We start from the raw sequence: 246,094 nt of genomic DNA, 5'->3' as shown, positions 1-246,094 counted from the left end.
AGAAGGCCTTCTAGCTGACAGAAACCATGCCACGCCCGCAGCCGCACGGATGTGGCACGCTCCCTGCTCCAGGGAGCTGACAGCCCAGGAGACACAGAGGTGAAGAGGTGGCAAGCAGGCCTGAGGCCGCTGGCAGGAGCTGAAGTGAGAAAATGCAGGTGAGGAGCAAGGAGCCTTTGCAGAGGTCCCAGCCGCCCAGAGGCAGCCGAGGGCTCCTGGAAGCTGTAAGTGTGTACGTGGCTGGAGAGAAAACATGCACGGAGGCACCCTTTCTGAGTGCCACAGGGTCTCGGAAGAGGCACGCCCTCGTCCTCAGAACTGACTGGGAAAAGCCTCTCGGGGGAGGAAGGATGGTTTCTGCCGCTGGCCAAGTCCCCCTGGTGAGCAGCACAGAAACAGGGTCATTTCCCCAGCTTCTCTCTCAAAATGAAATAGATGAAGAGTAAAACAACCCCAAGTGCAATGATGGTGTTTAACCTGAATTTTCATATATAAATCACCTGGCTTTTCAGTTCAGCTGGGCAAGTGTTTGTGACATGACCCCGTTATATAGAAGTATGCCAGAGGCATCAAGAATACTAAAGTCCCTACTACACACACTCACTCACACACACACACACTCACACGCACTCGCACGCACGCGCACACACACACACACACTCACATACTCACACTCACACACACACTCACACACACACACACTCACATACTCACACTCACACACACACTCACACACACATATACACTCACACACACATTCACACACTCACACACACTCACACACACATATACACTCACACACACACTCACACACACACATTCACACACTCACACACTCACACACACACACTCACACACACATACACACTCACATACACTTACACACACACACACACACACAGTGAATGAGAGTCAGTTCTGCCTAGTGTCCTCCAGGTATCCTGGGCTCTTCATGAGCAGCCCCAGCCCCCGGTGGCCCTCTGTGGCCCTGCACACAGGCCTGCACTCCTTGCACAGTGCCCATCACCCCATCAAAGCCACCCCCTTAGCAAGCTGATCTGGACAAGCATTTTATGAAATTATTCCTGTTAAGGTATAAATAATTATTATATTACCTGTCCTATGGATGCTTACATGTTGAATAGGACATTTAAAGAGAAACGTTTCATACATGTTCCTCTAATGGTAGATTTTAGGCATAGCAGTCAGTGAGTTCCACCTTTTGGGTCAGGAACCCTTTCTACAGCCCTCCAGTCCCATCACACGGACCATTTCCCCCTTCCCCTGTTTTATAAGCTGACTCTGCCCCTACCAGGGGGTTGGGGTGGGGTGGGGGGGGGCCGGGATGGATCCTGCATTTGTAGAAACGAAGATGAACATTGATACAATGATGTAGAAAGTCCGACTCCTCAATCTGTCAGTTCACCTGGATCAGAACCAAACTGCCCGTGGAGGGTGAGGGGCCCTTCATCCATCTCTGTCAGCATTTACTTAGGAAAGGGATGTGCATTATCCCCAGCATCTGAACCACGGTAGGGGAGAAAGTGGGGAAAGTCGGCCTCAAGACTTTCCTAAGACCTCTGTAGAGGCCCAAGGCTTATAGCCCAGTTTTTTCAAGAAACCCCGAAAGCAGTTAATAATCAGTGTCTGTAAAACCTTCCTAAAAAGAACGGCCTCAGAACTGACTTTTTACACTGCTGACAAAGGGCTCTCTGATTTGGTCCCATCCAAGCAAGATAAGAAAGAGCCTCTCTGTGAAAATAGAAGCACATGTCACGATGAAAATGGAAGTGAGGCCAAGGGCAGAAGCCAGCCTTTGCCACCAAGTATCCAAGAGGCCAAAAAAGGAACAGGGAAGGGCGCCCCTCCCACCACCAGTGCCACAAGCTCAGAGGGATGGGTTTCTAAAGCATGTTCCTCTAACCTGGTGTTTCTAACACCTGCCTGATCAGAACCATCTAGATACTCTGTTTAAGAAATACAGACTCCCGGGACCCACTCCAGGCCTAGAAGGTGAAAACTGCAGGGGTGGGGTCTGGGAGTGCGTATGTCCAGCCAGCACCCCAGCAGAGTGTCAGGCGAGTTTTAGAAAAAAATGCTCTAAATGAAACAATAGGTAACTTTAAAAAACTTGGTAATCACGTAACTTCAAAGTGCTAGGGTGTATGAGAAAAATGCAGGCTTAATTGGAGGAAGTTAGAGCCTTTTTCATTTAGTTAAATATGGAATATAATCAACATGCAATGAGGAAATCAATGCAACTAAAACTTAGCAAAACAAAACCTCTCCCTTTAACTACATCCTGCCTGGAAGACCCTCCACCACCTCCCTCCCTGCAGAGCTGCTACTCCTGACAGCAGGCACAGGGCACAGCCGGAATGGAAGGGACGGGCAGAGAGCCTGCAGGCTCCTTCCAGTAGAGAGCAGCCCTAAGTAGCAGGCAACCAATTCCATGTCAGACCCCACAGGTGCCTTCCTGATCTCAGCCTTTTCAGCTTTCAGCGTCCAGGGGATGATTCCGTAGTCTTGTCCGCCGCAGGGCTTCATGTGAGGCCCTGCTACTCATGTGTTCCACAGAACCAGCAGCATCAACTTCAGGGGGAGCTGGTTAGAAACTCAGAGCCCCAGGCCCCACCCAGGCCTGCTGAATCCGTCTGCACTTTGAAAAGATTCCAGCTAAATCTTTCGCACATCCACATGTGAGGAGCCTGCTTTAAAGTGTGGAGAGTGCCACGCTATACCCCACCTGTGGGACACCCAGGCCAGCAGCCCCACCTGTGGGACACCCAGGCCAGCAGCCCCACCTGTGGACACCCAGGCCAGCAGCCCCACCTGTGGGCACCCAGGCCAGCAGCCCCACCTGTGGGACACCCAGGCCAGCAGCCCCACCTGTGGGCACCCAGGCCAGCAGCCCCACCTGTGGGCACCCAGGCCAGCAGCCACCTGTGGGACACCCAGGCCAGCAGCCCCACCTGTGGGCACCCAGGCCAGCAGCCACCTGTGGACACCCAGGCCAGCAGCCCCACCTGTGGACACCCAGGCCAGCAGCCCCACCTGTGGACACCCAGGCCAGCAGCCCCACCTGTGGGCACCCAGGCCAGCAGCCCCACCTGTGGGCACCCAGGCCAGCAGCCCCACCTGTGGACACCCAGGCCAGCAGCCCCACCTGTGGGACACCCAGGCCAGCAGCCCCACCTGTGGACACCCAGGCCAGAAGCCCCACCTGTGGACACCCAGGCCAGCAGCCCCACCTGTGGGCACCCAGGCCAGCAGCCCCACCTGTGGGACACCCAGGCCAGCAGCCCCACCTGTGGGACACCCAGGCCAGCAGCCCCACCTGTGGACACCCAGGCCAGCAGCCACCTGTGGACACCCAGGCCAGCAGCCCCACCTGTGGACACCCAGGCCAGCAGCCCCACCTGTGGGACACCCAGGCCAGCAGCCCCACCTGTGGGACACCCAGGCCAGCAGCCCCACCTGTGGACACCCAGGCCAGCAGCCCCACCTGTGGGACACCCAGGCCAGCAGCCCCACCTGTGGGACACCCAGGCCAGCAGCCCCACCTGTGGGACACCCAGGCCAGCAGCCCCACCTGTGGGCACCCAGGCCATCAGCCCCACCTGTGGGACACCCAGGCCAGCAGCCCCACCTGTGGACACCCAGGCCAGCAGCCCCACCTGTGGACACCCAGGCCAGCAGCCACCTGCTTATGCTCCAGGCTCTAAGAAGCCTTCTTCCCTCACACGCTGTACTCACGTCTTGTCAGTCTGAGTTTGTCGTGAGGCCAAATCACCATCAGCAGAGCCCAAGGACCAGCTGACAATCCAAAGCCCAACCCATAGGCAGTGAAAAGGAGGCAGTAAGTACTGATCGTCTCTTACATTCTCATCTGGCTCTTACATCTGCCTCCCTTAGAAGGCAGGAGCAGGGACCCATGACCATAAATCAGTAGAGACAATCCAAAGTCAAACAATACTGTGGAATGCCGGCTCTCTTGGTTCCAGCACATTGTTAATGAGGTCGAGGTCACGGGTGCGATTAGCTTCCTCGGTATCTTGGCACAGACCCCAACCCTCTGCCCTCCAGCTGCCTACAAAGGCTGATGCACCCTTGGTTACTAAGAGGACTCCGAGAATGACGAGGGGAGCCTGAACAGAGAAGCACCAGGCAGTGACTCAAAGAGCTTGAATGACTGATGAGCAGATAGTATGGAGGAGCAGCACGGGGACCTGACAGATGACGGGTCAGAATTCAACGTTGGCCAGACAGGCTGAAACAACAGAACAGAATGAGAAAGCTGAAATTGCACCGGAAGAAATGGGAAGTCGCGTGGCCAAGATTTTAAAAGTTAAATACAAATATATAATAAGCTTGAGGAAATCTAACCTGGTGGCAATTCTTGCTTAAAAATGTTTGAAATTTTTTTAAAGACATATAAATTATGTTGACTATGTAGTTGCTAAGAAAGCTAACATACCCTTAGTGTCCCTGAGTCTCGTTTCCAGACCACGAGAGCAGTGGTCCCCGTAGCATAACTGATCAGACCAACCTAGCGAGTTTGCCCGCCACCTCTCCACACCGGTACATACACTACCTTGTCACTCCTTTTCATCACTACCACCACTTGGGCTCAAATCATTCAGTGTGGCCACTAATGGCTACAGCTCTTTGGGGCTTGGATTATAGTTTAAGCATTCCATACATCAGCTTAGCTCCCTCTGATGCTGGCCCCCTCCCCCCTTTTTTTTACTAACCAAGAAAAGAACTATATACCTAAGCACAAAGTGAAAAATACATGTAAACAGACAAGACAACTTAAGCATACACATTTACCAAAAGGATTCAGATAAAAAATGACCTGCAGTCACCTGTCTAAGCCGGCACACCATGCTACTACATATTACAGCATGAGTCCATGCAGAATCAGTAATTAGGCTGGTAAATTATAAGCTTCCACTACAGAAGAACCCTGAAAAGACTGCTCTAAGAATGAGCAAATGACAGAGTAAGTATCTGTTGAGACATACTTCTCTATGTAAAACCATCTTCTAGGAATAGACAGCCATTTGAAAAAAAATGGATGTGATTTTAGATTGTTTTTAAAGTTGAGAGCCATGTTTTTCTAAAGCGTATATTTCATATACAAATGGTCAGTCATTTACTTTAAAAAAGAAGACTGCTCACTGGTAAGTTTGTAATTCCAAGACTATCCAGGTTATTACTTTTAATTTCAGAAATTTTGATCCCTTCGAAAGATACATAAATGTCTAATCACTATGCGGTATACCTGAAACTAATATGATATTGTATGTCAACTGTAGTTAAAAAGTAAATTTAAAAAATGAATAAAATGCAAAAGAAAAAAAAGAGAGAGAGAGAGAAGAGAAGAGAAGAGAAGAGAAATTTTGATCCCTGGGCAAAAGAAAAAATTTTTAAGAGGTTAATTTGTCCCGAATAAGTGTGTGCCATGTACCACTTATCTGAAGATGAAATGAGGCTACTATCTATGCAGTTACAGCCATCCTTAAATTACTGGCTAAATGCCTCAAAACTGGAAAACAACATACGAAATTCGGCCCGACTGCTGCCTGCCCCGGGAGAAAGGAAGCTTGAACTCCAGGTGCCCCTGACGACACGGCTGGATGTGGAAAGAAAGAACATGCTGAACAATAGACTCAGCAGAGGAAGGAGAGCCCCTCTAATCTCCCGGGCGTGCAGAGGAGTTGCTGCTAAAAGGATATTTAAGATCGCACTGCTAGTTCGAGTTCTGCTGAACACTGAAACAATTTTTAAAAAGAAAAAAACTAACATGTCAGTATAATGCATATTTAATTCAGTACTTCCTATCAATCAGATTTAGCCCAGTACTTATCAAACAGATGTTCACCCATTTAGATACAGAAATGAAACACATCCCAGATCACACCGACGATGTTTATGAAAACGTACAAAGCACCCCCCCCCCATAAGGAGTGGGTTCTTCCCTTTTGTTGGGAGGAAGCTGCCCCACTCTGGCTGTGGGCACAGCACCCAGTCCTGGTTCCAGTCCCCCAGCCTTCCAGGATTAGTAACTGCAGTTAGACAAACAGGAATTTCCATTTCTTTTTCAAGACAGAGAACTGTTGCATAATGCACGTACCACAGATGTTAGATGATGTATAGTGTTGTCACACACACACACACACCATACACACAAAACCACCAAGAACAGTTTTGTTCTGATTTTAAAAGTAGCATGCTACTTATTGAAATTCTGAAAAAAGGAAAATAAGAAAACAGCCACCTGTGACCCCCGAGTCCAAGATAACCAATTAAAATTTCAGTCTACATTCTTCCAGTCTGTCTGTGGCTACCAGTGTGCCTTTTAATGGCACCCTAGTTAGAAAGGCATGGGTGAGGTGAGGCATTATTGCTTGTTACACAGACTGACAATGATTGATACTCCCTACTGGCCTTCCCCTAAACCCACAGCAGTAAGAGGAATAATGGTCTGGTTGTGCACAAATCAAATACTACCGCCTGCAATTCAACAAGCATTCATTGGGGTCTACTTTGCACTCTTTTATTTATCCCACAAATGAATGAAATTCAAATTAACAGCAATAGCCCCTGAGGGCCATATGGTAACTTCAAATAAAAAGGCGGATAAGCCTTGCCCCTTGTGGACATGAAAACAAAAGTCGGGCCGCCTAGTACAAGTTCTCAAGGTTCCTGGTGAGAGCCCTTTTCTGTGGCTTGCAGACGGCTGCCTTCTTGCTGTCTTCACATAGAGACCAGGAGACACCCGACCATCCTCTCTAAGGTGGAAAATTAATGTTAGGGAGAAAGGAGTGTTGAGCAGTTGTAGATAAAGACTTGAGAACCACAAATATGTGTGCAGCTGCCCACCAGCAATCCAGGGGTCCCCAAGAGTCTGTGCACTTTTAGGATCAGAAAGATTCAATCCACAACCAAATGCTCTTAGTTCTTTAAAGGGCCACATACTAACTGTTATAACATCCTAGCTTCATACATCAGCCTGCGTGGCAAATACTGTATTACCTTTTCAACCAACACCTTATTGAACTATTCTGTGCATAAAGGAGACACAAGAAAAGAACTGCTTTTGATTCTAATGTCACCTCACTCCATGTTAAACATTGTTATGACCCTGCTGAAACCCCCAATGCTCTTCATTCAGATACTACTCTGAGTACAGAGTTTAGTACTTATTATTTTAGAAACCACGTGAAGAGTTTTAAAAGTTAGTTTGTTTGCACTGACCTAAATAGAACCTCAAATGTTCAGCCTCACTAAACACATCAGAAGCCTTATTTAATTTTGACTGGAAAAATTTTAAATGCCAATAATGCCACTTTAATTGTGGTAGTAAGTCAAAATCAGAACAAACCCACATGAAGAAAACGTCAAAATACACTGAGGTTCTCCTTCCTTACCTGTCAAATCAAGGTCAAAGTTAGGTGTTTCTCTTGGCCTAGCTGGTGGTAATACAGTTAAAGAAAACATGCAGATAACATACCTGTTTGGCTATGCTCAGTGTTTTATAAATGCACACAAAACTAGTTTACATTCTCTGCAAGTGAAGGCCATCTTACAAGGGAGAGGGGGGTCATAGGTGACTGTTTTCTTAAATACAACATATACCTGTGGGTTAATCAGCTCAGGCTGCCATAACAAATACCACAGACTGGGGTCCTTACACAACAGACATTTATTTTTCACTGTTCTGGAAGCTGGCACCAAGATCAAGGTGTCAGATGCAGTTCCAGGTGAGGGGCCTCTTCCTGGCTGGTAGTGGGCCAGCCACCTTCTCACCGTGGCCAAGGGAGTGCTCTGGTCTCTCTTCCTCTTCTTGTGAGGACACTAATCCCATCGTGGGGGCTTGACCTTCGTGACCTCATCTAAACGTAATTACCTCCCAAAGGCCCACCTCCAAATACCAAACACCTTGGGGATTAGGGCTTCATCCAGCACATGACTTTTTGGAAGAACACAAACATCTCTATATATAAAAACCTTAGTGACCATTACGACCGGTTGACCGGACTACCGGTCGACCAGTTGCTATGACACGCACTGACCACCAGGGGGCAGATGCTCAATGCAGGAGCTGCCCCCTGGTGGCCAGTGCACTCCCACAGCCAACCTCCTGTGGCTGGCCAACCTCCCACGGTCCCTTCCCCTGGGCTGGCCCCAATCGGCCCCTGATTGGGACTGGGCAAGATGGCCCTGCTGGATCAGCCCTGATTGCCAGCCAGGCCGAGGGACCCCACCCATGCATGAATTCATGCACCGGGCCTCTGGTTCTATTCATAAAATATGTGTGTGTCCTGGGGTGCCGGTTGGAGAGTACCAATTTTATCAGTTTACATCCCAGCTGTTTAAATATGTTCAAAGCCATGCTATACACATTCCTTGTAACTATCTCAGTTCAAAAGAGCATAAACAGATCTCACAAAGTCTACAAAATAACACCAGTAAGAGCCTGGTCCTTTAAGGTCAAGGTCAGGGGCCTGATTATCCCCAGTCAGGCCTGTTGAAAAGATGAAAGAAAAGAAACTCAGTTGCAAGGACACAGATGACTCTCGCCCTGAGCACTATTTAGTAAATCTTGACAGAACCAGGCAACCACTTGCCACTACTGTCAAAATAATTCCATCTTTCATCTCTAGCTCTAGACCTCCCTTCCTGCCTGTGTAGCCAACTCTCTGCCAGGCATCTCTCTCTCTGGAAGGCTCATTCAGTTTTGGGTTCCACTCAACTCACTACTCCTTGTCATCTCTCCAAACTGTGGTTCCTCACAGCCGCTTACCTCAGTGAATGGCACCATGTGACCCATACCAGTCACCCTGGACTCCCTCTTCCTACGTGCTCAGCCCTGGAGATGACCAAGGAAGTATGGGGAGTCTCTCCAGATCTGCCCCATCCTCACTCCCACACCAAGTGCCCTAGGGATTCCTGCACCAGCCTCCAACCTCACCTTCTGTCCCCTGCCCTGGCCACCTTGTCGCCTAGCCCACCTCGTGGCGACTGAGTTCTTCTTAAAGCACAGTATGATCACATCATTCACCTGCTGCAAATTCTCCATCTTCCACACAGCTTTTGAGATAAAGTTCCTACCCCCAGCTCAGCACCTAAGACCCTACAACCTAAGGTACCTCCCTGTACAACCATGCCTCCAGTCCCAGCCACTACCAGTGAGTGTCCTCTCTACCTCAGCCTTCTAGACTCCAAATATATGCATTATTATTGCATCAGGTGTTACCGTGATTTTAAAAGTAGTGAAAAACAAACAAAACCTTGAAGGTCCATGAAGAACCAAGTTGGCACTCTTTCCTTTACTCTTTCAGTCGTGCCTTCTACCACAAGAGAGCATCAAATATTTCAAATGCCAGACCAGACTCTTCCCTGGACACAGGTTTTATAAGTTGATGATAAGATCTGACCTTTGATTCCTTCTTTGCCTTGCTAAGTCTGAGAAGTCTCACCTCTGAGGAAAACTGCTGCTTGCTTTCATGGCACGTTGGCTGGTGGTTCTAGTCAGCCACTACTCACATACTGGACACATACTTTTTGAAAAATATATATTTTTTATTGATTACAGAGAGGAAAGGAGAAGGAGAGATAGAAACATCCATGATGAGAGAGAACCATCGATGGGCTGCCTCCTGCATGCCCCCAACTGGGGATCGAGCCCGCAACTCAGGCATGTGCCCTTGACCGGAATTGAACCGGGGACCCTTCAGTCCGCAGGCTGATGCTCTATCCACAGAGCCAAACCAGCTAGGGCTGGACACATACTTTTATAAAGCACAAGAAGAAATAGGCCTCCCTGTGCCCCTTATCCCCATGGAGGACCCGGAGGACTGGCTGCCCCCTGCCATCTCGCCTCCTCCCCACAGACTGCTCCCCTCCAATCAGGCGAGCTTGTGGGAGAGAAGTACACCCAGCAGGCTGCTTTCCAGGGGCAGGCTCTCCTGAACCCAAAAGGGAGCTTCCAGGGTTTGTGGAGGTCCTTTGCTTCCCCAGCTGAAATGTGTGCCCTGTGAGAGAGGCCTGCTCTTGGTTCTTGCTGCGCTACCAGAAGCCAGAACAGCCGAGCCCATGGGAGAGGCCGCAGGGGTATTTGCTGAAGGACAGGATAAAAGAATGGGTGATTGAGCAAACAGGCATTCCTCCCAAAGTAGAAAGGCAATATACAGCATAGTTCCCCAGCTCAAAAAATACTGCTTTGCTAAGAATGTCTTTTGTTTACTCTGCTCTTAGGTACAACCTTGGTAAAAAACGGAACAATGTGTCATTAACCTCAAGAGATACTTTAAAGTTGCTCTTCGGAATAAATTCTGGAGATTAGATATTTACTTACTATTTGTATCTTTCTAAGAGAAGTAAGCATTGAGTACAAACATTGCTTTTAAGATTCCCAAGAGAAGCACTCACAATGTCCACCAGTAAAGTGTTTTTGGTTTTTTGGTGTTTTTTTTTTGTTTGTTTTTTTGCCTCAAATACAATTAAGATCTTTACTTTGGTGGACCCTGGAACCTGAGAATTTGCCATTGCAAGAGGGCAGCGAAGCCTGGAATTGCAAACCACACCTGTGCTCTGGTCCTCAGATCCACAGAGCCTGCACTACACATTCCCTGGAACCGGAGTTCCAGAAAAAGCTGACCAGAATGGGCCAAAGGATACAGCCTGCAAGTTCCAGAAAACCCCTGGTGGGGACTGCAGGGCCATGGGTACAGCCTCAACTCAGGGTCTGTTGTAAGCAGCAGTTGCTCGCTCTAAAATCAAGTGTCTTTACATTCCACCTCTTAGAAAGGCACTGCTTTTTCCAGGCTGTTTGAAATACTTGACAACCATCATTAACATTTCTGAGTACTTAGCCCAAGACACCACCCAAGTCCTATACAAAAGTAATCACAGTTAACCTTCAAGGTGATTCTTTCACTTGAACTCTTATCACTACCATTTTACAAACACAAAAATCAAGGCTACAATTAAATAACTTGCTTTCATGGCACTCTGGGGACTCAACAGCCTCAATTTGGGTCTCCTATATTTGGTCTCCAACTTTGTCACTTCTTTGCAATAAAAAAAAGTTGAGAAGCTGTATATATACACTGCTCATTAAAAGAAATATGTACTTTTCTATATATTGTTTTTCTGTCTCTGCTATGGACTTCTCCTTCCTGTCTCGCCCAAACACTATATTCTGTAAAATCTCTTTATTTCATCAGTCCACACATCTCTGTAGGCACAGGTGCCATCAATTCTGGGCCCATCACATGGATGAACAGTCTACATTTTACCAGAAGGCATCACATTGCTCTCCTCCACAAATATCCTTGTTCCTTCCTATTGACAAATTACTGATTTATGTATCATGACTCAAATTATATTCAAGAATGTTTGTTTGCAGTGTAATTATTCTTCCTAAGTGGACCGCTCTGAGGAAAGATGATTCCCGCTCCCCGCCCCCCATCATCTCTAGTAATATGCACTGTCTTCTTTTTTAGTATAAAATGTTTGCTGCACCCTTTGCAAACCACAGCCAGCCACACACCTGCTCTCTGTGTGACCCCTTGGAAAAAAATATTATTGTAACATGGGGCTTTATCTGGTATTACTTCAAACCTCTCAAATATTATTTCATCAGAACCAGATTTCTGACATAGATGAATAACAAGGCTATCACAGTATGACAACAAAAAGAAATGAGAATCTTGGGGTTTTTTTTCTTTTCCCGATCTTTAAAACATTTCATCTCCTCACCAGCATGCGTTCCCTATCTCTTAAATTTGAAAAGGAAACGTTTTTACAGAGGACCGGTAGAAAAGATCAGGAAAGGGCGATGCCAAAGAAATGACCATTCGGCCGTGGCTTGGAGCGCGCAGGCAGTGGGGGAAGTAAAAGTAACCTGCAGACGCCAAAGGTCCCTCCCTCCACTCGGGGTGACTCAGGTTTAACTCCCCGGACTGGGCTCTAACCGCTCCCCCGCCCCGGGCCCCTCTCCCTCCCCCTCCCCCTCCCGCCCACACTTCTCCCTCCGGTTCCAACGCACAGTTGTCTATAGAGGCCGCTTTGCGATTTCAAACAGTTCAGCTTGTACATGTGGGTCACTGATAGCAACCTACAGGCACGCACACAATCAAAGTAGAGAAAACGGGAAATACAGGAAATGCCCGGGATGGGAGCGAGGATGGGGGTGGGGGTGGGGGATCCGACTTGTCTTCACTCCCATTGAAACAGCTCATGGACGCTCCTGAAACCCATGACCCTCCTGAAATAAAAGGTGAACGGGACTGTAGCAAATCCTTCTGCTTCTTCGAGTTCAAAGAACACTAGACCGCTGAATGGCAGAGGAAAGGAAAGAAGGGAGGAAACTTTGTATCTAAAAACACCCAGAAACGCACACACAGTCTCCCCCGGTCCTTCGCCCCAACCCCTGGGCTCAACCCACCCATTCCAGATGTGGTCTTCCCCACTCACCGCCCACCTCCTCCAGCCCGCACCCCAAATCACTGGCTGCCCACAAAAATGCAGCCCAGACCTGAAGAGCAGCTGATGTCTGTGGCCGGCGCGACCCACACGCCACAGACCAGGCCCCCGGGCGCGGTACCAGGCGCGCCGAGCTGCGCCCCAGACCCGCGGAGCGGCGCCCCCGACCCGCGCGCCGCCTGGCCCGCGGTCGTCGCCGGTCGCGCCGGCTTCCCGGGAACCGCAGTTCCAGGCACAACTTTTTTCCACTTCTGCTGCCGGCGGCCGGCGCGGCAAGAGCAGACGCAGCCGTTCCCTCCCTCTCCAGTGTCCAACACCCGTCCCTGCAGCTCCCCGCCCGGTCCCCTTCCCTCCCCGCGGGCTCCGCGGGCTCCGCGGGCGCCGGAGCAGAGTTCCCGCTCCAGCCGCCGCGCACCCGCCAGGGCTCCGCCGGCACCCGCGCGGGGACCCCGCAGCCCGGCTGCCCGGGGTGCAGCTCTCCCTCCCAGGGCGCGCGGGGTCCGGCGCCCACTCACCGCCCGGCTCGGCGTCCCCGAGCGCGCAGGCTTCCCAGCGGGGCTTTCCGTTACGCCTCCTCGAAGCCGCTCACTCCGGCCCCGCCGGCGCTCGGGAAGGAGGAGGCGGGAGGAGAGAGAGGAGGCGGCGAGAGGAGGGGGCGAGGGAGGGTGGGGAGAGGGTCTGCGGGTGGGGGAGGAGGAGCGGGCGAGCGAGCGCCGACCTGGGCCGCCGCCGGCTAGCGCGGAGGGAGGAGAAAGAGGGGCGGGGGCAGAGAAAGAAAGAGGCCGCCGCGCCTCCCCGCCCAGGACCCGGCCCCGCGCCGCTGCCCAGTCACCATCGCCGCCTCGGTCCCGCTCTCGGCCGGGCGTCCGGGGGAGGGGTCGGCTCGGGACTCCCCCGGCGCGGGCGGGCGACGGCGGGCGGGCGGAGCAGGCCCGGCCTCCGGAGGGGAGTGTCCTGCGGGCCCGGGAGGGTGTGGGCGAAAGGGGATCCCCGGGGGAGGGGCGGGGGCCTGGGAGCCGGTCACTGCGCCCTCCGTCCGGCGGCGCCTCCGGAGTGCAGCTCAGGTCCCCCGAGCGCGCGGGGAACCTCTAGGGACCGTGTCCAGAACCGGCCCGGGGCGAGAGCGCAGCGCCCGGCCGGCGTCGGGGTGAGAGGCGGACTCCGGCGGAGAGCGGGCCCGGGAGGGCGCGGGCAGTTCCCCAGGCGAGGCCCAAGCGGGGATGTCCGTGGGCTGATCCCGGGAACCCGAAGCGGGAGGGGGCTTGCCTGGACCCCGCGCTAGCTTTCCTCTCCAAAGAGGAGGCTTGGGAGTAAGTTTCCTTGACCTGCGAGTCTCCAGGTTAGGAACTCAGGGAGAGCAGTCTGGAAGGATATTTGTGAATAGACCGCTTGGGGTAACACACTTCTATTCAAAGCCACCCACCTCCCCTGCCTCAAATGAAGGTTTCGGGGTGAATTTCCTAGGCGTTCTTGCCGACAGTCTGAGAAGAATCCTTGCCCAGAGAGGGAACTCACTAACGCCCACACCGCCCCGGGGCAAAGAGCACAGAGTTCAAGGGCCCGAGTTAAGGTGATAATATTCCTTGTGATTTAAAGGTAGGGACGTGGCACTTAGCCAAGCAAACCCTTCTTATCTTTTTCCCCTGCCTCCTGTCCCTAACTCCGCCCATCGTCAGGGACACCTGCACCCAGTGGCCTGGACGCAGTCAGTCAACGCGTGGCCTCTCCCCTGCACTGCCAATAGGTGATCCCATTGATTCTTCACTTTCAAGGTCTTTCCAGTAGCCTGTCCTTTGCAAGACCACTCACTGCCACTTTCCTGGTTCTCGGTGCTCTTAGAGGCGGCATGTTTTCAGTGGCCTCCTCCTTGGTCCCCTCTTTGCACTGGATCTATCTGTACAAGCCTACAGGTTAAAGGTTCGCTCAGGCAGGCCACGTCCTGTTCTAGAAGCACTCTGACACAGAAAATTCTGAATTACTGAAAAGCTTTTCTATTCAAAGCCACCCACCTACCCGCTCCTGGGAGCTGGGTGCTCTCACCAGCCGGGTATCCTGCCCACCCCGCGAAGGTTCCATATTGTATCCACATGGGAGTTTCTGATGCGCTTGCCAGAACTGGAATGCTCTCTTCCATCTCTCTTAGAGCCAAGTCCCCCTTATCTTTATTGCAAATGAAGTTTGTAATACAACATTTCTTCTATAAAAGGATGTGTGCATTCCTCCCATTTTTGAAATCATACACTAGAAATAACAAGACTTATGGGGGGAACAGGGTTCGGAACAAAGTACTCAAAAGCTATGTAACCTTGCAACCAGAACACCTAGAAAACAGCAACCATTCCTGGTGCGGTGAACACAATACAATATACAGATGATGCACTGTAGAATTACACACCTGAAACCTATATACTGTTATCAACCAATGTCACCCAACACATTCAATAAAAAAATAAAAGTCAAAATTTTAAAAAGAGAGACACTGGGGACGCACTCATGCACAGGAGAAACCAGGCGAAGACACAGTGAGAGGTGGCTCTCTGCACGTTGAGGAGAGAGGCCTCATTAAAACCAGCCTCCCAACACCTTGCTCTTGGACGTCCAGTCTCCAGAACTGACTGAGAGAAAATGCCTGTCTGTTGCTTAAGCCCCCTGCTCTGCGAATTTTGTTATGGCAGCCCTAGCAGACGAATGCAAGTAGGTGCTTATCGCAGGCCTAACGCACGACGGTTACAGTGACAGTCTCCTCAACAGGACCTAAGTCTTATATTTCTTTGTAGCTCCCCAAATACCCAGTGAAGTTCCCTTGGTAGAACAGGACCTCAGTACGCGCGCGGGCACACACACACACACACACACACACACACACACACACACACTCTACCCCAGTAACCATTCCAAAAAACCATTCCAGCAAGAATTTATGAGCCATGTTAAATTCCTAAGAAATATTACAGTAAACATAAATATAGGACCTGACCTTTATAAAAAGATGAGGTAATGGATGAGGAGATTGAATGTTGTTTGAGGGTGCAGAGTTAGGAAGATAAGCACAAAATATACAAATAAGAGGTACATTCCCCCTTCCCAATAAGCTTTTCCAAGTTAGAACTCATGGCTAACTCAATCTAAGAGAAAGAATATAGAGTGAATGGGCATCAGGCATAGCATTGGGTGCTCTCCACAACTCACATTCTGCTGTGTCTTTTGCTTGCAGCTGCTCTTAAGGGTGCAAAATATGAGGTGCTGAAAACAATTGCATGTGACCAACACAACCGCCCCATTTTCCTAATATCCTTTCCCTACATATCAATAATGAATGAGCTAATCTGTGTTACATATGCTCTCATTACAGAAATATGCCGGGTATAGAGCAGACTGTACTTACGTCTATGCTTAGGAAGCAGACTGTACTTCATTCCACACATCTAGTGAGCACTCACTGTGTGCAAGGGACAGTTCAGGCACCGGGATGCATCGGTGGACAAAGAGAAACACAAAAATGTCTGCCCTCATGGATATGGATACATGAACAGGGCATCACAGATGGTTTGTATTATTTGGTGGTATTACACGTTTCATATGGATGCAACTTGAATTGATGCCGCATCTACATTTTATTCTCTTTTAAAAAATATATTTTTTTATTGATTTCAGAGAGGAAGGGAGAGGGAGAGAGAGATAGAAACATCAATGATGAGAGAGAATCACTGATTGGCTGCCTCCTGCATGCCCCACACGGAGGACCAAACCCACAACCCAGGCATGTGCCCCTGGCCAGAATCGAACCCGGGACCCCTCAGTCTGCAGGCTGATGCTCTACCCACTGAGCCAAACTGGCTAGGGCTACATTTTATTCTCTTTGAGGGCTAGGGTTGAGCCTTATGTTTTTGTATCTTCACAATGTCTGACATAGCAAATGCCTACTGGGATGTGTAAATTAGGGAATTTACACCCATGTATCCCTTGTGCTATTAAATTCACAGGAGAACCACTTGGGATCTAAAACTAAAGTTCTCTCAGGCTCGTTCACCAGGGACCAGCCAAGATGGGCCAAGTTCATACCAAGACACTGAAGAAGGCAGTATGAGCAATACTGCACGTACCTGGGCAATGATTCCACACCAACAAGCACGTGTGCGAGGAGGTCGCCGTTATCCCCAGCAGAAGATCTGCAACAAGATAGCCGGCGCTGTGTGTCACCCATCAGATGAGGCAGGTTCAGAGAGGCCCTGAGAGGGGTGTTTCCATGAAGCTTCAGGAAGATACGAGAGGAGAGATAATTATGTCCCTGAGGTCTCAGTCCAAGATCAGATCATGGAGTTTATTCTGAAACTAAGGAAATGCTGAAGCTCTTGGAGTTTGGCAGTCTGTCCAGCCTACAGGTCACTCAATCTACCATTGGAATGACATTCCAAACACCATGTGGAGCCATGTGAATCTTTCTGCTGTGCTCTAATACCAATAAACCCTCTGATGAATGAGGATAGCTAAATGTCAGCAACCAAAAAAAAAAAAAGTTTTCTCAGAACCATGTTTATTGCTATTTGAGCTAAAATCAAAGCAAGTATCCCCAGGTAGGATCATTTGGACCTGAAGAATAGATAAAGCACACTTAATAGGAATCAAGAAACTAGGGGTTGGAAGGGGAGGAAGAATAGAGGAGAGACAGGATAAAAGGTATAGTCCAAGAAGAAAGTACCTGCTACGTTCTCTGGAAAGGCAGACTGGGGGAAAGAAGGGTAATAACAGGAACTTTGGGGGATTGTGAATGCTGTTTTTATCATGTGCTTCAGCTACATTTTCAAGAAACTCTTACTATAAGGCATAAATGAGAAAGAAATTAAAGGGGACCTGCCAAGTTTAGTCAAATGACAAGGTCTTGGAAGATAATTATGAGCCATTGGATGGGCCATAAGGTAAAATTACCCTGAGCCTGGCGAAAATGTGATTCTGAATGTACTTGCCTGTGCAGATCACTCAGCCTCCTGAACACTCTACCCCACCTGGTGTAACTTACAGCAACAGGGCTAGACAGTTTTCATGTGTGAACACTTTGTTTCCTATTCTGAGTATGAATCTGTTTGGGATTTAAATAAACTATGCATTTATAGCAGACACACTTGATATGTTTTCATGATTGTCAGCATACTAAAGATTGATTAAATTTGCCTATTCACCTTCAAAACACCCTACCTCTCAAATCCACCACCACTCATTTTGAGAGACTGACATTTCCTTATACTGTGATCACAGAATTTCAGTGCCAGACACAAACTTGGAAATCAATGTCCTTTAAAAATCACATATAAAATTAAATTATTTAAACTGCAAATATCTTCAGGGAAACTAGCAAAATTACAGTTTACCAACTTGGGGTCCTATGAAAAATCAGTCTCATAAAATTATCATTCTGCTTTTTTTTAGTCCATGGATTGAATTGTATAAAGAAGCCATCTAAAATTATAAGACTCCATTTTCCTTGACAAATATGGGTGGAGAAATGGCAATTTTGAGCACAAAAACTGGAAGGGCCTCTCCTGATTAAAAAGGGCTCTGCCTATTAAAATCAGTGTTCTGGTCTACGTGAGACAGAAGCCATCTTTTGGGCCACAGAAATGGCCTGGCTAAGGTCTCCAAAAGACAGTAATGTCATATTTCAATTTCTGCTGCCAACTGGCAGTTTCTAAGTCAAGAGTGAAAATGAAGCCTGTATGTACAAAAAAAATTCCTTCGTTTTTATTGAAACCCTATTACCAAGGTGTTAGGCTATCTGATAAATGAGGATAGCTAAATGTCTCTAATAGGAACACATATTACAGGTACCAATCGACACCTAATGGGGCAGCAGGGGGACCAAGCCATATATAAGGGGCCATGAGGTCCTGATAAAATCTCAATGATCTATAGAAAAAAAACGTCCACTTTCCACTCACATCTATTAAGGAAACATCGACAACAGAGCCAAGGAGAAACAGGGCCCTCAAAATACACCGTGACTAAGTCATGGAAGAAACAAACACTCAGAACTTTGAGCATTTGCTCTCTCCTGGTAAAATCTGAGGACTGTTGGCCACTTTTATCTTCAGGCCATAGTCTCTACTTCTTGGTCCTCCTTTCTTCTATAAACGAAGCGATAACTTTAACTTGCCACTAACTTCTAAAGCAGTAGTCTGCTTTCCTGCCTCTAGTTCCAAAACTAGACTCCATGTGACTCTGGTTAAACTCAACCCAAGAAGGTGCTCCGTTCATTTCCTCCTATTATGTCACCACCACCATGAACAAATCCATCTGGCCCTCGTCCAAATGAACTTACCCCTGAAATGAGGTGGAAATTTCCATATAGTGAGAATGTCTTCCTGCAATATCCTTTTATAGGTTGCATGCAATTTATGCAACATTCTTAGCTGCTCGATAACATGTAACTGGCAAACTCAATTCGCTGAATCTTTACTCACTCCAAACCTTCACCCGCAGACATGTTTCTGGATTACAAAACTTTCTCTCGGAAGAGGTCCAAAATATAAAGAAGCTGGGGGGATTAGCTTCTTAACGGTATTCCTGACGGGCATAAAAGCACCCAGAGAAACAGTGTGTTAGCCCTTTAAAGCAACAGTACTGTGTATCTGGCCCCCGACTTGTGTTTCCAGCTTTGTCTTTTACTATGATGAAGTACGTGTTGCTCTCAAAACTATTACCCTCATTAGTGCCTACAATATTATTTGGAAAATGCGAAGATGAGAATTTGAGAAAACTACTGCCACTTATTTATTTATTTATTTATGCACTGTGAAGAGGGTGCTTGTCCCTAATCTGTCCCAAACTCAAACACGTAGTCTTCAATCTGAAAACCTTGCCTGTAAGGAACTTTTTTCTCTAACTTTCTCTGTCAGTCCTCTTCCTTAAAACAAGAAGCACAAGCATGCATATCTGTAAAACCACCAATTCTTGGGCACCTTATTTTCACATAGCGCTAGAATTAGAAAATATATTATTTTCTATTGATAATAAAAATATCGGGTATTATTAATTATTCTGCCTACTTCCAAATGGCCTTGGGGTGACTCGTTATTTAAAATAATAGGAAGTAAGGGATCCTCTTAGCAGGGTCCCGGTTTACCATAGCTGAGCATTAAGTTTAGCTCTGGGCTTTCCAGAGCCAAGGTAAGAATGACATACAATGAATTGCCGGGGTCCGACCCCAGCAGGTCCAGGGGTCCCCAAAGGCGTGGACGGAGTCGGCGAAGAAGGAATGACATGGAGACAGCGTTCAGTTGATCAGCAACCTAGCCAGGATCTCTAGCCCGGATCTCCAGAGAGGTTCTGCTTCGGATCTCCAGCGAGGCTCTGCAGCCATGTTCCCTCGCTAGGTTCCCCAGCCAGGCTCTGTCCAGGCTCTCCAGTCAGGTTCAGTGTCCAGGTTCCAGTCAGGTTCTCCTGCCAATCTCTGTAGTCAGGTTCAGTCCAGGATCCCTTGCCATGTTCTCCCGCTAGGCTCTGTCTCTAGGCTCCGAGGCCAGTCCCTCTCCAGGATCCTCCGGCATGCTCTCTCCAGCGAAGTTCTTCTGTCTCTAGGCTCCGTGTAGGTTCTGTCTTCTTGATTCTGTTCTAAGTTCTGAGTGTTTCTGTCTTGTTACAACTGTATTTATACCAGTTGATTCAATCCTATCAATCTCTATTACAAAGGTTAGGGCGTTTCTTATCTCCATTCCAGGGAGAAAAGATTATGTAGTTTAAGCATGATTGTTTGTAGTTAAAGGGATTAATTACCCGCCTGGCACTTAGTTGAGGGGTTTTATTCCCTCCCTAACTTCAGGGGAAAATCCCTACCTGGGGAAAACAACCTTTCTCAGAGACCTTGGTTAAAACACATAGTGCCAAGAAGGTGAGCAAACATATTAAGAACCGTATGCCATATATGCCAGGTCCCTTGAAACAGCAAGGATGGACCGGCTCCCGGCAATGAATAATATAGTTCCCACGATCTGGTGAAAGAATCATAGTTGTTTCTCAAGTTAGGCAAACTTTTTCCTGGCACTAACTTCTGAGAGGAATTGAATCATGGAAATTCTTACATAAGAAACACTGGACAATCTACACTTCTAGGTGCCGCATCTTTACTGAGAGAAAGCAATAAACCCTTGCCCTGTGGAGCAGAGAAGGTAAAAAGTTGACAAGAGATAACAGAAGTGTCTGTGTTTCTATCATGGCTGAAACTGCATTATCAGAACTTAACATCCGCCTAGACCCTGGGACCCCAAGGATGCTCTCTGTGACCTCAATTAAGAAAAGAAAAATAAAGGAATCTTAAACAAATTATGCAAACAAAAACCAACAACAAAACAACATTTTTTCACTGACTTCACAAATCTTTCTCAATTCTAAATCTATTATTTCACGTAGAACCCACTTGACAACTATGACCTGAGTTCATGTCAGAACAACCTTGGGAAGGTGTTCAAAGAAAACAAGAATTAAGAGCAAGGCCAATCTACACAATTTAGATTAGTTCTAGCTTTTCTTCCAACAAAATGGCATTGTGCTATGCTAATTATACGAAATAATGTTCAATCACTTTTGAGGTCATATAAATGAGAATAGCATAAGCCATGTAATTAAAATGAACTATAAAACTAGTTTTTATTGTTGAAGAGTAAGTTCTTTAAATATTCAGTAAAATTTTGCTGGTAGACAACTATCTTAAAAATAGTTTATATAAGCCCTGGCTGGTGTTTTCAGTGGTTAGTGTTGGCCCGTTCACTGAAGGGTCACAGGCTGGACTCCCAGTCAAGGACACATACCTAGGTTGCAGGCTCAATCCCTTCCCCTGGGCAGGGCATGTGTGGGAGGCAACCAATCCATGTGTCTTTCTCACATCAATGTTTCCCTCCCTCCCTCCTTTCCTCTCTCCTTCCCTCCCTCCCTCCCATCCTTGCTAAAAATCAATGGAAAAAATATCCTCAGGTGAGGACTTATATAAGTGCCTCTTTAATTTCCTAGAGTGTCATGAAAACAAAAGTTTGATATTAATGAATTCAAAACCCTCCACTACCTTCAGATATAGTTTGTATTCACTAGATATATGATAAGAAAAGATCATAGTTATGGGAAAACCGTGGGCTCTCAATTCCTAGTGACTGTGTATAAATTCCATTTGTTCCATGATTAGTTACTAAATAATTTTAGGCAAGTCATTTAACCTCTCCGAAATTTAGTTTCCGTGACGATAATACTATCTATCACATGGGGATATTATGACTCTTATATGATTGTTATTACAATGCAAGTGAAGGTCTCTACTATAATGCCAACATATAATAGTGCTCAATAAATATTTATTCCCTCCCCTTCACATTTATATTCCTGCAAAAGAATTTTCTCCCAGTTCAAAAAGACCACTCTTTCCAATTTGCCAATTACATAGCTTTCCTATGCTTTTTGTTTTAAAAAATATATATATGAGAATCAAAACACTGAGGCACTGGCATAAGGATAGACATATAGATCAATGGAATAAAATTGAAAGTCCAGAAATAAACTCTCACATTTATGGTCAACTGATATTGAACAAGAGTGCCAAGACATTTCAATGCAGAGATGTCTTTTCAATAAATGGGACAAGTGGACATGCACATGCACATGCACATGCAAAAAAAATGAATAAAACCCCTACCTCACACCATACAAAAATATTAGCTCAAAATGGATCATTGACCTAAATGTAAAAGCTAAATTATACAACTCCTAGAAGAACATACCGAAGTAAATCTTCATGATCTTGGGTTAGGCAATAATTTCTTAGGTATGACATCAAAATCACAAGTAACAAAAAAACCACACCCATAAATTGTACTTCATAAAAACTAAAAACCTTTGTGTGACAAGAAAATACCATTCATGTGGGGAAAGGGAAAACCATACAATGGATGTAAGTATTTGCAAAACATGTATCTGACAAGGGAAGTCAATAATGAAAAGACAACCCAATTTAAAAAATGGGCAAAGAATCTTGAGATAATTTTTCCAAATAATTATATGAATGTTCAGTAAGTACCTGAAAAGATGCTCAACATCATATTTAACAGGGGAATGCAAATGAAAACCACACAAAGTTAAAAGCCAGATACCTGTCAACTGATGAAGGAACAAGCAAAAAGCTATCTATACATTTATTTTATTATTCATATACATTAATTTCATTTTCAGCCATAAAAATAAAGTCCGAATTCATGCTGCAATCCAGATGAACTTTGAAAACGTTATGTTAAGTGAAAGAAGCCAGTAGCAAAGGCTATATATTGTATGATTCCATTTATAAAAATGTCTCAAATATGCAAATCTATAGAGACAGAAAATAGATTACCAGTTGCCTAGGGCTAAAGAGGAGGTTGGGGGTAGAGGGAAGTGAGAAGTGTTTGAAAATGGGTATGACTTCTTTTGGGGAGGGGGCAAAAATGTCCTAAAATTAGATTGTGGTGATGGTTGCTCAACTCTTAATATACTAAAAACAACTGAACTATATACTTGAAATGAGTAGATTTTATGACGTGCGAAAAATATCTTAATTCTAAAAAGAAATTAAGACAAAAAATGCTAGGAGAAATGGTTGTGCTGTCAACAATCAGGAATAATTGCAGTAAACATTAGCTCTGTGTAAGAGGGATACAACAATGACTAAGCATGGACTCCATCCTCAAAGAATCTAAAATCCAGTGAATGAATGTAGTCCAATGAAGAGCAATGCATATTTTAATTGCCAGTGGGACCAGAATTAAATAAATAGCTGTAATATATAGTATTCATCTGATACACTGTACTAAGCTTAGGGACATGAAGTGTGTCTGTCCCAGTCCTCTACAGACACCCAGGCTTTGGGAATGAAAAAGAAGGATCTAGGTAAAAGCACTGTGCTAAAGATAAGAGCAGGTGCCACTGGAGCCCATCAGCACTGAAAACAAGCAGTGGAAGGAGAAGATGTTAGAGAAGGTTCTCCGGGAGTTAGTTATGACATTGTTTCAAGGATATGTAGAAAGTCACAAGGTACAAGGTAGGGTACAGTCCACCCAGACAAAGGAGACTGCACACACAAAGGCGCCCATAGCAACCGAGAGCTCATGATGGAACACAGAGAGAGGAAAATTGAGAGGTGAGAAGAAATGACTTGGGGAGGAGGGTGGGCATTAGTGGTACCCCGCAAAGTCCTATGAAGTTCCATCTAAGATCCCCAAGGAGCCATTGAAGGTTTTAAATCTCAGAAATGGCCAGATCTTGTTTTAGAAAGATTGCTCTGCTTGCTACATAAGGAGATGGATTCAGTGAGAGCAAGAGCAGGAATGGAGAGATCTGTCTTCCAGGAGCATGGGGATGAGGACCTAGGTCACTGGCGGTGGTGGGCTTGCAGTACCGAATGGCTGGTCAGTGAAGAAAAGAAGGTTAAGGGTGACCCCCAGTTTTCTAGGCTGGGTAATGCTTGGCAGGATTGTGCCAGCACAGAGGCAGTGAACATGGGACAAGCGGCCAGATTCCTGTGGGGCATGGTGAGTGTGACTATCCCTCAAAGACTAGAAAAGGCCATAGGCCACAGATATGCAAAACTGGAGCACCAACCCCCTCTCCCCAAATGTTAAAGACCAGTGTCAAAACCTTCCTTTTGGCACCAGATTGTGGAGGTGGGCCCAGGTGTACCTTCTTTGGTACCCAAGCCAAGGACAGGCCTGCAGGCACTAGAAGATGCCAACTTCTGTCTCAATCACTTGAATTACACCAACAGTAGATAGTGCTGATAAATATTGCTGTACTAAATGCTTTCCAGCCAAATGGAAAATGTCAGCTTGAACAGGCTGTGGGAAAGACTCTCCCAGCAGATTTCATGACCCAGGTTCTGATGGAGGCTGGGAGACTCTGTAGAAGTTCATCCACGTTGGGTTGAATAAAATATCATTGTCACTTATTCTGGGGACACGTGAAATGCACCCGTGCTCTAAATCAGCATCCTTTGTGGGTATCACCTCATTAGCTAATTCAACAACTTAACAAGGAAATGTTCCATCTCCTGAGTTACTCTTTTGCAGTTCTACAAAACGCTACCTTGGAAATCTTTATAACTTTGTAAACCAGATAAGGCCTTCAAATTCTAATGGGATTATTGATTTTCAAGTCAAAATAAAGTTTCAGTGCAACTCTTAATGCATTTATTGACTGGGATCAAAATTAAAATGGAGAAAATAATCAATAACACATCCTAAAAATAAAGCTAACATCAGAAACTATCTCTCTGACTTCCAAAGTGGGATTTTATCTGTCAGTGCAGAGTTCCCCGAGAAACCTGAACTCTCTTTGACCTGATAGAAAGCAGCCACTTCAGCATAGGATGAAAGACAATATGATGATATGCGTGTTCAAAAATAAACAATTCTTTAAAGTGCATTTTAACCTCAGAGACCTCAAAAGAAAAAAGCAACTACCACGTCTACTGATAACGCAAAAGGAATTCAAGAGAAACATTTCAAGCTTACAAAACAAATTGTTAAATCTTTCTTATTCTTTGTCTGAAACTGGCTGTGGTCCAGAAGCATAGCTTCTCTTTCTCTCAGCCCAGAACACTTCCCAAAGCTTCCAAGCTCGTGACATCGTAAGCAAAGGAACGTTGCCAGTGCCTGAAGGTAGCAACGCCAACAACCTGCTAACATTGTAGTGTGAGAGGTTGTTTATGCATTTACTATGTTTTTCGAGGAGCTAGCTTATGAAATCACAATGAGAAAATGTATTCATTTCTCTCACTTCTCAACATTGCAAAATAAAGCCGTTTAATAATGCTTGTTATATGCATAAATTGAATTTTATGACTTCACAGTTTTATTATACTTTTAAAACCCCGAATCTCATGAGTCTTCATGGAAATTATTAGCAATAGTTTATAGCATTTTGCAAAGTATAAACTGCAGCTGTGATAGTTCAATTATTATCACAGGCCATTTCAGGTAGTGATTCAGTAAGAGAACCAAACGTTGGTTTCTTATCTCACAGTTTATTGTCCAAGCCTTAGGCAGGACCATGATTTAATTGTTGGCCATTTTTTTTTTCCTAATAAAGTAATCTAAGCAAACATTCTGCATTGCAGTTGGATAATAAGGAAATGCTTTTAAAAGGTTCATTTCCAGGTTTCATTTTATTTATATCTTGAGAGAACTTACGTTAGCATATATTCCCCATTGAGATAAATTCACGATGAAATAATTTGCAGAGTGGGAGGTTCTCTGATACTCTTCAGTCAAAATCTCATGATCAATTTATAGAAAACTCTCAAGTGGAAGGGTAAGTTAGACCCTTACCTCACACCATACAGAATAATTAATTCAAAATGGGTTAAAGCTGTAATGGTAAGAGCTAAAACTATAAAATTCTTAGAAGAAAACAGGGGAATAAGTCTTCATAAGCTTGGATTTGGAAATAGATTCTTAGATATGGTACCCTAAAGAAACAAAAGAAAAATAGATAAATTATACTTCATCAAAATGTAAAACTTTTGTGATCAAAAGACACTATCAAGAAAGTAAAAAAGATAGCCCAGCAAGCACCAGAACACAGATTTCTCAGGGCAAGGCTGAGGTCAAGGCTGAGATTAAGGCTGAGGTACCTGCGTCATTGAGCCACTGGCACAGTAGGTGCTCAGAAATCCTTGTTGAACTATTCTGAATGAGGAAAAATGTACTCCAGTGGAATTTTTTTTCTTGACTTAAAAAATTAAATAATCCTTAAAAAAAAAAAACCCTGCAAGTTCACTTAGTTTATCATTTTATGCATCTTCCCATATCACTGAGATCATACTGTAGACAGCCTTTTAGCTTTCTTTTTTTTTCCACTCAACACCTTGAGCTGAGCATTTCCCCATGTCAGTAAAAATTCTGTCTGCTCCAATTTTACGTCCTGCACTCTAAGCAAGGCCTGTTTCTATACTTGCTAGTGACCAACCCAGAGTGCCCACTCCACTAGGAATCGTCAGGGTTTCAGACATTTCTGTTAAGACCCCAAATACTCCAATAATCATTTTTCTAAAACACTTCAATTTCCTGTCACACGGTGTATCCTCCATTGCCATTTAATGACGCCATTTAACAAGACTGAGAGGCCAATGTAGGCCAAGAAGAATAAGGAAGATCCAGGATTCCCATGGGGAAGCACTTGGACCACTTGTCTATATTCAAACCCAGCCATGCCACGGAATACTATGACGTAAGACAAGTTATTTAATCGATCTGTACTGCAGTTTATCATAAGTAAAAAGAGGAAACGATAACAGTAATGTTACTTGTAGGACTGTTGCGAGTGGGCACATGCGGAATGCTTATAACAATGCTTGGGGCTGGGGGACTTGGGGAGATGTTGAAGGTACAAACTTGCAATCAGTAAGTCCTGCAGATCTAATGCACAGTGTAGTGATTATAGACAACAAGACTGCATTATAAACGTCTAAGAGACCAGATTTTAATTGTTCCCACAATAAAAAAGAAAAGATAATTATGTGAGGTGATAGAAGTGTTAGCTAACACCATGGTGGTAATCCTATTGCAATGTATACATGTATCAAATCAACAAGTACGCCTTAAAGATACACAATGCTATATGTCAATTATACCTCAATAAAAATAAAGAAAGAAAAGACACAATGCTTGTCAGGTAATAAATGCTTAATACATGTTAGCTGGTATCATTATTATTAATTACAAGCGGACGGCCCTGGGTTGGAAGCCTCTATTTTCAACTTGCCTCCAATGTCAGCGAGCACCTTGCTTAACCTTTCAATGCTTTGGTTTTCTCCCCTCTAAAATTGGTATTATATGCGCTGGCCAGTGTGGCTCAGTAGGTTGAGCGTCGTCCCATGCACCAAAAGGTCACCGGCTCGATTCCTGGTCAGGGCACATTCCAGGTTGTGGGCTCAATCTCCATTTGGTGCGTGTGTGTGTGTGTGTTGCGGGGCCGGCGGGGGTGGGGGGTGGGGGGGGTGGGGGGGGGAGGACAACCAATCAATATTTCTCTCACATCGATGTTCTCTCTCCCCCTCTTCCTTCCTTTCTCTCTAAAATCAATAAAAACATTTAAAAATAAAATCAGTATTATAAAACCTATCTCACATAGTTGTTACACATTTAAAGGAGCTCAATGCAGAACAGCTAAGGCTTGCTCACCATGGGCAGACAGGAAATGGTTGTTATGCCTCCAGCTCATGGTATAAGCCCACCCCCAACACCACAGAGCAGGTGCCCAGCAAACCAAGCGGAGAGCTTTGGGGACAGAGGACTTTAAGGGCAGGAAGGGAGGCACAGATGCTGGCGTTTGGGTGGTTTCCTTCTGAGAGTCCACAGATCTCGGAGTATAGAGGCCTGAGAGTCCCCACTACCTGAGACTCACCCATCTAGAAGAGAGGGACCCCCTAAGACAGCAGACTGTTTGAGTTTTCTTAATTTGTTTCTAATCAAATGTTCCGGCTGGAGGACTTCTCCAGCTGTGGAAGGGTGGGACTGTTTCAGCGACTGTGTTATCAGGAAGATCTAGTTCCTCTGTTTAAAAAATATCTATCACTTGTGGAATCACAGAAATGGAAGGGTTTATGATGAAACAGGCACCCCAGGCCTGTTCCCAAACAGAAGGCTCCTTTGTCGAGTTTTCTTTGGGTCCTTTTCAAAGGCTCCTGCCTGGCTGGTCTGGCCCAGGCAAGTCCTCCCTCCAGTGGGAGAACAGGCAGTTCTCAATAGACAGGGTCCCGGGCAGGCAGTCGGGCCCTCCCTGCCCTGTTTATGTGTGCTCAGCCATTTTAAAGGACCTACTACTTTGGGAATTAGGTAAGGGAATAAAAGGAACAATTAATATGTAAGTCTGATACTCAAGTAAGTCATGCATGATTAAAACATGGCTCAGGAAGTTTATCTGTCTCTCTGAGGCTCACTCCCCTCCAAACTCTGGATTCCTCCTCCAACTCCATCTTGGAGCAGCCCCTTTTCTGCATTTCACCTTACTTCCAGCCCCCACCCAAGTCTAGGATCTCTCCTCTAGAACCTTTGCACCCGTGGGGACTCCATTTATTTGCCTGGGTCAGATGGGAGCCTCTCTCCAGTTGAAAGCGGTCTGCCCAAACCCTGAAATGCAGCTCATAGCCCCCCTGCATCATCACGGTCTCTCACTGCACCTCTCCCCACTGCTGAGGGCCCCATTCTCCTCTCACCTGGACCCGACCTGCTCCTTGGCAATCCTGCCCTGCCCTCATGAAGCTTGCCTTTGTTCATAGGCCCACACCTGGCCCTGGATCCCAGTATTGGTTTTCTTCCCTCATCGCTCCATATCTATTTTTGGTCACACTTGTCCCTCCAGCCTGGGGCCAATAATTGGTAAATATTTACAAAGGTCACTGTGGGCAAGGCACTGTGCTAGTGGCCTGAGAGCAGAAGGTGGTAAGACTTGGCTTCGCAGTCTCAGAGCTCCCGAGCTAACATCTAAGGTGTGAGTGTCAGGTGCCATTGAGTGCACTCCTAATGGCAAGCAGCAAAGACTTCTTCCCTGGCATGGTCAGGGAAGGCTTCTCAGAAGAGGTGGGACTTGAACTGAGCATGAAAGGATTAGGCAGGCCAGTGGCTCTCAATGCATTTTAAAGAAAGATATGAATTGGGCTCTCCGCTCTGAGATTTGATACCTAGGTCTGCGGTGGGGTATAGTCGCCAAATTCTTCTTTTTTCAAAGTGTCATGGGTGACTGAGGCAGGGGGTCAGGGGTGAGCCAGGCCAAAGGCCTTCATCACTGCTGAGAATAAGAAGAAACTGCCTTTAATCTAACAATGATGTCAAGAATGACCTGCAGGAGGATGTAATAAAATGAAAGCTCTGAATAAGGCAATCCTCCTCTTTGAGGTTGGTGTCAAACTGGGTTGCACCTTAGCCCTAGTATTACCTCTCTCTCTGATGCCTGTGCTAGGCTGTGAGCGCCATGAGAGCGGGTACATTGTGGTCGCCACTTCTATGGTTGTCACCACCTCTCCCCCAGGATCAAGCACTGTGCCTGGCTCACAGTGGGCACTCACTGAGCATTTGATTAGAGAAAGGATGGATGGATTTGATTACCTACTGCCTGAGAGTATTGCATAGCTTATTTTTTATTTATGAAAGTAACGAAGTAGCCAAAAAGAAAACCACCAGCACCACCGATCTCCCCACATAATCTACAGCTTGGCAAGTAAAGAAGAACCTTGGATCACAGCGAAGAGCTCTGAGGAGGCATTCGCTGGAAAGTGTGTGGACTTGGAAAAGGACCAGAGTGTTCAGGCAGATCCTGAGTTCAGCCTGTACAAGATTAGAGCAATAAATTGAGTGTATTTATCATTTAAATGAACAACAAATGGGAATCTGAGATAAGCTGACATTGAAATTCACTTAAACTTTGTACTTACAGCATGAACACTTTGCAAATGGCCTGAGGGTTATAGGTCTTTCAAACGCTTCACATTGCTCTAAGATGTGGTGGGCCTGGAGTACCACACTGGTGTGTGGACTGTGCCAAAAGGCAAAGCATGGTGGAGACGCTGGGAAGGAGATGATTACCTTCTTTCTCTCTGGCTGCAGGCTTCAGAGAACCAACTATTTTTCAAAATGGAAAAAAATCTAAAAGGAAATTTTCTGAAAAGCAAAAGTGAAGCAATATATAACATTTGAAAAAATAAAAATGATGAAGGACAAGCAATAGAAAAGAAAGCACAAATACAAATAAGGATTCTAGGATCTTATGGGACTAAGAGGAGGACTCTGAAGATCTCTGCAAAAATAGTAAAAACATAACCATGGAGCAGAGTCTTTGGGAAGTCTTGGTATTTAAAGATATATCATTTTCAAGTCTTGAAGGCACAGCATGGTGTTTTATGTTTTACAGTGTGACACAGTCCAGATTTCCCATGACTCCCACCTCTCAAAGACGAATACACACTCCAAATAGGCACAACCCAATTTTAAATACGACTTAGAAAGCTGGACCTGGATTACATGGCCATAGCCAACTCTGTCACCCCCACCCCCATCAAAGTCCTTCTTCCCACCAACTCCAGATAGTAGCCCAACTAAATGCCCGGATGAGAAGCATAGATAATAAATTTCCTCTGTTCCTTCCTCACTCCTTCCTTCATCGCCTAGATTTTATTCTTGCACATGAGCCCTTTCTGTTTTTAACCTCCATTTCCACCATTCAGAGGACATTGGCTTTTACCTCAGGCAATTTATTTTTCATACAAACTCGACAAATATAATAAGACACCAGCATCATCAGTCTCTAAAGAACTTGGACCAGCCTAGAAAGTCCCTCCAGAATTTCTACAAAAATCTCTTTTGGTTCTACCATAAGTAAACAACATTAATTTTTCTGTCTTGTTTAAATACAGGTGTGTTACTTTCTTTTTAAAAATATATATTTTATTGATATTAGAGAGGAAGGGAGAGGGAGAGAGAAATAGAAACATCAATGATGAGAGAGAGAGATCATTGATCGGCTGCCTCCTGCATGCCCCCTACTGGGGATCAAGCCCACAACCTGGGCATGTGCCCTTGACTAGAATGGAACCCAGGATCCTTCAGTCCACAGGCCGATGCTCTATCCACTGAGCCAAACTGGCTAGGGCCAGGTGTATTACTTTCTAATCCTCTTGATTCCCATTACATTTAGGTACCTTTTAAATGAAATATTCTTTCTGAGAATTGACCTTGACATATAGACAGGGCCTGGTGAAATGTTGTATCAGGGCTAAGGCACTTTATCCGACTGTCTTTTGTCAGTGGGCACCAGGCCTTCAGTCTAGCCCAACATGGACTTCCTGTTAATATTTCCAAGGTAGACTCCTCAGTGTCTCTGTTCAAAACTCTTAACAATCCAAATGGCATTGGCTTTGCTTCTCTAAGGTGAGAAGGCTTGACCTATGCCTTTCCATCCCTGTTCAAACATCTGAGAACAGAAAGAGCTGGGAGGGGAGGCAAATTCTCTGAGGGGAGATGAGTGGGGAGGAAGCAAGTGGGATTTTTTTTTATAATTCACTACAGTTCCCCACTCTATCATGGTCCACCTAGGTAACAAGTAAATTCTTATTTCCTTTCACCTTAGGCTCTTAACCTTAATAGTTAATGCAGTTATCTACCAAACTAGTTCTCAAACAGATTCTTAGTGTCTGATTTTCCAACCTTGGGTTATCCTATACATGTATAATAAAAGGCTAATATGCAAATCGACAGAATGACCGATCACTATGATGCACACTGACCACCAGGGGGCAGACGCTCAATGCCGGATCTGCCCCCTGTGGTCAGTGTGCTCCCACAGGGGACGCTTCGCTCAGCCAGAAGCTCTGAACCTCTGTGGCAGCGCTAAGGATGTCCGACTAGCAGCTTAGGCCCGCTCCCCGGACATCCTCCAATGGCTCCAGACTGCAAAAGGGCACAGGTTGGGCTGACAGAGCCCCTCCCCCCCCCCCCCCCCCCCCCGTGCACAAATCTCATGCACCGGACCTCTAGTTTATTCTATAAAAAAATGAACTCTGGGCACACCTCTGGGGTTAAGTTCTTTCAGGTTTACACAGGGCAAAGAATCTTGGGATAAAGACAGAGCAAGTCCTGTGTGTAGTGATGTAACCACTTAGAACTGCCCCAGGAAAGTATTCCACACGCTGAGGTTTGTGATGTCCCCCCTTTGGGACTCCTCTCCCATCTCCTGACAAGTTATTATAGGGACTTCCATTTGCACAGTTCTTTACAGTCGACCAACATTTTGACACGGATGATCTCATCTCATGCTCACAGACACTCTGAGAAGGGCATCATCACCATTGTCGTCCCATTTTACAGTTCAAGATGCTGGGGCTCATTCAACTGATCTTATAGAGAAAATACTATGTGCCCACCCAGTGGAGCTACAACTGTGAACAATACACAGTTTGTACCCTCGGTTAGTCCAATAGAGAACGCTAACCACAAACAGGAAGTAGCAACACAGCCCTAAACTGTGAGGGCCCATAGAAGGCCCAATGTCCAAGAATGGAAAAGCTTTCTGCAAGAAGTGTTACCTGGTTTTTATAGGACCAGGTTAGAAAGGTAACAAGAGCTACAGGAAGAACGTTCTAGGCCCCCAGGTCATTCTTATTTGACCTCATAAAGAGACCTATCAATTCAAATGAATTTCTAATGGTGGGATTTCAGACCTATAACAAAGCCAAAAGAGGTCCTTGGGCAGGCAACGTGTGGGGTCGTTGGGCTCAGGCATATGCTGTAGTCCCCGGAATGGATGTGCCTCCTTCTGGGGAGCCCAGACCAGCCTCCAGGGCACTTCTGAGCAGGCCTGTCTGAAAACAGGGGCCTTCTCTCTAGAGCAGTGATGGCGAACCTTTTGAACTTGGCATGTCAGCATTTTGAAAAACCCTAACTTAACTCTGGTGCCGTGTCACATATAGAAATTTTTTGATATTTGCAACCATAGTAAAACAAAGATGTATATTTTTGATATTTATTTTATATATTTAAATGCCATTTAACAAAGAAAAATCAACCAAAAAAATGAGTTCGCGTGTCAGAGGTGTCATAGGTTCTCCATCACTGCTCTAGAGGCAGAGCCCAGAGTAACTCCCTGAGTCTTCTCCTCCATAGGAAAGTATACACATAGGTCACATGTCCCGGTAGAGGGCAGCCCTTCCAGGAGTGACAACCGGGAAGGTAATGTGAGAGCTTTCAACTACAGTCATGTGGTCTCCTAAACTCAAGCACCCAGAAGTGCCACCATCCATTGTTTGTGGTTGCAGGTTTAATCCAGAACAACTTTTCCTACATCTTCAATTTCTCTGGAGAAGAAGTAGAGTCTTAATCCTCCCCCAAACAGGGCGCAAAGGTGGCTAATCCCCCAAAGAAGCAAATCCATCTCCAGGATTTTGCCCCAAGAGACTAGCTCAATATCTCCAGGGTTGTCAGGCATTATCACCACAGCACATCTTTGATTTTTCCCTCAGTTGGACACAACAGAAAATTTTAATTATTTTGAGGAAAAACAAAACATCACTTTCAGCACTGCTGGCCCTCCTTTTTAAAACATTTGGGATAGCAAAATGGGTGAGATAAGTGTAAAATAACTTTAAAAGACGCCATTCCTAGAAATAGTACAGAACTGCTTCCTTGTGTGGCCTGTGTGGTGGCCAGGGGTCTGCAGGCTGTTCTGGATCCAGGCCCAGGAAGTGACTCAGCCGTGGCAAGGGAGCCACGTTGTTAAGGAACACCCTGGCGCTGGACTGGGCAATGGCACATATTCGATGATGATATAAATTCTGGTCTTGTGCACATGTTGTTTTACAAACTCCAGGCATGAGCTCATTTGGCCTGAATGTTTTCTCTGAGGGTTTCTTACAAACAGTTATCTGAATTGAGTTAGACCAGGGGAAAGGTATTTGGGGGATTATCTGATTGTACATGTGGACAATTAAACATTTCTCAGGCAGGTCAAAAACCAAAGGTATTCTAGACGGTCCATCAAGGAGAAGCCACAGACCTCTAATCATATCACCTTTTTTCTACTACTTTATGGAGAAGAACTAAAATGCTTTCTCCAAATCATGGGCAGGCAGATACAGCAGCTACTGCTCTTCCTTCAGGCAGCATTTATTTGATTAGATGGGTGGATGTTTTTGTTTGTTTTGGGTTTTGTTTGGTTGTTTTAGACTAAAAAAAAAAAAAAAAGAAGAAGAGCCTCCAATACTACTGATCTTTATTTTTTTTAGGTTTAAATTTAGTCTGTTTATGTTTTAGGCTTAAGTCTTATTTATTTATTGTTGCTCATTGTTTTGTTTGTTTGTTTTGATGGCTTATATGTATTTTATTGGCTTTCTTAGATTGCCCCTAGTTTTAAGTAGGATTTTCTATCACAAGTGAGGTGTCACAAGTAACATTAGCTTGCAATGTGCAGCACTGCATCTTCCCAGAAGAGAATGGCTGGACTGACCACATCACCATTGCAGGGCTTCTGACCACTTGCCTCAGAATCACATTGGACACCCAGTTAAATCGGAGTTTCCTGGGCTCCGCCCCAGAGAGCCTCATTCATTAGGTCTGGTTCCTGCCCAGGAGCCTGCAGGTGTTTCTGCGGGCACAGAACTACTGGTTGCCAAATAAAGTGGTCATTTTCTCACTCTCCTACCTCCTTTGCTTAATTCTGCTCAGAATTTTTTTTTTTGTAGCATAACTTTTTTTTGTAATACAGCTTTCTAAGATGATAGCACTCATCAGAAAGGTAGGATGTATTTTGGCCTATTAACAGTGTGATCTACTTACTGAAGGGCAAGAAAAACCTGAAGTCTACTTAGTTATCAGTTTCTTGAGTGAAGAGAGAGAGGAGCAAGTGTTCGAAAGGCAGACCTGCAGGGCAGCGGCGGGCAGACAATGTCCAACAAGAGGGAGGCCTGAGAGGAGGATGGGAAGGGCAGGTTTTAGCTTTCCTTTCATCTGCAAAATGTTCCCCATCAACTTCGCAATGAAGAGTATTGCTTATGGGGAGAGACTCAGAAATCGAGTATTCTCCACTTAGGAGGAAGATAAGAGCAAATTTTATGGAGTTCAGAAAGTATGGATAGAGAAAGAATGTGCACCCCAACATTCTGAACACTAAAAATGGGGAATACCCACTGAAGTTTGAAAAATGTTTTAGATGTATATAAAAGTAATAGTAAATAACACAACTAGTAGTAAGCTTAAAGTACTTATTATCCTAAGAGACAGGCCATAAATAATTTTAAATAAATAAATTATAGATATTAAGACATTAGGGATTACAGATTTATATCAGGTTATTAAGAAAATTACTGATATTTGAAATGCATCCCCAATTTTGAGGTTAATTTCCTTGAAGAACAATTGAGGTTTTCCAGCTATTTTCCTTGGGATCATAGACCAAAACAGGATGTTTTATGTCCTTAGTTCTCTGGGGGTAGACATCTGTTAATTTGGCAGCAGCCATATAACTGGACCTGAATTTCAATTTTCTCCTGCGTACCAGCTGTGAAATGTTGGGTAAGTTATTTTACCTCTCTGGGCCTCAGTTTTCTCATCTGTAAAATTATATAAACAAGGTGTCTCAAAAATGTATATAATTATTTGAATAATTATAATTATATACTACCCCCAAAAATGTATACACAATTTGAAGGCAGTGTTTATTAAAATACATTTCATTTTCTTTTTTTAAAAATATGTTTTTATTGATTTTTAGAGAGAGAGAAGAAGAGAGAGGGAGAGAGAAACATCAATGGGAGAGAGTAACATCCATCAGCTGCCCCCTGCATGTCCCCTGCTGGGACTGAGCTTGCAAACTGGGCATGTGCCCTGACTGGGAATTGAACCTATGACCTCTTGGTGCATGGGATGATGCTAAACCAACTGAGCCACACCAGCCAGGGCAAAATACATTTCATTTTCAAAATGTAATAGAATCTATAGGTATCCCCTATTAAAATGTGTATGTATTTTTGGGACACCCTATATATGTAGTACTTATCACAGAATTATCATGAGAATGAAATATGACCATGTTTGTGAGAGTGACTATCATAAGGTGGGTGTTTCTGAATCATGACATTTCGTGAGTTGTGAGTAAACCATGTGTTCTGTATGTCTGTCCACATGTAATAATTTCAGTCTACACAGTAATATCAGAATTTTCACACTAAAAATCCATGGAAAAAATAATGAGTGAAAACATTTATCCACTAGCAAATTAAAAATACAACTTAATTCACTTATTTCTGAGTTTTTAAAAAATTATGATAAGTGCTCTGACTTTGTTTAGTAGAAAAGCAACTTATTAAATAGGAAATGCTAAGTGCCTACATATGAGAGCCCACATCAGCTACATAAGGCTGAGGGGCAGGTGTGTCAAAGACTGCCTTCTCTCCCTCTGCTTCCTGTTGGGTAGTGGAGGTGAAATTAGACTTCCTCCACCAGGGAGGACCAAACCCTGGAGACAGAGGTCTGAGGAAGAATGTGACTTAGGAGCGCAGGCTCGCTGCTGGCGCTGCTCATAAATTATGGAAGGTACAATTCATTCTCTCCCATGCTGAGCACTCATAACCTTCTGTTCCCAAGTGCAGTTGTGGACTTTGTGTTCTGTTCTCCCCACATGGTTCCAATGGAGACTTAAATAATTTCCATTTCTATTAAAACGCTCCTGGTGCTGTCAAAAATGCCATTGTGAGACAGCTCTTCTCATGCCATTAAGAGGCTCCCCCAAAAGGATCTCAAGTGTTCAAACTCATGTGTCATCCAAGTAAGCAACTGAAAGCAGATGTTTAGATGCTTTTACAGACAAACCACTCTCCTATAGCTACCAAAGTACTGCGGTGCATCCAGCCGGTTAACCTGCGGTAGGGCATGATGGCGCCATGTGGTCCTTCTAACATTGGAGGTACCATGAGTGCTGGTTTGAGACATAAGCAGTAGCTCCGTCTCTTTGGTACCAGTTTCTTACATCTTTTATGTTAATAGCACTTTCTTGCAATTTCTCCCAACTTTCAGTTTATTGTTTACTATGTAAAGTTAGAAAAAGGAAAAAAAATTAAAGGATACTGTTATCTAATAATTTCTAACTAAATCTTCTCTTATGAAAGTTTTCTTCTAAAACTTTTATTGGTGGCAACTATTTCTGTAACACTGTCCAGTGTATAATGTTCAGTTTTTTCTTCAATCTGCATATCAAACCTGTGAGAGAGGCAGGACAAGGATTCTAATGCCTGTTTCACTGAGTAGAAAACTGAGGTCAGAAAGTTTATAGAGACTCGCTGGTTGTTCATTCCAAATAACTACAAATATCTTCATTCAATGACAAAGCATCCTTTTCAACTTCCTGTGGCTTTCTTGAATTGTAAATTATTTCCCCAAAGAAACCCCAGAGACGTAAAATTTATTATACATATTTTCATATGGTTAACATACTATTCCAGAGAAGGTCATTAGAATGATAAGAATAATTTATATTTATCACTTATGATGCACCAGGTTCTGCATTAAATGCTTCATGTGTTTTGTCTCATTTAATCCTCACAACATCCCCAAGCAGGAGAAAGCGTTATCTCCACATGTCAAATGAGTGAAATAGGCTTGGAGAGACCTACTGACGTTCCCAGAGTTACAGAGGCAACACTGACCCTAGTTGAGCCTAGTATGCACCCATCTCAACCGGACGCCAGGTTCGGCACTCTCAAGCAGTGCTTTATACAAAGCTAATTTTCTGTCCCTGCTGAGGGCACAAAATACATGTGTTTGTGTTTCGTTCTACAATGAATTGTCTTTGTCAAAAAACGTACATTGTACTGCATTGCTGGTGTGAGAGCAAAATGGTACAGTCACTTTGAGCAACAGTTGGTCAATTTCGTGGAAAGGTAAACATACACTTGGTCTATGAAGCAGTCTTCCCACTCCAGGTATTTACTCAGGAGAAGTGAAAACACGTGTCTGCACCAAGACCTACCTGATGGGAATGCTCATAGCAGCCTTAGTCATACTAGTCCCAACCTGGGAACAACCGGGGTCTATGACTGGTGAATGGATAAACTGTGGTACATCCATAGGATGGAATACTCGTCAGCAATCGAAATAAAAACCTACTGAGAAATGCAACAGCGTTAGATAAATCTCAAGAGCATTATGCTCAAAGAAGCCAGACACAAAAAGCTACATCCAGTGTGATTCCATTCAAATGGGATTCTAGAAAAATGTAAAACTAGAAGGACAAAGCAAATCAGTTGTTGCCAGGGTGAGGGGATGGGAGGGCTGGGAACGGCAGAGGGAAGTGACTGGAAAGGTTTCGGGGACAGTTGTGATAATGGAAGTACTCTGCCTTTATCGTGGCAGTGTTTACATACATCAGAACTCATCCATCATTCTACTTAAAAGGTGAGTGTTACTGTATGTCAGTTATACCTCCGTTAGTCTGACTAAAAAACAAATCAAGTGTTAAAAATAGGCCTCGCTCCTGTCCTGCTGCTTTCCAAAAGCATTGGAGTGTGAGCAGTTGTCAGGACAGGGTAACATCATGGTTGTCATAGAGCTTTTGCTCACTCAGAGAGTAGTAACTACCTCTCAACTCCCCTCATCCCTTCAGAAAACACTGTAACTCTCTTTATTTCTTCTCAAATATCCCACCCACTCAGGGAACAGCCAGGGTTGCTGTTGAACTCCCTCTAGCCTTTTTGTTCTACTCAGGCCTAATGCGGATGCGCCCACCCACATCACGGAGGACAATCTGCCTTCCTCCAAGTCCACTCACCCAACGCCACCCTCCCAGGAACAGCCAGAATGATATTGGACCACATATCTGGGCACCATGGCCCAGCCAAGTGGATACATAAAATTAACCATCACTATCTTTATTCGGCTCTGTTTGTCCTACAGTTGTAAAGAAAAGAAATAGAATTTCCGGCAGAGAACTCTCAAAACTGTCTTCCTGACTTGGGTGATGATAAGAATCTCTTGGAGACACTTATTAAAATGGCAGGTCCCTGACCAGCGTGGCTCAGTGGTTGAGTGTCGACCTATGAACCAGGAGGTCACGGTTTGATTCCCAGTCAGGGTACCTGCCCTGGTTGCAGGGTCGATCCCCAGTGTGAGGTGTGCAGGAGGCAGTCGATCAATGATTCTCTTTCATCACTGATGTTTCTATCTCTTCCTCCCTGTCCCTTCCTCTCTGAATCAATTAAAAAGTATGTTAAAACACACACACACAAAATACTCAGTAGGCTCCCTCCCCTGCAGATTCTGAGTTAGGGGGCCTGGGTGAGGTCCAGGGCCCTGTAGTTTAAATGAGCTCCCTACGGGATGATGATTAGGCAAATTTGGGCAACAGCACAGGAAAATAACCTACTTGCAGCCAAGGAACCAGACTAGCTGGTGGGATTTACATGGGCATTTGCTCAATGTGAATCCTATCATTTGAAGCTGCTTTAATGGCACACAACGAAGTCTGTTTAAGAACCCTTTTATTAAGCCATTAGTCCCGCCCAGGCCTCCGCTGGCCTCCTGAAGGCACTCCTGAGTGGGCTGTAGCTTGAGAGCCTGATCTGCCAGATGTCCCCAGCTTCTCCAGGGCCCACCATGGCCGTTCACGAAGACGGATTTGGGGACAATTAGAGCTGTTTTCTGGGTACCAGCTTCTAACCACACACTGAAGAGATCCAGTGTCTGCCCCCCTCTGAGGACTGGACCAGTGGCCCTGCAGTGCCACAAGCAGGAAAAGAACTTAGAAACTCAAGGCAGAAGTACACCTCATACCTCTAAAACATGCACTGATCTTTTTTTGAAAGAAAGCTTTAGGCTGGAGTGGAAAGGGCATCAGATAAATATCTTGAAATAGCTGAAGAGTGCTCAAGTGGAAGAGAGGTTTGGCTCTCAAGAAACAGAAATAGCCCCAGTGGGTGGAGGCTATAGAGAGGGGCTCTGTGGGCTTGACAAAAGAAGGAACGAATAGAAAAAACAAGGAGTTACAGCTAGATAGACGGCTGTTCACCTGAGGCCCTGCCACTCACAGCTGTGGGATCTTGGGCAAGCAGGTAATCTGAGTTTTCTGAATTGCAAAATGGGAATAATAACACTTCCAGGGCTGTGATGAGGATCCAACGAGATGTTTGTGAAGCTCTTAGCAGAGACCTGAGCCCATTTTTGGTGCCAAATAAGCTGTAGATGAAGGGCAAAGAGATTGCCTAAGGAGGAGCAAACAGCAGGGGTGCTCAAGTACAGCCCCAACCCTCCTTTGAGGGTAGAGGGGACAATGGCGGGGCGGGGGGGGGGGGGGCGGGATATGGGGGGGAGGCTTAAGAATGGCATGAGTGGTTGGATCGGACAACTTTTGAAGTCCTTTTCCCTCTGAGCTATTTTATGGCTCTTAGGAGAGGTAGAGGGTAGAGAACACAGTTTTGTGTTTGTAAAACAATTGCTCCTTTGCTTTTAGTGAAAACATTTACTCTCTCTGGGCAGCCAACCCTTTGCCTTTGAGTATAAAAATCTGAGAGCTTATGATGTGGATTTCTACAGGGAAGTTGTGACATTACACATGCTTACTCCTATCCCACCCTTAATACTAAAGCTGGGAATGTGAATCACAAGACAAACTGACAGCAGAATACACTCCCCACAGCAAGGAAATAACTGAACCGGAGTCCTGACGGGCATGCACGCGGTGTAAAGAACGCTGTGTTACATCCGGGACAATGAAGGAGGCAGCATTTTCAGGGAGTCATAGGATGCTGGGACACCTATTAAAAATAGGAACTGGAACTTCAATTCCCACTAGATGTGTCATAAGGGTGCCCAAATACTTGCAAGAGTTGGAATAAAGGTAAAGGGAAATGACTGTGATCTGCCTGTAACTTTGCTGGAAATGCATGTCAGGGATTTCAGTGAAACGTGGTACATTACATATGCATTTATATGCCTTCTGTCTAGAAGGGTGCTGTAAAGACACCATATATATCTTCCAAAGAATAGAAGACAATAGCCACTTGGAGGCATAAAACTATTGGAAGAAGTGGATGTGGGAGCAGTGACTGGTACAGCAGAGCTGAGAAAGCTGAACTCTAAGTACTGCAGGTGAGTGAGAAGCAAGCCAGTTCACAGGACAGGACCCTGGAAAGTCTCAGCAATCGAAGTACCAGGTGTTATGGAGGATGTAGGTTAATTATGGAAATGAAAACTGAGGGCTAGTGAAAGTTGTATAAAGAGAATTAAAAATCCCATGTCTTTCCCCTCCCCCACCTAGCAAGCATACCTCGTATGCTTCTCTTTCCCCAGTTTGGAAATTATCTGTTTATTCTCTGGAAAGTTGGAACACCAGGAGCTTCCCACTCTAGGATATCAGAACACAGTAGATCTCAGGGGCGGATGGAAGGAAGATGCCCTATTGACAATAAGGAAGCTGAGTAAAAATCTATATACTAAATAGAGAGCACCCATGTCCCTTTCCCTCCTAGATTTCAAGACAAAACAGCAGCATTGTAGCACACAGAGAGAAGATTGGAGTTTTCTTCTTTGTAAGAAACTGAAAGATTCCAAAGAAAAGTTCTACAGATTCTGACCTTCTAAAAGGCCAGCTCACCTCTTGATCTCCCTAGTGCAGAGCCTACCATTTAAAAAGCCCCGCCTGTACCCATTTCAATGATCTTTATATCTCACTCTTAAATCTGACAAGACAACTAAGAATTGCCAGATACTTGAGGAAAATCTCCAACTTGTAAGAAAACAAAACATACAAGCAAAAAAAATTTAAGATAATACAGAGAGCAGAATTGAAAAAAGCAAACAAAACCACATACACACACACACACACACACACACACACACACACACACAACAACAACAACAACTCTAACAAGCTCAAAGAAATGGGAGAAGATACTTGGTCTATGAAACAAGAACTGGATACTATGAAGGAACAATTAGTGAATAGAAAAAAATACCTTGGATAGTTAAGCCATAATGGATAAAATTAAAAATTCAATGGAAAGACCAGAAGACAAAATATCTTCCAAAGAGTTGATGAAAAAAGATTAAAAAACAGGCAATAGGAGAGAAAAAATTAAAAAAAAAAAATAGAGTCAATCCAGAGTGTTCTATAGCTGACTAATAGAGGTTCAAGAAAGAGAGAACTGAAAAAATATTGACTGAAGAAAATGATCAAATAGGTAATATAAGATATTTCTTCATTTATAATGGCATTATTTTCCTGACTGAACATGCCCATTGTGTGTCCAACCTAATGAATAAAAAATGTCCACTAAGTCATATTATTTTAAATTACCATGGGAATTATATTGGGAATAAAGATCCTAAAAGCTTTCAGAGAGAGAAAAAGTGTAGGGAAAAAAGTGAGACTTTCAGGAGCAATAGGCAGAATGGCATCTGCGTTATCAACAGCAACACCAGGATCTAGAAGACAATAGAGCAGTGGCATCAAAATCATGGATCAAAGGGATGTTGAATTCTATACCCAAGCAAACTGTCAAGTATGAGATAGAATAATGACATTTTAAGACATCTGAGGTCTCAAACACTTTTCAGCCTAAGTGCTCTAAGGAACTACCGAGAACATGCTCCACCAAAATGAGGGCGTAAAACAAGAATGAGAAAGAGCATTGACAAAACAAGATCCGTGCAGACCTGGAAAAAACTGCTCAGATCCCCTCTAGGAAATGACTCATTACTCAACTGAAGGCAGCGAGGTCACAGCTGACCGCCCCTAGCTGGGAACTCCTTTGGGATATGCCTCAGCTTTTGAGCCAAGGATACATTTTTCTTGGGTGGCCCTTCGTCAACAACTGAGCAAGGTGATGACAAAAGACCTAGCGTTTCTACCATGATGGGGCCTCTCAAAAGAACACCATGTGCTGGTACTCCCCGTGGGGCTGAGAGTCCTTGTCAGGTTTGCAGCCCAGTCTGACAGCTCTCTTGTCTGACCCTGCTCCGCCCTTCCCTGGCATAGGTATCACTCCTCAATAAATCTTTGCACTCTTAACTCTTAGTGTCTTCTCAAAGAATGCCACTGCACGGGGCCTAACACAGGAGAGAAGCAGAAGCTCAGGAGGATGGTCGTTCAGCAAGGCCGAGCCCGAGGAGTAACCAGCCCAGATTAGGACAGAAAGCCTTCTAGGGTATAAGGTAACCTCCAGGTTAAAACAAGCAACAAAAATTGATTAGACAATCTGATAGACTTAAAGACGTGGGAAATTGTCTTAAGTGGAATTTTACAGTTCTGTGGGAGAGTCTAGAACAATTTCAGTGACAAGGATAACGCCACTTAACAGGAAAGATACGTCCTGAGAAATGCATTGTTCGGTGATTTCATCCTAGTGTGAGCATCATAGAGGGCGCATACACAAACCTAGATGGCATAGCCTGCCACACACCTAGGCTCTAGATACAGCCTGCTGCTCCTGGGCATGTTACTGTACAAAACAACATGAGATTAAAGCAAGTGCAAGAGAAAATGATGCAAACAAGAGATGTAGTAAACATGGAATATATGAGGCGATTTACAACAAACTTCTCTTTTCATAAGGTGAAAAAGTAGACACTAAAACACAATAAAAGGTACAGTATAGTAAATGTTTATAATTTTTTAAAAAAATATATTTTATTGATTTTTTACAGAGAGGAAGGGAGAGGGATAGAGAGTTAGAAACATCGATGAGAGAGAAACATCGATCAGCTGCCTCCTGCACACTCCCCACTGGGGATGTGCCCGCAGCCAAGGTACATGCCCGTGACTGGAATCGAACCTGGGACCCTTGAGTCCGCAGGCCGATGCTCTCTATCCACTGAGCCAAACCGGTCAGGGCTAGTAAATGTTTAAACTAGTAACATTTATTTATTATCATTATAAAGCAGCATGTACTGTACATAATTGTACATACTATACTTTTATATGATTGGCCAGTCTGTTTACACCAACATCACCACAAACATGTGAGGACTGCATTGTGCCACAATGTTACAATGGCTATGATGCCACTAGGCGATGGGAATTTTTCAGCTCTGTTAAAATCTTATGGGACCACCGACATATATGCAGTTCATTATTGACCAAAACATCATTATACGGCAAATGACTGTATATACAAGACTAAGAAAAAGAAAATTCAAATAACTACAGATAAGTTGTAAAAGGCAGACATATAATCACTCTATACTACTTTGCTTGGCTGAGAACATCTATATATATATAAAAAGCCAGTGTCTGTGAGGACTGTGACGACCAAACAACCGGACACCATGAGGGCAGGTGGGCAGAGCGGCGAACATGGCTGGGAGGCGGGTGGGTGGGTAGGGCTGCAAGCAGCGGAGGGCTACCATGTGCGATTTCGTGCACTGGGCCTCTAGTAAAATATAAAAACTAAATATCAATTTAAGTTTTAAAAGTTATGCTACTCTATTGGAGGAAGTAGGGATGGTAGTGAAAGTTAAATCCCCATTCTACCATTGGTTAGAAAGTCAACAGGTAATGTTGATGTGTCTAAAGTCGATATTTCTGTAATAGCAGTATACATATGGCAAATAGCAAAGAGTTGCAATGTGTGTCTCTGGGGAATGGGATGAAGTGGGAGGTGGAGGAGCACCGTTTTCCATCACAAGGCTTGTAATGCAATTTGACTTTAACTTTGGCACATAGATTAAAAAAATGCACTTACAAAGAGAAAGAAAATTCATAGGCAAGAAGTAGAAGCCTCATCAACAGGCAGAAAATAGGAAGGGAAAAACAGTGGGAAGAGAATCAGCCTGAAATTTCCCTCATCCTAGGGCAGTCTCCAGTGCAGTGTGAGGGCTGCAAGGTTAGTAAATGAGAGCCCATGATTAGTAAATCCTACTCCTGGTTAATCAAAGTAGGAATTTTCTGGCCGGTTCAGGGGATGTTATTGATCCTGGCTGGAATTTACTTATCAGAAGAGAAGAACAAATAATTATTATTGACCAGCTGGCTAGGGAAAATGCAAATATGATAATAAAACAGAAGGAAGATACATCAAACTCGGTGACTTCTATCGTCAGAAAATGTGTTTAACCTGTGGCCCAGTGGTCCGTGTCTGTGATAAAGGTCAGCCAGGCAGACCTGGACAGAGATTTAACAGCAGGTTGCAGAGGAGGAAAGTTCCAGCAGATCAGGATAAGGCAGAAACCCTGTGTTGGCTCCTCGTACTGATGAACAGATTGTCATAGGGAGACCAGAGGGATGCTTGCTCCAGATCAGGCCTGGTGGCGGGAGCCAGACACAGGGCACATAAAAGCCGCCAGACAGGGAGAGACCGGTGAGAGGCATCTGAAACGCGGGCTCTCCGAAGAAACAGACTACACAGTTGTGGGTGTTTTGATTTGGAAATTACCCTATTTTGAAGGGTGATTTGGGGAAAACCAAAGGAGATATTAGCACAAAAGTTAGGTTTTGTGTTGAATTTGGGGGGGGGGGGGGGCGGGGAGTAAGCTTTTCACTTATTTTTTTTCCCTTTGAAACTTTAACTTTCTTTTACCTTTGTTTAGTTTTGTGAATTTACTTATTGGTTCACAGAAAATTGCAAAGATAGAATAGAGAGGCCCCATGTACATTTTACCCAGTTTTCCTCAATGGTTACATCTTAAGTAACTATAGTATAATATCAGAACCTTGAAAATTACATGGACACATTTGTATATGTAATTCTGTTTTATTCCATTTTTTCACATGCACAGATTCATGAAACCACTGCCAAGATCAAGACACCAAATATCCCATCGCCACAAAGTTCTCCTTCTTGCTACTTGTTTATAGTCTCACCACCCCTCTCCCCCACCCTCCCTCGCCTCTTGCAATCACTAATATGTTCTCCATCTCTATAATTTTGTTATTTTGAGAATATAATATAAAAGGACTCACACAATATGGGAACTTTTATGATTGGCTTTTTACACTCAGTATAAAGCCTTTGAATTTTATTTGAGTCTTCACAGGTATCAATAATTAATACAATAGCATGTGTAACCAGTAACCAATTGAAGGAAGGACATTTTGGTAGTTTCCAATTTTTAGCTATTGCAAATAAAACTGCTATGAACATTGTGCCTAGGTTTTGTGTGAGCAGAAATTAGCATTTCTTTGGGATAAATTCCCAGGAGAGCACTTGCTGAGTTGTACCATAAGAGTATGTTAGTTTTGTAAAACATCACCATACTTTTGTCCAGAATGGCTGTCCCATTTTACATTCCTACCAGCAATATATGAAAGGTTTAATATCTTCACATTCTCACCAGCAGTTGGTATTATTTTAGTTCTTTTTTTTGAAAGATCAGGAACTTCCTGCTCCTTCCCTTTTATCTCTTCAAATAAAAAAATTTCAATATTCTATATAGTGTGTGGGTATACACACACATATATGTAAATCTATTTAAAGTTGTCATAATAATTAAACAAACATGCAAACTGTAATTGAAAAATAAAATTTAAAAATCTTAAAAAATAATAAGACAAACATCTTAAACTACACAATTTAAAAACTAGAATATTACCCAAGCCAATTTCACCCTCTGCCTAAGAGAGTAACTCCTCTGAGAGAGTAACTGCACTCCTGGTAGTGTAAACCAGTTCTCCGGGGAGGGGGGGTGGGGGCGGGAGCTCTGATTTATAATGCTCGTCAATTTCTGTGGTGTAAATTTCCCCACAGGACTGATTTCAAGCTACCAACCGGAAGTAACTGGAGCATGGAGCTGGAACGAGATGTACAGAATCAACTCTTGCAAGACTGTGCAAGCCGGTTCCAGGACCACTGATCCTGAATTTAGTATTTTTCCCCAGCCTAGAGGTAGGCTGAAAAATAGACCCCCTAAAACACCCTAATCCCTGGAGCCTGTGAATGTTACTTTACATGGTAGGGTCTGCAGATCGGGTTAAGGTAAGGATCTTGAGATGTGGAGACTATCTTGGATCAACCCAGTGGGCCCTAAATGCAATCACAAGTGTCCTTCATGAAATGGAGGCCGGGAGAGACTTGGCTCTAGCAGAGGGGAAAGTAAAGTGACCGGGAGGCAGACGTTGGGGCGATGTGGCCAAGGAATGTTGGCGGCCACAGGAGCTTGGAAGAAGCCAAGGATGAATTCTTCCCTCGGGCCTCCGGAGGAAGCACGGCCCTGCGGACACACCTTCATTTTAGCCTCATGAAACTGATTTCTGGCTTTTGGCCTCCAAAACTGTGAAAGAACGATAATCTGCTATTTTAAGACACAAAGTGTGTGGTTATTTGTTACAGCAGCCGCAGGAAATGCACACACATACACGGTGTTTCACACATATGTACTATGAAAATATCTATTTAGCTAGCTCATTTAGCTAGATTTTATCCTAATAAAATTGCTGTGTTATTGTATACAGTATGTAGATAATTACTTTTTTTGATGTGCTCAGGGTGGGTGGAATTCCTCACCAGGCTCTGGAGAGAAAGGATGCTGAATAACTCATAAATAGACTGTAGCATATATGTAGACTGGGAATCATTTTTTTTTTTCCGCTCAACATCGTTTCTAATACAGCCATTTTCTTGCATAGCTGTAATTCATTTATTTTCACTTCTGGGTAACATTCCATTATGTACTTATCCATTCTCAGTAGGAATTTGGTAGGTATCCTTTATCAGATTAAAATCGACTGTTGTTTTTTCCCCACTGAAATGAGTTTACACCCAGGATGACTCACTTCCTAGGTTCTTTTACTTCAAATATTGGGTGAGATAAAAATTGTGGAAGATAACAAACTGAAATAAATGTTATAAGATTACGGGATTCCAGATACTCCACCAGGAGTAAATGTGAGTCACCTCAGCAACAGGGAGGAAGAGCTGGGTAAGGTAAGTTGGGGTGTGGTGTGAGCAGGGTCTCTCCTCAGCCACCTGTACACGTGGTCAACCAGAGAAGGCTTGCTCTGCCCGACCCCCACCCCTGCATCCCCATCCCTGCATCCCGACCCCCACCCACTGCTGTGATTAGTTGAGGAAGAGGCAGAGGTGCCTAGCAGGCTGGCCTGAGACACAGTGACTCACCAATGTGAGAATGACCCATTAGATGAACATCAAGAATAAAATGACCTCAAAAAGATTGTGGCTTCTAGTTGTCACAGAACCTCGGCTTCCCCTGAATATTCAGGAGGATAAAAGGCATGAATGAATCTGAATGAACCCAGGGTGACTCCTCCTAGAATGAAACTGGTGAATGTTCCTGAGATATTTCTTCGTTCTCAGAAGGTTTGCCCTGAACAGTCTTGCTTGACTGGCAGGTGAATTAGCTTATAAACCTGTGGGTTGTAATCTCAGCTGTCATTATTCAGTCACCTATTTCTTTCTTTTTAAAAAAATATTTTTATTGATTTCAGAGAGGAAGGGAGAGGGAGAGAGAGAAACATCAATGATGAGAGAGAATCCTTGATTGGCTGCCTCCTGTACCCCCAGCACTGGGGATCAAGCCCACAACCCGGGCATGTGCCCTGACTGGAATCCAACTGTGACCTCTTGGTTCATGGGTCAATGCTCAGTCACTGAGGCACACCCGCTGGGCCCCTGTAAGCACTTACAGAGAGGAACAGTTCCTTCCTTCTGCAGAGGTAGAGCACTGACAGGGATGACCTTAGTAATGGAGACACTGGGCAGGTCAGCCTGGCAGCATCCAGATGAGTCAGAGCAAACACCTGAGACAGCTCCCTGAGCAAAGTCTTCCTTCTGGTCATCCTCATGGCGCCATCTTTGGGGCAGGGGAGCTGGCTGAGCTCATCGCACATCATCCTTCCTATATACTCATAGGTTTTCAACTGATTAGCATCTAGTTGTCCAGCCTGAAGATGATTTAAATTTTTTCCTTCGCTCTTTTCCATTGCTTACCCTTTGGCCACTAATTACTCATGAGTTGTACTCCAGAGATTGGGTAAGAATCTGGGGGATGATTTGTGAGAAGTAAAGATAAAAACATAAGGTAGCCTTCACTAAACCCATGATCCTTTAGGGATATTCTAGAATAGTCTGTATGCTACAACCTTCTATTTGTGAGTTATTCAGCAGTCTTTCTCTCCAGAGCTTGGTGAGGAACTCCACCTACGTTCAGATCTCCTGGTTCTCCATCCAAACTTTTCTTTCCATTAAGCCAGCGGTTCTCAATCTGGGGGTTGAACGACCCTTTCACAGGGGTCGCCTAAGACCATCAGAAAACACATATATAATTACATGTTGTTTCACTATGCTTTAATTATGTTCAATTTGTAACAATGAAAATACATCCTGCGTATCAGATATTTACATTACGATTCATAACAGTAGCAAAATTCCAGTGATGAAGTAGCAACGAAAATAATTTTATGATTGGGGGTCACCACAACATGAGGAACTGTATTAAAGGGTCACGGCATTAGGAAGGTTGAGAAGCACTGCATTAAGTCATATCCTTTCTTCTTCTTCTTTTTTTTCTAGAGTTGAAATTGAAGACACATTTGCTATCAGTGGTTCAGTAGGACATTCAACAGTTCACTCCTGCCTGTCGTTGTCATGACTATGCAGATAACTCTAAAGGTCTTTGCCAACAGCTAGCTGTCAGCAGTCTTTATTTCCATAATCACAGACTGAGACAATAAACTCACTTGCAAAACAATGTCTAATGCCTTCAATAGCAACACTAAGACTGGCTAAGTCACCAACAGTTCCCAACATTTCTAGATCTATTCAAAATCAATGACTCTCTTTGCAAAGCACAAAGGCAAACACCAAACCATCCAAAATCAATAGAAAAGAGTGATGGACAGGGAAATAGGACTGGGTAGCACAAAGGATAAAGAAATAACAAAGCCAAAGGTTATGGAGCGATTGCTTTCTAATTTGTCTTAATAAAAAGGAAAAGAATTGAATGAAAAATTGGCAAGTCAGAGTGAAATGTCAGAAACGTTTTATATTCTAAGCCTTTGCCACACACTGTCTTGCACAATGTTAGAGGAAGTGAGGTTGAAATGGAGAATATTTTCACAAGTTTGCGCCAGCCAGAAAGCCAGGGGAAAATACTCTTAAATTTAGGAAAATTACAGGCCTGCTATTTGACATTAGTTGGAGAAAAACATCAAACCTCAGAACTTATTCTGAGAACTTGAACAAGGGAAGTACTTCAAGCCCTGAATTTGGTCCCGGGGAGGGTGTATGCCTCTAGGAAGCACTATTGGAGGAGGTCTTTAGGGAAGCCCTTGCCAAAGTGGGGTGGGTAAAGGGGGCTCACATTTCAATAAACCACCTTCTAAATGTGCACAGAGAATAAGCATAGAGAACCTGAGTCAGGGCTGGGCCTGGGAAGAATATGTGAGCGAGGTTGGGGAGTTGGATCTCCCCTTTAGGGTGGGCTCAGCATCATGACAGCAAATAGATCCTGGTGTTTCTAGGAGCAAGATCCAGGGACGGCCTGCTAGGACTTGTCACGAGTCACAAGGGGTCTGAGAGCTTTGTCCTAATTGCAAACTTACAAGTTAGCTTGCGTAGTTTCATGGGTGCTGGCAGAAGACATGAGACTCCTGTTGCTCATGACAATCTTGTTGCTCACAGCACAGCAAGCAGCACGAGCTCCATATCTGCATTGCTCCCTCTCTCCCTCTCCCCCCGACTGCGCCCAGTTCCACAGGGGCAGTGCTGAGGGACACAAGCGAATGTTACACACACCGTGGCTTTGTTCACAACTGATAAACCACCAAGACCCCTTCAGCTCTGCCAGGACTCCGACATCGGCGCAGGCCGCTCCCTTGGCAGTGCTGCCTCTGTCCCAGCTCTACATGGGGCAGAGCCTCACAGCTAAGCAGACACTTGCTTTTAAATTCCCAGGCAGTTCCTCTTGGGTGCCACTCGGAGCCCCTGGCAAAGTTCAGGAGCTGCCGGACCATTGAGAGTTCAGGGCCCTGCCCTGTATAGAAACAGGAAATCTTAAGATTTTAGGAGGCAACCTTTTTAAGCAGTAAAGACTCTTAACAAGCTCTGCCATGAAAGACCCTGAACCGAAAAGTAAACTTTTACAGAGGGGAGACTACATTCATGGTGCTGACCAGTCACTAATAGCAGCCTCCTGCTTTAATGATTTGCACAGACGACCTGGACAGGAAAAATAAAAGGCCTTCCAAATTGGTGCCGCGCATCAGAATTCGGGGAAGTGAGGCCCACGCGCAGGAAACGCCGCATAACTACTGAAGGGAATGAAAGAGAAGAGAATCTCACTAGGACTTTCAGAGGAGCTAAAGGGAACTAAAATTTGGAAGGAAAAGTGCACGAAAAAACCCCCACGCAAAACAAATGAAAAATAAGTTCACGTCATAAGGGAGAATGATCTTCACGCAGAGCAGGAAGGCCAAATGGTCTTGTTAGTAGGTGGTTTCCCAGTGCCAACACCCAGCAAACAGCTGCAGGGGAAAAGGTAAACAGGATGCTGGAGGGAACTGGGGATGATACAATATTATAGGAAGCGCTGCTATTCCTATATAAGGTTTAGATTAAAATCTCATTTAGGTTCATTGCTTTACTAGCTTGAAAGAAGCTGACACATTATCAGCCTTTTTTCCCATGTAGAGAATTTATGAAATCTCCCTTTAAAGAAGTCACATCTGTCACATTTGAAAGTGTACACACATGCACACACCGATGAAGAAACAAGCATAGCTGTGATTTTAAAATATGGAGTTGCATTCTCTCGGATGCCAGATTTTCTGTTTGATAACAAATTAGAAACTTCAAGGAGAATAATATTCATTCTTTACATCACAGTAACAGCCACAATAACAACAGTGGTTATTCTGATTTTCTCATACATTGTACTCTCCCCTCTGCCCCCCCCCCCAAAAAAAGAGAGAGTTTTTATGTGGCATTTACTGTATACTAAGCACTATTCTCTATGGCAGTGGTTCTCAACCTTCCTAATGCCATGACCTTTAATACAGTGTTGGGGTCCAGCCCCAGCAGGTCCAAGTGTTCCCAAAGGTGTGGACGGAGTCGGTGAAGAAGGAATGACACGGAGACAGCGTTCAGTTGATCAGCAGCCTACCCAGGTTCAGTCTTTATTGTCCTGTTACATCTGTATTTATACCAGTTGATTTTAATCCTATCCATTCTATTCCAAAGGTTAGGGCGTTTGTTAATCTAGTTCTGTTGAGTTGAATCCTGTCTAGGTTAATCTCTGTTTTCCATTATAAGGGCTATTCTAAGGTTACTGCTCTACTGATAAGCTACAAGGAAGTGACTGAAGGAGATTATCCTACCCAGAAAAGGTTATGTCCTCCTACTTGCCTCGCTGCTTGCCTTCCCTGGGACTGTCCTGTGTCGGTGAGTCTCCAGGGGTATAGGCTTTGGTGCTTTCCCTGGTGGGCAGACCCCTGGGGATGTGGGCCCAACAAGTCCCAAATTTATTGCCAACAGTCTTAGTCCAAGTTCTTCATAAGTAGTACATGGTAATTTCTGTAACACTAGGGGCTTTCACTGATTTATTCTCTTCCTTAGTCCTGTTAATCCCTAACTCCAGGGAAAAAATCCTCACCTGGGGAAACAACCTTTCTCAGGGAGGTGGTCCTGTTTAAAACACATAGCACTAAGAGGGGTGGGGGGAGGGGAGCAAACATATGCCATATATGCCAGGTCCCTTGAAACATAAGCTGTGCAGATGTTTCTTCCCTGCAGAGACTGTGTCAAGCAGCAAGGGTGGACCAGCTTCCGGCAATACAGTTCCTCATGTTGTGGTGACCCCCAATCATAAAATTATTTTCGTTGCTACTTCATCACTGGAATTTTGCTACTGTTATGAATCGTAATGTAAATATCTTATATGCAGGATGTATTTTCATTGTTACAAATTGAACATAATTAAAGCATAGTGATTAATCACAAAAACAATATGTAATTATATATGTGTTTTCTGATGGTCTTAGGCGACCCCTGTGAAAGGGTCATTCAACCCCCAAAGGGGTCGCGACCCACAGGTTGAGAACCGCTGCTCTATGGTTTATGTATATTAACTCTTAATCCTACACCAATTGTATGAGGTAACGACTGTCATTGTTTCTTTACAAATGTAGAAAACCAAAGCACAGAGATTAAGGGGCTTGTTCAAGGTCACACAACTACTGAGTAGTGAAGCTGGGATTTGAACCTAGGTTGTCTGGTTCCAGAGCCTGAGCTTTGGAACAGTGAACTCTGCCTCTAGCAAGGACGCCCTGCAACACACAGAGGAACTCGTGCTAACAGTAGAGATTTGACTTTAACTGCATGTTTGGGTGAACTATCAGATTACAAGCTAGGCTGCAACATAGGGTTCATTTAAAGTTAATATTAGAGGACCCCAAATACTTTATCAAAAAACCTACAGAGTCAACTTTTCCATGTTTTGTTTTCTCTAAAGTTATCTTTCTCCTGAGATAAGAGCAATACCCAGTGTAGGTATACTTCCTTCTAGGAACCAGGTAGTCACCTCAATGTGTCACACTTAAGTCAGATATTTCTGTAGCAACTGTGAAGGAGCTATCCACACTAATAAAAGACAAACATGCAAATTGTCCGTACCTTCGCTACACCTTAAGCCACGCCCACCAGCCAATCAGAGCAACTATATGCAAATTAACCCAACCAAGATAGCTCTGCGCTCCACTGAAAACAACAGTTTCAATTGTAGAAAGTAAATGAACCCCAGATACCTGCTTTCAGCCAGCTGTGGCCACGGAGCTGGAGCGAGCAGGAGTGGGTTGCCCCTGGCGATGGAGGAAGCCAAGCTTTCCACAGGCCTCTGCTAAAGGCAACAAAGTTTCAATTATAGAAGGTAAATAAATCCCAGAATAAATTAAAAAAGAAAAAAAGAAAAAAAGGAGAGGCTGGGAGCTTACGTCGCCAGAGGGCTTGGCCAGCCTGAAAATGGCCCTCAGCCCCTCACCCAGACTGGCCAGGCACCCCAGTGGGGACCCCCACCCTAAAGGGGGTGTGGCCAGCCTGAAAACAGCCATCAGCCCCTCACCCAGGCTGGCCAAACCTCCATGGGGTGAGGGTCCCCACTGGGGTGGACATCCTCTGAGGGGTTCCACACTGCAAGAGGGCATAGGCCAGGCTGAGGGACCCCCTGAGTGCACAAATTTTTGTGCACTGGGCCTCTAGTCATTATATAAGACTAAGAGTTGGGGAAGAAAAGAAAACTGGACCATAAAAATCACAAGTCTTGGGCAATAATTTTAATGCTTTCAATCCTCCCCTCTCCTCTGGTTTTGAAATATTTATTTCAGTTACATTAAAGGCCACTTTCCAGATCAAAGAGTGCCAATGAGCTGCCAATGAGTCAAGTTCACTTCCAACCCATCAGTACCTCTGGTCTCCACGGAGACTCCAACCCATCCCGGGGCCCATCTGGAAACACGCATCTCAAGTGAGCCAGTCTTAAAACCAGTTTAGCGTGAACATTTTCACCCTGTAACCTTTGACTTAGTATTGAAATAGAAAGCAGCATGTTTGTGTGATGTTCATCATGTTAGAAAGAAACAAAATCTGATAACCACCCAACCAACGGGGTAAGGAAAATGGGATTCATAGTTTTGAAAACATTTAGATGCTTACCGGGAATCTTACCCCACACACTAAATAATCACTGGTCACCAAATATAATGCCGAGTTACTATTTTCCTGAGTACTATAACTATAAGCTACATTGTCTAGATAGTAATTTTGATGTGTATGAATGTCTTTGATCAGTTTTATAAATCTCTTAAACATCTGAAAAACAATTTTATTGAATGTGATTGTGTGTTGAGAAGCAGTGCTTAACTGCTGTAGAAATTCTGCCCTAATGCCCATCTCTAGCCTTCTCTGAGAGATCCTTTGCAGTCCTTTAGGGAAAATGAGCTGCTATTGGTGGTTACTTTTATTTTTCCAAACTACACAGATGCTAATGAAAACTGGCTGGTTGTTTGTTTAAAGAAAGTCATGAAGGCATTTGGAAGTGTCTTTGTGGGCCTGGTTCCAGGTACTTTTCTTTCACGCTGTTGGTGAGAGAGAGAGCTAATACCAACAGATAGCACAGATAACACAGGAGCCATTCTATAATGCATCATTACTAACCTTCACAGCATTTTCTATAATGCATGTTTGCTAATATTAACAGAATGTTGTTTTTTTAGAAACTAAAGGGCCTTTGTCCTACAGTGAAAAAGAGCATTCATTCCATTGCTGTAGAAAAATCAGTCTCTAAATGATTTTTAAAATAAAATTCTAATCTATTAATAGGTTTTATACATTCACTGTATAAAATATTAAGAAATATTAAAATCACTACAGTGAATATTATACATTCACTGCAGAAAATAATAAGAAATATAAAGAAAATATTAAAATATTATAATCCCACCTCCTAGAAAGAAAGAAGAGAATCGACATTTTGCCTCACTCCATTCCTGTAGTAGGTACACATACAAGAAAATCTGTTTTGGGGCCCAGAGCTCTGATCAGGTTTGCCCCTTTCTGAATGAACCAGGCTTGGTGACTGGGTGGAGCTGGTCACCCCAGTCTTATTCCTCTCTCTGGATGAATTAATTCCTGAGAGGATCTTCACAGTCTCATTCAAACAGACTTCTGGTGGGGACACACACCAGCAATTTCTGGAGAAGCCCAGGCATTTCTGCACTTCAGTTTGGACTTGGTCTAGGCCAGCCTCCCACATCCTTGTCCCCACACTGAATTACAGAAAATGGCAGCTGCCTTCTAACTTTGGCAGGGTGATGGTGTAGGAGAAGGGACACCGTGGTTCTGGTAATTCTAGGGAATAAAGCTGGGATGGATGGGAAGAGCAGTCTTATTTGAGAAGTGAATTTTCTGCCATTGGCTATATTCACTTGTCAGGATGGTTGTGGGATAGAGGGTAGAGGTCAGAGACAGTTGATGACAGTGTCCTTGTCATAAGGTTCTAAGACTCTCTCTCTCCAGGGCTGACTTTTTATCTATATGGTATGATTTATGAGTGTCCTGAACCTTTTATTTCCATATCAACATCTTGATCACAGCTATAGACACACAGCTCAGAACAGCATCTGGCACATGGTAGGTGCTCAGTAAATGTTTGTTGGAATGAATGAATGAATGAATAAACAATGAATGAGTCAATGAACCTGGCAGCTGTGGTTGTTCCTTCGCTCACTACTTCTGGGGATATCAACAAGCAAACGTGCTGGAATTTGAAAAGCTTCGGTGGGAAGTGATGGAGAATGTTGGCTTCCTAGCTCACAGGATTATCCATTTTCTGTTGTTTCTTGGGAGGACGCTTGGTCTTGGCTTTCACACAGTGTTATATAGAATGGCTGGGAGACAGCCAATTTGGGCTTTTTCATCTACCAAACAAAACAAACCCAAACATTTGACTTGATGGCTGGAATCCCCAAGTGGATGATCTCACTCAGTCCTTTCAACAATGGAATGAGACCCCTGGTCTCCAGCAGCTTTCTCTTGGTGGGGGGTGCAGGAGGAGTGGTGGGCTGGAATGGAGGGACAACAAGTATTAAAGGATGAAAAAGAAAATTATTTTAAACTAGCAAACACCCTTTTCAGGGATCAAATGCCACATGTAACCCTAACTTACAATATAGAGTTCTATAATCAAGTGTTGCTGTATTTTTGTAGTATAAGGAAACAATACTTTAAAAAACACACACCTTCTTTACTCAGTGACATTTTAGGAGTTCATAATATTAATATTTTCTGGCCTACTTGAATGAATACAAATAGCAGTTCCATAAGCAGAGACCAAGGCACGTACAGTAGATCTGAAGTGATACCTTTAGAAGATTGCACACCTGAGTTAATTCTATGCCTGAGAACTGAAGGTGAAACCACAGGCGAGGAGTGAATGTCTGGTTTTTGCTTTGTCCTGTGCAAGTGTGCTGTGCCTGGGACGCTCCCCAGAGAGGAGGTCAGCTGAGGTTTCAGATTGAAAGAGTGGTAAGAAATGGTGGTGTTTCTCAGAGAGGGGGCCTCGGAGGGGAACCAGGGGACTGGAAGCACCTTTCCCCACCCTGCACAAGAATGCCAAACATCAACCACATTCCCCCCTTCACCCACGCCTGTGTAGTTTATGGCAATGGAACAACACCAGTGGGAACACTCCCAGGGTTTCTGGGGACACACTGTGTCTTGAGGCATCTCATCTGCAGAGCCTATTTAGGTGGGCATTGTTGGACACTTACTTAGGACCAATAAGACTTCTCTGCGTGCACCTGGAAAGAGAAACTATGCTGGGCTCCTTTCCAGAGCTGGCCGTTTCCACCGCGTGCACTTTGGCTTCAGACCAACTCAACCACAGGTGAGTTCCACCAGACTTACTGACATCCCTCCAACTGCAGATCTCTGGAGATAGCACTTTCGAGACTAAAATGTCATTCACTAGTGTTTATTGACTAGAAAAATAATGTAGTTATACTCATCAGCAAAATATCCAGGAGCCAGAGGGGATATAACATGACAGTAATTTTGAATATGGTTAGGGTTAAAGCCCAAGGCGATCCAGGAGGAAAATGAACCGCATGACTTTAGCCGGGCGGGGGACCAGCAGGGCCGCATCTGCTATCAGCCAGGAAGGAGCCCGGGCTTCCATTCGCGGCCCCCAGCGCTAACCCGCCTTCAGTCTTGCATACCCGCCCCTCCTCAGTAACTGGACCCACCCCAGCCAGACTCTGCCTACCAACCTTTCTTCTTCTTCTTCATGATTTTTCATAGCTAACGGACTAAATGAAAGGGCAGAACAATTTTTATCATGATTTTCCTGAGGCTGCTTAGCCCAACTACCCCCTTCATTTCAGTCAGTTCTGTGGAAGCTTGCGCTTCTCCATTTTCACGAGGCTACCGTACACTGCCCCTCACCCCCAAGCCTGGCTCTCACCCCTCTCTTGGTCCCCTCCAAGGAAGCTCACTCCACAGACTCCTGAGAAATCATTCTCTTACTAAAGACTCGCTGAGGTGAGGGGTGGGAGTGGGGTTGGGGGTATGGAGGTGGGGGTTACATCACCCACACACAGAATTTCACATAGAAAAGTCCCCTAACTTGTCTCTTTCCCCCCAAGTCCTTTCCTTCCCTTTGGACCTTTCCCCCATCGGTCCCCTCAGCATCAGCACCCTAACCTTCTCCCTCACCCCAAACTCCCCATTCTGACCCTCTTCCTCCTTTGCTTATGCAAAGTCATTTAGGTCCTGGGCCTGCAGAGGCAGGATGACTGTGTGAGGGCCAAAAATAAGAGCTGCCCCGGCCACCAGGACCCCTCCTGGTGGAGGAATTTTAAATATCTCATCACTTTTCTGTTTTATGTATCTTCGTTAAACTCATCGGAACCTCCCTCGAGGTTCCCTTGCCCGCCCACATTTCTGATGGAGGCTGCTTCTCTTTGTGTTGCACCAACTTCTGGGATGAACTCCATTCTACAAACAGACACTCATGGACCCACATCAGCACAGCCCCTGAGTCAAAGTTCTGATCAAAGCTTCTGGTGACCCCCTCATGGGTGTGCAGCCTACGTGTGGCACAGAGCCCAGCGCTTTGAAGGGCCCCGGCATAGTTTGATGTTCTGCTGTCACCATCCAGAAATTCTTATTAAGTTTGAGCAAGGGGCCCCGCGTTTTCATTTGCACCAGGCCCTGAACATTACGTAGCCAGTTCTGTCTACACATGGCCCTCATGCAAATCTCCCTTCCTCCCAAGCAGTTTCTCCACACTCCCCATAAGCCTTCATCTCCAGCGCCATCTGCTGTGGCCAACCTGGCCCCTGCTCATCGCGGAAGCTGGGCCTGGACAGGCAGCTGTGCAGATGGAGATGGTGGGCCCGTCCTTTGTTCTAATGAGACCACAGAAACCAGGGTCTCGGGGAAGGCAGGGGTGGGTGGAGGAGAGCCAGAGAGGTGTGGGGATGGGAGAAGAGCCCCTGCCCAACCACCCACCCCACCCACATGCCAATTCCAGAGATTCCATCAGTACAGAGAAGCCCTTTGTGGTAAAGCCCTTTCCAACTGTTTTAAAAATAAGACTATTCCTGAGGGGGTCGACACCCCATATTATTGGCCTCCACCATGCTGTGAGCAAGTGTGCAAGCTGTTGTGAGCTGAGCACTGGTGGAGGCTTGGCACGGGGGCTATTTGAAGAGGGAGGGAGGATGCTTTTGGAACTTGGAGGAGGGGAAATCACAAAGGAGAAATCTGAGGGGCGCTGCAGAGTGGGCATGGGGCTCAGGATGGAATGGGACTGTGGGAAGGGAGGAAGCCGCTAAAGGAGTATTTCTTCTAGTTGACAATTTTGCTGGACTTGAACAAAAGCTGTTCAGCTCAGCCTCTCTTGTTTTCTTGAGGTTTTTTGTTAATCGTCCCCAAAGGATATTTTTATCCATTACTTTTTTTTTTTTTTTCAGATAGAGTGGAAGGGAAAGAGAGAGAGAGAGAGAGAGAGAGAGAGAGGGAAACATCGATGCAAGAGAGACATATCCACTAGTTGCCTCCACCCGTGCTCTGACCAGAGGACAAAGAGTGAACCACAAGCCAGGCATGTGCCCTGGGCCAGGAATCCAACCCATGACCCTTCCATCCACAGGCCACCACTCTAACCACTTAGCACCACTGGCCAGGGCAGCTCAGCCTCTCTTGACATGCAAAAGGGTTTGAATTGGTTTCCTGTGGATATATATATATATAGTTTTGCCAATAAAACACGACTACAACCTGGGTGGCATAAGACAACAGGAATTGATTCTTATACAGTTCTGTGGACGAGAAGGGCTGGTCCTTCCAGAGGCTCAGGCAGAGAATCCATCCCATGCCTGTTTCCTAGCTTCTGGTCTCTGCCTGGCATTAGCATTCCTTGGGTTGTAAACACATCATTCCAGTCTTTGCCTCCATCTTCCCTTCATCTCCCCTGTGTCTCTGTGTGTCCAGGCTCCCTCACCCTTTTCCTGTAAGCACAGCAGTCATTGGATGTGGGACCCACTCTAAATGCAGAATGACCTCATCTCGAGAACCTTAACTTAGTTACATCTGCAGTGACCCTATTTTCCAGGCAACAAGCTGACTTAGATACTTTGAAACTGCTAAGACACCAGATCTTAAGTGTTCTCACCACAAAAAAAGAAAGGGTAATTATATGATGTGATAGAGGTATAAGCTAAAGTTATGGTAGCAATCAGATTGCAATACATAAATGTATCAAATCAACACGCTGTACAAATTAAACTCATATGATGTTATATATAAATTATATCTCACTTTAAAAATATTTTTTAAAAGACTCTATTTCTAAATAAGGTCACATTCGCAAGTACACGGTTTAGGACTTGGATATATCTCTTTGGTGCCACAATTCAATAGTTAGGGTTCTCACATGTTCAGTTCTGCTGGCTTCTTATTCACGCTTTACTTGAACTTTTGAGCTGTGCTTTTTCCCTTGACAGAATCCTGAGATCCGTTATTAAACAATAATAGCAGCAGCTCTGCAAACCCAAGGCATGTTACAAGTGTGCACCTCAGGAGGCTGCAGGAGCTCCCAGTATCCCGGGAGAATGGGAAAGAAACAATAGCAAAACGCCTTTGATCCCTTCAGTAGAAGAGTTTCAATAAGAGCCAAACCCTATGCTTTTAAAATTGTTGTACATTAGTCAGAGCATAGAAATGTGAATGTTTACGATCCTGAAACTGAAATGGAAAAGTAACAAAAATGTGGTTCTAGGAGATTTTCATTAGATTCATGGGTTTGTTGAAAAATATCGAAAAGCCTAACACAGCATTTGTGAATAAAACCTCTAATGACTAAATCCTATCCACCACTCCCGTACCAGGCTTTTAGGAAAAATTTGCTTTTTGGAAAATTATACCCAAATGATACCACAGAAGAACAATCAGGAATTATGCATGATTCCTAATCACTAAGGAAAGGTTTGATTACTCTGAGCGATTTGGCATAATAAAATTATTAAAACAAGGAAATGATCTCATAAAAAGTTAGGGTTCCTCCCCCCTCATTAATCTTCACCACTTTGGGTCATTTCTGTTAAGTATCATCATGGCTTGGATCAGGGTTACAGAATAGTCTGTAGATTTGAGATGGACATTAGCTCCTCTGAGTGTCAGTCTACTTTCTCAGAGGCCAGGTTACCTCCCATTTCCTTCTTTTATGTGCAGAAAATCCCCAAAACCCCAGTGTGGCTCATGCATCCTAATCACATTTTGTGACTGGTAATATCACCATGCAATTAACTTTAGAAATGTTTTCATGGAAAAATAAACTAAAAACAATATCCCAGAAAATTATGAGAATGATAAGAAGGAGCTCTGTTAGATATTAATAAAGGAAAGGAGTAAAGGGAATCAGAAATTAAGAAGCCTAAACAATTTGAATCTGCTTTTCTAGGAAGCTATAGCTTCACACACTGCCCAGGGAACCACTGGTGGGTTCTCTCTGCAGATTACTAGGGGAGGAATCTATATATATAAAGCCTAAACAACCATTCGACCCATACCTATGACGTGCACTGACCATCAGGGGGCAGACATACAGGCATGGAAACATGGAACAGACTGATGAATCTCAGAGGGAAGGGGGCAGGTGGGAGATTAACCAAAGATCTTATATGCATACTAGAGGCCTGGTGCATGGATTTGTGCACTGGTGGGGTCCCTCAGTCTGGCCTGCAGGGATCAGGCTGAAACCAGCAGTCTGAGATCCCCTGAGGGGTCCCGGATTGCGAGAGGGTGCAGGCCAGGTCAAGGGACCCCACTGGTGCACGAATCCGTACACCACGCCTCTACTAAAAACAATAGAAGGGCCAGGCTTGTGTGGCTTAGTGGTTGAGCATCAACCCATGAACCAACAGGTCACTGGTTCGATTCCTTGTCCAGGCACATGCCCAGGTTGCAGGATTGATCCCCAGGAGGGGGCATGCAGGAGGCAGCCAATCAGTATTCTCTCATTGATGTTTCTGTCTCTCTATCCCTCACCCTTTCTCTCTCTCTAAAAATATCAATAAATATATATATTTAAAAAACCAATAAAGAGGAAATTCCTCTGCTGGACACATACCCAATGGAAGCCAAGATGGTGACAATAGAGGCCTGTTGGTCTAGCCTGGGAAAAGGATTGGATTGCATAAGGGGTACAAAACCCCAGAAGATCTAGGCAATAGATTGTTGAGGGGGTGAACCCATCAGAAGCCTGGGAAAGACTGGGTAGTTGATTGGTTAGCTTGAAGAAGTGCCTAGTCCTTCCCAAACCCGAGACAATATAACCCAAGCTTAACAAAGGTCGCTCACTCTCTTTCTTTCTCTCTCTCACTTGGTAACATGCTATCGCCCCACTTGCTTGCATGTTTTCCCTCCACAGCAGCCATGTGGGGCTAGCAGCCACACAGCCAGAAGCCATATGGACTCCAAGTGTGAGTCTGGGCACAGGCAGCTGACGTGCGGCCGGGAACACAGACTAAGCCAGTTGGATGGCGACAAAGACAAGACTGGATCGAACCATGGTGCAAGATGTCTGGCCGTGGCCCTATCTCTGGGCCTGATGAAGACAAAATGGCCTTTTCTATGGTGGGTGGGACAGAGATGGGACACTGGGAACCCCAGAGCAGTCCTTTGATTTTGCTTCTACAAGGAACCACAAAACCTCAACTTCCCATAGGTGAGTCTCCTGAAATGCTTTTCTCATGACTCTGTGAGAGGACATCATTTCCACTGGCAAAAGTCCTCCCAGGCACTGAACTACATTCCACAGCCACAGTACTTAAAGCAGTGTGCAGCCATCACATGAAGTTCACATGAATGGGTGGGTCAGAAGACAACATATCGGCCTGAGAAATTTGATAGGATATAGGTGACGTTTCAAGTCAACTGGATAGTCACTGAGAAATAGGACATTTGAATCTGTATCTCATACTTCAAGTAAAAATACTAAATGCATTGAGAGTAAAAATGACAAAAAACAAAACAAATCAAACACACACACAGTGGAAGAAAATGGGAAAACTTTTACAATTTTAAGGTGAGAAAGACTTTTTCAAGTATGACCAAAAATCCTATATAATAAAAGGGTAATATGCAAATTGACCCAAATGGCTGAACAACCAGGAACAACCAGTCGCTATGATGTGCACTGACCACCAGGGGGCAGACGCTCAAAGTAGTAGCTGCCCCCTGGTGGTCAGTGCGCTCCCACAGGGGGAGCTTCGGTCAGCCACAAGTTAGGGGCCTCTCCTGCCTCCCCCGCAGCTGTAAGGATGTCCAACTGGGGCTTAGGCCCACTCCCCACGGGCCTAAGCCATCAGTTGGACATCTCCCAAGGGCTCCCAGGCTGCCAGAGGGATGTCTGACTGCCAGCTTAGGTCTGATCCCCCCAGGGAGTAGGCCTAAGCCAGCAAGTGGACATCCCACGAGGGGTCCCAGACTGCAAGAGGGCGCAGGCTGGGCTAAGAGACCCCCCCAGTGCATGAATTTTTATGCACCAGGCCTCTAGCAATCAACACTAATAAAAGAGAAAAATGGTAATTGGCGTACGAGCTACCCTTTTCATTGGCTAATCAGGGCTATATGCAAATTAACTGCCAACTAAGATTGGCAGTTAACTGCCAACTAAGATTGGCAGTTAACTGCCAACTAAGATTGGCAGTTAACTGCCAACAAGATGGCGGTTAATTTGCATATGTAGGCACAATGCAGGGAGGCAAAAGGGAAAGCAGGAAGAAGCCCCCTGCCACTGACAGTGATCGGAAACCCAGGGGGGAGCTAAGAGCTGGGGGGCAGGGCAAAGGTGGCCCCAGGGCCCTGCCATGATCGGAGAATCAGGCGCCTTTTCCGCCCTGGCCAGTGATAGCAGGAAGTAGGGGTGGAGCCAGCAATGGGAGCTTGGCATGGTCGAAGCTGGCAGTCCCGGGAGCTAGGAGCCCCTTGCCTGGGCCTAAAGCGAAGCCCACGATCGCGGGGCCGCTGCAGCTGCGGGTCCCCGCTGCCCGGGCCGGACGCCTCAGCCAGAGGCGTCAGGCCTGGGCAAGGGGCCGATCCTGTGATTGGAGGGTGATGGGGGTCAACGCCTGAGGGCTCCCAGTATGTGAGAGGGGGCAGGCTGGGCTGAAGGACACTCCCCCCACACACACCCAGTGCACGAATTTCGTGCACCAGGCCCCTAGTAATAATAATAATAATAATCCAGATGACTAAAAGGAAAAAGCAATTTAGACAAAAATAATTATTTTTTTCCATGGAAAAGCCACGATAAGCAATCAAAAGGTGAACAATAAGTTGGGAAAAATGTTTATAACATATCATAGACAAAAGACTAAATTGCTTTCCTTTCTCCCTCATCTCCACACATATTGATTTAACCAATAGAAAAATGGGCAAAGGCTATAAAGACAGCCAAGGAAGAAGTAAACACTCAAAAAAATATTTGCCTCATTCATAAGAGAAATGCAAATTTAAATGTACTGTTCAATTATGTACAGAAAGAAGCTTATTTTAAAAAACAAATAAAAAGCCATGTTTCACTCATCAGATTGGAAAGGTGCAAAGCTCTTTGTACAGCATGACCACCACTATTTCCATCAAGATGGTGTGCCCTCCTCTAGGTTCCCTCCTCTTGCCTCTGGGTGGGATCGTAGCTCTTCTGAAGAATGAAGAGTGGAGGGGATGCTATGTGATATGTGAGCAGGGCTAGGACCAAGGTGAGGCAAGAGAGGTGACAGGGCACAAACTATAAGAGAGGGGCATGCAAGTGCAGGGTCGGCCTAAAAAAGTGCCTCCTTAAATTGTGTGCCCTGCGCACCTCCCTTGCTTCTTACTTCCAAGGAAGTCTGGTTACCTTGATGTCATGAGGCCGCAGTAGACCACAAAAGGATAGAAAGACACTGAGTGGTCCCAGTAATTCCATCCCCTGATGATTCTGCTCTTTCCAGTCCTGCAACAGACACATAACTGAGAAAATGTTTTTTAAAAAAATATTTTTATTGATTTCAGAGAGGAAGGGAGAGGGAGAGAGAGAGAGAGAGAGAAAAACATCAATGATAAGAAAGAATCATCAATAGGCTGCCTCCTGCATGCCCCTCACTGGGGATTGAGTCTGAAACCCAGGCATGTGCCCTGACTGCAATCAAACTGTGACCTCCTGGTTCATAGGTCGATGCTCAACAACTGAGCCATGTCAGCCAGGCAAGAAAGTCTTAAAAATGACTCCAGCCCTAATCACTGTGTGAATGCAACATCCTGAGAGATCCCACAGCAGAACAACCCAGCCAAGTCACCCACGGAAACAATGAAAGATAAAAAAATAATTATTGTTGTTTGAAGTCACTCAGTTTTGGGTGATTTGTTAGGCAGTACAGTTACAGACTTTATAGGTAGCTAATATAGGCACTCTCAAGCTTTGCTAGTGGCAGATTAAACTGGTACATCCTCCTTGGAAATGGGCAGTTTACTAATGTCTAATCCAAATAATGCAAACTCATGCCCTTTGTCCAGAAATTCCACTTTTAGAAGTTTCCCAACAAATATATTCACACATACGCAAAATGATATGCATACAACACATTTATCACAGTGTTTTTTAAATAGAAACAATTAGAAACAACCTAAAAGGCCATCAATATGGGCCTTTTGAAGGAAATTATAACATTCAATGGAATACTGTTCAGTTCAACAAAGAATGAGAGTATTCTTTATATGATGATATGAAAAAAATCTCTAATGTAATTACTAAGCAAAACAATAATAAGAAAAGTAAGATCCAAAGCAATGTGCAGAGTACACTGACAATTATGAAAGAGGAGGGAGGAAAGAAAATATGTTCATAATTGCATGAATACGCATAGATTATCTTGGCAAATTACACAAGAAACCTTCAGATCATTGCCTGGAGTAGAGAACTGATGGCTGATAGGAGTGGGAGGGTGGAGGCTCCCTGTATACCCTTCAATACTTCTTAATTATATACCAGGTGAACGTATTACCTAATAAAAAAATTAAAAAATAAAAATTAACTTTTAAAAAAAGTTTTCAAGTGTTTTCACTTAAAACGAACACTGCCCACACTTTTCGATAGTAGAACTGGATCTTCCAACTGGGGTCCTGGGGATCAGGAAGAGGTTCTGGCAGGGTGTGTGCACACAGGGAGGAGGCTGGGAGAATCAGTTTCTACATATAGAATGAGAAAACGTGCTCCTGCCTGGAGTTCATTTGGCTGGGAAAACACCTTGCCAGGCTGGTTCTGTTTCCTGGCTGCTTCTCTCCCAGCCTTCCTTCTCTCATTTGACCGAAGGCAGGCATACCCCTCACCTGCCCTGCATTTTATTCTGGGTGTTACCGCAGAGTGGAAAGACCCCTGAGAGGCCAAACAAAGGGACAATTCAAAATACTGGCATTGGTTTTGAGAAAGAACAACTTTAAAGATTAGGAAATAAGTCCTTTTGCAAGTCTAATTCTTGCAAAGGATCATTTCCAAGATTTTGCTTCCAAAAAAATTGAAAGAGGACCTGTTGAGTTATCAGTGAACAGCACATTAAAAGTTATTTTTTATAATGGACCACAAGGCCATTTTTAAATAAATTATCTTTATTGTTGAAAATATTACAGACGTTCCCCCATTTTTTCCCCATTGACCCCTATCCACCCACATCCGCCCCTCCCAGGCCTTTATTGTCTGTGTCCATGGGCTATGCAGTTTTGCATATAAGTTCCCTGGTTAGTCTCTCCACACCCACTCCAACCCTGCCTTCCCTCTGAAATTTGTCAGACTGTTCATTTTTTATATGTAACTCAGGACTTCAAAGAAACGAGTGACTTTGCCATATGTTTATTTATACAAACAGCATTCCTCAGCACTGACATTTGTAAAACCAAAAAAAAAAAAAAAGAGAGAAATAAAATGGATGTGATAAATTATACGCAGTCATAAATAGCTGAAATTGCTTAAAAACCAAAGCAGCCCTATCCATCTTACTAAGAGATACATTTTCAATAAAATTACTTTAAAGTTTAATGAGTATATCTGGTCAAAACAATGGTAGTGATAATGTCATCTAAAGCCCCTTCTTCCCCCGTTAGAACATTACGATCACGGGAAATTTCTTAATTTCAATCTGTTTACATATTTTTATTACATTAAAGTACAATAGAGTGATTGTAAAAAAGACTTTTAAGCATACAGATATATCAGGGGTCAATTGAATGAAATAAGTTCAACATGACAAGGGAACAATGTAAAATTTCCATGTGTTAAAGAATTAACTTATTGATGTATTTTAAAAATGATGATAGTGGGTATAAAATGGCTGTGGTATTTGGATACATTTTTAAAGAATGATATAACTCAGTTTTTAAAATGTTATATCTTTTGTTGAAAAAGCATTTTAAATAACATAAAACTGTATGAAAGTTCTTCAAATTCTTTAAGCAATACACAAATAAATAATTTGAACTATTGCCTTAGAGACCATCTGGCTCAGCTCTCTTTACTTTGCAAATGAAAAACTTGTCCATCAAAGTGAAAGTAACTTTCTCAAGGTCACTGAGTGACGAATGGGGCCAGCCCTGGTCTCCTGCCTCCGGGTCGGCAGCTAGAACGAATCCAGGCAACTGGCCTGGTAGGAGTGAGTCCCTGTGGTCCATGGCAGGAACGCCTGAGTGGTAAGGAGCAGGGAGAACCAGCCCAGATTCCAACACTGGGCACTCCACCTGCCCTTGGGAATGGAGATAAGGCCCAAGCAGCAAAATGCTGTCTTCCCACATCCTCATGGGGCATGTGCAACCTCTTGCTGCCCCCTTAAGATAAACTTTCCTTTCCCATCCTCTCACCTCTAATTTCTGTGAATCTCTTGCTTTCATTTTGCTCATCAGATGCCTTTCCTGGGAACCAGCCTCATCCCAATACCTACGATTCCAGCAAGCGCTGGCCTGGGCCCAATGAGGTGGAGAACGGAGCTGCAGGGGAGACCATATTGGCAACGTCTTTACTTTGCTTTGGTAGTTCTGCTTTCTCTCTGCTCTCACCCTAGATGGGACATCCAGCTTCACTCATTCAGCTACAGGCAGGGTGTTTATGTAATTCGTTTTTTGTATTAGCACGCATTTGAAAGAGAGGGGACATAATAATTATGCCAGAAAAACAGGTAAAAACCAGGACCACCCTGGGATATATTGTCACCTTAGCTATAAGCTCCTGGTGAGCAAGGAAGGAAGGAAGGAAGGAAGGAAGGAAGGAAGGAAGGAAGGAAGGGAGGAAGGAAGGAAGGAAGGAAGGAAGGAGAAAATGCTTAAAATGTTGGGTTAGGCATGGGGAGTGTTAAAGCAGCAAATAAATCAGGAAGATTTAGCCTGGAACTGGATGATAAGACCCAAGTGACGGGAGCTGTGTAGTAATAATGTCTGTTGTGTGGGTTTTGTTTTGTCCAACCTTCTGGGGAGAGCCATTACTACCGATGGGCAGAATCAGTAGCTACAATTTGGGGAGTCCAAGAGAAATCCAGAATTACATATATATGGCTTTCTAATGACTTCTGAAGTAAGAGGGCTTCTGACATCTCCCCAGTTAAAATTACTGCTTAGGCCTTCTAGAAACGAGTACATTTTACCTGGGTGGTATTGCTTGGAGGGAATATCATAAAGTGCATCCTTCTTACCTGACAGAGAAGAATCATGAAAACATGGTCATAGGACAGGTACATTTTAAGTGGGAGCTAGAGATGACATAGTCAAAGATCCAGAGCTAAGCTGCTGCACCAAGCTTATGGGAGGAGGCAGCTATGGCTGGGAGTGAGGGTGGGGCATTCCGTATGGCCTGTTCACACTTGCAACCTCATTGAACCCTTCCTATAACCATATGGGTTGGGCACATTCTCCCCTGCTTTACCCAGGACGTAATGTCCAGATGGCTTGTTACCCTCTGAAATTTTTTTGAAAGATCATTATAGGAGACAGAGTGTGCCAGAAATCACAAGAATAACACCTTGTATGTGTGCAGTTCTCTGTGTTAGTAAGTATTTTTACATGCGTTATTTTGTCCAGACTTGATAAGAGCCCCATGGAATGAACTGGCCAGGTATCGTTATAATCCCTTTATAATGGGCACAGCTGAGGTTCATGCTCCTGACTTTGGGTTTCGTGATTCGGTACATTTCCCAGATGCTACAGTTTCTGAGAGATCAACCCTGACAAAGTCCCTTGGCTTCACAGGGAGGTTAGTTCAGTCACTCCAGTTATGAATATTCAGAAAATATGTATTTATAATTAGATTCACATACAACTTTTACCAAGGTCTCTAACTCCCTAAAAATCTGATTCCTGTCTACCTTTCCAACTGTCATTGGTTGTTTCCTCTGCCTGGACTTCTTTCCCACAGATCTTCTCAGGCCTCAGGCCAAGGCTCATTTATTCAGGCTCGCCCTCTCCCGCTTATCTAAAGTGGCCTCTCTGGTTACTCTGTTATATCATCCTGCTTATTTCCTTGGTTACACAGCACAACTTGCAATTCTCTTGCTTATCTGTTATGTACTTTTATCATGTTTTCTCCACTAGAACATACTACTATTGCTCTATTCCCAGTGCTGGTACATAGGAGGTACTCATAAATGTTGTTTTATAAGTAAAACAAATAAGCAACTTCAACTGAGAATTCTGGACTGGATCAGTGGCCAGCGAGCATTTCCACTATGGATGGTTATGCTGTAATCCCAACAAGAGTTCTTTCAGGAAGATATAGTTAGTCACTCATTTTTCTAACTCAAGGTCCCACAGTGATGGAAGGGAACCATCATCTCCTTGAGAGGATCTTCTAACATGTATGTCTTAGGAAAGGGAGTGTCAAGATTGCATGGGGCAAACTTGTCAAGTCCAAATCCTCCTATCTATGCATAAATTGATTAATTTTTTTTAAAAAAGCAAATCTCATATGCTCTCATCCAAATTTAATGGTGCAGTTATAAGCATAATATATAGGGCTATTTAATTGGAAAATAGAGCTAGCCAAAAACATCTTTAATCTGCTTTGACAAGATCCTGAGCTCAGAAAGTACTCAATCCCAAGAGATTCCAGGGGCTCCAACACAGCTAATATCAGAAAGATTTAATTAATCTTTAGTCATCTTAGACCTACAATACCATTGTCTGATTTATTTTTATTCCATGTTTACTGCTATCTTATGATCATGATGCTGGTTCCTTTAAAGTGAGAATTCCCCGAGATTCTGCTACAAGATAGAAATCAGAGTGAAAGGAGCTAAAAACTGTGTGGAAAGGTAGAGGAGAAAGTTTAGAAATATAGAAAAGAAAAAATTTGAAGACTGAGTTTTTCAAGGGCAAAAACATTTTCATACTTCCCATAAAGAATAGAGGCCAACCCAAAATGCATGAAGTTCTACTTAAATACACCCATATTTTTTTTGCCCTGTGATAATATATCTAAATGAAGTAAAAAAAAAAATTGTGGTTGAAGATTGTAAATGGAGAGAGATCTCATATCGATTTACTTGATACTATAAGAAAAAACTAGCAATTTCAAAATTGTTACTGAAGCCCTACCAGGGGTGGGCAAACTTTTTGACTCGAGGGCCACAATGGGTTCTTAAACTGGACCGGAGGGCCGGAACAAAAGCATGATGGAGTGTTTGTGTGAACTAATATAAATTCAAAGTAAACTCATTACATAAAAGGGTACGGTCTTTTTTTTTTTTTTTTTAGTTTTATTCATTTCAAACGGGCCGGATCCAGCCCGCGGGCCGTAGTTTGCCCACGGCTGCCCTAGCCGGTTTGTCTCAGTGGATAGAGCGTCAACCTGTGTACTGAAGGGTCCCAGGTTCGATTCTGGTCAAAGGCACATGCCCAGGTTGCAGGCTCGATCCCCAGTAGGGGGCGTGCAGGAGGCAGGCAGTCAATGATACTCTCTCATCATTGATGTTTCTATCTCTCTCTTCCTCCCCCTTTCTCTCTGAAATCAATAAAAATAATACTAAAAAATTGTTACTGAAATTTCGGCGATTTTCTTCATAGATTCTAATAAAGGAAAAATATTTTTATACTCTAACTAGGGGCCCGGTGCATGAAATTCGTGCACTGGGTGTGTGTGTGTGTGTGGGGGGGGGGGGGGAGTGTCCCTCAGCCCAGCCTGACCCCTCTCACATACTGGGAGCCCTCAGGCATTGACCCCCATCACCCTCCAATCGCAGGATCGGCCCCTTGCCCAGGCCTGACGCCTCTGGCCTAGGCGTTCGGCCCGGGCAGCGGGGACCCGCAGCTGCAGCGGCCCCGCGATCGTGGGCTTCGCTTTAGGCCCAGGCAAGGGACCCCTAGCTCCTGGGACTGCCAGCTTCGACCGTGCCCAGCTCCCATCGCTGGCTCCACCCCTACTTCCTGCTATCACTGGCCAGGGTGGAAAAGGCACCTGATTCTCCGATCATGGCTGGGGGGCAGGGCAAAGGCGGCCCCAGGGCCGCCTTTGCCCTGCCCCCCAGCTCTTAGCTCCCCCCTGGGTTTCCAATCACTGTCAGTGGCAGGGGGCTTCTTCCTGCTTTCCCTTTCGCCTCCCTGCATTGTGCCTACATATGCAAATTAACCATCATCTTGTTGGCACTTAACTGCCAATCTTAGTTGGCAGTTAATTTGCATATAGCCCTGATTAGCCAATGAAAAGGGTATTGTCGTATGCCAATTACCATTTTTCTCTTTTATTAGATAGGATATTTGTACAGAAACTGAATAAATCACCTGGAACTGCGATACATTTTTAATCTGTGATGTAATTAAGTAGATTCCATACTTTTAAAAATAACTGAGATTCTAGTAATGATACTCTGATCAATTTAAACCAATCTACTCACTGAGGAATACTAGAAGAGTGGAACAAACTATTAAAAACACCTGCTTACAGGCATCTGCGAGCTATCAAAATGGTAAAGAATTCCTGGGCTGAAAAATAGAGGCCTAGGGAGGTGGCCCAGCATGTGGAGATCTTTTCCCCCTGTGGACACATTAGCCAACTCTGAAGGAAATGTCTTAGAGAGAATGGAAGGGGATGGGGGGGGGGAGGGGGAGGGAGGGAGAGAGAGAGAGAGAGAGAGAGAGAGAGAGAGAGAGAGAGAGAGAGAGAGAGAGAGAGAGAGAGAGAAACATCAATGTGAGAGAGACACATCAATTGGTTGCCAATGAGGGCCTGAGATCGAGCCTGCAACCCGAGTCTGCAACGGAGGTATGTGCCCTTGACTGGGAATCAAACCTGAGACCCTTCGGTGTGCGGGCTGACGCTTTATCCACTGACCTACACCAGCCGGGGCATACCCTATTTACTTTCTTATCCCCTTCCATCCCTGAACCTCCTTGTTCCAGCTTCCAACATTAGCTCACAGTTAAATAACTAAAAGTCTCCACAATCCAGTCTGCCAGGGCAAAAGCTTTCCTGAGCTAGTGGCAACTCAAGACAGAAAGAGATGTGTTTGCATAATGCAAGATGGCAAGAGCAAAGCGGAGGAATGCACAAAGGAAACAGTGCTAAAATAAAAAGAAGTAGATGCTCTCAAAGCAGATGGGAATGGCTGACTCTTTTTGGCTAATTGTAAGAGTGCAGAGTGATAGGCTGGGAGCTGAGCATTCTTAATGCTTTTATTACTGAGGAAAATATTCAAAATTGCCTTTTAATTTTTCTTCTTTTCAATACCTGAAAATGAGAGAGGGGGGGAGGGAGAGAGAGAGAGAGAGAGAGAGAAGAAGAAAACAGAGGCAGCTCCCAGGATACAAATCCATGGCTGAAGGAATGTTCCCCAGAATACAAGCATGTGCTTATGAATGTGAATAGGTGGCTTTCTTTCTGCTGTGACCACTAGAAGACACACTCTTTATGCACCAAGTGCAGGGGGTGGGAAGACCCCCTCTCACAGCCAGAGCAGGTGGGGGAGGCAGAAAGCAGCTGCCTTCAGTGAGGGCGCTGAAGCAGGATGAACAGGGTTGGAGTGTCCTGAGCCCCTGGTTAGAAGTCAAGATGCACTTTCCAGCAAAGCTCTGAGTATCTACAGAACCGTTAGAAATGGTCAGATGTAGGGTGTACTCTTCATCGGAATGGGAGAAGGAAACAACGTAAATCATCTATAAAAAGTAAGAGTTAGGGTTTTATTTTTCTCCTGTTGAAATATATAGATTTCTATGGAAGAGCTGGAAACCTAGCCACCGTTCATTTTTTTCACTCGTTCAATATTTACGGAACATTTTTTGAGTACCCAGCACTGAACTAAATAAAGCAGGAGGGTTTTCTCTAAATGAGCTGACAGTGTAGCAGGGGATATAGCTATAAAAAGGCAATCACACCGGTGTAATAAGGTGAAATTGGATGGATTTAGGTGCTGCCAGGGCCCCAGGAGAGGTAGTCCTCAGTGCAGGTTGGCTGGACCAGAGCTTCCAGAAGCTGCCACCTAAGGTGACACCTCAGATAAGGGCCTGTGGCACTGGAGCCAAGGGAAAATGCTACACATCCAAACGTCAGCCTTACTCATTTATAAGGCCTGAGGGCATGGATCTTTAAGATTGCTTGTATGCGATTTCTCCCTAACCCAGAGACAGAAGTCAACCATACTCATTGTGGCTAAGACTTCTCTTTTTTAACCAATTGTCTTAAGCCAGAAACCTTTTCTCTTGCTCTCCTTTCCACATCACCACCTAAACAGGTCCCAACCCACTCATCTGCTTTGCTCTACTTCTTTCTAACCCATTAAGCAGTATTGCCTGCAAACATTATTTGGGAATTCAAGGAGGGTTCATAGTGGGGCAGGCTGGGAACTGCTTTTTAGAACTGGCTCTCAGAAAATGCCATCGAAAGTTTAACCAGCCACTTCCAGCTTCTGATCAAATTTTAATGACCACACTGATGCAAACCACTTTCTGCTCCTGATCTATTTCCCAGGATCTTTCCTGCAATTAATCACCAGCTGAATGGATTCTGGGGCTCCACGCCAAAGTGAAACTGCGTGCAAGAGTCTTAAGTTTGTGCAGGGACATTGCAGAGCACTTTTTATGAGCTCTGACTCACTCTGGGCTGGCTCCACAGCCTGAGGTAAGGCTGCCTGTTACCTTTGTTTGCTCCAGTTTCCATGGATACCGCTCAAGTGGTTTTGAAAGCTTCTAATACAGGCTTCCTCTCTCTTTTAGTCCATCTCTTGGAAATCCAGGGTAGGTGCTCCTGGCTCTTAGTTTCCTGAAGGCGAGGCATTCTCTTGATCACCTGCCCCCAGTGGGAACCGGTTCCCTTCAACCATCAGAAAGGGGCCACTAAACACATGGCTGCTTCTAGAAGCGGCCTCTTGGATGTGGGATTGGAACCTTGTCAGGAACAAGGCAATGGACTGAGTTCCCTGTAAAATTACTCAACAAGTGAACTGAGGAAGAAAACTGAGCTCATTCTCTAAGATAGTTGGACTAGAAATAAGTAAATAAATAAGAGCAACCTAGCTTCAGTTTTCTGAGTCTTTCAGTCGAAGAATTTGAGCCCACATGATCAGAATTGCCTGCCCTTCCTTCACAATGTATGTGGAGACCAGGCCTTAGGCTGTCCATCCTTTATCCCCCACACCCCCAACCAAACATCTCCAACCTGCAGTCCCTTTTGTAAGAGTGCAGAAGTACTTCTTGGTTTCCTCATTTTTCTTTAGATTCCAAGTGGGGGAGAGAACCATTCCTACTTCCTTTTTTCTTCCAAGCACTGCCCGCACTTGGTCACAGCTGGACACTGTAATAAGCAGGATGGAAGGAAGCACATACCATTCCCAGGTAGTGGGTGTGCCTGCAAATTAATTGCTCATGCAGATACTCAAAACGAGTTGCCGAGGAGCCAGGTAAAGCTTGTGGATAAGCTCAGGGCAGGGAGCTGTCCTTAACTGAGTCCCCTTTCCTCCCTGTGTCTGGGCGGGCCAGAGGGTGGGGCTGGGGAGGGAAAGGGCAGTGGGGAATTTTGTTTCCTTGGTAGCCCATCTGCTGAGGTCATGAGCAAGCCACACTCGGCCTGTGGGTGGTCTCTCATACTCACACTCGACCAATTGCACAACACAGCCCACCCCGGCTGATGGCCCCTGACAGAGTATTTATTAGGAACCCTGCCTCCTCGGAAGACTAAATAGCTAGGACTTCATAATTAGAGACTTCTTTAGTTTCCTACTGCAAATCTCCATAAGTAATGGGACTTGGGCCTGCATTGTTTATGACATCAGAAGGGGTACCATGCATTAGTAATTGTAGCTCTCCTCTTACAACCAGTGCCCACCCCTCACCCCCCTGAGCCTGCCAGCAGAATAGGAGGCAGTCAGTCCCAGAGTTAGCAAGAAATAGACTCTCAGGGTCTCCACGCTGGTCTGCATGAAGTTGTAGTGTGGCCAAAACAAGGCTGGGAAATGTAGCAAGTCTAACACTCATTTGTCATCTTTTCATTGTCTTCTGTTCTCCGCTCATCCTAGAAGTAAACGGGGCATTCAAGCAGTTGCAGCTGGACTTTCTCCCTGGCTTGTCTCTCCAGATTCTCACTAGGGAGCATTTTAGAAGCTCTTTGGGGCAGAGGAACGAAGGCCGTGGGAGAAGAGCGGCTGAGGGTTGTGCTCCAAGCTGCCAGAGGAAGCTGGCAGAAGATGAACATGAGATCAGTACATTTTTCCTAGAAAGAGTCATTTGGTGGCCTAGTTTGAGGAAAAGCTTTCTTTTCTGAGTCCTATTGCATGAGAGAATAACGCTGAGACAGCTATTATGTGCGTACTACCTGTGTCAGAGAATATTTAAGCACTTTATATACACTATTTCATCTACTCCTTGGGCAGTAGCTCTCCACCACAATCTGTTCCCTCTTCCCTGGCAAGAGTTGAATCTGGAACATGGCTATCCAGCTTGGGACTACATTTCCCAGTCTCCCTTAAGCCAGGTGAGGTCATGTGTCTACAACTTTCACCAATGGAAGGTGAGTAACAGCATGCCACACTAGCTGGAACCTTCAGGGGGAGCCACCCTCCTTCAGGCTCTTTTCCCCTTTCCCTTTGGTTGAGTTGTAGTGGTCTTAAAATCCATGAGCTGGTGTCCTAAGCCAGTTACCAACCCAGGGTACCTGTCCTGATGGTTTCATGACAAAAATAAACCACTTGTTCTAAGCACATTTTAAGGATCTTCATTAGAAAGCTTATGTTACCCTAGCATTCTTTGCAACAACCCTCCAAGGCAAGTTGTTTTTTTTTTTGTTTTTTTTAAACTAACTCCATTTTACTAATGACAAAACCGCAACTCAGAGTAGTTAGGTAACTTATCTAAAGCCATGCTGTTAAAAATTAGCAGCATTGGGATTCAGATCCAGGTTTGCTGACAATATGATGATAGAAGTCAGAACAGTGGTTGCCTTGGGTAGAGTAAGTTGAGTGGGAGGATTCATAAGGGAGTCTCAGACCTGTCCCTGCCCCACACACACCTTTTTTTTTTTTTTTTAAGATTAATCCTCACCTGAGGATATTTTTTCCTTTGGTTTTTAGAGGGTGGAAGGGAGGGGAAGAAACACAGAGAGCGAAACATTGATGTGAGAAAAACACATTAATTAGCTGCCAACAGCATGGTGCTCCAACCAGGGCCAGAATCTAGCCTGCAACCAAGGTACGTGCCAGTGAATGGAATCAAACCCGGATCCTTCAGTCTGCAGGCTGGTGCTCTACCACTGAGCCAAACCAGCAAGGGCCCACACACACCTTTTTAGGAGAAGGGTGCTTGGATTAGTAACATTTAACATTTAGACAACATTGTATTACTATCCAAAGCACTTTCACACAATTACTCAACCCACACAAATACCTTGTTCATTATATAGATGAAGAAACTGAAGTTTGGATACATTAGATATCTTAAACACGGTAAATAAGAACTGGCTTTGGGCTTTGAACACAAGTCCTCCCTCTAAATCCTGTACCCAATCCATTATATGCATGCTGAAGCAACAACCTCAGGTGTAAATTACAAAAAAACAACTCACACCAGTTTAAGCAACAACCAACACCCCCCTCCAGCCCCCGCCCCGCCATGCACACACCCTATTTGTTCAGTCACATAAGTGGGTGGGTGGGGACAAATAGAAATAGAACTGGCTTCCAAGCTTAGCAACCCCATAGGGAAAACTGAGTTCTTGCCTGCTGCTTTAATATTTATATGCCTAGGGAAAAGACCCTGACTGGCCCAGCTTAGGTCTGTTGCCTTCATGAACCAATCACTAAAGCCAGGGGGATGAGGCAAGACACTGTGATTGGCAGTCCTACTAGAACCACATGGAATAGATAGCAGGACAGGAACTATTATCCATAGGAAGCAGAGGAAGTTGGAAGCTAATGCCAGAATCAGGAAGGGAGAGATAAAAACAGGTCCATTATACATACCCTGCATTATACAACTGGCAGCAGTATTCCTTAGTTTTGAAAACATTGTGGGGTGTGTATGTGTGTGTGTGTGTGTGTGTGTGTGTGTGTGTGTGTGTAGTGATATATCACCTCAAACCTGTCAGAATGTCTATTATCAAAAAGTCAACAAATAAGTATTGGTGAGGATGAGGAGAAAAGGAACCCTTGAACACTGTTAGTAGGATTGCAAACTGGTGCAATCACTATGAAAAACAGTATAGAGGCTCCTCAAAAAATCAAAAATAGAACTACCATATAATGTAGCAATTTGACTTCTGGATATTTATCCAAAGAAAATGAAAACACTAATTCAAAAAGATATATGTGCCCCTATATTCATTGCAGCATTATTTATAACAGTTAAGATATGAAAACAATCTAAGTGTCCATTAACAGACAAATGGATAAAGAAGATATAGTACATATATACAATGGAATATTTATTACTCAGCCACACACACACACACACACACACACACACACAGAAAAAGAATGGAATCTTGCCATTTGTGACATGAATGAACCTAGAGGGTATTATGCTAAGTGAAATAAGTCAGAGAAAGACAAATACCATATGATTTCACTTACATGTAGAACCTAAAAAAAAGCAAAACAAACATTCATAGAATACATTCATAGATACAAAGAACAAACTGATGTTTGCCAAAGAGAAGAGGATTGGGGGATGGGTGAAATAGATTAGGAATTACAAACCTCCAGTTATAAAATAAATAAGTCATGGGGATGTAATGTACACCATAGGGACTATAGCAATAATAGTATAATAACTTCAGTGACAGATGGTTATTAGACATAGCATGTTGGTCATTTTGTTAGGTAACTAAATGTCAAATCACTATATTGTACATCTAAAACTAATATAATATTGCATGTTAACTATACTTCAATAAAAAAATCTATGGAGCATTTAGAAAAAAATAGCAATAGGTGTATGGGCAACAGTCATTAAAAAACTGAGGCAATTTCTTAGTCTGAAAAAAAAAGCAGAAAGTTATATAAGAAGGAAACATAATCAGGGTACATTATTTAGCTTTAAATATATAATCATATTTATATCACCATGGTGTAAACATTGAGTATTAATTGAACTTCAAAAAATTATATAATTGTTGAGAGATGGAGTGGAGAGAAAAAGAAGAGATAAGAGGCATGTAAAAGACAAATCCTTGTTTATGAAAACAACATATCAACAGATGTTAAAATTGATAAAACAATAAATAGCAGTCAAGCATATAATTCTGAAATATGGAAAATGAAATAGAATGAAAAAAATTAAAAGAAATGGACATAGTTGCTTCTGAGGGGCAGTAAGTACCTGGAGATAGGTAGGAAGGAAGAGTAGACAGGAACTGCTAAATATTTTTTTAAATTTTATTTATATTATTATTTTTTAATCCTCACCTGAGGAGATATTTTTAACACTGATTTTCAGAGAGAGAGAGAGAGAGAGAGAGAGAGAGAGAGAGAGAGAGAGAGAGAGAAACATCAATGTGAGAGAAACATTGATTAATTGCCTCCAGTATGCGCCCCAACCAAGGATTGAACCTGCAACCTAGGTAGTGCCTTAACCAAGAATCAAATCTGCGACCTTTTTGATGTATAGGACCATGCTCTAACCAACTCACTCACCTGCCAGAGCAATTTTATTTTTCAATTACAGTTTACATTCAATTTTATTTTGTATTAGTTTCAGTGTATGCATAGTGGGTGGACAACCATATACTTTACAAACTGCTAAATCTGTAATGCTAAATTTGAACTGCTAAATTTTGTTGTCCTTATATTTGACTTTTAAAACTACTTGCATGTATTACTTTGACAAAAATACAATAAAAAATATTATTTGATGCTTCTAATAGAAGTGGCCTTGCTGCCATGTGCGTACCTCCATCCTGGTTCTGCCCTTTGAAGCCAGGTGAGTCAAATCTATTTTCCAACACTATATTTTAAAACCTTTGAAGACAACACAACACCCATAACTGACCTGACTCCTCCATCACCAATTCCTCCCATCTATAAGGGACACAGTTCCCAGGCCCCTTGTCACCCTGCCCGCAGTTTCTGTACTCACTCTTGTTTGTCAATACCCTTCCAAAAGTTAGCTCCTAGGACAATATATACTTATTTTAATCATATTTTGAGAAATCAGCTGGTATAACAAACAGAGCTCTTGATTCCAAGATTGTTGACCGTTGTCCTAGCTGCATGAAACTGGCCCAGTCTCCCTCCTTTTTGTTTGATTTCTTCATTGTTAAATTGAGAGGGCTGTGTTGTTTAATGGTACAGAGTTTCAGTTTGAGATGATGAACAAGTTCTGAAAATGGGTAGTAGTGAAGATTGTACAACATTATGAATGAACTTTATGTGACAGAAGTGTACACTTAAAAATGGCTAACATGATAACTTTTATGTTTATTTAACTACGATTTAAAGGGAGAGAGAGTTGGATGTGATAACCTCTAACATTCCTTCCAACATTTCTAAAGCCTTTATATCTGACCCCACATGTTAAGGGGCCTTCCATGGAAGGTGGTGGGAAGATGCCGAGAGTCCCAGTGGGTACCAGGGAGGCTGGCATCCCCCTCACCCCATTATCCTGGAATCCTGTGGTCTAGCAAAGCCTAAAGCCTAAGCACATCCCTAGCGAAACTAGAACAGTGATCCTGGCTAGAACCCCAGGGCTCAGAGCCCCTGCAGGGCACTTAAACCAAGCCTGGCCTTAGGGCTATCAGGGCCAACTCAAAGAAGACTTGGAGACCCGGACTTGAAGAATTCCTTCCCTACCCCTGGCTCTGGGTTTTAAACTCATTTTTCTCCTGCTCTCTACGCCAGGGCAGTGGTGGGCTCAGAGAGCTTTGGGGTGCCTTCAGGTGGAGAGGCCACTGCTTTGGGCTTTTGTGCCTTCTTTCTAGTTTTGGGAAGCAGCCTCTGCCTTCCTTTTAACAATAGAAACTCAAACAAGCCTAATCTGAGGACAATATGTAATCTGACAATCAATGGATCCAGGTTGCCTGTCATTACTTGAGCCATTTAAGCACAGACAGAGTTGAATCATATGAGTGTTTATTCCAATACTCCCAGCAGTATGGGAGAGCAGCAGGTCATCCACAAAAATCTGCTCTGCCTCTCCCCATAAGCCCGCTGCTTATATTGGGTAGAAGGACAAAGATTACAAGGGGAAGTAGGCAAGAGGGTATGCCAAATGGGTAGTTAACAGGTAATGCAAAGGCCTGTGGGTATGCAAAGGCTGGGAGTCTTCAAGGGGCAGGCAGTTCTGGTTTCCAAAACAAGGTTGTTAATCTTTCCATGAAAATAGGCAGCTCCCTGATGGGGAGGATGGGCTGCATTTCCAGGTGAGCTCCCAGGACCCACATGCAACTACCAGCCAGGTTAGAATGGGCCCTCTTTAATCAAAACAAAACAATCACGGTTAACAGAGCATGATGAATATTTCTGGTCCCCAATATTCTATTTCTGCTCCTATCATTAACAGAGAGCCCGGTGGGACTAGCACAAGGCCACCAGAGGATTGTGGGATACCATCAGCATCTCATAACGCCTCCACCTGGGCTGTACTGGGACTCCAAATCCCTCTGGAGAAATGGCATCCAATTCTGATGGCTAAGCTCTCCTGGGACCTTGTAAAAGGCTCTGCATCTCAATCAAGCGATATTTAGGGTCTTTGAAGTGAAAAACAAAGGGGTAGAGTATTGGATTTTCAATAATTTTTTTTCTTTTTCCAAACTATGACAGAATGGCTTCCAGTGGGCGGTGCAAATGTAGAAAGTCTAGCTCCATCCACATCCTATCCATTCTGTTCTTCCCAGTTCATTCACAGGAAACCCAAGATGAAATGCCTCGAAGGAAACTTTCTTTGCTACCACAAACGCCTCCATTTGAGACTGGCAGAGACTCTACCAAGTCAGCTGGTATATTTTCAGGTTGCGTTTACAAAAAGGAAAAGCCATTTTTACCAAGGCTTTACTCTCTGCCTCCCGTGAAACCAAGACTTAGCCAGGAACCAAATAATCACTCTGACAACATAACTGTCTCATTACTCTGAATGTGTTTCTTTTCTTCCAAAATTAAGAAAAAACAAAATCCTCCAAAGCTATGATCACGTATGGTTTTTCTCTGCCCACTGGGGCCTGGGAGGCACTGGTTCTGCCCTGGGGCTGGGAAGGGCTTCTCATGAGCGTAGGGAATTGGAGCAGGAGCCTCTTGCAATGACTCATCTCCACGAGGAGCTTAGAAACTGCAATAAGCCTATGCTGGTTTTTACTGCAAAAGTCAGGTCCACCAAAAAAGGTTGCATGCCCAATCCCTAGTCAGGGCACATATGAAAGGCAACCAATCAATGTTCTCTCTCACCGATGTCCATGTCTCTCTCTCTCCCTTGCTCCCTCTCTAAGATCAATAAGCATATCCTTGGGTGAGGATCTCCCGCAGCACCATGGCATTCAGAAGGGCTTCTCTGAGGAGACATCATCTCTAAAAAAGGAGCAACTTAGGATCTCGATGTTTTTGGGAAAATGTACGTTGTTCACTCCCTCACCCAACCCCCACCTGTTGCATATGGCCCTGTGGTCCATGCAGGTGTTGCAGACTCTTAGTTACCACTGGTTGTTCTCACGAGAGGCTGGGCCTCATCCAGTGGAAATGCTGAGAGATGTTTCCTGCAACAGCCAAGAGCAAGGAGGCCAGAGGGAGTGTGTCAGGCCTGGGATGCACCAAGGGTCAAGCCTGGGGGAGTTCAATTTTAGGTCCAGTGCAGTTCACATGGAGTCTCAGACAAGGACAGAGAACCCACCGAAATGAATGGAAAGTGAAAAAGAGACAGGAGATTATGGAGAGAGGCCAGCACAATTTCCTGGAATATTGTCCTGGGTAATCAGGACGGTTTCCCTGAGCAGAAATAGTGTATTTTAGTGCTTGCCCAGTACGTGGTGAGTCTGTTTGGTTTACATGAAAGCTCAATACCCAGGGAAACAGCTGTCTTTAAAACACGGCATTAGCCGTTTCACCTTCACTCCGGGGTCAGAAAGATCTGCCCCTTAAATGTACAAGTCAAAGCTACACTGAGTCGAATTTTTTAAACCTCTGACCTTTAACCACATTGTTGATTCACAGTGTTAAAAGCCTCAATATTCTTCTGGACTGGAAAGTTTAAAGATACTTGGCACAAAGTTGGGTCCCGAATCCACATTTGAAAGAAATATCTTTCCGCTCAGCTAGACGAGCTTCATTTTAGCAGTCAGAGTACTGTCTGAGAAACTGCATAAGCCAACTTAATGAACCTTCTAAACAAACACATTAGAATTGTAACCCAAATAAATGTCGGTCTTGAGAGCAATTTTGCAGTCAAATGATACAATTATTGCGCAAAGCATTTCAAAATTTCTCTTTCAGAGAGGCCTTCAAAACTGGCTGGCACAAAAGCAGAAAGATGTCACTTGACTGGATAGTCACCGGTTTGCTTCCTTGATCCAGTGCAATTTTCTGCCTTGTACACTTTTTGCAGCTATAACCATGCCCTTCTCCTCTCTTTGGCTTTGAAAACTAATCAACAAGGGATTTCAAGAGATGTGTTGTAATGGTGCCACTCGAGAACAGAAAGATCTGGGAGAAAGACCACGGGGCCAATTATAGCTGGGAATCTAAAAGGCCCAAGGAGCCTGGCCACTGCCCCAATTCCTTTGGGTACTGAGTGACATTAAGAAAGCCAAGTGTCCTCAACCCAAATTATGTCAAATTCAACCTCCACTGGGGATATTCCCTGGCTACAGCCAAGAGGAGGCAGCATGCATCTAACACAGATCTGGACTTGGTCAACGTCGTTTCCTGTGATGGTCCAGACCATGAACATGGCCAGCGTGCTGGAGCTAGCTCCCACTGGATGGCAGGGAAGTTTGAGGCACAATGATAAGGTAGAAAAAGCCAATTGGTTGGATTCCCTCAATCGTAGCTGCTGTAGGGGAGACTCGGAAAAGTTGGCTTGGGCCAATGCATGAGGGAAGGTTAGTCTGAGTTCTAGTTGTGTGAAGGGAAAGCACTGGCCAGAGTCTCTAAGAGTAAAGAGAATCTACAGTGTGTACACAGGTTGGAACCAACCAGAACACATGTTTGGCTTGATTTGAGGATTAAATGAAATATTTGTTCAGATTATATATTTAATCCTCACCCGAGTACATGTTTTTATTGATGTGAGAGAAGGAGGAAGGGGGGGCCCAAGAGAGAAACATAGATTGGTTGCCTCCCGTATGCCCCCCTACCAGGGGTTGAACCCGCAACCGAGGTAATGTGGCCTGACCGAGAAATGCACCCACAGCCTTTGGGCGTATGGGACAACGTTCCAGTCAACTGAGCCCCTGGGCCAGGCCTCAAATATTTTGAAACTAACAAATGCTTTTATGTGACTCCTTATTATCCACCAGGAAAGCAAACAAACTTCAATCTTTCTGCCCCTCTAGTTATCACCTACATCTACTACTATGTCTTTCCTCTCTCCCAGCTTAGGGAAAGCCTGTTCCTGTTCTTGCCCAAGACTAATTTCTATACCTGTGCAACACATGTGTTCTTCCAGAGCCATCCCTTCCTGCTACCCGAGTGCCAGGAGCCGGTCCATGCTTGCTGTTTCAAGGGACCTGGCATATATGGCATACTGTTCTTTATATGTTTGCTCACCTTCTTGGCGCTGTGTTTTAACCAAGGTCACCTCTCCGAGAAAGGTTGAATCCCCAGGTAGGGATTTTCCCCTGAAGTTAGGGAGGGAATAAAACCCCTCAACTAAGTGCCAGGCGGGTAATTAATCCCTTTAACTACGAACAATCATGCTTAAACTACATAATCTTTTCTCCCTGGAATGAAGATAAGAAACGCCCTAACCTTTGTAATAGAGATTGATAGGATTGAATCAACTGGTATAAATACAGTTGTAACACTCAGAACTTAGAACAGAATCAAGAAGACAGAACCTACACGGAGCCTAGAGACAGAAGAACTTTGCTGGAGAGAGCATGCCGGAGGATCCTGGAGAGGGACTGGCCTCAGAGCCTAGAGACAGAGCCTAGCGGGAGAACATGGCAAGGGATCCTGGACTGAACCTGACTGCAGAGGTTGGCAAGAGAGCCTGACTAGAACCTGGCTATTGAACCTGGCTAGAGGAACCTGGCTATGATGATCACCCAAAGGCTGCCTCCGTGTCATTCCTTCTTCGCCGACTCCGTCCACACCTTTGGGGACCCCTGGACCTGCTGGGGTTGGACCCCGGCACCCGAGTTCTTGTTGCATTTAGTTATGCCTTATTCATTCTCCTCTCCAACCTTTTCCCCACTCTTCCTGTCATTCAAACATGCTCTAAAGCAGCAGTTCTCAACCTGTAGGTCGCGAACAATGAAAATACATCCTGCATATCAGATATTTACATTACAATTCATAACAGTAGCAAAATTACAGTTATGAAGTAGCAAAGAAAATAATTTTATGGTTGGGGGTCACCACAACATGAGGAACTGTATTAAAGGGTCGCGGCATTAGGAAGGTTGAGAACCACTGCCTACAGTCTCCTGAAATAAAAAAAGAGAGAAACTTTCTTTCATGCCATTACATCCCTATTGGTACTTGTAGTTTCTCACACTATTGCCTTCTGGAAAGGGCAATCTCTACTCACTGCCTCCAGTTGCTTGCATCTTATTCATCCTCGAGCACTCACAGTCTGGCTCCTGAATCCATCACTGGGCTGGAAGTGGTTTTGTCAAGGTGACAAAACCACCCCCCATCAAATCCATTTTGTTCTTCTATCAATCAACTTCCTAGACTCTCATCCCTCAGCTTCTATGGGAACACACCCTCCTGTTGCTTCTCCCACCTTTCTAACTGCTCTGTCTATTTTCCTTCCTCCATCCATTCCTTGAACATTGGGAATCCTTCTTAGCCACTAGGGGCTTGGATGGTTCTTCAACTCTTACGGGAAAACTGGTGGACACATAATTCACAGCGAAGCCCTTTTTTCAGCCAAAGGGTTTGGAGTTGATGCTTTCTTCCTCTTGGAACCTCCTTCGGGGTTCTTATCTTCCCCAGTGCCTGGTGTGGTGAGTCAGCTGGTGGCCATCTGCGGCTGGGAAAGCACTTGTCCTACAGGTGCAGTTCCCATCAGCAATGCCCCAGGCACCAGAACAACGCCCCCTTTGTTTCCTTGTCATTTTTTGCCATGGCTTTTCTAGGCTTCATCCTGCCTCTCATAAGAGGGGTAAGACAGAGCAGAGATTTGCATCTGGGCTTAAGAAGACAGGTGGCTTAGTCTGTTGGATCTAAGTCTTAGGTCTGCCTCCCACAGGCCGGAGAGTCTGTGTGGTTCCATAAGGAATCCCAGTGCACCGGGCTAGGGTTCCTCCCCAATCCGGGGGCCAAAGCCCATTCCCTGGGAGCTTCCTCTGCCTGGCTCCATTTATGAACGCATCTGCCTCAGAGTCCCAGGACAGGATCCAGGCGGTGAAGTCCTAGGTGCAAGCATTCTCAAACATATCCTGACCTGATCAATTGGTACTCACGGCCTCTGTCTTCTCTATGGGGTTGGCAAAAGTCGGCTTACAGCCATGAGCACATGAAACAGAGTTTATTCTTGTATAATTAATTACTAACTATGTATTATTTTCCACATGAACTGTAAACCTACTTTTGCCCCCCTGCCCCCTATATGTGCACTTATCCTGAGAGATCTGATCTGCCCACAGGGCTCCAAATATGGCACGTGGGGATGGTGCCGAATTACACCTTGAGCCCACAGACAGGCCTCCTGACCTGCAGGCTCATATCTACTTATATGATCAAAACACTTAAAAGTCAATTCATCAACACTCCCCAACCCCCTCCTTTCTTTGACCCTCTTCCCATTCTGTCTTTAACCTCCCTCCTATCCCCCTCTTTGGTCTGGTCAGCTCTTACTTTTCTATAAAAATGCAGCCAAGATGTCACCTCATTGAAAGTCTTCCTCTATGTTCCCATGGTGCCCTGTACCTTTCCAATACGTGTATCATAATCACTTATTCCCTTTCCAGTTTTCCACCAGACTGTGCATTCTTCCAGAGCAGGAGCTCTGTCTTGAAAGTCCAAGAGTAAATGCACATGTGAAATGGAAAACCTCTTCTGTTGCAAATTGGAATATTGCTCTTTTTCAAACACATGTCGCCAGTTTATTGAGCAAGCGTAACTTGGTAAGATTCAATTTCGTGTTGTTTTTTTTCTCCTACCACTATCTTCAAATAAGTTCTGTCTGACTCTCCTTTCTTGCTCTTTGGTGATTTCTTCTGGCAGATCTCAAACCTTGATCACGTTCAGATATCAGAACAGTACCATCTGGGGCTATCAAAAGCTCCAATCCAAACCCAAACTTGAATCTCACACCCACTTTAAAGTTTCTTCACTCTATGTAGCTCAGATCTGACGTGGGGGTTAAGAACCTTCAGCGGGGAAGGGGGCCTGTTTTATTCTTTCTTTTTTCTTGATTTGCCTTCTCCACCTCCCCCTCCCCCCACCAGCCTTCTTCAGGACCCTCTAGGGCTGAGCAGATGAGGAAAAATGAGAGCAAAGGGGCAGAGGTCATTCTGTTCAACACATGCCATTGGTAGCTTTTGCCTAAGCGTCTGGAGTTTCCTGTATTCTAAGCCCAACCCCTTTAAGGGCTACTAAGGGCACTTTTGAGATCTCCTCCCCTATTCCCACATGAGATTTCCCACACCGCGCTGGGGTAACGCGCTCCCCCACACCTCACCGGGATAATGCACTCTCCCACACCGCACCGGGATAACGCGCTCTCTGCTGGGACCCTCTTCCCCAAAAGGTAGCCCTCTGGCCAACACTTGGTTCATAGGAATCTACTCACCCATAGCCTTTCAAATGGCAGAAATGCATCTTACTATCCCAGCTGCCATCTTCCCACTCACCCTGCCACCTAGTTTCAGCTGGCCTTCTGCTTTCAGAACTCCCTGACTGCCACGTGCCAGTCTTCATCCCCTTTCTCCTCCTTCTCCCCCACAAACTTCAGCAGACACACAGCAAGCTCTCCCAAGACCCATGGCATTCTTCACTCTGGTGGTTGCACTGTGCAGTCTGAAATGTTTTCGCCATTCAACAAGCTTCTATCCATGAAATGAGGGACCAGTCACTTAAGAGGCCTATTTGCCTCTGTTCTTGCAGGCCCTCCCCAACCCTGAGGTTCTCCTGGCCCCCCTCTTTGCTTGCTTGGGTGACTGGCTCCCTTCCCCATGGAGAAGGAAGGAAAAAGCAAAACGTGCTCCTCTTACAAACTCCCTTCAAAGAACTTTCCCAGGAACCTCTAGCCTTTCCCTAGGAAGCGCTGTGGGATTTCGTTAGCACCTCTCTATAGAGTGTGGGGTTCCTTATCACACATTGACTTCAGCTTTGAAGCTCTAGACAACAGGAAACAGTCCATTCCACATCCTGTTAGCTGTTGCTTAAAATATTCTCTCTCCTTTCTTAGGCCTGCCCTCAGCCTCATATCACTGCCCTCACCAACCTTATCTAAAATGTCCTAATAAATGGTGAAAAAAAAAGGGGAGGGTTTGATCAGAATTTAATCTTTGAACAAAACTAAAAATCATAAATATATATTTCTTCTACTTAATAAAATGGATGTTGTGTGTTCTTAGACTAACAAAAAAAAAGAATGAGGGGATATTTTTGGCATTAGCTGTTTGACAAAATCGAATGACAGCACAGTATGTCTTCCTTCATTTTACAACAAGGACAGGAAGATAAAGAGGAATCTCTTTGCAAAAATATTAAAGAGTTTCATCAGTTTCCTGAGGGCCTCTCTTCCACCTTTGATATTCAAATTGCCTTCTTTTGAAGCGCTTGTGTCAGTGTCCTTGTCAATTTTCTGTCCTTCTGTCTGAGCTGCTCTATTTCTGCCAGATCCTTCTTTGCTAGTGGGAGGACATTGTTCTCCAACCTCATTGTCCCACTTGATGAAAGGGCATCCGATTTGCCTCTTATTTCTGCGTATGTGCAACACTGGAAGGTCAGCTGGGGGATGGCTGACAAGGAGGATGGGGTGTCTGGCTGGCTAGGAAGAAGGCTAGTTTGGTTGGAATTGAGATATCTACATATGGCCCACGGGAATCTACTCACCCATAGCCTTTCAAATGGCAGAAATGCATCTTACTATCCCAGTTGCCATCTCCCCCTTACTGTGCCACCTAGTTTCCCTGCCACTTTTGTGAGTGGTGGATAAGTTCATCAGTTGTGTTATAATAAGGTTATAACTTTGGGACTTAGATACTGAAGCCCAAGATAACCAGGGGCCTCTGAGTGCACCCAGGAAGAAGTTGTGCCTTAAGTGCTTCCCAGCTAAGATCCAGGCCAGGACTGGCTGGAGCTGGTAGAGAGTTCACAGGAGACAGGGATGACTTGGGGCTAAGGGTGCTTATGCTGCATCACAGAGCTGGAAAGGGATTGGGAGTGTCTTGTAGGGGTTCAAAACAAGTCACCCCAAGATGTGCCTCCGTGGTATGTGGATTGTTTTGAGCTAATGGTAACCAAGACCCTGTGTGCTCAAGAGAACACACCCTCCCTCCTTAACTACCTAGAAGAACTTAAATTAGGGGCCTTGCCCATAATAAGAGATGATCAGACATAATCTTTTTTGACCTAGTTATAGGGCAGGCAAACTTCTGCTCTTCGTATCATTCTGCAATGACCTCCCTCCCCGCTGAAACCCCAAGGTGACCCTTAGCTCAAAATGCCACGTATAGTATACCAAATCATGTTCCCTGTCTGTCTTTGAAGCTTTTGTGTATGTGAGGTCTCTGACTCTCATGTATGCAGGGTTCCCATACTTACCGTATGTATGTAATTAAATTTGGTTATTTTTTCTTGGGAGTCTGTCTCATGTTTCTCTGATTAGACCAGTCCAAAGAACCTTGGGGGTAGAGGAAATGTTTTTCCTCCTCCACAGGCTGCAGGAAGATGGGGGAGGTACGAAGATCAGTGTGGACTCTGTCACCACATGCGTAGACTGTCCTCTCCTGCAAGACAGCTCTTTGGTCCTGTCCTTTAAGAGGACTACAGCGTCTTCATAAGATGGCAGGCTACTTAGCATCAAGGACAGGCCAGGCCTTGAGTCATTTTGCAAAATGGATCTCCTCTAGGTAAGCAATTCCAGAAATGACCTCTTCCTGAACCTAGCACCTTTGACTCAGTACTTGGCCTCCTTGGAGGGAGGCTCTGCCAGCATCACCAAGTCCTTTTGAATCACCTATGTACACAAGCAGAACATCCAAATCTAATGTCCTGTTGTGATTTAACGCCACCCATTCCCTACTCTTGGTGACACAGAGGAAAGAAGGAAGCAACCCACAGTCATCCTGAACTTGGAAGAAAGCAATGAGATAAGAAGGAAAATAGCCTTTATGGTCAATTAATATTTGACAAAGAAGGCAAGAATAGCCCTCGCTGGTTTGGCTCAGTGGATAGAGTGTCGGCCTGCAGACTGAAGGGTCCCAGGTTTGATTCTGGTCAAGGGCACATGCCAGGGTTGTAGGCTTGATCCCCAGTAGGGGGCATGCAGGAGGCAGCCAATCAATGATTCTCTCTCATCATTGATATTTCTATCTTTCTCTCCCTCTCCCTTCCTCTCTGAAATAAATAAAAATATATTTTAAAAAAATAAAAAAGAAGAAGGCAAGAACATACAATGGGGTGAAGATAGTCTATTCAATAAATGGTGCTGGGAAAATTGGACAGATACATTAAAAAATGAAAGTACAAGTTATAACAAGTTATAACCATACTAGAGGCCCGGTGCACAAAAATGTGTGCACTTGGGGGCGTCCCTCAGCCCGGCCTGTGCCCTCTTGTAGTCTGGGACCCCTTGGGGGATGTCCACCTGCTGGTTTAGGCCCACTCCCTGGGGGATCGGGCCTAAGCTGGCAGTCAGACTTCCCTCTGGCAGCCCAGGAGCCCTCGGGGGATGTCCACTTGCCAGCAGGGAGCAGGCCTAAGCTGCAGTTGGACATCCTCAGTGCTGCTGAGGAGGCGGGAGAGGCTCCCGCCACCACCGCTGTGCTGGCAGCCATAAGCCTGGTTTGTGGCTGAGCAGAGCTCCCCCTGTGGGAGTGCACTGACCACCAGGGGGAAGCTCCTGCATTGAGCGTATGCCCCCTGGTGATCAGTGTGTGTCATAGTGACCAGTCATTCCCAGTCGTTCTGCTATTAGGGTCAATTTGCATATTAACCTTTTATTATATAGGACTAGAGGCCCGGTGCACAAAAATTTGTGCACTCGGGGGGAAGGGGGGTCCCTCAGCCCGGCCTGTGCCCTCTCGCAGTCTGGGACCCCTCGGGAGATAATGCCCTGCTGGCTTAGGCCTGCTCCTGGGTGGCAGAGGGCAGGCCTAATCCCTAGGTGCAGCCCCTGGTCGGGCTCTGAGCAGGGCCAATTGGGGAGTTGGGGCGCCGCCCCCTGTCATGCACAGAGCAGGGCCCATCAGGGGGGGTTGGGGCTCTGTACCCTGTCATGCACAGAGCAGGGCCAATCAGGGGGTTGGGGCACTGCCCTCTATCACCCACAGAGCAGGGCCGATCAGGGGGTTGGGGCACCGCCACTCTCACACTCAGGGCAGGGCCGATGGGGAGGTTATGGCTCTACCCCGTCACACACAGAGCAGGGACGATCAGGGGGTTGGGGAGCTCCCCCCTATCAGGCACAGAGCAGGGCTGATCAGGGGGTTGGGGCGCCTTCCCCTGTCACGAACAGAGCAGGGTGGATAGGGAGGTTGTGGCCCTGCCCTCTGTCACACACAGAGCCGCAGGGCGAACAGGGGGTTTGGGCGCTGCCCCCTGTCACGCTGATCCCGGTGCCGGGAGGCATATTACCCTTTTACTATATGGGGTAGAGGCCTGGTGCATGGGTAGATGCCAGCTGGTTTGCCCTGAAGGGTGTCCTGGATCAGGGTGAGGGTCCCCACTGGGGTGCCTGGCCAGCCTGGGTGAGGGGATAATGGCTGTTTGTAGCTGGTCACACACCCTTCAGGGTGGGGGTCCCCACTGGGGTGCCTGACCAGTCTGGGTGAGGGGATGATGACTGTTTGCAGCTGGTCACACACCCTTCAGGGTGGGGGTCCCCACTGGGGTGCCTGGCCAGCCTGGGTGAGGGGATGATGGCTGTTTGCAGCTGGGTGAGGGGCTGAGGGCTGTTTTCAGGCTGGGGGTGACTGAAGCTCCCAACTGCTCCTTTTTTTCTTTTTTCTTTTTTTTATTCTGGGCCAGCTTTAGCTTTGAGGCTTGGCTCCAGCTCTTAGGCCTCCGCTGCTGAAAGTAGGTTTCTGGCCTTTGCTTACAATTTTGTGATCCTGCTGGCTGAAGCCTGGCAGACTAATGCAGGTTTCTGGGGTTTTGTTTAGCTTCTATATTTGTTACATAGTTGCTCAGAGTTGCAGCTCAGAGGCCTGCAGCGGCAGGCGGGGAACGTTGGAGTCCTCCGTCACTGAAGCAAGCAAGCCTCATGTTAGTTTCAAGCTGCCTGGCTGCCGGCTGCCATCTTGGCTGGCAGTTAATTTGCATATTGCCCTGATTAGCCAGTGGGAAGGGTAGCGGTCGTACGCCAATTACCATGTTTCTCTTTTATTAGATAGGATACTAGTATAAGAATAAACTCAAAATGAATTAAGACTTAAATGTTAGACTTGAAACCATAAAAATCCTAAAAGAAAACATTATAAAATCGCAGACATTTCTCATACCAATATTGGTGATGGAAGGAGACTTGACTTAGGGTGGTGAACACACAATACAATATACAGATGATGTATATATTGCCTCAAGCAAGAGAAACAAAATAAAAAATAAATAAATGAGACTAAATCAAAATAAAAAGTTTTTGCACCGCAAAGGAAACCATCAACAAAATGAAAAGACAACTCTCTGCATGGGAGAACATATTTGCCAATACATCTGATAAGGAGTTAATATCCAAAATTTATAAAGAATTTATAAAACTCAACACCAAAAAACCCAAACAATCCAATTTAAAAATGGGCAAAGGACCTGAACAGACACTTCTCCAAAGAAGACATACAGATGACCAAGAGAAATATGAAAAGATGCTCAATGTCATTAATCATCAGAGAAATGCAAATTAAAACCACAACGAGATATCACCTCACACCTGTCAGGATGGCTACCATTAACAAATCAACAAACAACAAGTGTTGGCAAGGATGTAGAGAAAAGGGAACCCTTGTGCACTGTTGGAGGGAATGAAGATAGGTGCCGCCAAAGTGTAATGGAGTTATCTCAAAACTTTAAAAATGGAACTGCCTTATGCCCCAGTGATCCCACTTCTGGGAATATATCCAAAGAAAACCAAAACACTAATATGAAATAATATATGCACCCCTATGTCCATTGCAGCATATTTACAATAGCCACCATTTGGAAGCAGCCCAAGTGCCCATCAATAGATGAGTGGATAAAAAAGCTGTGGTACATCTACACAATGGAATACCACTCATCTGTAGAAAAGAAGAAATTCTTACCCTTTGCAACAGCATGCATGGACTAGAGAGTATTATGCGAAGTGAAATAAGCCAGTCAGAGAAAGACAAATACAATATGATTTCATTTACATGTGGAATTTAATGAACAAAACAAACAAAATAGAAACAGACTCGTAGATACAGAGAACAGACTGACAGCTGTCAGACTGAAGGGGATTGTAGGGCTCAGTGAAAAAGGTAAAGAGATTAAGCAAAACAAGCAAACCACAAAACAACAGCTCACGGTACTGGTGATTACCAGAGGAAAGAGGCAGTGGGGGAAGGTAGAAGAGGGTGTAGAGGGGAATAAATGGCGATGGAAGGAGACTTGACTTAGGGTACATACAATATACAAATAATTTATTATAGAATTGTATACCTGAAACCTAAACAATTTTATTAACCAATGTCACCCCCATAAATTCAATTAAAAAAATGAAAATAGAACTGGGTGGAGGGGTACAGTGAGCAGCCTCTAAGATGATACCCAGGGATCCCAGCTCCCTGGCATCCATACTATTAAGTAATCCATTCCTTTGAGTATGGGCTGGATTTAGCAACTGGCTTCTAACAAATACAATATTTGAAATGGATGGCATTTCTGAGAGACTAGGTTGTAAATGACTGTGGCTTCCACCATGGGTACTCATGTTCTCTCTCTGTCCTACCATCCCCCACCAAGTCAAGCCTTCGGTAGAGATGGCCACCCCATGATTGCCCTTTAGCCAGAGCCACCAGCTAAGCTGCACCTGGAATCCTGAGAGAGATAATAAATATTTTTTGTCTCTGGGTATAATTTTGTGGTATTTTGTTACACAGCAATGTATAATACACAGGGCAGGTGATATGGGGAGTGGGGGGGTGGGGGTGGGGACAAAATCATCAGAATCTCCAAACAATCTTGACCATGGAAGTCACCTGTGATCTTGGGCCCCAAGTGTTTGAGGTTTATTTATTTACTAGAGGCCCAGTGCACAGATTTGTGCACATTGAAAGTAAATTAATTAGAAGGTAGCTGGCGGGGCAGGACTAGGTGAGATGGGCCAGACATGCCCTGGAGCCAACCTCCTGCAGTCCCTCCCCAGCCAGGCAAACCTGGTGTGGCACCAGGGCTCAAAGGGCATCTGCAGAGTGGGGTTCCTCTGGCAGGTGGGGTCCCTCAGCCTGGCCTACAGGGATTGGGCCCAAACCGGCTTTCCAAAATCCCTCAAGGGGTCCTGGAGTGAGAGAGGGCACTTTGCAAAGTTTCTGTTGCTTGGCAGCTCCTGCATTGAGTGTCTGCCCCCTGGTGGTCAGTGCATGTCATAGCTACTGGCCAGTTGGCTTTTTATCTATATATATAAAAGCCTAAGCTACCAGAATGCCAGACCGACTGGAATGACGGGAACGACCAGTCGCTATGACACGCACGGACCACCAGGGGGCAGACGCTCAATGCAGGAGCTGTCCCCTGGTGGTCAGTGTGCTCCCACAGCCAACCTCTTGCAGCCAGCCAACCTCCTGCGGTCCCTACCCCCGTCCGGCTGGCCGCCAGCAGCTGGCAAGAAGGCCCCAGCCGGCAGCCAGAGGAAGGCCCCGGCTGGCAGCCGGAAGGCCCCAATTGGCCCTGATCGCTGGCCAGGCCTAAGGACCCCACCCATGCACAAATTTTGTGCACCAGGCCTCTAGTATATATAGATTTTTTAATGGTTTTCTGGGTCCAATTGCCACAGTCAGGGCAAACAGTGCCAGGTCAGGGGATGTGTGTGCAACCCAAGTAGTTCTGCTCCCCCTGTCCCTGACTCTCACCTGCACACCTGTATATGACACTCCCCATTCTGTACTGCTGTTGTCCTAGCAGACTCTTAGCTGCTTGAGGGTACGGACTGCTGCTTATCTATCTTTGTATATGGGCATACATAGAAGATGCTCAGCAAACGTGCGTGTGTGCTCTTACACAGGTTTGTGCCTTACACCGTCACCAAGATCCATGCTACCCTAGTTTGTCCCTAGGTAGCTAAGCTTGTATCTCTAGTAACCCTAAACCCTGCCTTTAAAATTTTTCCCAATTCCACTTTCCTTAAGGAAAGCAACCACTAGTTTATCTCCAATGTATCTATACCAAAACCCCACAAACACCTACTCCCATTCTGTGGAAGGAGAAAAGCCTTAGTAAATAGGGATCCATAATTAATAAGCATCAGGAAACATGCACTCTGTCCTTGGCATTTGCAAGATGTATCTCAGCACTAAGTGTAAGCCAAGAAGCCAGTTTTCTGCAGGAAAAGTCGCACATGGAGAAGCATTTGTGACAAAGTTGAACAAATGAAGGGGGTGAATCTTGGGAAAGGATTGGAAGATGAAGGGGGAAAATCTGAGTCTGACCATAGAAAGTGTCTGAAGCCATCAGCTGATATCTTGGAGGAGATCCCAGGGCAAACAAAACCTGCCGGAGGAATCTGGAAAGTGTAACGTTCACCCGGATTTCACAAAGGCGCTGAAATCCTTCCCGCTGATACGGAGGAAGCCCTTTGAAGATAGCCAAGGCTCTAGGACATGTGCCCCCCCCCCCCCCCCCCAACCCCAGGAGCAGGCAGCAGGGCAGGGCTGCCATCAAGGCTGAGTCAGTAGGCCTGCAGGTCGGATGGAAGGCTTGGGAACAGGGCCAGACTTTGAAATCAGGGACTCAGATGTCATCTTGAAATCAGAAGGTGGTTAGGCCCTTTGCATTCAACAAACGGAACATTTATCCAACAAGTACTGTTTAAGTGCCAACCTCTGTTCTATGAGACAAAGATATCCATTAAACAAACTAGATAGGAGACTTCTGCCTGGTGGGGAAGACAGACCTGTACAGGAATAACAACACAGTGTGCTGTCCACTCTCACAAGCTATGTGTGAGTCTGGAGCAGCATTCCAGCTCAGAGGTTAGGGAAACCTTCCGGGGAAGGGACCTTTCCATTTAGACCTGGAGGATGAGCTAGTCAAGCAAAGAGGAAATGAGGAGAAGGAACTACACAAAGAGACTAGCCCGGGTTCAAGCCTGAAATCCTGCGAGCGCTGGCAGATTGGCTGAAACACACGCAGGAAGTCAGATGAAAGGCCCTGGGATTTTTCATACTGGAAAAGGAAGGGCTAAAAGTTGAGTGAAAGTTTTCAGTTATAATAAGGTATTTATACAGAGGGAAAGTGGCTGCAGGGGTCTGCCAGAGGCCAGCCAGTGTGTAAGGGTTCAAGGACATAAAAGCACTGTTACCAGGGAGAGGCAGCTGAGCCATGTAGCTCCTCTCCTGTGGGGATGAGGTCAGGTCACACCAAGGGCCATGCTTGGTAAGAAGCAGGTGGCTGTTAACTGCCTCTAGGAAGGGTGAGTCACTTACCTGCAGGGCTTTTGTTTTTCGGGTGGGGTGTACCTCAGGACCAGACTTGCTGAGTTTGAGATCTCAGAGCAGTGACTGGGCAGCTGCTCTCTCTCCAGTCTCTCAACCCCCCCCCCCCCCAGCCCCAAGTGCTCCATGCCCAATATTAATATTCCAATATGAAAAGAACATCACTTTGAAGGAGCCCTGAATTGTTAGCCTTCCCAGAGTCTCAGCTTGGCTCTGTCCATAGGAAAGGAAACAGACCTTGAACATTTATTCTCCATCTCTTTACTTTTCCCTGCCTTCTGATGCAGTTCCAAAGACTGAATTAAAGCAGAGGCAATGAGCCACTCAAAAAGCACCGCCTGCAAGGGTGGACTGGGCGCCCCGCTGAGATGGTGGTTCAGGTCCATACAGAGGCCTGGCTTTTCCCTCAGCAGCTGGGGCTCGGGTTCCACCCCCTCCCACTCCTGCTGGATAGGGCCCTGGGATTGCAGAGGGGGATGGGGCTGATCAGGAAGAACCACAGCGGCCAATAAATGTATGGAAAAGTCCAATCTCCTGGCACCAAAAGGAATACAAAACAATGTTACATTTAAAAGCCTGCCAACCAGGAAAATTATCCTATATAATAAAAGGCTAACAAGCAAATCGACCAAATGGCAGAACGACCGTTTGCTAAGATGTGCTCTGACCATCAGGGGGCACACGTTCAATGCAGGAGCTGCCCCCTGGTGGTCAGTGCACTCCCATAGGGGAAGCACCGCTCAGCCAGAAGCCGGGCTCACAGCTGGAGAGCACAGCGGCGGTGGTGGGAGCCTCTCCCTCCTCCGCGTCAGTGCTAAGGATGTCCAACTGCCAGCTTAGGTGGGGAGCAGGCCTAAGCCATCAGTCAGACATCCCCCAAGGGCTCCCAGACTGCAAGAGGGCCCAGGACGGACTAAGGAACCCCCCCCCCAAGTGCATGAATTTCATGCACCGGGCCTCTAGTATAACAATAAGTACCGATAAAAGTAAGGTGAAGTTCTATTCTCTGATGGTGTTATGCATAAAACCTTAGTGATCAGAGTTGGCTAATGGCACCAACTGCTCCTGTTTCTGCTCTGCCATCCCTGTCCCAGGACAGGGTGTTTCCTCTCACTGGGATGGTGAGCTAGACCTCGGCTTGGCTCTGCCTGGTAAGCAGGGGGGTCTGCACGGGGTCTTCACTGGGATGACCGAGCCTGAAAGCCAGCAGCAGCCCACAGCCGTGCAGTCCCCCACAGCACCCGGATCCCGCCTTCAGGAGCAGACCAGCCAGCCACCCCAGATGGTGTGTAAGAAGCAGGGAATTTCCTCTCACTGACATTTTTCCTTCAACCAGTACGTGTTGTGGGAACAATTCCTATGACTCAGCCACAGGACTATTTTACCTAAGGCAACCATGTTTAACCAACTACAGAAACCCAAGCATTTCTCTAACCAGGTCCTGTTGACCAATATGGAGCTCTCTGACTACGTAACATTTAAACCAAAACATGCTGCCTGCACCTAAACCGTCATTATTTGTTCCTCTTTTCAAGGAGAGACGCTCACAAAGCAATATCCCTTATAAACAAGTCCCCGGGAGCAGGCTAACGCTGCGTGACCTTCTTTCACCCCAGTGCCAGAGGAGGCACAGCCAGCAGAACGTGAAGGGACAGCCTGGGTATCTGGAGTGTGTTCCTCTTCATGTCAGAGCCTCAAGCACGGACGGTGGCTGAGGTCCTGTGGACTTTGTGTAAATGAGAGTAGTCAGGGAGCACCACTCCTCCAGGATGTAGCAAGATGGAAACTGATTGTCACTAAAGATTAAAGACTGGTTGATGCCAATCTGTTACAGAACGGGGCAGGACATTACATTCCGCACGCAGCCAGGGAAGCCAGCGCCGGCATCAGAAGCCACACTGAGCTTTACGAACCCACCTGTAGTCTCGCCCGCCTCCTGCAGAGCAGCCTATGCTGGCGGATTCGCCTGTGGTCACCAGGACGAGGGCAGAAGGTCACCAGCCTCGGTGACCTGTATGTGGGAAGGCGATTTTCCTGTGAGATACAGAAAAAACATTAATAAAGTTCCTTTTCAGGCTGAGTAATTCCAACTACTTTCAATTTTTTTTTTCTTTTTCAATCTCGAAGCCTCCAATGAGCTTTTTCCTGTTTCCATACCTCTTTAGCTGGCATTACTTCTTGGTGAAACTGTTGCCCTTGCCTCCCCACTGCCCGCCCTGCCCCCCACCCAGCACAGGCCCTCTGCCAGGTGGATGGTCACTCACCCAGGCTCCTCGAGTCCTGAGGTGTAAGAACAGGACTTCCTACACATTATCCTCTGTCCTTAAAGGTACAGGACAAAGGGAAGGGAAGGAAGCCCAGCACTGGCGGTTGCAGGAGAGCACAGTAGAGAGTGGGGCTTTTTAAGGGCAAGTTGGGCTCCATTTCCAGCTCTCCTGGCTGCGCGACTTCCTGCAACGTAATTTCTGAAAAGCAAAAACCACTTACCTAATGCGTGACTACGATTGTGAAGAGTTTGGTAGCCATCATAAAAGGCAAATGGTGTTTGGCGTACAGCGCGTCCTCAGGGAGAGTTCCTTGCCTTGCCCCTGTAATTAGCAAGATATGGCATACCTGATGGGCTCATTTACAGCATGCGAAGAGGTGGTGGTGAATTGGGGCCTCATCTCGGGGATTGAGCTGGCTGGTGAGGCAAGAGAGTAGGAGCCATTTCTAAGGCATTGAGTCTCCTGGGAGGGCTGCTGTATGAGCGAGGGGACCATTGACTATAATCCGGGAATTTAAGATTCAGCGGAGCCTTGCCTGCTTTGGTTCAGTGGATAGAGCATCAGCCTGCGGACTGAAGGGTCCTGAGTTCGATTCCAGTCAAGGGCACATGCCCGGGTTGCCGGCTGTGTCCCCAGTGGGGGCCGTGCAGGAGGCAGCCAATCAACGATTCTCTCTCATCATTGATGTTTCTATATCTCTCTCTCTCCCTTCCTCTCTGAAATCAATAAAAATATATTTAAAAAACAGATTCAGTGGAAACCTCCGTGTTCCCCCTCTCAGTGTTTCTTTCTTCAAAACATTTATTCTCTACATGTTGCATCTCCACCAGCTTGTCTGTTGACTTTCCGCTTCTTCCTTTGGTGGGACCCTGTGCTACTTTCCCACTGCACTGCCCAAGACGGGTGTCGGTTTCCTCTTGTGTTTATACATTTAAAGCATTTTGGATGCGTCCCTAGGTTTGAGGTCTGCAGGTACATGAACAAAACACACTGTTCAGGGAAAAGTGCAGCTATGGTTCTTGGAGGAAACAGCCCCGCAGGGGACAGAGGCAGATCAGATGGGGGCAGACTCAGATCAGATTGCTGAGTGAAGTCACCAGTCACCTGAGGCACCACCCAGCACATACTGACCATGTGCCCTGAGGGAGTTTCCTTATCTCCACCCCAGTGTTGCCAAGACACAGCTCTGCACTGGCGGTAATAAATCATTTAGTGACAAATTGACTCACTCCTAAAATTTTTCCTTTCATCCAGGTCAGGAATAGTTCTTAGCTCAAACTCAGGAGCAATTTGGAGTGACAGTGTTTTTATGATTATAATGATACTAGTTTTCCCTTCACGGAGGTGATAAAATGGCATCCCTTAAAATTACTTATTCCTGCAGGGAATGTCAATGTCCTCTGGCAGCGAGAGGGCCTGCGGAGCTGTGGGGTGGCTGGGGCGTCCTCCTGGCCCTGGCTGCCTAGGGAGTGAGACCAGCTTTTGGGGGGAAAGAAGGACCTGTGAACCCCAGTGACAGAACACACGCAGGTCCCACTCAGAGGGGCCGGCACCTCGGCCTGGAGTCCTGGATGTGGCCCACATCCATCCACCACCTGTAACGCCTTAAACCCAAGCACTTGCACTCAAGCGCTGGCTTAAGATCAAGAAAACACAGCTACCTTAGTGAAGCCCAAGTAACGTGTCCACACCATACAGCTGCTTCCCACACACCATCGGTGTGGCCTCTAAGCCAGTGGTTCTCAGCCTTGGCTGCACCTTAGAATCACCTGGGAATCTTTTTAAAATCCTGATTTCTGGGCCTCATCCTCCGGAAATTCTGTTTCTTTGTTACTAATGTTGTGGCCCCACCCCATAACAAAGAAACAGAATTTCCGGAGGATGGGGCCCAGAAATCAGGATTTTAAAAAGGTTCCCAGGTGATTCTAATGTGTAGCCAAGGTTGAGAACCACTGCTCTAATCAAAGGCTTTAACTGCAAACAGTTTATGCAGAAAGAACTCACTAGCCTCATGGGTGTAAACAATAAAAAGCAAAATTTCGGGTAAACACATTCCTCTGTGGATCTTCAGGCTGCAGTTCCTCGACTCCTGAGCCTCTCCACCTCCCTTCTGCCTTGTCCGGGGACCTCCTGTCTGCTGAAATCCCTGGTGGGTGAGCCTCTGGGAGCAGGATCTGATCCCATGCACCCTCCTCCCCTTACTGCACAGCTGCCCGTCCTTGCCTCCAATGCAGAATGCACTTGAAAGATCTTGGCTACAAAACAATTGCTGAGAGGGCAAACCCCAGCTTCGATTTATTTAATGTAAATAAAAGCACAATAAGTCCTGTTTACCAAGGAGGGGAGGAGTGTGTGTATCGACTCTGCCCTGCTCTGCAAGGTTCTGGTGTGATGTGAACAAGAGGCAGGTTCCTGCTTACTGGCTTGCTTGCAAGCTGGCTCCTCAGTGCCCAGGCTCGGTCTTGAGGCCCATGGAGGAGAGGGAGCGAGGAAGGGAGAGAATGTGTGTGTGTGAGAGTGTATGTGAAACCATGAGCTCTTGGAGTAAAAATCCTGGGGACATCCATGTTTAATAATGGGATTAAAATGAAGATTTCCAGAAGAGGTGAGATTTTATTTATCTACCATCTTGAGTCTCCAATGAGGGCTCAGCTGGGCACAGTGGGATATGAAAACCAGTCTGGAAAGTGGGCCACTTCATTCTTCTCTTAAAAGGGTATAAGAGGTTTATAGTGGCTATCTGGGGGGTAGCTTACGAAGTGCTTAATTTTCTTTCATAGTGTTCTGTATTTTTAAAAATCGTTAGAGACATTATTATCTCTATTGTTAGAATGACAAAGGTTATTAAATGAAATACCTTATGCTCAATGTTTGATTCGTTGGGAGAATTAGTATGAGAACGAAATCGCCTCTCCTGATGGTCACAAGGTTCTGAGGCCGGGCCCAGGGCAGCCTGAGTCATCCTCCTCTGCCTTGTGTCACCCGATGGGTGGCTCCTATGGCAACGGAGCAAAGGTGAAAGAGCTGTGGCAGGTACCTCAACACTGACTGAACATACCTGCTCTCAGCGACTGGTAAGGGTGGTCACAGGTGGGCAGGCTGGTCTTTCAACAGCCTGGAATCAAGCCTACACAAGTGATAGCTATTAGAAAAAATAGATTTTAAAGTTTAAGAGTTGATTGGGAAAGAATAAAAACGGGCCAACACATTTAAAAAACTGGGATAAGCCCTTGCTGGTTTGGCTTAGTGGATAGAGACTCAGCCTGTGGACTGCAGGGTCCTGGGTTCGATTCTGGTCCAGGACACATGCCTAAGTTGCGGACTCATCCCCAGTAGGAGGCATGCAGGAGGCAGCTGATCAATGATTCTCTCTCATCATTGATGTTTCTATCTTTCCCTCTCCCTTCCTCTCTGAAATCAATAAAAATATATTAAAAGAATAATAAAATAGATAAAAATAAAAAATTGGGATAAAAATGAAATAACTTAAAATTTATCATTTTAACCATTTTAAAATGTACAATCCAGAGGCATTAAGTACATTGATGATGTTGTGCAACCATCACCTCTATCTAGTTCCTGAAATTTTTCATCATACAAATCGAAATTCCACACTCACGGCTGACACATTCTAAAAGATAATTTATTCTTTTTGTTCCCCCATATGTGGGACAATTGTGAAGTAACAGAGGAAAACAGTTAAACAAAACCTTTCTTTAAACAAACAAATTAAAAAGAAATAACATTAATACTTCTGATGAAAACATATGAATCTGTTCACAGTCTGGTACAGAAAAAAAATCTAATGCAGTCTATTATGGATAAAATAAAATCTCAGATAAAAGTGTTACAGAAAATTAATCTTTAAAATTCCCTTTAAATCCTGAGTGCCGAATGTGCACACTGTACATAGCAACCAAGAAGCCAGAATTGGGGACAGCTGCCGGGAGAGCAAAAGAGGTCATCCAGCGATGCCTCCAACCTTAAAGTATTAATGGTACCTATAGCGCTGGGATTAGAAGGATCCAGAAGGAATATCTGGGCTCAGTTAGTTCATAAATCTGCCACAGGCTCGGGAGAGGTAATAGTATTTTGGCCGGCTGTGTGCCAACCCAGGAGTGTGGAATAGGCTGGTAATAGGTGTCATTAGTTCTAGCACCATTTCCTTCCAATCATCCTATTTTAATACAATCCAAGTTGGTAGCGACCAGAAAACACAGCTACTGAATGGAAGGAACCTAGCATATCAGTTGGTGGTTTTGTTTCTAGTGTCCTATGAAGAATAGATAGAACTGAGAATTACTGGCAAACGAAGAGTGCCTTTGGCAGGCACATTCCACCCCTACCCCAGCGGACATTACAACTTTACTATGGCGTGTCCAATGACTGCCCAGATGTGCAGCCTGTGCTCCTATCCAAGGAGGCAGCTTGAGAACAGAAAACCAATGGTGGGAAGATATTTATATTATCTCTGTATTCAGTTCATTGGACTACCACCTTTCATGGTGTGAGACTTTCTCATTTGCTCATTCATTCACTCATTTATTTTTTTAAAAGTGTATTGAGTCCCTGACCGGTTTGGCTCAGTGGATAGAGCGTTGGCCTGCGGACTGAAGGGTCCCAGATTTGATTCTGGTCAAGGGCATGTACCTTGGTTGTGGGCACATCCCCAGTAGGGAGTGTGCAGGAAGCAGCTGAATCGATGTTTCTCTCTCATTGATGTTTCTAACTCTCTATCCCTCTTCTTCTCCTTCCTCTCTGGAAAAAATAAAAAAAGTGTATTGAGTGCCTTCTATGTACCAGGCACGGGTGATAAGCAGCAAATGAAACAGTGGAGCTAATGCAAAAAAGGGTATAAGTTTTTGCACACATTTCTCTGAGTCTGATACTCTTTGGAGCTAATCTGGACCAATGCATGTCAGTAGGACATTAGTGGGACTGAAAAAGGGCTGCCAGGTCACACTGTGCATCCTGCCCCTCACCCCAGAACCTCAATAAAAGCAGTGAGACTGGGAGAGTAAGAGAAATGTGGATGTGCCCTCCTGGCTTTCTCAAGGCCCAGAATCCCAGATTCTGGCCATTTCCTTTTTTAAATTGCTCACTTCCATCATCTCAAACAATAGTGCCCTTTCCTGGGGCTTTTCCTCACTGCCGGGGAATAGGAGTCAGTGTAACTCATCCTACATTATGAGACAAAGCCATAGTCGTGATAATAAACTCCATGTAACTAGAAAAGTGCTCACCAGACAGATGACCCAGACCCAAGCCTTGCCCACCCAGGCCTCTTCGTGTCTACCATGAACTCACAGAGCCAGGCGGGCCGCCTTCCTGGCAGGGCTCTCAGTTGGGTGTTAGGGGAAAAAGGAAGGCAGAGCTCAGTGTTCCCCAAACCAGTGGTGCTCAGAGTGGAGAAGCAAGGCAGCCTTCTCAGGCGCAGGACGCCTGAGTCACAGGGAAGGGGAGGAAAAAACCAGGGGGGTCTGTGGGTAGCAGGAAGTCTAGACAAAATGAGCAATGGCTGGGGGGAAGTTGGGGCTAAAAACACAGTTCTTTATTGTAAAAAGCAGAACCAAGGAGTAGGCATGTTGCCATACTGACCTTACCAGTGAAATGGGCCTTATGCTCCAGGACGGGCTGAGTGATGAGGTGTGTGAGCGAGGGTGACCAAGGCGCGTATTCACATGGAACGTCTGAACATGATCTCTCCCAGACAGGGAGACCCCCTGGCCAACAGAGCCATTAACAATTGTCTGCTCCCTTCATTTGTTACAAGAAATGTGAGTCACGCCAATAAAAGCTGGCTATTGGCAGAGGGAAACCTAACATCTGACTTGTGAGGCAAAAGGAGCCAGCTGCTCTGGCCTCCAGGACTCACTAACTTCCTATTTCAAATCAAGTTCCCAGCTGACCCACGGCTCCGGAAAAAGGGGATGAACCCAATCACCCTCTCCTCTAGACACACACACCCCAGCCCACAGCAGGAGGGTTCCAGATTTTTATCATCTTCTTAAATGCACAAGGGGTTGAAATGAGACAACCACGTTAATGTGGTTTAGGGGCAAAAGAAGGACCAGGTGAAGCCATTGGGAGAACAAATGAGTCACACCAGTAGAGTCTGAAGTCCAACTTGCAACAGAAAGGCTTTCTAGCGACCCACCCAAGGCTGCCCCAGATCCTACATCCAAGGGCCCCAAGCCCCAGTGCCCTTGGGGTCACAGCGGGGGTCCTGATCCGGGTAGAACACGGGCACTGAGTGTTTGTGGTAGAACTGTAGCCGGGAAAGGAGCTGCTTGACCACATGGGGATACTCCCTGGACAGGTCATGTCTTTCTTCTGGGTCCCGATCAATATCAAAGAGCCAGAGGGTCTTGCTTGGTGGGTCCGATGAGGGTATCTCAGAAACATTGTATTGTGATGGTGGAGGGAACCAGTGACCACAGCCTGGCAAAGACATATAACGGTTTATTGAAGAGAGACATGGTAGGCCAGTTCTAATTTCATGGAGGGTACCCGGGGGACAAAGCTGAGCTGGGTTGTGGGCATGGACACACGAAAAAGACGGGGCCCTTGATGCTGTGTCTGGACCGAAGACTCGGACGTCTGGTGCTTTAATGAGACACGTCTCACTGCTTCACACCCAGGGGCGTCCAGAAAGATGAATGCATGCGTGTGTGTGTGTGGGGGGGGGGTATTTGTCACATGACTTGGTATTTAGTGGTCATGGGCCAGGGATGCTAAAATGTCTTGCAACACATGGTGCAGTCCCAAACAATGAAGCATTGTCTTGCCATGGTCGCCAAGAATGTCCTCATTATACACACTGCTTAATCGCATCATGACCTTAACCATCATGCCACATACTCAACAAGTCCTTCACAGCTGTCGCTTTTAGAGAAGGTGCTCAGGGGAAGCAGCCTCCTTCCCCAGCTACACAGTGGGTTGAGGATGTAGCTCTCAGAGGTTCTCTTTGTTGTGCTTGTGAACCACGTGTATCTGAAATCCTTATTTTCCCTGAAGCACTACAGTGGCAGTTCTTCCCTTTATTCCTCCTACAGTTAATTCTTAGCTTTTTGGGGGTGAGGGGTCAGATTAGTAGTAGATCCCACCACTCCCCGCCCCCTCATTCAACAGCCCCAGAGTTATGAGTTGTTCCATTACGGGGAGTGCTGAGCACTCTACCTGGGTAGCCCGTGAGGAGTTTCCAGCTTTTGTGTCTAATTGCAGCATGGACAGATGTGTTGAAGGCTGAATATTCTGGAAGAGAAGAGTCACCCTTTGCTGGAGCCGTGCTGTTCCCAGGACCTGGGAAGAAATAGTTGGGGAGAATTAGATCACTGCTATCGGAATGTGTCATTATAAATCAACATTTTATTTCCTTCTTGCAGAACAGTAGCTTTTATTCAACACTGGAGTGTAAATGTGTATCCTGCCACAGAAATGAATCTTCTATTAAGTATAAACAGAGTCAAAGTTACATTAAACGTCAGTCATAAACCACCACGAATATAAAAGAAATCCCAAAGAGATTAGAATACTAATTCATCCTTAAAGTCACTGCGTTCTGCCAACGCACAGCTGGCCATGTGCAGAACAGTGTTCTGTTACAGCATGCTGGGTTGTTTGTGTGTTTTGCTTATGCTGTTAAATGACTGAATTAAATAAATACATTTTCTGTGTAAACTTATACCTAGGGAGAGAATATAATACACCATAAAATGTACATTTTAATGGAGTCTATTTCAAGCTATGCGAGGTCAAGCATGCCGTGATAAATAATACATATATTAATTTTTTAACCACAGGTATGAAATCTAAAAGTAATTGAGTGAGCAGTGCTCAGCTAACCATTCAGACAGGATAATTATGGGTGTAGGGATAAATTTGGTACACAAATTATTGGCTGGTATTGTGGAGGACATTAATTTATCATCTTGAGGTCTTATATTAATTGATCAATAGGTTTTTGAGGAGAGCAATGAATACCTGTCCCTCTTCCCCTTTTGAGTTTGGAAACAATTGAGGTAGAGGCCAAACAGACTAAGCTGAAAATATTGCTTTTGTTTCTGATAAACTTGATTGGTGAGAACACAGGTTCAGATCTGTGACAGGGAAGCCTTGCTAATAACTGGCCCCTGACTTAGGAAGGTAAGCCATCCAGCACTGGTCTCGCTGGACACCCATCAGGCTCCCCCTGGATGCACAGCTCAGAGCAGACCAGGGTGCTTCCAGACACCCACAGACAACGGCTCTGCCTTGAGCAAGCTGAGTTCCTTCTGTAGGAGAACTCCCTCTTTCACCTGCTTATGGGGAGGAGGATAAGGTCCAGAGAGACCCAAGTTCACCTCTAGTTGATGATCCTGGAGGGCAAGGTATGAAGGCCCCCACCTCCTACCTGTCTATGTTTAAAAGCCTCAACTTAGGGCCTAACTGTATAATATTTAGCCTAAGTCCACATTTATCTGTTAACTTTTCAAACATGGTCACAGCAATCACCTTGGGTGCACGTCCAAAGACGGCCAGACCACCCGCCCAGTGACTAATGGCCGTATCTGTGATAAGCCTGTGCCCGTGGTTGGTCCATCTGTCCATCTGGTGCATGGACTTCGAGGACGCCCTGCTCCCTGCCAGAGCAGACTTCTGTGCTGCTCAGGGCTGCAGGCAGGAAGTGTTGGGAAAGGCAGGGTCCTATTCTTTTGCCAGTCTGTGGAAATGACCCTGAAGACATCTTGGAGACTGAGCCAATCAACATGGGTGGTTTTAGACCTTCAGTCCTAACAACTGCATACCAACAAGGCATTAGCACCAAAGGAAATCTTTCTGACTTCTTGATTCTGTTTGCTTGTGGCTGTTTTGGCTCCAATAGCTTGAGGAGGTCGATCACAGGAAGTGGTTGTTAATAGACAGACTGTGGTGAACTGCAGCCCTCATGATTTACTCCTCACAAGTCTGTATGGCGGCCACGTTTTGATACCAAAGAATGTTAAATAACACAAGTTTGCTTTGTGGAACATAAACAGCAACAACAGAAAGGAAATTCGGCTATCTCAGCTATACTTATATTTACATACTTTTTTTTTCTTAAAACAAACAGGAACATAAAATACCCAAACAATAAATAAGACTAAATGATGAAAGATGCTGTTATCTCAATGAATTTTTCATTTTTAGAAATTAAACAAATGAAAAATTACTAGAAATAGTATAGCTAGTATCCTGTGAGCTGTCACCCAGAATGAACAGATGTTAGCATTCAGTCACATTTGCTTTTTATTTTTTAATTAAAGAAACAGGACAATGAAGATGAAGTGACAGTTTCCTTTGTCCCAATCCTCACTCCCAGACCCTCACCCACTCCCCAGAGGCTCCTGCTTCCCCATGAAAGTGTACAGTGTTTCCTTCAGCTGTTTAAAAATACGCTAACATAAATATGTGTCAAGGAATAATATATAGTGCTGTTTGATACTTTAAAAATGCATGTGTGTGTAAAGCTATACATATTCTGCATCTGTTGTTCACCCACAATAGTATTTTTAGAGCCCTATTATAAACGCATATATATTTAACTGTTTAACATTTCACTATATAAAAAACACATTTTATTTAACCTGTGAGGGGCTCTTAGATTCCTTCACTTTTGCTTTTTCCTATTATAAGCTATCCTGCAGGGAACATGTTGCCCACAGCTCCTTATGCATATGGGCTCTGGGTGTGTGTCTGGCAGAACTGTCTAGTTCAGTGGTTCTCAACCTTCTGGCCCTTTAAATACAGTTCCTCATATTGTGACCCAACCATAACATTATTTTCGTTGCTACTTCATAACTGTAATATTGCTACTGTTATGAATCGTAATGTAAATATCTGATATGCAGGATGGTCTTAGGCGACCCCTGTGAAAGGGTCGTTCGACCGCCAAAGGGGTCGCGACCCACAGGTTGAGAACCGCTGGTCTAGTTGCAAGGTGCACACATTTTCAACTTCACAACATGTACTGATTGGCCCGCCTACCAGTAATGTCCCTATTTCTTCACATCCTCTCTGATACTTTCAGAATTTAAATTTTCTACCTCTCTAAAAATTTGAGAGAGAATCTATAGCTTAAAAAAAAATCATTTGACCAGCAATCATATCTTTCTTTTTCTGTGTCAATCCTAAGACTGCTTTAAAACATTTTAAAATAACACTCATAGAAAAATGTGCACAAATCTCGCTTGACAAAGAGTGGACTCTCCCTTGTAAACACCAGCCCACTCAAGAAAGAGAACATTACTAGGCCTGCAAAACCCTCCTCTCCCCAATGTAACTGCTTTCCTAACTTCAACTGGTGTTTTCAGGATTGAATCCACAGTGTATGAGATAAGACTATCAAGATGAGGGATAGGAGGCAGAGATTACTTAGAATGTTAACAAACTTTTAGAATTTCTCTGAGGCAGTTGGATTAGATCCAGATTTAAGAAATACTTATTGCCCAGCTAGTGTGGCTCAGTGGTTGAGTGCGAACCTATGAACCAGGAGGTTACAGTTTGATTCCTGGTCAGGGCACATGCCCAGGTTGCAGGCTCGATCCCCAGTAGGGGGCATGCAGGAGGCAGCCAATCAATGATTTTCTCTCATCATGGATGTTCTCTCTCTCTCGCCCTCTCCATTCCTCTCTGAAATCAATAAAAATACATTTTTAAAAAGACATATTTATTGATTAAAAACTATGTGGTACGAAAGCTTTGTGTTCTAAAATTCTATGACATGAAGTACTAAGCAAAGAGACACCTAAGAGAAGTTTTGAATGTAAAATCTAAGATATTTAGGAACTAAGTTATAAATAATAAAATTTAAAGTTTGGTGACTGGGAGAACAGAGAGAGTTGCTGCTGGCAGAATGGAGATGTTGGGACAAGAAATAGTGGCAATAATATGATTCTGGAGTCAGGTATAGCAACTTTAAAGAATTAATATTAGCTCAAGGTAGAACTATCACTCCACATTGGAGCGAACACACTGGCCCTGCATGAGAGACTGAAGCATACTCTCACTCAACCACCACCCACAACGCAGCGATCACTGAACCCTGGACACGCATTAGTTGTCTGGAGAGAGAAGCAAGAAGAAATCACTAGCCCAGAGACAGAGCACTGACTGCCAAAAACCCCACAGAACTGTTAGCAAACGAAGCAGAGAAGAAAATAGTACGAGGAAGAAAAGCAGTTGAACATGACATCACACAAGTTAAGAGAGCAGAGAGTTTCAGACCATGAATCACAAGTACCAAATATTCCACCCATCAGCTTGGTGAATAAAAAAAAAATAATAATAAGCAAACTGGATTTGTTAACCTTTGGGAAGAGAGTGGGGAGTTCAGAGAGAAGCATAAGCAAACAAATCTTTCTCTTTTCCTTCTGAGCTAAAAGCCACCTCTACGATGATAAGGCTTTCTGGCTAGAATAACTACTCAGTTATAAGATGGATTAGTTATGTGTATTGGTTTTGATGTGAAAAAGATCAGCAGAAAACCTGAGGGCAAACGAAGGAAATCAGTATTTTACATAACATTTAATGAGCTTTATAGAGGTCCTTGTCTGCACAGCCTCTGGGAATGTGAAGCAGTTCAAGTATCCCGAGTGAGGAGGACCCATCAATGGCTTCGTGGAGAACTGTGCTCGCCAGAGCCAGGGGTTCGAGACACACCTGGGAGTGGTCTCTAGGTGGGATGGTGAGTTAGTGGGTGGGGGTCCAGGTTCCCATCTCCGCTTCAATCAGCACCCACCGTTTAACCCTTTAGGAAGCACCTGTAGTATTTGCTCAATATACTGTACATCTCTACATTTTTGTTTGAAGAAAGGGCCTGTGGCTAAAATATAAATTGAAAGACAGTAATTAGTAATAGGTGAAGGATTCACCAAATGGAAAAGGGACTGAGAAATGCCCAAGGACACACCTGACCTCCTGGTATTCAATGCTTCTGTCTCTTGTTTGTACAATGCATCCTCCTGACTCTTTGGAAACTACTGTCTCATATCATCTATGATTGTGTTTTATAAAATACATTAATTTTTCTGACTATGTACTTTACACATTTATTGTAGATACGTTGAAAAACACACAAAAAAGTATGAACAGGAAAATTAAAATTACCTGTAGATTTATTAGCTGTTGTTTAGATTTTGGTGTATAATCCTTGAGACTTTTAACTACACAAAACTTAAATAAAACAAACGTGTTAGCTGACTTGCAAATAAGAGGTAGCTTCACAGAAAACAAACTTTCATGCCTAGAGGAAACAGGGCAGGGTGGGGAGGAGTCCCCAGCATCAGTTCAGGGTGAACAGATGGCTGGGTCTCCTCTCACCGAGCGTGAGCGTGGCTGGAGAATGGGGCTTAGAAAGAGTTAATTCTCTGACTGTGTAGGAAGGGATGGTAATGAGGACCTGGCTGTGGGACTGAAGTGAAGGCCCGCCCCCCTCTCCCAGTAGGCAGGGTGCACAGCAGTGCAGAGCACACACTTTTGGAGCCCAATTGCTTGGGTTTGAATCTCAGCTCTGTCACTCACTGGCTGTGGGACCTTAGGCATTAGCTGACCCTCCTAGGCCTGGATTTCCTCATCTGTGAAATGAGGATAATATCATCTATTTCATAGGATTGTTGTGTGGCCTACATGTGATGATAAATATTAGCACTATGCCCAGTATATAGTAGGTGCACAATAAATGTTATTATTACCAGTTGTGCAATCTTGGGCAAGTTTCTTAACTTCCCATGCCTCAGTTTACTATCTATAAAATTAGTATAACAATAGCTAGTGGTATAAGGCACATACAGTACTTAGCACAGTATCTGGTACACTGTAAGACTACTGTCAACATTAATGATAACAGCTTTATGTTTGAAGCAGATAGTAAGCACTTACTATCTGCTTCAAACATAAAGCACTGTGTGAAGTGTTCTAAGTGAACTCACTTATTCCTTGCAATAGTTCTATGAAATAGGTAATAATGTCTGCCAAAAACTGTCATTAAATGCTAGAAAGGTTTTTTCCTTTTATATCCTCTTTTACTTAAGAACTTAAACAAAGGAGAAAAGTAGGCAGAAGCAATTACTATATCAGAAAACAAAAAAACACACAAAACACATCACTTCTTTGGCCTGGGCTTGGAGAGGATCTGCATTTGCTCCCGCATTCGTGTTCCCGACTTCGAACAGGGTTGGGGGGAAATGTCAATGGCGGAAGTTTTAATTCGCTGCTTTTAGGTTTAGTCCCTTTTCTGCCCTGTTGAGGGGCCTGCCATTTATTTCCTCTGAGCTCTCTTTCTTTTTGATCACTTTAATAATGTACAAAGATAAGTTTAAATTTTTATTCTAGCTCTAATGACCCATTTTATTCCTCCTGCTGATATGAAGCCATCTTCACACTTCAATGGCACATGCCTATTAGAACAAAACTTACTCACCTGGGCTAAGTGAAGAAAACCCCCTAGCTTTTCTAGATATCTGGCTGTCAATGTTTTTCCTAATATGGAATCCTTCATGCATAGTCTTTAAAGTGTTTCTTTTTTAATTGATTTTTTTTTAGAGAGAGGAAGGGAGATAGAGAAAGAGAGAAAGAAACATTGATATGAGAAAGAAATATCGATCAGCTGCCTCTTGACTAGGAATGAAACCCACCACCTTTTGGTGCATGGAATGATGCTCCAACCAACTGACCCACACCGGCCAGGGCTCACGTATGTTTTTTAATGAATAGGTAAGACTTAAGGTTTAATTAGCACAACTACCTTCAACTTCTGTGCTTAAGTTAAAAGTTCTTGAAAGTAGATTGTTTGCTAGCTTATTACGTGAGTCAATATGCCTCAGAGTCTATTTGCACTAAACATTTGATTGGTGGACAATTTCTTCATGGCTAAATCCAAAAAAAGTTCAAAGGACCCCAAATTCAAGGGAAGTTCAAGTCAATAGGATCCTTATTGTGCCGCTAGTCTGAGCCTCAGTGCCCACAGCCTGCATGTTCCCCAGATCATAGCACACTGGGGCTACATCTGGCCAGATGCACTTGGGCACATGTGGATCAAAACTCCAGTCTGCTCATAATTTTACATGTTCCCAGAGCTGTGGGCTCAGGCCAGGCTGCCTCGCATCCCGCTGTGTGGCAAGCACTTGCCTACCCAGATGCAAATATGTACACTGTTGTCTTGATGCTTGTTTTTGAAAATCATTCTGAATCTAAAAATAGAAGTTTTCTCTAAAAATAGTTCCCAAAGAAACACTGGCCAGAAGCCCCACACTCTGAGCTGATGCTTCACTGACCCTCTTTGCATAATTTTCAGAAGTGAAAAAAGGCCCCAATAGCCATACGTACGGCCCTTGGGGCTGGAGAGCTGGGATTTATATAACTGTGAGGAATTAGCAGCAGCACTCCCTACGCTGTGGCTCTAGTTCTGGGAAGGAACTCAGAGAAACCACAGTGCATTTTAGTAGCTTTCAGAATAATCTCTCCTTCTAGTATCTATTAAGTTACTTAACCACTCTGACTTCCTGTTCCTTGTATGTAAAATGGGGATAAAAATAATGTCTACCTCCCAGGCTGACTGTGAGGATGAAATGAGATCCTATGGGTGGTGAGTGTGCTGTGCACTGAGTATAAATGTCCTGGTTCCAGGTATCTTGAATTCCCACAGCAGTTGCCACAGGACTGGATGACCAACTGAGAGAAATCATCTCAGTTTTGGTTGAACCTATGGCCTTTGATTGATAGCCATCAAAATCAAGGTGTGATCAACAGCCCAGCTCTGTAATGACGGTTAGATATGAACCAGCTGTCAAGGGACCAAGGTATTAGAAAATCATGGGTAAGAGGGGTCGAGGAAATGTGGAGGTATTAGTCATAGGGTACAAAGTTTCGGTTATGTAAGTCCGAGGGATTTACTGTACAGCCTAGTGCCCAAAGTTAACAATTCTGTATCATCAATACTGTGTCATCAGTACTGTATCATCACTACTCTATCATGCACTTAAAAATTGGTTAAATGTTCTTATCACACACACACACACACACACACACACACACACACACACACACACACACAATAAATAAAGAGGGCAGGAGGAAACTTTTGGGAGGAGACGGATATGTTTAGATTATAGATTGTCGTGATGGTTTCACAAATGTATATTTATCTCAAAAGTCATTGTCGTATACATTAAATATGTACAGCTCTTTGTATGTCAATCAGACCTTAATAAAGCTGTTTAAAAAACAAATGAAAAAAATAATGTGAAATAATAAAGCAATGCCACATGAATTCTATATGCTAAATCAGAGGTTTAGACAAATATTGTGAAAATAGAGTGAAACAGAACAGGGATTGCCAATTATGGTTCCACATTGGGACTGCCTGACACCCTAGTCACCATCACACAAACTCTGTCTCCTTGAGCCCAGCACAGCTCAGCCCTGGGCTCTCGCCTGGCCCAATGTGGGCTGTTTGGTCTTCTGTCACCTCCAGTGAGTTGAAATCACCATCTTTGGCAGCAGCATCTATTATGCTTGCGATTGTCTTGAGTAGCTCCTCCCTGCAAACAAACTCTATACAGCTGCCCCTATAACACGGCTAAAAGCAGGAAAGTCCAATGTCCACTTGCTTCTGTGTTTTCAGTCCGCAGAGGACTCCTCAGGCTCCAAGGATCTCAGGTGACAGACAGTGGCCAGCACACGCTGCTGGAGGCACCCACGTGGGCAGAGGTGCAAAGAATGAGGGGGCCTGTGGGCATGGGCAGCATGTCAGCCTTGGGGGACGGTGGAGCTGGTTTGTGGTTCTGGGTGACAGTGGCCACATGCCCTTTGCCCGCTGGAGCCAGTCCCACCCCTCGGTCCCTGCACAGCTCTACCGGCATGAACTCTAGAGAAGGGGAAAATAAGGAGGCCTGACCACCACTAGAAATCCCCCTTAAATTCATCCTGCCTTATTTCTGGACATAAACCTGATTGCCGCACGTTTTCTGTTGCATCCACACCACTCATTTAGAATCCTCTTGGCGAAATCCTTACAACACAAAACAGGAGTATCGAGGAAAATATAACGCCAGACATAAAGCTAACCAGAAAAAGGTGAGGAGGAATATTACAGATGGTATTTATTACCTACTAGGGACAAATCAAAATGCTCATAATTTTTATACACGCAGTCCACATGACATATTTCAAATGAATCTTAAGTTTACAATTTTCAGTTTACAAAGTCAGTTTCTCTGACACCTACTCATTCAGTCCATATTTGATATTTTAAAACTCCTAGTGAAAAAAAGGGCTTTGATGTGGCTTTCTCAGCCTCGGTGGAGTTCAAATGTTAATCATTACTGAATTGTGCATAATAAGTATTCAGAGAATGTGCCTGTGTTACAGGGAACTTCAACAGTTGGTTAATGTCTGACATTAGCCCGGAGTGTCAATTGAGCAGTATAAACCAAGGACTCAGTGAATCCTCAACTCATGACTGTGCTAGTAAATTAATCCATTTATATCTGAAATGGGTTACTCATTCATTTGCCTATAAAAATATTTATTTTGTTGATCATTCTAGGTGCAATATATTAAATCTTCAAAATGAATAAACCAAAGTCCAGCTGTTGATAATAAAATAATTTTGTTAAGCCCGGCCGGTGTGGCCCAGTGGTTGAGCATCGACCCATGAACCAGGAGGTCACAGTTCCATTCCTGGCACATGCCTCGGTTGTGGGCTCGATTCCCAGTTGGGGACATGCAAGAGGCAGTCGATCAATGATTCTCTCATTGATGTTTCTATCTCTCTCTCTGAAATCAATAAAAATATATTAAAAAATAATTTTGTTAAAACACCACAAATTCTGAAATAGTGGAAAATACATTTGTTGACTGAGTGAATAAAATGCACAAAGTGCCTGAGAGGGTCTAGGAAGGCAGTGCTCACTGATCTGGGCCCTAAAGGACAGGATGAACGTGACAGCTAAAGAGAGTGTGACAAAAATGATCCAAAAAGTAGGGGGTGTCTCCCTTCTTGAATATTTCTTCTCCCTATGGAAACTTCCTCCTTCTCATAGTTTATGTACTCTCTCTGGCTCCATCACATTTCTGTTGCACCCTCCTACCCCCCGAGCCGCCCTGCCTTCTTTCCACCCTGTGCCCAGGTGAGGAGCGGGGCTGGGGGCAGAGAGATACTGTCTACCTGACTGCCCCTAAGACAGCTTCCACAGGAGCTCCTCTCTGATGCACCATGTGCACTGGCACATCCTGCACCCCCGAGCTGGGTGCCTCATCTCCACATTTTCCTGTTGTAGCTAAAGTGGTAGAAACATTCAGACTGAGACGAGAGAGGGGCAGAGGATGGAACCCTAGAGAGAAACAGCAAGTGAAAGGCAGAGCAGAGGGGAAGGAGCCTCCCAAAGACAGAGGAGGAGGTAGACTAGAAGGATGCTTTGGAAGTCACGCCAAATAGTCCATGGAGAAATGGTTGCTGTCAAAGAGAGGAAAAGCACAAGAAAGCAGGAAGGAGAGCCTGGATTTGGAGACTAGGATGACATCCATGACTGGGAAGACAGCAATGTCCCTGGGCTTGTTATATATAATGCCCATAATAAACATGAACGAGGGCTCCAATGAGCTTACAATAACAAAGGCAGATAGAAGAGTGTGTACTTTCTCTAATCATCCTCCAATTAAAGTGAAAACAGATGATCATTTCTAGCTCTGACATCACTGTGCATGTGCCAACCACCGTTTCCATTCTGGGCCTGCCCCACAGCAGGCTAATCTAATGCAGAACTGTGGCTAGCCTTTGAATTCACATTTTTAGTTTGCCTTTCTCTAAATACAAGTTTTTCAAGTAATTGGTAGAGTCCGTCAGCAAATCGCTATAAATGGACACTGTGTATATATAAAAAAAGGGGAAACTAACCAAAAATATTCCTCTTCAGCCTGTGATTAAGATGATGAGCATGAACCAGGCGGAGTCGTCTGTTCTCTGGCCAGGGATGAAAGAAGAAAGGCTCCCCGCCCCGCAACATGGCATTTATTGAAATCCCAACTTTCACAAAGCCCCGCGGTCCAAACGCTTTGCTGAAGGCCACACTCCTGTGCCTTACGGCTCATATTCCAGAGCGCAGGAAAGACGTGTCTAGGCTCTGAGCACATTTTTGGAGAAGGATAAAATAATGCAAATTTAATACTTAATTTGGAAAGGGGGCCCTGCCCATGGACTCAGCCCGTGATGGCTGTCAGGTGGGCCTGGCCTCTCCCTCTTGGCAGGGTGGTGGTGCCGTCCTTCCAGACCCTGGGAGCTCACACTGGGGCAGCAGTGGCGGCAAGCACATGCAGAAAACTAAAGCTGGCTGGCGCTCTCCCAAGGACAGCCCTGCAGAGCATCGCTATCCCACGTCCCAAACCCGGCATGTTACACAAACCCTATAATCACTGAAATGAGGGCCACGAGGTGCTGCTTGCCAAAGGTAAAAAAGCAAACATTTGAGACAACTCTTTCTAGCCTACCCTGGTTCTTGGCAGCAGCCCAGTTGAAACTAAGGATGTTTTATATTTTGAATCTATCAAGGTCTCCAATAACCCAGGATTCAGAACAATCTCTCTTTCCAAGGAAAACTGAACACACATCTGAGACAGTAAGCAAAGACAGTGTCTTAAAAGAGGTGCCACCAATTCTCCAGATCAACGTGCAAAGTTCGGTTGCAGAATATCTACGTTACGTGTTCATGAATTTATACACACTGATTTGAATCTGGCAGCTTGATCAGGGCATCCAACAGCCAGCCAGACTGAGATTCCTGAAGCCTCAGTCCTTTCCCTAAAAACCTTGTGTTACTTGTCCCATCCATAACCCCAAAGTGATTCCTGGCTGCCAGGCACCTCACACATATCCATGAAATGACTCACAGAAGGGGCAGATCTAAATCTGTGCTGGCCAACCCAGTCCTGAGAGACACTCTCTCCCTACCAGCCATGGTGCCATCATTTGAAGCCCAAAGGAGATGGGAGTGGGGGGAGGAGGGGGGAGACTCAACTCTATTGTCACTACCCACTCCTTCTCTTTCCTCTGATAGTATTGTTAGCGTTCACATGGGGGGCTGATGTGTACAGATAAACCTCACTTCTAAGACCTGCATATGGAAAACCAATTAAGATGGGGAAGGAAAAAAAAAAAGAACTGAATTTTCCATCTGACTCGAATAAGCATGCTGAGACCTTCAGGCAGATGAGGACATGGATGGCAAGCCTGCTGTCATAGCAGGGGCTCACAGCACTAGAGGGGGGTGCTCTGCAAAGGTTAGGTGGTTCCCTGGTGTACCACACACTCAGCGCCTAGCACTGCGTAGGTATCTGGTAAATATGACTGAATAAGGCAATGAACTGGAGCTCCAAGGTTGTGGGTAGATTTACAGTGAGCTCAATAAGGTCAGACAGAGAGAAGAGAACAGCAGGCCGAGACACAGCCCGACCATGGGAAACGTACACTTCTCAATTTCACACCTCCAGACAGGGCCAAGGTAGAAGAATAAGGTTTAGAGAGAAGACACTAGAAAAATTAAGGAGATCCGTTATTATAGAATGAAGGAAGTTAGAACTACCAAGGGGCCTTAGACATCATGTAATTGCTCTCCCCTTTGCATACATGAGGAAACAGAAGTTCAGTTCCCTGACCCAGCTAGTTGATGTCCAAGATGGGAGCCGCTGGTCAGGTACCCAGCTCTGTATTAGGTCATACTAACAAGAAGTTTGGGCTTTTCTTTTTGTAATTATACTGAGAAGGAATGTAACTTTAAATTTGTGGCCAGGATAAACCTGTGGTCCCATTTCTAGATCTAAGGGGCATCTAATGATGTTAAATGATAGATTTAAATGAACAGATAATTCCTAATATCTTAACTCCATTCCTGAGTGGTCAAAGGGAGCGAGGCTGTTTGCAAGCATGAGGAAGGGACATGTAGGCCCTTATTTGGTTGTGTTTGCTCTACTACCAGTGAACTGCTTATCTGCATAAGATAAAGAGCCTTCCTCAGAACAATGAGGGGCACACAGCCTGGGGCCTGGAAAGAAGCCTTTATTTATTTATTTTTTAAATTCTCACCCAAGGATATGTTTATTGATTTTAGAGAGAGAAGAAAGGAGGAAAGGGATATGGAGAGAGAGAGAGAGAGAGAGAGAGAGAGAGAGACATCAATCAGTTGCCTCCTGTACGTACCCCGACAGGGGATGGAACCCGCAACCTAGCTATGTGCCCCGACCAGGAATCGAACCCACAGTCTTCTTGGTGTACAGGACAACACTCCAACCAACCAAGCCACCCAGCCAGAGCTGGAAAGAAGCATTTTTCCTTCCCCCATGTGACTCACCCTCTCTCACGGAGAGTGTTTTCAATCATGCATTGGAACTGCAGCTCCAGGTCCAAAACTGACAATTCATCATAATACATTTCCCTCTGCACTGGGGACACTTTTTGTATTAATATGATTAAATTCACCTGTCAGTCCACCGGTATACCCTTTGAACACTTGAGAGAAAGCCAGCAGCTTACTGGGGCTTTTCCAATAGAAATATCTGCTACTAAAAGGTGATTTCCACACATATCCCCTGCCTCCCTTGATCAGGAGATAATTACTGGGCTGTTAGAGCCGCTGACGCTGAGGCCTGGCACATACACTGTGCTTTTGTCAGAGTGCCAGCGGGAGCGCAGAAAGCCCTGGATGTGCACCACTCCACCCACCCCTGCGAGCTTCCATGAGGTTAGAGCATCCAAGTTCCCACAGAAACAGTGCTGGTTTCCTTGGCTGGAGGGCTTGGACCAGCCCTCTGCCTCCCTGCCGGTGGCTGCTTTCCTATGTTATCCAGCCTAAATGTCTTCCAGAGGCTCAAATGATGCAAGCTCTATGAAGACTGGGATTCGTCCCCATGGAATACAGGAATTTACATGATTTCAACAAAGATTTCTTGAGCATTTACTCTGCACCTGCCATACCAGGAACTGGTTTTATTCCATTAGGTGATTATTTACTAGTATTGAACAGCTACTCTGCACTAGGAACTGGGCTTGAGTGCCATTCCCTGCAAGGAGGTCCTGGCCCAGTGAAGGGCCTGCTCATTATTTCAGATGTCCCCTTGTTCTCTCAGTTGAGGAGAGCAGGCAGAGCTGGACAGGGTTCCTGGCTGTCCTGGTGAGTCAAGGGTATAAGCACAGTGTCTCAATGGCTCTAAGAGTATTTTGCCATTAATGTTTTGAACACCATTTAGTTTCAAGGAGCTCACAGAAGATATATGCAGAGATAGACTCCTGCAAAAAGCAACAGAAATACCAGGGGAGAGATTATCTCTAAGGATTAGTAAACTGCTCATGATGATGTAACTGACACGTGGAGTGAAAAGAAAAAAGAGTGTTTTTTGTTTGTTTGTTTTGTTTTTTATGAAAACTAGTTCATTCCTTTTGTTGCCTTGCCACTCCATCAAACCCACCTACCATTGGTTAGAGAGCTTGGTCAATGTAATCACACAAGTTTCTCTTAAGGAAGAAAGTTAGAGAGGAAGGTTGGGAACTGCTTAATTTTCATGTGACAGGAGAAATGGAAACCGGGGGACTATTCTGACTTATCAAGCAGATGAAACAGCCACTGGGGAAAAAGGGCGAGAGCTCAGAAGGATCAGGGGGAAATACCTTGACATGGCAGGCAATTAATACACTAAAACGAACAACCAAAGGCAGCCACGGAAGCTGCGATTACCCAAATGCTTTTCACAGGGGATGCTGGAAGGAAACAATAGTGGGCGATTCCTAATTTCACAGATGCTGATGGCCAGGTAGAAACTGGCCCTGCTCTTCCCTAGGGTGATTGGGGAGAGTTGTCTGCCTGCCTGACTCCCACCTCCCAGTTCGCTCACAAGTCTCCCTGCTCAAAGCCGTGCATGCTCTGGGAATGGGGACAAGGTTGCCGGGAGTTCTGTGTCCTCACAGGTCAAGTCAAGTCTCCTCTAAAATCAAGGACAGTTGGACGCAGGGATTATATCACCAAGTTCTGTTTAAATTACTCAGTACTTAGTTCAGTAGGAGCCCCATAATTATTTTTTGAGTGACTGATCTTTCTCTGCAACATTCATGACTCTATGGCCTATAGATTGTTGGTGGAGTCTCCGCATCCACTTCCATGGTTTTGTGAGAGCAACACAGACAGTTGCTTAGAAACAGTGAGCTCCTGCCTGGCTGGCGTGGCTCAGTGGTTGAGCATTGATCTATTAACCAGGAGGTCACTGGTTCAATTCCCGGTCAAGGCACATGCCCAGGTTGCGGGCTTGATCCCCAGTGTGAGGTGTGCAGCAGCAGTCAATCAATGATTCTCTCTCATCATTTATATTTCTACCTCTATCTCCCTCTCCTTTCCTCTCTGAAATCAATAAAAGAAAAACAAAAAAAGAAAGAAAGACAGAAACAAACAATGAGCTCCTCAAAGGAATGTACACTGGAGAGGGAGGCCCCGGCCAATTATACTAGTAAATCTCATTGTAAAAGGGACTGTTGGAAACACCAAAGCCTTTTCCTAATAATTGCTGAATCACATAACAAGCAAAAAGGCTTAATCATATCAAGTTTACAGGCACACTGAGTGACTTTCTGCATTTGCCACTTATCTCTGGCGAGAATCTGACATATTAGTGACATGTCCGAGCAGAACTGAGTCAGCAAACCCCACAGGCAGCTAATATTACAATGTTAGAACCTACATTTTAATCTGTGATTTTATGCAGGTATATAAAGATTTACTAAGATTAGAAAAAGGACAAACTGAGGTTATTAGGAAGAAAAATGTCTTTTTGTTTCTATTTATTAATTTTACTTCTAGTTATTGTCCTTTCTATCGATCTCTCACCATGGAAGAGACTAATGCAAATCTGGAAACACGGCAGTAACAACTGTTTCTGAGAAGCAAAACTCACTCTTTTCAGCAGAACTCACTCTTCTCAGCAGAGTTTTCTGGTTCCCTCTGACCTTGACTAGAAAAGCAAGCATGAAAGAGAGGGAATGATAATATGTGCAGATTAATATGGGGGGTGTGTCCTGTGATCCGGAAAACAGCTGGGTGGGCTGGCATGTCCACTGGAAGCAAATTTAAATGTTTGGTTACAACTGACAGTGCACCGGGTGCTGGTGCATGTTCACAGCCCGACTCGACGCCTGGGAACTGGCCGCAGAGCCAAGCCTGCAAGGAGCACGACAAGAGAACTGTGCTGAGAAGGCGGCAGCGGGTAGGTAGGAAGAGCCTGGATGCTGGGACCCAGGAGCCTGTGCAGCCTTGGGCCATCTACTTAACTTTTCTAAGACTGACTTTATTTTTCTGAAAAAATAGGAATAATACTACCACCTACCTTCCTGGGGGTTTCTGTGAGGATTAAACGGGCCAATGTAAAATGCTGAGCCAGTGCCTGGCACAAAATAGAGGGAAAATATAGTGGTCTTTTATTGTTATTACTATAAAATCTCCTCTGGCCTTATCCTCTTCTCCCACCCTATTGTGTAACTTAGCAGCTTAAAGGCTGTAGCAACGAGAAAACTGGCACCCAAAGGAAATAAAGCAGAGTAAGAGTCACAGTGTCCCCTGACATGCATAACGACTTTATATCCGAAGGATGTCGGAGGCTATTAACAAGCAAGATCTGTACAGATGATCTCCTGGGTGCAACACACAGGGCCAGGTGCCACCGGAGAAGTGGAATGAATGTCTTTCATGCTAACTGCTAACATTTATTCAGATGGCCCCTTCAGAAGCTTACAGGAAGCAAACATGGTTTTAGATACGTTAAAGTACTGACGCTTTCAACCTTTTTTATCCATGCAACTGGATTTTTAAAAATGTGTTTGTAGGCCTTGCAGCCACATCATCCCGTTGCCTCCTATTAAGTTTCCAGTCAGCCACTGCTCCCCACCCTGCTCTTTAGGAATGGCCCCAAGCACAGCACTCTACATCTACCCCATGGCATCCAGCCTGTCAGATCTGCCTCATGATTCTCGACTGTCAGCCGCTCCTGGATCCTGACTTAGTTGTCCACTGTATCCACCCTTACCCACAGCTCTATGGCACCTGGGGTGTGGTGAGTGCGGCTTTGGTAGCTTCCTCTACGTGACACCACTAGAAAGTGGAATGTGCACAGGAAGCTGGACAAGATGTTAGCTCAAAGGAGTAAGCATCCCCCAAAACCTGCAAGTCTTAGCTCATTTCACTGAAGACTTCACCAGCTGGCACACACTTGCCATGCTTACTCCTCCACTCCCTGTCACCCCCAATCAGCTCTTCTTTCTTAATTCTTGCAACCATGTCTGTGATCTGCACAGGCAGAAAGCTGGGCCCTGAAGCTGGGAAGTGCCGAGGACAATAAAGTGAGCAGAAAGCATTCCACGGCGGGGTGGGGTGGGGTGGGGTGGGGGTGGGGGGTTTTGTGGAAACAAGAGGGTGATGGAAATGAAGCCAATGAAAATCTAGTCTGGAAAAGTTCAGCTAATGGACTTCAGAGCATCCAGTCTGTGTGGGAGATAAAATAGAAACATTTGAGAGATTAATTCAGAGCAGAGCCTGCCCTCCACAGTGTGTGTTCCTGACTGACTGGTGGTCCCCAGGCTGTATCGGATGACACATCTTCATCAGCTGGTTTCCAGGTAGAGCAGCCCCAGGAATCATTTATCTCTGTTTTAAAATGTGCTCATGCCAGCTCCCCTGGGATACGGGCACAGTAGAAAGGCACCTTTCTCTTCTGTCACCTGTCATCAAGGAGGCAGTGGCTCCTCACTAGGGAGAGGCAAGGGCTTCGTCCCAGAGGAGCCTAAGCCCAGAGTGCAGAGTGCAGACCTCATTTTCCGGGACTTCTGGCTGCCCCCTCCCTTCCTGAATCAATAAGAGGAGGAGTGTCTTATTTTCAAAGCCCTTTAAACATATTTGAGGAACCTGAGGGGAAGGCCTTCTAAGAAGGTGCTAGAGGTGTGACGATGCCAGTAATTTGGGCCGGCTTTCCTAACTAGGAGATCCTCAGGGGTGACCTTGAGCAAGGCAAAGAGACATCATAAAGCAAATCCAAGAATGAGAACAAAATAACCTTACTTCCACCCTCTTTTCCACATACTTAAAATAACACCTTATTATAAAATATTTCAAGCACGCACAAAAGTAGATTGACGAGGGCAATAAATACAAGGCACCCAACACCCAACTCCAATAATTATCCACTTATGGCCAATCTTCCATCTTTTCCTGCCTTTCCCTCCTCCCCACACTGTTTCAAAGTAAATCCCAGCCTTCGTAACAGTTCACTGATAAATATTTCAGTATATCTCTCTCAAAGAAAAGGATTCTTGAAAGAAAAGCCATAATCACAATACTATTATCACACTTTAATAGTGACTTAATGAGCAAGATAAGTAATGTTTCCTGGAACACTAGCAGCATTTCCCTAATAGCTTCACATAGCCAGAGCCATAGTCTGAATGTTTATGCCCCAACCTCCCCCCACATTCATACGTTGAAATCCTAACCCACAAAGATGATGGTGTTATGAGCCTTTGGAAGGTGCCTCCTTCATGGGAGTGGAGCCTTTCTGAGTGGAGTGAGTTACTGCTTTATCAAGGAGGCTCCAGGGAAGGCACTGGCTATGAACCAGGAAGTGGGCCCTCACCAGGCAGTGACCATGCTGGTACCCTGAACTTGGACTTCCCAGCCTCCTGAATGGTGGGGAATAAATCTCTGTTGTTTATAAGCTACCCAGACTGTGGTATTTTGTTAAGGCAGCCTAAATAGACGAAGACATCCATTAGTGTTCAAATGTCTGCCTCCTCATGGTCATAAGACACTTTTACGACGAGGCCCGAGTTACCTCCTGGGAGCCTGGGAGGACACCGTCCTAGGGCACGTAGCTGCCTCAGGCAGCCCAGCCTGGCTCATCCAGTACTGGGTGGAGGGGGATTCATTTCATGTTGCATTTACACCTCCTAGCACAGAGAAGCATTCCTATTAAAGCATTTCCCTGACTTCCGGAGCTGCGGGCAGCTTCAGAAAGCCAAATCCTTGCGAAGGCCAAGAGGGACTGAGCTCAATCCAGCCTTCAGGACTGCCCAGCCCTCAGCACCAACTGCGGCCATGGCCCTGTTTGCAGTGTCACTGGAGAGCCTCTTGCCCACCTGCTTGGCCAGCGGTGTTCTGGCTGACATTCTACTGGATGTGAAGGTGGGACAGCTCACAAAAAGGCATCAATGAGTGTCAACCATTTCTCTTGCCCTGCTTTTGACTTTTTCAACTAGTATGAACTAACATGTTAATGTGCTAAAGGCTTCTATCTGAGGTACCAGATTTGCAGGTCAGACATGTGCAGATTATGAACCAGGTGCCAGGCACTGTGCTGGGAGGGGATACGAAGATGAAGGAACAGATCCCCTGGCCCATCTTTGAGAGTTTTGGAACCTAACAAAGAAGGTGCATGAATGAGCCCGAGTAGAGAAGGAGCAATGAGCACGTACTTAATTCTGCCCAGAAAGGTGAAGGCAGTGCTCGCTGGGAAGGCCTTATCAAGGAAGGTTGTGTTTGAACTGGATCTCAAAGGATTAGCTAGACTTAACCAGGCAGGGGAAGGCAAGAAAGAAAAAAAGAACAGCATGAGGAAAGGCATGGAGCAGGAAAGCATGCGTCCCATTGGGGGACAGGAAGAATGTGGCATTGCTGAGCATGGCAGGGAGGTGGAGGGGGTGGCGTGGGTCAGGAAACGGGGCTGGACCACTTGGCTGGACCCAGCCTGGGCAGGGCCTCTACAGTGTGACCCTGAGTCCACTCTACGCTGGAGCAGCCACTGGGCGCTCACTGAGGGAGGCTAAACAGGCAAGTGACTCTTATGGAGAGGATTTTAGGCCCATCTCCAGCCAGCAGAGAAGCATCAGGTGACAGACCTTTCGCCACATATCATGGGGGACTCTCTGCTATGTCTACACCAAGAGCCAGTTCCATGAGTAGCTGGAAGGAGTGAGGGACAAACGAGGAGACATAGCTTTGGAGCATGTTCAGGGAGGAGGGTAGGGGCTGTCACATCTGGCTCAGCTCCCAGATTATGCAGCACTTCTTGCCATTCAGCTGGAGCTGGGAGATCCCCAGGACCAGGCAGGAGCAACTCCGCAGCTGTTTGATATTCGGCATCTGGCCACACTTGTTGCCTGTGGACTTTAACCCCGTGCTTCTGCTCTGATAACACATCCTGGCAACCTGCCCATTAGACCTGAGGCAGGCCTGCCTTGCTCTTCTCAGAGCAGGACTGCAGGCCTGGCCCTGAACCATATTCCGTTGACACACTTCTTAAGCTGCACGCCTGGCCCTGGGATTCTGGCTGACCCTGGGAACCCCAGTATCAGCAGGGCCCCTGGGGCCTCCCCATGAAACCTTGGTCTGGTGGCTCAGCACGGTGAGCACTCCACTTGATCCAGCAGAGAGTGGTCTATCTGTTGTTCCAGAAGAAAAGTCATTGCTCCCCAGTTTATCCTTAGCAAACTTAGCTCTCCTGATCTCAAACTCTCCTCTCAGATCTCCCTACCAAAACTGAATATGAATCTGTCTTTTCTTGGGTGCTCAGAGTAGGACAGTCATTTCCATACAGGGAATGAGAAAAGGATGGGGAATAGAATGGAAGTGATTAAATTTATGTCCAAACCAGCATGCAGATCCCATGATTTCTGGTACCACTGGTACAAGTATTCCACGGAGAACTCGGTTGCGAAAGGACAGAGAAGCAGCATGGTGAAAACCCTTCTTGCTTTGAATGGAAAAAATGAATTTGGTGCCTGTGAATTATTTGTTTCTCATTTGCTTTGGAAAGAGATTGTGGAGGGAATTTGGAAACCTACATTCCATTTCAGAAAGCAGATCAGATTTCAGCTAACATCAGTTTGGCAGGGGGGTAGATTTTGCCTATTTTGCCACGTGGGCTCATTTTCTGGGGTACGCACTATATGGTCCTAATTCTAGACCCCAACTGAGCTGCACCTTCAATCATGAAACTGTAATTAGCATTGAATGGCTTTTGGGTTTTTATTTAGGGCGTGTTTTCTCAGAAAATACACAGCCTTCCTTCTTCAAACAGTGAGCGCCACTGGGGACTACGTTAGTTAAACATCTTCAACCAGGATCTGCACTCGGCTTTCTTATGCTCTGGGAGTTTCAGGAACTTCTAACCACCAACTCCCATGTTTAGTTGTATCAGAAAATGATTGTGGTTGGATTTCTCCCAAGACTCAAAGGCCTTGAGTCTTGACCTAGTGTTGTTAACATAAACTTCTTGCTGCACAGAAGGCTTTGCACAACAAAACCACTTAGAAATACAAGAAACGTTAGGTAAATTTCAGTGGAAAATTCTGGCTCTAAAGTGTCAGATTAAATATCAAATCTGAAAAAAATGTCTGGATGTGGGTGTGGTAAGCTGGGGGCCCTCTCTTATTGTGAGGGCAGCTAGGGCACAGTGCAGAAGCACGATCTGAAACCACACACTGCCATCCGTTGTTATTTTAAGTCCCACCTGTCCAACTGGACTGCCCATTTTGGGGGGTTAGTATCCTTGCCTTGCCCACATTTCCTAGCAGAGTGAAACAGTGAGTGCTCAGAAATATTTGTTGATTAAATAGTGGAGGGCACATACTGATAGGCTAGAACTTTACGGGGGGGGGGGCTGTTGTTTTGGTTAGTGGGGTTCTGCTCTGGGTAGTAAAACTACTTCTCTCATTCCTTCCCTGAGAACCTAAATTCTCTCCAGAGAATTAGCAATATAACTAGCAATATAAACTCTAGGACCCAGATATTCATCCTAGGAGCCCACTAAAGAGTTAATTCAGTTCTGATATGAGAATTAGGAGGCCAGGCTATAAGGATTATATACAATAGATTTATAACACAATAAGATTTTTTTTTAAGGGCAAAAGTAGTGACTGGGGACATTTCAGATGAAGAAATAACCATGTTAACCTCACTGCTTTTTAAACATTTGCATCTGTGAACTGCAGAGGCTCAACAGAAAGCAGATTGCCTATATCCACTGAAAGCCATTCTGGCATGAGAAATTTCTCTTACATAAAGCAAAACAGATGTGTGAGAGGGAAAAGCAAACTCTCTTTTGGGTGTATCAACATTTGGAATTATATAGTTGTCTCAGAAACTATATATTGTGTGAAGCAATGAATTTGGAATCTTGACCACACTCTATCCCTAAAAACTCAATATAAAAATCAGAGACTTAATATCTGGAAAATACCAATTATTAATGCAGATGGAAAACAACAGCATATTCACATTTCATCCACAATTTTAAAAAAAAAATTTGGAAGGCTATCTGCCAACTGAACTAACCCTGAACCAGAGATGAAATATCCAGAATTTCTGGCCAAGTGCCACCTGGAAGATGTGATTCAGATCCACTTGACTGTTTAAGTCATTAGAAGAAGTGCCACGTCCTTGTAATGGGAAAAGAGTACACCAGGGTCATATGCACATGCATCTGCATATTGGGAACCACAAGCAAACCAACTTGGAAATACGAAAGTGCTCCAAGGCTGCCCCATTCTAGGTACAGGTCAGTATTTACAGAGCAGCGGGCAAGTGCCCGGCTGTCTGCTAGGCTGTGGGAAGAGCACAAGGAGCACAAACAGGAGCACAGGCACTGGGCCTGGGAGGAAAGCACAGTGCCCCGAGGGCACTTCCTGGCCTGAGAGGAGACTTTACTGTAGGGAGGAGAGGAGAGAGAGCAGACAAACTCCTCAGTGAGCGAGCAATCGGAAACCAGCCTGGGAAAGTTGTTCAAAGGACCTTCAAATTGGATCTACACGTAAAAAATGTATATGTATAGATTGGGAATGCCAATATGACAGTCAAAATCAATTTGCTAGAAATGAATGCTAGTATTATTAAAATAACTACAAATATTAGATATGATCACATTACAGAAACAAAGTCACAGGACATTCTGTTCAAACACACACACACACACACACACACATACATACACACAGGCTCACACACGCACTCACAAACACACTAGATGTAGCACAGATGCAGCTTAGAGGGCTCAGCGTTGTCCTGGACACACAGGAGCATAATAATAATGGATGATGGTGATGAAAATATTTATAAGGCATGAGTGTACACGGAAGGAATAAGTAAATACATTTTCACTGATAGTTTTTCCACTTATGCAGTTCTACAATTAACTTTAGATACAGTCTCCACCTGAAGCCGCAGAGCATTTATTTATCACTTAAAAAAAAAAGCCACAGCAGTGACTTATATTCTAAATCAGAGTCATGCAGTGCTATACAAATCTGTCCTTTTCTCATTTTCTATTTAGTATGAATATCAGTAAACCAGAGCTCTCTTTATTTCCTTCTAATTTTACTAAATATATTTTCTGAAACTGTATTCTGATGTTCAAAACTGCTTGAGGGAGAAAAGGGAATTATAAAACACAAGTATCAAACACTCTCCAATAAAAGCACTTAGATAATAATCCATTTAGGAAGAATGAGCTCCAAATCTTGGGTGTATGAATAAACAAAGCTCCGCATGGCAGGAGGTGGAGAGAGTGTTTTCACATTTAACTCTGTGACCACTGCCTTGATTTCTACGCCTGGCAGGAGAGTCTGAGATGTCCGTAGACCTCCCACTTCTGAAGGCACATAAACAGAGCGAAATGTTCATTGTTCACGAACGGCTCCGGCATCTGAATTTAATAATCAGATGCCATTTGGAGTCTATATAGTTTTTCAACAGTATAGACACTTAAACCAATCAGGCTGAAATTAAACATAACCCACTGCATATATTTCAACTGTGATTAATCTCTGTTTACACGCACATGTGCAGTCTCTGACGAAGCATTCTTGAAGGCGGCCTAACAAGGAAGAATAAGGTTGCGGTTCAAGAGGGATCATCAATGAAGCAATGAGGAGAAACAGTTCAGTGTTCCCCTATGTGGCTTTGAGCTGTCCGCCATCACAGAAGACCACAGTGCCTTTATGAATATATTTTCCCTACCTGGTGTCCTCTGCCATTTTTTAAAGACCCAGTTAAAATCAAACTTCTTTTCTGAAATTCCCTGAGAACTCTTCTATTTAGGCATATTCTTCCTCTCCCCATATTTTTATTTTCTCTATTAATCACTTAGCTCTTCAGTTGTATATTTATTAGTTGTTTTGAAATATTTCCACATTTTATTTTCCCGACTCATGTATAAGCTCCTTGAGGACAAGAAACTCTGAGTTATATGCTTTCCATTCCTGTGGCAACCTTCCTCAAAGCATTGTCCTTAAAACTGCCTGGGTGTTTCATCAAAATATATTCAGAGATCCTGAAGCTATGTAGAGGGAGGACTCAGGGAGCTGTGTTTTATTTATTTTTATTTTTTAATATATTTTTACTAGGGGCCCGGTGCACGAAATTTGTGCACTGGGTCGGGGGGGGGGGAGTGTCCCTCAGCCCAGCCTGCCCCCTCTCACATACTGGAAGCCCTCAGGCATTGACCCCCATCACCCTCCAATCGCAGGATCGGCCCCTTGCCCAGGCCTGACACCTCTGACAGAGGCGTCAGGCCTGGGCAGGGGACCCTCATTTCCCCCCATCACTGGTTCTGCCCCCAGCCCAGGCCTGATGCCTCAGCCAGAGGCGTAGACCCCCATCACCCTCCGATCACCTGATCGGCCCCTTGCCCAGGCCTGACGCCTCCGCCAGAGGTGTCAGGCTTGGACAGGGGACCCCCATCTCCCCCGATCACTGGCTCTGGCCCCCGCCCAGGCCTGAGGCCTCTGGCCCAGGAATCATGCCTGGGCAGGGGACCCCCATCTCCCTCTGATCACTTGCTCCACCCCCTGCCCAAGCCTGATGCCTCTGACCCAGGCTTCAGGCCTGGGCAAGGGGACCATCATATCCCCCCAACCCCCGGCTCAGCCCCCCACCCAGGCCTGATGCCTCGGCCAGAGGAGTTGACCCTCATCACCCTCCGATCACCAATCACCGGATCGGCCCCTTGACCAGGCCTGAGGCCTCCAGCAGAGGTGTCAGGCCTGGGCAGGGGACCCCCAGCTCCCTGCGGTTGCAGGCCCGCCCCTGCCGAGGCCTAACGCCTCTGGCTGAGGTGTCCGGCGCGGGCAGCGGGGACCGCAGCTGCAGCGGCCCTGCGATCGTGGGCTTCGCTTTAGGCCCAGGCAAGGGACCCCTAGCTCCCAGGACTGCCAGCTTCGACCGTGCCCAGCTCCCATCGCTGGCTCCACCCCTACTTCCTGCTATCACTGACCAGGGCGGCAAAGGCGCCTGATTCTCCGATCATGCTCCCCCCTGGGTTTCCGATCACTGTCAGTGGCAGGGGGCTTATTCCTGCTTTCCCTTTTGCCTCCCTGCATTGTGCCTACATATGCAAATTAACTGCCATCTTGTTGGCAGTTAACTGCCAATCTTAGTTGGCAGTTAATTTGCATATAGCCCTGATTAGCCAATGAAAAGGGTAGCGTCGTACGCCAATTACCATTTTTCTCTTTTATTAGTGTAGATTGATTTCAGAGAGGAAGGGAGAGGGAGAGAGAGATAGAAATATCAATGATGAGTGAGAATCATTGATCGGCTGCCTCCTGCACACCACCTACTGGGGATCGATCGAGGCTGCAACCCTTGCAAGCCTGCATGTGCCCTTGACAGGAATTGAACCTGGGACCCTTCAGTCCGCAGGCTGAAGTTCTATCCACTGAGCCAAACCAGCTAGGGCGGGCGCTGCATTTTGAAGATGCTGCCAAGTGATTCGTATACAGTCTCCAGATTGAGGACCATTATATATAAGGACTATAGACAAGAATTAGGGGAATGCTGTGGGCATAATCAGTATCAAGAAATGTTTGTTGATATATAAAAGAATACAAAAAAACCCCCAAACCAAACCAAATTAACAACAAAAACAAACAGAAAACCATGTGTAAAATTAAAGGCATTAGGCTTAATCTTATGTCTATAAGTTGAATCACAAGCCAATAATCTTCTTATGAAATGTTATTTTATTTTATTTTATTTATTTATTTTTAATCTATTTTATTGATTTTTTACAGAGAGGAAGGGAGAGAGATAGAGAGTTAGAAACATCGATGATGAGAGAAACATCGATCAGCTGCCTCCTGCACATCTCCCACTGGGGATGTGCCCGCAACCCAGGTACATGCCCTTGACTGGAATCGAACCTGGGACCCTTCAGTCCGCAGGCCGACGCTCTATCCACTGAGCCAAACCGGTTTCGGCATGAAATGTTATTTTAAAGAGAATGCTTATTCTCTAGTCTCATGGCCGCTGAACAGGGCAGACCATCTGCCCCGCACTCCTAATTAGGAGGTCATGCCTCCACCCCTCTCCCCCTCCTTCCCTATTCGCTTTCCCCAAGAACTCTTCCCTTGGCTTTCCTTCCCATCTCTACTGCTCCTTCCCCGTTTTATTATCTAAGAGATTAATGGCTTTTCATACATCTCAGTCTGACTCACAGATAAGGGGAGAGCAGGCCCCAGAGAGCAGGGCCCCACAAGTTTGTGGAGTGCCTTATTCAGATTAGAACAAGACACTCCTTCTGTGCCAAGTAGCATGACTTGGCAAATGGAGGGCAGGCTGTGCCCTGGTGCAGTTAGTAACCTGCGAAACTATGCATGGCAGCCTGTCCAAAAAAGGTGGAAGCAAGCATCTGAGCCCACTATCCTCACTCCCACATTCTTCGGAAGATGGCTTTTCCGGATCTCTGTTTTTTCTGACTCGACTCTTTCTTTCTCAGGTCCAGATGCTATTGAGTAAAGAAGGCCAACATTACTCGCTGGAAGGCTCAGCAGAAAGCTGCGTGTGACTTCTTATTGTGAGACAAACGTGAAGGGCTTGCTTTTTATTTCCATGAGGGGATGAACAAAGGGAAAGGATTCACATTGTGGGAAAAGGTGAACAAAGAACTTTGGAGTGTGAGAGAGACCGAGGAATTCTCATCTGAAGGGGTTTTGAATACTATGAGGAACGATCCACCTTTGGTCGTTTATGGTTGATCTGAGCTGGGAGGTCTCCTGGGGGCCCCTCTTTCTCTATGAAGGCACATTTCCTATAATGCAAGGCTCCGGGTCCCTGCCTTTGCTGCCATTTCTGCTGAAGTCCCCCTGAGGCCTTGAAGGGGAGAAGGAGGACTTGGCTCTGAAGTCCTTGCTTCTATGGCCTGACTTATCCTCTTTAGCAGAAGGTTGACTAGGAGCTGCAACAGGAACAGGAAGACAGACTAGTCTATCAAATACAAAATAATTATTTTCCTGAAGATATGTAAATTTCTCCGGGTACAAATTTGGTAAGCACAGCATCTCTAGTCTAGGAGATACTTTATAATCTTACTAGTCTGTGAACTCCTAAAGGACAGAGACCCCATGTTCTCCTTCGTTATTCCAATGCTTATGGGGCCTAGCAGGAAGTTTCTCAACAAAAAACTCATTTATTATTATTATTTTTGATCTTCACCTGAAGGTATTTTTTTAAAGATAGATTGGAGGGGAAGAACAAGAGGGAAAGGGAGGGAAAAGGAGGGAAAGGGAGGGAAGGAGGGAGAGAGAGACATCAATGTGAGAGAGGCACATCGATGGGTTGCCTCCTGCACATGCCCTGACTGGGGCCGGCGATGGAGCCTACAACTGAGATATGTGCCCTTGACCAGGAATCGAATCCTTGACCCTTTGGTCCTAGGGCCTATACTCTAACCCAGCAGTCACCGACCTTTCGGACCTCACAGACCACTGGTTGGCGACTGCTGCTCTAACCAATAAGCCAAACCGGCCAGGGAATAACAAAATGCTTATTTTTTAAAAATATATTTTTATTGATTTCAGAGAGGAAGGGAGAGGGAGATAGAAACATCAATGATGAGAGAGAATCATTGATCAGCTGCCTCCAGCATGCCCCACACTAGGGATCGAGGCTGCAACCGGGCATGTGCCCTGACCAGGAATCGAACCTGACCTCCTGGTTCATAGGCAGATGCTCAACCACTGAGCCATGCCACCTGGGCCAAAACACTTATTGATGAAAGGGGCTTACTTTCTCAGCTCAGTCATCTGACCCTGCCTCCAAAAGTCCTTCTCTGTTTGGCTTCTTCCCTGGGTTACTCTCCATCCTTACCACCCTCAGTCACAGTTCTCTGGGCTGTGGACTCTGGATCTCTAGGTGTCATTTCAAGGTCAGATGGAACCACATCCTGGACAGCTGTTGTTGTCCAAATTCTCAGCCCCTTGACCTTTGCCCCTAGGTGTAACTTCTGTGATTCTGTGACTTCTGTGGCAGATCTGATCAGTGATCTCAACAAAATGAACTAATCAGCAAAACAGAGACAGCCTCATAGAGAGAGAGCAGGTTGACAGCTGGGGACGGGGGGTGGGGGAGGGGGTGGAATGAAAGCTGGGGTGGTGGTGGAGAGATTGAGCAAAATATTAAAAAAAAAAAAGAGGAAGAACTCATGGACACTACAACAGTGTGGTGATTACTGGGGGGAAAGGATGTGGGCGGAAGTGGAGGAGGGCCTGGGGGGATAAATGGTGATGGGCGGAGATTTGATTTGGGGTGGTGAACACATAATAATACAGTGTACAGATGATGTGTTGTAGAATTATGCACCTGAAACCTGTATAATTGTGTTAACCAGTGTTACTGCAATACATTCAATTAAAAAAATAATTAATTAATTAAATTTTTAAAAAGATAGGGAGATTATCTGGGCAGTCCAACCAAATCATGAGTCTTTTAAAAACAGAGTTTTCTTTGGTTCATAACAGAAAAGTCAGAGAGATTCTAGACGTGACAGGGCTACAACAAGAGAAGGTTCTTCTTGACTTTGACATAAAAGGGAATCATGGGGCCAGGACCTGAGAACAGCTTCTAGAAGCTGGGACCAGTCCCTGTGAGAGAACAAGGATCTCAGTCCTACAACCACAAGCAACTGAATTCTGCCAACAACCTGGAAGCACCTGAAAGCACCTGAAAGCAGATTCTTCCCCAGAGCCCCCAGGTGAGAGCCCAGCCTGAGCGACACCTTGACTGCTGCCTCGTGAAACCCTATGGAGAGAACCCAGTTGAGCCTGCCCAGGCTTTCAACCGCTAAAACTGTGAGCTGATAAATGGGTGTTGTTTTAAGCTGCACTGTTTGTAGTGATTTGTTACATAGCAATAGGAAATGAACACAGCAGCCCTCTGAGAATGTCCGTGGCAATACTTTACTTGCCTCCCAACTCAAGTTCAATCAGCTCTCTAGTTGGAGAGATAAAAAAAATGGGCATTAGTAGACCAAAAATAAACAATAGCTATGGCTATTATTATTGTTGTCCTTGTCCAATGACCCATTCAACCCACTGCTTCATTCTCTCCCCTGTCTGCACTGCCCTCCCCAGATCCATGCATCTGTTAAGTTTCCCTTTCTCCCCTGTCTACCAGGTTTGTAGTTTATGGTAAAAGTCTCTATGCTTGAGCTAGATCCCTTATGCTTCCAGGATCCCACCCTGCTTCAACATAAGCAATTAGAAATATGAATAGAGACCCTGCAGAGCATCTACACACAGATCTAGAGCAATTCCAGGGTGTGCCTTTAAGGATTAGATAACATGTCTTGAGTAAAATAAACTTGGACAGAAATAAGCCAAATTAAGATCCTTGACATACAACCAGGGCTGCTCAGACGTGAGCATTTGGGACCAAGAGAGCCACAATCCTGGATGCTTTTATTGAGACCCAAGATCAATATCTGAGGTAATAACTCCCTCGTGTAAGGTCCGGGGCCTTACCCAAATTACACGGTGCTCAGCAGAACGGTGCTCTAGAACCCAGCTCTTCTGACACTTCATTCTTCCTTTCAGAAATCCTACTTTCCTTGTGTTAAATCAAAGAATCCTTCAAACATAGCTGCTCTTACTTCTAGGAGAAGAGGGGACATGATTTTCAAATGCTTGCTCGATCCCCTGTTTTCCTTAAGCAACTTTGCTCAATCCTCTTTTTAGGGCTAGATTCATTTTGCTTTGCATTCTAAGCTGTTTATTTGTGTCCCCTCTTTCCCCACCCCCACCCCCATGCATGCTGCAGCCCCATAAGCTTCTTGGGAGCAGGGCGTCCTGTCCCATATATCTTTGTATCTAGAGCCTGCTCTACATGTTTTAGGACTCTAATCTGAGCACTGAGTTGGATTTACTGTTGAGATTTCCTTTATGGTCAGGTTTCAGGTAGGGGGTTAAGGTCCCTTGATCCAGGGAAACAAAGACCAGGGAGCAGCTGTAGCTTAGCCCACTCCTGGGGCCCCTCAGGGAGGCGATGGTCCCACAGCCCCAGGATGTTGAGAAGAGGAAGGGACGAAAGTTCCAGATGGAGAGGAGGGAGTGCCAACCTCGCTCACACCCCTCAGCCAGCAGCGAGGGGGGTTGCTTCTTCTCTAATGTGATCTTTCCCCTGCCTTGGCCAAGGCTGAGAGCATTCCCTGTAGAGCCAAAGTGAAACAATGCAGTTGCTGTTTCAAAGCAGAAAAAAAGGATGGTGGTGGGAAAATGTGAGGATAGCATTTTTCTTGATTTATTTTTTTAACTGTATGTCGTGGGAGAAGTAGTCAAGAAGATAAAATATGCAGTAAATTCTGAGCCATGAAGGAAAATCATTTTATATTGTCCTTTAGAATCTTTTATACTAGGTCTAATCACTTATTCAATCACTCAGCAGACCACATGCACCCTGCTCGGGGCATGCTCCACTTGGCTCAGCTCCTCTCTGAGCTTGTCTTCTAGACCAGAGGGTCTCCAGGGCAGGGACCTGCACACAGTGCACGTTCACATACCCAGTGCCCAGCACGGTGCCTGGGGGACAGCAAGAGCTCAGGGCATGGTGGCGGGCCAGCCACAGAGGTGGAAAAGGGGCAGCAGAAGCAGAGAGGAAAGGGCAGAGCCTTGGGGCCAGGGGGACAAGTGTTTTCAGGGGTGATGGGCAGTGACAAATGTCATGGAAAGGACAAGTAGGCTCGTCCTGGAAAACAGCCAAGGATTGGGAAATCAGGAGGCCACTGGTAACCTAGGGGGATTTGGGGAATTAGACAGATGGCAACTGGGTGAAAAGGTCAGGGAGAAACACTCACTGATGGGCACAAATACCTCTGTTTTTTAAAACTCACCTAAATGTTACATGACTGGTGAAGTGACAGAATACTATGCAGCAGTTAAAATGATAAGTAGATCCATATCAGGGTTTCTCAACCTCAGCGTTACTGACATTTGGATGGATGATTCTTTGTCATGGGCTGCCCTGTGCATTGTGGGATGTTTGGGAGCATCCCTGGCCTCTACCTACAAGATGCCTGTGGCATTACCACCCAGCTTGTAACCACCACAAATGTCTCCAGAAACTGCCAAAGATCCCCTGGCAATTGAGAAACGCTGCTCTATATGTACTGACCTAGAAAAATCTCCAAGGCAGATGTTTGAGTATTTACAACATGCTTCAAAAAAGTACATTCATACACTATCATCTATGTGAAGAAAGTATTTTATATACACACGCATACACATACAACCGCATAAATCCATATTTTATATCTAAGTACATCTACAGTGGTCTAGGACAAAACTGTTCCAGGGGTCATTTCTGGGGTGGCGGGGGCGGGGGGGGGGGGGAAACACGGGCTGGGAGACATTGTGAATTTTGGCTTTATTTGTACTGTTTGTGTTTTTAAAAAGTGAAAATGAAAATGTACTTGTTGTTAAAATTAAGTCTATAAATGAATGGAAATTGACATATGGAGAAAGCCCACGTAAATTCTCCTCTACAAAGTTTAGAGATGAAAAAAGGTGGCAAGAATGAGGCAGAATTAAAGGAAGGAATTTTAGGATGTGGGAAAACTGAGCTAAATTCAATCATTACAGTTTTGTATAGGGCATGATGAGCAGAGGGAATCATTTCTAGAATGCTTCCACTGATTAGCTCAATATTTCAATAGCGCTTTGCCAGCAAAGACTTTCCCACTCCAGGTAAACATGCATGAAATGACAGAATTTCTCTCCCTGTTTTTCCACTGCATGTTTCTTTAATTTGTATTTCTTTGGAGTGTGTACAGCTTTCTGTGACTAAAGTGCTGATGCCATTATGGAAACTGTCACTCTTCAGCACTGGGAAGACCTGGGAATGAAAGCGGACTCTGACTGTGTTTGGTCTGGCGTGGCTGGGTGTACTGCAGGAGTATATTTGTTTTTCATTAATTTGTTTGTCATTTTTCTCCATGATCGATGGAACATTTATTTCCCCTGAAGCAAAAGAATCTGAAATGTCAGAGGTTTCTCTTGGTTCTGCTGGGCTAATGAATTGTTGAGAAAAAGAAATTTTTCTTACATGCTATTTGATTGTGGAAGGAGGCATTTTGCGACCTTTTGCTATTTTACGGTGATAATGAATTTCCTGACAAACGTGGAAACTCTGGGCTTCTTTATTACAATAATAAGGTTTGAGGAATAACTTTGACCTGGACCTTTGTAGAATTAATCAAATACAGATTTTGGAAAAATTGATGAGTTTGGTCTTTACCGAGACACTCTAATTTATTCCTGTCACCGAGGCAGTACACAGATCTACACCACATAAAAACATCGAACAATAAACTACAGACCCGAGTCCCTGAGCAGAGATTTATACACGTTTGGTGGGAGGAGGTACAGGCTCAGGGACTTGCAGCTTCATCACATCATTGCTTTGTTTCCTTTCTGCTTTTTGTTCTATTTTTTCAAATGTAAAAATAATACAAACTTGAAGAAAATCTGGCTTATTCTGAACAGAATGAAAAAGATAATAAAAGCATCCATATTCTCACTCCTCAAAGCTAATGGACCATCATAACATTTTGGTTTATTTTTTTAAATCCTTTTTTGATGTCTATGTTTTCTATACAAGTGAGATGATACTGAATATAAAATTTTTGGAGTTTTCTCCTCACTTAAATATTGCATACAGTGTTTTGTTTCCAATCTTTAAATACTTGAAAGGAAACCAGTACTGAGTCCTCTTATGATGTTCCAAGCCAGTGGTTCTCAACCTTCTGGCCCTTTAAATACAGTTCCTCATGTTGTGACCCAACCATAAAATTATTTTCGTTGCTACTTCATAACTGTAATATTGCTACTGTTATGAATCGTAATGTAAATATCTGATATGCAGGATGGTCTTAGGTGACCCCTGTGAAAGGGTCGTTTAACTGCCAAAGGGGTCATGATCCACAGGTTGAGAACCGCTGTTCCAAACAAAGGTACTAATTCATGGGGAAAAAAGAAGTAATAGGTTTTCTTCTTTGCAATATAATAGGAACTTAAAATACTGCCAGTTTCCCTCTGAATATAGTAAGTAATTAGATCTATTTTTCTAATTTTCAGAATTTATAGATATGTTTATGCCTTTATTTTTTTACTATATATATATATATATATATATATATATATATATATATACACACACATATACATATATATGTTTGTATATATGTATATATATCCTATATAATAAAGAGCTAATATGCTAATTAGAACAGATGGAGGAACGACCTTCCTGAACGACCTTCTAGAATGACCTTACAGAATGACCTTCCGGAACGACCAGTGAGTGGAAGGGTGGGGCTGCAAGGGCCTACAGTTGCATGAATTTCGTGCATTGGGCCTCTAATATATATATTTGTTTTATAAGTACCGCGTGCTAACCGATTGGGCCACTGGAGCTCCAATATATATATTTGTTAATCCTCACCTGAGGATATTTTTCCATTGATTTTTAGGGAGTGTAGAAGAGAGAGGGAAAGACAGAGAGAAACAGCAATGTGAGAGAGACACATCAATTGGTTGCCTCCTGCATGTGCCCCGATCAGGGCCCAGACCAGGGAGAAGCCTACAACCAAGGTATGTGCCCTTGAATGGAATCGAACCCAGGACCCTTTGGTCCACAGGTGGATGCTCTATCCACTGAGCCAAACTGGCTAGGGCTATGCCTTTATTTTTGAGAGGTAAGAAAAGCTTCCCGAGTCTAGGATGCAAGATGAGCTCACACAAGGACTGGGGAAGGATGCTCTGTGTCCCTCAAAGACAGAGTGACTGACAACAGGTCCCAGCTACTCTTTGACCAGCCAAGTGGATGCATGGAAGTCAAAACCAACACCAGAGTTACCTCTCAGCCACTTCCATAGGCCTGAGCACAGGGAATTGTCCTCCTTCCCACATGGAAGTAGTACCACTGGTCACCGAGTTCCTCTACTTACTCTCTCTGGGGCTCATTGGAGTTGGTTATACCATTCCCAGTACTCCGCAAGATCCAGAGAAGTACTTGAAAGGAGTCAGAACCCACAAGCCAAGCAAGGTCTCAGAGAATTTGGGAGGAGAAGTTGGCTACCTCATTTTCCGCTTGGGAACCACTTCCTGGGTGGTAGATGCTCAGTCCATTGCCATATTTTGAAAGTTTGGGCTTTCTTCCTGAGTACTGACAGAATGCAAACATCAGGAACAAAAGGATAAAGGAGCCAAGCTTCTGAGATGAACCCTAAAATCTTCATGCCTTGCTGGCTTGAACATATTTTGTACTTTTTTAATCAAATGCTCAATCACTTGAAGATCAGAAAACAATTAGGCACTTGGAAAAGGAGAACGGTAAACTGCTATCCAACTAGCCTAAGTAGGAACTCAGGAGGGGGGATTATAAACACTTATACAACAGTTTTGAAATTTAAGATCTCACATCTGTCTTTAATTATATATCTCATAAAAATATTTAATTAACCTTCAAAAAATATTCATACAAATATTTTAAATTATAAATCTTGAACTTCAAATTGGGTGAAAAACCTTTCTAGACTACTGGTTGGCTACTCAAAGTGTGGTCAGAGCCCTGGCCACTGTGGCTCAGTTGCTTGAGCATCATTCCCTGCACCAAAAGGTCACCATTCGATTCCCGGTCAGGGCACATGTGCAGGTTGCAGCTTTGATTCCAGATGGGGTGTGTATGGGAGGCAACTGATGGATGTTTCCTTCTCACATTGATGTTTCTCTCTCTCCCTCCCTCCCCCAACCACCCCACCTCTGAAATAAATAAAAACACACTTTTTAAAAAATGCAGTCAGAGAAACAGCAGCACTGGTACAACCTGGGAGCTTGTTAGAAATGCTAAATCCAGGTCCCACCCCAGCCTACCGGATTAGGTCATCTATATGCTCATTCAAGTTTGAGAAGCACTGGATTAGAGTAGGTTGACAGACCACACCTTTAAAATGCAAGTGTTTGTACCTGGTGGTCACAGGTGATGCAGGAAAATTGTTAGTACTGGTTGCAGACTGCTTTTTTCGTCCCCATTAACAGCCTAATTTCTAGAATTTTCATCACTACCTTATTGATTGATGGTCAGAATCTGCCCCTGATTGCAGAGAGAGCCTATAGTTCAGGTAACTACCCGTGATGTTCTCAAGTGGGAAAACAATGCTAAGATCATTATCCTCTTGATTTGGGACCAGGTTAAGGTAGAGAAAAGAAGACAGTTGGCTGGAATACCACACTGATGATGTAGAGCATTTTGACAGAGATGATGAGTAACTCTAAAGAGTGTATTTTTCTCTCACTTTCTTACCTCTGCTTCGAAAAATAAAGCACCCTATGGACAATGTAAGTCTCCAGGAGTGCTCAAAAGCATGCCTAAGGTCAGAAATGTGTTTGGCTTATCAGTTAGAGGAATTTAAACTTAAATCTAGTTAGTTTTTTTTAAAATTCAACTTAATCACCAAAACTTGATGAAGTGCCATCAAGTTATCTAAAAGAACGTAGATACTGCACAATGGAAGGGTTGATGTCATCTTTGGAGCTGCCAAACCATCAACATTTTGGAAAGTGATTTTTAAAAGGGAAAATATAAAATTATGAAAAACATGCTGTTCTTAGATTTGCTTACATGCCTTTCCAAGTGTCTGGTGATTTATGTACATCTTCTCTTTTCATTCTTTTCTAATTTGGTTTCCATTGTCAATATTTTTTAAAAAATGTATATTCACTTAAGTTCAATGCTGGATAAATGCTGCAGAAAAAAATGACCTCATATAAATTTGAAAATATGGAATAATTAAAAAAAGGGGAAGGTTTAGATTTTTTCAGTCTCTAATATTAAAAATTGTAAACACTAGTTAACAGCTAAAAATTAGGTATTCTAACTTGTCAAAGAAACAATTAAAATCCAACCCTCAACTTTCTTTAAGTATATATATATATATATATATATATATATATATATATATAACAATTCTTATATCTCAGGTAAAAGATTATAAGAGAGGGTTATAACTGAGCCGAGTTTCTTTCTCCTTCCTCTTTTATTCTTATTTTCTCTTTAGAGAAAGGAGCTGAAAGTCAGATATGCAGCAAATTATTTGCTGGAAGGAGCTTTTACAAAATGATATAAAAAGGCTCTGTAATGAATTTTTATAAGTAGTCAAATATCACGACTTCATGTTTGTGTCATATAAATTACACTAGTGTCAGACTCAAGGAAACTTAAATCTCTTAAACTTGCCATCAATTAAGTGAAATCTAAGTTTTTTGTCTTATTTTATAAAGAAATATTAGCTATCACAAATCAAGCGCCTCTGACATCCAATTTCTTTTTAAAATATCTGTTAAAGTCTTTCTTTTTAACATTTTTATTTAAGTAAAGAAGAAAATTTATTTTGCAACTGCTTTTAGTTGTGCCACTGTTCTAGACACTTGGGTACAGTAATGAATACAGGAAACAAACATGTCTGCCCTATGGATCTTATATTTTAACTAGAGGCCCAATGCACAAAATTCGTGCAAGAGTAGGCCTTCGCAGCCATGGTGGCTGCCTCGATCCCTCCCTTGCAGCCGTGGCGGCTGCCTCAATCTCACAGCTGCAGCCCTGGCTTTGTCTGGAAGGTCATCCGGAAGGTCGTCTGGAAGGACATCCGGATGGCCGTTCGGTTGATTTGCATATTACGCTTCTTTTATTATAGATGGGAGTGTAAGATGATAACTAAATATTTATAATAAAATTATGCCAGATGGTGATATGCACGCTAAAGACAGTAATGCGGGATGGGATGGGGCCTGGACAGTGCCTAAAGCACAGTGTCAACATTAGTTTCTTCTTTTTATTTCCCCTCATGTGGTTTCTCTCAAGTACCTTATTTAATCTTGTCTGTACCTTGTTCAAAACTGCTTATGTGGAAACATTTAGGAAAGAGGGCAGCTAGTACAGTTACCTAACAACTCTCATATTTAACAACAGGGGCTAAAGCTGACTGGAAGCTCCTTTCCTGAGGAAAATAGCATGGTGCTCAGGAGGTAAGTAAGAAATATACTAGCAGACCTTCACAAACATTCCTAATTTGGAAATCAGGGCAGGTCACAGGACCAAAAGAAAGTCTCCATGTGGAAAACTCTTTCATTGCTCTGGGTCAAGAATATTAGGAGTCATCCAATCCAGAAAGCCCGAGAGTATCTGCAGCACACTGGACAGATAGATTGCTTGCAGCAGGTCCACATTAATGCAGGGTACAGTAGTACCAGGAAAGGGGCTGGGTATAGCATGCCTGGAATAGCATCCAGGCTGATGAGAGGAGACCATAACACTGGGTCCATCGCAATGGCTCCATCAAATACAAAGAGAGCACCTAGAGATTATTTTTTTTTTATTTGGATGGCCCACTGCACTGACCACTTCTCCTCATCCATAGGCTTTTGCATCACTGAATTAACTCTATATATCTTATATAAATAGATCCTCCTGCTTTTATATTTGAGATTATTCTAATAGCTTGCAGAGATGGAACCTAAAGATAATCCATCATTACCAAAGCCCAGCTAATTTATACTCAGTAACAAACTAATACCAGCATGAAACATGAAAACATACAGAAATATGAACATATTTCAAAACTTAAAAAGGAGAGGAACATATAACTGTGGCGGTAGAGACACAGCATACCTGAGACTGTTTACTGAAGAAAAAGAATAAACTGGCAGCAGCAACTTTGTGTGCTTAACACTATCAAGTGAAATATTAACTATGAAAGAAGAGGCAAAAAAGATAATATTGATCATTTTTTGTTAGTAAGAAGAACTGGAAAGCCTGTAGAAAGGTAGCAAGGCAAGAGATTTGCCATACTACATTCTGAAATGCCACTGGAAGCATTAAAGAGAATCAGAATGGCCGAAGCCGGTTTGGCTCAGTGGATAGAGCGTCGGCCTGCGGACTGAAGGGTCCCAGGTTCGATTCCGGTCAAGGGCATGTACCTGGGTTGCGGGCACATCCCCAGTGGGAGGTGTGCAGGAGGCAGCTGATCGATGTTTCTCTCTCATCGATGTTTCTGGCTCTCTATCTCTCTCCTTTCTTCTCTGTAAAAGATCAATAAAATATTTTTTTTTTTTTTTTTAAAAAGAGAGAATCAGAATGAGATCTGTAAAATCTCGTTCTGGAACTCACCCCAGAAAATAGGACAAAAGGGCAAAGAGATGAAAATGAGTAGTGAAAGAACATGTACAATATATAAGGTCATGCAAAATACATATAAGGGGTACTCCCCAAAAGACCGAATTATTTTTAACAGAGATAAAATCCAAAGAAATATCAGATTTAAGCTTTCCTGGGATAAAACAGCTTAAATTGTGCAGTGATCACTGTGTACCAGGAAGAACCGATGAAATAAATCCAAAATACACTAGATATATAGTTGACTATCAGTACCAAAGACAGAACACTATAATTATCCAGGCAGGAGGAGAAAAACTGGATACCTCCAAAGCAAGGATACCAGACTGTATTGAGATTGCTTTTCTGTAACAATAGATGCCAATGACTATGAGCAATGTTTACAGAATTTTGAAGGAAAAATTTGTAACTTTGGGATTATTTACCCAATAAAGTTGCAATATGTGCAGTAAGTAACAGAAAGACATACAATGTTCTCAAATATGCAAGGCCTCCCAAAGCACATCACCCATGGCATTCCCATGGAAAGAAGATAATTCAAAGATGTACCCAAACCAACCAATAAAACAAAATAAGAAGAAAAATTCTATCTCAAGATAATATGAATTATAGTAAAAGGAAGTAAGCACTGAAATCTATAAGTAATTTAAATAAAATTAAATCTGTTCCTTATTCCTGCACCCTGGGACTGACTATAGTAACTGACTATATGCAAGTCTTTGTGTCATGCTTTACTTTCTGTGAACTAAGGCTAAGGCAGTGAGTAATAATGAATAATTCATACATGATGCTGAAAATATGAAATAAAACCTTTAGTTCTTTAACTGATACCACATTTTAAACTGAATTAATAGTAACAGACAGTATTGATGACTTCCAGGAGTCGGGGGGTAGGAAAAATGGGAAGTGGTGGTCAAAGGTATAAAGTTCCAATTATAAAATGAAAATTTCTGGGGACCTAAAGTGTGGTAAATACAGTTAACAATATGTATTGTACATTTGAAAGTTACTAAAGAGCAATTACAAATGTTCTTACGATTGCTCTCCCCAAAAGGGGTAACTATGTGAGGTAATGGATATGCTAACTAATCTTATAGTGGTAATCATTTTGCAATATAAATATTTATCATCACACTGTACACCTTAAATATACATAATGTTATGTGTCAAATATCTCAATAAAGCTGGTGAAAAAAAAAACACCACACCACCAAATATCCCCAGTTCACAGAAACTCTTCCAGAAGACACCAAAAGAGAGAAGGAACACTATCACGTTATTCACTGGAAACAGCATGAGCCTGACCAAAACCTTTCAAAGATAGCACAAGAAATCATAATTTTAGTATATACTTATGTATAAGTAGGAATATAAAAATGCTAATCTTAGCAAGTTAGATCTAGTAATGTATAAGTTGAGTGTATCTCAAAAATGCAAACTTAACATAAAAATAAACAAGTCAAAGGAGAAAACTATATGACAATATTATTACAGACAGAAAATTTTTGAAAAAGCACTTATTTATAATTTTTTAAAATTTGACAGACTAGGAATAGAAGGGTGTTTTCTCACTCTGAGAAAGAATATAAAAAAATCTATAACAGATATTATACTTAATGGTAAACATTGAAAGCTTTCCCTCTGAGACTGGGAATAAACAAGGATGCCTGATATCACCACTTTTATGCAATACTGAAAACAACAGTACAACAGACAAGGAAAAGGTATAGGCTTGGAAACAAACAAACAAACAAATTGCCATTATTCACAGATAATATACAAAACCAACAAGGTATTAAACTTGATAATAAGGCTTAACGATGTCATGTACTCAACATAAGATCAAATCTCAACTGAATATGCAAAAGTCAATTGTATTCCTATACACTAACAACTAACATAATTCAAAAAGAAAAAAGAACCATGTATGGTAGTAACAAAAACATAAGGTACCTGAAAACAAATTTAATTTAAAAATCTTGAAAATTGTAAAATTTTACAGGAAGTCATTAGAGAAGATTACATCAAAGTAGAGATATACAGTGTGGAAAGACGTAATATTGTAAAAAATGACAACATACTCCAAACTTATCTCTCAATGTAATTTCAATCAAAATCTAAACCTTTTTCAAGATGGTGGGCATTACAATATTGATTTTACTATTTTAAAACTGTAAACCTATTTTGCATTACTTCTATTATACCTGAAACTTTTTTTTTTTTAAAGGAGCCAGATAGGACTAGAAGATATAAGTGAATGATTGAACTCAGAATGAATAATCTTTTTAAAATCTTATTTTATTTATTTATTTTTAAAATATATTTGTATTGATTTCAGAGAGGAAGGGAGAGGGAGAGATAGAAACATCAACGATGAGAGACAATCATTGATTGGCTGTCTCCTGCATGCCCCACACTGGGGATTGAGCCCGCAACCCGGGCATATGCCCTGACTGGGAATCGAACCATGACCTCCTGGTTCATAGGTCCAATGCTCAACCACTGAGCCACACTGCTGGGAAATTTTTGAACACAATGGAAGAATTCTATAAAATGAAAGTTTAAAATTTTTAAATTTAGAAAATGCCATAAAGTAAAATTTAAAAAATTTGCTACAAAAATTTACTACTACTACTATAGATATAAAAAGTTCTTATAAATTGATAAGAAAAACCTTTTTCCTAAGCATGGGAAGTTAGTAATTATGGCCCCCAAATATTCAATAAACATGAAAAATAAGCCTAACCTCAGCAGTAATCAAAGAAATTAAAATTAAAATACATTATTTTATTTATAAAATTGGCACATGTTTAAAAAATGCTAATATTCCCTCTAGCCAAGATTCCAAGAAATAAGCACTCCTATGTAGTGATGGTAGATCTGTCAACTTATACAATATTTCAGGGAAGCAACTGGGCCACATATATCAAAAGATCTTCAAAATGTTTATGCCTCTTACCCCAGGAATTTTGTTTTAGGCATTATCCTCTTAAAATAATAGATGGTCACTGGGGCTTTATTTATATTAATGAAAAACTGGAAATATCCTAACAAATGCAAAAGTAGGTAATGGCTAAGTGAAGTATTTCCACATGTTAGAATGGTAGACACATGTCAGAAATACCATGACATGCAGCCATTAATAAAATTATTACACATAATTTGTAAAGATGAAAAGTTTCTATACTTAATTATGCTAAAAATTAGGCAATAAAATAATATATCATATGATTAAATTCTATAAGAACCTGTGTAAATAAATGTGTGCATCAGTGAGCGAGTGGAGGGGGAGAGAGAAAGAGAATAGGAAAAGCACACTAAACTATTAACAATGCTTACTTTGGGGGCAGGCAGGAGAGTGGGATTAGAGTGATTTCTACTTTTGTCTCTGAGCTTTTTTGTATTTTTCAAAACTATTACACAAAACCCCTCCTATGTGTTACTTGTCTGTATAAAAAACAAACAGGGAGCTTCCCATTGCAGACAAGATCAAACCTAATCTCCTTGGTCTGGCACACAACCTCATTCATCTTTCCCACCTTCCCTTTGCCCCTGGAACAGGCGTACACACACCCTTTTACTCACACTCTCCTATGCCCAAGATGGCTTTTCCATCTCAGGAACTCCTACTTCCAGGTTCAGAGCAAGGCTCCCTTCCCTTCATAACTAGCCTGTGTGATTATCCCTCCTTTGCTCTTGTGCAGTTCTCTATGAGGCGCCGTGGAAATCATCTGGCAATTCACCACGTCTAACTTGTAATGTCTCTACCACTGTTGTTTTGAACTGTTACTTGATTTTTCTTTTAACTTTTTGTATGTTTTTGTTCTTCTCTACAACAAGATTATAAACTACTCTTGTCCTAACCCCAGAAGCCGTAAATTACATGCAAAGAGGAATTAAGGTTGCTAACCAGCTGGCCTTGACCTGTGGAGATTACCCTGGATTATCCAGGTGGGCCTGATATCATCACAAGAGTTCTTAAAATGTGGAAGAGGTCAGAGGAGGAGATGTGATAATGGGAGCAAGGTTGGAGGGATGTCCTATGAGAGGGACTCAACCCTCCACTGCCGGCATTGAATGGAGGAAGGAGGCTATGGGCTAAGCAAGGTGCACAGCTTCTCGAGGCTGGAAAAGGAGGAGATGGATTCTCTCCTAGAGCCTCCAGAAAGGAATGCTGCCCTGCTGACACTCTGAGGTTTTGTCCCATGAGACCCATTTCTGACTTTTAGCCTACAGAATTCTATGATAAATTTGTTTTGCCTTAAGGCATTACGTATATAGTAATTTGTACCAGCATTGATAAAAAATTAATAAAGTGTTAACTATTGTTTTCTTTCATTCACATTAAAATCAAGAAAAGATATAACTAAAGTTGTTGAAATGATAGACAAATTTAAAACTATACTTTTTGAAGAAATCTAGCCTAATGCCTCTCATTATTTATTGCTCCTTAGTGCTTACACAGGCGGGGTAAAAGTAGGTTTCTAGTTGTGAGTATGCAAAACAAAGCTTATTCTTAAATTTTTATTTATTAACTAGAGGCCCAGTGCACAAAATGTGTGCACTGGGTTGGGGGGAGGTCCCTCAGCTTAGCCTGCGCCCTCTCACAGTCCAGGACCCCTTGGGGGATGTCTGCCTGCTGGCTTAGGCCCAGGGGGGGATTAGGCCTAAGCCAGCAGTCAGACATCTCTCTCGCAGTCCAGTGCTCTCGCAGTCCGGGACCCCTCGCTCCTTACCACCCACCTGCAGCAGAGGCAAGAAAGGCTCTTGCCATCACTACTGTGCTCACCAGCCGTGAGCTCGCTTCTGGCTGAGCAGTGCTCCGCCTGTGGGAGCGCACTGACCACCAGGGGACAGCTCCTGTGGTCAAAGCGCCCCTGGTGGTCAAAGCGCATCATAGCAACCAGTCATTTTGCCAATCATTCTGCCATTCAGTTGATTTGCATATTAGGATTTTATTATACAGGATTCTTGTATTATTTTCCATATGAACAACTATAAATTTACTTTTGCCCCACCCTGTTTATTCCATTTATTTCATTATCATTTCTTGCTATTTTATAACTGTTATTTTAACTGTGTATTTTATAACTGTGTATATTTTTTCCTCTCATTCAAAAGACTCTTAAAAAACAAGGTACATGTATTCAATCCCTACATTTGCTGCCAGAGGTAACAGACTTCAGTCTATAAATGCCTGTTACTAACATCTTGCCCTATGAGTGACCTAACGTAGACCATATACTCAGCTTTCTTTTCTTTTTTTAAAATTAAAATTTTGTTGAAAGCATTACATACTCAGTTTTCTCTCACAAGTGTTTTTAAAAGTTTCATTTCAGCCTTATACATAAGTGCCCTATAGCCTCTAAAAAATTTTGACTAGATTAATAAATATTTAGAAAGTGAAATGACTACATTTTAATTTCATTGGACATGTCCCATAAAATTTAGTGAGGTTTCATGTTTTCCCAGAATTTTATGGTTGACTATTTCAAGAAAGGTGTATACACTAAGCCTTACAGATTGTAAGTTAGGGAAGTGAGGAAGGAAGATGTCTAGTTTACTGGGAGAGAAAAGACAGAGCTTATCTCAGCAAGGTGGGAAATGAAGGATAAGAAAGAAAAGGAAGGAAGGAAGGAAGGGAGGGAGGGAGGGAGGGAGGAAGGGAGGGAGGGAGGGAGGGAGGGACGGAGGGAGGGAGGGAGGGAGGGAAGGAAGAAAGGAAGAAAGAAAGGAAGAAAGAAAAAAAAGACGGAGCCTGGATATTCCCAAATCTCGAACACACCTGGGCGGGCACAGCTGCTGGGTCTGAAAGGAACTGTTTGGAGGGTCGTCTACTTTTGTGTTGAGTGTCAAGATCAGCCCAGACCTTTTAACCAGCTAGAGTAGCCAGGCTACTCTTGGAAGCCATGGCTAAAATTTCTAGGCTCTACCAGAATTAAATAAAAGTAAGCAAATAAATAAGTGGACAGTTGGAAACGGGAGAACTTGGCATCATTGTAACCCTGGTGGGGGGGAGGGGGAATAAAAGCTGATGTGTAAATGGGGTTCTGGGCAAGTAACCACATGGTGTTTGCAGGAGAAAATCCAGCGAGGCAGCTGGCCCTGGCCAACTGCCCTTCTCCCAGCGGCAGGGCAGCTTCTGCTCTCTGGCCCTGGGAAGCCTTAAGAAAGTTGCTTGCCCTAATTTCTCCAAACATAAAACTGGGTAGTGGGATTTGGCATTTCTGTATAGCCTAGGTCTGTGGTGAGGATTAATTAGAGTTTTTAAAGTGCTGTGGGTTTGGTGTGGTGTATTTATTTTCTCAGGATGAAAGCCAGTACGCCAGCACCAAGTGTTAACAGTGAAGGTTTGATGTATGTTACTTGAGATGCACTGTGTGAAGTGGGGTGGATGGGCTACGAGGCTTATGGGACTGCCTTCGGCACAGAAAAAGCCACATTTCCAAATACACTTTTGTACGCCCCAAGTGGGGAGTACTAAAAGCCTTTGAAAATCAAAAAGGAGCCGATTATCTGTGTCCAGGCTCTGTGATGGAGGGCACGCACCGACCCACACCAAGGAAAATGTGACGCGCGGCCAAGGACAAGTATCGGCAGCTGGAGAAGACACAAAATTCTGCTCACTCTGTGACAAGCTGTACAATGAGCCCCTGTGGCCGATGAAGAGAAGGAATGAGAATAGGCAGCCGGGGTTTCAGGCAGGCAGCTGGGGAGAAATGCTGTCACACCGCCCGTCTCTGACCAGGACAGGTGGGCACAGGGAGGCCCCACCTCCCACTCATGAGAACCCAGCAGCTTCCCGGACATTCCAATCTCAGAAGCACCCTCTGCACTGGGTGTTCAAAATAAATCTGTATGAACAGGCTTCATTCCTGCTTATGAAAGCTACATGTGCTCATTACTAAAAATTAAAACGGCAGAAATACAGAAAGTAAGAAGCACAGACACTTCATCCCAACAGCCAGACTCTAATTGCTGTTAACTGTTGTTTGGACTTATTTACAGGAGACAGCTATACCTGCCCTCAAGTTATAGGTGATGAAACAAAGAACTTACCCACAGGCTCACAGGAAGTAGGTCAAAGCTGGCATTCAGACCCAGGTCTTCCCGAAACCCCAGAATGCTGCATGTTGCATCAGGTTACACTGCCCTGTGCCCACACCTTGTTCCCCTGCTTCATCACCAACCTCACATGTAATTACCTCAAGGCACCGGCAGGTTTCCATAGCCAGCCTCTCCAGTAGACGCTGCTAGGTCGTGGGGATGTAACATACAGTGCAGGGAACAGAGTCAACCACATCATAGTAACTAGGTATGGGGACACATGCTCACTAGACTTATTGTGGTGATCATGTCCCAGAGTACATAAATGTTGAGTCACTATGTGGTATACCTGGAACAAATACAATCCTGTATGTCAATTACAAATAACTTTTTAAAAAGGTTTGGAATAAAAACGCAAACAGAAGTTGCTATCATCTAGATACGTGGAACCGCTCTTGTAACTACTAGAGCCACTTTCCCAGTCTCATTTAAGTGTATAAGGCTCTAAACATGCTGTTATTCGAGTGACATGGCTGTAACTAAGATCTGGGTGCCCCTTTCCTGCAAACCAGTGTAGAACAGAAAGCAAAGAGACCGCTGAAATCAGTAGGATGTGACCTATGTGTGAGGCCAGGACCTGGAGATCCCTGAGTTCCAGCTTTCTTATGTATTAGCTGTGTGTGCCCGATGCCTCAGTTTCTCTTTTTGGGTTATAAAGAGGATGGATGAACTAAATGCAAGGTGCCTTCTACCCTTGGTGTTTTATGGTGAGCAATCTCATCATTGAGAGTTGATGTGCCTCATGTGTCCCACCTAACTTATTTTACTCTGTTCAACATCTAACGTCAGGCTGAAAGGTAGAAAGTTGCCTCTGTGTTGCTACTTCTCAGAAAGAAATAAAAGTGCTTTGAAAATAATATATGATGTTACTACTCTTGCCAGATTTATTCTAACTCATTCAGTGAATGATAAGCTACTTAAAGGACTGATTTATTAGCATGCACTCATTCAGTATATATAAAATCTCTCATATATAAGGCATTGAGATAGTTATACAGTTGAAATCTTGGCCTCCTTGGAGCTTATAGCTCTGGGTAGGGGAGACACATGAATATAAATAATTGCAATATGAGGTAGCGAGAGCTCCATGTCCTAGGATGCTCCAGAGAAACTCAAGGGACTCAAGTTTGGAGGGATCAAGGAGAACTTTGTGGAGAAGTAGAAATGTGAATGGGGCCCTAAGCAAGAATTAGAGAAGCAAAGGAAGATGAGAGTGACTAAAGGAGGGCATTGCAACTGTGCTGAGGGGAGGCAGGCTAACGAGGCTGCATGTAGCTCCGGGCAGTTGGTAACTACAAACAGCCGTCAAGTGGGAAGTGGGACGCTGTGTCATGCCCTCTTCCAGGCGAGTTTCTACCAAAACGTAAGGGCTTACTGATCTCTAGTGCCTACAACAGTTCCATGCATGTCGCGGGCAGACAGCATCACTGATCAGTGACCTTGGGGATGGCAACCCAATGTCAGGAAACGGATTTGAATGCTTCTCTGAAGAGGATACAAGGAGCAGCTCCCGAGCATGCGAACTGGGACAACCTTGGGTCTCAAGTATAGATTTGGCAATTTTACACAGAAAATAGCGCATGAGAGAGGAGAGGGCAGGGAGGATGTTCCTTCCCCCTGCAATCATGAGCAGAAATAACATCTCATTATAAACTTTAAAGAGAGGAGGCCCTTTAAATGAAGTAGTAACGAACTTGGACAGGATCACTTTGAAGACCTGGCTGTTGGTGGGTGGAAAATGCTAACATCTGTCAGTGCGCTTCGTCTCTAGTGGAGCTCTATCGGCAGAATCTGAGTGCTTCCTGTGTGATTGTGCGTCAGGCATATGTGTGTTACACCAGCAGAGGCACGTGAGAATGCTAACGATGCACAGAATGCCACACCTGACTGCCAGGGCAGCTGTGGTTGCAGGTGAAGTAGGGTCATTACCTCAGAACAGACCCGATCAAGCCTGGGGCCTGCAGGTTGATCTAATGCCTTTGAACTAATTTTTCCTCCTGGTCTGAGGCACACTGGCTAGAGTGGGGACGGAGCAGGGGTAGGGGGGTGGGGGGTGGGGGGGATGGGGAGGTGGGCGGGGGGAGAGGGTGGCAGGGGGGAGCATGGAGTTTGGAGCCAGAGCTCTTTAGAACCAAGTAGAGCTACCAAGGGTATGGGGCTGTGAAAAAACCTGTAAGAAGAGCCTCTGGGGGTGCCCGATACTCTTAGAATAAGAGGGAGGGGGTGTATCTGCTAAACACAAGAGGTGAGCCTGGGAGGGGATCAGGTACTACTTAGAAGACAGGCTTCCCTGTGACACGTCTAGTGTCTAGTTCTGTGATTCATGGTAGAAGGAGGCACTGGTCCACCATTCCCAACAAGACCCACTAAAAAAGAGAGAGCAGATAGAAAAGTTGATTGCTGAGTGATGTTTTAGAATAGGGATCAGAAAGAAGGGCACGATATAGTAATAACAAAATCATATGACATTTCAAATTATTCTAGCACTTTCAGTGTTTCTAACAGTTTCACTGTGTTCACCCATTACAACCATGCCTTTGGCTGCATTCCTGCTTGTTACCGAGTGCACCCTTTCTGGCAGGATGAAAAAGGAGAGAAACTGAGGACAGCTTTGCTCATTTAAGGTCCTATTTATATAGAGACCCCATAGAATGTTGAAGCTGGAAGGGACTGTAGACATCATTTAGTTCAGTCTTCACAGACGAGGAAACTGATGAAGTGGCTTTGGGAAGGTGTAGGTAGAGCCCTACCCTCTCTGCTCTCAGTAAGTACACCTAATCTGGGACGTGCTGGCGTTAGAAAGCAGAGAGATGTTGCTGTGATAACACTGACTCAACTGTTAATCCTTAATTTATACCCTAGATAGGCTGCTTTCTAACTTTATTCCACAAAAGTCTCTACAACATATTAAAAAAACAGATTCTATAAACATGATTTTCAGACTTTGCTGTGAATCTATAATAATAAAAGTGTAACAGGCTAATTAGACCGGACGTCCTTCTGGACGAAGCCGGGGCTGCGAGGGAAACCCGGTCCCAGGTACCTGCCGGCGGCCAGAGGGAAGCCGGTGCCGGCAGCAGGGGAAAGGAAGGCCTACTCTTGCACGAATTTCGTGCATCAGGCCTCTAGTAAATACATATTTTCATATAGCTGGATTTAATTTTTCCCTACAAATTAATTGCACAGAAAAGAACATGGGTGTACAACACCATCCTATAAAGAAGCAGGTCCCCAAAGGTAGCTCTCCTTTCTCCAATGGCTGTACAATGGATTAAAATGAATATGAAACTGGGAGCAAAGGCCCACGGCGCTGTCCGTGTATAAGAGGGGGCATTCGGCTGCTTGCAGGCACAGAGAGCTGCCCTGTTTCTGTAGACAAATAGTGAATGTGCTCTGTGTCAATGTCAAGGCCAGACAGTGTCCCTCACTGAGCACAGAAGTCAGAGCAAGAGTCCAGGCTGGCAGGGAAGGCCTGGAATGGGCTTCAAGGAGGGGGAAGGGGGAGCAGCAGTAAAGGGTCTTAGTCCATATTTAATATGTGGGAAGCTGACTCCAAGCAAAGTGGAGGGACCTGCTCAAGACCTTACAATCTATGGGTGGCAAAGCTAAGACGATTCTCTGTTCTGATTCCCATGCCTTTATTAACTTTTACACAGGAGCTGGGGACACTTTAGGGAAGACAGTGAAAGTCACAGCAAGCAGTACGATGGCCAGGTAACACAGGAACAGAGTTCGTAAGCTCCCATTTCTGGTGCCAAGACAAAATATATCTTAGTGAGTGAAGGGGGCTTAAGGCTTTTCATTTATGGATGGGATTTAGTGGGTCAGAACAGTTTACAAGCATTATAACGTGGGCAGCATACTCAGCACATTAAATTACTCAGAAGTTTTACAAACCACTCCTGCCTTCCCCCTACTTCCTCTGGACCCCGGGAGAAGTTCTGATAGGACTGGCCCTTGGTTAAGAACTACTGCTCTGGTGGACCACTGACAGACTGGACCCTGTCAGCTCCCTTAGGTGTGCGGGGACAGAGGAAGGGTTACCAACCACCGAAGTACAGCCTCACAGTAGCCGTCACAGCTGTGGCTCTCTTGTGCAGCTGATCAAGTCATTTCCTAGCACCTTCTAGAATAACCCTTCTAGACCAACAGAAATACATAAGGAATTAAAGTTTTTTTAGTAGCCACATTAAAAAGGAAAAGGAAACAGGTAACATTCATATTAATAGTACATTTAGCTCAACCTATCCAAAGTATGCCATTTCAACAAGTAGTAAATATATGTTATATTTTACTTTTTCATACTAAGTCTGCAAAATCTGATGTGCATTTTGTACCTACAGCACATCTCCACCCACAATTAGCCACATTTCAAGTGTTCAATAGCCACATCAGGCCAATAGCTACCAGGCTGGCCCTTGCCTCCCTCATTCACCAAAGTTTACTCCAACAGACACAGAGATTTCCCCACAATGTAGCCATTCCTGCCTGTCTTGGGGCCTTTTCCTTTCCAAGTTTAATGTGGACACTTTGGTCTTTATTCCATCCTAGCTCTTCTCCACTCAGTCATCAAGTAATCATCCCTGAGCGCCTACTAAGTGCTGGCTCTTTGTTAACTTATGAGGATGAGAAGATAACAAGTCACGGACCTTGACTTCCAGGAGCTCTCAGGTTAGTGGGAAATGAAGGCACATACAAGAGAGCCCGGTGAATGCTATACAGAGATGCCTGCGGAGGGCGCACAGAGGAAGGGATGGCTGCTCCTGCTGGGCTTATGGAAAGCAGTCACAGCGATGGGACATTGGGCTGGTTTTAAGGAGCGAGGAACAATGGTGGAGAGGCAGAGAAAGTGTTTCAGGAAAAGGGAAAAGTATAGTCAACACTTAAGTATGATGATCTGCATGCTTGGAAATGGCAAGTGTCTAAAAAGAAAATGGCAAGGAGTGCCTGGAGTGGGGGTCATTCTCGGAGCAGGGAGACCTGGTGATGGCTTTTAGCATCGACTGGAGAGGACTAAGAAGCAAGGAGAGCTTGACAAAGGGGGAGCCACCATGTTTAGGAAGGAGGGGATGTGAGCACTGAAGGGAATGAAGGAAATGTAAGAGCCCCATTTTCTAAAGACAGCCTCCAGGTGAGGCATTCTGATGGAACCTGGGCAAAGGGCGGAATAGGTAATGCTTCCCAGCTCAGACCCCGAGGCCCCTGGCATGTTTTATACAGGGCTACTGCAGCCTGTTGGCGTCTGAGAGCATTAAGTGGCCTGAAGAATGAATGGAGAGAGCTACCTAAGTTACCTCCACGGTTGCTCAGTAAGTCATGCCTGCGAGATGCCAGCTTGATCAGATGACATGATGGCTTATTTGACCTTGAGTTTTTTGGAAGAAGGCTGGAGCTCTCAGGTAAGAACAGGTTAACAACAACGTGACATTTGCAGCGACAAGGAGCCTCTGAGATTCATGGGTTCTCCTTTCACACATGGGAAAGCTGAGGCACGGAGAGTGAAAAGGCTTAATTAAAGGCCATACAGTTAGTAAGTCTGCAGCGCAGAGAACAGAATTCAGGTTGGTGGTACCAAAGCCACGGCAAGAATAGACAATAGCTGCCATGGAGAACTATTTTACCTTTCCAGAAAATTCAAGTGGAGAAAGAGAAAGCAAGGCTAGAGACACATTAGGTAAGAAAACCATCTTTGCGAGCCACACAGATTTAGTTTAGCAGCAGTGAACAAGGTACTCACACGGAGAAATGTCCACAAAGCCTGGGTCGATGTTATGGAGCAGCTCAATTCTGGGGGACGGGCTTCCTTCACTAGAAAAGAATTTTTTAGAAAATGTTAATTTCCTCTCTCAAATGGGTATAAATGATTTTAACACTTTCTATCCTTATATTTGTAGAAAATAGCAAATATGCCAACTGGCATGTATCGCCAAGTAGTCCTCATTTGTTTACATTATAGCAATGACTGACATTTGTATAAGAACTTCAATGTCAAGCGTATTTAAAAAAATGAGTCTTGTGGCCTTTTGCAATAGACAACGTAGCTGTATTAAACATCCTGGATCCTCAGTGAAATGAAGAAAGAGCATCTGCCCAAGTGGCAGCGTCAGTAGTACAGATGCGACATGCCTCGTGAATATCAGCTTACGTGAGAAAAACTACTGTCTCCCCTGTCCAGACTGGCCAAATGGTTAGAACTTATAGTTAATACAAGTACATGTGAAATACATATACTTCTTTAACAAAAAAACAGGCCGCATGCAAATACAATCACAACCTACAACAGTGCTGGAAAAAACCTTGGAGATCACTTAGTCCAACCCCTCACATTGCAGAAGAGCAAGGCACACAATAAGCTATTGGCCACATAATGGATTGTATGACTCTCAAAAGAGTATTCTTAAAAAAATGGGAGCATAAACATCAGATGTATGTGGGGTGTACATGAAGCACCCAGGTCATTTTGCTAGCATATACTTAGCCTTATGGAAGGTGTTAGACACAATTCCAATCACTGGGAGACAACTGTGGAGAGCTTGATAATCCAATAGGAGATTGCCAAGTGTTGTTAATGCCCTGGGATTTGTACATATCTGAATAACCAGTTAAGGCTCCTGAGGTACTAAGAGGCCATGTTTTCAGGTGGCCCAATATCCACACCCCAAACTCACAGCGAGTTATCCACAGCAGTGGTTTTGGATTCTAAGGATCATGAAAATCTGGGTTGTGCCTGGCAATGTTGTATTTGTGAAGTAAGGAAATGTTAAAACAAAATTAAATGTATTAAAAACAAACAAACAAAACCCTTCAATTCCCATCACCAATATTTTTCATCTTCTGGATGAAAGTTCCTTATTATATGTATTTTTTGTTAATATTTTCCCTAATTCTATGGGTTTTTGTTTTGTTTTTTTGCTTTCCTGATAGTATCATTTGGAGAACAAAAGTTTTAGTATATGATACAATTTCTTCCTCAAAGGTATGTGTACCAAAGTGGGTTGGATTAAAATAAAAGTGTTCTGTATGTTTCATAACAGCTTTTAGTAACTATCAACTGTGATCACCACAATCTTAAAGAATAAGTTGTGGCTTCATCAAACTCATAAAATGCTTCTGGGATTGATTATTGCTGTATTACAATATGTATTAGCTTCTGTCTTCTCTATGTTTCTATATGTATTTATACATAATGCTATAAATATTATATTTCACTATTCTTTTGCACATTATTCCAAAGTTTCTTTTCCATACAACCAAAGCACTAGAAACTGAGCAATGTCAGTTGCTTCAATAATTTATGGTCTTACTTCTGCCTAGTTCTGAAGCCCTGGCTTTCTCGCATGCAAGATAGCATTGTCTTTAAGAGCATAGCCTTTCAGAGTTTGCATCTCAATTCCACAAATTACCAGCTATATAAACTTGAGCCTTGTTTTTCTCACTAGCAGAATGTGGATAAAAGTACCAACTTAGCCCTGACCAGTTTGGCTCAGTGGATAGAGTGTCGGCCTGCGGACTGAAGGGTCCCGGGTTCGATTCCGGTCAAGGGCATGTGCCTTGGTTGCGGGCACATCCCCAGTGGGGAGTGTGCAGGAGGCAGCTGGTCGATGTTTCTCTCTCATCGATGTTTCTGACTCTCTATCCCTTTCCCTTCCTCTCTGTAAAAAACCAATAAAATATTTTTTTAAAAAAATACCAAATTACAGGGTTGCTATGGATTAAAGGAGGCAACATATGTAAAGCACTTAGCACAGTGCCTGGGATATATTGAGTGCTGAATAAGCTGGTCGCTTAAGATCAACAACAACTTTCACTGCAAAAATGCAGATTTTGACTTTCCGGAGAGGGGAAAAATACAACCACAAATACAAGGCTACAATCTGAGGTGCAGATACAAGAATAATATGTAGATACAATGGACATCGATATTCTTATCCATTCTTCTTGCTAGCAAGAGTTCTCCTATGAAATACAATGATATAGCTATAACTAATTTCTAAGGCCAGTTGCGATACTCTCTATGTGAGAGTCCCTTTAGAAAATTATCAGTGTCAAATAAGGCTAAGTCACACAGTCTACTCATGATGAGCTGCATATAAAAAAGATATGTTGCAATCTGTTACCTAGGAACTTTCCTTATTTTTCACTTTAGGCAGATGGCACAGTTTAGCTGTATAAGCAACACTACCTCCACTGGACTGTTGATTCCATTTGTGAAATGTAAATCTCTGAATAATGACTGATGATGTTTATAGTAAGTGATTTTTCAATACTCACACAAGTTCCTTGTTTTTAGGTGAACGAAGGGAAGGGGTGTTTCTATGATGGCAACTCTTTGGGCTCCAGGTTGATATAGCAAAGGAGAGTTCTCTAATAAGGTAAGCACCTATGGGACTCTTCAGGGATCCTACTGCATAGTGCTCACCTCCTACCTCGCATACATTATTGGCCAAGGCAGTTCACAATGGCCACGTAATGATGGACGCCTACCTCTAAACCAGTGAAATGGACACGTCACACAAATGTCCGTAACAATCAAATTGGAGTCACTTGGGAGTCTTTGGCTGAGCTAATTAGAATAATAGTGACCAGCATTTATAGAGCATTTGCCATTTTAAATACTTTACATGCATTATATAATTCTTGACACTATGATGTAGACACAACCTTGGCACACTGCAGTTAAGTGAGTTACAAGATTACATGGTTAAGCAGGTGATAGAATTGGGTTTGGAACTCCGGCAGACTGACTCCCGAGTTCCCCACTCCTAACCACAATGCTAAATTGTCTCCTTAGTGAAATGTAGATCTCCTTGAATGTATTCTATTTCCACTCATGTAGCTTATTATTAGGCACCATTAACAAATATCTTTATTGACTTCAAATGTCTATTTAGAGTTTTTCTCCATCCTCTTGTCTTAAAGACTGATACATTTCAGTATTCAACTTTAATTTACCTCAAATTTCATATTTTCTGGATTAATTTTTTAAAAACTAGGACAAGGAGAAATTGATCAGTGACTAGTTTCCAATATGCTATAAATATTTTCTAAAAGTCTACAGTTTCAGACACTGAGATCACAGCACTGTCCATTTATAAATAGAGTTTCCAGTTTTTGACTTTCATTTTCCAACTAGTTGAAGGGTGGGGCACTAAAACATTTCCCATAAATAAGTGAAACGCTATTACATTCCATACTTCTTTTACCACTAGCTACTGGCCATCTGTCATAAAAAGACACACCCTGTAAGGCAGTATCAAATTTTTACAAAGAGAAATAGCCAGGGCAATATTTTCTGAGGTGAAATTTTGAAAAAAAAGTTACTAGTTAAAAAAATTCAACTAATACCTACATAGTAATGTCCATCCCATTAACCCTTTGTAAGCATCTTCAACATCATCATCTTCACTTCAAAATACAGTGCTGTTACTATGTCCCAGGCACTGTGCTAAGTGTTTTACACAGATTCTTTTACTAAATCCTCCTGTAAGTGCCTATGAGGCAGGTACCACTAATAGTGCACTTTTCACATGAGGAAACTGATGCTTAGAGTTATTAAGTAACTTGCCCAGATCACACAAAACATAAATGGAGACAGGATTTGAACCAGCTATAACCACAGAGTTCACATTTTTAACCGTTATAAATATCTTACAGTATTTATGTTCTTTTTTATGTGGGTGTGGGTGATACTGGGTTTGTGTAAATCCCATGTTCCTTGAAAAGCCATTTTAACATGTAAACATTGTCACAAGTAAAGAGTTTAGGCATGGAAATTATAAAATTTTGACTATATTTAATGAGGATATTAATTTGATATAAAGTTATATATGAGGAATTTTTCATGTACATTTTTATTAAGGAATCTTATTAAAAAATTTAAGTGGGCTACTTAAGAAATAATATTAAGTAATATTATAAAAATGATGGAATCATGCCCTTAATATAATTTTTTCCTACTCATTACTGTAGAATAATTGGTAGTTCTTTTGGGTTAGTATCTAGGCAAACCAGCAGGGCCTAATATGCCTTTATTCCAATTTCCATTATAAAACTCATGAAGAATTACAAAGAGATGAAAACTGGCAACAGTGTTGGAAAATAAAGAGAAGACCAGATGCCAAAGTCCCGAGGGAATGTCCCCAATGCCAGTGCTGCAGAGATTAACAACATATTCCTGGATTCCACCAGAAGAATCAAAACCTGATCCCAAGGCAAACAGAAGAAGATGGTGTCATTTTGTCTTCCTTTAGGTAGAGGACTCAGGGGCAGCATCACAAAATTAGGCAATGTTCTCCCATTAGCGTTAGCGGCTTCAAAGCCAAACCTTCTGTCCTTCCTCCCTCGCCCCCAGGCAGCATCCCTCCCTATTTCCACCGCTGGGGCAAACCCCAGACCACAAGGGAGTCAACAGAAGGAACTATCATAGAATAAAGCACCTAACTACAAAAGAAATCCAAAACAGCACGCAGAGCACTACATACTAGGCTAGGGGCATAGGGTAGGGGCTCTTTTGTCAAAAAGGGTAAAATAGGGAATCAAAAAAATAACACATCATTCTTTAAACATTTTGCTTTAACTTAAAAACATATATAGTCATGTGGCAGTCTTTGAAGGCAGAGCTACTGGCTGGAGTTCCCTATCATCTTTATTACCAACCATACTTATCATGCTTCATCTACAGTTTCTAGTGCTGTTTGTCTTAAACGAGCGCAAGGGCCCAAGAACATGTGAGTTTCCAGATTTCCACAGAACGGTGGCCATCAAAATTTGAATCTCTCCACACATTTTTCTGAAAAAAACATACTGAAAAGGAAAGAGTAAAGTCACCTAACACCCAAGCCTACAACAGAAGCAGGAGACAGAACATATTTAAACCCTGGATAGGGTTTAAACAACCATCTGAGATCCGAAAGCTCAGTGCTGGTGCCCATCCTAGCAGAGTCAGGGGGGAATTATGCAAAGGACAGTGAGGGGTACAAGAGGGGAAGGGACTCAGAGCATGTCTAAAAAAATAAAGCCCACAATGATTCTGATGCAGCCTGATGCCTGGCGGATCAGAGAGATGGCTACTGGGGAGTCAAGAGGAAGTGGCTTGGAAAGTGCAGGAGCAGCATCTAAACAATGTTAGCATAGGAATAAAAAATAAAAAAAACGCAAGCCGAAACCGGTTTGGCTCAGTGGATAGAGCGTCAGCCTGCAGACTGAAAGGTCCCAGGTTCGATTCCTGTCAAGGACATGTACCTGGGTTGCGGGCACATCCCCAGTAGGAGATGTGCAGGAGGCAGCTGATCGATGTTTCTGATTCATCGAAGTTTCTAACTCTCTATCTCTCTCCCTTCCTCTCTGTAAAAACTTAATAAAATATTTAAACACACACACACACACACACAACCAAAACAAGTGAGAATTAAAAACTTTTGGCAAATAAAAACATTCCCCTACTATGGCGGGGGGGGGGGGGAGGGAAGCAGAGGAAAACGGTAACATGACATTTCAACATGAATCAAACATAATTAAATCAGAACTGCCAATATAAAAAATACCACGAATCTAAAATTTAAAAACTTGGACACCAAACTAAGGGAAGAAACTAAAAAAAAAAAAAAAAAAGATGAAATCTCAGAAATGAAGGGGTAGGATATACACTGAAGGTGTATAAAAGCAGATAGAGACTAAAGATAAAAACAGAGAAGATAATTCAAATTAAAAAAAATTAAAAAGTAAAAAGGACCAGAGGGAAATTGATAGAAACAAAAAATCTACACTAATAAAAGAGAAAAATGGTAATTGGCGTAAGACGATACCCTTTTCATTGGCTAATCAGGGCTATATGCAAATTAAGTGCCAACAAGATGGCAGTTAATTTGCATATGTAGGCACAATGCAGGGAGGCGAAAGGGAAAGCAGGAAGAAGCCCCCTGCCACTGACAGTGATCGGAAACCCAGGGGGGAGCTAAGGGCTGGGGGGCAGGGCAAAGGCGGCCACCTTTGCCCTGCCCCCCAGCTATGATCGGAGAATCAGGCGCCTTTGCCGCCCTGGTCAGTGATAGCAGGAAGTAGGGGTGGAGCCAGCGATGGGAGCTGGACACGGTCAAAGCTGGCAGTCCCGGGAGCTAGGGGTCCCTTGCCTGGGCCTAAAGCGAAGCCCATGATCGTGGGGCCGCTGCAGCTGCGGGTCCCCGCTGCCCAGGCCGGACGCCTCAGCCAGAGGCGTTAGGCCTGGGCAGGGGCGGAGCCTGCAACCGCGGGGAGCTGGGGGTCCCCTGCCCAGGCCTGACGCCTCTGCCGGAGGCCTCAGGCCTGGTCAAGGGGCCGATCCGGTGATTGGTGATCGGAGGGTGATGAGGATCAACTCCTCTGGCCGAGGCATCAGGCCTGGGTGGGGGGCTGAGCCGGGGATTGGGGGGATATGATGGTCCCCTTGCCCAGGCCTGAAGCCTGGGTCAGAGGCATCAGGCTTGGGCGGGGGGTGGAGCAAGCGATCAGAGGGAGATGGGGGTCCCCTGCCCAGGCATGATTCCTGGGCCAGAGGCCTCAGGCCTGGGCGGGGGCCAGAGCCAGTGATCGGGGGGAGATGGGGGTCCCCTGTCCAAGCCTGACACCTCTGGCGGAGGCGTCAGGCCTGGGCAAGGGGCCGATCAGGTGATCAGAGGGTGATGGGGGTCTATGCCTCTGGCTAAGGCATCAGGCCTGGGCAAGGGGCAGAGCCAGCAATTGGTGGGGTCTGGGGGTCCCCTGCCCAGGCCTGATGCTTGGGCCAGAGGCATCAGGCCTGGGCTGGGGGCAGAACCAGTGATGGGGGGAAATGAGGGTCCCCTGCCCAGGCCTGACACCTCTGTCAGAGGTGTCAGGCCTGGGCAAGGGGCCGATCCTGCGATTGGAGGGTGATGGGGGTCAACGCCTGAGGGCTCCCAGTATGTGAGAGGGGGCAGGCTGGGCTGAGGGACACTCTCCCCACACACACACACACACACACACACACACCCCCAGTGCACGAATTTCGTGCACCGGGCCCCTAGTACATAAATAAGATTAAATAATACCTATAATTGAAGTTCCTGAAGAGGAAACACAAAACAATAAAACATAATATTTAAAACTATAATTTAAAAATCTCTAAAATAAAAGACATCAATGTACAATGAGTTTCTGGAAATATTGACTGGAAACATGGTTACCTTTGAAGCATATCAAGTAAAAGTCTTAGGCTTTAAATAATAATAGTAGTAGTGGTAATAAAAATCTTCTGGGCCTCCTGGCAGAAGGACCAAGTCACTTGCAAAGGAAATAAAATCAGGTTGACATTAAACTTATCAACAGCAACATACAAAACAAGTAAAGAGTAAGGTGACATTTTCAAGGAAGTCAAGGAAAGACAGTCTGAGACAAGAATTTTATATCAGTTCAACTCTTTATCAATTCTCAAGGTTGTAGAAAATGTTTTAATAGATATGCAAAAATTCTAAGAATCCTGAGAAATCTATTAAAGAATGAATTCCTCCAACTAACAGATAATTGAGAAAAACTTTAGAAATGGACGCATGTAATATATTGTAGAACTGAGGCTAAAACAAAATTGTGGGTAAGGATAGAAATACAATATTATATATATTATATGCTCTGACACAGTAGAATTAATATGACTAAAAATAAAACTGGCAGAAAAGGGTGGGAGAAAGGGTAAAGTTGAATAAGTTAGTTGATTTCCTTATAGAGTCAAAGATGCCATTTTAAGCTGACAAACCAAAGATTAGAACCTAAGTTTTAAAAAAGGGACTGAGCCATGGCTGGTTTGCTCAGTGGATAGAGCAATGGCCTGAGGACTGAAGGGTTCCAGGTTCAATTCTGGTCAAGGGCATGCACCTCGGTGGTAGGTGGGATCCCCAGTCCTGGTCAGGATGCATGCAGGAGGCAACCAGTAGATGTGTCTCTCTTACATCGATGTTTCTCTCTCTCTGTCTCTCCCCCTCTTTTTCACTCTCTCTAAAAATCAATGGAAAAATATCCTTGGGTGAGGATTAACTAAAAAAGGGACTGAGAGGATTATATAAAGATATTAGTATCATGTAACAATGAAATAAAATATACATCATTCCATATATTAAAAGAACTAACAAAAGATCAAAGATAAAAGTAAATATAACACAAAATAATAAGACAAAACTAAGAATAAAAATGCCAGTCATAGCAATGCATATAAACTCATCTACTAAAATGAAACATTTTCTGACTGGATCATAAAGATAAACGTAATACGGCACCTAAAAATTACAGAATACACATTCTTTTCCAGCCCACATGGCATAGACAACAAGAAAGACCATATGAAGGCCCAAGTCTTAATTTTAAATGAATTGAAATAATAAGTATGTTCCCTGACCAAAACAGAATTAAACTAGACGTCAAAAATATCAATAGAGAAAACCTGAAATATTTGGAAATTAACAACATACTTCTAAATACATGGGTCAAAAGAAATCACCATATTCACCATTTCCATCACATTATTTATCAATTTTGACATAAATTCTACCTTATCAGGCACCAAGATTGCAATGTCAGCTTTTTTAAGATTTTAAAAAAGATTAAACATTTTTTAAAAATATATTTTTATTGATTTCAGAGAGGAAGAGAGAAGAAGAGAGATAGAAACATCAATGATAAGAAAGAACCATTGACTGACTGCCTTCTGCACGCCCCTCACTGGGGATTGAGCCCACAACCCAAGCATGTGCCCTGACTGGGAATCAAACTGTGACCTCCTGATTCATAGGTCAATGCTCAACCACTGAGCTATGCCGGCCGGGCAAACATTTTTGTTTGTTTGTTTTACTGAGAAATAATTGACATGCATCGCTGTATAAGCTTAAGGCATACAGCATGATGATTTGATTTATATACATTGTGAAATGATTACCACAGTAGGTTCAGCTAACAGTCGTATCCTCCTATGGATAAAATAAAAAAGAAATGATAAAAAAATAAAGGAAAAAAAAGTTGTTTGCAGGTACATGTGTTATACTTTTCTAGAACAGTACTTATCAAAAGACAATAAAGCTCCCTTCCGGTGTAGTGTTTGGGTGTGGACCTATGAACCAGGAAGTCATCATTCAATTCCTGGTCAGAGCACATGCCCCAGATTGTGGGCTCAATCTCTAGTAGGGAGAGTGTGCAGGAGGCAGCATATCAATGATTCTCTAATCATTGATGTTTCTCTCTCTCCCTTTCCCTTCCTTTCTGGAATGAATAAAACAATATTTTTAAAAAGAGACAATAAAACAATGTCTATATAATACTGAGGAGAAAGATTTGACAAGAATTGTTTGTCAAATTATTATTTATGTTTGGAGGTAATAGATATTTTTTCATATGCAAAGACTAAAAGAACTCACTATTTGTGTACCTTTACTAAAAATTACTTTAAAATATTAACCAACCAATCAAAAGATTAGTTAAAATTAGGAACTGAGGAATGGGAAAGGCATGTAATAAAAGGCAGGTTGGTAATATTGGAATTGGAAAGAGCTTGGAGAAGTCATGTCCCCTATAAATGACAAACAAGGTCTGTGGCTTGGAACAGGAAGAAATGGAAGCAGTTGAAAGAGCTTCTATTGCAAATAATGTCACTCACTCCAGAACTGCTATTTCTCCTAACTTTTTAATATTTTAAAGCGGGTCTAAGCGGAATTGATAACTAGGCAGCTAGTGAAACCCTGGTGCTCTCAGCACAGCCAACTCTATTTTTCACCCATTACTGGCATTCCTATTTCATCAGACCTTTTGAAATTTTCAACAACTACCATCATCTTGGAAATGGTATTTCCAAATAAATATGTGACTGGAAAAAAATTTGCAGAACTCTGGGCACAGATGATGTGTTCCTGGCATTTGGCTGTCCACGTGTTTCTGGGGCTTCAGAAAAGAGGCTCCAGATGTCCATCTGACCGATGGCTTTCGGGTCAGCGGGTACCGGTGCCAGGTGCTCTGCCACTGACACTAAAGGAAGGCTTGTGATGGTGTGGGAAGCAACGACTTCATAGGCTAGGGGGCCTACCTCATTTTTCTCAGGATCTTTTTTATCAAGAAAGGAGAGCATAATAAGAGCAGTTCTTCACCTATTAACGGGAAACTTGCTGGAATTCCAGAGGAAAGTCTTCCAATTCTTGATTAAATATTGGGCGGCAATTTTACTTTTTTTAAACATAGAAAAGGAGCATGTACTTCCTCATGGTTTAACATGCTTGGACAAGGTTGTTCACCACACCTTCTGGGTAGAGCCCTGCAGTAACACTGGGCCTGCTCAAGGATGGAGAGCTCTGTTTACAAGGGACCGGTCACTAGGAGTTCTGTGTTCTAACACTGAAGTCAGACTTTCTGCAAATCTGGAGTTCAGGAACTAAACTTTTCCCAAATTTCCTGCAGGCAGAAGCAAACAAGTGCCAAAGGTTACTTCTGATCAAGAGAATCTTAAGACTGACATGTGGACTTACAATCCACAACTTGGTGATATGGATGAACATCAATGACTTGGACTTTGTCAAAGAAAATAAACTCAGTGAATTGGGGGCGGAGGAAATTATTCAAAGTGAATTCAACTACTTCTCAACTCAAGCCTACCATCATTTGGCAAAGTGTGCTACAGAGCTTTGACTTCATTTGCCATGTGTGCTTTTGCAAGCTGGGTTTTATAACCCGTTTGTCACACACACACACAAATCAAAACTGATTGGATGTCAAGCATGACAATATGTTGTCATATTAAATCCACTCAAAACTTCCTCCTACTTTTTTAGTCCAACTTCAGTAGCCTTCATGGTGAAAGCTGGTGATAAGCTGAGCTGAAGTTCAAGTTTTGCTCTGCTTGGGAATTTTTATTTCTTTTTTTGTCATAAAGTAGGTATTAATTTTGCATTAAAAATAAGTGATAGAGGCAGAGGCTTGTAAGGAATGTTTTTCACATTTTTCTATGTGAAATCAAGAGAAGGCTGAGACTTGCAAGGGCAGCAATGAAAGAATTAGGAAAAATTAGAGAGAGACCAAGACTAAGGTTATCGATACCATCGTACTACGGATGCAAACGTTGGACGGTGAAGAAGGCTGATAGGGAAAAAAATGGATTCGCTTGAAACCTGGTGTTGGAGGTGCTCTGGGCCATCTGAAAGACAAACTAGCAGGTCCCAGAGCAGATTAAACCTGAACCATCGGTGGAGGCAAAAATTACAAAACTGAAGCCATTCTACTTTGGGCACATCATGAGGAGGCAGGGTCTCTGGAAAAGACAGTAATGCTGCGCAAACATACAAGGCGTAAGGAAAAGAGGGAGAGTAAACAGAAGATGGACTGAGTCAATAAAAGAACCTGAGGCTGTGGAGGACAGAGCACTGTGACCATCACTCAGTCATAGGCTTGTAAGGAGTCAGAGCTGACTCAACCACACGTAACAGGCAATCACACAGAAAGAAAGTGTAACCAATGTCTAATATCATAAAAATAAATGCTATCTAAATTTTTGTGCATATGTTTAGGTACCTTTTTCCTGTAAGTTCACATCTTTTAGTTTCAATGAGTCAAAAACCTGAAAAAAAATATTTACAATATTTCTAAAGGCCTTTCTTTTTTAAAAATCATTTATGTGTAAACTGCGCTATCATTTTCACAAAAAGCTATCATTCTCACTCAGCTGAGTGGAACTGTTCTTGGAGGGTCTGTCCTGAGAGGAAAAAGAGAAAGATGCGCAGGTACCTGATGGTTTCCCACACGTCGAAGCCGTCCAGAGGTTTGGTGCCATTCGTGCTGCCCCCGGCCAGCTTCACCAGAGTTGGCAGCCAGTCGGAAATGTGGATGAGCTCCCGGTTCTTCACGCCCTTCTGTTTCAGCAAGGGGCTGGCCACGAAGCCCACCCCTCGCACGCCTCCTTCCCACAGGCTCCACTTTCTTCCTCGAAGGGGCCAGTTATTGCCCCCGGCCAAAGTCTGCCCGCCGTTATCTGAAATATAATTAGATGTTGGCATTAGGACAATGTTTAAGAACGGAAGACATCTGTGTTTGTTGTTATAAAGGGTGCTTAAGAACTAAAAAAGATAATTCCTCCTTACCCTCTCCTGCACCAGCTACCCTTTTCCCTCTTGAAACTACCCTCCATCACACAGACATAACCCGATCTGACAGGAGACCAATCCTGTGGACAGGGCCACTGTGGACAGGGCCACTGAAAAACAAAGGCGTCCCCTGAGGGTGACTGCTTGGGGTGGAGCCCTGCATTAATCAATTGGGTTGTTGTTGTTTTTTTTAAATAATATTTTTTTATTTTTCAATTAGAGTTGAGGCATAGGGTTTTAAGTGTATGCTTGCAGCTTAGTGTAACACCAGAGGATGAATCCAGGAAAGCCGAGCCCTCCTGGCACATGAAGTGAAACCTGTGAATGAGTTTCACTTAGCGACTTACAGCTCCTGATAGGTGGGGACAGCGGACCTTTCCATTTTCCCCTTGGAAACGTTTTCTCACGTTTAAACTGGTAACTGAACCAACACTCTACTCCCTGGTGATTTGAACTCTTTCTTAAGTGTGAAAGTTGAAGATTTCTCCAGTGGGCCAAATGTCTCTGTAAACAGAGCAGTCGGGTGGAAAAAATAATTGCAAGAAGAATTCTTCTCTTCTCGACAGGATGATGGCAAAACAGAAAGTTTCATCGTGTGCTGTGCCAGGAGAGAGAAGGGTTTTCTTCCAAGACAGCTGAAGGAATGGAGGACCTTGGTGAGGCCAGGAGAGAAGCTGCAAGTGTGCCCGAGGTTAAGTATCTCACCAGCCAGTTAGGGCTCAATTAGAAATGAAGCCGGACTGGAGAAAATAAAAAGTGGTATTTCTTGTGTAGTGAGGTTGTAGAATCATATTATCTTCAAAACCATCCACACACTTAGGTGACGTTAGAGACCTATTTTAAATAACACTTATTTGCATGTATATTATACTGCTTTAATTAAACATTTTTTTAAAAACCACTGTTATCCAAATGAACCACATGGGGGCAGCAATACAGACCTGCTCTATAGAACCTTACAAATAAAAATCTAACACAGAAATCAAGATCTTCCAAAGCCACAGATGCACATGGGAGGAAAGAGAACTAATGGGTTAAGCAAGCACCTACTATGCACCAGGCACCATTTTAATTTCATATTATCTCTCACAGAATCCGGAGTCTGACAGACCGGAAGCCTGATGTCAGTCACTCACTACCTGTGTGAGGTGGGACAATAGGCTGTCTCAGTTTTGTTTGTTTTTTTACCTTTAACGTGCAGATAATAATTCCTACCTCATGTATTATGGTGAGACTCATACTACATGACTAAAATGTAAATGACACCTTTTATAACCATTGCTGGGTTGGGTACCTGGCACAATCTAAGCACTAAATAAATGGTAGCTAATATTTTAACAACCCAAATAGTCTAGTGTTATAATGATGCTGTTGCTTTAAAAAGTGAGATGTGAAAAGGCCAAACCAGTAACTGGGAAATGTAGGATTCAAACAAGGTCTGTGTGAATCTCCAGATAGCATGCTCCCAGAGTGCCATGCTCCTGACGTTCTTGACGTAGGGGGGTTTTAGACCTTAGGCCACAGAAAGCTTCCCTTCCCCATGAAACCATAAGCAGTCAACCTCAGCCAAGTGTGCACTCTTCCTGCGACAGAGCAGAAGGAGAGCTTTTCCAAGGCGGTCGTTCCCTTTGGAGGAGAATCGCTGTTGTTGGTGGGTAAGAAATTCAAGGATCTACTGCCAAGGTGGCTTCTAATTAGCCTTTAACACACCTGGTCCTCCGTTCTTCTCTGCTTTGTGAAGGGAGGGAGAAGAGTCTTGAGTCAGATGAGGCGAAGGTAATAATTCTTCATTACTTTGGTGGGTGGCAAGCAATCTCAGCTGCTGTCACAGACTCACAAGAACCTCTCCTCAAACCTCATATCTCTTCTTAAAAAAGCCCAAGGCCCCAACAGTCACCCAAGCCAGTGCATTAAATACACGTTCTATTTCACATGAGCTGACCTGTATATTCAAAACAAGGGCACCATCTTTAGACAAAGGGATTCCTCCATGTTCCTTATACTTCTAGAGTATGTGACCCATAACCAACATATTAAAGTTTAAAAGAAGGTGGTGTTCATGATACAGAAATATACCAGGATAGAAATGCTTACACTCTACCTGTGAGAGCAAGAATGGCTGAGACAGCACTGTTATTTCGCTCTATTGTCTGGCTTGTTATAAACGATACTGGCTCAATGTAGAAGATGTCTGTTTTCTCCATTTTAAATAGATGCACTTTTGAGATTCCAAAATGTCTCTTCCAGTTGCACAGATTTGTTAGTGCTCAATACAAAAGTTGGATAATGAGGGTGGTGGGAATAGAGTGGAGATGATGGGGTAAGGGTGGCTGCGTCTGGAATCGGATTCTAGGAGCAGCCCTTAGGAATGAGTTGGAAAGGAAAACACTCTAGGCTGGAAAGAGAATTTGGCCACCGTTGCTACTGTAGGAGCTGGAAGGTGTTTCCTCACAGTATCAGGGGAGGGTGCCAGCGCAGTGAGTGTGACTGCTTTTGCCATTAGCTCGGTGTGATGTTTTTGCCATTAGCAATGATAAGCCATTCTATCGTCCGTTATCAATGTGGCTTCCTCCACATTTTTGTTTTTTTTAGAGCACCCCAGAGATAAAGCACTGATAATTAACACACCTGCAACTTGTTCTCCTTGGCTCCCCAGTCACAGAGCCAACGGTGGATGCGGCTGCGTGAAGAGGGCAACTCAGCTTTGTAGGCAGGGTGGGGTGGGGTGGGGTGGGGTGGGGTGGGGAGGCTTGTGTCTCCACAGGCAGCACCAGGCTGATGGCTGCGCTTATCAGGCCTTTGAAAAGAGGGTGCTGTCCATCAGTCTTAGCACAGTCTCCCCAGTATTTCAACGAGTTGGACACAAAACTGATCAGGGTAACAGCAAGAATCAAATAAGCTCATTTGAAACAAGGTAGAATAGGGGGTTTCTTATATTGCTCACTAAGTCTGACATAAATGAAAACAGGTATAGAGTATTGCTGAAAGATAGTAACTAGTCTTTTGGGGTGATTACTTTGTAGAGCATACAGATGTTGAATTACAGTGGAACTTATATAGTGGTATGTACCACCTTTATATAATATACTAGGGGCCCGGTGCACGAAATTCGTGCACTGGGTGTGTGTGGGGGGGAGTGTCCCTCAACCCAGCCTGCCCACTCTCACATACTGGGAGCCCTCAGGCGTTGACCCCCATCACCCTCCAATCGCAGGATCGGCACCTTACCCAGGCCTGATGCCTCGGCCAGAGGTGTAGACCCCCATCACCCTCCGATCGCCTGATCGGCCCCTTGCCCAGGCCTGACGCCTCCGCCAGAGGTGTCAGGCTTGGACAGGGGACCCCCATCTCCCCCTAATCACTGGCTCTGGCCCCCGCCCAGGCCTGAGGCCTCTGGCCCAGGAATCATGCCTGGGCAGGGGACCCCCATCTCCCTCTGATCGCTTGCTCCACCCCCCGCCCAAGCCTGACGCCTCTGACCCAGGCTTCAGGCCTGGGCAAGGGGACCATCATATCCCCCCAATCCCCGGCTCCGCCCCCCACCGAGGCCTGATGCCTCGGCCAGAGGAGTTGACCCTCATCACCCTCCGATCACCAATCACCGGATCGGCCCCTTGACCAGGCCTGAGGCCTCTGGCCTAGGTGTCCGGCCCGGGCAGCGGGGACCCACAGCTGCAGCGGCCCCGCGATCGTGGGCTCCGCTTTAGGCCCAGGCAAGGGACCCCTAGCTCCCGGGACTGCCAGCTTCGACCGTGCCCAGCTCCCATCGCTGGCTCCACCCCTACTTCCTGCTATCACTGGCCAGGGCGGCAAAGGCGCCTGATTCTCCGATCATGGCTGGGGGGCAGGGCAAAGGCGGCCCCAGGGCCGCCTTTGCCCTGCCCCCCAGCTCTTAGCTCCCCCCTGGGTTTCCGATCACTGTCAGTGGCAGGGGGCTTCTTCCTGCTTTCCCTTTCGCCTCCCTGCATTGTGCCTACATATGCAAATTAACCGCCATCTTGTTGGCAGTTAACTGCCAATCTTAGTTGGCAGTTAACTGTCAATCATAGTTGGCAGTTAACTGCCAATCATAGTTGGCAGTTAACTGCCAATCATAGTTGGCAGTTAATTTGCATATAGCCCTGATTAGCCAATGAAAAGGGTATCGTCGTACGCCAATTACCATTTTTCTCTTTTATTAGATAGGATATCAACTTATATATTGTTATATACCAAATTTACCTCAATAAAAAATTTTTAAAAATATAATGGAACCACCACCATTTCAAACATAGTTCTTTTCATTTTCTCTCCTAATTTTATTTGGGCAAAAGTTAATTTTTGTTCTTGTAAATAATTAATTTTCAAAAGAAAATTTTCTTGTGTCATTTCCTGACTGACTTATTAAAAAAACTTCCAAATCCAAATAAGATGACTGCAACTAGTAAAAAGGAAACTATGAAACATTTTTTTTTTCAGGGAAACGGTTTTTCAGAATGTTTTTTGGCAGAGGGAAAAGCTAATTATAAAACCTTTGCTGTCCAGAAAAGAAATGTCAAAATAAAACAAATGCTGTCATACACAGATGGTAAATCTCACTTTATTATTCATTATTGAACAAAAATAACTGTCAAAAAGTCACGGAAAAACAGCGGTTAGCCAAAGATCTGAGCAAAAGCATTAAGTATACGACCATGAAGCCTCATCCATATCCAGCTGATAAAAATTAAGATGGAACCGTGACAGCTTTTAGGACTACTCCCCGCACGATGTAATGTTGTGGCTTGGCTGTGGCAGGCTGCCCTGAACCCTCAACATATATCACCATCTCACTGCCCCCAGGGATCTTTTAACCCGGCTTCCCCAAGACATCCTCCTCTCTGCGTTGCGGATCATGGAAGGAAAAGCAGGGAACGCCCCAGCAGCCTTGCACAGCGTCTGGACTTCCCTCTGAACAGGGCCACCAGTGTGAGTGTGACAGATGAGCAGACATGATTTCAAATACCAAGAAGCCTCTTTGTCCAAACAAAGGGCCTGCTTGGTGATGGCTGCTTCTTTCAGACAAAATTTTTTTTACATGACGAATATGTACATTGGAGAGTTAACATGTAGCTTAGTAGTTCGTCTAAAAGGTTAGGTAAATTAGATCTTCTCCAACTAAAAAGATTTTGGAGAAAATATCTACCCAGATACTCACTTTACAGCCTGATGTTCTCTTTCCCTTTTGCTCTACATTCAACCATTTTTGATTGAATGTGCATTCATTTCTGCCAAGTGTATCTTTCCAGTGGGTTTCTAATCCAGCCACACTGCCACGGGTCTGCCACGGGTCTGCCACTCCCCTCACCTGGCCTGCCACTCCCCTTCATGTTGCTGTCAGGGGCATCTTGGTGAAGCCCTAAACCAACAGGCCACATCTGTGTTTAAAGACCTCTGATTGCTTTCCAGTCAGGAAAAAGTTCCAACTTCTGCCCAACACAGAGAATCCTTCACAGCTAGACCAACCTACTTTTGGAGCATCAAGTCCTGCCCTTCCCCATACAGCATGCCCTGGGCTTCACACAGAACTAGCTTCTTTCCCCCTGTAGTTAGAACAGTTTCATGCTGTCTTTGCCTTTGTACATGTTGGTTCCTTTGCCTAAATGCTCTTCGGCCCCTTCTTTCCTGCCTGACTTAAATTTTAAATCCCAGGTTAAATGTCACATCTTTGGTGAACTATTTTTTGTTTTGTTAATCCACACCAGAGGCTATTTTTCCACTGATTTTTTTAAAGGAGAGTGGAAGAGAAAGGGAAAGACAGAAACATCGATGTGAGAGAAACACATCGATTGGTTGCCTCCTGCATGTGCCCCGTCCAGGGAGGGCCCAGGCCAGGGGCGAGCCTGCAACCAAGGTATGTGACCTTGACCAGAATCAAACCTGGGACCCTTTGGTCCACAGGCAGACTGTCTATCCACTAAGCCAAACCGGCTAGGGCTTTGGTGAACTTTTCATTTACTCCCCCTGTCTTTATCTCTCCTCTGTACTTCTACTGCATTTCCTGTACACTTTTTAATCTCGATATCTTACATACACTCATTGCACTTATCTCTGTATAGAAATTAGTTATTCATGGGGTTGTCTTCCCTTCTACCTCTGCCTCTCAAGGGCAAGAACAATGTCTCATTCATTTGCTTTCCTAGGACCTAGCACAGGTTGCCAAAGAGCTCAGATATTTGGGGGGAACAACAACAACAATAAACAAATGGAGAAAAGGCCTCCAAAAAGACGGGTTGAAGACACTGTAAATTAACTTTGATTTCTGCACTGTTTTTAACTGAGCCTTTATCCAACCACTCTTTGACCTTGACTTTCAGGAAGCTGTTCTAAACAGATACTCCTTATTTTATAGGATATTGCCAAGGGGGAAACTCTTGGAACCCTGTGAGAATTTAAGCAAATATCAGAATTGTTTGTCCCACCTGGTGCCTGGTCAGTTGCAATGAAGTCAAAAGGGTTGTTCGAGAGCTTTGAGGAAGCCCTGGTCCTGGCCTGGAAGAGAAGCCTTACCCCTTTAACAAATCTTCCCGGAGTACCCGCCACAGACCAGGGACCACTCTAGCTGGCAGCAGACAAGACAGGCAGGGTCCCCTCTCTCTTGGGGTGAGTAGAAAAAGAGATAAGATCTCTCCAATCATGGTAGATGGTAACTGGGCCTCTCAGAAGAGCTGCCACCAGAATGGCAGGACAGAGCCAACCATCACCAGAGGAACAGGAGCCCGGCACAGGGCAAGGTGGCTCAGGACTTTATTCAATTACACACTAGTTGGTGGGCATTCCGTGTCAAGGATTCTTCTTGAATAAATATTAAATTAACTATACTCTTAAGAATGCTTACGTTCTGTTGTCAGAACTTAAGGAAAACTTGAGCTAAATGATGACTACATATAAAAAAGGAATGTCTAAGCGTTTCAAGACTGTCATCACTTTTCTCTATCTTCCCTACTGCCCTAAAGTCACTGAAATGTATTCAAGGGATAGGAGTTAAATGCTGTGTGTTTGGGAAGGTTACTCTATCTCTGAGTCTAAATTCCCTCTTGTGAAAAATGAGGCTAACAATACCCACCCTAATATAGTGCAGTTGTACTCAACAAATCTTAGCCATTTTCATTAAGGATAACCACCAGCAGCAGTAGCATCCAAGTCTGCAGAGCAGAATAGGAGCCTATCTGGGTATTTATGAAATAAATGCTAGATGCAGGTGTTACAGCCACACTCTAAAACACCATGTTTCCTAAGAAGAACGTATTCCAAGCTCAGAGCACTTCTAGGTTGCATTCTCTTCTCTGTATGTATTTTTTTGAGAGTCAAGAAATGAATTGAGAGAGTTTTTGCTGGTATTCTTGGGCAGAGCCAGGGTGACTCCTTTCTGTTTCCATGAGTTTAAATAAAATTCATCAGTTATTAAAGAAAGAGGTACAATAGCCATAGCCTGTGATTCAAATGAAATGCTAGAAATGGAATCTTTATTCAGACATTCCTTTGAACATTTGAAGGGGTTTTAAATGGTTTGCAACACTGATGGCTCTGACCCTCACCTCCCAATCTGACTCTAGTCAGACTTTATATATTGACTAAAGGCACGGGCATGGGAGCATTCCCACTGCACTGGCACCAGAAGGACTCTGGTGGAAGGGAATTGGCAGCCAGACCCCAAATTAATGATGTAGCCACCAAAAGAGCTGAAGATAGAGGAAGATGGGTGCAGGGAAAGGGCAAAATCAGAAATGAATGGGGATTAAAAAGAAAAAGATTACGTAGGGTTGTGGTAAAAGATTTCCTCATTTCAATGGGGCTAATGTCATTGCTTATAATAATAACATACCAATGGGATTTTATCTCTCCTTTAACATTTATTAAGGATAAAAAGACTCAACAGTCTGTTGAAAGATTTAAAACATTTGGTCTCTAAAAGTTAAAATGGAACTGGGGAATAGAAAACAGTGTCCTAATTTATTACATATCAGTAGACAACTGAACTTTTTTCTCCAATTTAAAGCACAGGTAGTCACCGATCTTGGAGATCCTTAAATGAAAGTCATAAGGTAAGTACAAGATATTGTGAGTTACTCTTACTTGGGAGACATGAGTAATGCTAGGCTTGATCTGATATTCTAGATCCCCTAACAAGTACCATGAAAACCCCATGTTTGGAATATTTAGGACTAGCAAAAGTACATGTTTGTCTGTCTTCTTTCACAGTGAAAGCCCTCCTTGTTATCCCTGCAGTTTGATCTTGAAAGAATGCCTAATATATATATATATATATATATATATATATATATATATATATATATATATATATGTTTATATGTATACTAGAGGCCTGATGCATGAAATTCATGCATGGGGGGGGGGGCTGTCCCTCAGCCTGGCCTGCACCCTCTCACAATCTAGGACCTCTCGCTACTAACCGCCCACCTGCTCGCTCCTTACCGCCCGTCTGCTCGCTCCATACTGCCTGCCTGCTCGCCCCTTACCGCTTGGCTCACTGCTCCTTAGCACTGCTGTGGAGGCAGGAGAGACTCCCACCACTGCTGCTGCGCTCGCCAGCCATGAGCCCTGCTTCTGGCTGAGCAGCACTCCCACTCTAGGAGCACACTGACCACCAGGGGGAAGCTCCTGTGTTGAGCATCTGCCCTTGGTGATCAGTGTGCATAATAGCGACTGGTCATTCTGGTCATTCCGCTGTAACAGTCACTGGGCTTTTATATATATATATAGATGTATATATACATATATATATCCTATCTAATAAAGAGGGAATATGCTAATTGACCCTCACACCATCACAAAGATGGTGGAGCCCATAGCCAATAAGGAGGGAATATGCTAATTGACTGTCTTGCCCTCAAAGATGGCAGTGCCCACAGACAATAAGGAGGGAATATGCTAACTGACTGTCAGACCCCCAAAGATGGCGATGCCCACAGCCACAATTTGGCGGCACCCAGTCCCTTCAGCCCCGCCCAGGCAGCAGGCTTGCAGCAAGGCTGGGCCTGTCCCCAGGTGGACCCAGTTGCCGCGCACCTGCCTCTGGAGTCCCCCAGTCCCCCAGCCACCCAGAGCCGGCCCAAGGCGCAGGCAAGCCTTGGCTGCTGCTGCCCAGCTGCCTAGGGCCAGCCCCGAGGTTCAGGCAAGCCTCAGACGGTGGCTGCCCAGCCGCCCAGGGCCAGCCCAAAGCACAGGCAAGCCTCAGATGGTGGCTACCCAGCCGCCCAGGGCTGCCAGAGGCTCAGGTAACCAGGGCCGGCCAAGGCTTGCGCTGCTGGCTAAGGCAGCAGCAGAGATGTGATGGGGCATTGCCTTCCCCTGATTGACAGGTCGCCTCCCACCCCTGAGGGCTCCTGGACTGTGAGAGGGGGCAGGCTGGGCTGAGAGCCACCCCCTTCAGTGCATGAATTTTCAGTGCATGAATTTTCATGCACAGGGCCTCTAGTGTGTGTGTGAGTGTGAGTGTGTGTGTGTGTGTAGATATATATATATATATATATATATATATATATATATATATATATATATATGTAATGAATTTCAGGGAAACTAAAATTATTTGGCACTAGAGGGAGTATCATAGTTTATCCACAAATTATTTGACTTTCCTTCCAGATCTGAAACCCTTTAAGGTGGCCAGATAATTTTTTACTGCACAGCTATTTATCTGTCAGGAATGTCAATAAAGCAGTGATAGATGAAAAAGGTACCACAGTGGTCCTCTAGAATCTGGTAGGTTCAAGGACAGCAGGAAAAAAGTGAAAATACCATCAAGAGATAGAAGAAAGCCAGGCCGGTGTGGCTCAGTGGTTGAGCATCAACCTATGAACCAGGAGATCACGGTTTCATTCTCAGTCAGAGCACATGCCAGGGTTATGGGCTCGATCCCCAGTATGGGGCATGCAGAAGACAGCCGATTGCTGATTCTCTTTCATTAATGTTTCTCTCTCTTGCTCCCTCTCTCTTCCTCTCTGAAATCAATAAAAATATATTTTAAGAAAAAAGAGATAGAAGAAATTAGAATGTGGATTCAAAAATGTACTGAATACTTATACAGTGAGAAAGATGGGAAGTGAGGTCAACAATTTTTTAGATAATTAAACTAGACAAAGCTTACATATTCTATTGGGGCAAGCATCAACTACTTCACCTTTATGTTTCCAAATATATAATACAAGTTCAATGTTCTGAATTTACCTTTGAAGCAGAAACGCTTTATTAGTTTTCTACTTTATTAGTAGCAAGGATACCTTTTAGGGTTACTCAGAAAAATCAATAAGCCTAACTGAGTAGACAGACAGTTTTATTTCCCCAGAGCCCTCTCAAAGTTGCCTAAATGCTAAAGGATCTCACTGGTGCATGGTGTCTTATGGTGGGAGAGACAAAAAAAGTCAAGAGAACATTGACCAGCACAATCTTCTTGGAAGAACAACAGAGCAATATTTAATGACAAAAACAAAAATAACTCAGTATACCTACATATTAAGAAGTGTGTTAAAAGAATTTAAATACTGAATGCATACTTAATAAAGTTATAAGAAAAAGATTCACTTTGGATCTGCAGATGACATTTGCTTCAAAGTAAATCAAACTCCTTGGACTCCAGGTCCTCCTGACCATGTAGGGGGACAGTCCGCTTCTGATCAGGGGCGCACAGTGAAAGTCTGAAGAAATCTGGTGACACTGGACATCCCAATCGGGGAGACAGTCCAGGCTGTGGGGAGTGAAGGAGGCCGGGGAAGAGGAGAACATGTGGGAAGCAGCTAGGCCTCTGAGCCTAATGAAATGAGACACAAGAGGCATTAAATGGAGGCATTCTAGCAACAGACAAAGGGGTGGAGAGAGAGAGAGAGAGAGAGAGAGAGAGAGAGAGAGAGAGAGAGAGAGAGATCCAATATCTGGGAAACTCTGTGTTTCCTGAACAGCCATGATCCAGGATGAAAAATAAGACTAAATGATCAAACAAATCAAAATAAACATTCTTGACCAGAACAGACATCACCAATTTTTCAGGGGAATGCAAGTCAAAACCACAAGGAGATACCACTTCACACTCATTGTGTGGCTATACTAAAAAACACAGATAATAACAAGTATTGGAGAAGATATGGAGAAATTGGAACTTTCATACTCTGCTGGTGGGACTGTAACATGGTGTAGCTGCTTTGGAAAAAAACTGGCAGTTCCTCCCAAGGAGTCACCATATACCCAGAAATATCCACTCCTGCGTATATACTCAACAAACAAACAAACATATGTCTACACAAAAACTTACTTATGAATATTCACAGCAGCATTATCCCTAACAGTCCCTAAAGTGGAAACACCCAATTGTCCATTAATTGGTGAATGGATAAATAAAATGTGATATATTTTCAGAAATATACAGCAATACAAGAAGTATTCCACAAAGTAAAAAGGAATGAAGTACTGATACATGCTATAACATGAATAAACCTTGAAAACATTATGCTAGAGGAAGTCAATCACAAAAGGCCACACACTGTATGATTCCATTTATATTAAGTGTCTAGAATAGGCAAATCCATAGAGACAGAAAGTAGATTAGTGGTTGCCAAGGTTGGGAGGAGAGGGGAAGGCTAATGGATGTAGGATTTCTGGGGGAAGTGGTAAAAATTAGGTAATGGTGATGATTGTACAATTTTGTGAATATACTAAAAACCACTGAACTGTACAGTGTAAAGGGTGAATTTTATAGCAATGTGAATCATATCTAAAAACTGTATGAGAAAAAGTAAAATGGATCAAAGATAATATTTTTCTAGAAGAACGTAAGAGTATCTTTGTGACTTAGGGATAGGCCATGGTTTCTTAAAACCAACAGCTTTTTAAAAAGACATTTGTATATAAAAATTGGTAAGACCCATAAGGGTATAAGAGGATGCCGAGTGATGATAAAAACTTCAAAAGCAGAAATAAGCAGTGGGCAGCTGGTGGGATCTCACTGCAATTAAGCATCATCGTGTCCCTTTGTCCTTTGGATGAGAGGTGTGTTTAGAAGAGACGCTTCCTGGTGTCACAGGAATGTACACCATCTGCTTCATGGAAACAGTCCAAGCCTGCCCACCCCATGAACATTTCAGAACACAGGCAAGGATGCACCTCAGTGCACCAGCTGTCATTCTTCTCGACAGGGCATTCGAAATCCCACCCTCATTCTCAAAGCCCAGGGCTTCCAGGACATGTCACGTTCTTTGTTCTTGTTTTCACCAGTCCATCAAATTCACTTGGCTTTTTTTTTTTTTTTTTTTTAACAACAGTAGATCCTTTCTGGAATCCATGTGTCTCCCTTTCTTGTGCAGACCCCTACTCTCATACCTCAATTTTTCATCAGGGCCTCTTGTTGTAAGCTGACTCTCCAAAACATCTGCCTGGCACGTGAGATGCAAAATTCTTTTCTGAAAAGCTTTTTGCATGTACACAAAGAGACTGCCTCATTGTTTATTCCATTTTTTGGCTTCCTGCAAGTTTAAATATGGAACCAAGTGGAAAATGACTTCAAAATAATTAAGAGATTACATGAATCTTTTCCATACTTCATGTAGTCAGTCATGAAGTTATATTAACCCTATCATGTACCAATGGTGTGCTAGTGATCTCTTTTATTTTTTATTTTCTGATTTACATACAGTAAAATTCACTTGTCTTGGCATGCAGTTGTGTGATTTTTGACAAATAGAGTCACATAGTCAGAGTCACAATCAAGATGCAGAATGGTTCCATCACCCCAGACTTACTCCCTTGCAATGCCCCTTTATAGTCAAACCCTCTACCCTACCCTTAGCCCCTGGCAACCACTGATGAAGTTTTGCCCTTTCCAGAATGTCATGTAAATAGAATCATAAAGTGTGTAAGCTTTTGAGTCTGACTTCTTTTATTCAACATCATACATCTGAGATCCATGCATGGTAAAGCGCCAATGGCTTGCTACAACGCTGAGTAGCTGTCCACGGCAGAGTTGTGCCCTTTTCATTTATCCATTCACTTGCTGAAGCACACCTGAGTTCTTTCCAGTTTTTAGCAATTACCAATAAAGTTGCTATAAACATGTGGGTATAGGTTTTTATATAAACATGTTCTCATTTCTCTTGGGGGAATCCCCATGATTGGGACTGCTGCTCTCAGGATAATTTTTCTTCACCTTTGGTTTTCAGTTTGATTACAATGTGAGTGTAGTTTTGGGGGGGTTATCCTGATTGGATTTTACTGGGCTTCTTGAATCTATATATCTTTCACCAAATCTGTGAAGTTTTCAGACATTATTCCTTCACATATTTTTTTTCTACATCAATATTTCTCCTCTCCTTCTGGAACTCTAGTGACATAAATGTTAGATCTTTTGATATTGCTCCATAGGTCCCTCCCTGCAACTCAGTTCAATTTTTCCTCTTTCTTCTTCTTTCTCTATTTTTCTTTCTTTCTTTTCTTTTTTATTTTTTATTAATCCTCACCTGAAGACATATTTTTCATTGATTTTTAAAGAGAGAGAAACATCCATGTGAGACACATCAATAGGTTGCCTCCCTACACACCCTGTCCAGGACTGGAGAACAAACCTGCAACCCAGGTACATGCCCTTGACCAGGAATCAAACCTGCGACCCTTCAGTCTGCAGGCTGACGTCTAACCATTGAACACACTGGCCAGGGTGTCTCTCTTTTTTCTCTCTGTCTTTCAGATTGTCTAATATCTACTGATCTATCTTGAAGTTCACTGATCCTGTCCTCTTTCATCTTTATTCTGGTACTTGGACCATAGTGTAAAATTTTAATTTCAGATACTGTATTTTTTACCTCTACAATTTCAATTTGGTCCTTTTTTTCTTTCTATTTCTCTGCTGAGAAGTTCTATTTTTCCATTTACTTAAAGAGTGTTCAACTTTATCTTATGAGGAATGGTTATAACGAACCCAGTTAGATTCAAACTCCAAGTTTAGTCTCCCCTTCTGTGGACAGTGATGCTCTTAAAGCCAGTTTAGTTTTAAAGCCTTTGCTCTGCTGTTTGGGTTTGCCTCATGCGTGTAGCTCTTAGGGGTTAGTCTAGAACCTGAGTGGTGGTTCACATCGGAGTTGAGTTCTTGAAGCCTTTACTTTGCTTCTCTGGGTCTTTGTGGCACATGCACACCTCAGAGGTGAGAACAGGACTTATGTCAGCTCACATACAGAATCAGGGGATCCTCTTCTCTAGCACGCTCCTCTCTGAGAGTCCCCCCTAACTTCCCAGTCATTGGGGTTCCTTTTTCCCGGTTCCTCTGGTCATAAAGACAGGTTTCCCTCAGATTTCAGCCTCCTGTTCTATCATGCACTTCTGCACAACTGCAGCTGCCTTTGGGAGCAAGGCAGCCAAAGAAAAGAGAGAGATAAAATAATGGGATTCTCCCACACTCTTTGGACAAAAGTGGCTCCTTTTCCCTCTGGTCAGAGAGAATCTTCTTTTGGGATTTTAGGTGACCAAATCCCCCACCACAAAAGCAATGGAAATCCTTAATTAGGACTGGACTTGAGGCAGAGCTGGGAGAGAAAAAACAGAAAATGGGAAGTCCCCTGTATTCTCCAGCAAAGGACCCCTTTCCCGAGCCTCTGGTTGGAAATCAGGAGTCTGCATGGAGACTTTGCTGCCCAGGCCTGCTGCGTAGTTCTCTAAAGACATCAGCCCTGAGGTCAACGCCAGGAGACAGGAGAGAAAACAAACCCCACAAATGCGCTCCAGGTACAAGGATTGATAAAGCCTTGACTTCATTCCCATTCTCCATTTGGCGGCTACTGTTTACTTTCCAGGTGTGCAAGCAGTTGTTTTCTGTATTGTCCAGAGTTTTAGATGGAGTCCATGAGAAATACAGGCTTTAGGTGGCTTCCTCCAGCCTGCCCAGCACCAGAAGGACGTGCTCATGATTTTAATGAGAATGGGCCAGCGCCTGATCTTTTGCGTTGTTGTTTTTGCCTGAATTACTACAGAAGCAGAATGAATGACACCTCCTGTCAGGTAAGAATAACAGAAGCAAATGATGAGACAGGCTTTGAGCATCTGCTCGGTGCCCATGGCTGCTGTCAACACTGTGGGAAAAGACACTAGAGGTTCAATACACGTCCCTGCTCTCAGGGGCATGTCATCTGTGGAAAGCCTGGCCCATGGGAGAAATACAAGACTATCCACAATGAAGACTAAAAAGGGTACAGAGAAAGAGAGAGGGGGGACAACTGGGGAATTAGAGGAGACATGGAGGCCACTTGGCTGCGTGCTGGTCCTTGATGGAGAGGAAAAGGAAAAGGCACATTTCAGCCGAGGAAACGGGGGCTCGATGGGGTAATTATTGTTACGGAGCTGGTAGCGTGCCCCTTTAATTGCATGCTAAGTTTATTCTCCCCGCCACCACAAACGAAACTAAGAGGCAGTTCCCAGGGCACCTTATTACTCCTGACCCGTTCCACCCGCTTCTCTCCCGTCACCTTGATAGAGAGGGTTTCCAGGACTTGGTTCGAGGTGAGGACTAGAAGCCTGGTGGAGCTAGAATGCGTCAGAGGACCTTTCCTGGGGAGTCTGGAGTTACCCCAGACAAACTTCTCAGTAACTGTTGTAACTCAGCTGGCTGCTGGAGTTGTTTATATGCTTCAGCTGAGTTAAAGCCTTCGGAAGTTTATTTTTCATATTTTATTTGGATTGATTCCTACCATCACAAAGGCATTATCTTCATTCAGGACAGTATCTATTCTATCTGACTATATTTTCTGTTAAGTATTCAGAAAGGCCTTGCATGGAGCGCCCCTGTGAGCAGACAACTGCAAAGGAGGCGCGGCCAGGGGTGGGGCAGTTGCACAGATGACCTGCACAAGCACACGGGCCCAGTCCACTGAGCATGTTCACTCGCAGCTGTGCGGAAAATACCTGTGCTGGGGACTCAATGTCTGTGGACTTCCAGCTTTGAATGACAGCAGAGAAGAGATCATTTTCAAATGCTGAGCTGATAGAGACTGGGGAACTTTGCCAGCTTTGAGCCTGTCAGCCACCATGCATTACAATACGGAAGAACAGTTTTAAAAACGTAAAAGGGGATCCTGCTGCAGTCAGCGCATCAAGCAGGGCACCTGGACAGCTGACTGGATAAGGCAGCCAACCTGACAGAGATCCTGTGTCTAGTTCCCATAAGGAAACTTCGCTTCCTCCCAGTGTGACTTCATGCTGGGGTCTTGCTTGGTTCCCCCCCAACTCCCCGCACGCCCCTCCCCGCCCCCGCCCCCCCTGGGAGTAAGCTGTGCTCAGATCCAAAGTCATTGCTTAGCCAGCCCATCAGGATCACATGTAAAATGCAGGACGCGTGATTGCATCACATTTGTGTCTTTTCACGACTTTGCCTGGGAACTCTCTCTTTTGTAAAAGACCTTGCTTGTGTCCCCCCATCCTCATTCCCCCTCCTTCTGGCCAGCTGCTGGTACTGTATTTTGTCGCTTATCTAACGTAAAATAAACAGAACAATCTGGAGCTAATTTAAGCGGTTTACCATATCAGGATACAGCTGGGAAAGATTTTAAGGAAAAGGCTCAACAGGAACAATAGTGCTGTGAAGCTGAGCGGCGGCCGAGAGCACAGGAAGGCAGTTTCAGACAGCCTGGCAGACAGCTGTCAGCCACTCCAATAACAATCCCCACAGCCAATGAAAACGGGCAAAGTCTGTGCGGGCTGAGGGGCAGCTCCACCGGAACACCAACAATGAAAACAAGAGATTAGAGGGCGCTCTGAGTTAATGGCTCAAGTGTCAGGGCCGCCAGTCTCGGGGGAGCCCTGCCACAGAGCTCCCATGCAGCAAGGACTGAAGAGGAATTGCAGATGAGGGACAACACTGCGTTTCTCCGCAGCACTGGCCAAGACTTTTTTTTTTTGACGCGCATGCATACATGCTGGCTTTATCCTGACTTATGAATCCAGCAAGGCCTGCAGAGAAACATCTGTTTTTGACATCAGTTTCTTCCACGCTGAGGCTGGTTGTCTTTTTAACTCTTTGGGGGCTCCTGGCTAGACCTTGAATTTCCTGGTGCAACTTACAGAGGTGAGAGGGCTTGAGGGAGTTAGATGAAGCTATGTGTTGCCCTTGAGAGAATTGCAAGTGCTTTATATATTACAAAAAACCCCACAAAAACACAAAAACAAAAATAAAAGCAAATAAATAAATAATCCCTCTTGGATCAAGCTCTTGACAAAAATCCAGCCAATTAGGGGAGCTGTAATCTAAAAGCAGTGAAGTTTGTGCAGAGACTGCTGACTGGAAGCGTGGAGCCCTGCACTTGAAGTCTACTGCTGCCACTTTCTGGGTCAAGGTTTTCTCACTTAGGACCAGACGCCCTTCGCCTCTTCTTCATCACTTAATTCAGGATATCAGCTATGTTCTTGCCTGTTCCAGGGAGCATGCAACTTCGTAAAAACTTCCCTCTGACAAGAGCAATCTTTAGGTCTATTACAGAACAAACAGATTTGTTGGGTAACTTTAAAAAGTAAGCCTTGGAGAACCAAGATGGTGGCATAGGTTAACGCCGGACTTTGCTGCCTCAAACAACCACTTCAAAAACAACAACTAACAGACGGAACGGACATCACCCAGAACCACAGGAACGCTGGCTGAGTGGAAGTCCTACAACTAGGAGGAAAGAGAAACGCATACCGCGACTCAGAGGAGGCACAGTGCTGAAGTCAAATACTAAGGTGCGGAGTGCATGCAGAGCGGGCTGGTGGCTGAGGGTGTGGTTGGCGTTTTCAATCGGGAGGGAGACGCAGACTCTGAGCTCCAGATCCGGGCGAGTCTTTAGGGACCTAGACTCAAACGGGAGAAGCGGAACTGCCTGGCTTCGGTTGGAACTCGAAGGCAGCTTTCTCTCCGAGGTTTGCAGCCGTTGCTGGGACTCAGAGAGGCAGAGCCCCTGGGGACGGGACTGAGAGCAGCCATAACTGCTCGCTCCAGCCCACCCTGTTGATCCCGTGCGACCCGCCCCGCCCAAGCCCTGCACAGAGGCATTTGCCGGATAGCCTCAGGCAAAGGCTAGATTAGCACCTCCCTAGAGGACAGAAGTTCTCTCACTGCAGAGACAGCTGATTCTCACAGCCAGTTGGCCTGGTGGTCAAATCCCTGCCAGTATTACCTACAACAATCTAGGCTTAACTACAACAAGACTGCGCATAAAGACCACTAGGGATTGCACCAAGAAAGCACAAAAAATGCAGAGACAAAGAAACAGGACGCAGATGTCAGAAATGGAAGATACAGAGCTCAAAACCACACTTTTAAGGTCTTTCAATAAGTTTCTAAAAACTGCCAATAAATGTAGTGAGATCCTCAAGAAATCTAATGAAACCCTCGATGTTGTGATAAAGAACCAACTAGAAATTAAGCATACACTGACTGAAATAAAGAATATTATACAGACACCCAACAGCAGACCAGAGGAGCGCAAGAATCAAGTCAAAGAATTGAAATGTGAAGAAGCAAAAAACACCCAACCGGAAAAGCAAAATGAAAAAAGAATCTGAAAATACGAAGATAGTGTAAGGAGCCTCTGGGACAGCTTCAAGCGTACCAACATCAGAATTATAGGGGTGCCAGAAGATGAGAGAGAGCAAGATACTGAAAACCTATTTGAAGAAATAATGACAGAAAACTTCCCCCACCTGGTGAAAGAAATAGACTTACAGGTCCAAGAAGCGCGGAGAACCCCAAACAAAAGGAATCCAAAGAGGACCACACCAAGACACATCATAATTAAAATGCCAAGAGCAAAAGACAAAGAGAGAATCTTAAAAGCAGCAAGAGAAAGAAAGTCAGTTACCTACAAGGGAATACCCATACGACTGTCAGCTGATTTCTCAACAGAAACTTTGTAGGCCAGAAGGGAGTGGCAAGAAATATTCAAAGTGATGAATGCCAAGAACCTACAACCAAGATTACTTTATCCAGCAAAGCTATCATTCAGAATTGAAGGTCAGATAAAGAGCTTCACAGATAAGGAAAAGCTAAAGGAGTTCATCACCACCAAACCAGTATTATATGAAATGCTGAAAGGTATCCTTTAGGAAGAGGAAGAGGAAGAAAAAGGTAAAGATACAAATTATGAACAACAAATATGCATCTATCAACAAGTGAATCTAAGAATCAAGTGAATAAATAATCTCATGAACAGAATGAACTGGTGATTATAATAGAATCAGGGACATAGAAAGGGAATGGACTGACTATTCTTGGGGGGAAAGGGGTGTGGGAGATGCGGGAAGAGACTGGACAAAAATTGTGCACCTATGGATGAGGACAGTGGGTGGGGAGTGAGGGTGGAGGGTGGGGCGGGAACTGGGAGGAGAGGAGTTATGGGGGGAAAAAAGAGGAACAAATGTAATAATCTGAACAATAAAGATTTAATTAAAAAAATAAAATAAATAAAAAGTAAACCTTGTCTATATTCTAAAAAAAGGATGCCATCTGGTAGGTTCAATGAAAAATAAACAAATGAGCAAGGAGAAATTAAATGTTTCATTAGTCACTGTTTCATCTATATAACAACAAATGATTTACGGTAAATAGCATTGATGATTAAATCTTCCATGATAATAGAACTAAATTAAGACTAAAATTTCACTGTACAAACAGGCAGAGATATTGATAGGTTCCCTAAAAGCAGAAAAAATATTAAAACTTCTAAAGGATAAAAAGATAGGAAGGCAGGGACATATCGCCTTTAGAAATGTAATATCCCTCTTATTCCCAGAGCATGTAAATTTGGACAATGATTACTTCAAAACTATCTAAACTCACTTAAAAAAATTCTATTACCACCCTAACCGGTTTGGCTCAGTGGACAGAGCGTCGGCCTGCAGACTGAAGGGTCCCAGGTTTGATTCCGGTCAAGGGCATGTACCTTGGTTGTGGGCACATCCCCAGTAGGGAGTGTGCAGGAAGCAGCTGATTGATGTTTCTCTCTCATCGATGTTTCTAACTCTCTATTCCACTCCCTTCCTCTCTGTAAAAAAATCAATAAAATATTTTAAAAAATTCTACTACCTCAAAACATAAAATCTCTCTAGAACAGCTGTCTCACAATAGCATGAATCAAACCACCTGGCAGGTTTGCTAATACAGATGGCTGGGCCCCACCTTCAGAGTTTCTGGTCCAGAGCAGGACCTGAGAACTTGCAGTTCTAACACATCACCAGGTGATGGTAATGGTGCTGCTCCGGAGATCATACTTTGAAAACCATCGCTCCAAAGACAGGTTCAATACTGGTACATAAAAGTCAACCAGCTTTACTCTGTATCTAAAATAGACACCTCAGTACAGTCTGTTGTTCTTTTTTATTTAAATCCTCACCCGACGGTATTTCTTCCATTGATTTTTAGAAAGAGCGGAAGGGAGGGGAGAGACAGAGAGAAAGAAACACTGATGTGAGAGAGAGAGACATTGATTGGTTACCTCCTGCATGCTCCTCGATGGGGGCCAGAGATTGAGCCTGCAACCGAGGTATGTGCCCTTGACTAGAATTGAATCCATGGTCCTTCAGTCCGCAGGCCAACACTCTAACCACTGAGCCAAACCAGTTAGGGCTTCTGTTGTTCTTTTGAATCACCACTGGTCAAGTGTGGATGTAGAGTGAGAGTGGAAAATAAGCAAGAACACAAATGGAAAATGCAAAATATTCATAAAAGTCACACAAAGGGGAAATGGCTGGATCCTAATTTCTGTGAGGATTAAGTTATAGAAGAATTATAAACGTCATTCTTTTCTGAAGGGTAAATTGTCCTTGACTTAAGGATGAAAAACATGTGGCAAAGGAAAAATTTTTATAATAATGAGTCCCTGGGCCTAGACCCTGTAGCAGTGGTTCTCATCCTGGCGGAATCACTCGGGGAATCAGAAAGTGACTTGGAAATAAATGCAGAGAAGACTGTGAGTCTGCTTAGAAGATGCTCTGCCCAGTAGAAAAGAGTGCCTGAGTTTCCATAATGGGACCACAGAGTATCAAATGATATCACAGAGGGCACCGTGAAAATGACGAGATCAAGAAAGATGGATGGCGTGGGAGAAACTGCCCAGATAGTTAGAAGCAAAGACACAATTAAACCTCTTTTCCTAAAGCCCATTCAAATCTCTTCTATCATATTATTTGACTTCATTGGCCATAATAATTAAAAAAGACAGGAAAAGGAGGTAATTGGGAGAATCTAAAATAGACATCTCAGTACACAAGAGTAAGGTCAACTGTCATCTTGGAGATTCCAGTGGTTTCATTCAAAGTATCCATCCTAAGAAGCTGAGGTGTCAATGCGGGTTTTCGCCAATTCTAAAACTACAGTTCTGGTGAATGGTCATGTAGCCAGGCTTCACTACCTACAACTATGTGGTTGCTGTGAGGGTGGTTAATAGCATTTTATTGTAGTACATGAAGACCATGTGAATCTGAAGACCAAGTAAAGAGACAGAAGACGGACTAGAGCAGGGGTGGGCAAACTTTTTGACTCGAGGGCCACAATGGGTTCTTAAACTGGACCGGAGGGCCGGAACAAAAGCATGGATGGAGTGTTTGTGTGAACTAATATAAATTCAAAGTAAACATCATTACATAAAAGGGTACGGTCTTTTTTTTCAATAGTTTTGTTCATTTCAAACGGGCCGGATCCGGCCCGCGGGCCGTAGTTTGCCCATGGCTGGACTAGAGAGATGCTGTCTGGCAGCCTTGACAGCTCATAGGCAAACTCCTCTCAAGCAAGCTGTTCCTGACACCCCAGTGATATCACCATATTGCACGGAAAAAGGTTTGCCAGAGGGAAAGTGAGATCATGGAGTGATCTGGTGAGGCGCACAGCTTGTCTGTGACTCAGCCTACTTTATGGAACTTAAAATGAATTAAAACTACATTTTAAAAGCCGTATCTTCCACCTGGTTCCCATCACTGTTTTTGGCTTTCAGGAAAAGGACCTGTCAGTTTTTATCTGCAGGAGGTAAAAAGGGGCAGCGCATTTCAGGGGAAAGCAAACAAACATATTTGCCATGATGGTTTCAGGTTTACCAACACAGCAGGTGGGGCAGGAAGAAGTGCATCATCCAAATAATTGCAACAGCAATTTCACTCAACCAGACAAGCTGACGCCATAAGGCCCAGGAGAAGGTATGTTCTGAGCTTATACCATGGAGCAGAGCTCAGACAGGCGCTTCTCCAACTATCTGACTAAGGTTCCTGCATTTCAGAGGAAATTTTTTCTGCTGGGATCAATTCACAATACCACGATCCATTCCCATTTCTTGGTAAAAACCACACATGTAATCAGAAATTATGTTTAAAGCAGCTTTGCTGAAAGAACAGTCAAGGAATTGGAAAGAAGAATGAATGTATCATTTCAATCACTTAAAAGCATTTTCATGGTTACTGAAAACACGCGGAGAGCTATGGGACAGGACTCAGGAGAGTTGGTGGGACCCTCTGGGAAAGTTTCCTGGTCAGCTAGAGCAGAATCTCCCTCACCAACCCGTCCTTCTCCTACCAGCCAAAACCATGAAGAGGGCCATGGTTTGAAATATAGTTTTAATTTACTTTAAGTATCATAAAGTATGCCGAGACACAGACAAAAAGTTGGGAAAAGTGGATATATATATATATATATATATATATATATATATATATATATATCTAGGCTACTTTCTCACACCTATACTAAAATAAACTCAAAATGGATTAAAGTCTTAAATGTGAGACATTAAAGTCTTAAATGTGAGATATAAAATTCCTAGAAGAAAACATAGGCAGTAAACTGTTTGACATGACTCTCAGCACTATATATATTTTTTGTGGATGGCTCTTTAGGTAAAGGAAATAAAAGAAAAAATAAACAAATGGATTACATCAAACTAAAAGATTTTGCACAGCAAAGAAAACCATAAAAAAAGACAACCTAATGAATGGAAGAAGATATTAACCAATGATACATCCAATAAGGAGTTAATATCCAAATTATATAAGGAATGCATACAACTCAACACACACACAAAAATAAACAAACCTCCCAAACCAATTAAAAAGTGGACAGAGGACCTGAATAGACACTTCTCCAAAGAGGACATACAGATAGCCAACAGACATATGAGAAGATACGCAACAACAATAATCATCAGGTAAATGCAAATTAAAACCACACCTGTCAGAATGGCTAACATCAATAAATTAACGAACAGTAAGTGTTGGTGAGGATGTGAGAAAAGGGAATCTTCATGCTCTGTTGGTAGGGATTGTAAATTGGTGCAGCTATTATGGAAAACAGTACGGAAGTTCCTCAAAAAGGTAAAAATGGAACTGTCTTATGACCCAGCATTTCCGCTTCTGGATATTTACTGAAGAAATCCAAAACACTAATTGGAAAAGGTATATGCATCCCAATGTTCACTGCAGCAATATTTACAATAACCAAGATGTGGAAGCAACCTAAATGTCCATGATAAATGAATGGATAAAGATGTGGTACATATAGACTATGGAATATTACTCAGCCATAAAAAAGAATGAAATCTTATCATTTGCAACAGCAAGGATAGACCTAGGAAGTATTATGCTAAGTGAAGTAAGTCAGACAAAGAAGGACAAATACCACATGATTTCACTGATATGTGGAATCTAAAAACAAAATAAATGAACAAACAAAAGAGAAACAAATTCAAAGATACAGAGAACAAACTGATGGTCAGACAGGGGGAAGCGGGGTTTGGTGAACAGGCAAAAAAGGTGGAAGGGATTAAGAAGTACTAATTGCCAGTTATAATAATAGTCACCAGAATATAAAGTACAGCATAGTCAATAATCTATATATATAAAAGGTTAATATACAAAGTGTCCTCTCAGGAGTTCCACCGGGAGACTAGGAGTTAGATCGCTTGCTATGATGTGCACTGACCACCAGGGGGCGGCACGGAACAAAGGAAGGCCCTGACCGGCAGCCGGAAGGTCCCAATTGTCCCTGATCACTGGCCAAGCCTCAGGACCCTACCCATGCACGAATTTCATGCACCGGGCCTCTAGATACAACTATATATTGTATCTGATGGGTGCTAGACTTACCATAGTGAGCACTTCATAAGTTATATGTTATACACCTGAAACTAATATAATATTGTTTGTCAACTGTAATTGGAAAGTAAATTTTAAAAAATCACAACAATTTGGGTGGACTTAGTATTTTTCCTGTCTTGTTGTATGATGGAACCTATTTATTTCATTTGATGCTCAAATTTCTTATACTATAATCAAATGTAGTGGTTCCTATCAGTTTATTTTAAAAGTGAGTTAGAGCCTCTTGATTCACATTTCAACATAGGCTCAGTGTTGCACATTTGTGATTGTGAGCTGAAATGTACAGACTTACCACTTTACATACATCGCAATTATTCTCTACCACTATGTATTTTATGTGAACATATAAAATTAAGATACCCAAAATTTTAGCCAAAAATAATCTCTTTTCAAGATGTAGGCACCCAAATCATGATTTGTTCAAATGACTGCTATTATTAAAATTTATGTTTTCACACAATTTTAATATCAGAGAAATTTTCACCATAGGAAGTTAACTATTTAGTTTGGGTGGGTCAACAGTGAGATCAAGGAAGAAATCAAATGAAAATGAACACACAACAACCCAAAAATCTATGGGAAACAGGGAAAGCAGTATTTTGGGTGTTAGATAATGAATTATTTCTACTTTCTTCATTATACCTTTTAATAGTTTTTTTTTCCATTTTCTACCATGATTATGTATTAATTTTTTTGGTTAATCCATCCGAGAATATTTTTTCCATTGATTTTTTTTTTAGAGAGAGTGGATATTTACCTGAAGAAATCCAAAATACTAATTTGAAAAGGTATATGCACACAAATAAGAAAGTGTTCTAGGATGGAAATGACAAAAAAAAAAAATTCACTGTACTTGGAAAAGTCATCCTAGGAGGGGTTGATTAGATGTGGCCCATACTGTGAAGGAAAAATATAAAAGAGATCATAGAGATTACAGTTGGTTAAGAGCAAAAACCCCAGAAAGGAAGAAACCTGTGGTGCCAATAATCTCTGAAATATTTTCTCATTAAGAAAACATGAGAAAAGAGCCCACAAGGTTAAGGATTGTTCTGCAAGAAGGGAACAAGCCTGGAAGGCAGAATTTCTGTATACAACATTCTGTTGATGCTTTGTACCTAATTGCCAAAGTCAGCAAGAGAAGCGATGGGGATTTTTTCAAATATATTTTTATGATTGTTTTTAGGCCTGGTGGGGGGGATCTCATGCTTCTGAAAGCAACGCATGTTTGAGGCCAAGCCCAGCAGGGCTATCTCCCGCAAAGAGCCTGGGCACTCTTTCCCAGCCCTCCTTGAAGTGCAAGGGCCATAAACTCCTGGGAAGGAAGGAGCCGGCAGTCTTTCCTCCGCTGACGAAACAAGGGCCTCAGATCAAGCCAGAAAACCACAGCAATCATTGTAGAAACCCCAAGTAGAGAGGAATTTGGGACAGAACACCAGCAAAAGCTAGCCGTGGAACTCTAATTTTTGATCAAATGCCTTGCTTCAAAAAAAAAGCAGTTACCACTGCCTCGAGGAGAACCCCACGTGTGGACTGTAAAATAGAAGAGAACTACACTGTTTGGGTTCTAGTAGCTAAAACTTAGCCACTCTTTTTCTTTTTTTCCTAAGAAAACTGCTACAGAGCAAATCCCTATTTTTACATTCTTGAAGATATGAATATAAATACACAGCTTTTGTTTTTCAACAGATAATTAAGTGCCTTCTTTGAAACCTACTAAAATTTGTCTCTTCCATCTATTAATAATGACAGTAAATTTTAAAATTCCAGACCAAAAACCCTGAAATAGAATCTACTTTTTGCTGATTCCTAAAGTAATAATTCCTAGGCCATTTGGTTCCTTCTCTCATCCTCCAGCTGCCGACTATGTATTTGCATACAGAGCTTGTGGTCACCCAACTTTCTATCGGCCCCTTCCTCTGGCTGTGACTGTGGTTCCCATGGGATTATTTCTACAAGGAATCTACTTCTCACCTTCCTTCATTCTCCAGAGCATCTGTCCAACCTAACATTCCTCTTGCCTTCACAGGGAATTTTGGCTCCAATGAGTTCTGAGAGGAATGTATGATATAAGAAATAGATCCATCTTAAATGTGACCTTTAAAATGGAATGCAACACAAAAGGAGAAAGTAAATCCAAACAAATTGGGAAGCTTCTTGCAATTTAGTCAATAAATACGCTCAGTTCAATATGTATTTTTCATTAATCATAAGCTCAGGGAGAGGCCACTTATAAACGCATAGGCCAATTATATAGTCAGGGAAGGCCACACCTTATAGAAATGGGAAAATAAAGACTTTTTTCATGCTTCTCATGCTGAAAATGTCATAATATGGAAAATACAGTATTACGGCACACAAGCAATAAGCAATATAATAAAACATTGAAGATCGTGATAAACAGGGATTGAGAAAGATTTCTGCCTTAGAAACTGTAGGATTGTGGAGTCAATGGTTTGTTGAAGAGAAGGCAAATGCAAGACTGTTCTGGGGACCATCAAAATGTATTGGTTATTGTCATTTCTCAATAAAAGTCAACAAATCTGTATGTACTACCTATTGCTAATAAAATTTTAAAGTGACCCAATATGCTTTCAGCATGGACATTAACATAGAAAAATTTAAGAGGTGAAATGGACTGACTTCTGGCTCGGAAAGAAGAGTCTCCTAGTTTTGAGCCATGTGTTATTACTTCCCTCTATGGTAGATGTGCTGAATAAAGAGGTAACTGCAAAGAGAAAGACAGTGTGGACACACTACACAGTTTCTTCACTTAACAGGTCTTCCTTAGCTTTGTCAGAAATTCATTTAAGTGTTTGAAGAACCTAGTGAGATTGGTTTGCCAACACTCAGATTACTTTGTTTTTGGCACAGAATTTCTATAATATTTAATAAGCCTGCCAATTGCATAAGTACATTTAAAACCATGAAGCTCTCCAGTACTAGTTTTTAAGGGAATTCTATATATAAGGGAGAAAAGGACATAAGATTTAGATGAATTAGTTCAGACTCTTTATTACTCTAAGATATTAACCTACATATAATTTTGTGAAAGCTCAGAAAATAAATGCTAAAAGTTTAGGGTCTGTAATAATTGCCTCTATTGGTTTCAGTAACAATTTGCTATTGAACAGGGTCCAGACGGGGCTCTTTGACGGTCTCCTGACCCTCTGGGGCAGGACATGTCTCCACTGTGCAGGGCTGCTTGAGCACTACAGGGCTGGTCCTTCAAATGACTTCACCCTCAAAACTCTGTGACAGCCAAAGCCATTTCTGCACATTTCCCAGTAGACCCCACCCCAGTCTCAAATGGAATATGAATCTACTGCTCTGTGGACTACACGGGCACTCTGGCCACGGGCTGCATTCTTTCAAGCTCTCTGCAAATGCACCCCATTGCCAACAGAAGGCATGGTTCCATCAAAGGCTAGCACCAGTCCTGATGGAAGTTCTGAAAGCACAGAATTATCGCACCTCAACTTTCCTAGTAACAAGGACTCTCAGAGATCAACTGTCCACGCTCTCCTATGCATTTCTTAAATCTGTCCTTTCATCTCCTTCAAATTTCTCTCTGCCTTTACTCAGGCCCTCCTTACCCTCTACCCCTCTTGACCGCCATCACCTTCTAGAACTCCAATCTGCCTTCAATCATCCTCCACACTAATCCTAAAATGAAAATATGATCTTACTTAAAACCTTTCCATGCTTCCCCACGGCCTTCAGAGTACCTTCTACCTCCTTCCTCTCTGAGCCAGGTCTTACATTACAATCTCCAGCTTCACATCTAACCATTCCCCACCTTGTACTCTGGGCTCCAGCCGTGCTGAACTTCCTACTACATGACTGTTCTCCATTCTGCCCTTGCTAATGTTCATGGCTCATAGCTGAGGATGCTGCCCAGGCTCCTCCCCACCAGCACACCATTTATCGGACCATCTCATTCCCAGCCTTTAAATCTCAAAAAGGCTCCACCTTCTGACACCATCACATTGGGCGTTAATATTCCAAAATGTGCATTTGGAGTGAAAGACATTCAGAGTAGTAGTGGCCGTGAGAAAAGCACTTAACCTCTTTCATTCTTCATTTATCTATACTAGTATATATAAAAGCCCAGCAACTGGAACAGCGGAATGACCAGAACAACTGGAATGACCGATGGCTATGACACACACTGTGGCAGCCAACCAGCCTGATCCAGGCCCTGATCGCCCCCACACCTGGCCAGCCTGGCCCCCAATCAGCCCACAACACCCCAATCAGGGGCGGGCCAGCCAGCCAACTTCCCACAACCCCTCCCCCTCCACCCACCCCCACCAGCAGGCCCAATGGGCCCCTATCAGGGCAGGCCTGTGCACGAATTCGTGCACTGGGCCTCTAGTAATTTTACAAAATGGAGATAAAGAAACTTATTTCACAAGGTTACATTGAGCTTTAATGCTTAATGACATAACCAGTGAACTAAGGCAAACAAAGGATTGCAAAGCAACTAAAAACAAAATCAATAGCAATCTACACTGGCAATATTAAAAAGCAGAATTAAAATTGAAAAAATGCAATGCAAAGGAGCTGGATCCAGAAGACTGAGAAAAAGGACAAAACACAGAAAATGATGAAAGAGACATTGAGTCGGTGATTCAACCTACTAATTAAAGATACTTTTGAGAAATAAATCAAGCAGAACAAAAGCAACAAGCTATAATATGAACAGGGAAAACTTCCTGGAGTGAAAAATAATCTCAGCGTAGAGATCAAAGGGTTCACTGTATTTCAGGCAAAATTAATTTTAAAATATTTTAAAGACCCACGCCTAGATATAATTCAGCAAAAATCTAAACTATGAAGATAATTTTTTTTTTTTTAACAAAAGCCTCCAAAAATGGTTTCAGGGACCAGCTTACACAGACAGATCTTTCAAACAGCCTGTGAATTTGCTCTAGAGCAGAGAAAAAAAAAAACGGAAAAACCACCCAAACTGTTTTATTAAGTGAGCATAACCAAGACAACAAAACCTGACACAGAGAGAAAAAGCCTCCCCGACTTTTCACTCCTGACTCGATACAAAAATCCTAAATAAACCTCTAACAAACTGAATTCAGCAGAATAATAAAAATGCATATACATGATCAAGTTGGATTTAGCCCAGCCCAACAAAGCAAACATGGTCCAAGACTAATATATCTACTAATATATCATAGTGTCGCCACGGACATAAACAATAGGGTGGTGAAGGCCTGGGGAGGGGAATGGGGGCCAGCTAGAAAGGGTTGATGGGGGGAAAACGGGGAACATATGTAATACTTTCAACAATAAAGATTTAAATATATATATATATATATATATATATATATATATATATATATATATATCATAGTGAGACAACCTTATTATAAAGTAATCCCCATTTTCTTAGTGAAAAGCTCCAAAAATTATTTTTGCTAACTTGAATAAATATAATATGGATGTTTATAAAATAGTCAACTATCTATTTAAAAGTTATGTATACACACTTGAAGTCATATAAGAAAATATCTTAATATATTGATTTTTTCCACACTTTCATACATCATGAAAAAACTTTATTCTACTCCTTCCCATGCCTACCTGACATCAATATCCGTTGTCACAGGAGCCACTCTGAGATATATGGCAGTTTCCCAGAGCTACCACCTTCTCTGAGCATTTTCAGTCTGTATATGAAAGATTTTCATATACATTTTACTAATTTTCTTTCACCTCTGACACTTCTATTATAAAGGGCAAATAGCAATATTAAAATATTTGCTCTAAGTAATTCCCTTTTAATGTGCACAAATTTCGTGCACTGTGCCACTACTTACTATATAAAAAGCAGCAAGAATTACAGTTTTAGGAGGAGCACTGGTTGAGACAAATTCAGAGTTCACAAATGAATAAGAAAGCTTTGAGTTAGACATATGTGGAGTCACTCTGTTACCTCCTAGCTATGTGACCCTAGTCAAGTTACTTAATGTTCTCTAAGCCTCAAGTTCCTTATCCAGAGAGCACTTTCAGTCTGTATATGACACTTTAATACATATATACTTTTGTTTCAGGAAATAATTTATCTTTAAACTGTATCACTCTGATCTCTACAACAAAGATTGTTTTATAAACTTACCACCGCTAATTCTTATAATCGTGAGATCGTTTCCAAGGAATAATTACTAAATGAGTATAAATCTCTTGACCTCTTTTGTTATTGCTTCTTTCAGTGAGTTACCTCTATAAGTATTCAGTATCAACACTGATCAACGTGCTTTCCAGGCTGTTAGGCATAAAGCCAATTGAGAAAAACCCTCAGTATGAGAGAGATCTTGTACGGACTTGTATATAAGATGTCTCCCTCTTTTCTGAAGAGTAAGTTTTGGAGGAAAAATAAATGTAATAGCAACCCTTTCCACAACAGAGAATACTTAGAAAATTATAGTATATGTTTAGCACTAAAGCCGCTGAACAAGGTTGCTCAGGGTGGCCCCTGGCCTTGCCCAGGCTCCCCGAGAGATTGGTATTGCAGCACACCATGCAGAAAGCTCTGCCATGTCATGAGGCCCAATAAGAACACCCAGACCACATCTGCATCACCTCAGGGGCAGGAGATGCAGTGGAGCCAGAAAGGCTGGTGCCTAGCTCTGCCTGGCTGTGTGACCTTGGGCAAGTTACTCAGCCTCTTTGTGCTTCAGTTCTCACACCTGCAAGAGAACTATTGTGAGGATCAATTTAACTAATTTCCGCAAAGCACTTAGAACTATGTCCGGAAAGTAGTAAGCACACAATAATTGCTAGATTCAATAACCATGCAGGATTGGAAGCAAAACAAAACAACCTTTAAAAAAACACACAAAACAACTATGAGTACAATAACCAGATTCATTCCTCAACATGCCACTTCACACCCCTTACACAGTCACTTTACAGTAAAACTCACCAGGTTACAAACGCAACCTCACCCTGGGAGTTTCTAGTTAAATTTTCAGGTTGTAGCCAAGGAACACTAGGAATTTGAGAAAGCTCATTCATGAAATGCAGACCAAAACAAAGATACAAACAACCTTAGAAGGAAGACAGACAACATTGAGAGTATAAGCAAACTTAAAACTATATGTATGTGTATACGTGTGTGTGTGCGCGCGCACACACACACACACACACAATTAATGGTTAAGAGCACAGGCTTTGGAGAAATAAATTATTAATTGCACCCATAAAGTGATAAAAAAAACTTCACACAAGAAAAGAATTATCAGAAAACAAGAAAGAGTCCTTGATAATTAAAAACTATGGTCGTTACAATGAATTCAATAGAATGGTTATAAAATAATAATGAGAAAATAATGATGAAGAAAAGAAAATAGGAGAGGAGAGGGGAAGAGAGAGAGAGAGAGAGAGAGAGAGAGAGAGAGAGAGAGAGAGAGAGAGATTACAGGATTAATCCAATATCCAAATAACAGGAGTTTTGTGAAGGCAGACTAGGAGGAAGGTGGGATGGAGGGTCAAACAATTCTGCCATAAATAATACAAGAAATTTCCCATAAAAAAAAATGATCCACATTTTCCAATAGGAAGTACTCTCCTGAGTACTCAACATAATGAATAAACCAAGACCTATACCCAAAGAACATCCCTAGGGAATAGAAACTATGTCTACTATATATAACAGGTTAGAAGTTGGAATGACATCGCCATAATAATGATTTTCAAGAAATTTCTTCTTTCTACTTTTCTGTTTTTCCTATAATCAACATGCACTTTTATTGTCAGAAAATTTTAATGTAAAAAAAATCTATACTTGGCGGCTCTAGCCTAGATTTAAATGGCTCCATTTCTTATCTGTCTTCATAATGTCACAATCTGTCTCTGACACAGAGCCTCCTGCAGTCAGCAGAAGTCCTCCTGACAGAACCTGGGCTGCAGAGATTGCTGAGAACGAGCCAGTCCAAGGATTCAGTGCCCAGCTGCCCTGTGTGAGGGATGCCCTCTCACACTTACTCAGAAATCACTTGTTGTCAAGCATACTCCCAGAATATTTTCATATTGGAAGAAAGGTGGGGAAGCCCGTAATTCTTTTTCCTTAGACACATCTTTCTACCCATTTTGATCATGTCTTCACTCTTGCAGTTAGCATTCATTTTAATAAGGAACCGCTAAATGCTCCAATTTGTCTTCATTCCATTCATCGAATACCATGTCCTAAACTTTGCCAAGAGATGATTTTCCTGTTGACAGGCTTACCTGTGGAGAAGATGAACACCGTGTTGTTCCAGAGCCCACGGCTTTTTAAGGCTGCAGTGACATTTCCCACAGCTTCATCCATAAGGGAAACCATTCCCGCATAGTGACGCCTGTTCTTGTCTTGGATAAAGTCATATGGCTTCAGGTACTCCTCAGGGACCTGAAGGGGCTCGTGGACAGACTGGAGAGCAAGGTAGAGAAACAGAGGCTGGGAAGAGAGTTTGTGCAAATCAGTCAGGAGGGCATGGAAGCATTAAATACACAGATGTTCAGATTTATCAGTTTAAAAACCTAATATCGAGGCAACCCACAGAATGGGTTGAAAATATCTGTAAATCATACATGTACCTGATAAGGGACTTGTATGGAGAATATATAAAGAACTCTTGCAACTCAATAGTAAAAGACAATTAACCCAATTACAAAATGGGCAAAGAATTTGAACAGACATTTCTCCAAAGAAGATATACAAATAGCCAATAAGCAAATGAAAAGATGCTCAACATCCTTAGTCATTAAGAAAATCAAAACCGCCCTGAGATACCACTTCCCACCCACTAGGAGGTTATAACACACAAAAAAACCCACAGAAAATAATAAGTGTGGGTGAAGCTGTACAGACACTAAAACACTAATTCATTGATGGTGGGAATGCAAATGGTGCAGCCAGTATGAAAAACAATTTGGCAGTTCCTGAAATTGTTAAACATAGAGCTACCATATGATCCAGCATTCCCATTCCCAGAAAATGAAAGCTACATCCATACAAAAACTTGTACATGAATGTTCACAGCAGCATTATTCACGGTAGCCCAAAAGTGGAAACAACCCAAATGTCCGCCTGTTAATGAACAGGTAAACAAAACGTGACGTATTTCCAGCAACACTCAGCAATAGAAGGAATATTATCAGCCATCAATTCTGTGCGAAGAGGCACAGAGCTTCTTTTTGTGGTGATGATAATATTTTAAACTTAGATAGAGATGGTTGCATAACTCTGAGTTTACTATTGAATTGTATACTTTAAATGGCTGAATTTTATGTGAATTATGCCTCAATAAAGATGTTAAAAATGTAACAAAAGACACATGATAAAAGACGAAAAATAAAAGCTTGAGTTCTAAAATAGCCTAGACGGCTCTGATCCAAACAAATAATAATATCAATCATAATAACTACATGTGAAATATCTATGTGCTAGATACTATAAAGATGTATATATTCCATCTTATTTAATACTCCAAACCACCCTATGTTACATTCATTTTAGAGATAAGTTAACAGGCTTAGAAAGGTTAGATGACTTGCCCAAGTTCATATTAATTGCAGAGCAATTTCCCATTGAAAACCCCACTACTATAGTGTGGCTATGTACCAATAGATGCTTTAACGTTTTGCTCTAGCTGAAAAATAATTTCACACCTTTTAGTAGAGGGTAGGGATTTTTGATGTTTTTATGAGAAAACAAGTGAATACCATGCTTTGTTAGTCTTTGATCCAGGACCAAACATACGGCCAATTTAATTTCTGGAAACTAACAAAGGAGTGTGAAGTATTGATTCTATTTTACCTCTCAGACCAATTGACAGCATTTAACATTAGTGGTAGTCCAGGTCAGCCTCTCCTTTTTAAGGAGCCTTTCTGAAGGCTCTCTCCTCTTTGTGCTTCTACAGAATTCTTTAATGAGCTGAAACCCTCAAAAAGACTAGTCCAACTAGAATAAATATATAATTCTGTTCAAGTATTTGAGGCATTTAAATCTCATAAATGAATAGGAAAAAGTCAGAAAACAGACTGGGAATGGGTGTCTCATATTTCATTCTTCATTGTTGATAAATTGTTTTAAATTATCTATTCTATACCCCTGCGGTAACATAAGGAGTATACATGTACAGCACTCAAATAGACGCACAAAAGGTTATTTGTAGTTCAGTCCTTTGGCGGTTAGAAACATCTTTCCCCCAAAATCGAAGTCTTCAAAATAGCTGCTGAATATCAAAGTAGTCACTTCAAAACCTATTTAACTGAAGAAGTAATGGAGTGAAAACCCTGATACGGTGGAACCTGTGCTTCATTTGTGCATTACTTCCACGGGAAGGCATTCCAAATTCCATCTCCAACGGTCGACTTTAAAGCTCTGACACTAAGTTAGCCCTGCTCTGCCTCCACACACACACTTCCTCCTCCAGCCACACAAGTCACACGGACACTCCTGCGCTCCCCCCCCCCCCCCCATCCGGGTGAGAGAGTCCCAGGGGATGCTGTGTCCAGGTGCTGAGGAAGGACTCTGGGCTCAGATGTTTGGAGGGAAGGGTGTGAAGTGGCATTAATGGCCTGACAGGCAGTGAGGGGCTGTGGTCGGAGGAGCCGTCTGGTCTTTAGCCCTAGACTAAGCCAACCCCAGCCACCAGCCAAGGGCTAGATAGGGTTAAAAATTGTAAGGCTACAACAAATTACAGCCCAAATTGCAAGCAGTTTTAAAAATCAGGAATAATCACATAAAAATCTGTTTTGTTTTGTCTTGTTTTAATTTTCCTGAAAAATCAACTTCTGACAACTCCACACTCCATCTAGTAACAAGCAGCTGAGTATGAGAAGCAGGGACCCCAGTCTCAGAAGCTCGCCATTTCTCTAGCCCCCACTGTGCCATGTGAGCAGCTTCACTTATTTAGGTAAGTAGCCTGAGTCTGGTAAACACGAGAGTGTTTGACTCTGGTCTGGATTTCCTACAGCGGGCAGGGTGGAGGAAATCTGAAAGGAGCCTCGCTGTTTAAAAAGATATGCAACATGGCAACCCATGTGGCTGGTGATGGAGAGAAAGGGCAAAAGGGAGGTTGGTCCCGGCCAGCAAGTGAGGTGAGGGTCGTGGAAGAGAGTTCTTATATCCATGCCAGGAATATATAATAATTCTGGGACCATCATTAGGAGACCTTATACATATCCAGTATAGAAATTCTTCTACTCACTTTGTTAAATATAGCAAAAAATTACCTGAAAAATCTTTCCAATAACTACCCCTTAGTGGCTAAGGGCACGACTATCACTCTCGAGGGCCTAAAATTAGAAAACTGCAGCAATCCCCTTTTTCCAGCATCAGGCCTCTGAGAAGGGGCATAACTGAGACGAGGAAGTGAAAACAACCTCTGAGGATGAGGCCCAGCCCGTCCTGTGACTGTCACAGACCATGCAAAGGCCTCGCACTACTTGCCGACCAGATCCGAATAACTTACAAGTATAGCTAAAGGTATTCCTTGACCAAAGCAAGTTCTCTTTCTCCCGTTTCATCAGCAGTAACCTAGGGTCATTTAGTGTGTGGACAAACAGCCTCATACACATTAACAGGGCCTTGGGTCACCAGGTGGGGGCAGAATGATATACAGTGCAGCGCATTTAATAAGGTGAGGACCAGTGAACACATTCTAGAGCATTTCCATCCAATATTATAAAAATAAGGTCTCAGCACTCACAAGGTGAACTTTATATGTGAAGCAACCTATTTCCCGACAGTGCCAGATGTGAGGCGTTTCTATTCTGTTTTTAAATTTAAGAACATTTTACAGAGTACTGTTCTTAGTACGCCATGGTGGCCCAGTGGAAGAACAATTACCCAGGGCTCTAAGGTTCTCCAACCACAATCAGGACTCACCTACAGCCACTCCTCCTAGGGCCCTTCTAGTTAACAGCAGCCAATTCCCCCTCACCTGCCAGCCAGGGCCTCTGTTGGCCCAAATCAGCAGCCACCATCCTGGGGATGAGCTCCTGATTACCACACTATCTACTGACCTGAGTTCTAACCCAATCAAGCCTTGGCCTCTAGAGACCTGAGGGTACATTCTGACCTGACTTTCTGACTCCAAACACTGGAGTCCTGTACCCAATCTGACCTTCACTGACCTCCGGGTTTATACTGAACCCAGATCTCTCCCTCGCTCTTTCTTGGGTCCAGATCCCTGCGCTAAGCAATGCAGTTACAGCTGCCATCTTGACGAACCCCAACTACACCCTTTCAGGTTTCTTAGGCCTAGATAATGGAATCCTAGATGTGAGTCATGATCAAAGGTTTAAGTATTACATAAAAATATCACATTACTACTTAAAGTTATTAGCATATTCATAAGATGCTAGGGGTTCATTTCCTTTTCTTATTATGTCTATTCTTATACTCTAAATATCCTCACCATGAGAAGACACTAATTTCAGTGAGAGAGAAAGCCTTGTTTTCATTTCTTTAGTATATTTTTCTAATTTAAAGAATAAACTTAAAAAGCATATGATATGCTTTAAATTGTTATTCTATCTTTGACTTCCAAATTGAGACATTCCTTTCTCAAATGTGTCAGGGAAAGTAAGGGTCTACCACCAGAAATTTGCATTTGCTTTCAGATGCTTTCAGTAGACTAGATGGGTGAGAACAGATTTATTTTTATTCTGCAAAGTGTTGAGGGGGCTATTTTTAACCAAAAGATATTTTATGAATACGTTGCTTTCACACCGCAGTGTTAGTACTGACAGAATTATCTTGCAGAAAAGGAGAAAGGACGCTGCTTCCCGACACATGTGCGATGGCTATTCGCAGGGTCCCTCTGAGTCCAGCACCATGTACTTCTGTTACAAAATAGCTCCATATGCTTCTTCCCCTCAAGTGCTCTTTAAAACGGGGACACTTTTAGCTTGTGGATTTGTGTGAATTTCTTTAATGATTTCCATCCTAGAACAAGTCGCTTATGTTACAGTCTATATATAGCACTTGAGAATTAGCACAGAATAAGAGTCAGGGTGGGGGAAGGTAGAAGAGGGTAAAGGGGAGGAGGTAAGCCGTGACGGAAGGAGACTTGACTTGGGGTGGTGAGCACAATATAATATGCGGAAGCTGTATTATCGAACTGTACACCTGAAACCTACATAATTTCATTAACCAATGTCACCCCAATAAATTCAATAAAAAAGACCAAAAAAAGAAGATTCAACATTGGGATAAAGTGCAGCTCCTGGAACTGGGGGTGACATCATTTTACTGAGAACGGAAAATAAAAACATCTGCATTTGCTATTTTGAAGGAACTTTCTGAGCTAACTCAGCTATTGGCTATTTCATTCATTTACGTCTATGCTTGAAACTTTACTTTGAGGATGTTAGGAATGCTGGATGTGGCTTCAGAATATTTCAGACATGAGAGGAAAACGACCACCCCCTCGTGGCAATTTCCTGATGTTACCTCTAAGCAGCACCACACTAACAACACAGGCTTGGGTGGCCATGAGCACTGGGGCCTACAGTTGTCCTCAGTCCCTGTGCTGTCCACACTACACCAGTTAAGGTGGCCCACACACCAAGAACTAGTTCACCCCAGCTGCTTCCTCTTATCGGCCTAATGTTACGGGCACTGTGAGAGATACTCCATTGTTCCTTAATGGGAACTAATTGTATTGTAGGCATACTCTAGTTCCACGATTATATTGTGAACCTGTAAAAGGCAGCTGGTTTCTGCTTCCAATCTGTGTTTGAGGGGAGTCAAAAGTGGCTGCACATCAGAATCACTGGTGGGTGGTGGGAGGTGGGGGCAGGGAGGTAATTAAATACCAATGACAGGGTCTCACCCTGGACCGATAAACCACAATATTCGAAACTGGTATTTCTTACAAGCGTTCCAGATGTTCCCAATATATGGTCAGGATGAGTCATGCACTGGGCTCACTATCTCTGGTCATGTCTATTAACTGTGGATAGGGGGTGCATTGGGCTCTGGAGAAAAACAGTGTGAGTTTAAAATCTGATTCTGACTCTCAATAGCTCTGTGACCTTGAACAAGTTAGTTAACTTCACTAAGCCAGTTTGCTTATTTGCAACATAGTGCCTACCTCAAAGGACAGGACAAGGACCACAGTTTTTAGCTGTATCAAAATGTCAAGCATACAGAAGAAAACTCAGAATGTAAACCAACTGCCTAGCAGTTATCTTTTTAACTGTCTGAATATTGATGTAGCTCTAGATTTAAAATCTGCATATGTCTAAGCCCAGTCAGGTATCTTGCTTGTTTAAAGTGTCATTCCAACATACCAAGGTTATGGGTTTGACCCCTGGCAAAGGCACATACAAGAAGCAACCAATGAATGCATAAATAAGTGGAACAACAACAAATCAATGCTTTTCTCTCTCTCAGTAAAAATCAATAAAAAATCTATATATATAAAAGCCTAAGTGACCATTCAACTGTTCAACCATTCGCCCAATGGCTATGACGCGCAATGACCAGTAGGGGACAGACACTCCAACCAGTAGAGGAGGGAGCCTGATTCCTGGCGGAATTGGCCGTGAGTTAGGTAGCTGCTAGGGCCCGAATCTGCTTCACCCGCACCCCGGACCCAGAGATCGGTTTTGGCCCTATCCCTGCAGGCCAGGCCAAGGTGCACGAATCTGTGCACCAGGCCTCTAGTTTAAAATAAAACACATACAATAACCATAAAATAAAATCTTCATGTCTCCGTATTTGAGAGAATGTTCCATAGCAAGCATGGCCAAGCCAAGATGTCAGTGTGAAACAGGGATAAAAAGCCAAAAGTGTGGCAAAACCAAGGACAAATACCAGGGACGATTCCTCATAATGAGTAAAAGGCGGCAAAGACTGACCCACAAAGAAACCACATCAAAAAGGGAGTCAGCAGCCAGGTACCATGTCTCACAAGTATATAAACTGGAATCCAAATTGTGATCTGCACTGAACACCTTCAGTAATTGTCAAGGAGGCAAAGTGCAGGAAATGGGAAGAACCAGACAACACTGCACATTCTGTGATCTGCTCTGCCAGTGTCCTACTGAAGGTTAATTTCATGGGTATGCTAATGCAGTTCTTAATAAAGCTATATTTTGAGCCTAATATCTGACACCACAAATATTTGACCCATTTTAAAGGTATTTATAAGCTAAATCCGGAGAATTCAGCTTAAACTTTAGCTCATGTGGTTAACTCTAGGCTAGCAAAAAAATGTTTAAGGCTATTCAAACTCTTTTAGTTTTACCTATAGAAAAGTCAAAAGATTTTAGCATATGAAGTATACAATGGTTTCAGGATGATAAATGTAAAAAACAAGCTCATCCGTATGCCACGTTTATGGGTTGGAACACTCAATATTCTTAAGACATCCATTCTTCCCAAGGTCTATAGATTTAATGAAATGTAAATCCAAGCAGGCATTTTTTTTTAAAGAAATGGATCGGCTGACTTTAAAATTAGAGGATGCAAAATATCTAGGGGATGCAAAATATCTAGAATAGCTAACACGATCTTGAGTGTGGGGGAGGAATACAAAGTTAGAGGACTTGGCCTGAACCTAAAGTTTAGTGAGCTCTTAATAGAAAGTTTGCCATAATAAAACCTCATCCTGTACATAAGCCTATCATTTTTTAAATGTCAGTTTGCTAATTACTTACAGCACATGCACATAATGCACCAAATAATAAAACTATATTTCTACTAAAACTCTATATATACAGTCTTTCTCAGAGTGTAATCTGGGAACCATTTTAACCAGAATCATCCTTGAGGAGTTTCTTTAAAATGCCAGGGTATGGATTTCCCGCAGATATGCGAGATCAGACTCTTATGGGCTTCAGGAATTTCCATTTCTAACAAGCTTCCCAGGCTGATACTAGTGCACTCTAAAATTTGAAAATAATTCCCCTAGAATGTATTAGATGTTTCCCTCGATGGCCTCTTCCTATACTCATCTGTGGAGACCCTCTCTGAACACAATCTTGATATCAATAAAGAGGCAAGACTTACCTTCTCTGGTGGATGGTTAGTTATGAGGGCTGTAGCCCTTTCAGTAAATATGTTTGTTGAATACATATTTTCATATCCTGTTGCAACTTCCTCACCATCTCGAAAATCAAGAGCACATCGTGTGACATTCAAAGCGTTGATAAATACACAGCGTTCATGGGAATAGTAATCTTCACTACCTAGGAGATATCCTACAGCAAGAATGGGAGATGAAAGTAGTCAGCATGGCATAAAACTTGTTAAACTAATGTTCCAGTATTTAATTACCTAATGCAATTGATTACCCACGACAAAGCTAATCTGACGACAAGGCTAATCAGAGCAGCATTTCTTAACCTCTCTGTATTTTCTAGCAGATGGCATTCAAGTATAACTGTAAAAATATTCAAATCCACTCCTCACTCAAGTCTTTAGCATACAAGCTCTATCATGTAACTCTCAAAGTGGGTGATTCTAAGTAAATGCATTTTTAAAAAGTCAGGGTTCAAATTCAGTAAAGATGATAACATCTTAATCTTTTAAAGCTATCTAATAGCTAAAATAGTATATGGGTAATGTGATTTGTTACAAGTATTTATTCTGAGGTGATTACATAAATGAATGCAGGGATTGAATAATATTGATATTGACCTTCAAAGACTGGCTTCAAGGTTATTTATAGAAGTGGCTCTAGGAGGAATCATCTTTAGTCAGACACTGACACCCACTGGTCAAAGACACAAACCTTTCCAAAAGGAGGATTTCTATACATAACAGGGCCAAATGATCAAACTAATGTGCAGCACTAAGATTAGACTTTTCTACCTATTGTGATCTCAATTTCACCCCAAATTTAAATGGCATTAACTGCCTATCTCATAATTTAGACTTAACCATGGGAGGAAATGAGTTTTCTCAACCAACAGTTGCTTCTGCAAATGTTCCATATTTTCCTAATATATTAAAACTGGAGGCCCAGTGCACGAATTCATGCATGGGTGGGGTCCCTCAGCCTGGCTGGCGATCAGGACCAATCGGGGCCCGTCTCACCCAGTCCCGATCAGGGCCCATCAGGTCTGGCTGGCCAGGGAAGGACCGCAGGAAGGCTCCAGGGCGTGTCTGGCCCATCTCACCCTGTCCCAATCGCTGGACCCCAGCAGCAAGCTAACCTAGCAGTTGGAGCATCTGCCCCCTGGTGGTCAGTGTGTGTTATAGGGACTGGTCAAGCAGACAACCAATCAGTTGACTAATTGGTTGGACACTTAGCATATTTAGCCTTTTATAAATAGAGATATGCTGTGCTGCATATTGTATGATGCCACTCATATAAAATGTCCATAATAGGCAAATCTACTAGAGGCAAAAGCCTACGTTAGTGATGTCACCTAGGGCTAGTGGGGTTGGGGGAAAATAGGGAATGACTGCTAATGGGCATGGGGTTTCTTTGGGGGTGTGATGGAAATGTTCTACAATTGAATTGTGAGGACAGTGGCACAACCCTGTGAATGTATTAAAAATCATTGAGTTATACACCTTAATTGGCTGAATTGCATGATAAATGAATTACACTTTGATAAAGCTTTTAAAAAGAAATAAACTGTGCCGGACCCTGAGCTATCCCCTGACAAATACTGATTAACCTTAAAATGCGGATGATAAATTGGCCTAGCCCTTTCCCCAGTCCTGAATGTTTCCTATAATCACAATTAAGAACCTTACACAGCTTACACAATAAATCAATTAATTTTTTATTAATTTCCTCCTTTTCCATGATTCACTAAATTCATGGTTCTGAATATAGTGAACAATGGTCGTAAGATAATGTTTTAAATTATAATTTTTCTCCTACATATATAACAAAAAGGGAAACCCAATGGGTTTGCTAACTAATATGTAATAGAGAAAGAAATGTGTCCACAAAAATAGTTTCAGCCCCTATATCTGTTCGGAGAGGGATCATGGCACTGGGGTTCTATTTGGGGTTTTTAATAACTACCAGGTATCAGTCCTGGAGAAAATCACTTCGGGTTCATTATCTATAAATGTAAACTATTTTTATCATTTGGGAGAAAATATGCCTAGGATATACTTGATTAAAAGAGTGTGAGCTGCGAATAATAAAAAGATATTACAAATAGGATTCCAGAATACAACTATTTATTCACATACTTGACCAAACTGACACCAAGCATCTATGTTACAATCGCATAGAGCTTCTCTCATAAGAATGATTCACAAATTTGAACTTACATGCTGAGCCTAAAGAAGATGGCAGCCTAGGCGTTTTGGGAGAAAAAGAGAAAATACTTTTTGAGCAGCTAAATCTCCCACGGCTCTATTTAACAGCATTATTGAGATATAATTCACATACTATACAAGTCTCCCATTTAAAGTATATAATTCAATCGCGTGCAGTGTATTCGCAGTTTTGCAACCAGCCCCCTAATTATCTGACTGCTTTTTACAGCACATCAGGACCATAACAGTGAAGGCAGCTGCATGTCATTACGCCTTCCTTATTTGCAAGCCTCCAACCCATAGGAGCGTGAGCTCTGTCTGTCCATCTAAGCCCTAAATTTCTAAATATGTAACTTGTTTTCTAATGAATTTTTTTAAATATCCATAGTTTTTCTCTTCTTACAGTATAGGTACTGATCCAGATTTTAGCAAAGACCTGACTGAAAAATTTCAAAGGGTGTACAGGCTGTTTTTTCTTTTAGAATTTCCGAAATGACAGAGGTCTTACATCCGGTATGATCTTGCACAGCTATTTAAGGATACTCAGGGTGTGTCCAGTTCACGCACAGAGAATACCATGATTGAGTAGTGATGTCTGCTAGAGAACCTGGACAGCGCAGGGCACACAAGATCTCACATCTGAGGTCCTTGCAGCTCAACTTTAATCCTCATTCAACAAGCACTACTGAGCTACCTGCTTCGATTGCATTGTTTGGGCCCCATGAAATCACTTTTACTGAAATGCACTTTGGTGCTCTGGCCCCAGCTTGAATAAGAGAAAATGCCTCAGGAAACATCTGTAAGAAAACCACCACTTTATTACTAAAATGATGTCTTTGAGGACACTCTCCACCTTACCTTCTCCCAAAGGAGGAATTTCTCTTAGGTCTAAGAGCCAGAAAATGCTTTACTCTTCCTGAACATCTGGTTTCCATTTATCTTATAAATAATGTGACTCTTATAGACTTACCCCTTTTTTCTTTTGCTTTGGACATAAAAAATTTCAACTCTCAGAGTTGAGTGTGAAGCCCACCTACTACAACCATGCAGTGGTTTTCTTAATTTTGTGCCAAGCAACTGTTCCATCTTTTTTCTATTTGTGCTAATTTTTTATCCTATTTATTTGTAAGTGTTTTATGCTGAAATATGTACTCCTTTTCAGATACGGCAAGTTGAAAATAAATGAATATATATAAAAAGGGAGGTAGGTAGCGAAATAGCCAGATAGAAAGAGCAGTATGAAAAAGAACCTGGCAGAGATATATAGCCACTGTCAAAATAAACAGGTTGTTAATTAAGACGGCTCTGAACAGATTTAAAGAGGGCACATCTTGAAATAAACTTTAGGCTTCATGTTATTTATTATAGAGCTCTCAAGTTCATAAGATACTTGTAATTTCTTATTATCCTTCCTATTACTATCTGTACTTTTCCTCAGATTTTTTTTTTAATCTATTTCCCCCAATCTAGTGATTTCAAAAACAGATCTATAAGAAAGGGAGAAGAATGCCAATGGAAAAGAATCTTCTCCACCATCTTTAAAAACAAACAAACAAACAAACAAAAAACCTCTAAACACAGCTCACAGGGAGAAAAACATATTCCACACCTTAGTGAAGGAAATATTCTTGTATTGGGTTTTGCTTGCAATTAAAAAAAAAATCATTTGTAACCCCTTTTGATAGTAAGGTTCTCTAAGAGTACAGTGGTCTGGGATGTGAAGGTAGCACACTTTCCAAAGGCTCCAAAGTGGCATTAAGTCACCTGGCAAAGGAAACTGCCTCCCTGTGGGGCCATGAGCCACGTTATGGAGGTGGCATTAGACAGTGGCCCCACGGTGGTGCTGACTGGCTCACTCCGTGTTCAAGTTTCCAGTTACAGTATTTCATTCGATCGCACGTGGGTGTGTTTTATGAGATGGCTGCAGTCAGCCTGAGTTGTTAAATCAACATGTGCATTTCCATTACCAAAGTAGGTATCAAATCCTCGGCGGGTTGGAAGGCATTCTTTCCGGTACATTCCCAGGTGCCACTTTCCGACCATGTGGGTAGTGTAGCCTGCTTCTTTTAGGAGCTGGGGCAGGAGTTTTTCATCCAGAGGAACGCAGCTGGGCTGACAGGCCCAGATTATTTGGTGCTGTAAACCCGTGTGGATCTTAAAGAGATAAACAAAATTATGAATTAATGGTGTTGAAATATTCTGAACAAGCAGGTAAAATGGCTGCCTAATTTACTGGACACATCGGCAGTACAGGGCTGTTTCTGTATTCCTGCACTGGCTTAATGTTATTTTGTTTTTAAACCCTAACCCGAGGACACAATTTTTTTTTTTATTGATTTGAGAGAGAAAAAAACATGGACGTGAGACAGAAACATCGATCGGTCGCCTCCCATACGCCCCAACCAGGGATGGAACCTGAAGCTTAGAGACGTGCCCTGATGGGGAATCAAACCCACCATCCTTTAGTGTATGGGATAATCCCCCAACTAGCTCAACCACATCAGCCAGGGCTGGCTTAAAGCTATTTTTGAAGGCACCTTACTCACTTAGTCAAATAAGTTAATGGATATAAAAAGGAATTGAAAAAAAAACAAAACAAGTAAGAGCACTCTAACAAACATTAGATATTGTTAATAAACATTTATCAAGTCACTACATTTGAAACCATTAACTTAAGTTTTCACTTCCTATCTCAAAAAGGTAGCCATAATAAGAGATGTGGACCTATCAAAAAAAAATTGTTCTAATATCCATACACACGAGAAGTTAGTGTTTATTTAGAAGGAACTTCTGTAGAAACATACCATCTTCCAAAACTGAATAAAAAAGAAACAGAAAATATGAACAAATTGATTACAACCAATTAAATCAAAGCAGAAAAAAAAAAAAAAGCTTCCAACAAACAAAAGTCCTGGACCAGATGGCTTCACACGTGAATTTTATCAAACATTCAAAGAACTAACACCTATCTCAAACTATTCCAAAAAAGTCAAAAGGAGAGAAGACTCCCAGACTCATTGTATAATAAGGCCAATACTATCCTAGTTCTAAAACCAGATAAAGGCACTACAAAGAAAGAAAATTATAGGCTAATATCCCTGATGAATATAGATGAAAAAGTTCTCAACAAAATATTAGCAAATCAAATTCAGCAATACATTAAAAACATTATATCAAGTGGGATTTATTCCTGGGCTGCAAGGGTGGTACAATATCAGCAAGTCAGTTAGCGTGATACACCACATAAACAAAATAAAGACTAAAAATCATATGATTATATCAATAGATACAAAAAAAGCATTTGATAAAATCCAGCACCCATTTATGATAAAAACTCTCAGCACAGTGGGAACAAAGGTAATATATCTCAACATAATAAAGGCCATATATGATAACCCACAGCTAATATCATACTCCACAGGAAAAAACTAAAAGTGTTTCCATTAAAATCAGGAACAAGACAGAATGTACACTTTCACCACTCCTATTCAACATTAGAGGTCCAGTGCATGAAATTCGTGCAAGGCCCGGTACATAAAATTTGTGCAATGGTAGGGTCCCTAGGCCTGGCTGGTAATCAGGGCTGATCTGTGGGGTGACCGACGGGGCAATCAGGGGGCCCCTGCTGGCATCCACCTTGGCCGGCCTGGTGCCACCTGCTCGCCGGCTCCGTCCCCAGCCATCGATCACCACCCTCTACGGGGTGATCGGGGAGCAACCAACAGGGCGATCTCAGGACCCCCACTGGCACCCACCTTGGCTGGCCTGGGGCCTATGGGCTGGGGGCAGCTCCTGCATTAAGCATCTGCCCCCTGGTGGTCAGTGTGCATCATAGCGACCGGTCCTTTGTTCGTTTGGTTGATTTGCATATTAGGCTTTTATTATATAGGATAGTAATGGAAGTCCTAGCTACAGCAATCAGACAAGACAAAGAAATAAAAAGCACCCAAATGGGAAAGGGAGAAGTAAAACTGTCATTATTTGCAGATAGCATGATACTGTATATAGAGAACCCTAAAGATTCCACCAAAAACTACTAGGTCTGATAAATGAATTTAGTTAAGTAGCAGGATACAAAATAAATATTCAGAAATTGGTTGCACTTTTATACACTGTGCTGCGCTCAGCATGACCAGAGGTGAACCTGGGGGTGGGGGGCAGGTGAAGGATTAAAGAAGACAGATAAGAAAATAAAGCTGGGGCTAGGTGGGACACTGCTCTCGGATGGAGACACAGTGCCACAGCTTGCAAACAGAGTATTTTATAGCCAGATTCCATGAGGCAAAGTAAGAGTGTGGTCAAGATGTTTACAATATTCTCCCGGGGTTTGAATCTACTCAATTACATGTACCTGAACTCTATCAAGCTTTGTTTTGGCAGCACTTGCTGCACCTCCCACAGCCTACCTCACTTAGCCACCTGGGACCACCAGTTCGGACCATAAGGTCAAACTTACAATTATAGCCTTTGGCTGGAATTGTGCTGGGAGGGCTTTGCCCTCCAAGCTGGGACTTACACATGGCTTTGCCACGAGAGGACCGTGCCCTGTCATTAGTCTGAGGCTTGAACCTGTCCAAATGCTAGAGCCGCTCTCCACAATACACCAATAAAACAAACTATCAAAAAGGGAAACTAAGGAAACAATCCCAGCCCTAGCCCGTTTTCTTAGTGGTTAGAGCTCTGGGCCCCTTCCCTCTGTCCCAAATGAAGGGTCACAGGTTCGATTCAGGTAAAGGGCATATTCTTGGTTGCAAGCTTGATCCCTGGCCCCAACTGGGCCGCATGCAGGAGCAACCAATCGATGCATCTCTCTCACATTGATGTTTCTCTCCCTCTGTCTCTCCCTCTGGTTTCTACTCTCTCTAAAAAGCAATGGAAAAAATATCCTCCTCAGAGAACCAAGAGGATAGCGTAGGCAAATGCCTATACTCGCTGCCTCCCACAATCACATCAAAATTACAACTAAAATACAGAACAACCATCATCCAGAACCACCGGAAAGCTGGCTGAGTGGAAGTACTACAACTAGAGAAGTAAAGAAGAAAGCACACTGAGGCTGGTAGGAGGTGGGGAGCGAGGAACAGGCTGGTCCAGCACCCAAGTGTGCCTCTTTTTTAATTGGGAGGGAGACTGCCTCTGTGGAGGCCGCCCGGAGGAGCTAGGGGTCCCAGCCCCACACCAGATGCCCAGCCCAGGCTCCCAGAGCTGGGAAAAGAAGTCCCTACGGGCAGGAAGAACTACAGGCTATAAAAACCAGTGTGGACTGGGGCTCAGTGATACACAGGCTGCTGGAGACCCAGCTGCTCCTCTTAAAAGGCCGGCACCACAAACTGAATTTACAAGCTCCCACTTCCTCTGAGCTCCAGTGCCGGGTGAGGCTCTGGGGGACACAGACACATACAAGGAAAAACTGGATTGTCTGGCATTGGCAGGACCTCGGGGGGCGGCTTTCTTCCAGACGGAGGTGCTTGTAAGGGTCATTGTTCCCATGCTGGGTTCTCCCCAGTACAGGGCTGACTGGCAGCCATTTCTCTTTGCTCAGCCCTAGTGAATCCCTGAAACCCCACCCCACCTAATTTACAATTCCACCCAAGCTGTGCTCAGTGGCTTTTGCATATGAATGGCCTGTACTTTCTAAGGCTAAAAACCTGTCAAGCTGCAGCTGGGTCAGGGAGCCCCAAACCTATCAATAAAAGGCCCAAGACCCTGCACTAGCACCAGCCTGCCTTGCTTTACACCTGGGCCTCGTCTGGGCACTTCCAAACCCAATACAAAGAGAAGGAATCTGCAGATCTCTCTGTAGCTCCTGCTGGATGGCCCCAGGCAGTGGCTGACTTTGCACCTCCCTGGAGACCCAAGAGCCAGTGTACCCAGTGGTCAGTGTCAGACCATACCGGATTACAACTCTTCACATCCATAAGCAACACACTCAAGGGGCAGACTCAGTGCGCACCAAAGCCCCTCTGAAGCAAGTCCTGCTCCATAAGGGTGTTTCCTGCACAGCAGCTCTCCCACTGTAGTGGCAGCTGGTCCCTAAAGCCAATTGGTCTAGAGGTCAATTCCTCCCAGTGATACCAAAAGCAATCAAGGTGCAACTACAACAAGACTGTGCACACAGCCCACAAAGGGGTGCACCTAGAATGTCCACCTCAGGTGATTGGGGAGGCTGAGCCACTGGGCCCTATAGGACACCTACTACACAAGGCCACTCTATCAACTCAAGGAGACTTAGCAGCTACCCAATACACAGGAACAAACACAGGGAAGCAGCCAAAATGCAGAGACAAAGAAACATGTCACAAATGAAAGAAACAGAAGAAAGTAAACTACTGGATATAGAGATTAAAACCACAGTTATAAGGTTATTCAAGAATCTTCTAGAAACCTCAAAGAAATTTAGTGAGACTTTCAAAGATCTTAGTGAGAATACCAAAAAAAAAAAAGGAAAAGGACCAGTCAGAAATTAAGAATACACTGACTGAAATAAAGAATAATATTCAAAATGACTTAAAAACTTAATGTTAGACTCAAAACCATAAAACTCCTAGAAAAAAACATAGGCAGTAATATCTCTGACATCCCTCTTAGCAATATTTTTCCTAATATATCTCCTTGAGCAAAGAAATCAACAGAAAAATAAACAAATGTGACTATATCAATCTAAAAAGTTTTTCCACAGCAAAGGAAACCATCAACAAAATGAAAAGACAGCCTGCTGAAGGGGAGAAGATATTTGTCAATGATATATCTGATAAAGGGTTAATATCAAAAATTTATAAAGAACTTATAAAACTCAACACCAAAAAAACAATCTCATTAAAAATGGGCAGAAGACCTAAATAGCACTTCTCCTAAGAGGACATACAGATGGCCAATATGAAAAGATGTTCAATGTCACTAAATATCAGAGAAATGCAAAGTTAAACCACAATGAGCTATCACCTCATACCTATCAGAATGGCTATCATCAATAAATCAACAAACAAGTGTTGTCAAAGATGTGGAGAAAAGGGAACCTTCGTGCACTGTTGGACGTAACACAGCCTGGTGCAGCCACTGTGGAAAACAGCATGGAGTTACCTCAAGAAATTAAAAATGGAACTGCCTTATGACACAGTGATTTCACTTCTGGGTATATATTTGAAGAAACCCAAAACACGAATTCAAAAGAGTATATGTACCCCTATGTTCATCACAGCGCCATCCATCTACACTAATAAAAGAGAAAAATGGTAACTGGCGTACGACAATACCCTTTTCATTGGCTAATCAGGGCTATATGCAAATTAACTGCCAACTATGATTGGCAGTTAACTGCCAACAAGATGGCGGTTAATTTGCATATGTAGGCACAATGCAGGGAGGCGAAAGGGAAAGCAGGAAGAAGCCCCCTGCCACTGACAGTGATCGGAAACCCAGGGGGGAGCTAAGAGCTGGGGGGCAGGGCAAAGGTGGCCCTGGGGCCGCCTTTGCCCTGCCCCCCAGCCATGATCAGAGAATCAGATGCCTTTGCCGCCCTGGCCAGTGATAGCAGGAAGTAGGGGTGGAGCCAGCGATGGGAGCTGGGCACGGTCGAAGCTGGCAGTCCCGGGAGCTAGGGGTCCCTTGCCTGGGCCTAAAGCGGAGCCCACGATTGCGGGGCCGCTGCAGCTGTGGGTCCCCGCTGCCCGGGCCGGACGCCTAGGCCAGAGGCGTTAGGCCTGGGCAGGGGCGGAGCCTGCAACAGCGGGGAGCTGGGGGTCCCCTGCCCAGGCCTGACACCTCTGCCGGAGGCCTCAGGCCTGGTCAAGGGGCCGATCTGGTGATTGGTGATCGGAGGGTGATGAGGGTCAACTCCTCTGGCCGAGGCATCAGGCCTGGGTGGGGGGCGGAGCCGGGGATTGGGGGGATATGACGGTCCCCTTGCCCAGGCCTGAAGCCTGGGTCAGAGGCGTCAGGCTTGGGCGGGGGTTGGAGCAAGCGATCAGAGGGAGATGGGGGTCCCCTGCCCAGGCATGATTCCTGGGCCAGAGGCCTCAGGCCTGGGCGGGGGCCAAAGCCAGTGATCAGGGGGAGATGGGGGTCCCCTGTCCAAGCCTGCCACCTCTGGCGGAGGCGTCAGGCCTGGGCAAGGGGCCGATCAGGCGATCAGAGGGTGATGGGGGTCTACGCCTCTGGCCGAGGCATCCGGCCTGGGCAAGGGGCCGATCCTGCGATTGGAGGGTGATGGGGGTCAACGCCTGAGGGCTCCCAGTATGTGAGAGGGGGCAGGCTGGGCTGAGGGACACTCCCCCCCACACACACACACACACCCAGTGCACGAATTTCGTGCACCGGGCCCCTAGTATATATATATATATCTACACTAATAAAAGAGAAACATGGTAATTGGCGTATGACCGCTACCCTTTTCATTGGCTAATCAGCGAGATATGCAAATTAACTGTCAGCCAAGATGGCGGCCGGCAGCCAGGCAGCTTGAAACTAACATGAGGCTTGCTTGCCTCAGTGACAGAGGAAACCAACGTTCCCCACCTGCAGCTGCAGGCCTCTGAGCTGGCAGTTTGAAACATTTTAACAAATACCGCCGGACTTCAGCCAGCAGATTCGCAACATTGTATGCAAAGGCCAGAAACCTACTTTCAGGAGCGGAGGCCTAAGGGCTGGAGCCAAGCCTCAAGCTAAAGCTGGCTCAGAATAAAAAAAAAAAAAAAAAAAGGAAAAAAGGAGCGTTTGGGAGTTCAGTCACCCCCAGCCTGAAAACAGCCATCATCCCCTCATCCAGGCTGGCCCAGGCACCCCAGTGGGGACCCCCACCCTGATCCAGGACACCCTTCAGGGCAAACGAGCCGGCACCCACCCATGCACCAGGCCTCTACCCTATATAGTAAAAGGGTAATATGCCTCCCAGCACCGGGATCAGCATGACAGGGGGCAGCGCCCAAACACCCTGATTGGCCCTGCTCTGTGTGTGACGGGGGCGAGGCCACAACCCCCCCCCCCCCGGGCCCTGCTCTGTGTGTGACGGGGTAGAGCCATAACCTCCCCATCAGCCCTGCCCTGAGTGTGACAGTGGCGGCGCCCCAACCCCCTGATCGGCCCTGCTCTGTGGGTGATAGAGGGCGGTGGCCCAACCCACTGATCCGCCCTGCTCTGTGTGTGACAGGGGACGGTGCCCCAACTCCCCTATCGGACCTACTCTGTGAGTGACAGGGGGTAGCTCCTCAACCCCCTGATGGGCCCTGCTCTGTGCATGACAGGGTACGGAGCCCCAACTCCCCTGATGGGCCCTGCTCTGTGTGTGACAGGGGGCAGTGCCCCAACCCCCGGATTGGCCCTGCTCTGTGCGTGACAGGGGGTCGCGCCGCAACCTCCCCATCGACCCTGCCTTGAGTGTTACAGGGGGTGGTGCCCCAACCCCCCAATCGGCCCTGCTCTGAGCCTGACCAGGGGCTGCACCTAGGGATTGGGCCTGCCCTCTGCCACCCGGGAGCAGGCCTAAGCCAGCAGGTCATTATCTCCTGAGGGGTCTCAGACTGCAAGAGGGCACAGGCCGGGCTGAGGGACCCCCCCCTTCCCCCCGAGTGCACAAATTTTTGTGCACCGGGCCTCTAGTCCATATATATAAATGAAAGCCTAATATGCAAATTGTCCCAATGGGAGTTTGACTGGGAGACCAATCACTTGCTTTGACGTGCACTGACCCTCAGTGGAACAAAGGAAGGCCCCGGCCAACAGCTGGCAGCTGGGGAAGGGTGGCCCTGGCCGGCAGCTGGAAGGAAGTTCCCAGGTGGCAGCTGGAAGGCCCCAATTGGCCCTGATTGCCAGCCAGGCCTAGGGACCCTACCCATGCACGAATTTCGTGCACCAAGCCTCTAGTTTACAATAGCCAAGATAGGAAAGCAACCCAAGTACCCATCAATAGACAAGTAGATATAAAAGTGGTGGTACATATATATAATGGACTATTACTCAGCCATAAAAAAGAATGAAATCTTACCATGTGACAGCATGAATGGACCTAGAGTGTGTTATGCTCAGTAAAATAAATCAATCAGAAAAAGACAAATGCTATATGATTTCACGTATATGTAGAATCTAAACAACAAAATAACCAAACAAACAAAACTGAAACAGACTCATACAGAGAACAGACTGATGGTTGCCAGAAGGAAGGGGAGTTGGGAGACTGGGTGAAGGAGGTAAAGGGACTAAGAAGTACAGATTGATAGTTATAAAATAGTCATGGGAATGTAAAGTACATCACAGGAAATGCAGTGAATAATATTGTCATAACTATGCATGGTGCCAGGGAGTACTGGAAATATAGCGGGGAATACTTTTTAAGGTATGTGATTATCTAACCACTATGAAATACACCTGAAACTAATGCAACGTGGAATGTAAAGTGTAATTGAAAAAAAGGCCTAAAGCCAAATTTGATATGAAAAAGAAAAGGAGCTTCCATAATCTTTCAAGATTTGGTGATTTTTATATAATGAATGCATATTTGCATTTCTTATTCCCCTTTATGTAAACCATTAATTTCAAAAGACCAACTTTTCCTTAGAAAAGAAAACAGCCATCTGACCCACAGGTTGGGAGTGGCTCACACAAGAATGTCCAGGGTGCAGGGACCACACAACAGCTAGCCGTTAAGAAATGATCACCTGTTGAATATTGGTATAATATTAAAATAGAATATACACAATTGTGTAAAAAGGCTATTAAATTAACCCTCCCTTTTCCTACATATCTGTGTGAGGATGGACATTCTCATCAATTTTTACCCAAACAATATATCATAACAGACAGAATGCAGAAGCAGGTGTAACAACCTAGCCATCTTCTATGAATAGAAGACATGTACACAAATATAAACAATGTCACCCTTCTCATATAATTCTTTTGTTTTGGAAAATAAAGTTATCTTTCATAAGTTATTTATGTTAACATCTAAGTTTCTGATACATGTCAATTTTGAAAGATATAACCCTCATAAGCATAAGATCTTTGGGGCTTCAATAATTTTTAAGCACATACATTGGTCCTAAAACTTCAAACGAAAATGTTTGAGAACTGGTGCTATGATGCCCCAGGGGCTTCCATCCTTGCCTGCCCGGCTCCTCCCTTCCCTAAAACTTCACAGCTACTCCGGCTGTCCTGGCTTAGTCAGGGAGGTGCTCTCCTTCGTATGAAGTGGGGCTGGGGTCTCACCTTCAGCTCGGCACTGGGTGCTCCTGATTTCTCCAGAACAAGTGGGGCTCTGGGGACACTGAAGGTTGGCAGAGCCAGTTCTCAACCCCGGCCAAGACTCTCTGGCACCTCCATCAGCTGTCAGGTGGGTGACAAGCAATCTATATATATAAAAGGCTAAGTGACCGGCCGACCGGCCGACAGGCTGATAGATATGATGTGCACTGACCACCTGGGGGCAGACACTAAACACAGGAGCTGCCGAGCTGCAGTGACTTTGCAGCAGCAGTTCTCGGGTGAAGCACCCCAGAACCAGAGAGGAGGGAGCCTGATTACGGGATGCATCACCGGAGAGCCTCCCTCTCACAATCCGGGACCGCTCGAGGGATGCTGGAGAGCCGGTTTCAGCTCGATCCCCGAAGACCAGGCCGAAGGACCCCATCTGCCAGAGGCACCCCACTCACTCTGCAGATGCCCTGCGAGCCACGGTGCCACCACAGGTGCTACTGGCCAGGGAGGGACCATGAGAGGTTGGCTCCAGGGCATGTCCAGCCCATCTCGTCCAGTCCTGCCCTGACGGCCACCTTCTAGTTAATTTCCTTTCAATGTGCACAAATTCATGCACCGGGGCACTAGTAATTAATAAAAGGTAAAAAACAAAATGTGTTTGCAAATGATTTACTTCCTTTTATTAAAAGATCTATCATCAAGCACATACTAAACACACAACAGTTACCATGGTAATAACTTGAGCATCGTTGTAACAGATCACACCCTCTCACCTAGAGGAGCTGGGGTGGCATTGTGGAGAACATGCACTAAGACTGGGCCTGCCCCAGGAGTGCGGTGTGGTGCGTATGAACTTCAGGTGGGTGACTGGAGCTCAGGTACATGTTTCTGCTGGTACTGCTAGGTGCTGGCATCACTGCCTTCCTCAGGGTCAAATACTCCCACCAGACAGATTCACAGAGTTTTGTAGTTTTGTTTTAAATACATACTAGTAGCAATAAACAGACACAACATAGAGATCAAACCAACAAACAAAAAACCAAACCCTTTCAAACTCACAATCTTTCCCTCCCCCCTAATTTATTATAAGCTACTTACTATTAAAGAGCCTTCTCATAAGCTTGGATATTGTTTCGAATTTCATTGTTTTGGTGTGTCTTTCGAGCCAGAAGTGCACCTGCTATTGCTTGATTGCACACCTTTTTACACCCCCTAAGAAAACCTGAGGAATAACTTAAGTGTTAAGGTAAAGTGGGTTAATTTGGATGGTGATGGATACATTTGCTATCCTGTTTGTGGCGACAGTTTTCCAGGTATATACATATCAAAATGCATCATATTGTATGCTTTAAATATGTGCAGTTTACTTTATATGTCAATCACATCTCAAAAAGCCATTTAAAAATAAAAGTGACTTAAGTGTTCCAGTGAGATTTTTTTTTTAAATCCTCACCTGAGGATATTTTTTTCCCATTGATTCAGAGAGAATGTAAAGGGGGGCGGAAAGGAGAGAGAGAGAGAAAGAGAGAGGGAGAGGGAGAGAGGAGGAGAGAGAGAAAAGAAACATCGATGTGAGAGAGTCACATAGATGGGTTGTTTCCCACACACAGCCCAGGTCTGGGAATTGAACCTGCAACCCAGGTACTCACCTTGACCAGGAATTGAAGCCTCAACCCCTTGGTGCGAAGGCTGATGCTCTAACCACTGAGAAGTACTAGCCAGGGCCGTTCCGATGAGATTTTTGTGCCTCTCCTGGAAATAACTGATACCTACTATAGGTATGCGGCAGATGCCTTCCATCTGCCCTCCAAATCCACATTCTGCCTCTGTCCTGCTCTCCATCCAGGAAGCTGACCTTGGGGACCACATCAAAGGACTCCCTTACCTCCTGACCGCTGACTGGGTTCAGCCCCGGGGGAGCCCTGACAGGAGACTGGAGGCCAGGAAGCGATGAGTGGCCCGGGGCTGCCAAGCTCTCTACTGCCGGAGCCCTGACAGGAGACTGGAGGCCAGGAAGCGATGAGTGGTCCGGGGCTGCCAAGCTCTCTACTGCCGGCCTTTCTGCTCTACAAGTCGCTCTCCTAGGTCCCAGAGGTTCCCTTTCCTTTCCTTCCTTTGGTTCTAGGGGTAGAAATAGCTCCACTGGGTTATACACTATCCCTCCCTTCCCCTGATACATTCACACCTTTTAAATAGTCCTTTTGTAAGTAAAAAACCCCTAAATAATTCTAATTTGAATGTGCCATCCCTTCCAGCTGGGATTGTGAATGATAAGGACATTACAATAACCATAGTGAGAAAGGGAAACATTTCTCTCAAAACACACACACACACACACACACACACACACACACACACACACACACCACACACCAGATCACAGAAGGATCCTGTCTGTCCGTCTATGGCTAACGCTAGAAGTTTATCAACAGAAAATTAATCCTGGGTTCAAAAACTTCATAACATATACCAGTTGGCAACAGAGCAGGATAATGGAAGATAATATTTTATGGAATTCAAAAGGCCCAGTGGAGATAAATGCTGTGTGCAAGTTTCTCACACGGAATGCTCATCCATCACAGACAGAAAATGAACTCTGACGGCTGTATGGCAGTACCAAGAGGTGCAGTGCAATCCGGTTTCCTAGGCCGCAGGCACCCAGCCAGGTGGTCAGCTGAAGCCTGCTTCTATTATCTGCAATCATATGGGGCAGGGAATTTGTTCCTTTCAGTTCCTGAGAATTTATTTGACAGCATTTTTATGGCATGACTGGGAGTGGAAGCCAAAATCTGGATGACAGCCAAAAAACATGTTTTTGGTCTGTGCGAACACTATTTGAAGTAAGGAAGCCATAATGTGTAGAGAAGCAGTAAACAGGCAAATGCTGAGCTGGTTCCAACTCAGCACTTCCATTTAGCACAGAATTACAGAACCACACCGTGCTTCATGGGGCAGGATGGTAACAGCGCACCAAGAGGAATCAAAAGGAAAAAATGAACACCCCCCTTCTAAATGCTACAGCATCTAAACAATTCCATTCTAACACCCATCTGCAATGAGAGGATGTGTAAATGGAGAGGGTCCTATCGTTAATACATGAAAGTTCAGAGGGATTTAGTCTCTCTATCTACCATGGGTAGCTGTCCCTTCTTCATTAAACCAAATCCTCTCTCAAAAACCAGCTTCTCCTAGCCCTAGCTGGGTTTGCTCAGTGGATAGAGCATCGGCCTGTGGACTGAAGGGTCCCAGGTTAGATTCCCACCAGGGCACAAGCCCTGGTTGCAGGTTTGATCCCCAGTAAGGGGCGTGCAGGAGGCAGCTGATCAATGATTCTCTCTCATTGTTGATGTTTCTATCTCTCTCTCCCCCTCTTTTCCTTTCTGAAATCAATAAAAATATATTTAAAATAACCAGCTTCTCCTAAAATTTTACTTGACCATCAAGATTCCCTCTGCAAAGGCCAAGGGTTTGCAAATTCAGGGAAGGCCATGGCTTGTCTCTGGGCTCTTTCTGTGAGATAACTGACGAGAAATCCTTGTTTACATGTTCTGTTGCACATAAAATTCTTTTGATCCTGTGGGTTATCCTGTCCTCTGCAGACCTAAGAAGATATGAGCAGTGTAGACTCATGAGCTTCAAAGAGAAAAACCTATCTCCTGGACCCAACCTCTTGGACGAGGAGGGGAAGAGACGAGGCAGTTTCCACATCAGAATCTCTTACAATCCCTCTTTCAGAGGTCCAGGCGGTCTACTGATGAACTGCCTATCTGGAAGCTCAAAGCACAATATTTCAGCTACACTTACAATAAACTCTCCCAGGGACTAGATCAGCCTCCACTACACCCATGACAATGAATGCTCTCTCCTCACCTCCACAGTGTTGAGATAACATCCAGCTGAACAGAATGAAGGTTCTGTCCTGTCAGTGTGACTTGTACAAGATGAACTCATACCCTCATTGCACCTGTGTAATTATGCAACACCTCCTGCCACACGATTTGAAAATTCAGAAAAATGGGCAAGCTCTCCGCTCCACTTTACACAACAGAGAGCCTAGAGGGAAGCTTCAGGACGGAAACATATCACAGAACAGGAGTTCAGGAAATCCAGCTAGTGCCGTGGCCAGGACACTATACCACTCTCGCCACCTGAGGGTTTATTCCTGGAGATGCCCTACAGAACCAATGGGTAGTGGAGACTCTGCTTCCGCCCCACTTAAGCCTTCTCAAAAGTGGTCAGCTGCCCAGGCTGCTGAAGCCAAGAGCTACAGACACACATTATGTGCGCTAGGGGCCTGGCTCTGCCATCTGGCCTGGTCCTGCAGAACTCAGGCTGCAGAACTGGCTGGTGTCACTGACAGCTTTAAGGGTCTATTTATTTTGGTGTCAATTAGCAAAGAGTAAAAATCTCTGACTAAACCCACAAAGGGATGTTGTTTGCAAAAAGAATAAACAAGGCAAAAACTGTTTTCAGTGCCTTCCTCTGTTTAAATTATGAATCCAGCCAAAAGCCCAAAATGAAAAGGGAGGAAAATATGGAAGAAAAATCATTTTTAGTAAAGTGATATGACTAAAGAAACAAAAACAAAGAGATTGCCAGACAGGAACAGCTTATGCTCAAAGGGATTCTTGAAATAACTTCAGAAATCAACCAACAAAATAAACCCCATAAGTCAATGGGTCATATTCCACTCAGCCTCACACTTATTTATTTCCTCATTTCCAATTACTTGGGAAGCAAAATATGGAATTATTTATCTAAAATATCATCAATACTTATAGACTAAGGTCTCCAGATGCCCCTGGCCTTCTGAGAATGCCTCGTGACTCTAAAGGACACCTGGCTTCAGGGAAAACAAAAGACACATTGGAGCAAGCCACCCATGGTCCCTGCTTCGGAACCGCGATGTGGTTTCAGTGAGTGGCCATCTTGCTTGTTACTATGGACCTAATGCATCCTTCTTCCTCCCGCAAAGAGTCAGGAATAGAGACTGATGAGTGCTTTCCCTCCGGAGGCGCCTATGGCCTCTGGACTACAGGGTCCTCTTCTCTCTCACTCCTTGGACGCCTTGGCCGGGTCCTATGAACACTCCCAATTTGTGACATGTAGCCTTCCCCGAGGACTCCACCCATTTCTTCCAGCTCTTTTCTCCTCTTTTCAGTCTTTTCTTCCCCATATTCATTGCCATGTATACAAAGAATGCCACATGGCACTTCCTGGTGGTTCCTTTTCTAATCTTAGAGTCCAGGAGAGAACTGACCAGGGACAGGAATTCACAGAGAGGCAAGCATGTGGGAGGGTGATAAACAATGGCAGGCAGAGCAGTGAGGAAAAGCAGCAGGGGGATGAGGGCATCCTCGGGCAGAACTCCCGTCTCCTTGCCAAGCCACACAGTATGCAGAACCCAGTCCTACTTGCAGCCATGGGTCTCATCTGCTCACATTCTTAAAGCAGACTTGAAGCAAAAGTAAAAAAAAAAAAAAAAAAAAAAAACTACCCACAGTGCTCTGCACAGCCTCCTTCCTTATATTTTCTGTCCAAGGTTCTGCTTCAGGGGTGAGTGAAAGGCTGTGAAAGTGTCTTTTCTGTTTATCGATGGGATTAAGAGAAATGTGGCTTGGGTCCCTTAAGAACGAAACCTTGAAGTCATCTTTCATTGCTTCCATTCTCTGCCAAGGTTTATAGAGTTCTGGTGGAGTGGTCCCCTCAGTGCCCAAGGTAAGAACGTTCCCAGGTGGGGGCCAAAGTCACTTTACTTTTTTCCCAAAAGGAAGTGTTTCCACTAAGGCCTACCACTTTTGTTACCCTTTAATCTTCATAATTTCTTAAAAAGGAAGCAAGGGCATTAGCAATGACTTGTCAACCCTAAGCAGTTAAGACAGTGAGCACCTTTGGGGAATGCACAGGTGTTAAAGTACTGGCACATTCATTCATTTAGCTGTTCAGCACTGAGTGCTTCTCCAGGCCGGAGAGAAGGAAGGCAATCTAGTGGAGAAGTCCGACCTGAGAACAAAACCACCACTATGCTTAAAAAGTGTACTAGTGCAGCAATATAATGAGTAGTTTGTATTGAATAAGGTCAATTTGTAAGAATATGGAAATTTAGTATTTTTGAGTCTTCAACTTGAACTACAAGCAGTATACAAATTCTATTAGAAAAGCTGAAAGATTTTTGTTTGCTTATTTAACCACTTTTATAAACATCTTTATTATATGTGTTATTTTATTGAAATATATTTGACGCATAATATTGTGTAAATTTAAGATGTACCACTTGTTAATCTGATAAATTTAAACACTGTGATCTGATTGCACTGCAGTGATAATTAACACCTCCATTGCATTACATAATGATCCTTTCCTTTTAGTGATTGTAATCATTAAGTTCTAGTCCCTGAGCAAGTTTGATGACTATAATACAACTAGAGGCCCAATGCATGAATTTGTGCACGAGTGGAGTCCTTGGGGTGGCCTGCTGAGATTGGGCCCCAGCTCGCGCCCCCAGCCTCGCAACCCCAGCTTGGGCCCCCAGCCTCCCAGCCCCGCCTTGGCCTGGCGCCACCCCCTCACCTGCTCCATCATCCTGCCTGCAGGGCAATCGATCGGGGCTGGGCCCCCAGCCCAGCTCCCTCAGTGCCTGGATGCCAGGTGGTGGCCCCGCCCCCCACTGCTGCTGGTCACTGCCTGTGGGGCAATCAGGTCCCACCTCACACCCGCCTTGACCTGGTGCCGCCCACTCACCTGCTCCACCATCCCATCGTCCTGCACTTGTCGGGGCCCACTGGGGCTGGCAGCACCTCCACTGCCACCCACTGCCAGCGCCACGTCACCGATGCCCATATAGGGTCCAGCAGTGCCTCCACTGCTGCCTCCTGCCAGCACCGCATCGCCGACGCCCGCCATGTTCTGCGCTGCCCCCTGGTGGTCAGCGCATGTCATAGCGAGTGGTCAAACTCCCAAATGACCGCCCGAGGGGACAATTTGCATATTAGACTTTTATTATATAGGATAGTGTGGACTATATTCACTTATACTGTGCATTATATTTCTAGGTCTTGTGTTACTACTTGTTCCTAATTTGTACCATTAACCAGCATCTGTCTTATCTCCCTACCCCTTTAAGGATTTTTAAATTGATATATGTGTATTTTTTTAAATCTTTATTGTTGAAAGTATTACATATGTCTTCTTTCCCTTACCCACTGACCTCTCCCACCCACCTACCACCCTAGGCCTTCACCACCCTATTATCTGTGTCTGTGGGTTATGCATATATGCATGAGTTCATTGGTTGATCTCTTCCCCCTTCCTCCCCTGCCTTCCCTCTGAGGTTTTACAGTCTATTTGATGCTTCTATGTCTCTGGGTCTATTTTTGTTTATCAGATTCCACATATGAGTGAGATCATGTGATATTTATCTTTCTCTGACTGGCTTATTTCATTTAGCATAATGCTCTCCAGGTCCATCCATGTTGCAAATGGTAAGAGTTCTTTCTTTTTTACAGCTACATAGTATTCCATTGTGTAGATGTACCATAGTTTTTTAATCCACTCATCTGCTGATGGGCACTTAGGCTGTTTCCAAATCTTAGCTATGGTGAATTGCAGTGCTATGAACTTAGGAGTGCATATATCCTTCCTGATGGGTGTTTCTGATCTTTTAGGATATATTCCTAGAAGTGGGATTACTGGGTCAAATGGGAGTTCCATTTTTAAAGGGAGCCCTTATACACTGCTGGTGGGAATGCAGACTGGTGCAGCCTCTGTAGAAAACAGTATGGAGTTTCCTCAAAAAGTAAATTAATATTAATCTTGAGAATTTAAACAAGGGGAAAGTAAATATAAAATCTGTTTCATTATATGTATAACATGCCTTCACAGGACACCAAGAAATTAAGAATGGGCTACCTATGTGAAGATGGGAAGAAGGGCCAGGGGACAGGATGAAAAGATCTTTTTCTTTTTTTCATATATATATCTTTTTTAAATCTTTTATATTTGAAACTTTTTAATGTATTTCCTTATTTTAAAAATATGTTTAATTCTAACCAGAATTACATGTATACAAAGAATGCCACATGGCATTTTATTATGGTTTCTTAAAATATATTAATTTGGAACATTAGAAATATTCTTTAGTAAATAGTAGCCTTCAATGTAACACTACTATGAAAACCGAAACAAGTTTTAATCTTTTATTATGAGCAGAGAGTACTAGTCTTAGGTACAGGGAGACCCTGCCTCCCTCTCTGGACTCTTAACTGCTTGGCATCCCTCCTTCACTCAGCCATGGTGGCCTTCTCCCCATTCTTAGAAGGAGCTCTCTCCAGCCTCTGGGCCTTTACTTTGATAGTCCCTCCCTCTGTGTTAAACTCTGTTTCCCAGGATCTTTCCATGGCTGACTCCTCTCTTCATTCAGGCCATTGCCTATATCACCTTCTTGGAGATACCTTCCTGAGCCACGATTCCTTGCCCTGTTTTGTTTTCTTCCCCATATTTATTGCCATGCCATTCAAATTCACCTTACTCATTTGTTTGTGTGTATTTCAGCCCCCCTCTTGATAACTGCTTCCTCTACCCTCACCCCCACCAGACTATAAGCACTAGGACAGTGGTTCTCATCCTTCTTAATGCCGCGACCCTTTAATACAGTTCCTCATGTTGTGGTGACCCCCAATTTCATTGTTACAAATGGAACATAATTAAAGCATAGTGATTAATCACAAAAACAATATGTAATTATATATGTGTTTTCCGATGGTCTTAGGCGACCCCTGTGAAAGGGTCGTTCGACCCCCAAAGGGGTCACAACCCACAGGTTGAGAACCGCTGCACTAAGCAATCCAGAGTGTATACCACAATGGCAGCAAAAAATAGTTGCTCAATAAAAATCTGTGGAATGAAATAATGAATGAATGCATGCATTACAATTAATGGTGACAGACTGAAAGCTATCTAAAATCTGGAAGAAAAAGATGTCCACTATTACCACTTCTATTTGACAATGTACTGAAGGTTCTACTCAGAGCAATTAGGCAACAAAATGAAATGAAAGGTATCCAGATCGGTAAGGAAGAAGTAAAACTATTTCTATTTGTAGATGATAGGATCTTGTAGAGAAAATCATAAAGATCATGTATACACACACACACACACTTAGAACTAATAAGTTCCACAAGGTTGCAGGATATACAATAATACATAACTATCACTTGCATTTCTATATACTAGCAATGAACAATTGATAATAAAATTAAGAAAACAATTCCATTCACAACAGATAAAAAAAAGAGAAAAACTTAGAAATAAGTGTAAAAAAAAAGAAAAGTTCAAGATTTGTAGGCTGAAAACTACAAAACATTGTTGAAAGAAATTAAAGAAGGCCTAAATAGAAAGACATCTCATATTCATAGACTGGAAGGCCTATATTGTTAAGGTACTACTCCTCCTCATTGAATTTACAGATCAATGCAATCTCTATCAAAATTCAGAAATGGACAAGTTTGATACTAAAATTAATATACAAGGGGCCCAGAATAGCCAAAACAATCTTGAAAAAGGACAAAATTGAAGAACTTACACTTCCTGATTCAGAAATCTACCACAAAGCTACAGTAATCAAGACAGCTTGGTACTGATATAAGGATAAACATTAGATCAAACCCATATATCTATGGTCAACTGATTTTTAACAAAGGTACAAAGACCGCTCGATGGGGGAAAAATAGTCTTTTCAACAAATGGTGCTGGAACAATTGGACATCCATATGTACCCACATAGTTCAAAAAATATACAAGAACTAACTAAAAATGGATCAAAGATATAAATGCAAGAGCTGAAACCACAATATTTTTAGAGAAAACATAGAAGCCTTTGTACATTGAGTTAGACTGTTTTTTAGATATTACAACAAAAGTACAACCAAAGAAAAGTAAATAAATGGAAATACATCAAAATTTAAAGCTTTTTTATATAAAAGGCCACCATCAAAAAGGCAAAAAGACAACCCACAAAATAGAAGAAAATAATTGCAAATTATATATCTGGAAAGGTTTAATGTGCAGAATATATAGAGAACTTTTACAACTCAACACTAAAAAGACAAATAACAATTAAAAAGTAAGCAGAGGATATGAGTAGATATTTCTCCACATAAAGAGAGAATGGAAAGTTTATAAATGTATTTTTTTGTATATGAATAAAATACATTTTACATAATTCATATTGCATTGTTTGCCTGCAAAGATGGGGAACTGGATACCTAAGGAAGAGAATGTTTGTATAGTTAGGAAAAGATTTTCACTGTAAGCCCTTTTGTAACTTTTGAGTTTTTAAGCCATGTGAATGTATTTTCTAATCCAAAATAAATACAGTGGGGCCTTGACTTACGAGTTTAATTTGTTCCGTGACGGAGCTCGTAACTCAAATTACTCGAACGTCAAATCTTAAACTGAACGGGTGAGACACGTGACGCTGGGCTGATGTTGTGGCGTTCACTGTGACAATCGCTGCGCCAACTTGCGGCGGGGTATCTGAAGCTGGCTCGTAACCCGAATTTAATTCGCAACTCAAAGCAAAAAATCAGCCGAGAGGAAAACTCGTTAGCCGGGACACTCGTAAGTCAAGGCCCCACTGTAAATAAAATATAGATTTTAGCCCTAACCTGTTTGGCTCAGTGGATAGAGCGTCGGCCTGCAGACTGAAAGGTCCCAGGTTTGATTCTGGTCACGGGCATGTACCTTGGTTGCGGACACATCCCCAGTAGGGAGTGTGCAGGAGGCAGCTGGTCGATGTTTCTCTCTCATTGATGTTTCTAACACTCTATCCCTCTCCCTTCCTTTCTGTAAAAAATCAAAAAAATATATATTTAAATATATATATTTAAATATTTTAAAAATAATGAATTAATGAGTCATATAGGGCTGTGGGAAGAACACTGGCCTAAGTTTACAGAAACCTGAATTCTAGTTTACAGAAACCTGAATATCAGTCTCCCTTTCTCCCTTTCCAAAACTCTATGCATTTTTTTAAACAAAGCATGTAGACTTAAGAAAGGTTCATATGTGAGGATTCTGAACAATTAAAGGTCTAAACAGAAAAGTTTGAATTCATGTTTTTGTTTGAACAAGTTTCTAGCAGCAGAACAAGCAGATGGAGTACCCTGTCAGTTTTGAGCAAAGTTAATCTCTCCTTCTATCAGTAGGTGGCGATAGTGAGTACCAAATGTTCAAGCCACACTTGCTCTAATGGACGCAAGAGCCTTAGAAATTTAGAGCCTTAGAGTTCAGCTCAATTCCCATATTTTCCAGAAGTGAGGTCAGAGTCTGAAGATTGACTGACATGGCAAAGAATGAAATCCACATCTCATAATTTTTAACTGTTCCACTCAACTAAGTGCTTTAGTAAGCTAAAAAACTAAGACTCCGAACTTCTTGGGAACATAAAGTTCCACCAGTCAGCCTAGGCTTTCTTATCACCTTATGCTTTTCTTTTCTAATCTAAAGTCAAATGATTATGGGAAGAGGGAGTTTTTAAAATTTAGAGTCTAAATGTTAAAGTATGGTTGCTAAATTCACAGATGTGGCTATTAATTGGTTCTTTCAAGTACCTAATTTTAAAATAAAAATATTTTCCTCATTTTATTGTCTAAAATTATGCACAACACATGACTTATTTCAGAAATTAAACTTTTCTCCCTATTTTCATTTTACATAGGCAATTCCTAACCTGAAATGTATGGTGGGTGAATTTTTTTTTTTTATTATTGAAATGTTGAGGAACAACTAAATGTCCAAAAATAATAGAGATCATTCAGGAAATATTTTTAATAATTCTGAGTAGCAATATAGTGTAGTGGTTACGCAGCCACACTGCTCAGTTCAAATCCTGGTCCACCACTTACTTGCCTTGTGCTATTGAGCAAGTTTCTTAACATTTTGAGCCTCAATTTCCTTGTTATCAAATAGGACTGGTAACAGTAATACTTCATCATGTTTCTGTGAGAATGTATCCAAGTGCTCAGGACAGTACCAAAATGTAGTATCTGAGGACAATGAGGCTTCTTAACCCTTTGAGAAACAGTGATTCCTTTAAAAGAGGATGCTTGCTAACCCAAGGTAATTTCTAATTGGGTCTCATAAACTCTATGAGAATAAAAGAGAAGAAACGTCAGACAAAATGCTTGGGGAGGCTGGCTTTGGAATATCCAGCTTCTAGCCTGCATTCACTTCTTAACTACAGGGTACTCTAAATATGCGTGGGGGGTTTTTGTGTGTGTGTTTTCCCCCCAGATGAAATGTTGGTGACTGGTGGGGGAGGATGTTAAGGGACAGGACGAAAGCAGCCAATTATATGAACAAGCTTTTGAAGTGTGGTATTTGCTTTCCTGTTCAAGTCTGTTGGAAGGGAGGAAGTTAGAGAAATGAATGGCCCTCCCATTCTTCTGAAATTTGAGTTTAGTTCTCTTGCTTCAGAGCAAATGCAGAACCATTTTGGGCAGACTTTGCCTTCCCTCCTTTCCCTTCTTGTTTAAATACCCCGTTAGTCCTACAAAGCATCCAGGGTAAGATCTGCATCACAACTGATATTCCTGATTAGACTTAGCAGCCAAAGTTGGAACTGTGGCCAGTACTCAGATCTGGTGATGAAGGGAACTATCCTTTATCTCCATGGCAAACCCTGACTACAGCTGTTTCTCAGACTGTAGTACAACTCTCTTTTCTGTTTCTAGAAGTCTTCAGACCACTGTGGAAATCTTTATTACAAGTAGACTCTCCCTTTTCTTGATTTCGGGGCAACATGAGGCTAGGGTGGATCTGACAGGCTACAGGAACACAGATTTGGGAGGGCAAGATTCAAGAATATCCCCTGTGAAATATGCTTATTAAATAGACAGTACATCTCCCTATATGAAGGTATGCATGTGATCTCAAACAGTTCCCATTTATTGTATTTAATATGGTCATGATAACATCAGGATCTTATAAAAATGTCAATCATATTCAGATTAAGAAAAAAAGGTCCAATTTTAGAGGTCTGAGATAACTAGTGGGTGCAGGAAAGGCATGAGCCCAGCTTAGGTACTTTCTGGCTGTGTGGTTCTGAACATGTCATGGAACTGTGGTAGGTAGGTAGGCAGACATGAGCAGAGCAAGGAGGATGGGCCAGGTCCAGAAGGTCACCATGGCAGAAAGCCTAGCAGCAGACATTTGTGAGATGGGCCCTTGTCCCAGGGTCACCTTTCCTGCCCAGCAACTTGCTGGCCATGCAGTTTAGACCCCCTCACCTTTCCTCCCTAGGGATAACTGCTAGGCCTCAGTGGTTTCAGCTCCAGGCCTAACAAAGCAGCAAGACCAGAGCCAGCTGTGATGACTAATGACCCCCTCCCCTAGAGCTGACCAATCAATAGAGACCAGGACCCTGAAAAGAAACATCTGGAAAACCCATGAATATGCTATTGAGATCCTCCCCTGGGACTTCCCCTAAAATCCCCTTCAGAGCATTGAGGACCGGGACCCTGGCCCAGGAGCCTGCCAGTGCCTTTTCCTTTCACCCTCCCTCCTCCTCCCCCAACCCTCACCCAGGTGAGTTACCTTTACCTTCTTCATTCCCAAGTGCCACGGGCCCTTCTTTCACCTCTGCAACTTACTCCCTAAACCCATCTCTTCTACCAGTCACTTCTCCCACCTCTGATTTTCTAAATAAACGTTTTCTTATAACGAATCTTGGCTCCTATCAGACCCCAGTGGTCTAACACCTGTTGCCTTTCTCCAAGCTGCCAACAGAGCCTCTATAGCAGTGGTTCTCAACCTTGGCTGCACATTAGAATCACCTGGGAATCTTTTTAAAATCCTGATTTCTGGGCCTCATCCTCCGGAAATTCTGTTTCTTTGTTATGGGGTGGGGCCACAACATTAGTATAGGTTGTTTCATTTGTAAAGGGGATTAAAAATAACAGTTACCTCGTGGTCTGTTTCAAGAATTAACTTTAAAAACAGTATAGCAGTCCTGGCCCTGTTGGCTGGTACACCAAAAGGTTGTGGGTTCGATTCCTGGTCAGGGCACATACTTAGGTTGCAGGTAAGAGAGGCGACTGATTGTTGTTTCTCTCTTCCTCTCTCTCTCTCTCTCTCTCTCCCTCCCTCTCTCTCTCTCTCTCTCTCTCTTTCTCTCTCTCTCTCTCTCTCTCTCTCTCTCTCTCTCTCTCTCACACACACACACACACACACACACACACACACACACATTAAAAAATAAATAACAACAAAAAATTGTCCTCGGGGAAGGGGTGAGATTAGGATTAAAATAAATAATAAAAACAGTAAAGCAGCCCTGGCCAGGCAGCTCAGTTGGTAAGAGCGCCGTCCCTGAATGCCAAGTGTGCAGTTCAATCCCTGGTCCAAGCACACACAAGAAAGAACCAACGGACGCATAAATAAGCGGAATATCAAATCGATGCCGCCTCTCTCTCTAAAATCAATCAATAAATAATAAAGCACTATGCAAATGTTCTTGATATTCTTAATTATCTAACATTTATGCACACTCTCTACAAGTATACTTTTCTCTATTAACTACAGAGAAGTTTTTAACAGATAATGATGCTCAGAGGGGTTATGGATACAGGTTAAATCTGAAATGTCAGCAGCCCAAGAAACTGGAAAACATTAATCTCTGGTCGGACAGTCCCAACCCATGACGGCTGGGTTCCCAGGGGACCAGAGTCCTCCCCACCGAGGGCGCTCGCACTTGAACTCGGCCCCAGGCTCGCGCTGCCCCCCTCGCACTGCCACACCGGCGCCCGCCAGCTCCCTCTCCAGCTTCCACTCAGGGCCGCCCCGCGGAGTCCATCCCGACCCTACCGCCGGCCCAGGCCCAGCGCCCAGCGCCCAGCGCCCAGCACCCCCCAGAACCCTCCACCCCGACCGTCGGAAAACTAAACACCGAAAACCCCCCCGAAGAGGCGGGGCGAGGGGGTGGGGAACGCGGGACGCCCGGCAGGCATGCGCAGAGACCGCCGCGGGCTCCGCGCCCGGAGCAGCCGCCGCCTCGCCGGCACCCAGCTCGGGCCGCGCCGCGTACCTGGTAGCGGCCGGTGAGCAGCTGGCTCCGCGACGGCGTGCACAGCGGCTGCGTGTAGTAGTTGTCCAGGCGCACCCCGCCGGCCGCCAGCGCGTCCAGGTGCGGCGTGCGCACGCTCGAGCCGTGGAAGCCCACGTCGTGCCAGCCCAGGTCGTCCGCCAGCACGAAGACCAGGTGGGGCGGCCGGCCGGCCCCGGCGCCCGAGCCCGGCGGCAGCGGCAGCAGCAGCAGCAGCAGGACGGCGGGGAGCCGCGGGCCGGGGCCTCGGGGCAGGCTCGCTGCGCGGCGCGGGCCCATCCTTCGCCGCCCGCGGGCCCCGCGCCTGTGGCGCCACCAGCCTCCGGCAGCGCTTTTAGAACCAGGAACTGGGCGGCCGGCCCGCCCCGCCCCGGGACCTCGCCCGGAGGGCCTCTGGCTGCAGGCCCCCGCGCCCCGCTGCCTCCCCCGGCCGGCGGCGAGGCGGGGCGGGGCCAGCGGACGGAGCTGGGGCGCTGCTGCCGGCGCCCGGACACCGCGTCGATGCTCGATGGGGGCTATGATCGCTGACCTTTCCAGCTATGAACTGGGCACCGAGGCATCCTAACACAGGAGCCGATTTGTTCTTAACAGCTTACAAAGCATTTCCGAGCCCGTTTCAAGTCTGGCAGCTGGGAATTATAATGCCCGTTTGTTTTTGTTTTGTTTTGCTTTTCAGAATAAACCATCTTGTAGTTGGTTGAGCCTAAACTCAGTTCTGTCTCCAGATCCTGAGCTACGATGTTGCAGCGGTTCTCAACCTGTGGGTCGCGACCCCTTGGGCGGTCCAATGACCCTTTCACAGGGGTCGCCTAAGACCATCCTGCATATCAGATATTTACATGACGATTCATCACAGTAGTAACATTACAGTTATGAAGTAGCAACGAAAATAATTTTATGGTTGGGTCACAACATGAGGAACTGTATTTAAAGGGCCAGAAGGTTGAGAACCACTGTGAGGGAGACTCTTTTCTAGCAAGAGTCCAGCCTCGTGGGGGTGGGAGGGCGATGAGGCAGTAGTCTAAAAAATTTGTTTCAGATTTTGTTTATGAAAACTGTATGCTTGTGAAGCCATTTTCTCCCCACTAAAAAAAGGGGGTTCAACACACACCCCGACTGCACAGCGCCCTTTGGAAGGTGCAGTTTTTCTTGGGCCTCCCTGGGAGTTGTTTGGGGGCACTGTGTGGGCATTCAGTAGCTCATTAGCTTGTCCAGATATGAGCCCTTCAGAGCTGGTTCCCCAACAAATCAAGTAGTAAACCAAAAAACTATAGTATCTCATTTGCCTGAAATAATCTGTAGACGGAAGGAGAAATTCCTTTAAACACATGCTCATTGAATGGGGAAGTTAGCCTTATGACCAGTATGTTCCCATTGCCACCCAAGACTTTCTGCATAAGCCATGCCTGGAGATAGATAATTACAGTTGTAGAAGGGTAAAAAAAAAAAAAATAGGCACTGCATCCCTTCAGGGTAATGAATCTGATTCCATGGGAGTTATTTTACAGCTTTATAAGTTGTAGATAACTGATAGCAATGGAAACTAATTTTTGTTTACACTTATGCAAACGAATTCTATCCAGTGGAATGACCCCCACCTCCACCCTCACCCTCACCTCCATCCTCACCCCCATTACCATGGAAAAAACAGTTTTTACCTCCACTTGCACATTTAATATTCCTGATCTGTTCTTTGGACTGTCCTTTGAACTGGTTTAACACTGTACCAGTTTCCTCATTAATGAGTTAACTAAAATATTTAACATGTATTCATTTTCATATCTGTATAAAGGTCATGATTTCATCTTTTTTGGAAAACCATCCTTTAATGAATGTTTCCCTTTTACATACATAGTTTTTTCTTTGCGTGAAGTAGATTAGTTGATAGTACATCCACTCTTTGGTAAATAAATAAAATTTAGCAGGAAAATATTTAAATGTAGCTTTAAAAAGAATAATTGTGAGGAGCTGTTTGACTCTCATTATGTTAGGACTTGGAAATTCCATGTGAAGAAGACCCTTTAGGAGACCATGAAGGACTGAGAATTTTTAACTATGGCCCTTGCATGTCCTTCTCTCCCGTAACTGTTCCTGATTAAAATCTCATTGCCCAATCCATGGCTGCTAATCTGCAGCAGCTGCTTCTGAAACTAGCTAAACTTGCAATGAGCTTTCTCATGTCCTTCATTTTCAAATAAAAGCTTATTCCAGCAGTGCTCTGGAAATGTGCAAATGAGTTAATTAAAAAGTGTTCATCTGTATATCGAACACAATAATATGCATGACAAACTAGTTATTGTAAACTTTCTCAGTTGGAGTTTGTCCGATGTTTCCCAATGATTAGACTTAGGTTATGGGTTTGTGCAGAAATATCACAAGAGTGATATTGTATGTTCTTGCTGCTACATATTAAGAGGTACATGATGTTGATTTGCACTATTATTTGAACACTTTGCTCAGGTGGCCATTTCTCCACTGCAAAGTTACTATTTTACCCTTGGCATTAGTATTTTATGGGGAGATATTTTTTTTAAATATATTTTATTGATTTTTTTACAGAGAGGAAGGGAGAGGGACAGAGAGTTAGAAACATCGATGAGAGAGAAACATCGATCAGCTGCCTCCTGCACATCCCCCACTGGGGATGTGCCCGCAACCAAGGTACAGGCCCTTGACCAGAATCGAACCTGGGGCCCTTCAGTCCACAGGCCGATGCTCTATCCAATAAGCCAAACCGATTAGGGCTATGGGGAGATATTTTGAGAATATGTGTGTATTATATTATTCTTAAAACGTTTGCTTATTCTAACATCCACTAATTCTTCTTGCTTCAATAAATCAGTATGGTTGACAAATGATGATTTTCTAAATCAGTCATTCCTTCTTTATCTGTTACTTGCCTTTCTACTGTAAAGAACTTTCCCTTCTCCCCACTTATTTATTTATATCACCATGAACTCATCGATTCTTCTTTCCATCAATATGCTATAATACTTTGCTATAATTATTCAGTGTGCAAATTTCCTTGAGTTGGGCAGTGGGAGCCTCTTCAGTCTGGCATGCACATCCTTTTGGCATGTCCTCTTTAATCCTTACTTTTTGATACAACAAAATAGTCTAGATTCATCTTATACTTTTCCTCCCCAAACCCTGGAATCAGACATTTCTCCAAGGAACCTTGGTTCCTTTTCATAGAGGGTGGCACCTAGAAACCAAGATTTGTGCTATAGGTGTGCTCATTGCTACTGGGCTGTCATTGCTTCGGGGCTCTCTCACTAGACAAAGATAGGAACTAGATGTATGTAGGTATACACAAGCACATCTACATAAGTATATATACACACCTACATACTATATTGATACACATCTGTAGGAAAAACCACTAGTTCATAGTGAATACCTTCAATTCTATTTCTCCCTTTACATAGGTATATGGGTTGTACCAATTTTCATTATCTCCAGCTATTAAAAAGTACTATTATTTTTTTCATTTTTTTCCAACCTGATATGAGAAATAGCATGTCTGGATAGTTTATATTTGTTACTAAATTCCTCTTATTATGAGTAAGGTTAAAGATTTTTTCATATGCTGAAGGGTCATTTTTACATCATTTTTGTGAATTGTGTCATTTTTTTTATTGGGTTTGGGGTATTTTTCCCCTCAATTTTAAGAGTTCCTTATATATTAGAGATATTACCTAACTGTAAAATACATCACAAATATTTTCTCGAGTTTGTCAATTGTCAGACATTGTATTATGGTGTTTTTTACATGCTAAAGTTTTGTTTTTAATGTAGTCAAATTTATCAACATTTTTGTGTATTGCATCTGGACTTGAGTCATAGAATTTCCTTACACCAAAGTTAAAGTAAAATTCAACCATGTTTTCTTCTAGGACTTGTATGGTTTCAGTTTTAGCATTTAGTTCCCTGATCTATTGGCATTTATTTTTGTGCATGATGTGACATATAGATCTAATTTTATCTTTTCCCAACTGATTATTCAATTGTCCCAGCATCACTCATAAGAAAATAAAGACGTCTATCTTTGCTCTAGTGATATGAGATGCCACCTTTATCATATGCTTAATTTCTATGTATACTTGGGTCTATTTCTGGGCTTTCTGTTCTATTCCACTGGCCCCTCTGTTGACTCATGCACCAGTACACACTGTTTCAGTTACAGGCATTACAATATGTTTTAAGGTACGGTAAAAATAGTGACTCCTTAAAGCTTTATATTTTTAATGTTTTCCTGGCTATTTCTACATATTTATTTTCTTGAAAATACATTAAATTTATAAATGAAGGGCAACTGAAATCTTTTATGATACTAAGTTGTATGTAAAAACAAATGTTAACTTTTATTAAGGCCTACTTTTTAAATTAATGTAAAAAGTTTTTTTAGAGACAGAGGAAGGGGGAGAAGGAGAGAGAGAAACATCAGTTTGCTGCTGCACTTACTTATGTATCCATTGGTTGCTTCTCACATGTGCCCTGATCAGGATCGAATCCACAACCCTGACACATTGGGACAGGGCTCTAACCAACTGAGCTACCTGGCCAGAGACTATAAAGTCTATGTTTGTATCTTTTAAAAGTGTTTTAAAATTTTCTCATATCAATTTTGTGCCTTTCTTGTTAAATTTATTCCTAAATATTGTATCTTTTCTGTTGCTATTGAAAGGGGGCTTCTCTACCATTCTATCTTTTAACAGGTTATTATTTATGGAAATGAAGGCTACTGATTTCTGTGTGGTAATTTATATTTCACCAAGTACTGAATTATTTTACTGTTTGAGTTAGTGTAATCATTGATTTTATTTTAGGGTTTTCCCAGTACGTAATCTTATCAGAAAAAAAACACCCTTCCAATTAGTTCAAAGATGCAAAAGCTAGGATGGAAATCAAAGCAGCTCCCAATTCACAACTGGGTATAAAAGTTAATTGTTTGGTAGGAGGGGTGCTTGGAACTTGGGATATATATTTTTTGTATGGAAAGAATCTTATACATAGCTTTTATTCTAACCTACACAAAACCTTTTTAACCCATAGTTAAAATCTTATTCCTAAAGTCCGTAAGAAAAGACCAACAACCTAATGTTTAAAATGGGCAAAATACAGGAACATAATAGTTTATAGCAAAGGAAATATAGTCCAGCCAGTGTGGCTTAGTTGGTTGAGCATTGTCTCATGCAGCAGAAGGTTGCCAGTTCGATTCCCTGTCAGGACATATGCCCAGGTTGCGGGCTCAATCCCCACTATGGGGTGTGCAGGAGGCAGCTGATAGATGTTTCTCTCTCATCTATGTTTCTCTCTCCCTTTTTTCTTCCTCTCTCTAAAATCAATAACAACATATTTTTTTAAAAAAATGTAAGTGGTCATTAAATACATGAATAGATATTCAATATCATCAAAAGGAGAAATACAAATTAAAACTTCAATAATATAACATGGATACTAGTGATAGCACAAGGCTTTGAGTAGGGTGTAAAGAAACAAGCCCTCATATATTAATCACAGAAATGAAATTTGACACAACCTCTAAGGCAAACATTTTGCCTATATGTCAAAATGCACATACACTTTAACCAACAAATCCAGTTGTATGAATTTATCCTCCAAATATACTCAATGTAAGAAACTTTATATACATCAAGATATTCATTTTAGCCTTATTTTTATTAGAAAAAGACAAATAGTAGAGCCTGGTCAAATTAATTATGGGATACTAAACAATCAATTAAAATGATGGTATGGAATAATATTCAAGATATACCATTAAATTTTAAAAGTTAAGCAAAGAACTATGTATGGTATGCTTTCATTTGCTTAAAAATATATGTACATATGTGTGTGTATGTGTATATATATATATATATATATATATATATATATATACACACACACTCATATATTGAGAGAGATGCTTATGTATTTATAGAGTATCTTAAGGATACAGAAAAAAGAATAGGATTAGTTGTCTCTGGGTAGACTGGTTAACTAAGGACAGGTATAGGAGAGAGACTATAACTTTTCACTATATGTCCTTCATGCCTTCTAAATTTTAGGTCTGTGCATATATTATCTATTTCTAATAACATTTTGTTAATAGTAATATTAACATAATTTACATTTAAACAAAAGTAAAATGCACTGTGAGAACAGGGTGCCAAGAATAAATATCCCTCAATGAACATGTTTGGAAAGCCCAAAGGCCGTGCACTAAGAAAATCACATAGATGCTCTTGTCTCTTGGTTTCTCCAGTTTGCAGTGCCCCTGGTTCTTGGCATGGTGCTAACTGGCTATAAGCTATGCTCAGAAGTCAGGATACCTGTGTTTCAATGCTTCCCTCAACCTGTTTTTGGTTCAGTGCCTTTGAAATGATAACTATTGCACACAAAGGTTAAGCAATTTTAAACACTCTGTAAATGCTTAACCGTTGCAGTAGAGATAAGGATGGCAAGAGGTCTTTCTTAGAAAGCCTGAAATTCACTAACTAAATGTGGTAAATTGTGGTTGGTGTTACTCATTGCCCCATTTACTACCCTGAATAGTCCAGAAGGAGATAGACTCAAACATCAGAAAGAACAGCCAAACTTTGTTACTTTAGATGCCAGCTATGAAAGTATTTTCACAATACGTGTGGAAACTATTCTGGAATGGATTTGTTTCTACCATATCTGAGTGAGGCGGTTGGAGAGGACCTTCTTAAAGGCCTGTAAGGTCATATATTGGACTTACAGATGAGTGTTCTCTTAGTTGCCAGTAGTCATAAGCATAAGTCATAACCACTCTCAGAGCTAACTACTAAAGGGTGTCCCAAAATTCACGCAAGAAGTAATTTTGATAAAAACACAGGTTTATAATTAAAAATTGTACATTTTTACTGATTCATAAAGTATACAGTATAGGGTTATTTATGGAATAGCATATTGGGTAAATGGGTTATCATGTCGCAATAGCGAGCACCATTAAGTGCTATCGCCTGAGCAGCCGCATTTTCAAAGAAGAATGGTCCGATGATGCCTCCAGCCCAAAATCCGCACCAAACAGTGACACGTTGTGGATGCATTTGTTTCTCAACAATCACTCGTGGATTTTCTGAACCCCAAATGCGACAATTCTGTCGATTAACCAAGCCATCAAGATGAAAATGAGCCTCATCGCTGAAGATGATTTTGTTCGAAAAACCAGCATCCACTTGTTGTTGTTCCATAATCCATTCAACGAACTCTATTCGCTGTGCGTGGTCAGTAGGCTTCAGTTCTTGAGTCAATTGAACTTTGTAAGCAAGATGATGCAAATCTTTCGTGAGAATACGCTGTAGCGAGCTTCTCGAAATGTCTAATTCTTGACCACGGTGCCGAATTGATGTCCCTGGACTCTCAGCAACACTCTCACGAACTGCTTCGATGTTTTGTGTTGAACAACTTGTTGAAGGACGGCCAGAGTGTTTAAGATCACTAATTGACCCAGTCTCCCTAAATTTTTTAATTAATCTCTTCACAGTTGATGAAGTTAAATCACTATTCCGACCATATTTTGCACGAAAATTGCGAACTGTAGCTGCCAAACCTTCATTATTTTTAAAATATTGCTCAACAATGAAAACGCATATTCTTTTGTGTAGCACTCCATTTTTAATAACCCTGAACTGTCAGCTGTCATGCTATCTTTTTTTCGTTGGCAACACTTTACAGCACAAATGGCGTAAAATTCAAATCTTGTGTGAATTTTGGGACACCCTTTATCACTGCATTAACAATCATTAAGGTTCCAAGTACACAGGAAGCTCATTCTCTGAAAGAAGCATCTTCAGTTTAGTGTTGGTTTTGTTTTGTGTGTTGGTGTATGTGTGTGCATGTTAAGAGGAAAGGGTCAGATTAAAAAAAGAAGATGAAAGATTTCCTTTAGCTCTCATATTCTCCAACTTTTAGAAATTGATAATCTGGATAAACAACTGCTTGGGGCCAACTCGAATTGAAACTCCTTTGACCCCCTCATCCTGTCCATTGTTTATCACCTCCTACCTTCTTAAAACCAACAAGGCAAGA

At 43.7% G+C, this 246,094-nt stretch overlaps 1 protein-coding gene and 1 pseudogene across 1 annotated transcript; one reads left to right on the top strand and one right to left on the bottom strand.

The window, feature by feature from the left end:
• The first annotated feature begins 16,543 nt into the window (after positions 1 to 16,543).
• LOC132232425 (small ribosomal subunit protein eS17-like) lies at positions 16,544 to 16,934 on the top strand (annotated as a pseudogene).
• An 86,498-nt stretch (positions 16,935 to 103,432) lies between these two features.
• ARSB (arylsulfatase B) lies at positions 103,433 to 238,450 on the bottom strand. The gene is made up of 8 exons (XM_059694248.1): positions 238,019 to 238,450; positions 213,720 to 213,906; positions 209,536 to 209,726; positions 201,756 to 201,963; positions 169,039 to 169,282; positions 157,034 to 157,104; positions 105,839 to 105,961; positions 103,433 to 105,100 (listed from the first exon to the last, which is right to left on the bottom strand). Exons 1-8 carry the CDS (start codon positions 238,313 to 238,315, stop codon positions 104,835 to 104,837), a joined length of 1,587 nt encoding a protein of 528 aa, XP_059550231.1. The 5' UTR covers positions 238,316 to 238,450; the 3' UTR covers positions 103,433 to 104,834.
• Between the last annotated feature and the right edge of the window lie 7,644 nt (positions 238,451 to 246,094).

This window comes from Myotis daubentonii, chromosome 4 (assembly GCF_963259705.1).
Source record: "Myotis daubentonii chromosome 4, mMyoDau2.1, whole genome shotgun sequence".
Taxonomy (NCBI): domain Eukaryota; kingdom Metazoa; phylum Chordata; class Mammalia; order Chiroptera; family Vespertilionidae; genus Myotis; species Myotis daubentonii.
The sequence above is the reverse complement of the archived record's forward strand: the minus strand, read 5'-3'. Positions and strand labels throughout refer to the sequence as shown.

What these genes read in the sequence shown, in the direction of transcription:
- ARSB (XM_059694248.1), bottom strand. Translation starts at nt 238,315, where the DNA reads ATGGGCCCGCGCCGCGCAGCGAGCCTGCCCCGAGGCCCCGGCCCGCGG. An exon ending in GGTGTTCATCTTCTCCACAG is followed by an intron (nt 169,283 to 201,755) that starts GTAAGCCTGTCA and finishes ATTATATTTCAG; the next exon opens with ATAACGGCGGGCAGACTTTG. An exon ending in ACTCCTCACGGGCTACCCAG is followed by an intron (nt 105,101 to 105,838) that starts GTAGAGTGCTCA and finishes TGTCTTTGCCAG; the next exon opens with GCTGTGGTCACTGGTTCCCT.